Raw genomic sequence first — 288,358 nt, 5'->3', positions numbered from 1 at the left:
GATTTGGATATTTCTAGATAACGTATTTTGAATCCAGGTAAAAATAGTATGATTCTTACTATCCCAGTCATCAATAGGCACACAATAATCATCAGTTTCTTTTGTAGTCGGTAGAGTAGAGGAAGGTCTAACAAGTTTTATTGGTATAGTAAAATCTTCAGTGACATATCGCCACAATTTCTTACCAATCAAAAAACTCTTCATAGATTCAGACTACAAATCATAGTTGTCTCCTGACAACATAACCATAATATCAGATGCCTCCATACAATCCATATTGAGAGACGTAAAGGAAAAATCCAAAACAAGAAGAAAAAAAATACCAATAACCAACCAAAATATATCAAAATGTTCAATAAAGAACTCAGATTGCTCAGAGAATTAGAAATCAATAGATAATTCAGGAAACTCAAATCAGATCTGAAAATAAAAAAAATATTCAAAATCAAAATTTGACCGCGTGCGTCGATGATCGAAGCTAAACTTGATTGCGGCGGATAAAATCAAAATTTGACCGCACTGATGCGTTGATGATCAAAGCTAAACTGGATTGTGGCGGATGACATCAAGATCGGATGGTAGTAGCTCTGATAACATGTAAGAATATAAAGAAAAAGATTGTATTGAAAAAAATGATAATACATAATTATAATTATAATATATATATATATATATATATATATATATATATATATATATAAAAGATTTATCTAGGCAATTTTTAGATAGGCTGAAATTTTTAAATAGGCTGAACCATGTAACATATTCTAACAACCTTCAAATAGAAACAAATTGGTCCTGGCATCTATAACAAAATGGTTTTCATTCATTAGTTATACACATGATCATGAATATTAACATTGAATATTTTTTAAAATGACATATATAAGAGAAAATGATCAGACCGAAACAAACATGACATTCAAAAAATAAAACACAAAACATAAAACCAATTCTCATTCCGAATCCTGTAATATAATATTACATGACCCATGAACTTATTATTACATACATATAATTGATCATATCATAGTAGATGGAAAAAAATATATACCTATTAATCATAATTATAATACAGAAAAAATACAGCTCAAATGAACAAGAAAGTGTTTATTCGATGAGAATAAGACAATATATATGATCATTAGAGGTTGCTGGAGATATATTGCATACCAGAGACAACTTCCTCCTTAATAATATCTCTCTTCAATTTCCCAGTTGTCGTCAATGGAAATGGCTTCGTCCATACAATAAACCTTCTAGGTATTTTAAACCTATATTATCACCCCATCCAAAATTAAATTAATTAATTAATATAAAAAAAAATGAATGAATTAAATAAATAAATAAATAATACTAACCCTGTCAAATTCTTTTGCTTGCAGAACTGTTGAATCATATTAGCAGATAATGTATTCTCATCGTTAGATTGACCAATTACCCATTTCCATTTATCTTTCGGCTTAATACAAGCCACTACCATCTCTGTGAACCGTTGATCTGGCACTCCCATCACCACACACGTGTCCACCCCAGGATGCTGCGATATTATCCCTTCCACCTATATTTATAATTTTAATTTAATATATTATATAATATATAATCAATTATTATATAGTTAATTAATTAACCTCTTCAGGGAAGACGTTTTCACCGCCGCTCTTGATCCGACCCTTGTTACGACCAACAAGCCAAATTTGACCCGACCCATCAACCATCCCAATGTCACCCGTATCGAGCCAAACATCTTTATTCGAGTTTAGTTCATTGGTTATGGTCTGACCCCAGTACCCGAGCATCACGTGTGGACCCCTAGTCAATATCTTCCCGACACCCCCTGATGAAGTGTCATGACCTTCCGACCCGATCCTTATTTCAACATGCGGCGCAGCCTTCCCGACACAAACACCTCCGGCGGTTGCGCCGAGTGAAGAATGGGGAGGAGGAGTCGACGTCGGATCGTGGAGGGTCATGAAGGTCATAGAAGAACATGTCTCCGTCATTCCTTTTATTTTTTCAAATTCAATGAAGAAGAGATCATTATAAATTATGGACAAATTAAACAAGTACTAGATAATGAAAGAAATATATACCATAAGCTGAAAAAATCTTAGCCCTTGGGAAAATATTGATGGCCTCTTTGATAAGATCATTTGATAGTCCTCCGCCACCATTCAATATCTTTGTTACTGTCTCCATTCCATTTAATAACGTCTTGTCCCTCCTATTGAATTTGTGACATTTATTTTCTTAAAAATCATTCTTAACCTTTCAACTATCTTATATTGGCTTAATTTAAATCTTACCTCGTTAAGGAAACAATATCGGACATGATTGCAGGGACAGTTAGAAAAGAAGTGACACGAAATTGGCGAATAGCTTTAAGTGTAGAAGATGCCTCAAACTTAGGAAATAGTATGTGACGGCCTCCCACCATTAACATTGCTAAGCCTGATGATATCCCACCAATATGGCACAATGGAGCAGTGTGTAGGTACACCTATAATTTTTACATCATTTTAAATAATCATCACAATTAAAATTGTTTAATTCGTTGTTTGTGGTTTAACTTACATCGTCTTCGGAGTAGCCCACGCAGGCGAGTTTGGCCATGGACTGCATCACTAAAGCAGAGTGACTTATGGCTACTCCTTTCGGTCTGCCAGTGGTTCCTGCAAGATAACAAATTGAATTATATAATAAGAGTTATTTATATATCAAATTTTGTTGATGATTAATTACCCGAAGTGAAGATGATTAAGGCAACGCCGTGGGGGGCTGTCAAGTAATTGAATGATGTGGAATTTTGTGTCGCGGGTTTTATGAGTGCTTCGGTTGTTAATGTTTTTGTGGCTGCTGCTGGTGCGACATAAGAGAAAATCGGAAATGATTAATTAAGATTTGAGAGCAGTTAATTATTGATTTGGATTTAAAAACAATAATTAATAATGAAGACATACATGATTTTGAGTTGACAACGTTAATCATGTTGATCAAATCTGTTGTTGGGTAATTAATATTAATAAAGACATGCCACCTTAAAGAAGGTAAAATGTCGTTATGAAAACTTGAACTGAAGTGAGAAGATGATTCATCAACCACAAGCATGACAGGTCTCACTGTCTCCATTGCTGACTTTGCCTCCTCCAAGCTCTGCATTTTTTTTTTTCAATTTTTAACCTTTTTTTTAATTATTATTATTATTATCATAACACTATTTATTTAAGGATGATAGAGTTTATAATAATTATTAAACATACCCATCTGTAATTGAGAGGAGCAACAATCCCACCAACAAATGTAATTGCCAATAACCACTCCAAGTACAAATCACTGAAATTAACAAAATAAAATAAACATAATCCATTATACTTTTATAATCCATTGATGAATTTAATATTTAAAATAGTTATACTAAAACTTATTTTTATAGATCAGTACTATATATATGCATAAGATTACCTTTACAAAATATCTTATATTTGTGGACTATTTTCTCTTCAAAAATCTTATTCTATCTTATCCAAACTTTTATTGAAAAATATCCCCCAATATACCTTGAAAGTTGAAAAACTCTTTTAAGTTCTTTAATGTGAGTAAATATATTGAAGTTATGAACATATATAAAATATAATATGTTCGGAATAGAAGCGTGGAGTGAGTTGTGAAGCTCATCACATATCTTGAAGAAGCACACACGTTAATATATATTTTTTATTTTATTTTTTACTTTTTTTATTATTTTTTTTTTTGTCTTTGACCTATTATTTTTATTTTTTTTAATTATTGTATTTTCAGTATTTTTTTTTAATGAAATAATGACTGGAAAAAAAAAATTGGGAGAGTGATTGAATGGCACAATTTGAAAAAATAAAACAATTTATTAATCTTCTCTTTTTTCTCACATTTCTAGTCAATGTTATCACAAGTCGTTTCCTCCCCAAATTTCCTACGATTCCATATTTTAATATCCTTTAAAAAAAATATATGTATATGCATGATGATGTATTATATTTGGAGATATATATTGAAGGAATGTAAGTTTAGGGGTAAATATAAAAGTGATAGAGAAGTTGGTAGCATGTTATTTATTGACAGGTTGCTTTTCCTAGTTCTTACAACTAACTACAAGATTGAATAAAAAATGAACCTGTTGAGAGCAGAGAGAGCCACGACATCGCCGGGAAGAAGCCCCAGATCGGTCAATCCTCCGGCGAGGCCCAAGACCCTGTCAACAAATTCCTTGCCTGTCTTGTGGCGGTCGCCGGAGATAGTGACGGTGGTGGTGCGGCGGGAAGTAGCTATCCGGCTGAGACACTGACAAATGTGGGCTCCTGAATAATTAGACATGTTTATTAAGATTAATAGTAATTCTGTGTCGTTTGTCTGTGACCGTTGGTGGCTCAGGGGCGGGGGGAGTGAATATGTAGAGAGAAGATATTGAACGTTAGATGTATATTTGGATTATCGAGTGGCTGTCGGATGCTCAACAGGAATGGAGGATATAATTAGTATTATTAACTTTTCTTTTATTCATTAATTAGTATTTGTTTATTTTTCTCCATTTTTGCATCAACAAACTTTCTCCATGAATCAATATTGAGTGCAGAGTCAAAGGTAATTAACTATTTTATTTTTTATGAAATAAAATCAATTGCAATGTTTTTTCAAAGATGATATTTATATTATAAGAATTAAATCAAGAGGAATGATAGAGAGCGCGACTGTAAGACAGCGTACGTGGGTGGTTGACAAGTGGAATTAATAAATAAATAAAAATATAATAATAAATAAAACACGTTTTTGTAGAATATTATCTCTCCTCTTATTAATTAATTTCCCTTTCCTTTTATTAAATAATTTCTCTCTCTTATTAAACCCTAAACCTTAAACCCTAAACCTTAAACCCTAAATTCTAAACTCTAAACCTTAAACCCTAAATTCTAAACTCTAAAACCTAAATCCTAAATATTAAATTCTAAACCTTAAACCCTAATTAATATACTGATTAGTTGAATTATGAATTTATCTCTTTTATTTTTATTTGATTTTTATGACTTTTCAATTTCTTTATTTATCAAATGTTTTTTATGGCCTTTTTTTTTTCTATTGACTTATTAATATTTTTTTAATTTTATTACTTATAAATAAATGTTTATCTAATATTTATATTCTCACGATTAATAAGAAGAGAGAGAAAATAATTAATAATAGAAGAGAGAAAATAATTAATAAAAAATAATTAATAATAGGAGAGAGAATATTTCGCCTGTCAACCCACGCCTGTCAACCCACGCCTGTCAACCCACGTAGGCATCGCTCTCCCAGTTGCTGTCTCAAGTGGCGCTCTCTATCATTTTTCTTAAATCAATATCAATTTGAATTAACATAGTTTACTAAAACTTGATATAAATAAATATATATACTTATGACCGGATGCTATTGCTATCAACCAACTTTCTTCTAATTTCTTGATAGAATGCTTGGTCAGCCATCCTAATATTGATATCATTATGAAACAAAATAAATTAACTAAGCAAAGTAATATGAAAAGAAGGTAGCTACTAGCTACATCTGCGGTTCAAAGGCAATTCTAGCTAAAATTCGTACAATTTCTCTTCTTTACGTCATATTTAGTCATACTCCATTTTAATTATTAAGTTCTAAGTGATAATCGAATTTAAGATTTTAGTATAATCGTAAATATTAAAACTCACTGCCTTCTAGTATGCATGAACAACTACACATTGTATAAACTATAAACTGATATTCCCAGTTATGGATTTGGTTTAAAAACCGAATTTGACTGATCTATAATCATCCTTCTACGAGAAAAGTTACTACGATTTTTCATTTCAACTTAGGGTTTCTTAGTGGGACTTAAGAGAAGACTTTTTTCCATTTGATATAATAATTTATTTCAAGATTAAGATGTATATTGTTATTATTATAATGATGGGGTAATGGAAGGAAACTAAGAAACACCAACCAACCTTCTTCGTGCATTTTATTTGAAAATACAATCCATCAATGAGAAAGTAGATCTACAAATCCACGTGCCTTTTAGTAGTTGACCCATTATAAAGTGGGATGGGAATTCTTAAGAAATTAAATAAATGTTGACTAGAATTTTTGATATAATTGTTGCTTAATAATCAAATTTGAGTTAAAGTAAAATTATATGTGTTTTTGGGAGAAGTGATTTTATTGATAATAAATCCCAACCAAAAACAATGACTTATTTGATACCCAAGTTAAATTGAATGTGTTATTTAAACAAAAAAAAAAACACTTTTAACATAGTATATATTACAAATAATAATAACATTACAAGTCACAACAGTTGGAATTGCAATTTGCTCTGTCCTGCTCCCTCCAAAAAAATAAAATAAATTCCCAATTAATAAACAAATACCAAAATAAGACGATCCAGTTAAACAAGTAACACACCGAAAGCAACATGCCGGTTTGATTATGATATAAAAAGGTATTATTGATCGAGAGCAACCCACTCGAGTTCAAGATCCATCTCTCCAGATTCGACATTCTGAAGTTTCAGTCTCAGATCCTGTTTCACTTTCCCATCAACTATGTTCACAGTGCTATCTTCTATGAGGGCGTTATCTGCAGATTTGTACCATTTTCCTATCTGCATGTTTGGATATGCTCCAACATCTCCAAATGCATTTGCAGAAGTTATCATAGGCTGAATGTCGATCTCTGCTTCTCCCATTATGTCATCAGCTGAAAATGTGTCGTAATCGTACACTTGCTGCACAAAAAAATAAATCCAACTCCACCACTCCATATCATTATTATCATAACGAGACTAGTGAAATATATATATATACAAACCACTTTCAAGGGGCCATAGTCCTGAGGAACCGAGAGCATTAACTCCTCATTCCAAACTGGATTTAGATTGCTCTTCACTACATTTGTTTGGAGTTTCTACAGCAACAGAAGACAACCATTGAAACAAAATATTCAATAAGATAATGATACCTTAATCAAAAATATTCTCAATCATATCATTATAATTTCATAATTTAATATTCCAGTAAGTCCTTAAAAATCCAAGTTAGTAAAAATAATTCTAAGTTACTCTTCTCATATTTATTTTTGGTGGGTGCAGATGATATTTTAGGATTTTCCATTTTATATGTTGATAATTATATATCATGCAGATCTAAAACAAAATTTAACTCTTCGCTAGTGGACACGACTATTATTGGGGAGGTAGCAGAAGAAACCCTTAAAAATTGTATGTATAAACTCTAACAGCATGTAGATCTAATAATCCGTCAGCTATCATTACAATCAAAATGTCAGAAATAAGTGATTTAGTTAACAGACAGACAAAAGAAATGCCGAGAATAACCAACCTGCTTTCCCAGAATTAGGACTACATAAGGATCACTTGATAGCATATCTCTGACTGCTAAATTAGTTCCCTTTACAACTTTTACTTTCAGGCATCCAATAAATTCAACCATTCCAGCCTGAAAAGTGAAAACAGGTATTCATAATCACTGGATTGAATATGCTGAGGACTATGAAGGCTTCTCGAAAACATGACATGCTTCACTTTCATATAAGTTATGAATAATTTTTCTCTTCTAAAAGAAAAATAAAACTTGCTGGATATTCTCATTAGAAAATATTTGAATATATGGAAAAACTATTAAAACCTTGAATTAGTAATATAGTTACATTATTACCGATTCATTTGATGAAGTTGAAGAAATCCGGAAACTATTCATTATCTTGTTGGACAAGCTAGTTTGGAGAGAGGCTGGTTTGACAGGAAATGATGTGATCCGCAGGCTGGGTTTCAAGAAAGCTTGTGTTTCATACTTAGACCTGAAGATAAAATCAAATTATAAAGATAACAATAGCATAAATTTCTGAACGAACTTTTTCAAAATAAAATAAAATTCTGAGCGATAGCAAACTAAATCTCATATTTCGTAACAAACAACAGATACACAGAGAAGGAGAATTTGAATACATCAGATGAACAATTAGAAGGATGAGAGAATTTTCGTAGTCGTCAGAAGGAAAAAAGAATAGTTTCCTTGCAGTAAAAAACAGATCCAACTGATTTCAACACATTTTTCTTAATCAACTAGGAGATAAAATATAAAGAATATCACAAGGATAGAAACAAAACAAAAATCAAGAAATATATACCTGATGAAAAATGCACGCTCATCATGACTAGAATTTGGACCAGGCTTTGAGTGACCTTCTGGAATAAAGGCCTCATAAATTGAATTTGCAGCGGCATTTCCTCCAACCTCGCCCATTGCATCAATTTCATCGTCAGTCCATTCATCTAATGTCACGGACAAAACCTGCATAGCATTGTTACTTTGTTAGCATGAGTAAATCATCTTAATGAGAACCCAGAACTGTTGTTCAAAAGGAATTAACCTCACATCTTTATGTGCAACATAAGGGACTAAACAAAATTATCTTTTTGCCAGTCAGACAAGGTTCTATAAAAAAAAATAGTAGTTGGAAAAGAAAACATCAAAAACTCCAACTTAGTGGCATTTCATCTTGTCATTGACAGTAAGTCACACACATAGAACTTCGAGTATTGTGTCAGTTGTGGAGAAGAACAGGTTAAAAGATGTAGAAAATAAATAAGCTCAAATAGACCTTCAAACTTGTAAGAAATGTCAAATTGGCCCCTAAAACAATTTTAGATTTCCTTACAAATTTGATGGACAAACTGACCTTTCCTCAAAACAAAAATCCCTAATAGAATGAACCTGAAAGAAGTAGTTCCATTCATGCTTAATAGATGATTCTGGATAAGGTTAAAATGTTAAATCTCAAGACAGTCCAAAACTAGAAGACTTAGTAAAGGACAGGTCGTCCACCAGAGCGAAGACATAACATTTTGGTGCGGTTGAGGATGTCTAACAAGCCTTTCGTGTCATATATAATTGATCAAGAGAAAGAATGAAATATTCCAAAGCAATTACCCTTGAAATATGTGTACCCAGGCTTCTGTGCACCCCGCTGCACTTTAAACATATAAACACCCCAATATTGGCTGATCTGTAAGTAACAGATAAAAATGATATAAACCATCAAAACAGTACATATAATATAACATAAGAACATGCAGCTATTAGAATTTGAGTATACCATCAGACAGAATGATAAAATTGATCTTTGTGCAGATATCATTTCTATTATAATTTATAACATACATTTGGCTTTCTTGAATACTATGGACTTAGATCATTTTTTTTGGTTCAAAATGATGCCATCAAACTTATATTGACACAGACTGCAGAGCCTGTCACACCTACATAATATTTGTTTAAGAGGTTACAAATTAGTCCTTTTACATGTTAACAACTCCATAACCATAAGACATAATATATTATTTGTTAATTTTTGGGATAATTCCAAATAGGAAAGATATGTGTAGTTTGTTTGACTTTGTTAGGCATATCCTAATAGGTTAAGCTTTTAGTAAGTTGGTAATTTAACCTGATAACATAATTTTGGTTCAAGATGTAGAGAGTGGTTTCTTCAATCCCGAACTTAAGATACTTTGCAATTCTACTTAACTATCTCATACTAGAAAGAGTTGAACATGAGGGAGATGTTAGCTTAGATCATTGTTAGAATCATTCCCTGACAGCTTAAGATTTTAGGTAAGCCCATATGATAGTTCATTTTCACTTCCACATTAAGAAGCAATACCCTATCACTTACAATCTTGTAGGCCATAATTTTGCTTGAAAGTATTTCACAATATGGTCATTCTCACATTAAATAAATTTTCAATTCATCCAAAAAATCAAAAGGCATACACAAATTTAATCATTTGAGAAGTGAATTGCTAACATACATCAGTAAGAACAAAGCCACTATACAGGAATACTTCAAAGATAAAGAGTTATAAGGATCAGGATGGATAAACTTACGCCCATTTGGGGTCAGGGGCGCCACAATCAGCACAAGAACGATTATCTCTTTGGAGCAATAGATTTCTTAATCTTCTTTTACCTATATGAGTACACCAATGGATGTAATTTAAAATAGCAAAACCAAAATAGAACATAAAAATTAATACATGTGACTAATCATGCATAAGAAACAGCTATGAAAATTGAATATATGCAAATTCTTTACTTTCAGAAGGAGGAGAAAAACAGGCATTCACTTCCAGAACCTTGTCATGTTATATAAATACTATCTTACTAGCTATTATGCATACAATATAGAAGTCCTCAGTTTGACAATCTACTTGTTTGCTGATTATCTCATAAGCTTACAGCAATTGTCTTAATTCCGTAAAGCATCTCCAATGATTTCCTAAAATACATCCTCGGGAATTTGCGAAATCCCTTGATCAGTTAAAAGCATATGCACAAGCCCCGTTTGCTGCTGGGCCTAGTGTTTCTGCTCCGGACTTTCCAAGGCTTTAGTCATTGTTCTTCACTTCTACTGGTAAGGTAACTCCAATTTTATTTTTTGTTCAAAAGCAGAACATCAGAAAAACATAACCTCATGCCTAGATGCAACTGACAAAAGCCTTGGCAAGTCCATCACCATATTCAGCATATAATTACATTTTATGCAAACCTCTGTTTTAAAATTTCATAAGTGATCATTGCTTCACGTCTGACTTGCATTATACCTGAAGTTGGCCTCTCAGGAACGTGTGGAGGTCTATTCATAACTTGGCTCTAGTGACAGTTCTTGCAATGGCAAAACTGAACGGCAAAATGGAACAGAACTGGAAACAAAAGCTAAATAAGTAACTGGAGGATGGGAAAAGGAAAAGGAAACCCAAAATCAGCAATCAGGCAAAAATAGCTCTTTACAAAATCAAAACAAAAACAAAATCCGAACACCAAAAGGCATAATACTCCAAATTCTTCTCTTCTGTATTTTTCTCTTTCTGGAATGAAAGCAAACAGATATCTATACATGGTAAAGCTTTGTCAAGGAAAAACCTTGGTCAAAGCATCAAAAAACAGGATCGCAGCTAAACAGTGTGGGCAATCAAATCCTTGTAATCTTATAATCAGTTCTCCTAAATCGGATAACAAAATTAAGTGGAAAACGGAGATGAAGCTACAGATGGAAGCGAACTCAGCCAATCTTTAGCGAAAAAAACAAATGAAGTATGAGACGCAAAATTAGACAACGTCTTGATAATCAACCCGATAGACTAATCAACCAAATCGATCTTGTATAGTTAAAGCTATTTTAGCAGGAAATCCGTAAAATCAACACAATAAAGTAAATGATATGATATGAGAATCGGTATGTTCACCTGATGGAAAACTGATGAAAATTATGGACTGTTTATGACTTCGAATCGCAGGACTCAAAAGCTCGGAAAGAAACTGTTCATCAACGATACAACAGGACAGGCCACAGCTCGCGGATAGAAGAGAGAGAAAGAGAAAGATGGATTCAAGAAATAATGTTAGCCAGTTGGACGGTTTTGATTTGGAATTTTCAAATTAAAACCAATTGAAAACATTGGAGTCGGTTTGAATTTTGTAACATTAAATTTATTAAAATAAAATAATTAAATAAATAAATTTATAAAATAAAATATTATTATTCAGATCCATTTTCAAACAAAGAATAAAAAGATCACGAATTTAATTTTATTTGAAAACGTTTTAAGTTTAAGCGATGAACTATAATTATAGGTATCACGGTAATTTTTATTTAATTTGAATAAAAAAAATGATGTAAATCGTGTGATTATTATTTCTCAATCTCTATTATAATTATTTATATAAACAAAATTATTATTTATAATTACCTATCCAATTATTTTTTTATTATTTTCTAAAGTCAACCTATTTGTTATTTGATAATTAGTTGGACGATTATTCCACTTCAACAAAATACAAAAAAAGAAGTTAACCTCAGCATTAAATATTATTATAATTGTATTTGGAATAATGTTGTAATTTGATCTATATATATAAATCATTAATATTAATATAAAGAGTAATGATTATAAAGCACTTTTATACCGCACTTACCTCATTATTTAAAAAAAAGAAAAAATATTTTTCTCTTTCTTATTTTTTTTTAAATATATTTTATCTAATTTCTAGAGCCATTTCTTGTCTTACCCACCTTTCAAACAATTTTTTTCAAACTACTCACATTTTTATTCACATTTCCAAACTATACACATTTCTCTCTCTAAATCATTAATACCTTTTAATTAAACATCTTTCACATTAAATTCACTAATTACTTTATTTTATAAATATAAATATATATAATTAAAATTAATAATATATATTAAATAAAATATATATTACATAAATATTAAAATAACACATATATTTTATTTTTACTTTATTTTATAATTATAATATATATAATTAAAAATAAGCATTATAAATTAAATAATACAAATAAATATTATAAACTAAAACAAAAATCATCACCTAACCATTTAATATTAAATATTAAAATAAAATATATTATATTATATAAATATTAAAATAACACTTATACTACATTAAATATTAAAACAACACATATATTTTATTTCTACTTAATTTTATAAATATAATATATATAATTAAAACTAAACATACTAAATTAAATATCAAAATAAATATTATAAACTAAAATTAAATAAATAACATAAACTTTAAATAAAATAAAGTAAATCTTAAAATAAATTACCTAAATCTTAAAATATTTATAAAAATATTAATTTAAAAAAACTTAAAATAAAATAAATTACAATAAACTTTAAAATATACGTATTATTTTAATATTTATGTAATATATATTATTTTAATATTTATATAATATATATTTTATTTTAATAAATAATATAATATTAAAACTTTATGTAATTTAATTTATTTTAGTGTATAATATTTTATTTTAGTTTATAATATTTATTTGAATTATATTTATAATGTTTAATTTTAATTATATATATTAAAAAATATATATATATATTTTTGTATTTATAAAATAAAGTAATTAGTGAATTTAATGTGAAAGATGTGTAATTAAAAGGTTGATTAATGATTTAGAGAAAAAAAGATGGGTAGTTTAGGAATGTGAATGAAAAGGTATGTAGTTTGGGAAAAATTGTTTGAAAGGTGAGTAGAACAGGAAATGGTTCTAACTTTCTAAGTGTTGTAAGAAGATGTTATATGAAGGTGTTGTATAAGAGTGCAGTATATACCTTTATTTTGGTTTCAATACGCTCAATAGTCATTACTATAATATAAATGTATTGTTTGTTTCTAAAATTAATAAACTATTATAATGTGCTATATAATTTAGACAGATTTATTACAAAATTATTTTATGTTTTAATTTTTTTTCTGAAATAATTAATCAATCAAGTTAAAAATAATAATATTAAATATTATATATTTTAGTATTATTTTTAAAAAGTGTTAAAAAAAAAAGGTTAGATAGAGGCCTAGAGCCTACCATCAATACTCGATCATCTATGACAGTTTCTAGATGTATCTAAATTAAACTAATTCTTCAAAGCAATAAAGTGTCATTTAAAGTTTAGATTATTAACAGCTGTCCCATGGTTTTTATACGAACAGTTCGAGGGGTGTTTATAGAACCATTTTCTGTCCTACCCACCTTTCAAACATTTTTTCCTAAACTATCCACCTTTTCATTCACATTCTCAAACTATCCACTTTTCTCTCTCTAAATCATTAATCAACCCATTAATTAACCCACTCTCTATCTTAACCCATTAATTAACTCCCTCTCTCTCTCAACCCATTAATTAACTCCTCTCTATCTTTCAACTATTAATTAATAACCTCACTTTTAAACTATTAATTAATTCAATTAAAATATATTATATAAATATTAAAATAAAATAATACATATATTTTATTTTTATTTAAATCTATAAATATAATATATATAGTTCAAATTAAATACACTAAATTAAATAATTTAAATAGCTATTATAAATTAAAATAAAATAGAATACATTACATAAACGGGAACTTAAAATAAAATATATTATATAAACATTAAAATAAAATACATTACATCACAATAAAATACATAACATAAACATTACAATAAAATAAAATACATAATAAATATTAATCACGTTCAATATACAATAAAATGCATATTTTATCTTTATAATTCAAATTTTTTTTATATTTGAAACTGCAACGTTTAATGACCTTCAAAATGGTCAAACTTATTGTCAAAGGTCAAGAGAATTATTTGAAACTGTTGAGAAAAAAGCATCATCACACAAGGTTATTCCATACAATGAACAAAGAGAAGTCTTCGAAATCGTTACTGCACAATACAGAACCATAAATGGATATTGGAAGGATGGTAACAAACATAATGTGGAATTATATAGAGGTTTTTGTTCTTGTGGAAAATGGAGTAGATATCATAAAATTGAATTATAAAGATAAAATATGCATTCTATTGTATATTGAACGTGATTAATATTTATTATGTATTTTATTTTATTGTAATGTTTATGTTATGTATGTATTTTATTGTGATGTAATGTATTTTATTTTAATGTTTATGTAATATATTTTATTTCAAGATTCCGTTTATGTAATTATTCTATTTTATTTTAATTTATAATAGCTATTTAAATTATTTAATTTAGTGTATTTAATTTGAACTATATATATTATATTTATAGATTTAAATAAAAATAAAACATATGTGTTATTTTATTTTAATATTTATATAATATATTTTAATTGAATTAATTAATAGTTTAAAAGTGAGATATTAATTAATAGCTGAAAAAGAGAGAGAGAGAGAGAGGGGAGTTAATTAATGGGTTTAGAGAGAGATAATTAATTAGTGGGTTAAGATAGAGAGTGAGTTAATTAATGGGTTAATTAATATGTAGAGAGAGAATGTGAGTAGTTTGGGAATGGAAATGAAAAGATGGGTAGTTTGGGAAAATTTGTTTGAAAGGTGGGTAGGACCGGAAAGGGTTGGTGGTTATATCTGAAATCAAAAGTTATTTGTATTAACGTATCAAACTTATTCAATTTTACTTTCAAAACTAATAAGTATAATTAAATATATAATATTATAAATATATTTATTTATTTTTTATATTTATAAAGAGTTTTAAGTTTATTTCTATGTAATAATATAAAATTTTAATATATTAATATATATATATATATATATATAATATTAAAATATCTGTTTACATAATTTTATGAAATTATTTTTTAAAATAATATGATGTTAAAGGGATTCCTGAAATCGAATGGATGGGAATAACAATCAAAATAATCTTGAATTAGAATGAGAAATGGATTATAAATGTATTTTCCGTTTCAATACGCTCAATAGTCATTCATAATTATGATATCTCACTTATAAATTTGATTTTATTTTATTTTTAAAAAAGATTCATTTATATTAAAAATAATGAAAATCGTTTGAACACAATAAAAACATAATATGAAAAGAAAATTTAAAAAACAAAAATAAAAAAGCGTTTAAATAGATTATCGAGCTCGTAAATATTCGAGAAGAACGGTTAACTTCCCGAAAAACTTTACTGACTTTCCGGAATGAATCTCAGAAAACATCATAATAATAACATTATGAATGATACGCATCTGACGACTACGATTAATGAAAGTTCGACGATTTCTCTCTAATCAAATAGTGCATAAAAAATAATTTGAATGATAACTCATTTATGTAGTAATATGTCATATTTCCATCAATCAAAATTTCTCAATAATTACTCAAAGACGCGCATCACCCAATGAATTTCACTATGCTTCACAAAAGACTCCAGATATTAGTCATCCCTCAACAATACAAAAGTAAATGAGTTATCAATTCAACTTCCTATCAATTCAACATTCTCGTGACACATAAGACAACAACTAATCATAATATAATTTTTTTCATACACATATTATCTGTAAAAAATTTACCGTAAATAACGTTTAATCCAAAGAACGAGATCTTTGATTGAATCTTTGACTCCCAAAATTTTTTTCCAACAAAATTATATGAACTCATCTTAGCAAACAACTTGTAACAATATATCACATTAAAATTATAATGTTTTATTAACGCATAACATCTTGTTTAGATGTGGATACATGTTCTACCCAAAAAAATATATATATTATGGGAAGAATTCTGTATAACTTGAAAATCAATTTTAGTAGATCAAATTTAATACTTTTAAATTATTATATTTATATTAAACCGATAACTCTCTCGTTTTTATTAAAACTGTTTTCATGATTGCGCTTCATTTCCCAGTTGAGAGAAATGGCTTGACTCGATTGGAATGAACAACTGGTCTCCTATTGTGTACTATATTTTAATTTATTTTTAGTTTTGTGTTCCATTTTTTTTAGTACACTTTGACTTTATGGTATATTTTCTCGAAGCATATACCTTCAAGTAAAAAAAATAAAATAGATCGTCATAAAAATAACATTCAAACGAATTAATGAAAGCGTTTGAACAACATTAGACAAAGGTGGAAAATGGAAACTAGTCAATTACATTAAGGGCTTGTTGGATTGTTAAAATATCTTAAATAAAATTATAAGGACTTGTTTGATATTTAATGCTGGATTGTAATTAAAATAACCAAATGTGCAAATAAAAGAATTGCTAGAACACTATATATTATTAAGTAAAATAAAAAGAAACAAAAGATAAACATGTTTGTGATGACAATAATTTTTTTTTCAATGACTAGTTATCTATTTTAAGCTTTGTATGATCATCAAGTCACCCCCTTCGTTTCTCCTTTTATGTCACTTTTTTCCTTAACTATAAAAATGGTTTCAATATGTGGGTTGAAACATAAAAGATAAAAAATTGTACAAGTTTGATTTATATTAACGTTTTAAGTCGAGGCGTGGTTCTGTAAATAAGAATAAGAAAAATATTTTGGTTCTTCTAGTCTATCATTAAACTAAACTAACGGTTCTTTTATTCACTATTTAATTATTCATTTGTTGTCTTAATGGATATAATAATCGATTTTATTAGGTGTCTGTTCTATTGTCATGCTCTAATACAGTCAATTATATGTTTATTTATTGGATTATTTCATATTTGAAGGAAATTTTGTTAGTTATAAAATGATACAGTTTTGAAAAATAATGTTATTTACTTAAAATATTACACTTATAATTAAAAAAAAAATGACTTTAGCAAAAACAATCCAAAATACCAAAGCTATCTTCAAAATTATGGTACTTATGAATTAAGGAGATCAATATTAATAAAAGTTGCAGTAGGTATAATTTAGATAGAGTTGGTATGAATTAAGGTGCTTTCTTTTGAGTTGGGTTATTTAGACTATCCTAATAATCCTACAAGAGCAAATAGGTTATTTGAGATTTTTTTGGTAATTTTTTTTTTTACTTCTAAATTTATAATTTTAAAATAATTTTGAGATAAATAAACAAAATTTTTAAAAAATTATTATATGAAAAATAAGAGATAAAATGACGTAACATCATGCCATTAGAAAATGAAAAATATTAAATTGTTCGCAGCTAGTTTTAGAAAACGTGAATTGCTCTTATGATAGGCGTTAGGATTGTTTAGAGTGGTTTTAATTAGGTTAGAATAGTTAGGTTTTGGAACTGAATTGAATGAAATTGAGTTTTTCCGATAGTTGTTTGGTTCTCCGGTGGGTCTCCGATTGTTGTTTGGTTCTCCGGTGGGTCGCCTGCTCACTGAAAAAGAAGAAGAAGCCAATTGTTGACCAGCCTGATTAATCCACTGACCAACCCGTGGACCACCCGGCCAGTGGACCACTTAGGACCTTGTTAATTGTTTAGACTTTTTCATTTTTTTAATTATTTTCTTCATTTTAATGCCATGTTTGATTTATAGAAAACAGAAAATGCATTTAAATATTTTTACAAAAAAACAATATGTTTATTTAGGACTTTTTTTTCTTACATGCATATGTATACATAGCATTTACAAAATGAAAAATAAAATAAAATTTGATTACTTCATTCTCATGAAATGACATCTAGATTATTTGAAATCCTAACATTTATTTATGAAATATTTTTAAGTTTTCGCTTGATCCATTTCTATCCAGGTATGTTTTATAACATTTTTTAATATAGTATAATGACAAAACCGACGTATGATTATTATCATTAGAATTAGGTTAGAATTAGGTTATTAATTTATAGTTGAATTGGATTTGGACAATTTTTAATAATAAAAAATATATATAAATTGAATTTTAATAAATGAACAAATATTTGTATTAAAAAGTATTCATTTATGTGGATATTTGAGATATAATATCGAAATCTTTTTCATGTGTAATCAAACACCTAAACATAAAACAAAATCTCAAAACCCGTGTTCATACATATGATTTTTTTTTTCTTAATTTATTGAGAAATAAATTTGGTGACGACTTTTACAAGTTATAACTAGTCTAAGTCCACAATTTTTAAAATGAACTTTAGTCAAATATATCATTTTAGTTTATTATCTCACTCGTTCAAAAGAATAGTAAGGTATGAATATAAGACTATCGAGATTCGATTTTTTCGGAATGTCAAGATTTATGCATTATAGGTTTAATTTGAAATCTACGGATTGTTCATTTACAAGTGGTTTGATTTTTTGTTGGAAGACCTCAACTCAACTAGTCTTGTGTATAGAGGTGTTCAATATTTGGTCTGAACCGAATATCCGACCGAATTCGAATTTCATTTTCGGTTTTCGAATCGAATTTCAAACAAATTCGAATTCAAATACGGTTTTCGAGTTTGAGTTTCAATTCGAAAACCAAACCGAAAACCGAATTCATTTTTTTATTATTTATTTTTCTAAATTTAGTTTAAGAAAAAGTTCAAAATAATCAAATTAGAATATTTTGAACTCAACATTTAATAATAAAAAAAAGATAACCAAAGCACCAGAGTTTTAGTGGTAGAATAGTACATTGCCATGGTATAGATTCGGGTTCAATTCTTACCTTGTGCAATTTATTTTGAGTTATGCTAGTTTCAAGAAATAAAAAAAATTTGAACCGAATATCAAATTCGAATTTGGTTCGGTTTAATTAAAATTTATTTGAATTCGGTTCGGTTTTCGAATTGGCTAAAAAAAAAATTCGAATAAACCGAACCAAAGAACTTGAATAACTCAAAAACCGAACCGATGAACACCCCTACTTGTGTATGCCCAAATTTATAAGGTGACATGAATTCTTTCTTGTTTCGTGTCTGTTAGTATAATTCTCTCTTTTTTTTTTTTATTTAGTAGTAAGTTCTATTACTATATTTTTTTTTTCAATATACTTAAAATTACTTCTTTTTATTTAAATAGTTTTTTAGAAGAAAAAAATGTTGTAGGTAGGGAAGGGAGTTCCATGTGAGATAAAATTGGTAGGACAAAGTTGAAAACTGGAATTGTAAAAGAAAAAAAAAATATTGGTCCGCACGGGTAATATTTGAATGAAAAATGATAGAGAGCGCGACTTGAGACAGCGACTGGGAGCGCGATGCCTACGTGGTGTGGCTACGTGGGTTGACAGGTAGAATATTCTCTCTCTCCTTTTATTAATTATTTTCTCTCTCCTATTATTAATAATTAGTTACTGGAGAGAAAATAATTAATCGTGAAAATAGAAATATTAGATAAACATTTATTTATAAGTAATAAAACTAAAAAAATATTAATAAGTCAATATAAAAAAAATAATAAAAAAAAGAAAAAAGAGGCCATAAAAAATATTTGATAAATAAAAGAATTGAAAAGTCATAAAAAGAAAATAAAAATAAAAGAGATAAATTCTTAATTCAACTAATCATTGATATTAATTAAGGTTTAGTGTTTAGAATTTAGTATTTAGGTTTTAGAGTTTAGGATTTGGAGTTTAGGGTTTAAGGTTTAAAATTTATTTAAACATATTATTAAAATATTTAATGTGAGAATTTGTTGTAAATTATTGATTTATTTTAACCGTTAAACGAGAGATAGTAAATATCAAATAAATGAGTAAAATAATAATCGTGAGAATATTGATAAATGAGATAAATTAATTTGTAGAGATAGAGAGAAAAATTATTTAATAAAAGGAGAGAGAAATTAATTAATAAGAAGAAAGATAAAATAATTAATAAAAAGAGAATATTCTACCTGTCAACCCACGTAGCACACCACGTAGGCATCGCGCTCCCAGTCGCTGTCTCAGAGTCGCGCTCTCTATCATTCCTCTATTTGAATACATCAGCCTGGTCAATGTGAACTATAATATAATTCAAAATTCAAAATTATACCACCGATCATAGGGGGCTTATATTATTTTATTTTTACAATTTCCAACATTAAACAACTTAAACTACATAGTTTGGGTTGGTTCCGAACAGATAGATAACAAATCCCTTATCCTCTAGTTTGTTTATAATTATTATAATCAGATTTTATTATTACCAAAAAATCAGTTACAGTGGATAAAATAAACAACAAACAACACATAAGGCTAAATTCTTATTTAAACAAAAATGTAATTTTAGTGTAGTTTAATATGTATACAAATTATGTAATTTATAAATTGTACAGTAAATTATTTTTTTTTTCTAGCTTATGGAGTAAGCAAATTATTATATGGTTTAAAGTTTAAAGTATAAAAAATAATAAATTGTATATTTTATAATTTTGTATTTGATATATAATACAAAAATTTGACGATAATTTACTTTTTAGTTAATTTTATATTTTTAGATAAGTATAAACAAATTAACATCTTAGATAACTCAAAGTAAGATCAATACAATATTGTTAGCTTTCTAAATCACATCACCAAAAATCAATCACTTGTCAACACACTAAACATGTTCAATTTGAACCACATAAAATAAAGACAATATTTTGATTAAGACATTCATTTGTATTTTACAACATCATATTTCATAGATTAAATATAATAAGGCTCCTGTCGTATTTTTTATAAGGAAAAATTGAAGGAAAAATAAAGCCCAAAATACTGTATCAATTTATGTATGCATGCAACTATATTAATTATTTTTAAATTAATATAATTATTGTTTACGATTAAAAGATCCAATTTGATTGAAGAAATGAACCTTAGTAGATAAAAAGTAGTCCGAACCCAGTGGTAAGAATTAACTTAAAAAATCAAAATATTACGGGTTCAATTACAACTTGAATCGTTTTAAATGGAAGCAGAGGTCATGACTGCATCGCCTCTGCAGTGTTAGGTTAGTTATTCTTAATATAAAAAAATAAATAAATAATTGTTTAAGCAATGACAAGTTAAGGATTGACACTCTTAAATTGAAATGAGTTCTTAGCAATTTTTAAATTAAATATATATGTTAGAATATTTTTAGAAAAATGATTGGGAGCACGACTCTGGGGAGCGACTCGTATAGCGAAAGTGATCTCGCTATTATACAAAAGAGACTTCGTTATTATACAAAAGAGGCCCCGTTGTTATACAAAAGGGACGAGGTCTTTTAAGAGCGAAATGACTTTCGTATAACAGCGATGTCACTTTTGTTGTAAGAGTCGCTCTCCAAAAATCGTGCTCCCTATCCTTCCTCGTATTTTTATATGTAAAATTTCAATTTTCTTGAGCTGGTTAGTGTTAACAAATGTTAAAAGCCAAAGAACAAAAAAAAGAAAAATATAAAAATTTCTATGAGAGTCATGTCATGTGAAGCGTTGTCGCCCTATGGATCAAAGTTGCTTGCCGGACAGGAAGGGGGTCCAAGTTGGGACCCCAGTAAATAGCAACTGGCGATTATGGGTAATGCTTCAGCATCAAAATTAAAACAAAAACACAAGAGAAGAAGAAGAAAGACAAGATTTTGGATTAGATTGGGGATTATGATGGATTATACATTTATGATCGCCTCTGATGTCAATAAGTAAACAAGGGTTTTGATTTTTACACAATCCACTCGCACATTTTACATGCAGCAGCTCACGCGAACAGGGGAGACAAAAACAAGACAGTTTCTAATCAACCAAGCGGTGAGACAAATCAGGATACACAAACTTCCGCTCATCTCAATTCTTCCTTTACGAGTTAGGTAAGCTTCAAATTCCCCAAACCCTTGTTTATTTTCCCAAAACAACACCTGCTGAAACTGAAAGTTTATTAACCCGTTTCGGTGCCTTTCTCTCATTTGTTATCTTGTTGTTTATGCTACTTTGATGTTCATTGTTTAGGGAAACTTGTTGATTTAGGTCGATATTTTCAAATTGAGTATCTTTCGGTTGCATCACTTTCTAGAGTTCACCTCTGGTTCTTGTTGATTAAATTGGTATTAGTTGATTGATTAACAGTTTTTGATGGATTGATTGTCATACTACCAACTTGCATGCGTGAATGCTGAACATCTTGGATTGATTGGTATTAGTGGCAAATGGAAATTCCAGTGTTCCATCAATGCTCTATCTTATCTGAAACTATGAACAAGTAATTTTGCACACAGCAGTTAGGCTTCTAGATTCAAGATTATGAATTGGTAGTAGAAATTGAATGGCATGTGTTCTTCATCAAGTGATATGATTTGGAGATTCATTCTATGGCTTCAAAGCAATGGAATATAATTGAGTAGTTGAATCTATATTAGATGTGCTTGACATGACTTTTTGTTTGGTTTTTACTTTTGTTTCTTGTGATTTTGGTATTGATAGTGCATGAGGGTTCACATTAGCTTAATATTTCTATTTCAGATTATTTTTCTAGTTTTGCATGAAAGATTGTTATCAGTATGCAGCAATTGCGTACTTGAAGGCTTGTGCAACCTGACTATGAAAATTTGTTGTTTTTGCTGCTAGGTTGAAGTTTGACGGTTGTGTAATGACATCTTCAGTCCATGATAAATCTGGTACCTTTATGTCTGTTTTATTAGTGATTTGGTTCTATTTTGGTTTGCAAGTAGATCACATGGTTTGTTTCTTTTGAATGCCTATCAGCAAAAAGAGTTTACTTTGTTTTCCTTTGAGATGTACTGCAGATTTCCGTTAATTTACTAAGTCATTAAAGGCTGCATGCATTCTATTTTATGCTTTCGTGGAAGTCAAGAATTGGGATGTTCATTTGATGTTGCGGTTTTCTTGACTGTGTTTCTCATTTCGTTTGTACTTGTTTGGCAACAGTTGAGGTTGAGGGCTTCTTTGTGTGTATTTTATCCATTTCCTTGGTCTCATTGTAAAATCTGAAATCATGAGCATCCTTGGTTGTTGTTGTACTCATTGATGCAATCTTATGTTTTCTGCAGGTATTAGTGAAAATTTTCTTCCAAGGATGTTCATTTCTCAAATTGTCATTTTATTTTCCGAGTTCTTATATTGTTTGTATTTGAGATCAATTAGAGACCCCTTTTGGCTCTGCAATTCTCTTATTTATTGCTAGTACTTTCTCCAAACTGCCACTTTGGTTATGGTAGTTTATCATTTAGATTACATTTTGCAATCAAAATCAGCCTATTATAGACTTGGCTGCATTGTTGTTCTGTAAGAATCATCAGGCTTTTAGATTTCTTATCTAACCCACCTGGATATTTACACAAAGGTTTTACCCAGGTTCAGAGAGCGACGAGGAGAAACCTTTAGAAGATCAGCATCAATCTTTATCCCCCGTGGTTGGGAATGGGATTTCTCATCCTGGCGCAACTCCAAACATTCCGTTTGGCACCTCACAGATTGGAGCCGGAAATGCAACGGTATTTGATATGATTGATAAAACTGAATGGTGTGGAATGACAAATTTCTCTAATTAATAATCTAGGCTGATCTGATAATTGGTTTTAGGGTCATTCAACGTACCCATACCCAGATCCTTATTACAGAAGCATCTTTGCTCCATACGACGGACATCCTTATCCTTCTCAACCATATCCTGCACAGCCAATGGTATGTGTTTTGTCTTTCGCGACACTAATTATCATATAAGAAAATTTAAGGGTGAGTTTGATAAAACTGAAAATTAAGTGTTGAATTTGCAAAGTGTATAAAAATAAATATTCAATGAACCAAATGAAAATATTTGAATTTTTAAGTACTTGATATCGATGTTGGTTTGATAAAATGGTGAACTGATGTCGGAAAGGTAGTTAAATACTATTTTACCGTTATAGGAGAATAATTTGATTAATTGTCGTGGGTTAAAGTTGTTTTTTGTATGCTTTAACTATGTAAAGGAGTTAAGTTATTCACAGTAAGAAAATCTAGCCTAATTGGAACTGAATTTGAATAATCAATTGATTTAAATAACAAATATGAAAGGAACTTAATTAAAATAAACACTTAGTTATTTACGTTAAGTGATTAGCTTTCTTATCAGAATAGCCTAAATTGGATTGTTACAGGTCCACCTCCAATTGATGGGAATCCAACAAGCTGGCGTTCCTCTGCCGTCAGATGCTGTTGAGGAGCCGGTGTTTGTGAATGCAAAACAGTATCATGGGATACTAAGGCGAAGGCACTCTCGTGCAAAGGCTGAATTGGAGAACAAAATGCTCAAATCTAGGAAGGTATACATGATTATTTTAAAAATGCTGTAATTTTCTCATGTAAAACCGATTTTGCCGATCTTCATAGAGGAAAGATTTGATTATGCAGCCATACTTGCATGAATCTCGACATCAGCACGCACTGAGGAGAGAAAGAGGATGCGGAGGACGTTTTCTTAATAAAAAGAATACGGAAGGACAGGAGAAGAAAGATGTATCTTCTGATGGGGACAAACCACCACAACAGGGTAGCATAAACCTGAACAAGAACAACGACGAACCTGCATCTTGATCACAGTTTACGTGACATAATGACTATAATGAGAATGAGATAAGACAAAGCAACCCCATAAATGTTTGGTTTGTAGGTTAGTAGTTTGATCTAAACTCTACATGTGAAGAATGCGAATATGTTCTAATTAGGCCTTTGAAAATGCTAGAATCAGGATTTTAAGTGTTTTGTTGCTGCTGCTGTTATTAGTATGCTGTTTAAAATGACTTGCAATAGTTTGTTTGTTTGTTTGTTTGTTTTTTTCTTACTTACTTACTTTTACGAATATCGATGGTTTTCTTGTCGCCTTAGGTAGATGTGGAAGGTGTTTATATTTTGTATGGGGGAAATAACAAGATGAACATGTTGGTGTTGGTGGTGTTGTCATGCTTAGATTTTAGGTTGGAAATAAAGGTAATTTAGCTTTTGCATGGTTGAAGCACGCCTGTCTAAGAATCTTGTGTGTGACTAATCAATTTAAAATGACAGAATTATAACAGTTATCATGGGGCTCTCCCTATATCTATCTATTTATCTATGCTTAGGAAATGTGTGTGAAAATATGATCATGATGATGTGTTTTTTCTTGATTGGTATTATTAGTGGTGTTTGATTTGTATGTGGCTGCTTTTGGAGACTTTGGGTTGGTGTGAATGTTGCTTTTGTCTGCATCTTATTTTCTTGCCTATATTTGGATATATATATTATCTATGCCCCCCTCCCTTACCTTTTACTATTATTATTATTAATCCAAAACCAAACCATATATTATAAAAAACACAACTCTTGAGTTGATTTGCTCAATTTTAGTTGGTCTCTGAATTAAAATAGATAGTTAAAGAAAAAAAGTTATAATATATCATAAAGATTTTACCTAAAATACCCAGTTTTAATTATCCAGTGGCTTGGTTAAGAGATCAAAGATTCATGTTCAAAGGTTAAAGAGTCTTATTCATGCTAATTGAATTTTATTTTGAAAAAGAACAATGTCAATTGAATTGTTTTTTTTTTAAAGAACCATGCCAATTGAAATAACAATGAATTTAAATGATTTTGGTTATGAATGTATATATGCCATTTGAAAGTAATGCTTAAAATTGCAAGTTATGATGATCATGAAGAAGAAGAAAAAATTAATAAATGGGTCGTCATCAGTTGTTGACCATTGTCAAATGATTCAGAGATCATATATATTTAAATTTATTAGTGTTTTATTCAAACACATGTTCAATAACTCATGCATGATAATATCCCAATTATGTATTTTTATTCAACAATGTCACACTTAGCTTATTTAATTTCCTTCATTCCTTTCATATAATTATGTTATAATCACTATAAGTTTCTCTCCTTGAATCATTTCATATTGACAAACTAAGGTTTACTTAACTTTTTTTCATCCAATTTTTAAACGTGCACATTTTCTTCTCTATTTGCAAGACTACTACTTAAATTTTAATATATATAAAATAAATAATGAAGTAAGAAATTCGCTAAACCAGCCAAATTTAAGCGTGTTTCATGATTTTTTGTGTTAGTTGAATAATGAAATACCTTTATTCCTTTCAAATAAAAAGGAAAAATTTTCTTCACCAAATAAATTTGAAATGACACATATTAATATTGTGTATAGAGTAGTAGTTGGTTAATTAATTGAACAAACAAGCACTGAGTGCTGTCAATATATATGTACAATTAATTAATATAATAAATGAATTTGGTGTATGATCATCATGTGACAGTGATTAATTAACTGGATGCCCTAAGATATATATTGATGGCCTTAGAATAAATAATTAATTGATTGAAACAGTCCAAACATATTAAGGGCATGAAATATTTGCCTTGCTTTTTCACTGCTTTTTATGAGACCATTCTTTAATGTCACTCCTAATCATGCCTTAGCTAGCCCCCTTCTCCCCAATCTATTTTAATTAATTAATTTATTTGTTTATAGCCTAAGTATATTATATACTCATTAATGACCTAGCTAGGGTATACTCTGTGTCATATAACTTAATTAGATTTTTTGTCCATATAATTAATTAACCCTTTCAGGGTTGGATTGAACTGGACCCCCATGCCATGCATTTAATTAATTAAAACCTAAGTCATTTAATTATAAATAAACACGCATGTATATATAATATATATATATATTATTATGTATGTATATATAGAGAGAGAAAGAGAGAGTTGTAGTGAAAGAGAAGCAAAGGCATTCATCCATCCAGCTCTAGACACGAAGAAGCGTGCTTTGGTGGGTCTTTTTTTGTTTTTGTTTTTATTATTAATCGAAATCTTAAATAAACTATTTATTTTTTATTTTTTAAACAGCTGTGTGACTCATCCGATTAAGATTCTTTATTATCAATCTTTTTATTATTATATATATAATATATTGATTCTATTGGTGGCTTTATTGAGGTTTATCCCCTTAATATTTGTTTTTTTCTTTATAGAGGTGTTTGCAATCAGGTGTTTATATAAATCATTAATGATTTAATTTTACTTTTTAGAGAAAGGACATAATTATGACATTAATCTAGTGAAAAATCTTATTTGCTAAGACAAAAAAAAAAAAAAAACTTTTTCCAAAATTAAAATGTTTGAAAGAAAAGTTAATAATTTTTTTAACTTATTAATTATAAAAAAAATATTTAGTTTTTTTACATATAAATATTTTATTTAATTCAATTACAGATTTTTTTTATCAAATAAAAATAAAATTACTTTTACATTTTATTTTACTAATTTTCAAAAGTAAAATTGCATTCTACTTAAATAACTCAATATAACAAGATATCATTTTACTCAATTTCACATTAATCGCATCCCTACTCAATTTATCAATAAAATGCTAAAATATAATATATAAAAAAAATAAATTTATTTTATTATTATATATTAATATATATTTCTTATGCATTTTTCACATACTCACAAAACCCACCAATCATTACTTTTTAAATAATCCAGGTTATTTGAATAAATGAATCCGAACCAGCTGTAACAGTATTAATGAGACACGCTTTTATTAAAGTCGTTTTAAATGATAATCAAAGCTCATAAATTTTTTAACTTTTTTTTTTATAAAGAAGTTGATTTTTGTTAGTTGAACTATCTTAGTGTGTTATATTATTATTTAATATGATTATGAATTTATGTTAGAAAATGTTTTTATCTGTTAAAAATAAATTAAGGAGGTAACAAATTAAGTAAGGGGAACACCATGAAAATGAAATATGAGCAGCCATTAGCCATGCATAGACATTTTTGGCGCATGGCAAAAATGGGGTCGACACTCTTCTCTCCACCCAATTAGTTTTCTCTCTCACACACACAAATACACATAGTAGCAGCTATAGATAGCGGGGAGTGAGTTGGTGAGTGGTGGTGGGGGCAATGGTATGGGCGGGGTGCATATACTTAACTATTAAATTAGTAATTCTTAATATAAGATATATAGAGGATGAAATATTAAAGGAATAACATGTTTGAATAAAAAAGAAATAGTACTATTATATGGGTTTGCATTGAAATTGAAATTAGATCGATCATGATTCATGATTCATGAAGAGAAGGAAGGAAGGAAGTATATATACTATTTATATAGATTAATAATGTATTATGCTTTAGGAATAAAACAAACCCTTTTTTTATATATGATAAATGTCAACCCTAGTGAAAGTAATGCAAAAGTCAATAGCTATAGCTTTTCTCACCCAATATCTTTCTCTTTCTTTTTCTTTTCTTTTCTTTTGAGTGAAGTAAAGGGATGGTGCAATATGGTGGGAAACACTCTCAATATTTTGTCAAAAGGAGAACCATCTTATGTTTATATGCTCTACCTATGTCTTGGTTGGTCCATTCATCTTTTTCAAAACATTTTTATTTATATATATATATACACATTTTTTCATAACTTAATTTAATCCATCATCTGCTTCTCATTATTACAAACTACCTATATATGTTGTATTAATTAACTATTGCTTAACTTATAATCAATGTACAATACATCTATATGTATGGCTCAAAAGATTATTATTATTATTTTTTATTACCTTCCTTGTTTTTTCAGCTATTTTGTTTATATATATTATATTATATAAGCACATACCTTTCTCTAAATCAAATATTCTTAATAAAAATATATATTATGTTATTTGGGTTTTAGTTTGTTGATTACTAAACTTTTTATATTTAAAATTTAAATTTTATAAAATAAAATTATTTTAATTGATTAAATAAATACAAAATAAAGAAAATGTGATAATTGATTTCTTTTGTAGAAATCATAAAGACATGAACTCCAATCTAGCTCCACCGTCCTGCAAAAAAAATGTAAATTTAAAAGAAATAAGCAAAAATACATTGGTTCAATTAGAATATGTTATTAATCAAAAGCAAAATATTTGTGTTATTAATACGTACCTGAAAAAACTTAATCATTCTTGCATTAATTGTAATTTTAAAGCCTATCATTATTTTCTTTAATTAATGACCTTGAGACATTAAATTCATGTGTTTACCTCTAAACTATACGAGTCTAGCTATAATTGATTGATGTAGAATACTAAAAGTCTGTATTGGATATATGATCAAATTTCAGAATTATTGTTAACCTTACTTAAAATTTGATGAAGTGATTTTATTTTCTTTTGAGTGTAATTATAATATTCTCGTTATCGAGATTCATGATTATCACTTGGATGCTCCGTCAATTTATGTTACTTTTTTTAGTTGGGACGTGAACAAATATTTGAATCATTAATGTGGTTTCGTCTATCTATATTTTTTTTTAATTAATCTTATTATGATATTTTAGTATATAAATATTGTGCATATGTAACTGTAATGATATTTTCTAGATCTGTTGGTGTGATGTTTATTTTAATTTTAATAAAATATTTTATTTTGAAAATAAATTTCATAAATGAACAAGTGATTGTTTTTTATAAAAAGTAAAAAATAAAACTTAGCTAATTATAACTTGATGTTTATAAGACAATTATGAATAGTGAAGTAAGATCATGTGTATCACATGTACCCAATTGACCTATTTTACTAATCAATGATGCTATGTTTATCTGTTTGCGATAGTTTTTCAAATAATATTTTTTATTTATTAAGATTATAAGATATTAAAGTCATAACGTTACACGTTTTTAACAAAATTCGAGACTTTGGATAAAAAACAAACTTTAAGAAGTATATTTTTATAAGAAATTTAAAATAAATAGAATGAGTTGAATTGCGAATGAAAATTAAAAAAAATCTAATGTACTTTTATTATATTATAAGATATGATAAAAGAATAACATGGTTTATAATAATGTGAAAGCCTTGACAATTAATATATGATAAAATTTAATTAATAATTGGCATAGCTAGCTAATATGGGCATGACTTCTTTTTTTTTTTATTGTTGGTGTTGCAGCACCATTATCTTGTTGGTGGTGGTCTTATAAATATTTGAAAAAAATTATTATTATTATTATTAATTATTAAGCATTCATAGGTTATATAGAGGACTGTGAGCCTTTGACTGCCCAATGATGTAAATGGAGTAAGTAGCCTCTTCTTCAAGTTTGACATTCAAAATCTTAATATATATCATCTTCCACTAATTCATTATATTCTCCATTACAATAGTAAATACCACTTTCATTTGGAAACCATTTTTTTTTAATAATAATTACTTATTTTATCTGTAAAATAATATCTTATGCAATTTATTTAAATAAAATTCCATTTTAATAACCCAACTCCAAATTCATGATTTCAATATATTATATGTTGATAAATCTATTAAAAGAGAAAAAACAAGTAAAACAAATAAATCTTTTAAAAACAAATCAATCCAAGAGCTTGAGCTTTTTGTTTCTTTTATTATAAAAAATATATCTATTAAATTTTTTATTTATTTTCAATCAAAACACTAATCAACCAATTAAAATTAAAATAACCTTTTTTTTACTTTTTATAAATACCATGTTTTTCATTTTTTTTTAAACCACAATCAATTTTTCAAATAACCTAACATCAAACAATCTTGTCACATAACTTTTGTTTTATTTTTCCTTTAAAGAAAACTTAAACTATATGTATAAGAACTTGTTTATATTTAATTATCGAGATAAAATTCAGTTTTTATTTTAAAACTCAAACATTATATCAATAATTTTATCAATTTAATTATCAAAACTATCCTATAATTTTATCCTGTCTAAACCATCTTTTTCTCACATAAATCATATCATCTAAACTCAAAAAGTATTTTTTTTTTTAATTTTTACAAAACAAGAGTTTTTAAAAAAATACACTAGTAAAACTCAAAAAAACCCTTTTCTCACCCCCAAGCGCTAAGAGTTCTTGCCTAAAATCCAAACATCTAAATGTTCAAATTCATACTAAAAAACCAGATTTAGCTTATAATAATTATTTTTAAAAATGCCAACTAAAAACAAAAAGTAAAAAAAGAAAGAAAAGAAGATAGAAGGGGGTGTGGGGTTACATAGATAGATGAGGAATTAGGGATTGTCACTTTCTGGCCGTGCTCTCACGCCTCTCTACATTATCACACACTGTTCATACATACATACACATACATACATATCTCCTCGTCTTCTATACACAATATCATCATCATCATCGTATTAGAGAGAGAAAAAAAAAAGAAAAGATAGAAGCTCAGCTGCTGCGGGTACCTTTTCTTTATCCCTAGGGAGAAAGAAAGGAGTACAGACAGACAGAGAGACAGCAGACACAGAGAGCCAAGAGAGAGAAACAAGAGAGGTTCCTTCCAGCCAGCCAGCCAACCTATCCCATTTCTCTTGTACCAGAACCCCCCTCCCTCTCTGCCATCCTCTTTAATTCTTTTACAGATTTGTTTTTTCTCTCTATATATTTTATTTACCCCTTCTTCTTTTCTTTCTTGTCTTCTTTATTTCTCTTTCCTTCTTCTTCTTTCTTCAATCTCTCTCTCTCTCCTTCTTTCAAGATCCTCGAGATTGGCGTCTTTAGATAAAAACCAGCAACCCCTCTTTCAAACCACTCTCAATTTACCATCTTCCCAATTCTCTCTCTACAAACACGACCAACAATTTGATGAGTGAGAATGGAGGCTCTCTTGCTGGAGAGGGCCTGAACTACATTTCAGAGTTGGAACAACATTAGTTGTTTATTATTAATCTTTCTTCTGTTTTGTTCTTTCTTGGATTTTCCATCCCCTGTTTTTGTTCTTTGTTTATGGCACTTATGATTCACAACGACGATTTGGACAAGCAAATGGATACGAGTAAATACGTGAGATATACACCTGAACAAGTTGAGGCCTTGGAGAGGGTTTATACTGAATGCCCGAAACCAAGTTCCTTAAGAAGGCAACAACTTGTTAGGGAGTGTCCTATTCTCTCTAATATTGAGCCTAAACAGATCAAAGTTTGGTTTCAGAATCGAAGGTCTATTTTCTATGCATCTCTTTAAAATCATTTATTCGTGCTCATAAATGTCCGTTTCAAGAATCTTGTGTATCTAGCTTACATTTATTTGAATATTAAAAGTTGCATTTTTCATCTTTTTTCTTTCTTTCCCTTTTCAATGCTCGGTCTTTGTATTTCCGTTACTTGTTTTCTGCCTAAAAGACTGGCTTTTTCAAGATCTACACGTGGTCTGAATCCAAACACGGGTTTCATTTTTTAGTTTGTTGATGTCTTCTCAAAGATTGTTAATGTCTGACCTTTTTTTTATTTATTATTATTGTTCTGTAGATGTCGAGAGAAGCAGAGGAAGGAAGCTTCTCGTCTTCAGACTGTGAATAGGAAGCTGAGTGCCATGAATAAACTTCTAATGGAAGAGAATGACCGTTTGCAGAAGCAGGTCTCTCATCTTGTCTACGAGAATGGCTACATGCGGCAGCAGCTGCACACTGTAAGCCGCCGTTTCCCCGATTCATTCTTGTCGCTATTTCGTTCTGATTTCATCGCATGAATCAAATTTCTTCTTCAAATATAATACAGGTGCCAGCCACGACGACAGATACCAGCTGTGAATCTGCAGTCATGAGTGGTCAACCCCAACAGCAAAACCCAACACCTCAGCATCTTCAAAAAGATGCTAACAACCCAGCTGGGTAATTTTATTTAACCTTCGCCCTTTTTCTTGTTCTCTATATTCATGTCGTATAACATGTTTATTTCTTTGTAAACTATATCTCAGTCTTCTCGCAATAGCTGAGGAGGCCCTGGCAGAGTTCCTTTCAAAGGCTACCGGAACTGCTGTCGACTGGGTGCAGATGATTGGGATGAAGGTATTTATTTATATAGATTAAAAATTTATAGATTCTATCTTAAATTTTATTAATCCCCTCAAAAGTTTTGATGTATTGTCTAATGTTTTTGCAGCCTGGTCCGGATTCTATTGGCATCGTCGCTGTCTCTCGCAACTCCAGCGGTGTAGCGGCACGAGCCTGCGGTCTAGTGAGCCTTGAGCCCACTAAGGTATTTACACACTTCACTACTTCATTGTTCAAACCCATTAAACATTGCTTCATTTTAATAAATTAACTCAATGTTTCTATCTTAAGGTCGCCGAAATTCTGAAAGATCGTCTCTCTTGGTATCGAGATTGTCGCAGTGTTGATGTATTGAGCATTCTCCCTACTGGAAATGGAGGGACAATAGAACTCGTCTATATGCAGGTTTGTTTGTTGTATTCTGTTAAATCAAGTTTTGTTTTAGATTCATTCAATTCATCCTCTGTTTTTTCATTTCAGACTTATGCACCTACAACACTAGCAGCAGCTCGTGACTATTGGACGCTGAGATATACTACTACTTTGGAAGACGGTTCTCTTGTGGTAAATTCTCGGTTTAACAGATTATAAGAATTTGGAACTCTGAAAGATTCAATCTTTAATATCCTATCATTTTTTTGCTGCAGGTTTGTGAGAGATCTTTAACATCAACAACTGGAGGTCCAACTGGTCCTCCCACAACTTGTTTCGTCCGAGCCGATATGCTTCCAAGTGGTTATCTGATTCGCCCATGTGAAGGCGGTAGTTCCATTGTCCACATTGTTGATCATATTGATTTGGATGTAAGATTATGATGAGTTTTTCTTTAAAATATTACCTGTGAGACTAACGGCAACTAATTGTAATTCTTACAAACTCTTGTTCATAGGCTTGGAGTGTACCTGAAGTTCTAAGGCCACTGTATGAATCATCCAAAATTCTTGCACAGAAAGTGACAATGGCTGTAAGTAATTTCAAAGAAATCCCAATTTTATGAGCTGTTCTTTACTTTATGTTTTCTATGTGTGCAGGCTTTGCGACACATAAGGCAAATTGCTCAGGAAACTAGCGGGGAAATTCAGTATGGAGGAGGAAGACAACCGGCAGTTTTAAGGACTTTCAGTCAACGTCTTTGCAGGGGCTTTAATGATGCTATTAATGGATTTACAGACGATGGTTGGTCTATAATGGGAAGTGATGGAGTAGAAGATGTTACCATTGCCATAAACTCTACTCCAAACAAATCATGGGGTTCTGATTACAATACTTTATCGATGCTTCCAAGCTTTGGAGGTGTTTTATGTGCGAAAGCATCGATGCTTCTTCAGAATGTTCCTCCGGCCTTGCTTATCCGTTTCTTAAGGGAGCATCGAGCTGAGTGGGCTGATTATGGGGTTGATGCTTATTCGGCTGCTTGTCTTAAATCCAGTCCTTATGCTGTTCCTTGTGCTAGACCTGGTGGCTTTCCTAGTTCTCAGGTTATCTTGCCTCTGGCACACACTGTCGAACATGAAGAGGTAAATTTTGTGATTTTCGTTTATGAAATTATCTTAGATTCTAATCATGGTTCTGGTTTAGTTTCTGGAGGTTGTTCGGCTTGAAGGACATGCGTTTTCACCCGATGAAGTTGCTTTATCCCGAGATATGTACTTACTACAGGTTGGTCTTCTTATTTGTTTTGAATTCTGATTTATTTTGATTAGTATTTTGTATTTTATGATCTGTTGTTTGTGATACAGTTGTGCAGTGGAGTGGATGAAAATGCGGTTGGTGCATGTGCTCAGCTTGTGTTTGCTCCAATTGACGAATCTTTTGCAGATGATGCCATGTTGCTTCCATCTGGATTTCGTGTTATTCCTTTAGATCCTAAATCAGTTGAGTGATAATCCATGTTGATTTATTTAATATGGTTTGATCATATTTCTGTTACTAAATCTGAATTTTCTTATAATCTAGGATGGTACTAATGCTGCAACCAGTCGCACTTTGGATTTGGCGTCTACACTTGAAGTTGGTTCTGGCATGGCACGTCGTGCAAGTGAGACTGATCCAAATAGCTACAATCTTAGATCGGTTCTTACGATTGCATTCCAGTTTTCTTTTGAGAATCATTTAAGGGACAATGTTGCTGCGATGGCTCGTCAATATGTTCGTACTGTTGTGGGATCTGTCCAGAGAGTTGCCATGGCGATTGCCCCATCTCGTTTAAGTTCTCAAATTGCTCCTCCGAAAGCATTGCCCGGTTCTCCCGAAGCTTTGACATTGGCTCGCTGGATTGCTAGAAGTTACAGGTATATTGATTAAACCAATATTATTTTATGCATGCGTGGCTTACATTTTCTCTTATCTAATGAATCATTTGTTATTTTAGGGTTCAAACAGGAAGTGAGCTTTTAAATGCTGACCCTAATGCTGGTGATGTTATCTTGAAGCAACTTTGGCAGCATTCTGATGCTATAATGTGTTGCTCTGTGAGGCTAAACGTAAGTTCTGGTTCTATTTTAATTGGTTTCAACGATGAACAAATATTTCAATTTTTACATGCACATTGCAGGCTTCGGCGGTGTTTACTTTTTCTAACCAGGCTGGACTGGACATGCTGGAAACTACACTTGTTTCGCTTCAAGATATCATGTTGGATAAGGTTCTTGATGAAGCTGGAAGGAAGATTCTCCTATCTGAATTCTCGAAAATCATGCAACAGGTTAGAAAATCAAATTTTGTTACATATTTTTCTCCGAAACTAAAATTGACATGTTAAATTTTAATTTCAGGGATATGCTTATCTGCCCGCGGGTATTTGCGTGTCTAGCATGGGCAGGCCGATTTCATACGATCAAGCGATTGCATGGAAGGTTCTCAACGATGATGATGTTAACCACTGCTTGGCTTTCATGTTCATGAACTGGTCTTTTGTGTAATCTTAGTATTAATTAATATTATGATAACATTATGAAGTTAGGATATCATCATCTTAAATTATGTTATTTATTATTAACCACTGCTTTTTGAATTTTGTAAGAACTTGTGGGATCATACTTTTCACCCTTCCATTGTTTGGTTTAGGGTTGGTTATTATATCTAAAGTTCCCTTTTATTTATTTAATGACAAAACGGATCTATTTCTATATTGCTTATTTGAAAAGTTGGTTTATTTGAAAAAGAAGATTGAAATATCAAGTCAAAGGAAGTGGGTCCTAAATTACCAATGCGTGATGAAATCATGTGGCAGGTGGAAGGAAGCATATATCATGATATCATAAAAAAGATTGGTTTTTAATTAATAAAATTTAGTTTTGATGAGATGGTGTGTGGCGGTGACAGACGGACATGCATACGTGGCGCGTAATGAATGGTGAGGAAGATATGATTAGGGGTGACAGGTGGGCAATTGATCAAATACTGTACGTATTGGCGAGCAGTAAGTAGTACAGGGAAAGTGACTGCTTTTTTGTACAATGTATTAATTTTCTTCTTTTTTGGAATTTAATGATTTTGCTGCTTTTGCCCGTTAATGTCGCCATTCACTTGTCAATCCTAGTTTCATTTTAAATTAACTAACCTAGTTTGATTGACCATTTATTTAATTATTTATAATATTTTGTAAGTTTATTTGTTAGGTTTATTCCACGTATTCTCAATTTTTATTGGGTCTTATCAAATGCTTTACACTCTTTTTCGTGTAATTGAAATTTCAAACATTTATTTTTAATAAAAAAAATATCTATAACTTATGACATAAAATTTATAAATAAATAAAATTTTATTCACTAATTTAATTAACGAATTTTAACGAATTAATAATTTTGACACCCAATTCTTTAAAATTTGTAGGTCAAAACCTTAATGTACTGAAATTCGATAATTAATTTAGTAATATTAATCTTTTATTTATTTATAAATATTAAGTAGATATTATGTTAACGACGTTTATTTAAAATCGTTAAGAAAAAAAATATTTTTGTATAATTTTAATAATAATAAATCCAAATTATTAAACTTGAAAAAAATTGACTTCATAATAAGAAACCCTAAATTCGCAATTCGGAAGATTTTATCTATAATCTCATCTTGTTAAAATATTAAACTTTGAATTACTTAACAATTTAATAAAAAAGACATTCATGTAATCTTAAATTTACAAGCAAAAAAAAAAAATCTTTAAAATCTAGTACAATTTAATTTTTATTATCCCTTTTATTTTATAAAATAAAAATTATATTCTGAAAAACTTGACAATATCAGAACAAAATGACAAACAATAACATTAACGGATACAAACAAATTGATGGTGTAAAAATGTTTTAGAGAAGTTAATGAATGTGAGTGGCACATGTAACAAAATATATTTCATTCGAATTATTAAAATAATTTCGCTTACACTGAAATTATAAAATTGAGTTATTAAATTTAGTTTTTGTTCTGTTATTTATTTATTTATTATAAAATACAAACCCTATCCGGCAATCCCTTGACTAAATGTATCTTATAACCTTATTAGTGAAACTGAACCACGATAATTTAAATTTGTATTCGAGTAAACAATTTTTTAAAAAAGATATAACAAATATAAAAATTATATTTAAATAACTTCAAACGTCCCTTTTAAAATATTAAACTATCAAAAACTTAGAAAGATTCTATCATTCTCTCAATCCAATTAGATCACAAAAAAATCAATGAAAATGATAACATTATATATATCCTTTAATTGTTAACTAATGCCATGATTCTATTTTCAAACTTGAGAAACAATAATTTGCAATTCCTTATGATGTCGTTTTCCTATGTCCTTTTCGGTTCTAGTTTCATTAACTAATAAAAATTAATGTTAATTATTAAGTTAGTTCGGATTGGAACATATTATTTAAATAATATTTTTTAAATATAAAGGGAATTAAAATAATATTTTAAAGTCCTGATTTTCACTTTTATTTAAAATGTTTTAAATGTAAATTAAACACATAATGATCATGTAGAAATCACTTTTGTTATTTAAACTATTTTAATAGAGGTGTATTATTTAAATAATTTAATTTAATAAAATAATGAAAATTGAATTATTAAATAAATTTTTAATTAATTTAATTGATGAAAAATAGTAAGTATAAGAATGTTGTTGTTTAAAGATTATTTAAATAATTCTTATAGAGCAACTCTTAACCTCATCAAATAATAATATTTATGAATTAGAAAATTGTATATAATCCCAAATATTTTGAACTAGAAACAATCATACAAACCGAACAAATGGATGGTTACTAAAAACATTACAACAAACATAAAATAGTTGTAAAAAAAAGAGATTTGTTTTTATATAAATATAATAAATATTTAATAAGAGAGAGAGGGGGGAGAATAATGATGGATTTGAATAGACTATTTAGGAAAAGAGAGGACTGAAAATATTGTCCCCCATGGGAGGGAAGGACCCAGCTACAAGCCTTTTCTCCAGGCAGACCAAACCAAATTGTGTTAACACATCAGACAAATATTAGTGCGTTTCTCTGCCACTTCCAAAATTAAATTAAATTTATTTATTACAATATTATCAACAGTTTACTTCAATTTTACCCGTTATAATATATACAAGTCAATCACCGTTAAACTAAGGTACGATCAATAAATGGGCATAAGAATTAAGAAGACATAAATCACTTATTTGATAAAATGATATGTTTGAGGTGTTTGTTTTTTCAATTAAATAATCTAATAAATAAAACGGCCATTATTATTCTGAATCAAATATAGAGAGTGGCAGAAGGAGAGAAGAGAGTATTAGGGTTAGGGTTAGCATCTTCATTGGGGATAGGGTTTTGGTCTTTATTGTTTAGAGATTTTTTTTCCCTTTTTCCAGCATTTCAAAATCTCTTTCATTTTTAAAGTTGAGTGCCATAGCCCCCTGTTTTTTCGAGCCTCGTGCTTTCGCTCTCTCCATCTCTTTCTCTGCGTGCATTAAAATGGGTGGCTTACACTTCTTGTTTGATGTCGGATTATTTGAAAATTAATCAGATTTATTTGTTTGAATTTTTTGAATTATATAATTGAAATTATCAAAGTATTTTATTCATATAATCTGAAACCATGTTTGGTGTACAAAATCACTTTGGTAGATATCTTTCAAATATGTAGTTTCATTTATAATGTTAGCATCTTATATATAGTTTTCGTTTAAGGGTTTCATTGAAGGGAGGTTATTTAAATAACTTGGAAAGAGAAAAAATGATAATTTTAAAGATATGATAAATTTTTTTATAAAAAAACTTAAAAGGTATTATTATATATAAATAAAATAAAATATATTTTAATATTTTAGTAAATGATTTGAGTTTTTTAAATAATCCAAATCAAACCAATCCTATGACATTCAATTCTCTGTTTGATTTTGTGTTTATAACTTTTTATTTTGTTTAAATAACAAAACAAAACATCTTAAATATATCAAACAAATTCTAGTAATTTTATAAATAGAAAAAAAAATGGTTTTAAAATAATTTTATCCAACAAAAGAATTTATAAAATAATTATATGAGATTTTATTTTTTATAAAAACTTAATTTTTTTCACTGCAAAATGACTGTTGAGGAATACACTTTTCATATTCATAGAAGAGAGAGAGAAGAGATTCAGGCAAGCGTGCCCTCTTTGGATCCTTTTCATGGCATAATATACGCCTTTCTACAAGATAAGTTAAATCAAACAGGCTTTTTTTTACTGACCCAAAACTTAATTCAAACTTTAAAAAAAATAAAAAAAAATTTAACCTGTGGTAAAAAAATAAATGACCAACTACTTAATTAGCTGTCTTCTGATAAAATTGTCCAGGCTTAAAAGTTACATGATTAACTCCTCACTGCAAAAGATGAATTAAAAGAGAAAATCTTGTTGGTTTTACAAAAAGATTTTTACTTGTAAGTGAAATCATCATGGGTTTTCTGAATTACATAGACCTCTAGTAGTATATATATATATATATATATATCCAAATTCAAACAAAGAATGAACAGTGCCTGCATTACAATGGTGGACTGTTAATATTTATTTATCTTTGACCATCAGTAAATTTTGGACTGAAATTGCGTCTTTGGTTGGAAAAGTAGTAATTAATGTTTTATCAGTAAATTTATTTTTGGTTTTAACTTTCTTACGGCCTTTATGCTAGTTTTAATGATGACCCTTTTACTCATAGCTTTCCCTTTTTCTTAATTGGGGGAGAAAGATATATATATAGACAGAAACAGATATTTTTTTTTTTAATATTTTTTTTTTACTTTCTGAATATGAAAAGGGAAATAATTTGCAGGTGAATATTTTTAATGGGGGGTCATTCAAATTTTAGGGTTAGGAATCATGATTGGGTCTTTTTGACCATTTGAAAGAGATGAGATGGATAGTTGCATAAATTTGTAGTTATATGACAGTAACACTGTTTAAATGTGTTGTTCCCTTTTTTATATACAAAATAAATAGCTAATTTCTTTCAGCATCTTTCTTTTGTGAAATCTGTGTCCATTGCTTTGTCTTATCAACCTTTTTTTCTTTTTCATATTCTTTTCTTCAATTATCTACTTTAAATATTCAAATAACATACATATTTTAATGAAATAAAAACTTATTTGCTAAATCTTTATATATGTTTCAGACTTATTTTATATGTTTGATATGTTTATATATTCATTATTTTAAATTATCCAACATATTGGCAAAATATTCATATATGTTTGATTATTGATTTACTATAAATTATTTTTTATTTTTTATTTTTTAAATCACACATATTAGATCAAAGACTTGTCATAAAAAAAGACAGTATAAATCTTAATAGGCTGAAATTTAATTTTAATGAACTATTGGATACAATTTCAATGGGCTTAAAACAATTAATTTTGGGCCACATCAAAGTAATTATTATTATATCAATTTACTTGGGCCTTACCAGCCGTTAAGGAGTTTAAATGTTCACCCCTTATCGGTCCATTTAAAACAAACGATTGGTCTGTATGTCGCCTAGCAATTTTTTATTTATTTATTAAAATCACATTTATTATATTATAAACAAATTTGTTACGAATTAATTTTATAAATATAATTCTTCTTAGTCTTTATATATTCTTCTTCTTTTAATTAACTTTGTATTTAAATATATAAAATTTTAAAATTGCTTCATATTAAATACTTAAATATATATATTTAAATAATAATAATATATTATATCATTAGCTCAAAATTTTCACATTGTTGAACTCAAATACTTACCAAAATTTTCGATTTTGAGACACTTCATCATTTTTTTTTATATACAGTATAAAATCTTAATGGGCTGATGCTGAAAATTTAACATTTTTTTGGGTCAATATAATGAAATTTAAATTTAATGACAATGGGCCGTAAATGATATTTATCAATTGATTTTGGGCCCAGCCGTTAAAGATTTTAAACTTTAAACTGTTAAGTAGGTCCATTTAAAACAAACGATTGGTTTGGGCTTGGCCTACTTGCAGAGATCCACTTTCTAAAACCCTATTCTTCTTCCTAAGTCTCTCCATCGCCCTAAAACCTCGATATTCCATGTTTGTATCTCCGTCAACTAAACAAAGATTCTGTGTTATTTCGATCGTTGTTTAATTTTCAGGCATTTAGTTTCGTTTGATTCTCTACTGAGCATCCGTTTGTTCTAAGAACAAAAGTGATGAAGAAGAATGCTTCATCGAAGAAGGGGAGCAGAGGAGGGAAGAGAAGTTCCGTTATCAGCCAAGACCCATTCTTTGAATCTGAACCGAAGCGAAGAAAGAAATTTGATGAGGACGAGGATATAGTTAGTAGCGAAGATGACTTCGAAGACGATGGAAAGGCCTTCGGTGGAGAAGACAAGGCTGTGGAGGAAGAAGAAGAGGAGACTGCTGCTGAGACGAGGAAGAGATTGGCTGAAGCTTATTTGGAGAAGATAAGGGCCATAGCGAGCAGAGAAAAGGAAAATGACGACGGGATGGAAAGTGGCGACGAGGACGAGCGAGAAGGAGAGAGAGATTCTTTGGTGGCGAAGATACTGCAGCAGGAGCAGCTGGAAGAGAGTGGAAGGGTCCGTAGATTGATTGCTTCGAGGTAATTCTTATAATTGTCTTTGATGTAGCTGATCGTTCTTGATCCTTAACTTAGTAAAGATACTATTTTTTTATGCATGATATTTAAAGATCGAGCTGCAATTTTCTTTTTTCATGCTTTAATAACCATATTGATTGATGAGAATTTGCTATATATATAATCATTCATATGTTCAATTCTGGGGAATTGCTCATTTTATTAATATCTTAATATGGAAGCAGGGTTCAGAAGCCAGAGGAGAGTGATGAATTTAGGATCATAGTCAAGCACCGTCAGTCTGTAACTGCTGTAGTACTCTCTGAGGATGATAGTTTTGGGTTTTCAGCTTCCAAGGATGGCTCAATTGTCAATTGGGATGTTGAAAGTGGAAAAGCTGTAAAATATCTATGGCCTTCGGACCATGTTTTAAAGGCACATGGATTGAAAGATCCCCAAGGCAAAGCTAAAAAGCAGAGTAAACAAGTTATGGCATTGGCCATTAGTTCTGATGGACGTTACCTTGCAAGTGGAGGGTTAGATCGCCATATACATTTGTGGGATACTCGAACCCGTGGTCATATTCAGGTAATATAAAGTATTCCTTTCTGCCTTTTCTTTTCTTGAATTCATTTAATTTCTTATGCTCCTTAACCTCATCCAAAGGTTAAATGTGCTGCTAAAGACTTTCACCTGAATAAGTTAGAAGGTCACTTAATTTGCTAGTCATTAGCAGAATTTAAAATTTTAGATGGACACGATCAAGACTCAAATAAAACTTAGTATCTTGGAATGGAGAGCTGAGATTATAAGACATGTGGACTGCCAAGATTATAATGTGGAGAATGGATCTGAAAGAGGCATACTGCCGTTCTCTTGGTTGAGCTAACGAAAGACACATGTCAAGGGGAAAGGTGCTTCTAGTGTGGTACCTTGGAAGCACGTGAGGAAATGAGTTTTGGCGGAAAAATGGTTATTAGTTACTATAGAAAATAATTGTACTTATGAGGATTTTCTGTTGAATTTAGTCTCTGTGTATTCTATGTTTTGTATACGACTATTCTGTATGAAATTTTTTGTGAAGTAAATGAAAATAATCATTTTTATTTGGTATTCTTCTTTCTGACTACATAGCAATGATATTCACAGGCTTTTCCTGGCCATAGGGGACCTGTATCATGTTTGGCTTTTAGATATGGCACTTCAGAACTTTTTTCTGGTTCATTTGATCGGACAGTAAAAATTTGGAATGTAGAAGACAGAGCTTACATCAACACATTATTTGGTCATCAAAGTGAAGTGTTAACCATTGATTGCTTGAGAAAAGAGCGCGCTTTAACTGTTGGACGTGATCGAACAATGCATCTTTTCAAGGTATAAGCATGTTTAGTTTCTCACTTCATCTTATTTGTTGGTGCTAATGATAAGTGAACTTACAAGTTGGCCCATTTGTTGAATTAAAGACTTGTGTTATATATGCCTATCCAACTTGTTTCATGATTAATCTTCCAAGTGGTTATTTGATTAAAATATCCTTTTGTATTCAGTATTTTGAAATGTTATAAAAAATATAGTTATGGTATTTTATTATTTTTGTTGATGATGGCACAAAGGTTAATTTGATTGAAACTATGAAAACCATAAGACTCATTGATGTAAACGCAGAATTGCATTTTAAACTGATGTTCCTCTTGCTAGTATTACTTCTGCAACAAAAAGTAATCATAATATCAAATGTAGATGGATTGAACAAAAATATATGGTTGTTTTCCGATAAGATGTTTTTATTTCAAGCCCTTCAATTGATTAACCAGTTTGACTAGAAAAATACAAGTAGCTCAAGTATCATGTCTTTTTATTTTTCAATCAAACATCAGGTTCCAGAAGAGTCACGATTGGTGTTCCGTGCTTCAACATCATCTCTTGAATGCGGCTCTTTTATTAATAATGATGAATTTTTATCGGGTACTGATGATGGAAGCATTGAGCACTGGACTGTAATGCGTAAGAAGCCTGTACATACTGTCAAAAATGCTCACGCTACTGTGAAGTATTGTAGTGATGAAGGATTATCAAATGGTATTAAAGGTAAAACAAAACCTCAGCTTATATTAATGTCAGCAATTTCTTGCATTGAATTTAACAAGAAAAAAAATGCATGCATGATGTTTGCAGAAAATGGTTCTCATGTACCTGAAAACAATTGTAAAGCTGCTGATTCTTGGATAAGTTCGATATCGGTATGTAGAGGTAGTGATATTGCAGCATCAGGTGCTGGCAATGGTTCTGTCCGGCTCTGGGGTATTGAAAATGAGGCCAAAGGCATTAGACCATTGTTTGATCTTCCAATTGTAAGCCCTCAATTTCCTTTCATTGATTTAAATGCTTGATGATAACATGGAATATATATATGTAATCCAAGTATTATTTGAATAATCAAGTGGTTATTTTCGAATAAGCTTGTTTGATGTAGGTTAAGGGTATTTTGGTTAATGATTTGAAATTGTTGATTTGATATTAATCTCAAATAACCCATATAAAAACTTAGTTTCTTTCTCACTTGTTAAACTTTTTCCTTACAACAGGTGGGGTTTGCAAATTCATTAGCTTTTGCAAAATCAGGGAAGTTTCTGGTTGCAGGAATTGGCCAGGTCAGCATTTATTCTTTCATTAATTACTCTTTCATTTCCTGGCCAGCCATTTTGATTTTAAAGTGTTTGTATGCATGTTAGCAATTTTGGGATCATTGTACAATTATTGCTCTTAACTTTATTGAAATAATTGTTATTCGAACAGGAACCTCGATTAGGAAGATGGGGTCGCGTTCCTGCTGCCCAGAACGGTGTGGCTATTCATGCTTTGAAACTCTTATGAATGGAGTTTATAAAATTTTGACTTACTGAAAGAAAAGATAAGAGCATCACATTCAACAGATTTGTCATTATAATGTCAACTGTTTTGAATTCAGTCATTTTTGTCATCTTTATTTCAAGGAAATTTTAGACAGGCAATTTTAGCATATGGTGTTCTTGTAGCAAATTATTGTTGTTTTTTTGTGGTGTTATTTATTTTACTTCAATTTCAAAGACATGCACATGATTTGTGTATTTATGTACTCTTTTTTTGTTAACATGGATTAGCCAGCCTCGTTATAATAACATTTTTTTTTATCTTTCATTAATCTTCATTTAAAGTTTATCTATATAAAATTAAACTATATTAAATAATTCATGATATTCAAAATATTTTAGTGGGCACAGTTTTATTGTTAAAATTATTAAGAAAATCACATATATTCGATGGGATTAGAGCATAGGAATAGGTAAAGGGTAACTTAGATGTTAACTTTAGTAAAAAAAAAATTACAAATAGGCAGATTAAATATATGGATAAAGACATGCGAGTACAATGGAATATTTATTCTCGTGTGTTTGCGGATTATATGTTTAACCTGCGAGAATTAGTTGCATTTCAAAGAAAAAATAACACCCAGTGTTCTAATAAAAAGAGCTTTTAAGTCAACAATGATCCATGTGAGTATGTAAAACCTTAGTCCCGAGAACTTTCATGATTCTTTTGAAATCTAATCGGAGACGTTACTTGTAAATTCATTTTACCTTTTACTAATAATTTTAATAATTTTTTGAATGTTCTAATGGGTGATTATCCCAACGATTCCAATTTCTTTTCGATGTTGTAGTTTATAATATGTAGAAATTATTTTAATTGGAATTATATATTTACGATTAAATATAAAATTGTTATTATTTAGACCTTTAACACTCTTAATATAGTTCCTTCAGTTTTATGAATAATTATCTGTCATTAAATTTAATAATAAGTTGGTTTCTTTTTGTTTATTTACTAAACAATAATGATTTTTTATCTTAAATCTTAAAAATAATATATGAACCCATGGAATTAATGGTGACATCATCTGATATTTCTTCATTATGTTTAGAGTACTCATTATCTTTGACAATCTAAATTTTTCTGACACCAAAGAAGATAAATTTTGTCACTCTTAACGCTTTTTAAAACGTTCTTTTTATATTTCATTTTTATTTCAAATCACATTTTTTTCATCTTCAAAACGGCAATATTTCTTTTTTTTTACGGTGGAAAATTTTTCATCAGTGAATTCTCTTCTCTTCGAGAATCAATAGATCATCGATGTTGCCACGTGAGCACTAGTCACCAAAAATTTGACCGAAATTAAATAAAATATTTTTTCACTTTACTTCTAAAACACAAGGAATTCAATTGTCTATATCCTTAAATATTTAGTATTGAGAAATTTGATGAGATGACCCTATAAAAAGGACTAAAATGAACTGGTGATCAGCGCATAATTTTATTATGTTGGTGACCACTTCATATGTTTTTGATAAAATTGTCTCTGTCGCGAGACGCAATCGGATGCCATGTGAAAAGTCCACAATCGCGAGACGCAACCGGCATTCGCGAGACGTAAATTTATTTATTTTTTCGAAATTTATTTTTTTTAAAAATTTGGGTCTCACGATTGCCGGTTGCGTCTCTCGATTGCTGGTTGCATCTCGCGAATGCCAGTTGCGTCTCGTGACAGGAGCAATTTCGTCAAAAAAATATGAAGTGGTCACAAACGCATTTAAAATTATGCACTGATGACCAGCTCATTTACACTGTTACGAGGGTCATTTCGTCAAATTTCCCTTCCTATCTTAAGTTTATTTATTTATAATAATTTTAATATATTATAATTTATATTATATGAAAATTTCTTTTATATAATTTTATCTTTGTTCTTTTAAGAGAAGAATTTTTCGAAACCTAAGAGGGTCTGGATAGTAATAAAAAAAATTCTCAAAATAAGCATTTTCTGTTCCGATCTGTCAATTTGCATCTCTAGACTAATCTCACTTAAGATAGTCTCTTCATGAAGATGAGCATAAGGAAATGAGACTTATCACCCTGTATAGCCTCTTTCCGAATATGAGAATCCATTATTGCTTTAATATGGTGCCTAAGAATATAGTGCTTAGGTTTGGGAAGAGACTACCCTAATATACATGTATTATCTCGCTACTATTTCTGCTGCTATCGAAATCTATGTTCATCCTTCAAGAGGATAGGGGTGAACATATATTAGGGGTTGTCCGAACCTAACCTAAATCTGAATTAAATTATTTGAATAATGTATTTTGGGTTGAGTTGGGATTATCCTAATTACCCACATAAATTTGAAATTTGAAAATTTTATTTTAGAAAGTAGAGTATAAGGGCTGTTTACGTGAGAAGAAAATGTTAACCTACCCCATTTGGAATCATAGAAAAATATTTGAATTGTTTATTTTTTATATTTATGTATTTGAAATAAAGGAGAAAAGATGTGATTCCAAATGTGGTCAATGATCCAATTTAGTAACCCGTTTTGTATTTGTATCTTTTTTGTTTTATTGTTAATTTATTTTTTAATTAACATGTTGAATTTGATTAATTTAAATAATTCATTTTAATATAACATCGTTACACTTCTTTTTCTCATTAATCACATCACTTAGTTAAAATATTAAAATATTTTTATTTCATTTTATTTTATTTTATCAATATATATTAATGTCATTTAAATATTTTATAAAAAAAATATTATCTCATCAAAATCAACCCTATGTTATTTAAAAAATCCGAATTCGAACTGGTCATAAATTTTTATTAATGTAATGACTATTGGTGTTTGCAAGTTTATTCATACACCAAAATAAATAAGAAACAAAACATTTTAAAGAAGAAAAATTTACGGTGAGAGGTTAATTGTTTTTATTAAAATTTAGAAGAAGAAAAAAAGGTATATTGAAGAAACAATGTATAAGGTCTTAAATTTATTTATGTATTTGGACCCAATTTTAAAACAATAAATAAATATATTTAAATGAGGCATATCATTCATTTAATTTGAACTTATAAATAAATTAATGCAGTACCAAATATATAATATTATATCTACTTTAATTAATACTAGTGTCAATAATGGATAGTCTTAACCGAACAATTATAAGGTTGCACAGCTATTAATTTCTCCAAATATAAGTTCATAATCATGTATTTATCCAAATTCTCAACAACCGTTGCACAATACGTCAAATTATAAGCTGGCTCGTCATTATTATTTTGAACCTAATAAAAATAAATTGGGCCCAACCCCTTTTATTAAATATATTTACATTAGACAAAACTTTGATTAACATTATTTAATTTGAAAGCGAGGTGTTTCTACATTTGTTTATTATGTTTAAATTCTATGCAAGTAATTTAATTTAAATTAAGATATTAGTTGTATAATTAATGTTTAATTTGTTATCTAATTTGAAAACATATAAAAACATTTTTTCCCAAGCAAATGTTTAAGTCAATGGAAATCCATACTGTGTAAAATTTGGATTGGTAAAATTTCACCTAAATCACACTGTGGGATATTAAGGGTATGTTTCAAGTAATTCCGGACTTGTTGATATCCTACTACCATTAAATAGTAATGGAGTTATTTTATTTTAATTTTTTAAAAATAAATGACAATTCACTTTTAATGAGATTAACCGACTCTCTCTCGAGAATATTTTATTTTTCCATTTAGACAATTTACATTATATTTTAGTGATATTCGGGTCTCAATAGATCTTGGATCGTAATTTAGCATCCAATGACAATTAATTTTGTTTTTAATTCTTCGTTTATATATAAAAAAAACTAACATGTTAATTTATACAATCCACTATATTTGTTACGAGAATCCAACGTATATAACTAAAGACCTAATCCAACATGATATAACTAAAGACCTAATTGTTATTTATTTGAGATTCGATATTGGGCCGTTTTCATCAAATAAAGTTCTAAATTTAAATTGTGTTATATGAGTATTGAAATATCAAATTTTAGCCATTTGAATTTTGTTTCCAAATCGACAAACCGATAGCAATCTTATTTCAATGTATCATTTTCGTTTGTCTAATTAATTTGTATTGATATATTATATATTTAGGAAATACTTTATTTAAATTATAGAATATTTGGATAGATATTGATATATTATATATTTAGGAAATACTTTATTTAAAATATAGAATATTATTATAGTTGGTTAGTTAATGATGTTTCCTAAATTTATATATATATATATATATATATATATATATATATATATATATATATATATATCGACTTGGGTCATTAATTCTCATCAACAAAACATAAATAATATCATAAATTATTCTTTTATTTCTTGATCTTTACTATCTCTTTAAGTCATGTTTTATATTAGTTTGTGATCGATTTTAGAATAAGGTATGTTTAGTCTTCCGCATAAATCTTAACATGGTATTAGAGCAATTATATAGGAAAACAATACATTTGACTTCAACGACTTACTCGACGGATCATAAGAAGTTCATAAACTTAACTTCATCAATGAAGATGAATCATCAAACAAATCAATAAAGAACAACCAAATACCATGATCAAGGATGATTACAAGATGTTTAAAGAATGATGTTTAAAGAATGATTCAAAAGATAAAAAAAATTTGTTGGAGAATCCAAGTAAGTCTTCTAACTATAAGTAATATTTTTCGTTTTCTTTTGAATAGAGTATGATAAAAAATGTTTTAACCAAAACAACACAAGGAAATTAATAGATTTGGAGTTAACAACTCAATCAAATTTGAATGAAATAAAAATTCAATAGAATAATTAATTAAGTTAAAATATAAAATTATTTTGATTTAATCCATATTAATATTTCATCTTTGTAGACGTAAAAAAAAAAAAACATTATTTAACCTATGATAAAGACGTTGGAACCCTAAATAGCAATTGTGTTATAATTAAATATTAATTTTTTCCTATTCATCCTAATGTCACAAATGTGCCAAATAAGAAGCACTTTTTTTCTTCCATTATTCGCGGATGGTTACAAAAGTCTCCAGACAATTACTTTATTAAGCTGAGTATAAGTGAAGATTTACACAAATTGAAAAGTCGGTTGCTTAAGAATATAAACCTAAAGATTAGAATTTGTAAAAGAACTTAACCACCTCATTAATTACTTTTAATGAGAATCTTTCTTATTCTTATTTGTTTGTTAGAATATTATCATGATATTTGAATTTGAATTTTTATTCCTTAAATTTAATAACATATTTATTATTTAATCATATTATAATAATCTTTTATATAAGGTAACAGCCCAATTTGTATTTTGTAATGTGTAATGATTATATTATGTTTGTCATTAACAAGTAAATATTTCTTAACGGTAATAAATTTGAAAAACCGACATTAAAAAACCATAGGCTAATAAAGGCTCCTTAAAAATCAATAAATAACGTTAATTCTCCGATGAAAATTTGAATAACGATAGCGTATGGAATTATTTTCGCGGTTGTTTAGTTTCCGCCGAATAAAAATTGGCATAACATATAGCAGTTGTTTGTCTACTGTCTATCTGTCCTTTTCACAGACTTTCGCTTTCATCGGCTAACGTTCGTTCTCCACTCTTCATCCCACCATATTTTCTCTCTCCTCTTTAATCCTTCCTTCTCTCTCTCTCTCTCTCTCTTGCTTTTGATTCTACGACTACTGCTACCTTTTTGGTGTCACGCTTAGACTGCTGCTTCTTTACAGACTTCAACTACTATACCGTGAGATTGTGAAGATGAAGAAGAAACCCTAGTTAATTCTGCCACTGAGGTCGTCGAACTTTCGATATTAGATTGTCTGTTTCTCGCCAGATCCGGACGCCATTCAAGGTAAGGCACCACCGACATTCCTCATATGTTTAACAGTAACTTGATGTTTCCTTTTCTAGTTTTGCTGAATCCGTGTAATGAAAGAGCTTAATTGATGCATGTCAGCTGCATTCTGAGTGATATGCAATATGTCGTTTTACTTGTTTAATTGTTTTTTCGCTAGCTCGTTTTGAAAACGATTTTGGGTTGTGAAATTCAAATACAGATAATAGATATTTCCTTTTGTATAAACGATTTTGGGTTGTTTTATATTTCCATTTTGCATGTATCGAATGTCTATGAATTTAATTTCTAAACTTTTACAGTAGAATGGAGGAGCCACCAGTCCAGACTAGCGAGGAGCAGGTGCAAAAGTCCGGAATGCCAGAATTGAAAGAAAAATCTCCTTCAGAAAATGTGAAGAAAGGTTTGAAGAATACAAAAGCAAATGCTACTGCAGAAAGGCTGTCAAGGCCCATGGTGTCTACAAGAAACAGAATGGAACCAACTAGTAATTTGAACACAAGCACTGCTTCATTGAAAAGTACATCTTCATTGAAAAGTACCTCTTCTACAAAATCATCTGTAACCAGAACTGTGGTAACTGGTTCTTCAAAAACATCAAATTCAGCTCCAGTAATCAGAAGAAACAGCACAGGAGGTGTGCTCGAGAAACAGACGCCCACAGTAGCAAAACGAAATGTGACAACTAATTCAGTTCCTGGTAAAAAGACCAGTCCTTTGGGCTCGGAACCGTTGAGGCGGTCTCTACCAGAAGTTCAGAGGAGTCCCCTCCCATTGGGTTCTGGCAAATCATTGATTCGGAGTAGCACCCTAGATACTAGAAAGACAACTCCTTCTACACCTCTTGCTCGAACCTCAAGAACATTACCTAATTCTGATGGAAGCAAACTTGATTCTGGAAAGAAATCTGCTGTAAAATCCTCACCATCAGTTTCTTCTACGAGAACGACTTCTACAACGTTGGATGCTATTAGCAGCAGTGCAACTAGAAAGGCAGTTTCAAAGATCTCCTCACCATCGACTCGATCGCCTTCAGTTAGTAGTGGATCAAAAGTCAGTTCTGTCTCCTCTTCAGCTGATAGGACTTCTGCTTTATCTGGGCGTAAGAAAGTCGGAACACCTGATAGTCGGGATTCTCGGTTGATTATGCTTCCTCAAGTGGAGGTAAAAGCTGGTGATGATGTGGTAAGTACCTTGAGAATTCCAGTAAAATTAATTGTATCACCTTTGTGGTGCCTATAAATGATAATTACCTTACTAAGGTGAATTTATCAACTTCAAGTTTATGCTACCCTTGATAGGAGGTCTGCACATTGAGTGCCGGGTTGGTAGCTAGGCTTGCAAGTTATTTGATTAAGGCCATAGAGTTTTTTTGAGTATTCAATACAATGAAGAAATCTCCAAACCTTTTATTGAATGGAGCCATTCTCTCTATTCATAATATGAAGACATGTTCATAAAAAAATGCATCTTTTCACATATCAATAGAAAAGACATTAAGCTCACAGGAAAGTTACAATCTTTGATTCTGCGTTGTTGTGGCTTTATTAAAATTTTAACTTCTGTCTTTAACTTGTAAAATGGATAGATGGCTATGTAACTGGGTATATAATCTACTTCTATCCTAGAATGAAACCCCTTTCCCTGTCACAAATTCAATTGGCACAAATGCCAAAAAAACTACATTGCATAGTGTAATGATTGATTGACATGAGAATAAAATCATGTCAATATGCTGATGGACAAAATATGAAGAAGATGAATTAGACTCAATATAGTATCATGATAACAGTTACACAGAGAAATGAACAAACAGCCACATGATGAGCTCCCTTAATTGTTAAAATTGAGAAGCATTCAAAGTTGTTGCTTTCGTTGCCAAGTGGATTAGGCTCATTGTGAGGATCAACTATGAAGTAAAATAACCAGCCTACAATTATCAGGATATTACTGTTTTTAGTTATTGGACTTGTATAATTGATGTTTCATTATTATACCAGAGGCTTGACTTAAGAGGTCATAGAATTCGAAGTTTGGCTTCCAGTGGATTGAACTTGTCATCAAGTTTGGAGGTAAGCTAATCTTTTAGTTGTCTTTTCTTTCTTGTATCATCAGTCCTTGGTTGTTGTTCATACAGAACTTTTGAGCTTTATAAGAAATTGTCTCTTTCTTTTCATATCCTATTTTATGTCCACAAAGAGTATTCACTTGCTTTAACAATTTTTTGTAAAACGCAAGATGCGTTTAGTGAGTTACAAATGAGAGGGAGAAGAGAAACAAAAACAAAAGAAAAGAAGGAGAAGAATAAGACTAAATGCCAATAAGATATCACTTGCTTTAACAATTGTTTGTTTTAGGGGATGATAACAAGAAATGAAGTAATTCTGAATGATGATATTAAAAGATTTTCATTGAACATGGGCTGATTTAGCATCATGCTCAATCTGAATCTCAATCTATTGCTAAATCTTGAATTTAATCTCGTACATATGTCACATCATCTAGAGTAACCTTTTACCAATTTCAAATTAAAACTCTTGTATATGTCAATATTAAGAATAGATCTCACCCCAACTTCACTCCATATCATTTAGTCCATTGAGGAAGCACTAAAATTTGTCATCAGCTTCCTGTGTTTTTTTCCCCATTTTAACTTATTAATTATTATTTTTTAAAATATAACTCTCCTCTTGTATATGTAGTTTGTTTACCTGAGAGATAATCTCCTATCTACACTGGAAGGGGTTGAAATATTGAAGCGGGTGAAGGTTTGTTTCTGGATCATTTGTAATATTGTTATGTTGTTGCCTGCAATACTTTCCGAGATACAACTTCTCACATGGACACAAGTTTTTATGTGCATGTATTTCAAGCATGGATATGTGTATTTATGTGGTTGGACCCCTTTTCCAACCACCATCGAAAACAATATGTAGGATACAAACTATTATTCCTCTTATTTATATTTGATATTTCTCCTCTTTTTATATTAGTATATTGTCTTGTGTATGAAATTTAAAATGACCATATGTGTAAGTAAAGATTTATGTTGTTTTACTTTCAACACAAATATCAGTTCTCTATATTTACATGTTCTCTAATTAACTCAAGTGCACTCCTTTTAACCAATATGAGGTATCCTCTTAACAGTTTTTAAATTCGTTCATTAATGTTTCCCTCTTTTTCTTTCAGTCCATTGCCATTATTCCTATCATCTCTTTCCCTATAATAGTGGAGTTTCATCTTTGATACTATTAACCATTCCAGAAATTTATGGACTCTAAACATTTCCTTCTTCCAGTCAAAGATGGATAGAATAAAAATGGAAGCAGTTATGTATTTTATGTTTAAATTTGGATTTCCAAAAAAATTGTTATAACTCAATAACCCTTGATCTATTTATCTATTTTTGTTGAGAACGTTGAGTTTCCCGCGGATTAAGCACATAGCCTTCAAACAAACTTAATCATTTAACCATGCGCAGAACTTGGCGCCTAGAAGACTTGAACCTAAGACCTCAGGGAGGCCGGAGATATCCATCTCTTTTTGCTGCTAGGCTAGAAGAGGGGATATTTATCTATTTTTTTATTCTTACATGTCAGGGAGTGTTATCCTTTATTTCAGCGTCTTAGCTCCTCATGTGTTTCTCTTATTCTAATTAGTCATGATAAATTAATTAATATAGTTTCTGTCAGGTTCTTGATTTGAGTTTTAATGACTTCAAAGGTCCTGGATTTGAACCCCTTGAAAATTGCAAAGCATTGCAGGTCTGTATGTGTACTACTAAATTTTGATTGAAATCAGAGTACTGTAATAAATCCTGAAGTTTCTTCTATTCATGCAGCAACTCTATCTCGCTGGGAACCAAATTACATCTTTAGTAAGCCTTCCAGAACTTCCAAATCTAGAGGTGAATGCTCCACAGATCTACGTACTTCTAAATTGCCACCTTGTAGGCTTGTAGCATTTCATCTTTACCTTTTCATCTATGAGATTATGGAATGGTGAACTTTTATTTTTTTGCCAGTTCTTGTCTGTTGCACAAAACAAGTTGAAGTCTCTTTCCATGGCAAGTCAACCTCGACTACAGGTCTGTTATTGTTTTGCTTGCTTAAGTTTTTCTTCTCAATGATACTGTGACAGGACTGTGTACATAATATAGGTATTGGCTGCAAGCAAAAATAAAATATCCACGTTAAAAGGTTTCCCATATCTACCAGCCCTTGAGGTTAGTATTTCCCATATCAATGATACTATGATTTTCATGCATGGTTGTCAAATAATATATTTTTTTAAAAGGTTAACTTATATATTACAGAAGAAGAGCGCAAGGTGCGTTCATGAGTTACAACGCAGGAAACCAAAAACAAAAGAGGAAACAACAGAAAATATTGAATTCCTATCAAATCAAAATAATCTAATCTGTTACCATTGTTTGTTTAATATGCTATTATTGTTTGTTTTCACATTCTTGTGGATGATTAAATTTTAACTGTACTGAGGAATTTAGGTATAAATAAATAGGATAAAGTTAGTAGAAGATATGGGGCAAAGAGTATCATTCCCATGTGGAAAAGCTCATGTCGTCTTAGTACTAACTTTGTGCCATCTTCTAACAACTTCAAGTTTTAGGTGATTCTGCAGATCATGAGCTTCTGATGACTGTCTTGAATGAAAAATTGCTGATAGAATTTGTGCCATGAAAAACATTTTTGCTTTTTCATAATCATTGTTACATTTTCATACATTCTTCTTAAAGCTCGTTACTAAAACTGTGAAAATAGGAGTAGATTGATGTTTATAATACTTAGTACCTTAACCCTAGATATGCTCATTATAACACTTCTTTGGCTACATTTTGTCCTTTGTGGCTCATTTAAGAGGGTTGATAGATGAATAATAGATGAGAAAACTACATTTACTATTTTGATTACTTATCTGTTTGCCCTATCAGAAACAAATTTCCATCTGTTTAACACTGCCATCGGGCTTGACATGATTCACACTTCAATGTCATTAACCTGTCGATAAAATGCAGCATTTAAGAGTCGAAGAAAATCCCATATTGGAGATGCGTCATCTTGAAGCAGCTTGTATTTTGCTTGTCGGTCCAACTTTAAAAAAGTTTAATGATCGAGGTACTCCATTTGGCTTGTGATCTGTTTACTCTAATTAATGTTTTCATAGTTTAAAACCTATTCCATTCCTTGTTTCTTCCTTTTTTTTGCAATATCTTTATTATATGAGGAAAACTTACTCCTTTGAGGAGTCACAGAATGTATGATTTCTTCTGTAATTTAGAACTTTCTAATTTACTATCTTACACCTTTTTTCTCTTGAAGATCTTTCTCGTGAAGAAGTGACATACTCAAAGAGTTATCCTGCACATACGCCTCTGTGCATCAAAGGTGGTTGGGAATTTTGCCATCCAGATCATGCTTTCGGTGGGTTTATATAATTACTGATCCTTTATATATCACCTGATATATTTTGAAACTGAAGATATGCTAGACATGATATTATAGCTTAACTGTTAGCTCCCAATCTTAATTGAGCATAACAATTGCATCTGATGTGTGATTGGATGCTTTCAGATACCTTAAATCTTCTGAATGAAGTTTTATCCTTTTATAGGAGGATATCATTAAGAGGAACTGATATCGTGTTTGATTATTAGTTGTATTGCTTTATTTTTCTTCAATTTGTTCCTTAGGTGTTGAAGATTTGTCCTTTTCATATAGATTCAACGTTTCGGTTTCTGCTGGATCAGTGGAAAGATCAACTTCCACCTGGCTATGTGCTTGATGGAGCTTCTGTTGACCAACCATTTGAAGCAGATGCTTGCAGCTGCCACTTCAACTTCATCAAAGACAAGGCTGACAGTAATAATAAGGACTTGGTCTTCAAGTATCAATGGTTTGTTGGGGAGAGTACTCTGTCAAACTTTGTCCCAATTCTTGATGCTATAGGAGAGGTAGTGATTCAATTTTTAGAAGCAGGAATTAAAGTTTCCTAATATTCTCCATGAAGTTCCAACAAAATCATGAAAAACAGGTTTATTGGCCCAAACACGAGGACATTGACCAAGTTCTGAAGGTGGAGTGTACCCCTATCCTAGAAGGGTTTGAGCATCCTGCGGTCTTTGCTATATCTTCACCAGTTTCTCCTGGTATGCTCTAATAGCTCTTTCTGCTCAATTAATGATCCGTTGTTTGATCTTTCATTGACAAAAGTTGTTCTTAAGAGACCAAAAGGAAATATGAACTCCTTATAAGAGTGAGTCTAATAGAATATAGATACCTTCATGGGTACCTTTTGAGCTTGGGCTGTGGTGGCTTAGTAGTTTGCTCTGGGTATTTATAGCCTATTTCCTCATGGGTAACGGTACCCGGATTCGGGGTGTTACAAATATCATAATGAAATCCAATAAACTCCTGTTTTGTTTCCTATGGATTATCTTTCTTTTAGTTTCTAAAGTTTCCAGCCTAAAATTTCTTATGGTTGGTGATTAGAAGCTCTTAAGGTCTATATTATTCAGACTTTATTCTTAGTTGATGTTTTGTCTTTTTACTGCAAAGGAACTGGATATCCAAAGGTGCTGAAAATTGATGCGCATGGGGAATTAGTGGAGGGAAACATTATAAGGGGCAACATAGTTGTTGCTTGGTGTGGTGGTACGCCTGGAAAAAGTGTTGCAAGGTTGATCCTCTCTATATGCTACCATTCTTTTATTTTTCTGCTGCTACATATCTGGTTATGAGTCCCAAATCTTTTGTTATGGGTGACAATATTATTTTTAGTCTCATCATTACATTATTCTAATATTCTTTCTGAGTAGAGCTACAAAATAGATTCTGTAGTTAAACCCTGTTCTACTTTTCCTCTGACATTACAGTTGGTTAAGGAAAAGATGGAATAGCAGCCCGGTGGTGATTGTTGGTGCTGAAGATGAGGAATACCAGTTGACTTTGGATGATGTTGACTCATGTTTGATGTTTATGTACACTCCTGTGACAGAGGAAGGAACTAAAGGAGAACCTCAATATGCAATTACGGACTATGTAAAAGCAGGTAACTTTACTTATCCCTAGAATTTTTTTGCTCATATAATAAATGAGTTACCATGTGCAAGCAAAAGTAAGAAGAAAAGAACCCAAGACCTTTTTACTCTTTACCCTTTTGATTCTGGAGCAGGAGATCAATAACTTAGTTCCATTCCTTTGTGAATCTTTCCAAAGATAATAAGAAAAATGAGCAAAATAAAGGATATCTCATACTATAATTCTGATTCACGCACATTTTGTTTTGTTTTATACGAATGCCATTATTTGCTTATCGATCTGTTCAATTGTAAAACATAGATAGAATTTTGAGGATAAATGATGTGAACTGTTTGTTTACTGTCTTGCAGCTCCTCCATCTGTTAGTGATGTACAGATTGTGGGTGATGCTATTGAAGGAAACTCCATGAAAGGTGTTGGGAAGTACTTTGGAGGAAGAGAGGGTCCAAGCAAGTTTGAATGGCTCCGTGAAAATAAGGATAATGGGTTAGTATTGGGATATAGACATGTTATATTTGACTTCTGCACTAGAATAGTGACCATATTCTTTTACAGAAAAACAATTCCATGGAACCATATTAAATTTTGGTTGAGTTCATTTGATTGGTCCATTGCATATTTTCTTGAGTTCTTCTGTTTTTGTGCATTTATATCTGAGTTTGACACATTAACTTACATTTATTCATGTGCTATTTGTGCTCTTTCTGGAATTCTATACTTGATTCTGAACTGAATTACTGTTCCTTTTGGACTCAAGATTTTAACCTAATATCCCCTTGCTCGTGCAGTATATATTATTATATTCCTATTCAAATACTTTGTTACCTTGTGCTTAAAGGAAAGATGAGTCACACGGTCGCTTTGCAATTGAGTCACGTGTGTTAGAAGTAGGGACAATTTAGGCCCAAGGATGGGCACCTATGCTAGTTTAGTCCTTGCACTGGTGTTATTAGTGAAACATTGCAAGGAAGAACATGAGGAAGACTGTTGTTGTACTAAGGCTCTATGGTAACATAAGATATTTAAAAAAATCTCAATGTGTTTGGATACGTCATTATATTAAATTCTTGTAAGTTAGTTATTGTGCCACGTGACATCCTTGAATAGATTATATAAAATCGAGTGAAGTTATGTTGTTTTCATCAATCAGCTCTTTTTAACATTATGTGTTCAAAGACAAAAGACAAAAGGGAAAGAGTATCACTTTTTGTGTGTTTTCCTGGGTGTGATCCGGAAATTGTTAACAGATAGACTAGGACAATTTAACAAATCTTTCCATTCTTTTCTACTAACAAAATGAAATAAGGGTCTAAAATACTTACCTTATTTTCATTTGCAAAATCGTGAATGTAATCCTATGCATTAGATTGAATGTAATCCTGAATAAAAAATTTGGGCGCATTTTCCAGACTTTGTCTCTTTATGTGTTTCCACTTGTGTATTCTCTAAAGTATTAGGGGCATAATTTATATTAAAGCTATCACTTATACGAACATCCAATAGCAGAAGCACTTCCCAAATGTCTGTAATCTGTGTATGTTCAATATTCAACAATATGAAGGCATGCTCCCATTCACATTATGTTTAACCAGCATCTTTAGTAGGATTCTTCCATGGAGCACATCCAGATGGCTTAATATTGACAGCATAACTTATGTGCTGCACCTCCTTGGTATTTTATTATTTCCGCTTCTCTGAGACACATTGTGCTAGTGCAGTCTTGCTATTCTGGTAATATTAACTGAATTTAAATTATGTAATGTCTGTATTGTGATATTTAAGTCCCGAAATTGAGCAACTTACGCCATAAAATGCTATTTGTTGTGTGTGGTTCATCCACTTTCAAATGTATAACAAGATTGCATTAAACGCTAGGTGTTGCATGCTAAGATCATGGCACCTTAAACGATTACATGTGATATCTTTGAGTTTAGTCCTATAGGACAATAATCTCTGTCTTGCTGCCATGTCTTGATGTCTTTGTCTGGCAGAGATTTTGTATTGGTGTCAGCTGGTACAACTGAATACACATTGACAAGAGAAGATGTTGGCCGGCGCTTGGCCTTTATCTACATACCCATTAATTTTGAGGGTATGATAACTACAGAAAGTTTGAACAAAGTATTCTACAGACGCTGTGCCGTACTTTATTACTTTACTTTATGTGACCTTTTGCATTAGGTCAAGAAGGCAAATCTGCATCAACTGTCTCTCTTGTAGTCAAGCCAGGTACTTTTGCTACATGCAGTTTTACTTTCTTATTATCCTTGGATCTGTGTATCAGAATATTTGTGGATCTGATCCAACAAAATGTTGCCTTATGAGGTGGTTTTGACAATTACTTATTGTCTTTGTACAAAATACTAGCTATGCACCAGGGTAGCTCATGATAAGAGCTAAGATTTTGAGGTCTGAAGCTCGATTCTCACTTAAAGCATCTTGATTTAAGTGAGGGGTCACGACGGCCTCCTCTGGGAAAAAGACCTAGTAAAAAATAAAATAAAATACAAGCTATGTATTTCTCAAATAGTTTTCCATGGTGTTTTAAGCAACGTAAAATTTGTTGCACTCAATTAAAGAAATTCACCGGTATATTTGCCCCTTTAAGCTTTCCCAGGTATATTTGGCCAATTTTGAAAAAAGTTCATGGATAAACTTGCTCTTTATTTTTTTCCCTTCTCTTTTCTTGTTTTCTCTATCAATATGTTCCAAAAGAAGAGCAACGTCCAAATAAATTATATCCATAAAGCCGGGTAAAATTAGGCCACCAAAATATAGCCTAAGAAGATCTCTAAAAGTTCTTTGTAAACAGTTTTTGAAAGATAAAACCGAGTAGATCACCAATTATCTTCACATTTGTCTCTTCTAAGCTTTTATTTGATGCAACTTCCAGCTCCTCCAAAAGTGACAAATGTGAAGATAATTGGTGATCTAAGGGAAGGGAGTAAGGTCACCGTGACTGGTACTGTGACTAGTGGAACAGAAGGATCTAGCCGAGTGCAGTGGTTCAAGAAAAGTTCTTCCAAACTGGAGGGGGAGACTGGTCTTGAAGCTGTTAGCACTTCTAAAATCGCTAAGGTAGGATATGCTTACTGTAAGACTCAAATTTGACTTTATCTTTCTCTAGATAACCAACTTAGTTTCACTTTTTGTCCTTTAGGCTTTTCGCATACCTCTAGGAGCTGTTGGATATTTTATAGTTGCAAAATTTACTCCCATGGCTCCTGATGGTGAAGCTGGTGAACCAGGATATGCTATATCTGAAAGTGCAGTAGAAAGTGAGTGAATGTTTCCTTTAACTGACTATCAGATTTGAATCATCATATCTTGCTAATTATATGATGTGTCTGCTTGTCATATATTAAAGCATAAACAAGATGTTATTGATAATAGAGTGATTACAATAGATAGAAGAAACATGGATAAAACATTAAAGTTCATTGCCTGTGCTGACAGAAATGGCTGTTGAAGGCAACAATTGAAACCATAGTTTTTTTTAGAAGATGCAATGTGCCCTTGTTTAAAATAAAAGTACTTACATGAGGAATGCACCCAACCACAAAAGTGGTGCAACAAGATAAACCAAAAGAGATGATAAGAGTATAAGACCTTTTACACTGTACTAATCAAAAACAAAATGCCGATTAAAACTAAATGAAGCGAGGAAGTACCCTTAAATCGTAATCACAATCCCAAGGATTTCAAAAGGGATTTCTTCAGAAAAATTTGTAGAAGACACCATTGAAGGTGCTTTGTATTTGACCATTTAATAATTAGACCAATTCTAAAATCACCGCGAACTAACCCTAGACAACAACACCAGGAAAAAGGAACCGACAAAGAACACCATGTCATCTTCTGAAAAGAATAGTAGCCTCTTCCAACCCCCACACTTGACACGATCCAATTAAGATACTGGGCTTTATGGCTGAAAATTTGCATGGTTTTCCAAGTTTGAACTTGTGCATTTGAAGTTCCCGCAGAAATACAAGTTATAGATACATGCGGATTACGGAGAGACAAGTTTCTCTTAAGTATGTAACACCACCCATTTGGCCCCGAATTGTAGCTCATTTTACTTGCAAGGCTTTAAAATTGACATGTCAGGACAGGATACTAAAAATGATTTTTGCATGTTTTTCCCCAAAATTATTTTTTCATGTTCTATTTTTTCTAGATTTTCTTGTTTACTTGCATTATTACAATTTTTTCTAGATTGCATTCCACCCCTCTTTCTCATACTGTTTGGTAACTGATTGCCTGACTTCTTTAAGAACTTGAACTTCATTGCAGCCCTTCCTCCGAGTCTAAATTTTTTATCAATTACTGGAGATTACTGTGAGGGAGAAATATTAACAGCATCTTATGGGTATATTGGGGGGCATGAAGGAAAAAGTATCTATAATTGGTATCTCCACGAGGTATTCTTCTATCCATTATCTCAAATACTAATTCCCAAAATCCTGCTACAAAGTTCTTCAGAGATTCTTGTATCCTGTTTACCATTTTGTTTACATATTCTCTATGTAAATGTTCCATGTTGTATGCAGGTTGAAACTGACTCTGGCAGTCTAATACCTGAGGTAACAGGTCTTCTTCAGTACCGCATCACAAAAGATGCAATTGGTAGATTTATTTCTTTTACCTGCACACCCCAACGCAAAGATGGCATGTCAGGAGAGTCAAGAACCTGCATGGGACAGGAGCGGGTTCGACCTGGTATTTAAGCTTTTATTTATAATTTGGATGCTGTTTGATATTCTGTCAATGGTGCTAACGTTTGTAGGGCTTTCAGGATGTTTTTATTTTAAATTTAAAGTTTGGAATGAATGGATGGTTTTGTTTAAGGTTTAGTTTAAGTATGGAATGTATACCATCCACAAAAAATGCCAAACATTTTTTTCTTCTGGCAGCTGGTAATCATGCCTTTCGTAACAGTATTTGAAGCTGCAGTGGCTTGTCTTTATTTTAAAGAAACCTTAAACTTGAAGGATATTTTTGTACTGTCTTTTAATTAAACACATAATTATGTCCATGGGGTACAACCCTGTAATTATCTATGAATTTTAGAAATTGCTACTAAATAGCAACATCTTTTCCTTATCTTTCTTTCTTACCTGTTGCATCAAATTTGATTATCCACGTTTGAATGAGAAGTGGACTCCAGAATGGATACAGGTCTCAGCGGGTGCAGTCATATATGAGAATTCTGCCCTGCATAAACCATTTGCATATTCCATACTATATATTCCTTGTGTTAACGCGGATAACACTTCAAGCATACCATTCTACTCAGTTAGGTCTATTGCATTTTGTTTTCACTCCTGTAGTTTCCATTTATAGTTATGGTGTGTATAGTTTTATTTTTCCTTAGACAAGGTTCAGGTTTTAATTAAATGGAAATGATATTGGTAGTTGAGAAGAGTTAATGATAAGGCTTGGCTGTAGTTTGGCAAATTCTATTATCAGTTTGGTTTCAGTATTTGTTGAGCATGTCTTGTATATAGTTAATGATTTGTAACAAGTTGTTATCCTACCTGATATTTCATTAACAGGCAGCCCAAAGTTGCTTTCCCTGGAAATAGTTGGAACTGCAATGGAAGGCACTACATTAACAGTGGATAAGAAATATTGGGGTGGAGTAGAGGGAGACTCAGTTTTCCGCTGGTTCAGGGTAGGGTGGTGGGCATTTATTTAAAATCATTATAATAATATGTTATGCTAAATTGTTCATTTTACATTGACCTGTGCTTGATATATCTGGTATTAACTGGTCACTGTTTCAGAGAATTCCACATTGGAATATTATTGAAAGTTTCTGAATTAGGTGCAATTATGCAGACAGGTTTAGATGGCACAGAATATGAAGTTAAAGATGCAACTACTTCCTCATATGCCCTCTCACTTGATGACATTGGCTTTTATGTATCCGTGTCCTGTGAGCCTGTTAGAAGCGATTGGACTTGTGGTCCTGTAGCGCTCTCGGAGCAAATTGGACCAATTATACCTGGTACCTGATCAGTTTTCTGGATTAGTATTTCTTAATATCGTTGCTACTTGAATTTGGATATATTTTATTATGTTGTATTCATTTTTTTGGGGAGAAGTTATCCTTTTTATTAATTCCCAAAGAGAATACTTGAATTTTAAAAGAAGACAAAACATGCTTTGCCTTCAACACAAACAACTCATTGAAAAGCAACAACAATTCAAACAAGTTTGAACACAAATTGAAAACAAACACTAAAAGAAAAAAATATTGTTCTCACATAATTGGTATCCTTCATGACTCTGCTCACTATCAATGTTCCATTCTTTGCAAAGGAGCCAAACTATTAACTGAAAGTTATTTGCAGGGAAATATTGTTTATGATAAATCTTCTTGGAAACTACTATGAGTTTTTTTGAGGAGAGGTGGATTCCCCCTTGTCATTGACTTCCCCCAAAATTACTTTCATCTTTTGACCCCAAATGTAATTTTTATGAAACGAGTACTCCAATAGGACATCTGATTTAAACCTTATATTATTTCCAATTTTATTTAATATTTTGTAAATATTTTTCAATAAAAAGTCACTTCTCAAAATCCACTTTTTTCAAGAGTTCCGAAATAAGCAACCTCTATCTAGATTGGAAACTCATGTTTATTAGAATGCTGCCTATTATTGCAGGTCCTCCAACTTGTCAATCTCTTGAATTTACTGGATCATCAATTGAAGGACAGCGATTGAACTTCATTTCATCATATAGTGGAGGGTAAGATCAGTGTTAAGAAATCACAAAGCAGCAGATCGGTGTACATTTCTTGCTCCCTATTTAAAGTGTTCTCCATTATGAATCAGGGAAAAAGGAGACTGTTTCTTTGAATGGTTTAGAGTGAACAACAATGGCACCAAGGAAAAGCTTATCAATTCTTGTGGTGAGTTTCTTAGTTCTACAACTTTTACCTGGCTGGTCAATCGTCTCAACATGTTATTTGCAGAATATTTGGACTTGACTCTGGAGGATGTGGGCAAATTCATGGAGCTTGTTTACACTCCCGTAAGAAATGATGGTGTGCGAGGGAGTACGAAGAGTATAACATCTGGTGTTGTTGTTCCTGGTACACTTCCTTTATTCTTATGAATGTTTGAGAAGTAAATCAAGTGAGCTTTGCATCTTAGTTTATTTCTGCCAACTCTTCTCAATATGGTCTGTTGATCCACTAACATTTGCCTTGTTTATGTATGAGTTTGCCGCACTTTGCAGTTATTGTCAACTTACTTTTTTTATCAGCTAAGCTGGAAAAGATTTTGTTGGCACATTAGTAGAATAAATGTATCCAATTAATTGATGTTCTGCATTTTGGATATTATGTTAAAACTTTTGGTTCTCTACAGTTCAGATATGTTCCTAAATAAATTAATGTTTTGTTTCCTTCCTCATTCTTCAATGATGCCCTTCTGATTTCTGTAGCAACTAATAATATTGATAATAGAAATTATGGTTTACAATAAAGAAGGGGATGAAAAATCTGAGATGGGGAGGTGAGAGGGACTAGACATTCTCGATCAATTTCATTCATGCTGCAACCATAGGATACTACCCCTTTATTTAGTGTATCATAACCTAAGGATATAATCCTCTACATGCTAGTCTACCCCTTAAGGTGTGTATCTTTCTATTTACATGTGACAATTTCTTATGTGAGTTAATTTTGTTTAAAAATATATTAAGGGAGCATGGATCTCATCTTCAACATGTTTGAACTTTTATTTGGAGGATGTGATGTGGCCTTGTCTTTCCACTCTCATCATCCTAAAAATATGTTGTATGAACTGCAGAAAAGAGATGGTAGAAGATTCCATTTTCTTAGAACGAACTGTCTAGCTTAATTTCAACTTTCATGTTTGCCATGGACCATTTAGATTCTGAGATGTAATTGAGGTTGATATCATCAAATGTATTTTGAAGTCGAGGCTTCACTCTCTAGTTTATTGATGTCTCTTATGTGAGACCTTGGACGTTGCTTAATTAGGAGCTTCATCTCTACATTTGTTGTATTAAACATGACATGATCATATTTTTTTTACATGACATGATCATACTGTTATCTGTAAACTGGATTTCATCCCACTGGGAATAGGGTAGCATTCAATGGTTTTATGCTATATGCCAGTTTGTCTTTTCTTTTTAGTGCCTATCCTGGCATGGCACAAAGAATCCTGCCCTTTTCTAGATAACACTATGATTGTGTGTGTAATCTTAAATATTAGCAAGTTGTAGGATCAAATTCATCTCCTGATTATAATATGGTTGTCACATGGTTGGGAGTTGAAACTGAGACCTTATTCTCTTTCTTGTACCATTTCCCAACTGAAATGGTATAGGGACCAATTTTTCCATTTCTGTTTCTGGACGTTGTCACAATTACTAGTTTTTGTTTCTTTAAACAGGGGAACCCATTGGTGTGAAGCTTGTTATTCCCGTTTGTTGTGAGGATATGGAGATAGTTCCTGAGAAAACTTACTTTGGTGGACAAGAAGGTGAAGGGCAATACATATGGTACAGATCTAGAACCAAGTTACAAGGATCTTCTCTGAGGGATATATCTGATGACCTTGAAGATGTATTTTTGTGTGGAAAATCATTGTGAGTGTATTCATGTGATAGCGTGGTTTGGATGATTCTACTCTTTCATTTCCTAGACAGATTTGATGCTGCAGCTTGCTGATTTTTTCCCCATATTCATGTACAAGGAAATATACACCAGTGCTGGAAGATGTTGGAGCTTTTTTGGCATTATACTGGCTTCCAACCCGGATTGATAGAAAACACGGAGATCCCTTGGTCTCAATTTGTGACACTCCAGTTGTGCCAGGTAGAGATTCTTCTTTGCCTTAACACAATGTATCTTTTCAGCACTTGAACCAAAGCTATGATTACAATTTTAGCATGTTGGTTCTTAATGTGCGTAGATATGATTGGTTTAGTTAACATTTCCAACTTTGACTGCATGTGTGTAGTCTTTGCCCTTTCTGGTTAGTTGCCTCTTTGGATGCTTCCTTGATTTTGTGTTTCATGTATTATCTTTTTCTTTCTGAACCAGAGTTTATTCTTTGGGGGAAGCGAGCACTACCCCCACTTCAACTTAGAGTGTTCTTAGTGAGAATCAAACCTGAGACCTTTGGTCTCTTAGGCAAGACTCTTTCCACTTGTACTACCCTACTGGATTATTATCTCTCTTTTTTAAAAGCTGATTTGATCAAACTGAGGATTTCCTACGTTTAGATTCCCTGTTCTTTTACCAAATTGGTCCACACCCCTGATGTTTCATGAGCTAGCCAACTATTTCCAATCTTGCATTCCATAGATTTCTTCTTGAAGCAATAAGAAATACAGCTTATTTTGAATCACATCATCCAATTGGAATCAACAGCACTCGAACAATTTATAGTTTAATTACTGAGTTACTTGGTTCTAATTTTTGTTGTAACCACGCCTCAATGATCTTCCAAAGGAAAAGTGTTGTTTGATGGAATGCATGTATCTGCAACTGAATATATTTGAGGAATTCAGGTGCTTGAACTTCTCTCCACACATATATGAGTATTTGGCATCCACCTAGGTTGTGGATAACATGTATGGCTCTGACTCTTTGGGGAAAGTATGTTCTCATCAAGTAACTGTGCTGGAATAGTTTCTTTGGGGCCACTAAATATTTTAAATTTCTTGAATCTTATACATGCTAAAGAACTAATTTTCTTTTCATACATTTTGAATATTGTTAGTTCAAACCAGGTAACTTTTTTGTTGCTTTTCTAATTTACAAAACTGAAATGGTTAAACAGCCTTTCCAGTTGTTTCGGATGTTCATGTAAAAGAGTTATCATCTGGGACATATTGTGGAGAAGGAAAATATTTTGGTGGATATGAGGGTGAAAGCTTGTTCAGTTGGTATAGAAAAACAGATGACGGAAACACCACTCTCATTCCCGAAGCCAATTCTAGGACTTATGCAGTTACAGATTCAGACTATAATTGCCGCTTGTTGTTTGGGTAAGCATCTAAGGTTTCTTATTAATATCATTTAACATAGTAGCTGCTTGACCTAGTTTGGTGGGTGAATTGGCCTCATTTGGAAATGGAAAGAGCCATCTCTGTTCTTTAAATTCAAATTTAAACTCACATGTGCCAATAAATAAATGTTTCTCAAATTCAACTTAAAGCACTCATTTACATGTATTTCCAGCTGCACTACACCTTTTCATTAACCCTTTCTGAAAGGGCTCATGTGATGCAAAATTGAAATCTTTTTCAAATGTGCATGTTGTTGAAAATGTGAGGGGGTGAAATTTACATTTGTCACAATTAATTATTACTTAATTTATAACCCACTAGGGTAGCTCAAGTGACAAGAGTCATGCCTAAGAGACCAAAACTTATTGGTTCGATTCCTAGGAAGAACGCCTTAAGTTGAAGTGAGGGGTCTTGTTAGCTTCCTACATTAAAAAAAAATATTACTTAATTTATTTGTTGATGTGTCTGGCAGATATAAACCAGTTCGGTTGGATTATGTTGAGGGAGAACTACGACTCTCTGAACCAACAGGAATTATTCTCCCAGGTCAGTGCAACTGTTTAGGCATTTAGATTTCTATAATAATATAACCACATTATTTTTTTTTCTATTTTAGTTGTATAAGCAATTTAATGCAAGATACTAACTATATGGACTCTTATCATTATCCATTAACTTTGTACTGTGTGTTTTCCTCATTGTAGAGCTTCCCAAAATTGAAATGCTTGCTCTAACTGGGAAGGCAATTGAAGGAGACGTGCTAACTGCTGTAGAAGTAATTCCGGAAAGTGAAATTCAGCGACATGTTTGGGGAAAATATAAGAAAGATACAAAATATCAATGGTAATTTGCCTGGCCATTTTGACTATTTTTTAAATGCTGATGGCCTTGAAATCCTGATGCTTAGTTGTGAGTCTTGTATGTTTTTTGAAGTCCTTTTGCTGCTAATTTATGAAGTAAAGTGTTGAATATTTTCTACTCTATCCAATCTGTTCATCTCATGGATCAGCTGTGCAGTTCACAACTCTCTGAAGTTATCAGGGCTACCAAATCTTCTCCACTCCAACTAATTTGTGTACCATAATGTTATTAGAATCTTTGTTTTTGTGTAATGTCTTGTTGTTTAACTTTGCTTCTTTAAAAAGTTTGAAATATTTTGCAGGTTCTGCACCTCTGAAGCAGGAAACATGTCCTTTGAGCCATTACCTTCACAACGTTCTTGTTCCTATAAAGTGCGTTATGAGGATATTGGTCATCATCTAAGGTGTGAGTGCATTGTCACTGACGTCTTCGGAAGGTCAACTCAACCAGCCTATGCTGAAACTTCCTCTATTTTGCCAGGTTTTCTATCTTTCCGGGATTAAAGACCTCAATTTTTATTGTTTGTTTGAAAAATGTCAACTTTTATTAAAAAGAGCACAAGATGCATTCAAATGTTACAAAAGGGAAGAAAAAAAACAAAACAACGTAAGAATTTTAAATGTTACTGGGTAGTTATCACTACTTCATAATAGGATCCAACTACTCTACTACCTTACTTACACACAAACTAGTTTGACTATTTCCGCACTTCTATTTTTAACAAGATCTTATTATCATAGGTATAACTTGTTTGCAAGTAATATTTTCAGTATAGTCTTTGAGTTTCCTTGCTTCAAGCATGTACTTTGTACCTGGTGTTGCTCTTTTAACTTGTCATCCAGTCGCTATTAATCTCTACAAAGATTTTGTGTGTTTTTTGTGGCATTTCTTTTTGGAAAAACCATAATTCCATTAAAATCATAGTCAACACAAAAGTTACATTTACTATGGTAGAAATCAACTAAAGAATTGCAATTCATGACTTGTGTAGTCAAAAGTTAACATTCTTACCACAAGAAACTAAAAAAATTAAATAGAAGGGAATGTAAACATACAAATTGGAGGAAATTGCTCCCTTCATTGAAACGCATCTGTGGCATCATTATGCACAGTTTAGGTAAGTAACATATTTTTGTGAATGGTATGGTATGAATCCAGGAGAAAGAAGGCTGAGTTAATTTTCTGAATTTATCATGGGAACAAGGTTATCTTGGATTTTCTATTTTACCCTAATATTTTACAATGGATAAATTAACATGTGGTTGTGAAGCTACTTCAGGATTTATTTTGTCAGACCAAGATAATTATTTTCTGTGGAAATATATGTTTGGTTAAGGGCCACCGGCTATTTTATATTTTACAGGATTTCCTCGTGTGGATAAACTTGAGATTGAGGGTAGGGGCTACCATACCAACTTATATGCTATTCGTGGTGTATATAGCGGAGGAAAGGAGGGGAAAAGTAGTATACAGTGGCTCAGGTCAATGGTTGGAAGTCCCGACCTTATCTCAATTTCTGGTATGCGATCAGCTCCTTTATTTTTGAGTTTTATGAGTGCAAAACAAGTTGAATTACTTAATAGCTTGTATTTATTTATAAAATCCGCAGGTACATCAAATAGCTATTGATGTTTGTATACTTACATGTATTTTTGTTTTCTTTTCCCTTTTTGGTGGATTAGTGAATAAATACTCGAAGGAGGCTATGTTGTTTCTGTTATACTATGCATGCAGATACATTTACTTAACTTGACATGGTTGTTTCTTGAGAAAATAGTTCTTCTCTACTGGGAAATGTAACATGTTTATTTTATGCTAATGGGTGCTATGAACCTATATTTACTGATATAATAATCTGGATGCATTTGTTCCTGATGCCATTACATGTTACGCAGGGGAAACTGGAAAGATGTATGAAGCTAATGTTGACGATGTCGGATACAGATTAGTTGTGGTCTATACTCCTGTAAGAGAAGATGGGGTTGAGGGCCAACCTGTTTCTGCTTCAACAGAACCTATTGCAGTTGGTAAGTGACTGAATTATTATGCCTTTCATTTTAGGTTCATTCTTCCTTTGTCATGTTCTTTTTTCAACAATGTATGTGGGTTCTGATGATTGGGGCATTGATGATGACGTCTTGTTTAATTTGTTGCATGTCTTTTTTATTTATCTTCATTGTTTCTGTTCCCTAGGCAATTTTGTGGAAAACACAACATTTCCCTTTGAATTTATGGTTATTAAGAAAAATTGTGCTTGCAGAACCTGATATTCTTAAAGAAGTGAAGCAAAAGCTTGATCTTGGGGCGGTGAAGTTTGAGGTGTGATGGAGTTTGTTTTATGTAGGCAGTTACTCTATTAGTCTTGTAAAGGTTGTTTATCCACTGATCACTCTTTCTCTCTTCTTGTATGTATGAATAGGTATTATGTGACAAGGAACGATCTCTTAAAAAGGTACTCGATTCCTTATTCTTACTCTTGTTATTTTAACTTCAGCTGCATAGGAAAACGAAAGTTACCCCTTTTGGATGATAATGTAGGCCCCAGGTCCTGGTACTCTTGACAGAAGAATTCTTGAAGTTAATAGGAAGCGAATAAAGGTTGTGAAGCCAGGTTCCAAGACTTCATTTCCAACAACAGAAATCCGTGGGTCTTATGCTCCACCTTGCCATGTAAGAGATTGAAAATATATTTTGTTATAAGCTATATAATATTTGGAAACAATTTTATTTATCTGAATCTCGATCCAGATCCAAATCCAAATCGGGCTAAGATATATTGGGTATGAAGGGTTTAGCTAGTCCTCTGTTTTTAAAATAACTGACTTATCGGTCTGTTAATGATCAGGTGGAGCTATTCAGAAATGATCAACATCGGCTAAGAATTGTTGTTGACAGTGAAAATGAAGTGGACTTGCTGATGCAAACCCGACATCTTCGGGATGTGATCGTACTTGTAATCCGGGGGCTTGCTCAGCGATTTAACAGCACTTCCCTCAATTCCCTGCTCAAGATAGAAACATAATAATTTATGCCATTTGCTTTTCTTCTGTGTGCTGCTTTCATGTAACAAAGCTTTTTTTACAAGCAGGTTGGTTCTTTGAGAATATTGATGTGTCATCTTTGTTTATATTTGTTGTTAGAGCTTTGATTGGAAAGAAAGGTCTAAATTTGTTGTTTTTCTATTGAGCTAATGCTGTTATGGATGCAAAACAAGAAATACTCCTTTCAGCAATATGATGCGCATGTTGTAGTGAATTCACTGGAAATTTATCAAAAGTTTTTATTCTCGAATTAACTATTTTTTCTTCTTTTCTACGTTTAACTCGTTTTTAATCGCCAATGGATGTAAAAGAAGAAACATGCTTATTTGTTTAGATAATTTCTCACATATTCGATGAAACAATTATTCTCTGTTTGTTGTTTGTTGTGAGTCGTGTCTGGCTGCCTTTAGAAATAATTTAAGAGTAGTAAAAGAGATGAAATGTCTTCTAGAAATGAATTTGCATGTTTAAATTGTGTTTAATAACTTGATTTATCAATTTAATAACACATATTTATAATCATTTGTTTTTATTTTTATTGATTTAAGTGAAAATATGTTAAAAATAACAAATTTTTTTTTTTTTTAAAAATCACTAAAGATCATTTTATCCTATTTCATGACAATGTGATGGGTTTTTTATATTTTAAAATTCTTTATAAAATAACTATTTCTAAAAATGTGTTAATTAATTGATACTTAATGAAAGAAAGTTAGGGTTTATAATATTGGAAACGGATGAATTGAAAGAGGGCAGTTTATTATTTATCCCACATGGAAGAAAGAGAATGAAATTAAACTCAATATAGGATTATACCTCTGTATCCTAGATTTCTAAGGAGCCAGGAATTCATATATATGTATGTTTTTTTATCCTAGTATCTAAGTGTTTGGAACCCAAATAAAAAGGAACCTTCTTTTCTAGACAATTTGATTCCACTTGATCATTAATTATTGAATTTTGGACTTCACATGTTTTTGTCAGCTGGGTTGGTAGTTTCGAATCAAAACAAACAAAAAATAGCAACTTTTGAGAATAGAGCATATAGTGCACAAATTGTTTTGTATATAAATTTTACATTTTCTAGATGATTGGTGTAAGTAACTCAGTTTTCTTTCTTGAGAAAAAAATCCTGAATTTCATAAAGATGTGAAATAACATAATCTAATTACTAAAAGCATAACCAGCACAATTTAAGAGAAGGAACATCCAAAAACTGAGAATATTATTTAAATAAATACACTACTCTTAACACATTAAGTAACTTAATAAGTTAGTTTTTATAACTAAAAAAAACACCATAACATCAACTTATTTCACTTACAATAGCTATAAGTAGAAATAGGCGCTGTTCTTCCTATTGTGAAGACATAAATAACCAAATATTTAGCAATCAACATTAACAACATTACACTTTTGAAGATGAAAGTAAATAAGCAGACAATTAGATCTAAGACCCTGCTTCTAGGTTTGCATCGCTTTCTTTAACCACTTTCTGTGCTGCATCATACGAAGCATGCAATCCAATGAACACATAGTAAGCAAGCAATAACAATGTCCAAACCGAAAACCTAGCGAACGATTCCCAATCGATCGAACCCATGATGAACACGTTTATAGCAACATTCGCACTAGGCAGCCATGGCATCAACGGAATTCCCCAAATCTTAGCCTCTCTCGCCTCCTTCACCATCAACTTCAATCCCAACGTCCCCATAAACCAGAATGTCACAGTCACCACATACCCGGCCCAATGCCCGTCAACCGCCCACCATACTGACGTGCAAATAGACGACACAATTATAACCGCCAAGAACACAATCAGCCTCTGTCTATCCCTATCAGATGTCACGCCCGTCACGTAATACCGTCTCACTATTAGAGCGACGGCCACCATGGAGAATATGAAGAGTGTAGAAATGGAGAGAAGGCTGGAAAGAACCGACAGGCTTGTGAAGAACGCCACTACAGAGTTTGCAAACGTCATGACAACCGTGGCGATGATTGGAGTCCCTGTTTTCGGGCTGATGGACGCCATGATCGGCGGGGCCATATGGGTCCGAGCTATGTGAGTGAAGTATCTAGCTTGTCCTAAGATGTTAGCCAGCAAAACGGTTGTCATGCCCATCATCGCCCCGAGAGCGACGATAACTTTGGCCCAATGCATTCCCACGGAATCGAACGCGACCGTGAACGGAGCGTCAACGTCGATCAAACCGTAAGGTTGCATAAGGCAGAGCGTAGCGGCTAGAAGGCAATAGGTCGTGATGATTACCACCATCGAAGTGATGAGTCCGATAGGTATATCTCGGCCCGGGTTCTTAACCTCCTCCCCTAACGTCGCGACCCCATCGAATCCTACGTACGCGAAGAACAGCATGGACGATGCTTTTAAGGTACCCCGGATTCCAAACGGGGCAAAAGGGACGTAGTTAGCCAGTTCGGCCTTGGTGAGACCGGAGATGACGATAAATATAATGACCAAGATATAGCTTATAGTCGTCACCGTGTTGAATCGGGACGAACCCTTTATGCTAAGGGCTGCCATGAAACAAATGGCTAGCGATATCGCAACCGCGATCGGATCCAACTGGTTGTAGTTTTCGGGTAGGAAACTCGCGTTAATGCGGAAGTCTTCAGGGTGGTGGTTGCAAAGTGTGGCGAAATACGAAGTCCAAGAACGAGCCACACTTGCTCCGGCTACAATGTATTCGAAAAGAATGTTTCCGGCAGCAACAAAAGCCATAAAGTCACCAAGCTCGACTCTCAAGTACGCAAACGAGCCCCCGGCCACCGGCAGCTCGACTGAGAATTCAGTATAGCATAGAACAGAGAGCAAGGCTGAGAAACCGGAGATAAAATAGGAGACAACAACTGCAGGTCCGGAGACATTTCTCGCAGCCTCTCCGGTGAGGACAAAGACTCCTGCACCCATCACGGCTCCTATACCAAACCAGATTATGTCGAACCAGTTGAGTGTCTTCTTCATCTCATGTTGACTGACTGCCTTCATTTGTTGAAGCTCTAGTTGGTCTTGTGATCTTGTCAGAAGACGATCCTTAAACCTTGTTTTCGTGTTTTTGAGAGCGTTCGCATAGTTTCCCCAGCTCTCGAATGACTCTTCCGGCAAGAAGTCTTTTTTGCTGCATCCGCAGCCTCTCCTCTTAGCCGTAGTGTTCTGTTGACCATTAGTTTCAGTAGCAGCTGTCACCATATTCTGAAAAACCACAATAGATCAAGTTGATACATCAAATTATCAAAAACAAAAGAGAATAGAAGACATGAGGCCAAAAATAATAACCTATTTCGACTCCACCCAACTGAAACTCACTAACTCTGTCTTTCTCTATCAGTTAGTTCTCAATTTATAAGCTCAGTTCAGTAAGGACCACCCAATTTATAGTTAAAGAAGCTGATGGTCTGAGTCAAACTAGGTAAGCTTCATCAAGTTAGTGTTTGAATCTGATTCTTAAGAGATATGTCTCGAGTAATAAAGAAGCATTATCCAGACAAATAGCCACTAATCGCCACTTCTATTGGGTATCAAGGATTGTGTATTATTGTACACAAACCGTATTATAGTTTTTGGCTAATGGTAAGCACCTTCATTTCAATGTTAATACTACTTCAACTTATGAAGCTCGAGAGAGCTTCATATACAACTCTATTATCAAGTAATAATGTTCAAACATGTAACAGATGGCATAAAAAAAGGATGAACAAACAAACAAACAAACAGGAAGTGCATTCACAAGTTACAAGCAAAACAGAGATAAAAAGGTTGCAGGTCCCTCCATTTCATTTTATTCTCATTGACTCTCCCCTTAACCATGAACCGAGTTTGTTCTACAAATCTTTGTCAATAGAAAAAGTAATGGCTGCTAATAATGTTAATAATTTCACCTAAGAATAAAGATAACTTAGCTTTTAGAATTTAGAATAAGCAAAGTAAAATGATTAGAGGACTAATGTAGCATATGCAAAATGTGAGGATGGAAAAGAAAGTGCTAAGATAGTGTGGAATATTATTATTATTATATCAATAATACTAAACACTTTCTATAGAGACAATGTGAAGACAGTTTCAGCATTTTATGTAAATATCTCCAACAACTCCATTCATGAAAGAAAGTACTTTTGATTATTTCAATATAATAATATATGTGGGTTGTTAGCCGTCAAGAAGAAGTACTATATCTCTCCTTTTGTATCCTAATAGCATAATTAATTCAATTTACGGCGTTCTTAATGAAAATCAAGCCAAGCAAGACTCTATTATGTCCCACGTCATGTGTCGTGGCACATTTGATCTTATTTCCTTTAGTTGTGTTTATTACTATTTTATCATTGTTAGAAGACTATATAGCCTTAGACTAGTTTCATTACGAGTACGATAATAATATTTTGTACTAAAGTACTCTCTAATTACACGTTGGCCTTGAGTCATCGATATTCTTTTCTATCGCCATATGTCTATCTATTTCGATCTCTTCTCTTCTCCCTCAATCTTGTCTAGTTACGACAACACGTTACATTCATAACGGATCACAACAGACTCCTCCCCACTCAAATTGAACTATCATAATAGATTTCAGTTTAACAATAATTAATATAAACAGATTGAACAATTTCATTATCTAAATTTTTGTTGGCATAATAACTTAACCTAACTTTATTGAATATAGATTTCTCACAATTTTCCTATTAACCATGGCCCATGGGTGTCTGTCCTGTCTATTGCCTTAACGTATATACTAACTAACATTTGCTATTCCTTACAAATATAATAAACAATAACAATGAGATTATCGTCAACTATGACAAACAGAATCAAATAAAGTGGTACTTTTAAAGAGAAACAAAGGATTGATTGAGGAAGACGATAACCTAAAACATTAATAACAGAAAACGACCACCGACAATAACCTCAAAAAATCAAAATCATCATCGAATTTCAAGTGCATTAATTGAAAGAATAAAACGAAAGAAACATTACCGTCATGGCCGAGAGAGATTGAGAAAGAGAGAGTTTTTCCGATGAGAATAATAGATAGATAGATAATGAATGAATGCTCTTAGACGATTACAACTGCCGCCATGGCCACCCCTACTAGGCAGATGTCGATTACTATTTGTATGCAAAACAATTTGTTTTTTTGAACTAACCTATTTTATTCTATTATTTATATATACTAATTCACTTTAATTATCCTATTATATTTTATTATTAAATACATTCTTATATTTAAATTATTAAATTATAAAATATAATATAATAAATGTTATCATTTATTATCTTCTTATCTTATGAATGTCTACTTTTAATACATAATTTATATTAATTATTTTAATAATTATAATAAAATAACTTGATAATTAATAAAAATTATTAACCATCTTGGTTATGACCTCCCACAAATTATGCTCCTATTAAATTATCCAACTTAATTGGAATAATTTGACTTAACAAGTTTATTTATTTATTTATTTATTTTAATAATATTATTTATTGAAAATAGATTTAACAATATAAAAACTGGCTATGATTTTTATAATATTAATATATCATTTAAAATTATATATTTAGAATGTAAAGATGTGAAATTGAATATAATTAAAGTTAGGATAATAATTATATGATATAGTATATTGTACTATATAAAGATAATAATTTTAATGCGTAAATATAGAAAATATATAAATAATTAAATTTAGAATGTATTTAATAGTAAGTTAACTCCAACCAAACAAGGAAGTTTTCAATTATAATCTCGTTTAGATTTCAATTTCTTCCTAGATATTCCTTTCCATGGTCAATATGAATCTATTTTCTTTTTTTAGGCAAGTTAAACTTATTTAGAAAAACTAAATTATTTAGGTAATCATTCGAACAATAGTAAGAGCATCTCCAGCGCATGACCTGTGTCAGACAGCCTGGAAAAGGGTAAGTCATTACTTTTTTTCATTTTTTGCATTGGAGATAAAAGCAAGAGGGCAGTGCCCTCTATACCGGTCATGCCCTCCTTTCATAATTATATAATATAATATATTCGGAATATTAGTTATATATTTAATTATAATATTTTTTCTTATTTTTAAGTAACCTTATAATAACATTAAATAAATATATATTCTAAAATTTTACTATAATATACGAATATTAATTATATATTAAATTATAATAATATTATAATATATTTTAAATTATAAAAATATTTTATATTTTATTATAATATAGAAATATTAGTTATATATTATTAAAATTTTCTATAATATAATAATATTAGTTATATATTTTCAAATTTATTCTGGTAATTTTTTAAATATTATAATATATTTTAAATTATAAAAATATTTTATATTTCAATTTATTTAATATTAGTTATATATATTTAATTAATAAATATATATTTCAAATAAATTAATATATTTTTTTATTAATTATATTAACATGTTTAAAAGATGAAATTCTAAAATTTTTCTATAATATATATAATATAGGAATATTACTTATATATTTAATTAATAAATATATATTTTAAATAAATTAATATATTTTTTTATTAATTATATTAACACGTTTTAAGGGTATAAATTCTCAAATTTTTCTATAATATATAGGAATATTAGTTATAATATAATATATAGGAATATTAGTTATAATAGTATAAATTAGTTATTTATTTAAAATAGTATAAATAAAATTTATTTTTAAATTATTTAGATAAGAGGGCGGGCATAAGCATTGGAGTGTTTTGCCCAAGTACAATGTGTGTCCGCTCTCTTTGCTGAGGTGGAATATAGATTTGACAAAATAAGAGGGCAGAGATCTTGTGCGCTGGTGATGCTCTAATAACCCAAACAATAGAAGTATAAGATAGAAAAGAGGTCTCTCAGAATCTATTTGCAGTGGATTTTTCAAGAAAGGTAAAGGCACATTACATTCATATATTTTTTTTTAGATTCATATTTTTTTTCTTCTCAAATTGAAATAATTTATTATTTATTTTTATTTATTAATATTGAACATTTTTATTAATATTACATAACTTGGTCAAATATTCTTGATTTCAAATCTGATTAGCTTATTATTTACTTAATATTTATAAATAAATAAATAAAATATTAATGTCATTATTTTAACTATAAAAATTTTGACGATAAATTTTATAAAATTCATTAGTCAAAATCTTGTAGTCAAAATCAAATCTTGTCAGTTAAATTAGTAATATATATATTTTATTTATTTATTTATAAATATCTATAAATAATAAGTTAATAATAATAAGTTAATAATAATAAGTTAATGAAAGTTTGAAACTTAAAAAATAAAATTTAATTTTTGTATAATTTAACAATAAGAAGTTTCAAGTTTTGAAAAAATAAATCTAAAAACTCAATTAATTTTAATAAAAAACTCAATTTTGACAATTCTACTCAAATAACTTATTATTAAATATATTTTAAATTTAATTATATAATATATTTAAATTATTATTTTATAAATTTAATTATTCATATTTTAATATATATTTACATTTAAATTATTATTTTATATAATATAATAAATATTCCTTTAATTATTTTTATAAATATTTACTCAATAATAATTAATTTATAAATATTTTAACCATAACAATATAGTGGACATTAGTGGCTCTAATTAGACCCTACTTTTTTTAAAATCAAAAATATTGAAATAGAAAACGTGGAAAAAAAATATAAAAAAAAATTAAAAGTGTGAAAAGAAAAAGGAAAAGAAAAAGAAAAAAAGAGAATGAGAAAAGATAATTATTTTTTAATTGAGGTCATTTGACTCTTTAAAAGATGAGTTTACCCTAAATTAAGCTTGATGGGCTTATCCTGGACAAATAATGAGTCATATCATATCGTATGGTTTTTGGGTTTATCTTGGGCCGGCTCTAATTACACCTCTCACAAATGAGGTCCATTTCCACAATCTTATTTTAAACTTATTTTATTTACCTCATTAATAATATTGAGTTCATTGTATGATATGTTTGATTATAAGTTTATAAACTAACTTATTGTTATTACTATTTTATTTTAATATTTTTAATAATAACTAATATTATATATTTTTTAATATTAATATATATATATATTTTTATATAAATTATTAATAATATATAATTCACTATTTAATTATATATTTATAAACTTAATATTTTTATTTAAAATCATTTGAATTTTTTATTAACTTAATTTTAAATATTAATAAATTATTTTTTAAAAAAATAAATAAATTATATGAATATTTAGTTTCTATAAGTTTTATAATATATAATTTTAAATTTTAATTAAAATAAAAAATATTTTTTTTTTTGTATATACTTTTTTTAACAATTCAACAAGTATTTTGCCTATTATTTTAAACATCTAATCATCCCTTTTTTTTTTTTTTTTTGTATATTTAAAAATTTATATCAAACAATTTTTTTTTTTTTAAAAATCCCATAAAAACCATTTCTTCAATCAAACCTAGAAATGACAAATTATACCAAATTCATATATTTTAGTACATACTTGATAAATATAATATTGTTCCAACTTCCAATATAAACATGTACAATAGAGGACTGACTATATTAATTTTGTAGATACCCTAAAGAAGTTGTGACCTGTACATAAGTATTCCAAGTAATTTCACCCTCCCCCATAGTAATCATAGGACGAAACAGTTTCCAAAGAAAAAGGAAATAATAGGAAGCTAATTTCACCCTCTCAAATACACACATATAGTATATAGAATTATGACCAACTTGTGTATATATGTAATTGTTTTTATCAACACCCTAAAAACATTCCATTTTCTTTTAATCAGGCAATGAAAGAGAATTCATTGATTTAGGGCTGCTCTCCGTTGGCTCCTCCTCGCTTTCACCATATCCAGCCTTGCCTGTTTCGAGCTTAGATCCTGATTTCAACTCAAGCACTTTTGAAGTGTCATAAGATGCATGGAGCCCGAAGAACAAGTAATACACCAACAGCGCTACTGTCCAAGCCCCGAATCTGATGAAAGAGTCCTTGTCTATGGAGCCAAGGAGGAAGATATTGATAGCAATGGAAATGGATGGAAGCCATGGAACAAGGGGAACACCCCATACCTTAGCTTCCCTCGCTTGAGGGACAAAGAATCTAAGCCCAACCGTTGACAACAGCCAAATTGGTCCGGTTACGCAATAACCTATCCATCCGTCCTCGCTTAATCCCCAGTAGGCTGCTGTTCCGATGGAGGAAGCGAGGATCAGGATAAGGAAAATGATGAGTTTGTTACGGTCTGAACGGGTGGTAACGCCCGAGACATAGTAGCGCCGGACTAGGAGAGCCAGGGCCACGAGCATGAAGATGAATAGCGTGGAAATCGATAGTAGGTTGGAAAGGATATCGAGCTTTGTGAAGAAAGCGATAACTGCAGTAGCAGCCATCATTGTGATTGTGGCGTTGGCAGGGGTGCCGGTTTTAGCGTCAACTTGAGCGAACCAAGGAGGCATCATGTGGGTTCTGGCGATGTGGGTTAGGTAACGTGCCTGACCGACTGCCCCGACAAGCAGGACAGATGTCATCCCTTTCAGTGCGCCGAGAGCCACCAAGTACTTAGCCCAGTCCCATCCAATTGCGGAGAATGCCACCGAGAACGGGGCGTCCGGATTGATATCCTGATACGGCTGCATTAAGCAGAGAGTGACCGCCATCAAGCAGTAGATGGTTGTAGTTATGATCATGGATCCCACGAGGCCGATGGGGATATCCCGACCCGGGTTCTTCGTCTCCTCCGCCATGGTGGAGACCGCGTCGAACCCGACGTAAGCGAAGAAGAGTACGGCAGATGCCTTGAAGATTCCTCGTGTCCCTTTAGGGGCAAAGTCTGCGTAGTTTTTGGTATTGGCATTGGCAAGGCCGGCGACGATGATGAAGAGAATGACGATCATGTGGAAGATGGATGCGATGTAGTTGATGCGGGAAGAGGCCTTGGTGCTCTTGACTGCAATGAAGGTTATGATTATGATGACACCAATAGCAATGGGGTCAAGGTAGTTGTAGCCTTCCTGGAGGTGGTGAGCGTGGATGCGGAACTGATCAGGACTGTGGTTGCAGAGGGTGGCAAAGTATGATGTCCAAGAGCGAGCCACTGCAGCACCACCGATTACATACTCAAGGAGGATGTTGCCGGCGGCAATGAAAGCCACGAATTCCCCAAGCTCCACCCTCAAGTAGGCAAATGAACCGCCTGAAAAGCGTTTGAAATAGATAGATCAGTTCTCTTGTCATTTCGTTTCCAAACCATAAACATGATTTATTAGTCAAATATAAGGTTTATCAGAAACCAAAATAGCCAAACACACTTAAGGAGCAAGTGTTGACTTTATGACTTGTGGTTGAATATGTGAAAGAGAACGTTCAAACTTAATCAATATAGGAAATTCTTGAAAGGTCCAATATGGCGGCAAGCCAATATGAACCCTAAATGTGCTTTATCGATCACTCATATAGTTGACTAATTAATAAGGGGACCAGTATACAAATAACAAGGAACTAAATGTAATGAATGGACTTGTATTTTTGTTTATTGCGTGGGGGTAAGAACTTTGATTTTGTGTTCAGATTTGGACTTTTACTCTTAACAATAGTCTTTTATTTTAGTTTCCTATGGTTTTGAAGTAATAACCATCAACAAAAATATATACCAAAATTTTCAAACTAAAAATCAAATAGCTAGATCTTCAAATACTATAAAGTGCCAAATTAAACAAAATATTCTATAATGAATCAAATAAGCGGTTTATATACTTAAATACAAACTAAACCGTTAAACTCGATTTAAAAAAATAAAATAAATTATCAGTTTTAATTTATTAAACAGATAGAAAATCAATTAGATCATTATTGGTTCATCAAAAATAAATATTAAACAATATACATATATTTAAATTTTATTATAAGAAAATAACAACAATAATAAAAATAATATATACATACAAAAAAACTCTATTAATATTATATTTTCATAGATATTATTTGATTAATTTTCAAGTGTGTACTAATTAAAACAGGGTAATATATATCTTGTTATTAGTTATTTTTTGGGGCGGATTACTAAGCGAAAATGTCACCATCAAGGAGGATTCAATGCTGTAACCAATTAAGTTGGAAAAATCGAAAGCATATGAAAGAAGAAATAGTTTAATATTATTACCTGCTACCGGAATCTCGACGGCGAACTCGGTGTAGCAGAAAACGGAAAGAAGAGCTGAAATGCCGGAGACGACATAGGAGAGTACAACCGCCGGTCCGGCAACTTGATTAGCTTCAAGGCCGGTGAGGACGAATATACCGGCCCCAATAACTGCTCCCATGCCGAACCACATGAGATCCCACCACGTCAGCGTCCGCTTCATCTCGTTGTTACTCCGTGTCTTCACCTCTAACTCGGCCGAGTCGAGTGACCTAGTCAGAACTCTGTTCATGAGTCGGCTTGGCGTCTTCTTCAGCGCCCTGCCATAATTGCTCCAACTCTTGAAAGATTCCTCGGGGAGAAAATCATCTTTTGTGCAAGAACATCCTCTGTGACGGATCCCTGTCGATTCCTCTTCAATTCCAACTCCCATGACTGACCTGAAAACTCAACGATGTTATTTCAGCTAATCTAGAAATTTACCATATCATCGGAGGAAAGGCGTAAGAAGAAGAATTACAGTTTGTATACAAAAATCAAGTTAGCTACAGAATCAGAATCAATCGGTGAAATTAGAAAAGCGATCGAGTGAATAATCCGTCTGCTACATTAATCTTCATCATCAAATTACAATTCTAAATGGAAAGAGAGAGAACCTGTAGTGAACGTCTAATCGGAATTCGCCGGCTAGAGACGAAGAGAGAGAGAGAGAGAGAGATCTGAACTCTATTATCGGTCAGTTTCATACAGGCGCCACAAGTCCTTTTATTTATAGTTTCGAATCTCCTTATTATAAATAATTATTTAATTTTTTAGATAAAGATTAATTGATTTTTTATTTTTTTATTAGAATCAGAATCTTAGGAGAATTAGCTTGAAATTTCTCTTGTTATTAATTACATTTTTATTTGTTACCTCTTCAATCACATTGACATGGAGTATGAAATTCTTCAGCTTCTAAAAGGGTAACAATCAGTTCACTAAGTAAGTAATTACAAATTTTATATCCAAAAATTGTAGTAACTGCAATTTTATCATTTTACGGATCATGATTCAATAAATATATATATTATATACACGCATAAATTTTATGTGTTCTAAAATAATTATAATTTATTGGTCTATATATATATACACCATGAATCATTCCTAAGACACTAAATGTTACAAAATCACTTTTAAGCATATATATATATATATATATATATATATATATATATATATATATATATATTTTGAGAAATGATTAAGGAAGAAAATTTGAGAGAGAAAATTTTAAAGGGATAACGTACAATCTGATTGCTCGAATAAATAACAAAAATTTTCTCTTTTCACTCTAATCCTTTTATCTCCCTACTCCAAATCCCGTCACTCTCTCTATATATTATTATTATTATTATGTAATTTTTCATATTTACTTTTTACATTTGATAAACAAAATTTTCAATTGTACTAGGGACCATAAGAATTAATTATTATATATATATTTAATATAGCAATGAAGAGAAGATGACAAGAGAGGCCGGCAATTAATGAATTGAGTAGAAAATTAATATGGCCGGATGCCAGAAATTCCAAATATCCTTTTCGGCTATGCCCAGCTGTTTCTATACATAGGAAGAAATGAGAGATGTGAAATTTATTTTTATTTATTAAATTCAAAAAAGAAGAATCGTGTAATAGTTCATTTGACTTAGGAAATTTCGAATAGAATAGAAAAGGGAGCACATGAAAATGAGACTATGCAGTTGTCACAAGTTGACCGCTGACTCTGGACCCCGTTTCACATATAATGATGGGTAGTTACAATATTATAAATAAAATAAATTTAAATATTTTAATTAATATTTAATTATGTAAATAGCAAGAGAAAGATGTAAAAGTTGTTTAGTTATAGTTGAATTTAAATAAAACAACATTAGATATATCTTAAATAAGTGACATTAAGTCAGTAACTCATCCATTTGTATTTAATTGATCATATCATATAATTTAGATTGTTTTTAATGTAAAAAATTAAAATTTTACTCACAATCAAGTTAAACATAGACACTATTTGATACAGAAAACATGACCCATTTTGTGATTTTTAAATTCAATATTATATAATATATATGTTGCTTAATTAAATTTTCTGAACAATATGATTAGTACCTAATTCAAAGTTGGTTAACATAATAATAAAAAAAGTATGTAACCTTAATGTTGAAACTAAATAAATATTCATGATTAAATTCCTTTGACAAATTTGAATTTATAACGATTTTTTATTTTAATATTAATGTTAAAATGATTTTCACTCCTATTTAAAGGGTGATACTTATTGAAACTAAGTTAGTCAAATATCATTTATTTGTAATCTGAGTTTTTTTATTAAACAAAGATAAATGTTTTTGTTAATATATATTATTATTATTATATTATTACGAAGATATGAAGTTAGGATCTATTATTTTTATTTTGTTTGAAAACAAAATTTGACTATAAAGGGTTAAACACATAACTCATAAACACATTTAACCATTTAATCAGGCGTAAAATTTGACGACTGACGGGCTCGAACTCAGGATTTCTCAAGGAGACCGGGGATATCCACGTCTTGTTGTCGTTATTATTGATATTTAAATTGAATAAATAAAATTACTAAGGGCAATTACTAATTAACCAAAATTTCATACCATACCCTGGAATTTGATTCTCAATCATGGATGGCTTTGGAGATTTTGGTATATTTATTTTTGAGTGATCGATGATCTTAGTTGTGTTAATTAATTTCACATGTTTGATCGATTTAGAATAAAAGGGTTATTAACTTATTATTAATATTGGATAAGGATGATGGTTTTGTCGTGAATTTGTAGAATAGAATCTCCAGATCAGGTTCACTCCAATAAGTAAGGTTTTTTTTTTCTACAACTGATTAAGATATGCATTTATTTATAATAATAATTATTATTATTATTATATTACCACCCAACAAGCTTTCTCTCTCAATAGATATTTTTTTATGAGTCAAGGTCAACCGTCAACATGCTCATCATGGATGGATCTATATTCATTAGCAATTAAGGTTTGGAAAATATATTTTAATCAATTATCAGTTTATACATTTTTATATCTCACTCAAATTAAGTAATTAGCTGATAAATAAATATTGCTCTAATTCAGATTCACCAATATATAACAAATAATATCTTAATTGAGCTTATTTGCTAACAAAAAATAAAAAAATCATTAGAAATCAATATCAATCATCATTATATTTATGAGCAATTTATAATAAACAACTACATCAATATGCCTGAAAAGGATGTCATCAAGGCGTGTTAGTCACCCAAATTTTGAGAGTAGTTGCGACTTGCAATAATTATTTTGTCATTCTTTTAAACGTTTTGGATTAACTTATGATAAACATTGTCGTGACTTCTTTTGTTTCAATTTAATTTTTATGATATAGAAACTTTTGCTTTTGTTTTGACATTTTTTATACAGGCCATTTTTGCGGTGTTATCATACATGAATAGAAAGAGTTCCATTTAAAGAATGAAAAAAATTAACAGAACATTTTAACAGTCATTTAATTTTGACACCAGTAACATATGGTCAGTATATAAACACATGTGTTATAATCATATGATCTACTGGTTAGAAGTTCAAATCACAACCCCTATATAATATGCAACTGAATGATTCATTATATATTTGGTTTGATACTCTAAAATAAGTTGTTTCAGAAATAAAATTACCAAGAACTTTAAAGTGTGGGGTGACAAGACATAATTTGTTTAATGTCTTATATAACAGGTTCAAGACTCCAACGACTTCTTTTGGGTGCATAAAAAATAAAAGAGACTATATTTTTGGCGTCGGACTAAAAAATGACATTGTACCGATTGTTCATACCACACTGTATCGCTTGACGAATTGTTTTGATCTCGACCACAACAAAGATAGGACATATGAAGTTATGGCCAAAGACTCTGACAAAGCTGCTCATATAATCCCGAATAATGATTCCAAAACATCTTGATCTTTATCTCCGAACAATGTCCAACACACAACAGCTTTTGAGAAAGTTTTAGTTTGATAAACACTTAATACATATGGGGGTTGAGGAAAGAAAAAACCTAAATCAATGTGAATAGTTTAGTCATTTTCCTCCCTTGAAAACTTCATTCCAAAGATTGAATCAATTAGTTATTTGCAAATAGTGGGGGGAGGCACATAATAGAGAACTCCTTTTTAAGTATTATAAAATTGATAAAACGGACACTAAAAGAATGAATCAAACATTAATTAGCTACAACAAGATGTTTTAAAAACAAAACTAAAATTTCTATAAGAAAAAAGCAAAAATTTGAATAAGTGGGGGTCAAATAAAAGAATGAAGTATATATATTTTCTATTCTATGTAAACAAGGTGACAACATCTCTTTGATATCCTCGTACAACCAAAAGCCTAGGCACATTCTCCACCAACAAATCCATATATTCCATATAAAAAGCTGCCGGATGATTCCTCGGCGGTGGCGGCAAACTAACCAGCACCACCGCCGCCATCCTCGAGTATCTCAGAATGGTAGAATTCAGTTTCAACGTAGTATATAGAAACTTCTCCACTTGCTGTTCGTTAACCGTAACCGCTTTTCCATCTGCCATCAACGGTCCCCCTTCCTTCTTAACTCTATCCCTCATTCCCGTCAAGTAACTGGCGATCCTTTGCTGCGCGGCGGTAAACGCCTCAACCGAATCGTTCTCCCCTTCCACCTGAACATTCCACGACTTCATCGATATAACAATAACCTCCGCTTGCAGCCTCAAGTCATACAAAAACTTCTTCACATCCGCTTTCAATCCTTCCGCGTCTGAATCCTCTTCCGCAATGCAGAACACTTGAATCTTACAGCTCTCGAAACTCTCCTTCGTTAGTAAGAGTTGTGATAGCAGAAGCATGAGTCCTCCGTCGCGAACAATCCAATACAAGTCAATTGTCCCGAACTGCCTCTGATATTCGTTCGGCCACTCGTCGAGCCCTTTCACCACAACCACCGCCTTGTTTGCTACAATGCAGTCGTTGATAATGCTCACAAATGTGGCAGGAATCTCTGTTAAGTTTTCCCGTCTCCATATTTCAGGGTACCTCATAACAACAATATTGGGTTTTAGATTTCCAAGCCCCATTACCTGAACCACACTACGGAACCCTTCCCACATTGTTGGGGCCACCACAATTTCTGCAACGCCTTCACATTGTTTGTATTCGATATATGTGCTCAGTTGCCGGCAAGCAGCCTTGGCTTCTTCAGCACATTCTATGTAGTCTCCGTCCAGAATCGAGACGAAGATGGACATCCCACGACCCTTCTTCTTCATGCAGTTAGCGAAATCAGCCAGTTTAGGATGGCATGGTACATTCTCTGGCAACTTGCCCCATGGCCGGCAGAATACAAGAGGAATTGGATACCAGTTCTTAGGATGGACTTGGTTTGCTGGATGCATGCATGCACAAAAATTAATTTGAATTTGAATTTTGCCAATTTCCAAAGAGAAATGCATACTAACCTCCTAAAGATCGAAGACTGCGAAGAGCTAATTGAAAGTATGCACTCTTGAAACCATCTCCCCAGTCACCAGCCTTTCCCTTAATGCTAACGTAGTAATATATAAGACTAGCCAATGCTAGGGAGACCACAGTAAAGGACCAAGATATCAGAAACATGATAACTGCAAAGGAAAAGAAAGGATATCAGAAACAAACTTTATATAAACTTATATGTTTTTTACAAGCTCCTATCTTTCTATGTAGAGGCAGTAAGCATACCTATGCAAAGAACTGCCCCAAGAAGGGAGAGGCTCCAGTGGTGAAATTTCCACCGAGGACGCCAGCTAGGAGCATCTAAGAGATCAAGAAGAAAGCAAGACAAGTTCACACCGGTATAACATAGGAGGAAGAACATAGTGATGGTCGGAGTGATAAGATCAAGATTTCCAATAATGACACATCCAGCACAGATGAAAGCAGTAAAAAGAGTAGCAAAATGAGGCTCTTGCCCTTCTGGAACTTTGAAGTAATGAAGCACTGGTAGGATATCATCATTGGCTATTGCTGCAAGCAGACGTGGAGCGCCAGTTAGGCTCTGAAGAGCTGCTCCCAATGTTGAAAGAATAATACCAATCTGAACAATTACTGGAAAAGGCCACGCAACTGAGGCAGTTAAGAGCCTGCATAAACAACTCTTCTTTTTTATTAAGCATGATGCATGTACTATAAAAATGTACATCATGCATATCTAGATCATCAAAATGTATATTATGAACCAAATATAAGCTTAAGGATTTCAACCAAGGAAAAAAGGATGTATGATATAAACCAACATATATATAACTAGATAGAAATTATTGCTTGGTAAATTTCGAACAAAGCAGAAGATATCATGAATCTAAATATTCATCCTCAATAAGTGGAACTCTTAACATTTTCCCAAAAATAAAAATATAATCTATAGCATACATTCAGTACATTGCCAAATTCATCAAAATGATCCAAAGACACTGTAAACAATTATAGTAATATCAAAGGTATAATTAACAAAAAAAAGGAATAATGAAGTAAGTAATCTTCTTGAGGATAAAATCTCAATTGATCCCATGGAAGAAAAAATCATTAATTTGAAAAGCCGTTTGAAACTACCTGTCTGTCAAAAGCTTCTCTCTGGTAGCAAGAGCACCAAAAAATATCACAGTAACAAGGTATAGACCAGAAGTTAAAAGAGTTGCAGTTAGAGTTCCAATAGGAATGGATCGCTGAGTATCTTTCAGAGATGCAGACCGATTTGAACCAGCCATAATACCCGTTACAGCAGGGAAAAAGAGTCCAACCAATGCACTGACAAACAAAGAGAAAACGTGATATATCAATTTTATAGAAAATTTAACAAATACTAAAACGTTAACAAATGCAAATTTTGTGTGGAATCTTAACTTTTCCTTAATCAGAAAAACGAGGAATTTGCATATGATGGGATTTCTTTGACTTGATCGGAATCTAACGTTTCCTGTGTTATTATCTTTCCGTTTTTTTGTATTTCTTGACTGTAAAAATTATCGCATTTCGCATTCATAATCTTTGTTAATGCAAATTCTGGTAGTTACAGTTACAAACTAATAATCTAGCATCCAGTCGCATCCAGTCTCTAGAGAACAGATTTCACTGAACCAAGCAAACAGCTAGCTGACAGACACATGATTAAGATTCTATCTCAGAGACAGCGGTGAATATGATGGTCCTTCAAATCTCCGCATTGTCAGAGTCTGGTATTAGTAATTATCTCATTTCATAAGACAATGAACTAATGGATAAATTCCACTAAATTGGCAATTTAAATAGATGCCAATGACTACAAGTTTACTGTAAAAATGAGTTTAATAAATTGCCAATGAGCCAGTCTTGAACTATAAACAATAGAAGTTAGAACCATATATATGATTAGGATGAATGCAAACTAATAAGAAAATATTTTGAACAATAAAGATTAGAAATATGCTTACTTGAAACTCCAATACACTTCTCCTTTAGGGTCTGGAATTCCAGCATCATTAGTAAATTGGTAGTCCGAACCCCAATTCTCCTTGATAGTGTGCAAACTCAAGCCAGTGAATCCAGCTGTCAAACATTTACAGAGAAACTGATTCTAGTGGGATAACAGAAAGTAGAGAAAATCATAACCTTAAGCAGTCTATTTGAGTCCATTTATGCACTTTTCAGAAGTATCAGAGTATTATCTAATAGCAAAGTCAACCCCAAGGAAAATAATCTTCTAACTAAATGGCACCTACCTAAGCCAGAAAGTTTGGTAACATATAAGAATTTGGTCCTGAAAATATTACAAGTGGAATTTTCACTATGAATCTAGGAGGGAAACCTGCAGGTCAAAGAAATGCTCAACTCAAAATAGTACACACTTGCACACTAGAAAAAGGAAAAAAAATGAATTTAAGTAAAAGTTTCTTCAGCTCTGATTCCCAGGATAGAGAACTTCAATAGTTACATGGGAGTGGATACCACAACTTAGGATTATAGATTTCTTCTTAAGGTGTTTTACTTCATCCTCCATAAGTATTTTTTTTTCTCATTGAGGTATATCTATAGTGCTATTACTGTGGTGTGGAACATATACACGAAGAAAGTAAAAGAGATGAGTTCTATTGAAAATATCACACTTACGTGCTGGGTTATCTTTCCCTGCTGAAAAGATCCCAATAAAGATAGAGATGATCGACAACAGAACAGGTATCAGAAAAGCAGGAGCAACACGGTTGATCATCTTGACACCACCAAAGACAATAAAGCATAGGATGATGGTCACAATGATTCCATAAATTTGCAGGTCATGCAAGCTTGGACTTGAGATTGGCTGTGCAACAGTTGTGCCATTCACTTTTGTAACAGTTTCTGCATGGATGAAATTGAGACTAAAATCACTTTCTACGAATTTTAACTAATTCATTTTGTTTTCCTATTTAGGTCATCCTATGATTAACAATAGGATTCAGAAGCCTAACAAAAGAAATCGTTTGATAAATCAGAGTAAACGGAAAATCAACAAAGAACATATTAGAATGGTTTCTATTAGCACAAGCAGTATGGCACCTTTTGGTGGCCCATCATTATGAAGTTTATGCATTAATTTAAATGTGAGTTTTGGGATGCAAGAAATGAAAGAGATCCTGTTGATTGTTGAGCTTATGAACATTTGAGAGTAGTTGCTGGATGCGTCAGAGCAGATAAATAAAGTAATGACTTACAGAATGACCTTTCTTTATGATAAGTTAGTTAGTTATGCAGAGATGAATATATAAATATGTACTCTAAAACAAAGAAAGAAGAGTATATTTTCTACTCATTCAAATATGTAAATACCTCGGAAAAGTCCAGCTGCAGGTACCGCCTTTAGAAAAGTTTCTACAGCTCCTAACACATAGCTACAAAAAAGAAAAAGTAGTTGATATCAGGCCATCTTACTTACATAGTACACTATTGAAGCAGGGTCAAAGATGTATCTATGCATTCAACCATAGGCATAGATTCACATTTTGATTGGACAAACAGGGCACTCACAGAGCACCGGCAATAGCATTCCCAAGGAAGAAACACAGTCCAATGCTCACTCCAACTTCGGGACCCAAGGCTCGACCAATCAAGTAATAAGGCCCCCCTCCCTAGTCAGATGGTATAGATCAAAACAAAGAAATGCTCGAAAATCAAAATTGTTGGTTAAATATGAGAAATAAATCCTTCCAATGGAAAATTTAGATCCATGAAAATAGTGATAGAGGAAATAAAGGAAGGGTGTGAAGCAACAAACCAGAGCCCAAATGATTAAAATTCTTTTGGCCCAATTTTTTACCATAGAAGGGGATGAGACCTAGAGAAGTCTATGAGAGGGGCTATAAAATAATCAGTTTTCTTTTCATTTAACATCATACTGTGATACAAGGTTCGTCTACATATTTATAAGCCTCCCCTACCCCACTACTATTTACATCCTAATCGCATACCATGATAGTTTATTTTTTACTTGAATAGATTAGCTAATTTGTTGGTTTTCTTGCTGTAACATTTAACACTACTCGTGTATGAACTTGGGGAATTTCATAATTACAGCTTAATATAAATAATACCTTCATTGCACCATTAGTGGCAATAGCACTCAAAGATATTGACGTGAGAAAGGTACACGAACCACAAAAAATGACTACCAACAGCGACTGTCCTATTCCTCCCATACCAACAATCCTGCAGATTTTATCAGAAGAGAATGATCAATATCGTTGAGGAGTAAGAGGATAAACCTTGCTTACCTTAGACTACTACCTAGTATACATACAATTTTGTTACCATCAAACTACCTAGAAGTTGATGAGAAGTCAAACTACACTTACTACCATCAAAGGGTGAATGATGAAACAAGTAGGACAACCCAATATCATAAAGAGGCAACTAACAATAGTACATAAAAAGAAGCAAATGATATCCAATATGGAATTTACAATATCAAGCTTTTCAAAAAAGCACACAATTCGATTTAAGCTTATAGGATTGCCCATTACACTGATAATTATGAGCTTTATCCAACAGGATGATATTATTCATCATCAAATTTAATTCCTAATAGAATTTACAAAAGAAAACTAGACCACACATCCAGTAAAAATGCAGTTGTATGACATAATAAAATATTACTCTAGTCGTACCAGGAAAATCGAATGTAATAGATAATCCCCAAAATATTTTGCAAGCATGGCACAAACACTCCCATCATTGTCCCAAGTTTCAGACCTGGTGTCTGCACAATCAGCAAAAAGATCAATAAGTGGAAAAAGGGACATTTAATTTCTCATTTTGCATTCTTTGAAATTCCTAGAACCACCAAATTGTAAAGACCCAGAAGCCACACTGTGCATTTACCAGAAATGGCCCCATTTTGGAAACACTTAATTTTTGTTTGGATCTCAATCATCCAGATAAATAAACATTTGGAAACTAAACTTAGTAAGAGATGCGTAACGTTATAAAATGGAAGGAAAAAACAAAACAATAAATAAATATGGTATTAAGACATTATATACCTTAGGATGACCTAGAGTTGCAGAAGCATCTCCCCCAACTCTAGGGCTAGTTGTTGGAATCTGCTCCCCTGTCATACTGACATAAAAGCCACATGAGCATACTTTGACACTAAATAACACATCATTGGTTTTGTTGTTATAGACTCAGGCAAGTGCAATTGACTATGGTAAAAGAGAGGGGATATGGATAGTAATGAAAATGATTGTAAAACTACAAGAAAAAGAAGAGTAAAGAAAATAAACAGATACCATCATTACCTTTTCAAGCCTAAAATATTCACCAGAGAATCAAACCCAAACAACTCCAATTTTGATTCCCTCTCCGGACCATTAACAGATACATGAGTTGGTAATCTCCCATCAGCACCCATGCTAGGTTGAGTACTTACTTTTTTCCTTCAAGATTACAAAAAGCCAAAAAGGGCATAATGAATAAAACTTCCTTGAAAGATGAATGTAATTAAGGTGATAGTATGAATGAATGAATGAATCATATTAATATTATTATTAGGTAGCAAAATGGAGAGAGAGAGAGAGAGAGAGGGAAAAGGAGCTGACTTGAGGCTATTGCCACGTCCAGGAAATGGAGAAGCAGAAGAAGATCCAAGATCGATAGAGGACATCTCGACAACGGCACGATCATCGTCGTGCGCAACGACTGGCCTGTACTTGCGTCCTCGTCCCTGAGAAGACGAGGAGGGCAAATCATTGTCGTCGGATCCTTCAATATCTACATTGTCCATTTAAAGTTGCTGGAAGGATCCAGAAATCCGAATTCAATTGAGGAATCTCGGAGAGGGAAGGGGGAGAAGGAAAGGGCGGTGACAAAGATGGTAAAAGATTTGAAAACCAATATTAGAAAATGGAAAGAACCGGCTTTGAATTGTCCACAAAAGATATACATACAACAGAGATCCAATGGCGAAAAACGTGTTGAGTTGAAGGACGTCTAAAGAGAGAAAGAGAGAGAACCGGCTTTGAATCGGGGAGAGAAACGAAAGAGCCGACCGCATCGTCTGCTTTGAATCGAGTCACACCATCTTTCTTTCTACATATATACATATACATACATACATACATGCATACTTCTCCTTACTCCTCATTAAGCGCCATCATCTTCTTCTTCTTCCTTCCTTATATGCCTTCCCTCCATTCCATTCTTTGTAATTACAAGTAAATTCTAGTAATTCTCATTGAGTTTCTACGAAATTCGGATTTTAATGGACCTGGTAAGAAATAATAAATATATTTGTTCTCATATAAATTTAAATTTGAACGTTTGACTCTTTATATTAATTTTGTTTTGAACTTTATAATAATTTTCTTCTTTTAGAAACATCTTTTATTCAAATTTTCTTTTCAAATAAAAAAGAACGAGGTTGGCAGATGGGTTAAGTTTCAAAATTTGTGATCTTTCTCTTAAGGTATATATCATTAAGGGCTAACGATTTAAGTTCTCGATTATCAATAAAATATAAGGTAAAATGTCTAGATGAAAAAATAAAATATTATCGAAAGAGGGGATAGACTAATCTTCATTAAGAGTGTGTTGTCATCTATGTTCACATATATGATGTCGTTATTCAATTTCTCAAGTGTGACTGTGAAAATTGAGATAATAATGTGTCAATTTTTATGAAAATCTTCTAACACATCGTTTTGTCATCTAGTTAGTTGAGATAAGGCTAAATGTTTTAAAGATTAAGTAGATTTAGATATTCGAGATTTTATTTATTTTAATAAAACTCTTTTATTAAAATAGTGCAGTAGATTTGCAATGGAGCCGAATAGTCATTAGACATCGATAATCAGATGTAAATATGGTAATGATTGGTCTGGTTAGTTCACCAAAATGTTTAATTATTCAACGGGGTGTAACATTTGTAGGGAATTTATTCAATGTGAAAAAGTTTTTTTGAGTCGTCTAGATTCATTATGGAGGATGGTTCTTCTATTAGATTTTGGGACGACATTTGGTGTAGTGTCAAAAGTCTAGCTATGACGCATCATTACTTTGCTTCCATTGATGTATGTAAAAATGTCACAGTTAATGATATGTTTGATCATCGGTCTAGTGTCACCGTCTGAACAAGACATTATGCGTTTGACAATATATGGATAGTTTACATATGACATTGCTATAAGTTGATTTCATATAATTTTTGTTGGGAAAAACTTTGAGAGTCAAAAATTTAATCCATGATTTCATTTTTTGGATGAAGCGTTATTCATAGTGAAATTATAACAAATGATATGTGCATTAAAATGTTGTATTATGGCTAGTCGTATGTGTCACATAGATGTTAAATTGATAATTCACTTATTTTTGCATTGTCGATGAGTGACTAGTATTTGAAGTATTTTGTGGAGTATTATTAACATTCATTGGGTGATGGCCGAGTCTTTGGATAGTTGCTGGAAAGTTTGAATTGAAGCGGCTGATATGACAGACTTACATATTTGAGTTACCATTTCAATTATTTTTTGGTATACTATCTGGTTTGAGAGAAATCATTGAACTTTCAATCGTAATAGTAGTTTTATATAAAAAGGAAAAAGCACATCTTATTAAATGAAAGACTAGAGTTATATAGAGGCATAAAAGCACTCTTACAAATAACCCCCCAAACTATCCCAAAACTAACATTCCAACACTCCCCCTCAAGATGAGCCTACGAACGAAAGATATCCACAAGGCCCATCTTGTCACATAGTCTCGACAATTCTAACGAACTAAGCCCTTTAGTGAGACAGTCAGCCACTTGCTCTCTAGTAGTTACATATCCTAGTTTAAGTAGTCCACTATTCAGTTTTTCCTTGATGAAAAATCTGTCAATCTCCACATGCTTGGTCCTGTCATGCTGCACAGGGTTATTAGCAATGCTAATAGCTGACTTATTGTCGCACCACAACTTCATTTGTGCCTCTTGGTCCATTTTGAGATCCACCAACAGAGCTCTCAACCATATCATCTCTGTAACACCTAAAGCCATAGCCCTGTACTCTGCCTCGGCTGTGGATCTCGCAACTACCGACTGTTTCTTGCTCTTCCAGGAGACCAGATTGCCTCCTACAAACATGCAATATCCAGACGTGGACTTCCTGTCATCGGCACAACTAGCCCAGTCTGAATCACAATATCCCTCAATACTCAAATGCCCATTCTTGCGAAAGATCAACCCCTTGCCTGGTGCACTCTTCAAGTATCTCAGGATCTGGTACACCGCATCCATGTGACCCTCCCTAGGGTCATGCATGTAGCGACTCACCACACTCACCGCAAAGGAGATGTCAGGACGAGTGTGGCTCAAATAAATCAAGCGACCAACTAACCTCTGGTACCTCTCCTTATCAACTGGCTCTCCTGCCTCAGCACTTAGCTTAGACTTTTGATCGATCGGGGCCACCGCAGGCTTGCACCCAAGCATACCTGTCTCTGTAAGTAAATCCAACACATACTTCCTTTGAGATAAGACAATCCCCTCTGCACCATGAGCTATCTCAATCCCAAGGAAATATTTGAGTTGCCCCAAGTCTTTCACTTCATACTCCTTACTCAACCTCTTCTTCAATAATGCAATCTCACCCTCATCATTACCAGTGATAATCATGTCGTCCACATACACTGCCAGCATCGTAATGTGAACTTCATGTCGCCTGAAGAACACTGTATGATCTGCATTGGTCTGCCGGTACCCCATGCCTACCATAGCCCTCCTAAACCTGTCAAACCAGGCTCGAGGGGACTGCTTCAGCCCATAAAAAGATTTATTAAGTCTGCACACCTTACCCTCCGTTTGTTTCGTGCCAAAACCCTGTGGGACCTCCATGTATACCTCCTCCAACAACTCACCATGAAGAAAAGCATTCTTCACATCAAGTTGATGTAACCTCCAACTCTCATTCGCTGCTAAGGAAATAAGTGTCCGCACTGTACTCATCTTCGCCACGGGTGCAAAAGTCTCATCATAGTCAATACCGTACGTCTGACTGTACCCTTTTGCCACCAACCGGGCCTTGTAACGCTCAACCCGACCCTCTGGACTTTGCTTCACAGTGAAAACCCACTTGCATCCAACCGCCTTCTTCCCTGGTGGTAATGGCACAAGCTTCCAGGTTTTGTTCTTTGCGAGAGCCTCAAGTTCCTCAAGCATGGCGGCTTTCCACTTTGGATCCTCCTTAGCAACCTGCCAACACTTAGGGATAGAGACAATGTCCAGAGATGCAATGAATGCTCCATGTGCAGGTGAGATGTGAGAGTAAGAAACAAATTGGGCAATATCATGTGGGAAACCGTATCGATCAGGGGGAACTCCCGCATTGAGGCGAGGAGTCCTCCTTACGGACATGTGAGTGGGAGTGGAAGAGGGAGGAATCATATCACCTGTGTACTCCTCTTCAGCGAGTGGTGTCTCAGAAGTCGGGGTAGGCAGGGACAAGGGACTTGACACAAGCGGCACTGTAGGCATGGTATCCTCAATCTGCCTCCTTCGCCTCATGTATACTCGCAGCTCCCCTTGAGCTTGAGTACCACCGTTATCGGGGTCATCCCCGCCTCGTTCTGGCACCTCCTCACCTGTCGGTGCACAAGGGACATCGCTCACGCCCACCATCCTCCTCTCACTACCACTGCTACTCTCCCCCTCTCGCCTCATACCTCCATTATCAAGCGAGTCTCCAAAGGGTGATGTATCCTGGGAAGAATAGTATGGCTCATGCTCTCGAAACGTGACATCCATACTAACAAAAAACCTCCTCTCCACTGGGCTCCAACATGTGTAGCCTTTTTGAGTAGCCGAGTATCCCACAAAGATACATTTAACCGCTCGCGGATCAAGTTTTCCCACATTTGGTCTGTTGTTCTGCACAAAGCACACACAACCAAATACCTTCAAGGGGAGACTATCACTAATCTCACCTTTCAATAACTCAAGCGGGGACTTCCACTCCAACACACGTGAGGGCATCCTATTGATCAGTCTCGCTGCTGTCAGGACTGCCTGTCCCCACAAGTACTTTGGTACATTCATTGAGATCCTCATACTTCTTGCTACCTCAAGAAGATGCCTGTTCTTTCTTTCTGCCACCCCATTCTGTTCTGGTGTGTACGGACACGTGGTCTGATGCAGGATTCCCTGAGAGGATAAGTACTCTCTGAACTCATTGTTTGTGTACTATGTCCCATTGTCAGACCTCAATACCTTCACTACTGCCCCGTATTGAGTCTGAACCCCTTTGTGAAAATTTTTAAAACAAGCAGACACATCATTCTTGTTTTTCATCAAATACAGCCAAGTAGTACGAGAAAAGCAATCAATGAAAGACACAAAATATCGAAAACCATTAACAGAAGTTGTGGAACAAGGCCCCCACACATCAGAATGTATCAAATCAAAACTACATGTGCTCCTACTACATGTACTGACATACGAACTCCTAGTGTGCTTGCCAAACTCACAAGCATCACAAACCAGTCTCTCTTTATTAGCTTTTTTTAACATAGCTGGATACAAACGACTTAACAGATTAAAAGAAGAATGACCCATTCACCTATGGTAGAGCAACAACAAGTCTTCCACACTACTCCTCACTCCTCCAGATCTCTCCACCACAGATGCGAGGGCTGAGTCCATCTCTTTTCTCTCAAGAAACCACAAGCCATTACGCCATGTGCCAGTCCCAAGCCTCCTGCCCGTTCCCTTCTCCTGGAAGATCACCTTGGGAATATCAAAAGTGACAACACATTTCAGTTGGAGGATAATAGCACTAATGGATAAGAGATTTACTGGAAAAGATGGAGCATGCAAAACATTGGACAAAGTCAATGAGTCAGTACATCGCACAGTACCCTTACCCACTACGGGTTGGGCCGTACCATCGGCTGTTCGAATACTCTCAGGGATTTCCAGGTGAGTATAAGAAGAAAATTCTCCAACCGTACCCGTAACATGTCTGGAAGCACCAGAATCAATAATCCATGGTGAACCAACGGTAGATATAGAGGCAAGAGCATGGGTGTCACTAGTACCTGCAACTAAATGAGCATAAGTGGCAATGTTACCCGAGGTAGATGCATTCTCTACCGCACCTCTTCCCTTTCTCCTAAGAAGTTGGGAGTAGGATCTCAAGAGCTCCTGATCCTCCGCAGAGAGCTCCTCCTCCTGCACACCATCTCCATTATCTTCACCTGCTACCATCAGGTTTGCCCGGTAGCCCCCTCTTCCACCTCCTCTGCGGCCACGGCCACGACCACGACCGCGCTCACCAGACTGACCACGTCCACCGGAGTTCCTCGCCTTTGGTGACTTGGTGCAAGCCGATATCAAGTGGCCTACCTCTCCACAATTGTAGCATTCCCGGGTCTCACCTCTAAACCTGGAACCACCTAAGTTGGAGACAGCTAGGGCTGACTTCACCCCTGGAAGTCCCCCTGCCCCGGCCTGGAGCTCAATCCGGGTCTCCTCCTGTATCATGGCCGAGACTGCCTCCTCAAGCGAGGGAATCTTCGGCTGAGCCAATAACATTGCAGTCCTCTGCTCAAAGGTTGGGGCCAGACCTCTGAGAAACCCCATGGTCCTATCCTGCATACAAGCCTCAGTCTTCCTGTACGCGGGATCAGTGCAACACAATGTCCTCGTGCAGTAGTCATGATCCAGCCACAAGCGCTCCAGCTCTATGGCATACTCCTGAACAGTCCTTTCCCCCTGTACACAAGCAGCGATCTCCACTTGGACCTGGTAAACCCTCAGGTTGTTCCCCACTCCATCATAAGTCTTCTTCAGCTTCTCCCAGACACACCGCACATCCTCCATACCATCAACATTGGCCGCAATCGGTGTAGTCATCGAGTTTAAGAGCCAGACATACACCAGCATGTGAATAGACCTCCAATCATCCCATGCTGGAGTATCCTCAACCGGCTTAGTAACCGCTCCAGTCAAGTACCCCTCTAATTTCCTCCCTACTAGTGTGTATCGCACTCGACGTGACCAGCGCAGATACGAAGCTGGACCATCGAGTTTCACATCAATCGGGGGAAGCTCCACCCTAGGTGCTGGTGTAGGTGCTGGGGTTGGTTTCGGTGCCGTGTCACTAGAGGCAAAGCTGAATGCTCGCATCAACATTGCGATCTCATCACCACTCAGTTTTTCCAAGGCCTCTTTCATCGCAAGACCCATGTTCGAACCCTCACCTGTCATCGATCCGACTCTGATCTACACGAGATTGAGTCAAATCTTCCTTCTTCCCCAAAACCACGATCACACGATCTTTAACCCGTAAGATCTAAAACTCATTATCTCGAACTTCTTCCTCTTCCTTTTAACCCGTTCTTGATCTCAAAACATCAAGGAGACCAGATCCAAACCCTCACCGGCGGGTCAGTTCTGCCCCTAGCAAGGCGGCGGCGCCCCTGGTGGGCGGAGGTCCTGATAGGGGCGGCGGAGGTCTGGTGAGGCCGGCGGCTGTTGCACAGTTTTTAGATACAAAACCCTAGATCTGAAACCTAGCTCTGATACCAAGTAGTTTTATATAAAAAGGAAAAAGCACATCTTATTAAATGAAAGACTAGAGTTATATAGAGGCATAAAAGCACTCTTACAAATAACCCCCCAAACTATCCCAAAACTAACATTCCAACAGTAATCGTTTGATTCGTATCATTCGTATTATTATTATTATTATTATTATTTCTGAATTCGTTCATCTGAGATTCGTTCATAAAAAAAAGTAAGTAAAATTTGTGGGGAAGTTAATGGTTTTCTGAAAAATTTACGAACTTAATAATTTATTAAACACCGTTTTTTCTTATTTTTATTTAATCTAATGTTTTATTTTGCTTAAACGATATTTTTCATTTTTAATAAATATGGATCTTTTTCAAAAACATAAATAAATAATTTACTTCTTTCATTTTTCAATTAAAATTCATATATTCATAACCAAATTATAAATAATATTTAGGATTTTTTTTTTCTATTTCGAAGAAACAAGTATATATAAGTTTAAAAGAGTTACTGAATTTCAATTCCAATATAAGAAAGGGGAAACTAAAACTCTAGAAATAATACATATTCATCAAACAAACAATAATCAATATAAATTTTCAGTTCCAGTTTCAATGTAACCAAAGATAAATACAAATTTGTGTCTAATAGACAAAGGAGGATGAGAAGAATGAAAAACACATAAAAAGAAGCTTCATTTCACTCCATTAATATAAGAATTACAAGATACAGAAGAACAATCAACATTATTGAGTCAGATAAAATTACAAAATGCATTGTACAACAGTTGTTACGAAGAAAACAGACCAATTCGATCAAACACACTCACGCAGACAAAAATCGGAAAAAAAAAAACGAAAGTTGGCTCCTAGATCTTCTGAAGGTTCTTAAGGTTTCCATGCCTCCTCTGGTTTGCCTTGTGTTCCAGGAGGACCTTGGATTTAGGGCTGTTGTTATTCGGGTTAGTGACTGACCCCTCTTGGGCACTACACATTTGCGACTTCAATCTGAACCCGATCTTTTTTGGAACACTACTCCATGTACTACTGACATACCCTTTGGCACGACCCAACTTCACGATCTCTTGTTTCATGTTCGAACACTCCTTCTCTAGTTCGGCTACCCTCATCCTCATGCTATCCATCCCCACCTTCAAAACCTCGTTCTCCCTAACCGCCCCCACCATTCCATCGCTCCTTAGCTGCCTCGATCCGTCGAGATTGTCAGAAACAAGTAAGCACCCGGCTATCGAGCTCCTAAGCTGGAGTTGCTCGAAAAACAGGACTTGTACAATTGTTCTCAACGGCAGCCTTTCATTCTGAGCTGCATGTGTGCATGCTTCTATTGAAAGCTTTTGACAATCCATTAGCCTACATAGCTCCTCCCTATCCGGCTCCGTTAACCACGGGTGCGACTGCATTTCAGAAACAAACAAAACATCAAACACTTTAAATCTCGACGGCTCAACCATTCTTTTATCTTATTATACCTTGAGATATATGTCGATTGCACGATAAAGGCCATCGTCCAGTGGCCTGACGTAGTCTGGGATGGCAGCAGCAAGGAGTTGAAACTTGTCTAGCTTTAAATTGACATCAGGGGCAATTTCTGCAAGGTAACCGTCGATAAGCTTGGCGACTCTCGTGATCGGGGCTAATGAAGGCGAACCTACTTCTAGCGACTGGCTGTCGTTAATCAAATGAGGCGAATTCCCACCTTCTACGCGGTCCATTGCTACGAAATGCTCGAGAATGCGTTGGACACATTCGACGTTATAAAGAGTCTCGACCGAATAAGCGAAGTTAGGCATCAAGAGATCGTCGAGACTCGCGTCATCGAGCTGCAGGCCTATTCTCTTCTCCAAGTTCGATAAACAAGAAGGGCTGGCTCGAAGGATATTGGCTGTTCGTAGAAGACCCGATAGGAATTTGGTCGACACGATTCCTTTTTGCAGAGGAAGCAATCTGTCTATTTCTTCGATTAAATGCTTCTGATCTTCTTCGGATAGACTAGACGTGGACGCGGACGATTCTCCGCTCTTTCCCTGGCGGTGGCGGTTCAGTCCTGGCAGATATCTTTTAGCGTAGAACATTAGAGATCCCGAGATAACTTGCTGTTTGATTCCCCGATCGCTCATAGCGAGAATCAACCTCTTATAAAGGGGAAAACTTAAGGTTGATGCGTCCTCATACCACCAATCAGAATTCGATTTCTTCGGCCTAGCCCCAGTGCTTATTCCATTCCACAAGATGCTCCCTCCAGGGCTCTGCATGGGGCCACCCCGTTCCATAACTGGCCACCCGAATAGGCTCGGATCAGTACTCGCCTTCACCGCCAACGACTCTATACATCTCTTGGTTACATTGAGTTCGTCTGCTTGTGGAAGAACTTCTTCGCAAGTCTGCAAGGCTTTAAGAGAATCCTTCCAATTGTGAAGGATGGTTTGGGTGAGAAAGGTTTCCGTCTGCGAAAGGAGGTTTCCATCCCCATATTCTTCAGTCATGTCGAGATGCTCGGCCACGCACCTAAGGTAGACCACGTTGGCAGCAGTTAGCTCGAGTCGGACGCCGTAACAGAATTTGGCAACGAGTTCAAAGGTTTTAGAACCGCCGGGGATGTCGGGGAGCAGAAGGGTGCAGCGGGCTTCTTCTTCGTCGTCGCCGCGTTTGGATGCTTTGGCAATCATCTTTTCCAAAACACCGCTCCTGGAGAGCAACGGGAACTGCATGAAGAAAGATGATCATGTTATGTTTGAGTAAATATAGATAGATAGATTATTGAAAAGAGACAATAATGATTAACCTTATGGAGATGAAAAGACATGTCTCCAACTTCAACAACAATGTCGCTAGGCAAGCCAGTGGTACAAAACCTATAATAACGCTACAGGTTAAATTCATTCACATGTGACAAACGTATTTAACTAACAAACCAATAATAGTTTCATATAGTCATTCCCACCTTCAAAAAAAAAAATGAAAAATATACTTCACTTGTACATAGTTTTTCAAACTTAAAAAAAAAAAAAAAAATTGACAAATGAGCAAATTTGTTTTTAACATGATTTGAAAGTTTATCAAAATTTTATTTTTTCATTTTACTTGGGAGTGTTTCATTTAATTTAATCACAAAATCTGATAATTTTCAAGTGTTTTGGATTGTGATAAAAAAAACTAATTTCAAAAAAGTATTTCAAACATATGATCAGCATTGATTATGTTTAGACAAGGTAAAAGAGAAAATTACATTAACTAATAAGAGCTTGTTTGATCTTGTTATTTGGGGTCTTTTAATAAGTTTTTAATAAAAATAAGATGAAAAAGTAAGTTATTTAAAATTTTAATTTATTGAATTACTGTAATCCTTTTTTATATTAAAAATTTTAATTTTATAAAATAAAGTAATAGTATTTTAATATTTTAGTTGGTGAATTAAATGTTTGATAGTTAAAAAGATAATAAATATAAAAGTCTACATCAAAATTCCCAAATATCCTTATAGATCAAATTACATAGACATTTTATTATCTAATCTAATTTAATCTAAAACAAAATTTTGTTTTTAAAAAAGTTAAAATTTTATTAAATAAATTGTCAAAATTTAAAAAGTTAAAGATAACCCCTCAATAATATTCCTATTCCAATCCCAATTCCAACTTAAGAAATTTAACGGATTAATATTATTAATGGCACTTTTAGTGGAATAAAACTACTTCATAACCTTTGTTATCATAGTCTGAATACTATTAAGGTAAGAATTTGACCACTTAAAAGCTAAAAATGTCTAATTTAATAAAATGAAATTAGAGCTTTAGAAAGAAATGAATGGAAAATAGTAGAATTGGGTATGGAGGAAAACAAATACCAGGCCTGTCCTTGCTTATGGAACGCATCCGCCTTCGAACCCAGCTTCATGCAAGCCATCTTCAAGGGTCAGAAATGGAACTTCTCCTTCAAGCCAAGAAAGATGAAGAAGATGAAGATGAAAGCTTTAAATCAATCAAAAGGAAACCACGAATCTCAAACAGAAACAGCAGCAGCAATCCAGCACAGTCTTCTTTCAGCTGAACCAAACACAACGACCCTCATTTTCACTGTAAAAAACAGGTTTCTTGAGAAAACCCAATTCAAGAGTAAAAAAACCCAAATTAAAACCTAAATCAGAAAAAAAAAAACACAGAAATCTCAGCCCAAATGTGCGAGGATTTGCAGAGACAGAGAAGAAGAAAAAACCCTAAATCAGACAATATGTTTTAAGGTCAACCCTTCTACAAAACTTCAGTTTCCCCCAAAAAACTACCAGCTTGTCTTCAAGCCAACAACTCTTTATTTCTCTCTCTAAAACAAACCTACTCGAAGATTCCAAATATCAAATACCTTTGTCTGCATATGAAGAAGAAGAAAACCCAAAAACCCAAAAGTAGGTAATGATAATAAATATTAAATAATAAAGAAACGGAGTCTCGTTCTTCCTTCTTAGTCGCCCCTTTACCCTCTTTATTATTTATATATATCCTATCTGTAATTTACCATTTATGTTGAAATATGATTATTATTATTAATGTCCACAAAATAAGCTCTCTCTAACAAAGACAAATTCGAAAACCGCTCTTCCTTAAAAGCTACTAATTTAATTACGGTTACGAACGCAATACTCTAAGCTCACATGGGTATGGGTCCCTTGACTCTTCCTTCCTTCCCCTTTCACCTTTTCTTTTTTTATTGATTTGAAAGCAATAATAAAATCACTTTCTCTGTTTAAAAAATAAAATAAAAATTATTTTACCAAATTTATTCATTATTATTGTTTCTCTACCTGATAGTAGTAAGTAAACAAATATTTTGGTCAAGAGAAATGAACAACTTGTACTTGAGGGTAATTAATATAACAACATGTGGATATAAATTGAAAAGAATAATATTATAAGAAGAGGTTGAAAAATCATAAAATATCCTAAAAATTGTAACCTTTGGAGAATGATCTCTTCACATCACTTAATTTGAAAGTGATATCCATCTGTATGTCCAGCTGGGCCATGTGGATCATCAATACACTTTATGCACCCCCACAAATATTTATTTATTTATTTCCTTCATTTTATTGAATAATTTAAGCGATAGCATCCTCCCCCACAAATATTTATTTGCTTCATCTTAATGTACATTATTCTTACAATCAAAACATTTATTTCATTCATTTTAATAAATAATTTTTCTATAATCAAAATCATTTCACAATTTTCTTTTAATTGGACCCTAATAAATGGCAAATCAAAATCTCCATCAAGGTGGATTAAATATAAATCATTTGGATTCAAGACCCTCTTTTCTTTTATTTTTGCAAAGGGAGTTAAGGAATTGAATGCTTTTTAGAAGTTTTTTACTTTTTGTTACATATTTTTTTTAATTATAACAAAACAAAATTTTACCCAAGCAATATTCAAACTTGTCAATATTTCACAAACAGGTATCAGGTAATATTAATTTCCTAAAATTCAAATAAAAACAGAAAATATCATCACTACAAAGTAGTAATGACAAGCTTTTTTTCTGAAGAATAATGAGAAGGGTGAAAGTCATCAATAACAAGAACAGAACAAAACAAAACAAAAAATTGCAATATAGGTTTTGGATATTGTACCCTTAATTTCACATTACTACAAAATGATTCATAAGAGAAATCATTAAGTACTATTTATAGTTAACACAATAAAATTTGACATTCTCATCCTCACTTATTGGTTACACAATATAAATTCAGGAAAATAAATAAGTTACAAAGTGAGATACAGGTAATCCTAACTATTTAGTAACACCTCACATATCAATCTGGTCCCAATTGATTCTTCTATCATCATCAAACCCGAATTCTGGCCTGTTACGACCCAGCCTACTCATAACCGCAAGACCTGCGCCATAAACAAGACAAATTCTTAATCCTGAATCAACCAAGCAAGTCTTAGTGAAAAAAATGCAGATAAGTAAGGTATTAATGATAATTTCGTCGCACCTTCTACCATTTTGTAGAGAGAGGACCACCATCTATCACGAGGAACCTGATACTGCTCAAGTGTCTCTTCAATAACTTTGTCGTGTTTTCCTTCGAGAACTTTCTGAAGAGTAATAACAGCATCCTTTGTTTTCCTCAGGATATTATTATCGTCTTCAATCTCCAACTGAACAAGATCATTGTGAGAAGAGGTGAGGCTAACAGCAAGAGCAAACTGTGCAGCAGCTGCCCATCGCGAAGATGCCAGCCATTTTCTGTGCCCATCTAGTTTTTTCTCCGCTTCCCTCTCCGATTTATTTACTCTATCTCCTGCGTGCACTAAGCTGCGTAAATACTCGGCATTAGCTGCTCCTGTGCTCTGAACCATCTTCGAGAAAGCACTATCTTCATTCTGCAGCAACTCTTCTGGGGTGTCATATTCGGAAAGCTGGTAATAATTACACCACCATTGTATTATTCACCGTTCCATCAAGAAAAATACGAAAACCCCAAAAGAAATAAGACAAAATGAATCATACCCGTCCAGAATCCAGCAAGAGGACTCGGTCACAATCTATAATGGTGTTGAGTCGATGAGCAATGATAAGCATGGTACATGATTTGAATTCCTCCCTTATTGTCTTCTGAATAAGAGCATCCGTTCTGACATCTACAGCAGCAGTTGCTTCATCAAGAACAAGGATCTTAGACCTACGAAGCAATGCTCGGGCAAGACTCAACAGTTGCCTCTGCCCAACACTGAAATTCTCCCCAGATTCGGACACCTAAATACAAGAGAGAAACACGATTCATCAATAATCCATTATGAAACACTTTTGTTTCTGTTTCTGGAAGCATTTATATATACAGAAACATTTAGAAACGAAATTTATTCAGAGTCAGAAACAAAAATAAATATCTAGAAACATTCCATATATAGAAACAAAGTGTTTCCAAATCAGGAAGACAGACATTTAAATTTAATGCTATTTTCACATGTACCTCGGCATCTAGACCAAGAGCATTCCTTCTTATTGGTTCCTTGAGGTGAGCCCTTTCTAAAGCTTCCCAAAGGTCAGCGTCATTGTGTTCACTAAAAGGATCAAGATTAAACCTAACCGTTCCTGGACAAAGAGAATTTAAAAAACATGGCAATTATTCAATTGACACTTGACTTCCTAGAAGAGTACCTATGAAATTAAGTACAAATCATTACCAGAGAAAAGAACAGGTGCTTGTGGGATAATACCCAGCACCTTACGTAGATCAGTCAATCCAAATTTTGCGACATCAAAATCATCTATTAAGATTCTTCCACTCTCCAGTTCAACAATACGAAATAAGGCATTAAGCATACTAGACTTCCCAGCACCAGTTCTCCCAACTATTCCAACCTTGTCACTGGGGGAAACCTTGAAGGTCAAACCATGCAGGACAGGAGGAAGTTCAGGCCTATAACGAAGGACCACATCTTCAAATTTAATAGAACCCGATGAAGGCCAACCGGGTGGGGGACGATTACTTTCCACGATTGTGGGGCCTTCAGAAGGCAAATCAATATATGTACCAACCCGCTCAACGGCATTCAAACTGTTCTCAGCCAAACTTGCCAGTCTTAGCACACCTGTCAGTAGGCTTGTAATGTTTAGAGCATAACTTAGAAGAAGACCCATTGTAGAAGCAAATTCTTCTTGATTTGAGGCTCTTCCATTCTGCATGACAGCAAAGGTTGCAGTAAGCCAAATCATCAGGCCTCCCAGTGTTTCAAGACGAATTCCAAGCCACCGGTTTGCACTCATGTTCAGAAGAGTGAATCTTATATTGTTATCCATGGATTTTCCATTAATATTTTCCATTCTGTCATAAGCTTTATATGCTCGAATAGTTGACAGACCATTTAGTGCTTCTCCAAATTGAGCATATACAGGAGATCTTGTGATGGAATCCATACGCTTTACCTCCCGGGATGTACTCTGCGAGAAATAAGAAAAAAACAAGTAAAATATATGAAAAATATGTAGTATTAAAAATAATGGTTGAAAATGTGATATACCTGATAATACAGATAAGCCATGTAAAAGAACACCAAAAGAGGCAATATTGCCCATAGGGACATTATGCTGATAATTCCTATCAAGATGAAAGTTGATATAAGCTGTGACACCTGGCCAAGAAACATATTCATGAATGGCGCAATGGAACGATCTATGTCACCAACATCCTTAGCAAATCTGTTGATAACCCGTCCAAGAGGGTTTGTATGGAAGAAGACCATTGGAGCCCTTAATATAGAGTTAAGCATGGCATGATGCAACTTTCTGGCCGCATAAAGGCTAGATAAGATCATCCAATATGAGTTTGCCAATGTCACCAAGACCTGTAACGGGAGATCACCATTGGGTTAGATATAAGATTGAGTTGGCGAGTTGTTGACCTAGACTCTCTTTCTCTATTTTAGGTCATAAAATAAATGGGATTTTGGTCTAAAAAATTATAGAATAAAAGTCAGCATTCAACGTATGGAGAGACCACGCATAAGAGAGGAGAGATGTCTCCATTAAAAAAAGTTAAGAAATGGAAAATGGTTAAGACATTATGAGGAATGTCATAATTATGCAAATATGAGAAGTACATGTAATAAGAATGTGATCAAGACACTTCTGTAGCTAGCAAATGAAACATACCTGACCAAATGATAGTAGTGAATATATCAAATTATAGAAATTTGTACTGTATCTATTCGAAGAGCTTTGATTTGTCCAAGTGCTTAACCATGTGCTACTTGAGATCCGGAGAATTTCAGTTGAGACATAGCATGCAAAGAGAATTGAAACTACCCACAGCCCTCCTAAAGCGTCCTTGTACCTGCAAGGGCATGAATCAACATTTAGCTCCCGAAAGTTGTTTGCAAGCACTTAAAACACTATAAATCAAGAAACTACGACAATAACATTGATGTTCTAGGAGAGTATCTAGAATTTTTTTATTAGCTCTTGCTGCAACGCCTCGGACTTGCGGGCCCGCAATGAAAGTGAAGAACATTGGTTATAGGCTCCTTAGGCGGCCAAGTAACTAAGCCAACACAACCCAACACAGAAGTGACTAACTCAATAGCCTCGGATTAAGTATCATCCTTTGAAGTATTTTCTCTATTTGGGAGACAAAAATCTCTCTAACATATACATGTGGCAGCTTTGTCGCATTCTGTCACAAGTACTAGTCTCAACCCCAAGTAGGATTTCCAGGTATGGACCTTCTGACAATTTGTTCTTATGACCGGGTTGCTCTAATATCAATTTAACGCACAGATCTTATAAGCTCACGATGTGTATGAGACTATTAACTATAGGCAAAGCAGCTGAGACACAACAGCCCAAGCCCAAAAGTATCTTATAAAGTTACTATAGCCCAATAGCTTGTAGTCATAATCTTTGTAGTAGTTTCTAGTAGTCCAAAAAACACCACATGCTGAAATAACTTTTGTTGGACAAATAACATTTCCCAGGTTGCCCTTGCCCTTTGTTGATATATCTATAACGAGAATGCCACACAGTAATATGCAAACTCTGGGAGAGCGAAGGATGAAGAGTCCTTGACACCAGAACAAATATTAATTTCTTATTACTGGCCCTTCTATTCAGCAAAAAAAGGGCTATTCTACTCCATCCTTCATGGGTGTGAATTATTATGTCCAGTACCATATGTATTTTTTTTTTAAATTTATTACCATGTGTATTATTCAAATGATAAACAGACAAAATGAAATAATATAAGACCAATACCTGTTTAAAACCCTAGAGCTGACAACTCCTGTTTCGCGTTCTTCCTGCTTGATAAGGACAGATTTTTCTTCTTTACGTTTACTTGCATTGCCAGCTTCCTTGGGCAACTCAATGGCCCCTCCATTAACTGTAGGTTTTGAGGATTTATTGTTGTCATTTTCAACAACTTCCTCATCTTCCTCATATTCTTCCACTTTACCAGCATTTTCCATCAGTTTTTGAAACATAGCACCATTTCTGGAGAGGTATTCATAAGTCCCATCTTCTAGGATTGTGCCTTCATGGACCACAATAATTCTATCAACTTCTGAGAGAAAATGTAGCTGGTTAGTGACTAGAACACGGGTTTTCCCTTTTAGTTCTTCCTTGATGCATCTTCCAAAGACCTGAAGGTGCAAAAATACTTGATAGTATTAGCTTCCCATTTAACACTCAATATCACAAAGCTAAACAAATAATAGGTACAAAGATATGACAACACAGTGAAAAATAGAACCAATGAAAATGAAATTAGAATAGGAAGATGAGAAAAATAGGGGGGAAAGTTAAGCATAAAATATCTACCATGGGCAATATGCATAAATTGAAAGATGAAAATGCGGACACAATCTCTTATTGCATTTAGGTATTATCATGTCATGGAGCTCAAGTCATTAAGGTACAGTATGCCATCTTCATCATGGAAACATTCAGAATCAAGGAATATAATTGAAAAAAGTTGAACTCCATATATAAACTTTGGGCTTAATGCAACAACATATCACAAAATTTTATATCAACTTTGGTTTAGACTCACTGAGGATGGTTGTGTTACAAATATATTTCTACTTCCATAAACCCAAATTAATTACCTGTCTACCAACATGAGCATCTAGAGCACTTAAAGGATCGTCAAATATGTAAACATCAGAATTTGAATATACAGCTCTAGCCATGGAAACCCTTTGCTTCTGTCCACCACTAATATTGACACCCCTTTCACCAATTTCAGTAAGATCACCACCCTGCAAAATAAACATTTATTTGCCCAATTATGATGTTTAATAAGCAAGAGACGAAGATATAAAACATAATATAACACATTACAAGTTACTCACAGGAAGCAACTCAAGGTCATGTCGCAGTGCAGTCACCTCTATCGCCTTCTCATACCTTGCAGGATCAAATTGAGATCCAAAGAGTATGTTCTCACGTGCCTATAATGCAAAGTAACCCACACAATAAAGTTTTAAAAAAATCACAAAAAAATATATTTAAATAGGCCACTACATAAGTTTTCTAGTGAATGCCAAGCATGTCCGTCGTTCATGTGTTCACTTACTCAAACTCAGGTAATAGCAGAAGGCTTGAGCACTGAGTAAAGCTCTATTTTTTTATAAAAAAAAACATCCATAAGAATACTAGTCCAAAGTATGATAATTTTCCCCCTAAACTTGACACTTGAGCTCATGAGGTACAAACAAAGATTGCACAATCAATCTAGAGTATGGAAGCCAGTAAGTGGTAAGCTTACAGTTGCATTGAAAATCCAAGAAACTTGTGGAACATAAGCAACTGTTCCTCTGATAACAACATTTGAATCAGCAATAGAAGGAAGTTCGCCAAGCATTGCGGAGATAAGTGATGTCTTTCCTTCTCCAGTACTGCCAACAACAGCTACTAAGCTACCAATGGGTATGTCCAAGTTTATTTTTGACAATGTTGGCTTCTCTGACTGAAGTAAAAGCCAAAACCAAAAATTAGGAATTAGAGTATTAAAATAATGTTTTGTTCATCACAAGTGAAGACAAAAAAATAGAACTTCAAAGACTATTGATTCTCTACTTTCAGTTAGATGATGCAGTGGCAATTCATTCATCTCAACAAATAAAAGCTCATAACTAGCTTAAGTCGCTTCAAGTCTAGTCATCCACTCTTTTCCAGCAACAAGCTTTGAACTTCCCTATCCCTTAACAAACCTCTTATTTCTTAGCCCCGACAAATATTAAAAAAGGTCAACTTTTTCATTAAAAAGAAAACGCAAGATGCGTTTACAGAATTACAGATGGAATGGAGAAGAGAAACAAAAACAAAAGAACAAAAAGAAGGCTAAATGCCAATAAGATCAAAAAATTCTCAACCTGGACAAAATTCCCGACAAATAAATAATAATAAAATCAAATAGTTACTGTAGCCTGACAAGCTTCAATGAAGTTGCTAGAGCACATAACACATAATGCAAACCAAATGTCAGTAGGAAGCTTATAGTTAGATATCCCCATAATCAATTGCAATTACAATTTGAGGGTAGGAAAAGAGGTATCTTAATTCAAGAAGACTTTCTCAGTCAATTGGGATAGGCATATTATCTTTCATTCAGCTCCATCATGATATTCCTTGGTTGACCTTGCATGTAACCAACACTCTTACCAACCAATTCAGAAGTTGGTCTAACTCATTCCCCATGAATTTATTCTATGTTAAGACTATCTACAAAATATTACAGGAGATCAATATAAAGAAGAAGCTAACCTTTGAATCCCAAGAGAATGATCCATCTTTAATGGAAATTGCAGGAAGTCCTGGTTGAATGGGTGGATTAGGTAGAAGAACCCTCTCTTCTTCCAAAAGAAGTTCTTCTAGACGTTTTAGAGATACATTTGCATTGACAACCTGTCAGAGAATTGTAGTACTAAAAGTTAATATTGCATAATGCGTAACAAGCAAGCATGAAACTTCTGGGGAGTAAATGAGAATTTATACAATGCCTGAGGAGAAAGAACTGAGGAATGTTACAAGAATCAGGAATTTGTTGCATAACTCATAAGACCATATGTCTCAACCATAGACTATAAGCATAGAACCACAACCTATGCTAGAAAAGATTAATCTAACAGTAAATATAGTTACCTAAAATGTTCAATTTGACTATGAACCCTTACCCACAACCCAGAAAAAATAGGAAAAAATCCAAACCATGATGGACTAAGAAATAATGAAATTTCAGACCAACATCATAGGACTCTTATCTGTAAGAAAATAGTCATATAAGCAAGAGCTGATAACAGTAAATCTATAAAATTCATTATGAATCAACGACGGACAAAAGAATGTACCAAAGGAAAGCCAAACATCTATTTAAGGATCTCATATTACAAAGAAATAGCCTTTTATATTCTAGTGTTTGACATAGGAGTCTAGGATGCAGTGCAGTAGCCATAGCTCCTAAAATAAAATTGGTAGGTAAGCGATTTGATAAGCTGTATAATAGCAGTTGCACAAGATGATGAGTTATCAACTGCTATATATATATATATATATATATACACAGGATCAGGAATAAGACCCGAAGTATTATAATGTGTTATATCCCAAGGTTATTCTTGTATTAATTTACTATAGCTCTACTAAAATCTAGCAATTACTCATCTTGTGCAAGGTAACTAACTTCATCCCTAATGTACTTCCAGCTAATGCATCGCGGATTATAGAATTGAGTTATTAGTTCATCTTTTACAAGTACAGAGACAGATATGGAATGACTTGTGTCTTTCAATAAAAAATAAACATGAAAGAAGCAAAATAGTAAAGGAAACACCACTATAAGGGATCATAGTGTAATGTTTCATATTGTTTTTCAGTCAGTTATCTTAATCTATGTATCTTTTGAAAAAATTGGAAGATCTTTTCAAAAGTTATCTTCATCTATGTAAAATCTGTCAGTACATTCATTCTTTCACTTTATAGATAATGGAAATTACAATTATGCTTAAGTAATTGTCAGATTTTAAAAAAAAAATGGGACAACGGATTAAGTATGTACCCCGCAAACACACTTAACCATTAACCAGGCGCAGAACTTGCCGCCTCACGGGCTCGAACCCAGGAACTTAGGGTTAGTATCCACCTCTTATTGCCGCTAGGCTAGAAGAGGGGACGTAATTGTCAGATTTTAGATAGGCCAAGAAACTAAATTATATTTAACCTTTCCATAGAAGTTCTTTTTCTACTTATTACTAGATAGACTATTATTTATCCTACATGATTCTAGCTTCTGATTTTAGGCATAAAAATGATAGCCATCAGAACTTTTATTTCTTATAACTTGGAATGAGATCAAAATGGACAATTACCAAATGACAACTGAATATACTCGAACATGTCCTTATGAAGTGGCATAACAAAAGAAAACAACAGTTTAGCTTCAAACAATGGGTGTCTATATTTCAAGAAAATGACTACCCATATTTTTCTTGGCATTATATTTCAAACTTCTAATAACAAATAAGTTAAAGATTACTGGAAAATTAATGATATAGTAAGACAGCTATAGAACAAAGGCTGAAGAGGATCAACTAACACGTGAAACTGAGTCCTATATAGATTTATATTAGCATAGAAGTTTGGAGAATAATATCAATTAGAAGGGCATACCTGGGTTATTATATTTGGAAGCATGAACAGTGGAAAACGTAGAACCGCGAACAAAGAAAGTGATGTGAAAGCCCTTGCAGGTGTTAGATCACCCCCGAGTAACGTGAACAACGTAAATGAAACCACAATAACTAGGACGGGAATACTATTCAACAAAAAGGAATTGAACTGCAAAATCAAGAAGATAGACAATTACTTTAGAATCAGAATCAGAATCAGAATAAAAATAAAAAACAGTTTATCTTTAATTGTAAGAGACGAGAATCAGAATTCTACTTCTTTTCCAATCCATTGGCTAACCCGTTTATTAGATTATGGAATAAGTGAAGCCTTCAACTGGCCACGTTGTATATCCATTTCAAAGGATATGACCCCTCATTTTGTACAGTATTAAAACTGAGATCAAGAAAAACCACATTTGTGGAAGATTCTTTCAACAGAACAGAAATCCTTCTGAGGTCATTGAACTGATCATGAATAATCTAATGGAAAACACTTGGAGCTCGTTTGATCTTTGGTTATTTGAGGGGTTTTGTCCAAAAAACTTGTTGATAAAAAAAAGTAAGTTATTTGGGTTTTTAATTGGTTTAATTATTAAAATGTCCTTTTGTATTTAAAATTTAAATTTAATAAAAATAAAGTAGGGGTATTTTAGTATTTTCATGGTTAGAATGATAGTGATGTGATAGAGAGAGAATTTCTAAAAAACTGGGTAAAATCCCAAAAACCATATCAAACGAGCTCCAATGATGGTTTCTTCACAAGTCAAGATTATGATATCCAATTTAAAGAATAAATGTTGGTAAAAATGATAAAATAATCCCACAAAGTTGCTTTCTAGTATGATAAACGAATTAAAAGATGGATAACATTCAGTATTAAATGTGTTAGCTCCGCAATATCTAATTGGAATGATGCTTCTTATTAACATGCTTTTCAAATTCATCTTCAAGAAAATTTATTTCAAAAGCTAATATTTCTCCCCTGAGTAAAACACTAAGGTATGAGAATGTCATACCGATCCAAGTAGCTGTGCCCTACGAAACCATCCCAGCTCCTCATTTCGAATATTCTGGACTTTGGATTTGAAACTGTCCTCCCATGCATAACATCTAAGCCAGTAGTAGGAAGACTCAAATTAATATTGAAAAAAGGACAAACAAGGACAACGAAGATGATAAATATATATAACCATACTTCACAGTGTCCATAGCAGCCAGAATTTCATTCATGAGGCCAATTCTCTTGTCAGTACGCTGCAATCCTTCCTTGGAAAACTTTTGCATTCTACTTATCACAACCGTCTGTAGTGACAAAATAAGCTCAGAGGTAAAACAATCCATAAATCAAACGGTAATCCTCATCACCATCCACCCGCAAAATTAAAGCAAAACAAAAAAGAACTCCAAAAATAAAGAAGAAATAAGGATATGAAATATAAGAGCACAGTGTGTTTGTGCAAATGTTCAAGAAATTTATCAAAGAATGTAACTGACGCGAGACATAGGTATATCAAACCAAATAGATAATCTGTCCAAAATGTGAAGAAAGATGTTAACCCAATGCAGTTCCTATAGCCCAGAAAGGCATTTCTATAGATGCTTCATCAACTGTGAATGCTCGATATGAAAAGATCATCTGGGAATGGAAACCTACAGAAGTAAATATTTGCAAAGATAGTGAAATCAACTCCAGAGTTGATCATCCACTGATTTATCAAAATTGCAACTTCTAATGATTTACTCTTCTTTGTTACAAATTTACAATGTCAAAGCTTCTACAAACATAAAATCGTGTACTCATATTTTCCGAAATCCCCATGAAAATGCCACACTCTGAGAATTATGATGGAAGAATAGGTGAGAATTGAAGAACCTTTGCATACTTTAGTAGATCAGGAGAGCATATCATTATTGTGATTGGAAATAATATTCATACATAATCATAATGGCTTTCAGAGTATTGCATTTATATTTGTAGGAGCTAAATATAATAAAGAAAACTAAAATGTCCTAAAAAGAGTCAAAATACCTGTATGGGAAACAAAAGAACAAGCAGTAGCGCACCAAGCAAGGAAGCTACACCCAACTGTTGGTAAAGCAAAATCATTGCAATAACGATACGGAAAGGAGCTGACCACAAAGTGTGAAGTGACTGGCAAATTTGCTGTGAAGATTAAAGGAGATTTAGTCTCATGCCAACCAAATGATGTTTATTCTAGAAATTCATGATAGGTAGACAACAACAAAAAAATGGATAGCTTATTTCCTTGATCCAGGTGAGAAATCATCTAAACAACTACCAGTTGCTTCTTTCAAATGGTTATGCAAATAAATGTATCAGCAAACAGTGCAATAATACGGTACACTATTTGGTGCCAGAATCCTAGCCTAATAGTACATGTTAAACTTGGATCCACAAAAAGTTATGCCCAGCATCAGATGCAACTCGCTCTGGACAGAATTAACCCACAACTATTTAAGGTATCTAGTTTTCCATAGATCCATCTTCTCTAACCAACCTTTCTATTCTAAAGTTTACAAGAATCAATTTAAGCAACTCAAAAATAAAATAAAAGTTTGAAATTACATCATTTCCAGGATGGGGTGAAGATACCTATATTTATCAACGGCAGACAGAAACGCATCTACTATGAAAGTTGTTTCACCACAGATAAAAATACTGAAAAAGTAATGGATGCCATGTGTAAAATTGCAAAAGTATACCTGAAGTGCTTCAGAATCAGTTGACATCAAATTTGTTATTTTTCCCGACGAGAACTTTTTGCGACTCTCATGGGTTAGCCTTAAAGACTTTCGAAACACAGCAGCAATCTAGAAAAACATGGAGTTCCAAATGAGAACACTGCTGTGAGATTAAACTCAACCATCGATGCATCCAATTAGGATAGGAAATCTAATGTCCAAAGTGAAAACATGGCTGCTACCACTAATAAATGTTATGAAAATTTTCAACTCACAATCATTAGTACTGTACAAATGGTCCGTGTACAAATTACAATGTAGAGAACAGAATGTATTGTTCAGATTATTGAGGATATTGTTTTAAATAATAGTGATCATCTATTTAGGATATCAAAAGCAATAGTGTCATAATCAAAATCAATAATATAATAGTTATATATGTTACGAGGTATTATCCAGATCTATCTTGAATACTTCATACAGGATGAACATAAATAATATAAGTTCAGACTATGCAAGTGAGAAACAGAAATACTAATATCATAAACATTTAATAGAGGGCTGATGAAAAAGTATATGACCCTACCAAAGTTGCTCGTAGCCTATAACCAACCCGCATGACATTCTGGAAGTATTGGCCTTCACACAACACCCCAAATACCTGAAATAAGTCAATAATCAAATGAAAAGTAATACCATAAAATTAAAACCACTTACACTTTTTCTCAGTTATAGAGAATCAGCACAGAGAAATTGATAGTATATACATAATACAATGTTACTATAAGAATGTGCAAATTAGTGACCAAAATAAGGAATTAGTAATCACCAATATAATGCATGAGAAAATAACCAAACTGTCTCCAAAGAAACAAAGGTGTGTGAATCAGTAGAGGCGGAAATTACTAACTTTTTCTATGACTGTGTGTCTATTCGTATATCAAAAGTAAGCCCCAAAGGTGCACACAATTTCAAGTAAGAAAAAGTAAGGGAACACACATACTTGATTGGGGCAACAGGAACAGAATGACAGCATAAAATAAGCATCAGAAATTTAAGTATGCTTGAAACATTCATTTTCACACTGACATTAAGCCAAAAATTAAAGAAAAAAGGTTCATTTCTTACCACTCCAAGAAAGATTGAGAAGGCATAGATATAACCAGTCCAAGCAGGATCTCCATTTTGCATCGACTGCAGATTATCCATGAGATAACACAGATTGAAGGTCATCTTTTAAAGGCAAAAGTACAGACACGCTAAATATTTTTATTTGGCAGATTTAGAGCATAATCTCAACTTCATAAAGTGATATTTTTAACCAACTTTGAACGACAACATAAACCAAATGAACCCCCAACAGTTAATTTATTGATCTGAGACCTTATTCATATGTAGGAGAACAAGAGTTCAAATCTTATTATATTAAAATAACGTTCTCAGAGAGAGATGAGCCCTTGTTGAACTAGGTTTTCATAATTAAAAGGACCGGGGAAGTAATAAATTTAAACATCATCTAATCATCAATCATTTCAAAATGACAAAAGAAAAGGCCTACATACACAAATATAAACCCAGTACATCATCAACACACACACTAACCTGTAGAAGTTTATTTAATATTAGTGGCCCTACAAACTGGGAGGCATCATTACCAATCTACAATATTGGCAAACAAGAGTTAGACTGTGTATAGAAACATTTGGACAAGCATTGTAACATGATTCACATTACTTCAAATATTATAAATGGAGTAGGATAAATCAGTAAATATTGCAATTAAATAAATACAATATTAATTGGTGATGCTGAAGACAAATAGATTAAGGTCTCGTTTGATGTGGATTATTTGGATATAATCCAAGTAAAACATCATCTAATCATCAATCCCTTCTATCAAATCGTCACCTAAAATATCAAATACCCTTACTTTATTCATTATAACATTTTAAAATATTAAATACATAAGAATATCCTGATAATTTAACCCAAATAATCCATTTTTCATCAAACATCTACTTAGAGGCAAGAAATAAGTCAGTACGACATGACTTAAGTAATAATGATAAAGCTAAATCATTATTTTGTTTCTTATTTCTTGCTTTGTTCTCCCCCTCCCCCCCTAACATTTGAACGCAACTTGCGTTCATTTTATTGAAAAGTTGACATTTTCCAAAATGATAAAGCTAAATCTTCAATAAAAAATTAAATAAATCAATCAGCTACTCAGTTCCTTCCAATCCTACTTCCTCCATGTGACTTTGTCACCATTTATTCTGAATACATATAAATGCATTAGAATTATCAATTGCCAACTAACTTTTGTAGTCCAAATTCACGGAATCAGTAGTTATTAGTACCAGATGATATGAATAGTCTAAAACACTTAAGACAATTTTCCATTAAATTGAAGGAGAAAAACTATTATGTCTTAAAAGAAGTTTCAAGTCTCCTTTAACAACTTAAACATTTTAGTTTAGGGTTACAATCTACAGTATCTAAGAGATAAGAATTTCGTTAATTTTTTTTTTTAATGTAGCAAGTTAGCATGACCCCCCACCCCACAGTCATGACTTCCACTTCCATTTAAAGCGTTTAAAGTGTGACCTTTGGTCTCTTAGGAATCACTCTTTCACTTGAGCTACTTTAGTGGGTTAAGAGATAAGAATTTCATTATTTCAATAAGTGAATATGAATGATCATGGACATGCGCCAACCAGGAAAAGTAATCAGCCAAAATGGCTTTAGGAATCACACCTTCCAAAAGCCTCCCCACCAAAACCTACAAGAAACACAAATTTATATTGGTTTGCTATTTTTATATTACTATCCATAAACCAATAAATATCCCCCAACTTTATAAGCAATTGGAAATAAAGATAAGCAGCATGTTAGATCCGTACCTTCCACCAAGAGCACGGTTTAATGCTCTCAAAAGCCAAGGTTTAGGTTTGCGTGATTCCTCCGCCCAGCATTGTTGAAACCTAGAAGAACAAGAAATAAAGCATCATGTCAATGAGAATTCATTTCTGGACTTCAGATAGAAGATAGAAAGAGATAAAAGAAAAAAGGCCAGCCAGAACTAACTTCTCATTCAGTGTCTCGGACCTATCCCATGTATCAAGCTTCCAGACATCCTTATCTGTGAGAGGCTTCTTAAATCCCAGTTGCATAATTGGATTCATCCATGAAAAAGTGAATTCTACAAACAAAAGAAGAAATGGAAGTATATCTAAGTTAAGCGGTTGAAAGCAGTAATTAATACAAATGGATGAGGGGATTCATCCCAAGAGAAGTTTTCACAGACAATGCAAAAACAAATGTAACTAGTAAATTATAGTTAAAAAGGGAACAAATGGCTAGTATGAGTGACCCAGAAGATTGAGCATGGTACACACTACTTGGTGCATGAGCAGGCAAAAAATAGAACAAGAATGTCAAAGTATAAGCGATTGTTAGCTACTAATAGACATATATCATTTCAAGCACCATTGGCTTGCAGATATGCTTTCATAATTGTGAAAGTCAAATACTCAAAACTGAACAAAATTTTAAAAGAAATACTATCTTTAGTAAGAATGACTCGCCCAGAGAAGACAAAGTTGTTTTGGGTAAACACACGCGCAGAGGGATCCAACGCCATACCGCTCCCAGGATCTCACCTGTTCTTTTCTTAGAACAACAGATTTTCTCCAACTTGCTGTCTAATTCGGACTGGAGCTCACCCCCTTACCCAACATAGAGCAATTACCATTATTGGTCAGTTTTTTGTTCAAGTGTAGCATGCTATACACAGTTTTGTGCTAGGAGACTTGTCTTACTAATATATAGCTCAACTTTGTCTTCTAAAAAGAAACAGAGCTCAACAATCCAAATAGAAAAACCATTTATTCATGCATGTTTCACTGGACAGCAAATTTGAATTAGTGGCACATACTGGAGAATATGTTGGCATGTCTCTCAGGACATATCTGCTCTCCTCCAGGAAGTTCTTCATATTCAGCCGTATCAACAGATTCAATTTGCATAGGAATATAGCCCATATAAGGATCCAAACTTGGGTAATAAACAAGCAAAAGCACACCGAATAAAACCTACATTGCAAATAATAATAACTAAATTAATTGAGAATAAATTGTAATGAGGGAGTTGGATAAGCATCGAGAATAATGTAATCCGAAAAGGAGAAATAATAGGAATAAAAAGATCAAACCAAACCTGAGCCGCGACCTCACTGAGATACAAAATTATAACAGATCTGCAAGGACAGAACATAAGAAAGCAAATTAAATATTGTCTGGCAATTTTTGTTCATCACAGGATTGTATTCAAGATGAAAAAAACACCTTCACCAGAGGAATTCATATTTTCTCATTAATGTGTTCTTTTTTTCTTTTCTTTTTGAATTAAAGAGAACTAGCATGACACCCAAAATGTTAAAATGATATCCATTATTGTGTTCTTGATTACAAGTAAATGAAAATAATCAGTTTAACCGAGTTAGCAACATCATCTAACACAATGCTAGCCACGCGTTTGCTTCAATCCGAAAAATGGGGACGTGTACGGAATGAGAATTTTTTGATCTTATTGGCATTTGAAATTCTTACGTTGTTTTCTTATTTCTTGTCTTATTTTTCTCTTCACCTTTGTAACGTTTGAACGCATCTTGCGCTCTTTTTAATAAAAGTTTACCTTTTTCAAAAAAAAAATCTAACACAATGCTAGCGATCAGTAGATTCAGTAATTATAGTTAACCCGATTTAGACAAGTACATATCTCAATTAAACTTAAAATAAATCACTTTGTGGATATTCTCCAATAGTTTTACCGAATGACAAAGTAAGTAAACATCAACTTTGAATTAAAGCTTTGTAGGATACACAAAAAGATCAGGACATGGTGCAATAGATTCATGGAGCCAACCAATTAGACACTTCCTAAAGCACAAAGCTTCTATAGTGAATTGCTTTCATCTGACTAATAAAAAATTCTAAAAAAACCTTACTTCATTTGACTGATTTTCTTGAAAATCATATAAAATTTTAAGAGTTTAAAAATATCTTCAACAAACCAAAGTCATACAAGAAATGTAAACAAAAAGTAATAGATCACAAAAGAGAATAGAGAAGGATGTACCAAGAACTGTTAAAAAAAAACTAACCTGTCATAGAACTCCTGGACTTGAAGAATCATATTGACCATGACAGCATCCCCTACTAATGCATAAATGAGTCCAAACCTCACAACCGACCGAAACTCGTAAATGTAAACCTTAGTTTCTATAAGAGTCATGATCAAGACAGACAACCAAGCAAGAACTTGAATGACGAGTGAAACAATCTGGTAAAACAATTATATATTAGTATAACACACATAATCATGACTTGAGAACATCTATGATTCAAAATGTGATAGCCCCAAAACCAAGAGATGGCTATGATTACTTTACTAGTTATGTTAGCAAATTAGCCATAACAAACAAAGTATATAAAACTTCATATGAATCTCACATGACATCACAAAATGACAGGTTAAAGATAAACTGAATGCTTGTTAAAAATATAAACACACCTCGTATGGGGCAAGACCAAACCCATCAAGATTCAATACCGACACTCCCATGACCAATCTGTATAGAGGTTCAGCAGTGCAATAGGCAGCCACCAATGCCAATAGATAATTACAGTAACTCGATTTCAAGCAAAACCTCTTGATTTTAAAGTTTGTCTTGGTTAACCATATCCGGTACAAGCAGAGACCCATGAGTATAAAATTTGAAATAGTAATCACAAGTGTATCCGTCGCACAAGGAGTAAAAGCTCCAAATGCATTGTCTCCTGCTCCCCACACTCCATTCTTTTTAGGCTGACAAAACCAATCCACAGGTTTGAAAGCCATCGCAAGCAAGTCACTGTCCTAATATAAATCCACTACAAGCACATCAGTCGTTCCTTATGATTTTTTTAAGGTCAACACCTGTTATTTCCCAATCCTACATAGAGTAAACAAGATTTAGCCGATTGAAAATATATCTAAATTCAGAAACAAAGTCATCTTGTTTGAAATCAGAACAACATGGTACCAAATCACTAAAATCAACTGTTTAGGTATCAAACACGTTAGAATGCGGATCCAGTTGACTAGTTGAGCAAGTGAAATGAAACTTCAAACATCACAGATTCAATAGAAAGGAAAAGATAAAACAATAAACAACTAGCCAGCAAAAGCATCCAGATGATGAAAATAGCATGTTTAACTTACAATCCGACCTTCTGATCCTATCCGGATCAGAAAGAACAGCAGCGCGGAAAGATATCACGATTTATTGGAAAAAGGTCAGTTGAGAGAATAGAATCTCTAGCGGAGTGCGCCAGAGAGATGGAGACTCGCGGCGGGGGGGGGGGTCCACGAAAATATGCTTCTTTGGTTGATGAGGAATCAGGAATTGATAATGCCTCTATATAAATTACGGTGGCTAAATAAAACTTCCGTCCGTCATTGATGACGATGCAATTTGTTTTAATGGAGATTCTTCCAAAACTTTTCAATTTATTTTTTGACCTTTTGTTAGGACCGAAGATTTTTCAAAACTTCCTTTTCATCAAATAATGAGGTTGTATATATATTTAATTTCAATATGAAAATTGATTTTTTTAGGATTTTTAGCTTATCATTGCCACATGCGGCTAGAGGACCCATCATCTCTTTAAGAAAAAAATAAATACTTGCGTTACAATTACTTTTAAAATTATTAAAACGTGAATTTTATTATATTTTATTAAATTAAAAAACTGATTTTATTTTTATTTAAAATAAATAATTGATTTAGATGAAATGTTTTTAAGTGAAAAGTTTATTTTATTATATTTTATTAAAGGAAAAAGTGAAATTAATTTTATTTTATTTTAAATAAATAATTGAATTAGATAAAATGTTTTTAAGTGAAAAGTGAATAAAAAAAATACTTTTGATAAAATTTTAAATCAAACATATTTGGTTTTGATTTGTAATAAAAAAAATTATAGCAAAGTTGGTTAATCAATTATACTATTTAATCATTTTTAAACACTATAATATTATTTGATTTGATTTTTTTAAAATACAAAATGTATTTTAAAATAAAGTTGTTCATTATCAACTCTTTAGTAGAATCATTAGTCAGTGAGGACTTAATATAATATAAGAAGAAAAATTAAAAGAGGACATGAAATTAATGTAAAAAAAAAATCCTATATACACCGTAATTGTAAAAACCACGATGCTATTTAGTCTTAGGTCAGAACCGGACTCGAATTTTGGCTGTTCCAGTCTAAAAAAACATGAATTTTGACAGCAAAAAAAATAAGTTTTAGGGAGGTTAAAATTCATGACCATATAATAATTTCAAGTATTCATCCTATACCATTAGGTTATTCATGACCATATAATAATTTCAAGTATTCATCCTATACCATTAGGTTAGTTCTAATTATGTTTAAAAAATATTGTTTATTTTATTAAATTAGTTGCCCTGGAAAGTGGATTGCCCTAACCCGGGGGCTTGCTGGGCTTACCTGGGGCCGACCCTATCTTAGGTAGCAGTTTGGGTCAGTGGTAGGTTTGTGGGTTCGAATGATCAGATTAACGAGTTGAGCAATACTAATTAACTTGAACCTGATATACTTAGTAATTCGTGTCAAAATCTCTAACATGAACCTGACATGTTTATTTATGATTGACCCATCTCCGACCCGATTTACCTATCTCAACTTGAACTCAACCCGATGTAATTAATTCACATTTATTTGTTTCAAATTATAATCACATCAACACAAAACAAAAAATGAAGTTAAATCACAAATCCACCTACAAAAAGAAAAAAGAAAATGAGTGAGTGAGTAGAAAATAAAAATACAAAATTCAAAAAAAAAAAAAAAAACTTATAAACGAATTATTGAATCTATTTTGGGTCATTTCAGGTCGACCCGATTTTAACATTTTTATTAATCAGGCTAAACAGGTCGACCTGATTTTAACTTATAAAAAAAAATACATCACTTTAAACTTTTTTTTAGTAACCTATTTATTTTTTTTTATTCGTATTAGACCTACTTAGTCTGTTACAAATTTTAAGAGAAGAAAGCCTAAATTTGTATTTTATTTTACAGAACTTAAGTATAGTGTAATATATATATATATATATATATATATATATATATATATATATATATATATATATATATATATATATTGTTCAACTATTTTTTTCACTTAATATTTTTATATAATATTGTTCATTCAAATAACAGAGACTGTTTGGTTTGGTTTGGTTTGGTGTGGACTTGTAGTATGTGATTGACCATTTGTTTTGAATTGTAGGAATTAAATGTGCATTTGACATCTATATTATTAACAAAATCTTCTAAAGTCGCTCTTGATATTGACATCATTGATGATCTAATTTAAACAACCTTTCATAATTAACGTTCTTGTTCTTACATTTTATTAGTTGTGTTTTTCTCAGTTTCATAAGAATTTAAATTTAGTTATAACCAACCTTTTTTTGTGGAAATAATTATTTAATAGATAATCATCAAGTACACTGCCAAAAATTTTTTACTTATACACCAATCCAATTAAATACAATCAATCTAAATAAGCATGTTAATAGATTAATTTCAAACAAAAATTAGTTTTTATTACTTAATTTTTAATTCCTAAAAATAATTAAGATATTTTATAAAGTGATAATAAGCGTTTTCTCAATTATTGGGGACAGCTTTATAATGTATATATATATTATAATATTGCTCCATATACTTGTACAAAAAAATCAACAAGTTTATAAGTTAATAAAGTTAAATATATATAACATAGGACTTCATAATTTTTTTTATTAATTCATTTTATATTTTTTAATTTTAATTTCTATTATTTGACATTTCCTCCAAAATTTCTTTTATCAATTTTCCTCCCCAATCATTTTTAAAAAAAAAATAGCCATATGTTTTGAGAAATAAATATATGACAATATATATTTTATTTTTTATTTTTTTGGAATTAAAGGAGAATTAGTAAGACACTCACAACCATGATTTCCTACTTTAACTCAAAGCGTTTCCGGATGAAATCGAATCCGTAACATTTTGATATCTTAAGTCGACTCTTACCACTGGACTACCTTGGTGGGGTTGACAATATATATTTTAGAAAGATATACGTAGGAGAAGGTAAGTTGCTCGCGAGCTATTCAAATTTCGGTTAAACAAAAAGCTCGTTCGAGCTTGTTCGTTAATTTTAACGAGCCGAACTCAGGCTCGTTTAAAAGCTCAAAAATTTAAACGAGTCGACCTTGAACTTCTCGATATTCGGCTCGTAAGTTCGCGAACATGTTCGTTTATAGACTCAAGAACACGTTCGTTTATAACATCGTTTAAATATAATTGATAAATCATTAGAAAAATATTAAGTAATTTATAAATATATATATATATAAATAATTAATATTATTACATGATTATATATATTAATATAATAATAACCTATAATAAAACTTAGGTAAATAAAAAGATAATTTCTTTCTTTTTTTTGTTCGGCAAGAATAAATTTCTTTTTTGTTCGGCAAGAGTAAAAGGATTTGATTAACAAGCTTTCATACCTATCTTTCGTCTATTAAGGTCGTGGGTTTCCAAGGTTGCGGCTCATCAGGTTCCAACGCTCTTTTCATTGATTTCATTATTTAATTTATAAATTTAACTTTTATATAGTTAGATAAACAATTTTTCATTAGACAAGCTCTAAAGGAGATCGAACCTTCTAAAGGAGCTCTAAACGAGTCGAGCACGAGCGGCTCGTGAGTTCAACTAAATTTATACCAGCCGAACTCGAACTTGATTGTAAAAACTCAAGCTTAAAACCGAATATATACTAGACGAGTCGAACTCGTAAAAAAAAAATGGTGACTCAAAACCCTACAAAATGGATAGAGAATAGTATTAATGAGGATAGTCAGAATTGAATGAAGTTCGAGAATGTCAAATTATTAATTTTCTTCTGTCAATAAACTAAAATTTTAAATAAATAAATATTATTTTATTTTAAAAAATATAAATTAATTAAATAATAACAAAATAAAGACTTATATTTTATAATTGAATATCTTATAAAATATAAAACCCGAGGAGAAAATATAATTAATATTGGTGTGGCCGGAGAAGAAAAATTATAACATGAAGAAGTCGAAACATTAATTATTCAAATTTGTAAGTTTAAAAAACTTGTTAGAGTGAGAGATAGGATCACGTTATAGAATAAAAACATTTCTCATATTTATGTCAATAAACAAATTAAAAATGGAGATGGATAGGAAAATATATACTGAAAATAAATTAAAAAAATTTATATGATGTTAAGTGTTAACTACTCATTAAAATAATTTGAAAACAATATTAAAAAGAAAATGAAGAATTACTTGAGGTCTATTTCAATTGGAGGTGATATTAAAGATAGAGACATACATTGAGACGTGTATATATACGCCTCAATGTATATCTCTATCTTTATAATTTTCTGGTGGATTATCTGATTGGAAAAAAATCAGAGAATTTTTAACAACGAAAGTAGACCGTTAAGAATTCTTCACAATGCCATTATCATGACTATGTCGGAAATTAGATCCGGAAAACTCGTGGATTCGTGTAGAGATCTTATTGTCATTCTTGAAATTTTCGAATCCATTAATTATTCTAATATAATAAATTTATAGATATTTTTTTTTTCATGTCATGCTCTACTATATTTTTGGATAAGTGAATAATTATATTTTGTTTGGGTGATTTTTTAAATTTGATTTTTATTGAAAAATTTATGACAAATTATATTAAAATTTATACTTATTTTATTTTATATTATTTTGTTATATTATTTACAATAAAACAAGTCTTATCTAATTTTAAGTAAATATATTTCAAAATTAATACCATTACTGTGTTATTTTGCATAAACATTGATGTGGTTCATAGCAATATTAATATTGAGACATTTTATCATTTTTTTTATAATGTTTATTAAAAGTAACTTTTTATATATATAAAATTAAGTGTTTTTCAGGTTCATCATCTTTCTTTCATTATAAAGTTGTATAATTGTTTCTACAAATTGTTCGGATGGTTATATATAAATTTTATGGGGATAATTTTGGAAGTCAGATATTTCATCTAAAATGTCATTTTTTTTAATGAAGTGTTATTCACGATTAAATTCTTACGAATGATATGTGCATAAAAAAATGTTGTATTATGACTAGTCGTATGTGTCACAAAGATGATGAATTAACAACTTATTTATTTTTGCATTGTTAAAGGGTTACTAGTATTTGAAGTCTTTCGTAGAGTATTACTGAGATTCATTGGATCATGTCCGAGTATTTGGATAGTTGCTGAGAATTTTGGATTGATGCAGTTGAGATAGAAGATCTATACATATTTGGGTTACAATTATATTTTGGTGGACTATCTAGTTGTAGAGAAATCGTCGAACTTTTAATAATCGTAGTCGTCCGATGCGTAACATTCATAATGTTATTATTTTGACATTTTTAGATTCGTTTCGAAAAATCAATAGAGTCTATCGGGAAAGTTAATCGTTCTTTTCGAGAACTTATGAGTTCAAATGATATCTATTAATACTGGTTTTACTACTTTTTTTTCTTTTTATGGTATGTTTTGTCGTTTATTTTTTTCATTTTTAATACACATGAACATCTTTCAAAGAAAATCATATAAATCATTAAAATCATAGCATAAAACATGATAATTATCCAAGGTTAATTATAGAAAAACATCACTATCTTATAAATAAACTTTAATAATGAAATCGCAAGTCCTTTAAAAAAAATTGCAAATTGATTAAAATTATAGCTCACTATCTTATCCTTAAATCAAATATGGCATGCCACCACCCTACATTCTTATTTCTTACTAACCAATAAAAAAATGCTAGTTTTGTTGCTTTTACAAATGGGTTGTAGGGGCCATGTGGATAGATAGATAGAAATTTCACTTTATTATACTGTTTTCTAGTCCATAAATACATCTATAATGTTGATATTACCGACAAAACATTTTAGACACTTATTAAGCGGTTTTATTTTAAAATTCCATGTAATATACTTTTGATTTTTTTAAAATTAAAATATATAATATTATAGTGTTAAGATTAAAAAAATTAGCAAAGCCTAATTGATTACAAGATTAATTTGAGAATTTTAAATACTAAATTCAAAAACTTTATAAATATTTATAAAAAATAAAATAAAATTGATCAAGGTGAGTTATATATATTTAGGTGGCCCTTGTTTATATATATAGCATATATAGTTCTCAACTATCATTATTATATATGAAATCATTGGACTTTGGAAAAACATTTTGAGTATTTATAGAATATTTGACCAAAATGTCACTATTCTAACTGAAATTGTTTTTGAATGAAAACGTAATACATAATACATGATTTTGGAAGTTTTCTAGTTCTTCTTAATTTAAAATAAAAATAAAATTTATTTATAGGATATTTAGTTTGTACAAAAAATCATCTAATAAATTGTTTTGAAAGTAATAATTAAACATAAATTCAAATTATATTGATTGAAGCAATGTCCTAATAAATTATTGTAAACAAATATAAAAGTAATGATTTGATATAAAATTATCCTGCATGTCCTTGAATTTGCTCCAGGGATTTGTTTCTCTATAACAGTCAGGCAGGTGACCATAGTTATACTATTTTAACTTAACTAATATCTCATGGTAATTTTTTTTTTTAATTTAATACATATAAATTGGTGTTTTTATTTGTAAATAAAAAATATAAATAATAAGAATAAATTTGGTCCAATAAGCTTAAATTACAATTTGACTTTATTATTAAATTTTAGTTATGACTTATGAAATGGGCTGCTTCTAAATTGGTCTGGACTGAACAGGTCCGTGGGTTTACCCAGAACATAAGAGATTATTTTATAATAATATTTTAATAGAATTAAATAAAACATGGTCCATATAATTTATATTTATATAAATAAATCTTTAAAATTATTTGACAACCATAATTCTATAAATATGACTTATTATTTTCGTAAATCTAAACAGAGAGAAAAAAAAATTTAGAAGAACTTCTACCGACGTTGAAAGAACTTGTACCAACGTTGCGTTAAAAACGCCGTTCGTGGGAGGAACGTTAAATTGTGGGTTATATACCTAATTAATCATTATATCTTTAAGTTATTTGAATAATTAACATGTTATTTTAAAATAATTGAATTTGAAATTATTGAAAAATTGAATTGTTTAGTAAAACTATTAAAGAGTAATTATTGTCCTATATAGAGCCTAATGAAAATTATAAAAAAAAAATCAAGTTAATTTGTGGGTTATATGCCTAATTAATCATTACAATTTACAACAACTATATTGTACTGGGATTAATTTATGCAGAAATAACCCCCTTTTTTATATATGCATACATTTAAAAAAGAATTTTTTATTTTGTCAAATTTTAAATTTATTTTCTCGGAAGGAATAATAAAATGTTTATTTGAGTAGAGGAAAAAAGTGAAAGAAAAAGTTGCAAAAATAAATGTTTACATGTGCAAAAATAGAATGTGTCACCAGCAGAACATTATTCTTATAACAAAAGTGTTCCTTTGTTATGGAAAGACAATGGAAGTAAGGAACATTAATAGATCGAGATTCTTAATCCATAAACAAAGCAAGGTATATATATATAGAAATTAGAAGAAAAAAATAACCCAAAATTTAAACCATCTCTAATTAATTAATCCTTCACTTTATCGATCAATGTCTCCTTAATTCGACTTTTAGTTGTTGAATCATCTCTTAGTGCATACAAACAACAACAATAATCCGAGGATAAATCTTGACCATACCCATGCCGATGGTTGCATCGTGTGACCAGAAGATTTTGGAGGCCTGTTGTACACAATATATATAGTCTTAATTTGTTCATGAGGCATGTGACGAGGGTGAATCAAAATTTATCACAATTAATTAAATTATTTGTAACATACCCGGACATTACATATTGGCATTTCCCATAACCTGAAATTAAGATTGATAATAATAATTCAATATAATGTCCAATATTAATCCAAGATTAAGAGTAAATCGAGCTTGTATATATCATGCATGCATGCATGCATGCAGTACTTACTAGGATTCCTTCTTGTTAAAACGGCAGTTCCTCCAAAATTGCAAGCAATTTCGGAGTTTCCATTCTGTTGATAATAATTATTAAACGCATACGAGGCGTGTGAGACTAGAGTATCTGGCTCGAAACAGGGCCCGTTATTCTGAATAGGGCTGCAATCAGTCATCCCAAGCCCACATGCCCAATCAAGGGCATTCTGTAGGTCTGCTTGGGACACTGTTGATTGGGCGACACACCATGTTGTGCCGTCCAGAAACGTGGTGTTACCCTCCGGAGGGGACATGGTAGGAAGTGGAACTGTCGCCTCCACTTTCTCCGGCAGTTGCACCTTTTTAGCCTCCTCCTCCGCCGTCGCTAAAGAATTGTTATTTTTAGTGACGGATAAATTGTTAAGACATGAAAATGACTAAAAGGAATAGATTAAGAGAGAGTACCCAAATGGCACAGGAATATGAAGAAGAAAACCATAAGCCAGAAAAGTTTCATTCTCATATATATGATCAGATCAGATGATTCAGATGGCCAAAACTTACTCCTGAAGAACTTCTGCGATGAAACCCTTGATTTCTTGACCAAGTAACACAGAAATGATCGATGTTAGATTAAAATTTAAATGCAGAAGAGGAAGAGAATTCAAAGAATCGCCCGTTTCTTCACCAAAAATTTTCCTCCTCTTTCTCTCTATACCTTCTGTCTCTCCCTTTACCCTTTTTTTGCTCTCCTTGGGACAGGGAGTATATTAGAGAGTAACCCAAACAAGTTTATTTTGAAGTAGCAATAAATAGTAATTAAATAATGAGTACGCATAAGATATTCAATTCAATACAATAAAACTCTAAGCCAAAAACAAATTATACATTTGCTGTTCCAATCTTTCCAAATTTGAGATTATAAATAATAAAATTTTATATTAAAAATACAACATAATTACCCAAAATTTTGAATATATCCTTATAAAAATATATTAAAATGTTTTTTTAAAGGGTGAAACCATTTAAATAAATTGTTAAATCTATTATTTTAATAAAAATAAATAAAATATTGTTAATAACATTAAAAATATATTTTAATGTATAAAGTTATATTAAAGAAGACATAATAAATATATATATATATATAAAGATATTTACATATTTAATCGTATTTGGTTCGTTTAGTATTTGAAGTTTGTTAGTGGATTCAGCTTAAGTTCATCCCATTTTTTCAAAGATTTGATGAACTTTAATTTTATTAGGTTTAAATACTTAATTTTTATAGTACATAAATTATTATTTATTTTTTAAAATTATATATATTATATTCATTAATAAATTATTAATTTAATTTTAGAATAATGATATTTAATTTACAACAACAATCAAAAGAAAGCAGCGAATCTTCTCTCCTTTTTTTTTTAAGAAGTAGAGAACGTCGGGACGGGCCTAAATTATGTGATGAGATATGTCCTTTAAAATTGGGCCAACTGAATTCGGTAGCCCGGAAATAGATTTGTCAAATATTACAGCTGAGATTGGGTCGACAAAATAATTTCTTTCAAATATTTTTATTAAATTGGGATTTAAGAGATGAAACAAACAAAAATAAAAAATTTCTGAATCAATTGGATATTGGTTATTTATTTAAAATTTTGTAAAAAATAATAAATCATCAAAATAAAAAAAAAAGCAAGTTAATTGAATTTTTAATTTGTTAAATTACTATAATATTTTTTTATTTAAAATAAAAATATTTTAATTTATGAAATGAGTTAATTTAATTGTTAAAATGGAAAAGATATGTTTTATCTCAAGATGAGTCACAATATGTATCACTTTTTAAACTAGCATTTATCGAGTGCATTTGCACGAGTGGTAATATATAAAAAATCGTGAAAAAAATATTACGATAAAATTTTTATGGGCGGGTCAACTCATAATCCGACACAAGTATCCATTTACTCTCACATATATCCAAATTAACCACAATTCTCGACCCGAAAATCCGAACACTTTAAAAATTAAACAGCATTATATATATATAGATATGAATGTGAACCCACCTTAAATTTTAAAATAAACTTACAATTGAAGAGGGTACATATTATGACATACAAATCCCGTTAAAATGATAGTAATTGTAACAAGAGAGAATGAAAATAAAATTCCAAAAAATCTCAAAACCCCATATCAAACAATACACTATAAAAACTTTAATACATCAAATTCAAATCTCAGTCCTAGTATTTGTCCTAAATTTTAAAAGATATTATTTTTTATTCATATGAAGCTCTTAGTTATACTTAAAAAATCATGACTTTTTTTTTAAAGATGAATTGAATCCATTGTCTTGTAATTTAATACTATATAAAAATCCAGGTCATGATTGAGCCAAATATTCTATCAGATAAGCTAACAAATTGTCTTTCTTTCTGATATTTTTGTTTAAAATAAAAATAAAAAAAATGCATGCAGCTAAACTATAGACAAATTCTAAGAAACCAATAATGATTATGCCAATTTAATTATTTTAAGAAAAAAAAACTAGCCTTGTTTTGTGGAGTTATAAAGCAGACATGGGAGCACAATGATCAGAACAAACAGTGTTCATGTTTAGGAACAATAACTCAGATTCTTCTTTTTCTTATATATATATATAATATTTTAAATTTTCAATTACCTTATGGTGCAATTAACTATATATTTTTCTATTTTGACAATAGTAAAATATTCTCGACATTAAGAAGTGCTGATTTGTTCGGTTTAATTGTGGTCAACAAATGAGATAAAAAGAGCAATATTTGTGCAAAGGAATATAACCATAATGAGTAGTGATTGTCACATTGTCGTTGTGTGTGTTTATATGAAATTTGACATGTGCATGACAAATTTATTTAAATGTTTATATGACATGATAATATATGGTTTATAAGGTGTAGATGTGGCATATTATATGGTAAAGACAATTTTTTTAATTATTCTATCCAAATGTCTCCCCCTACCATAACACCGGGAATATTGGAGATGTGGTCTCTTCTCTTCCTCTTATTATTTTCATCTTAAAATTCCACATGAATTCTATAAAAAAGAAGAATCATAACTAATATTTGACTTATAATTCTTGGACCCGTGTTCAATTGGGATGGTATGATTGTTGAAAAGAATCGTGGCTGAAAGAATCGCAATGGTTCACGACAAGGGGTCCCAAGCATTGTAAAATTTGTCGTATAATTTTTTAATAATAGTTATTAAAACATTGATTCATCAATAAAAATTTACATTTTAGATCTTCTTATTCTAGGTTTTTCACAAATTCAATGATCCTAAAACACATATGCACGAAATGGCTGAAAGCCCTAAACTTAGGTTTATTCCATATAAAGATGCTAAAGACGGACACTAGCTTATAGTTTGAAATTGTACCAAAAAATAATTAAAAGTGATATATAAACTATTATAATAATTAAATAGTTGTCCTTAGAAAGTAGATTTAGAGGGATATGCTTCCTCAAAGTCTAACTAAGTGTGTTTTGGGATAAGATAAAAGAGTTTTAGTAAAAAACAATTAGTTAATTAATTAATTAATTAATTAATTAATCATCTAATTAAAGGTGTACTAAAAAGGGGACTGATCCCTACAAGATCTCTTAAGGATTAGCAAATCTTCTTGGGTTTATTAGCGCATTTAGTAATTGATTAATTAATTTGTTTTGTTATTTTTATAAGTAGGTTTATATATATGTCAAACTCTAGCTATTTCCTTTTTGTTGGAAAAATTAATCAATAAATATTTTGGATTTTATTATCTAAAAGTTTGGGTTTTAATTATCAGAATTTTTCATTAAAAAAAAGGGTTTGATAAAATTTTAAAAAATTAGATTATTGGGTTAAGCACCCTTTAAATTAAAGAATGGATAATTTTGGTATTTGAATAAATAAAAAGATGATTAGATTATAGACAATTTAAAAAATAAAAAATAAACTAATTAAGACTCCAAAGATCAAACAAGCTCTAACTCAATAATAATATATAAATTTACTTTTTCTTTTCTAATTTAAGAAGTTAAAGCATCTCTACATAGTTATTAAGATATAATGAATTTACATATGAGAACTTAAGACAGTTATAATTAGTAAGAATCTAACTCAAAATATTTTATCTATTTGACAAGACTTTTTACATTTGAAATATATATAATGCGTGTTATCAAATTAAAATTATTATTATTATTATAATATATATGACAATAATATTATTGCCATGCATGCATCTATTAAACTCCACCTACTTTGCTTATTGTGACAACATATTATTTTATATTTTGATTGCCTTATCTATATCCTTATCAATGTAAGGGTATTGACCCATACAATAATATTGTAATGGGGACATTTATTTTGTAGGATATAACAACAGCTGGTTAAACAATTTGTATGTCTTATGTCAACCTTATTTTGCACGGGTGCTGAAACTAAGAAAAGCACAACTTTGCTATAGTTTATTTTTTTCAAAATTATGTCATTTTGATCCATATATAATACTTTGTTTTTCATTAAAATGAAAAATTATGACTGTTAAACAAATTAAGGCATATTAAATGGGGGTTGTTGGTCCCTCTTTTTAATTTATTTATTTATGGAAAAAATTGGTCCCTAGCTCTTTTGTAGTAATTAAGTTTGCTTTTTCATTGATTAAAAATGAACCCCACTAGATGTACCTTTTTGCCTGCCTTTTTCCCAGACAAAATTAACTCTGCCCCAAATGAAATGGGTCCATTGGCCCTAATTTTCTCTATAATGGGACAAGAAAATGAAAATGCCTTAATTCATCTTTTTTCCTCACACAGTTAGGTCAGGTCCAGACCAGTCCAGTCCATCCATCCCTTTACATGTTCCAATTTGTTTTTATATTAATATTATTAACAAAATTACAAGAGCTAATATTATCATATTTTTTTTTATAGAGTTTATAAAAATAATCTATAGTATAGCATATAACTGAAAAGTTGAGTAAATTAAGTTAAATAAGATAAAAAATATGTCCAATCAAGTTTTAACACAAGGGGTCCCATTTTATATTAGGTCTAGATTATTGTACTAGGTGGTGCTTGCTAGTCACATTTGTAGCTATTTATCTATTCATTTTTTTAATATATATGTTTTGTCTCATCTAAATTTGTATACAATAATACAGATGAAATGACTGTGAAATATAATAAATAATAAGTACTTGTTTGTTTGTAATTAGATTGTGGAAACGAGCTTGTTTGGGCTTCGTTTGATTAAAGGGTTTTAGAATAAAATCTAGTTTTTATCCCAAAATTCAAACATTTTATCAACCATTAAATTAAATAATTTTATCATATAAATATCAAAATTATCCTCTAATTTTATCCTCTCTCTCAATTATCATTCTCTCACCTACACCATATCCTCTAAAATCAAAGGGTAAATTAGTCTTCTAATTTCAAAAACTATTTTTTTCTTAGTTTTTATCCAATAAGGGTTTTTAAGATAAAACTCAAACAACCCTTTCCTCAAACAAGCCCTTAAGAAAGTGGTTTTTTGAGTTTTGTTTAAGTTTTTTTTAAAACAGTTTTTATTTATTTTTGACCAAAATACCTTTTATTTTTCTAGATTTTTATTTAATAATTAATTTATATTAAAAAAATAAGGGATAATTTTGGTATTTTAAGAGATAAATAGATAGATTAGATTGATGATGTGAGTTGAGTTTTAGAATAAAACTAAATTTTATCCCAATAACTCATTCATCATTCATCGAACAAGTCCTTAGATTCATTTTTATTTTTTGAATTCGCTTGCACCAATGATCCTCTCTGATTTTAACTTAAAGTATTCCTAATAAAATAAAGTTAAAATTTTAAACGATTTCTTATACTTTAACTAATTTCATGGATTATTAATGTTATGAAATGATCATAAGTACTAACTAGACTAGGCTATAATAAAATGTTAAAAAGATAAATAAACAATCATTTAGCCATACCCACCGACCCTCACTAGTGATTGAATTTTGAACATAAAAATATGTTCATGCTTTATGGAATTGATCATATTTATTTGTTTATGTCTCATTCTCTATTTGACGTTGCTTAAATAGTTAAATGAATTGTAAAGATTAAAAATAATAATAATAATAAATACAATTCCAGCTAAGAAGCGGGCCACCACATCATTCGAACTATTTGTTAACTTTTGCTGCCAATTCTGATGAATTGTCATGTGCATGAAGCAACTGCCCTGTTTGGAAAATCGATATTTTCTCTCCATCCTATTTCATTTATATCTTTTGTAACCCCATCAAACCAAACAAGATTTTTATATTTTTCTTATAAATTATATAAAAACCAAATCATCAAATAATTACACAAATATCTTCATATAGGAGACAAAATAGAAAACTATTATTTTCAAATATTAATTGGACACAAATTAAAGGGAATTATTCCACACTCATATTTACTTGTGCATTATTATCAAAAGCAATTCCAATGGATGGATAGAAGAAGTTGTTTTGAACTGGTTGGAACTTCCTCTTTTGGGTAATATTCTTTTGGGTAAAATAAGTTTTTACAACTTCTTGAGTTTATCTTTTATAGTACAAAGGATTACAAACATTATTTGAAATTCCTAGAAAAAAAAATGGACAGAACACTCTATTTACAACAAAATTGTCACATATATTAACCCATTTTATAAATAACTTGCTACCAAATTCATTCTAAAATAATCAACTCAGTTCGTTTGTCTAAAGCGCGTGACCAGTTAATCTCTTGTTAATAAGAATACATAATAAATAAAATTGCTTTAAATAAAACATACATATTGTCTTACTTCCAGTATTAAATGAATAATTCAAAGTAGAATTTAATATCAAATTTGAATTTGTATTGTTATTTGGAAAACTTATTTGATAATACTTAGAACTAATAAGAAGAGAGACTATATAGAGTTTGTTTGATTCATAATTAAAGTAGTTATCTAGTATATAAAAATGAGGCTCTTATCCTTTCTATATAATTTTTAAGTTTCCAAAATTATCAAATGTCTAAATAAATTCATAATATTATTTTAAAATGTCAATATATTGTAAATAATATAATATTATTTAATCGTGCATGCATAAATGAGAGAATACTATTTAAATGTTACAAAATAATAGAGCATTTGAAAGACAATGATTCATTTGCAGAATTTCATGCAAAAACTTAGGCCAGAGCTTGGAAAAGTTTATAAAAAGTTATATATATATTTTAATTTGGGTCCCACTATATTATGTCACACCAAATCCACTAAGTTTATGAAATTATTGATTGTAATACATGCAGCTGAGATATTGAGAAAATCTCAGCGACACAAATAGACAAAAAGAGAAGAACGAATAAATAAAAAGTGAGAAAACATAAAAGAGGGAAATTAGGGGCAAGAAAACCATGGACCGACAAATCTTTAAAAGACAAATTGTGTACCGTCTGATCAAAGTGGCGAAAGAACGCAATCTAAAGATATGTCTAGAAGACCGAATTATCTTATCGTTCAACAGTAGAATACGAAGTTCTTTTGTGATTCATATATGCTCGACCTAAACTATTTAAGGGAGGTTTATATAGGGTTCAAATTATATAATCACTAGTAGAAAAAGGGGTATCAGTAAGGGCGAAAACCGTTATTGAAAATCTTAAAAGTCGTTACTGAAAATCTTAAAAGTCGTTACTGATAACATTCTGTCACAGCGAATAAAACCGTTACCATTCGTTACAGAAACGAGCATTACTGATACTAGAACTTTTGATAACTATTACTGAAACTCGTATAAAAACAATAATAATTTTAATAAAAGTTAAACCATTGCAGATATAACATTAATATATAATCGGTAACTATATTTAATAAGTATAAATTGTATTGTTAATTATCATTTGATTTGAAATATAAAAAATTGTATAAGATATATATTATAAAATTTGATGTTTGGTATGTGATACATTCATTAAAGAATATAAATAATATATATTTTAAAGTATGATGTTAGGTTCGATACACCAAATAGCGGATTTTCTCATAGGACAAACATGGTTGTAGTCCGGGTTAATCCAAAATATTTAACGAGATATACCGTCGTTATTGATCAATTTATTGTCGGTAAATGAAAATAGACACAATAAACTAGGTAAATTGTTTTGTTGCTTAATATTATTATTATTATTACCCAAATAAATTTTATAAGTTTTTTTTAGTTTGAATAGATTCCAAATTCATCTCCGATTCTGGATATACCATAATTTTTTTATACATATAATATATTGTACCGATATTTCGGTATACAGCAGTATTGATATATTGATATTATACAAAAACAAAATATTGAATATTGATGGTATATCGAGATTTTGATACGGTACGGAATCAATATTATTGATACCAAAAAACATATATACATTACCCATTGAGTTTTCTAAAAGAAAAATATAAATTATTTATAATAAAATAAAATTAGTTTCATGTCTTATAGTTTAATTATATTTTATTTTTATTTTCAAAAAATAGGTTTTTATAATTAACTAATATCAATTTTTTTTTAAATAAATATTATTTTTTTAAAGAGAATAATAGATACTTTGTAGTTGAACTTTCAAATATTCGGAGAATAAATAAATTTACTAAGATGGTTGATTACTTAATAATAATAATAGTTTGATATTGTTGAAAATTTTTAAAATTAAAATTTTGTTAGTAATTATTTATTACTTATATGACCCGGTAGTTCAATTGCAAAAAAAAAATAGTGCCTAATTAGGACCGACTCAAGAGTAGTGTAGTTTTAGTTGTCGCCTTTGGATTGCCCTAGTAAAAAATAAATTTAAACAATTATCAACTTATCGATCATATATAATGACTTGAATATATAAATAATGATTTTTTTTTTGAATTTATAAATATATATATATATATATATATATAATCAATGAAATACTTGGTTAGGCCTAGAAAAAAGTTTACAATGAATTTTAAAATGTTTTGGACTGCCCTTGAGGTGGTAGGTTCTGCCTCAATACATGAACTTTCTGGTCTTATTGCACTGTGAGCCTTTGGTCAATGGGTAGGACAGACCCTAGTCCAATAAATATTAACTTAATATTATTTTAAAATAATATAAATATATTTAACTTGTTTTAATAATACTCTTATATAAAATGTTATTATATAATAAATAAAATTTCAATGAACAACAAAAATTAATGCGTATACATTCAAATGAAACAGTATATTTAAAAAATATGATAAAATAAAGATCCGTTAAGAAAAATCCAAGGTAATTATGGGAAATGAGAGTTTAGGGAATGTATTGTTACTCTTATCAAGACCCTTAATAGTAGTAGAGTGGGTGGTCAGAGACCCTTGATAAGCAACGTCCTTCCCTTGCGCCACGTTTCACAATCTTAACCATCCGTTTCTACACAGATCAGAGTGAGCTTATGTCACCAAACACTATCAAAGGCTGTGCTTTCCCTACAGCCCCTACACGCTATTACCCTAAACCTGCATACTCACGTGCGAGCATCGTCACCACGCCTGACAAAGTCAAATCTTGGTAATTTTATACGGTAATTTTTTTAATTAATTATTTTCATTTCTAAACTAATTTATTTATTTCTTTATATAAACAGATAATAATAATGAAATTAAAATAAATAAATGTGAAATAGTTGTTAGGAAGACTGACATCATTAAAAAAAATATAAAAAATAATTGACATTATGAAAACCGCATTAATAGACTTTATTTTTTACATAGTTTGGTCATGCTAGTCATTACTACAAATGTTACATTAATTAAATGAAAATATAAATAGTATGATTTTAATATTTGAAGGGCAATCATCATCTAATCATATATATATATATATATATATATATTTATTATTCTAATTATTAAATCAATTAATTTATAAAATTAAATATTTTACTTTACTTTTATTATATTCAAATTTTATAAATAAAATAATAATTTGATAATTTACTTTATAAAAATATTTAAAAAATCCCATTTTATGGGACAATAATATTTAAGAAAGATTTTATAAAATAAATCTTGAAAACTCAATATAAAAGAAAACTCTAGAGAGAAATTTTGATTATTGTTATTTAAAAATTATTAAAATTAAAATGAATATGTCAAATTCAGTTTTTATTGTTAAAGTTATACAAAATTAATATTTTTTTAATAGTTTTAATCTCGATTAACTTATTATTTACATGATATATATAAATAAATAATTTCTGTCACTAATTTAACTATCGAATTTAAACAACGAAATATTTAACTATCGTATTTTTTTAAATTCAATAGTCAAAACACTCACTTAACTGAAATGAAATTATTAAGCAGATAATAAGTTAACGACGTTTATAACCGTTGAGACAAACCTTATTTTATATAACTTTTAAGAATAAAATTGTTTCAATAGTTAGTCCCAATTTAAAAATTTGTTCAAATTTAAATTTTATTCAGTAAATTAATTTTAAAAGTATTTAGTTAAATTATTAAAATGTTTATATATATATATATATATATATAATTTAAATTTTAAATTATAAAAATAAAAATATTTGAATTGATTAATTAAATAATTAAATAATAATGTGATAAATATATATTTTAAAATAACTAAATATAAAATAAAAAACCAGAGTTAGTTTGATATTTTAATATAAATATACATGTATCAGTTTATAATTAATATAATGAATATATAAATGTAATTTTCTAAGATAATAATAAAATATTTATATTAAAATTAAGCTCAACTTTTATATAGACAAGAGATTGATATAGAAAAGAAGAAGAAGGTAAATAACAAACTATCTTTATGCTTTACATCTATTATGAAGTATATTTTTGTTAATTTATTTATTTAATTATATTATCTATTATTTATTTTTAATTTGAATTAAATTTTAAAATAATCTATTTTTACATTTTATTTTTTAATATAAGCAATTTATTTAAATTTAAAATTAAGTTAATAAAAACAAATTAAATTATTGAAAATAAAAAACTTAAAGTTATAACTATGTATTAAAATGATGAATTATTTATTATAGATAATTTAAGAGTATTAATAAAGTCTTACAATAAATGAACAAATTATTATCAGAAGGAAGAAGATCAAGATGGAGCCCCTAACTTATTGTTGGCATTCATTCAAGTTTCTTGAATTTTAAAAAGAGTAGTTTTCTGAAATCATTAATTTATATATATATATATATATATATATATATATATACATAAATGAAAATGGGATTATTTGTAAACAGTAAAGAAGTATGGAGGCTGTTTAATCATATTTTCGCGAATCTTCATTGTCATAGTTTAATTCTGTTTATAAATTGCTTAGGGGTATTTGCGTAATAAACTTAAGTTGTTAGTAAAAAAAATTATAATTAAATATATTTTTTAAATTCTATTTTTTCTCTATTTTATTCCTAAGATTATTATCTTAATTATTTTTTTTCTTATTATTTTTAAATATTTTTTTATTCATTTTCAAGTTTAAAATTATTTATTAAACTAGGTAAATAAGCTAAGAATAAGTTATATTAAATTAGCCCAACTGTAAATCCGTATAAGTAATTGGATAATTATTATTTTACCGCAGTTAATCCAAATAAACCAGAATTCCAATTTCTTGTATAAATACCACTTCAAACTCTCTCTTCTTTCTCGGTTCATTCTCTCTCTCTCTCTTTATTTATTACAGAGAGCATCTCACTATCTTTTCTCCATCGTATTCACTTTTTTCTCCAACATTGTACGGAATCAGAGGTTTGTTTTGGTATATTAAAGACCTGAAGCAGCTGACGAAAACTCTACATTAATGGCGGCAATGCTTAAAAAGTGCCATTGAATTTAAAGATAGTCTTTACTTTTTTTACAGCGCCCTCTGTTCATACTTTTTCCAGCCATTTTTCTTCTTTTCTCGTTCGGAAATCCGAAAGGTACGTACTGTACTCCACTGTTTATCGCCGTTTCTATGAGCTTTAATTTTAGAACGGTAGTTGTAACTAACTGATCATACATTTTGCATTTTGAATGCAGTTATAACCGTCTGGAAAAAGTCGTTTTACTGATTGCAATTGTTTACAATGCTGGAATCGGATTCAGAAACACTAAGATCAAGCCAGAGTTCGATGAGTAGCGATTATAGTTGCCCTAGTTTTAGCCGACTGTCATTCGACGCCGTCGCCGATCTGGACCAGCAGCATTCTTTAGAGAAGAGACAGCTGTTGAAACCTCATCGTTCGTCTGACTCAACATGGAAGGCGATTAGGTCCGCCGCGTTCCGTCGGAAGTCCGGCCTGAGCTTCCGTGATTTCCGTCTTCTCCGTCAGATCGGTGCCGGAGACATCGGGAAAGTGTATCTCTGCTCCCTCCGTGACGAGGAGGAGGAGAGATGTGTGTATGCGATGAAGGTCGTGGATCGGGAGGTGCTGGCGAAGAAGAAGAAGACGGAAAGAGCGGAGACGGAGAAGAAGATCTTGAGGATGCTGGATCATCCGTTTCTTCCTACACTCCATGCGGAATTCGAGGCGGCACACTTCTCTTGTGTGGTGATGGAGTTCTGCTCCGGCGGCGATCTTCATAGTCTCAGGCACAAACAACCTCAGAAACGGTTTTCATTGAACTCCGCGAGGTATATTCATTAATCTTTTGAAGTAAATATTCAATCAAATCGCTGTTGCATCGATCTATGCGGATCAAATGTTATTTGGAATTTAGTTTGCTTTTCTTCTCTGTATACTGTTTTTCTCTTTCTACTTGCAGAAAGAAAATTAATGGTCCCCATTGTATGTTCGTTCATCGTTGAGTCGTTTTCATCTCTGTAAAAGAAGTCTGTCCTCTTTTCTCTTTCAATTAGGGTTTTTATCTATTTTACCTGGAATTGTTAAATCTAATTTCCAGATTAGGTAACATATTCATGTGGGTAATCATCATCGAAATTTATTTTTACCCTAAATTCCCCAGTCCTTTCAATTCCCAAGAACTTTAGAAAATATTTTTGATTTCAATTTGATACATGATGGGCAGGTTTTATGCTGCTGAGGTTCTTGTAGCTTTGGAGTACCTTCACATGCTAGGAATCATATACAGAGACCTGAAACCCGAAAACGTCTTAGTCAGATCAGACGGTCACATCATGCTTTCTGATTTCGACCTTTCTCTTCGTTCTGATTCAATCCCAGCCGTTCAACTTCACCATTCTTCTCCGGCCAAACACCCTTCACCGCTCTCATGCATGTTCACCCGTTTCACCCGGTCTAAGAAGAAGGTTCAAACAACAGTGACTACAAACCGTCAGTTCGTGGCCGAGCCTGTAGAGGCCAGGTCTCTCTCCTTTGTTGGGACACATGAGTACATCGCGCCGGAGGTTGCTGCCGGAAAGTCCCATGGGAACGGCGTAGATTGGTGGGCACTGGGGATATTCATATACGAGATGATGTATGGACAGGCGCCGTTCACCGGAGAGACCAATGAGTCTACTCTTAGGAACATTGTGAAGATGCCGTTGGAATTTCCGACCAAATTGGCTGCAAATGCGGATGAGAGATATGCCCGGGAGTTGATATCTGGATTGTTGGCTAAGGACCCAGAGAAGCGGTTGGGGTCGAAACGTGGGGCGGCGGAGGTGAAAACTCATCCATTCTTTAGGGGGCTAAACTTTGCCCTTATACGGTCTCTCTCGCCGCCGGAGATACCCGGAATGAAGAGAAGGGAGAAAGGGTCAATATCGTTGAGGCAAAGGAGTCTAAAGCAGTCGTCGTCTTCTTCTTCGAAGCGGTTTGATTTCTTCTGAAGTGGGAGTTTATTATGTATATATATTTGAGACAGGGGAAGAAGATGAAATTATTAGAATTGAGATAGATAGAGGTTATGAAGCAAATTTAGTAGATTATGAACTATCTATGTATGGAGGAGTTAGATTTGTAAGATGTTTTCCCTTAGGAATCAAGCAATGACGCAGGAGCTTATTTCAGATTCTTAATTGGTGTTCTTAATAAACGTCTCTAAATACTAAAATCAGAAACAAGTGTTGCTAATTATGAAAAGTAGCTGCTAAACACTGAAACGTCGATAAATGAGCGACGGTAAATATTTTTGCCGTCGTTTGTTGTTGAGCGACGCCAATATTTGATACACATGTTTTTGGCGCATAGTGACTGAGATTATGATTTCTTGGAAGTTTACATGAAAAAAAACTATCCAAATTGAAGAATGAACAATATATGATTGAATGAAACATAAAGTTAATGTCATCATCAATTTTTACATGAAGGTATTGACACAATATATAACTTGAGGTGCATTGAAGTACATATGACATAACCTAAAGTTGGATGGTTCACACAATGTCTGGTACGATTTACCTTATTTCAACTCGTCACACTTCTAACCGAAAGCACAATTTGACCTAATTCCTTTCCGAATCTTGATTCGGATAAAAGAATATGTAACCAACAAATTGGCAAATCTTAGCCATACACATTCACATAATGTACAAGCTTAAAAATTGGCAAACCTCCTTCATCAATGCGCATTTTCTCCATTTATCAAGCAGTCTAGATGAGCGAAACGGACCTAGACACTCGTGAAATGGCGTCGTCCAACTGATCTTCATCAGGCAACTTTTCGACAACCAAGCTAGGCGGGATATAGGATTCGAAAATGACTTCCATGTTAGGATTGTCTTTGAGCTCCCTACAAGCCACTTGTAATGCCGGGTCCTTGAAGAACCCATAGAATTTGTGACTACATACGAAGCCGAATATCAAAGTGAGGATTAGAGGCGGGATTAATACTGCCGCACTTTTGAACTTTTTCAAGATAAAGTATCCAAGCATTGTAAGTTGGTATAAAAACAATGCTGCCAGCACCCGGGCTTGTATGTGTGGCCACATTCTCCCGTAGCTCTCGTAAGATGGAACGTAAACCTTTAGAACTTGGTTTCGGAGAATTAGCCAACCGAGAGCAAAGTAAACTGCGCCAAACGGGATCATAATTGGAGCTATGACGGAGTAGCAAAGGACAATGGTTAAGATGAGCATATCGTTCGGGACCCTAGTTGAATAGCCTAGATCTCCTGGCGTCCATGCTTCTCGAATCTCATCTTCCGTCTTGCAAAGGTATTTCTTCTTCAAATGGAACACGATTAAAGGAACTATTCGCGCCAATTCTAGACCATATCCCGCAAAGAACCTGAACATCAATGATCAAACATTTAAGGCCTTGTTCTATTTAGGTTAATTTATATTGTGTCAAGAAAGCTTACTTCAACGCGACGTAAGTGAGGAAGAAAGTGGCTTGAGACGGAAGACTTCTCGCAAGAACACTAACAATCGAATCCGGATTCTTCTCAATATCCTTAAACGTATCAAAAAGGGTAGATCCTATCGTAACGCCAATGAACACGTTCAAGATGGTGAAGTAAAAGTACTTCCCTGAGGCAGCCCTAACCGCATGACTCTCGCAAGGCAATCCCTCGGCTTTCGATAGCATCAAAAGGAACTTAGGCAATAGAGCCAAGAATATCATAAGAGCAAGCTGAGGAAGATACGCCTCCAAGACAGTCTTAACCACATTCTGCTCAACAACTGGCTTTAAAAACGGCAGATACTTCTCCAAATTGCTTAGTGTCGTGACCGCAGACACAAATCCAATAGGGATCATGTAAAAGAGTATCGTCAACGCCACCACAAAGTAAACAATATACTGCCGGACCTGCCTCTTGTAGAAATTCATGGGAAGGTTAGGCCAAATAAGCTGTCGGGGCTCTGGAGCGGCCATAACCGTCCAAGTATCGACCATGGTGGCGTGCACACTCTGGGCAGCGCAAGCCGCGGATACCCTGTTGTTGAAAAACACGACCGAAGAACATTGTTGTTTCTCCCTGAGTGTCAATTTCTGTTCCTCCTCGAGTTTAGGTGTTAGTTCGTTAACTTTCTCGGTGTAATACTCTATGGAGTCTACTCTTTCCCCGAAAAGTCCGAGGAAGCCGGTTTTGTTCTTCGGCCTGGTTCCTGTATTCGTGTAAACTACTTGGGCACGAGCCAGCTTCTTTTTAAAAGATTGTATCTCTTCCCATATTTCATTGACCTGTAAAAACCAATAGAACAGATCATGTATGTATGTTCAAGTATATATGGTGCGTAAAAGCAGATTTTATATACCTTTTTGTTGTCGGTTATGACCATTGATCTATAATAGGTACGAGGGTAGATGTCGGTGAAGAAGGAGTCGACTTGTTCCTTTCGGGATTGGCCTTGGGAAGGAGGTGGTATATCTCTAACAAGGACAGCAAATTGCTCGGATCTAACTTGGGGTGACATTAGGGCCGACGCTCTAAGGGCGGAAACGTGTTTGTAGGCCTTCCATAGAAGAAGATATGTTACCAGAGAAACCCAATATTCTGCCACAACGTAAGCCCATAGCCTCGTGCTCTTTTCCTGTATTTCGATCCATCCATCCATCCAGAATAAACAAAACAAACAAAACAAAAAACAGGGGATGATGAATCATGAATGAATGACTACTTACTCCGACATGTCCCATGGAGAGGTTGTCGAGTTGTTTGAATGTTCCATTGCTGGTGCTTGCGCCTGTCGATTTTGAACTCCTATCAGTGGCGGCAATTGGAAGAAGAAGAGGCAGTAGGACCACCCCGGAGGAGACGAAGATTCTCATCGCTGCAAACAAACAAACAAACCCATTTAATTAATTAATTAAACAAACAAAACAAAAGTGAAGTCGTGACAAACCGGTGTTGAGGAAGACGAGGTAGACGGCGGAGTCAACACCGGACATGGAGATGATGTCCTGTTCTGAGGAAGAAATGGCTTCTCGGATCCAAGCAAAAGGGTTCCTGGTTCTGGACCCACCTTCCCATGGATCCATACTTTTCAGGATCCGGTTAGGGTAGTAAATGACAGCGTTTCCCTGCTTACGTGAGAGCCATGTGAAGAGAAGCATCAAGAACAAGAATATGACGAAGGACGTCAATAAGGACGTCAAAAAAGAACTTAAATCCATCTATATTATACACTTTCAGGCTTAGCTAGCTAGCTGTGTTGTTGTGTTTGGTCATTAGTTGCATAAAACACTCGACGAGGACTATTGGGTTTTCCTTAATTTCTGATCTCACTACTACTTTAATGGAGTTTTTTTCATTTTCCTTTTACACTTAAGATTAGACTACAAGAGAATGAAACGGGAAAGGAGAGAGTGATGGGAGAAGAAGCGTGAAGTTCGACTTCGGAAGACTGAAATTTACAGAGATTTTCCTCTCATCTTCTCCTTCCTTTCTGCTATGCCATCCATAGTCCAGTGTTATGCAATAGTGGTCAAATTCATTATTTTCAAATAACTTACATATTTGAACATTACTTATGAAATTTAGAAAAATAATAAACCAAACACGCCCACTGGCCCATTTAAAAAAAACAATTAGATGTCTTCCAAAAAAAAAAATCATCTTTTTCCAAATGGGCCAAGTAACGGGAGCTAAAATGGCACCCAGCCCAGAACACAGTAGTACTGGTCGGTCGGTTGGTCGGAATGGATTAATAATTTATCTTGTAAACTGAGAAAAAGAAAGAGAAAGAGAGAGACCTTAAACCCTTGAGAATTCCCAGTTCGATTTCTATCACTCCAGCACTAATTGTATACCTTATCTCTATATGAATGGGATCAATTAATTGGATTGTTTTGAACTGAGAAAAAATGGCGTCTTTATCTCCAACTTTGTTGTATCAAGGTTCTTTCTTATTGCTTATATACCTCCTTATTCATTACTTTTCATTTCCCAACTTCCGTTTTCTTATTTCTTAGCTATTGTTTCTTCAATAATTCTATTTGTTTTTTCAGATCGAGGTTTGAGAATTACGGCTGCCGGAGATGTTCTTGTCGCTAAGAAATCCCCTTTCCATCCTTTTCAGGTAATGTAGTATTCATTTCGAGTCTCTGTTCTCAGCATTTAGGTTAATCTGATACATGAATTCTGGGATTGCTCAGATATCATTTGCAGGTTCATTTGCAGCACCCATATGGAAATCAAGAATTGGGTTGCGTAAAAAATCAAAAACAACTCTTTCATATCCTTGTATAAAGTGTGAGAATTCAGAGAATAAGGAAAACGAAGAGAATAAAGAAAACGCAGAAAAGAAAGAACCTTCCATCAAGCATGTAACTGTTGAGCGGTTTCCATATTACAGTTACTTGGATTCAACATCCGGGCAGCTTGAACCTGCCTCTGGCGCTCGTGCAAGTATCCCCGGCCAAGATTATTGGCCTGAGGGAACAGCCAGTCGAGTCAGAGCTGCCAATGCTCCTGAACCAAGTGGAGTACCGTCAGGATCTTCATCTTTTGGTAAGAAACCAGGAAGTAGGAGAAAGAAATACAATTCACCAGCTTCTTCCGATTCTTCGGAAGTAAGTGTAGTCACAAGTGATGAGTTAGAGTTGGTTGACGATGGATCTGAAGAATCCAAAGATGTATCATCTGATTATGTTGTCTATGAGACAGAACAAGTGAAAGAGAACTTAACTGAATACGAGTTAAACAAGAAACTTGGTCTTCCTCACCCATTTATTGATCCTAAAGTGAAGAAACCAATAGAGGAGGCTCTCACTAGCGATGAACTATGGTGGAACTGGAGAAAACCAGACAAGGAACAATGGTCCAGATGGCAGAGACGACGCCCCGATAGCGAAACTGTGTTTCTTAAAGCTATGGCTGAGACTGGTCAGATAAAGCTTTATGGTGAAACTCCAACTTTAACAGAGACATCTCTTTACAGAGCTAGACGTCATATTTTCAAAGAGGAGAGACTACAGGCTGAGCAGGAGAGATTGGAAAGAATAGGTCCACTTGCATTCTACTCAGAATGGGTAAAAGCTTGGAAGAGGGACACTTCACGTGAAGCTGTTCAAAAACATTTCGAGGAGACTGGTGAAGATGAAAACACACAGTTAATCGAAATGTTATCTCATCAAACCGATAGAGAGTATAGGATAATGATGGGAACTGATATTCGAATAAAAAGGGATCCTTTGGCTATGAGAATGCGGGAGGATCAGATCAAAGAAAGTATGTCATAAATTTCCAAGTTTTTGCATTTTCATTTACTTGTTACGATTCATCCTTTCTTTGCAGTTTGGGGTGGAGATCCGGTGTATCCAACTATCAATTATATCCAAGATCCAGATGAGGTGATTGATTTCAGGGGTCCAGATTTTCATGAACCAACCCCGAATATGTTGTCTTATCTGAAAGAGGTTGGTCAGTCAGTTGAATATTATTAATGTGCGTTTATGAAAGAACCAATTTGAAATCTGATATGATGACAATGCTTTGATGTGGTGTCAGCATGGGAAGATAATATCAAGAGATGAGCTTGATCAGATCTTGGCCAACGAGAAAACTGAAGAGCTTGAGGTATAATAAATTAGAAAGATTCAGTTTCTTTCAAATTCTTTATTTGAAAACAACATGGATGAATGGAAACAAACAGGTAGCTGACATGGATGAGGCATTGGCTCAAGCAATTGATATTGGGGAAAATGATGTGAGTTTACTTAATTTATCTTTCTTTTTAGGTTGATGTTACGATTGAGTTGAATAATAAAAAGTTAATTGGATGTAGGACGAAGCAGGGGACAGTGAAGCCGAGGAAGAAGAAGAGGAAGAGAAAATATCGCGAAATTGGAGTGTTCTGAAGACTACTCCCCAGCCAAACAAATCCAAGGTTTACTATTTCTGAATAAATCCTGTCTATGTTATTGTTGTTGTCATCTTTCTAATATAAGATTTTGTTTGTTTGTTTGAATGCAAGGTGGGTAAGCCGAAGAAAGATGACATGTCTCTAGAAGAAGCTGTTGTGGATTCAGAAAACTTAACCGATTTCCTCCTTGACTTCGATGAAAGCGACCAATAATAAGTAAGTTACATTTGTTTTTACATATCCTTTAATTATTATTAGGGGAAACCGAAATCAGAAGTCAGATTGAATGATCATAATATTATATGGAAATTCTTTGATCCTTGGATTTTGTAATTCTCTTATCTCAATTGGTATTTGTATTTGCTCTCAGGTCTTCAGATATTCAATAGCTACCATACAGACAGGTACTTGTGCTTGGTGTATGGAAGGAGAAATTGCATTATTATTTGGTCACCTTTGTAGTAGTAGTGTAAAGCAACTCTTTCTAGGATATATATAATTTGAATTGTCTTCATAAGATAAAACAACATTATTGACTTTAGAATCTTAGACTAAGCAAATGGTATATCTCATGTATAAAGAGTCTTTGTCTAAGTAAAATCTCGTGTTCGACCCCCACTAAGAACCCTATGATTGATGTTGGGGATGAGGAACCCGAGGGTCGTGCTAAAACATTGGGGGCTTGTGCTGAAAATCATCATCATTAGTCAGCAATAAATGGAACAAGTCATCTGAGCTGGTTATCGACAAATCTGAACAGGTGCTGGGCATGTCAAATTTCGGGCACAGGAACCGCCCCCAAATTTCGAGTACAGGAGTTACCTGAACTGATCAGTTTCGACGGGGCGGTTATCCGGACTGATCCAGATCCTGTCATCATAAATATGTTCTTGTCTTCTTTACATTTCTTCATCCAAGTTTGAAATCTTTTTTAAGATTCGGGTCTCGATTCTAAAAACAAATTAATAGGAACTTTTGATCATTTGACTCCATATCATTGAAATGTTTTGTTCCAATCCGGGCATGAATTACTAAGGAGCCAATAGCTCAAACTCAGGTTTTTGTTGACTAAAATGAGTTTGATGGAACCACACATAGAAAAGTTACCCAAGATCAAGATCAAGTTCCCTTTTGGTATAGACTAAGAGCCCAGTCCAAAACTCAGGTTTTTGTCGACTAAAATGAGTTTGATAGAACCACACATGGAAAAGCGCTTCTTACCCACGATCAAGTTCTCCTTTCGCTATAGGACTAAGAGCCTAGTCCAAAGATTGAAGAGGCTAATAAAAAATTTAAAAAAAAAGGAAGTAGAAGAATCTTCATATTGTTATGCCAATTTCAAGTTTACATATTTTTTATTTAATAATCATTGAAGACTTTAGATTTCTAATCTAGAAGAGAATTAGTTGTGGCATCTCAGATAGTGTATATCAAGCTGGCTTATTTATTTATTTATATTGAGTAAATGATTTGATCAAATAAAATTTGTAGATTGTAATCATCAATAATAATTTATGAAAAGTTATATAATATTACAAAAGGTTTTTGGTTGAACACTAATATAGCACTAACTTTTAATTAAATAATGAATTATTCTTATATATACTAGTACTCCACCAAGACCTTATGTCAAATGAACCACAATGTTCAATATCTATTCCCTTTTTCCCTTTTTGACCCAATGTTTTAATTAATTTATTTGATAAGATCTTATCAAAATATTTGGTTGGGCCAGACTTTTACTAATACAAATTATCTAAATATATTACGTTTTCAACCAGGAATCTAAACATTATTATATAAAATTGAATTAAGATAATGCATGGTGATCATCATCCCAAATTACATTATAAAACTGGATTAATTAAATATTATTGAGTGATATGATAAAGGGTTTGACTTTTTTTCAATTTTTTTTTGTTAAATGATGAAAATGGAAGGGATCATTATGGTCCCCTGGATAATTTATCATGAATATATGATTAGTGAGGAGTGGTCAACCAAACAACATTAAATTAAGACTAATTATAGTAATTATTAATATGATTTGTGTTTGTTTGAGGTTTCCTAAGTATTTTGTTCAGAGTCCATCCCTTTGTCACCCAAAACATGATCAAGAAAAAAAGAAACAAAAAGGATTGTTTTCTTGTTTTCTTGCCATCTTGCATGCAAAATAACAAGACAATATATTTAGAGAGAGAAAAACATTAAGAAATGACATTTTCAATTTTAATTATAATAATATGTGTTTTGTGTCCATTTAATGATTAATCATCCCTAATCTCATCTTAATTAGTTAATTAATTAATAGGCAAGATAAACACCATATAAGCATGCAAGTGTGTGGGTCCCGACCCATCTTATCTTAATTAATTAAGTACCCCACTTCAAATTTAAATCTCAAGATACGGAATTTTTTTGTTTAATTATTTTATAAATATATATGACTTTTGATACAAAATTAAAAAAAAAAAAATCAATGTTACTCCCTCTCTTTCTCTCAAGTGTTATTTTCAACACCAAATCAGAATTAGAATCTAATTTCTTAATTTACAAGTCTAATCAAACATTAATTATGTATTAAGTATATTGAACAATCACGGCTTATTGGTTAGGGTTCAAATCTATCTTTCTTCAAATATATTATTTAAAGAATTATATATACCCTTATTGGTTGGAACTATTTTAGAATGATTTTAAATGAATTATTATTTATTAATTGAATCAATTAATATTTATTTTTTTAATTACTCTTAATATTTATCACTCTAATAATTCATTTTTAATATTAATAAAGACATGTGAGCACCTGTTTTTAGGATATATATATACGATTTTATCTCCTGTTTAAAACATAACTTTGTTTATCTTTGACTAAATTTTAATAATATTATAATAGAATTTTTTTATTTAAATATTATAATAGATTTTTTTTTAATAAATAATAAATAAAGAAAATAATTAAATAATAAACCAATAATTTATTATTTGTTTTTGTTTTTGTCTTTATATATTAATAACATTTGCTATTATAATATTATTATTTTTTGTTATTTTATTGAAAATTTTTTAGAGAAAGGTAAGTCTGTATTTATTTTTTTAAATATGGAAAAAATGTCTATTTTTTTAAAACATACACAATAAAATTTCTTAGATTTTTTATTATAATTAAAAGTTAAAAGTAGACAGTTAAAATATGGTGGTGAAAAAGTAAATAATTAGGGTAGTAAGAGAATATTTGGTTGGTGAGTGGGTTGGGCCACAAAGTTACAGCTAGCGAGCCCAGTTGAGGTGGGTCCAGTGGCTTGCATTTGCATTTATGGAAGCCCCATGTGAGGGAGAAAGAGGAGGCCCCTACCTTACTACCCATATTTAAGAAGAAGACTCGTACTTTCCTTTCATTCTTATTCATTTGTATTTTCATACTTATTATATTTAATACATTTATTCATCAAAAAAAAGATTAAAAAATATCCATTTTCCCAAAATTTGTATAAAAAAATTAAATTTTTATAATTTAGAATAAAGTTCAAAATTAACTAATCAAAATCATATATTCGAGTATTCTATCACCAAGTTAGTTCAGTGGTAAGAATCAACTTAACATAGTAAAATATCACGATTTCAATTTCAATTAAAAGCAAGTATTCTATCACCAAGTTAGTTCAGTGGTAAGAATCAACTTTAACATAACAAAATATCACGATTTCAATTTCAATTTTAATAGGGTCGGTTCTACTTAATTACAAAAGCAAAAAATTTTAAAAAATCATATATTATTAATTTATGATATGGGATAAGGAGAAACAAGGATGAGATTGTAAATTTGCAAGTGAGAAAGAATCTATGAGAAAATCTAAATGGTCCCACTTCCTTCTTTTCATTACAACTTTTCCACTATAAATTCTCACTTCTCATCAACCCTCCCTTGAGTGAAAGTGACCCTTCTTCTCTTATTATTATTAATAATAATTAATTAATTAATATTTTATATTTCTATGGAGAATGGGGAAAACCCTAGCTAAGCTGTTCATCCATCACCATCACCATCAAACCAAACCTAAATGAAAGAGAGAGAGAGCATATGGTGGTGGGGGAGGGAGGGAGGATTGATTTGTATTTTTGACCTTATCATCATCATTTCCCCACCTTTTATTTATTTTATTTTATTTAAGCATAACCATAATATGATTAAAAATAAATAAACAGAAAATTTGACATTTTCAAATATTACAACTATAAGTTGATTTTTATATATGAGCACGTATTTCAATATATACATATCACACGTTTGTATTAGTTTAATTTATAATGTACTATAGCATTAATAATGAGTACTTAAACACACACCAATGTATAAATAAATAATCAGCCAAAGTTGACCAATTTCTATCTAGCTAATTGGTTGTAATTGTCTCTTTTAAATTAAATAATGTCATACTATTTCATTGGAGCTGTATTATGCATGTAATAATTATGATATAATTGGCAAGAGATCATCACGTACGTAACTATTAATTAAAAAATCATTCTACGTCAATTTACATTAAGCCAACTAACACTGCGGATCACACATTTCTTCTTTGATCTTGAATAAGTTTTTGTTTAAAAATCATGTTTGATAAAAAAAAAATCATTTGAACTTTAATTTTGTTTATGAAATTATTATTTTATATTTAAAATTGAAATTGAAATTTAATACAAATAAATAATGATATTTTAGTAGTTAGTTTTATGAAATGAGTAATTTAATTGCTAAAATGATAAGAATGTTATTTTTACAAATATGAAAAATTAAAATCCAAAAAAAATTATAGTATTGAGTTTTTTAAGATTTTTTTGAATTTGGTATAAAAAAATCATGTTTAAAGAAAGGTAAGTTATTTGGATTTTTAATTTGTTAAATTATTACAAGTATTTAAAATTTATTTTATTTTAAATAAAATAAATATATTTTAATATTTTAATTAATGAAATGAGTTATTTGATAGTTAGAATGATAATTATGTGATATATAGATAATTTATAAAAAAAAATAAGTATAATTCCAAAATGAAATTAGAAAACTTATATCAAGCAAATTATTTTGAAATTTTACTAAAAATTAAAAAATCTTGTCTAACATATTTTCATCAATTAAACCGTCCTTTTAAATATCAAATACCAAAATACCCATCATTTAAATATTTATAATTTTATTATACTATTATTTAAAGGTAACTAAATAACTAACCATTTTAAAAAGTAATTTTTATATTTTACACTAAACAAGATCTATTTTTATAAAAAATCAAGTTTTACCCCTAAATAACCAACTTCATCAAACAAAATACATATTTAAAAGAAAATATATATAAATTATTAGTGTCCTTTAGATGGTCCAAATTAAAGACAACGACCAACATCATTCAATTTTTGTAGAAGATTTAGTTTGATAAGAAAACTAAAATTTGTAAAGATAGATACAAAATAAATAAATGTCAAAACTCTTTATTTTTTATACTCTTTTAAAAAGGATGATAGCATAACTTCAAGTTCCATTTTACGAGATTATAACATCCACTTTAACTTATAAAACTATAAATATGAATTAAACTTAATAATATTTTTTCTCTTAGTAATCACTTCAATTTTTCTTATAAGTTAAAGTTTTATTTTATTAGTTTGAAAACATACTTAGTTAAAGTAAAGTTGAATTTAAATGAAAAAAACGTTATTAATTTTTTTAATTTAAATAAATATTTATAAGAAAACAAATTTTAAATAAATTTATATTTTTTTTTGTTTGTTCAAGCAGCTCAAATCGAAACAGTTATATGAGAATCTTAGTAAAAAACATCTTTAAATCCAAACAAAACATTAATTCTAAAAATCTAGCAGTTGAATTTGTTTGGAAGCGTCGGTACTTAGAAGTAAGCATACGTGGACATATTCTAAGTCCCATGTTTGTTTTGGGTCGGATGGAACTATTTATTATATAATAATAAATGTAGTATAGTACATACAGACATTTGAGTCTGTTCATGAAATCTCAATTAGATAGCTAGCTAGGTTTGTGGCCCTAATAATATTCAATTGTAATGTTCATTCATATACAGTACGTCATTTCATTTCAATGCTCTTTTTAATTAATTAATTAATTACTAACTGTTGCAAAATATCCTAATATATATATATTTTATATTTTTTAAGAGATGAAAAAAGATTCACGTCTTACTCATTATCGATCCTTTTATCATTATAATTTGTCTGTTACTTAATTAGTGTCAAACACATACTTTTATCAAAATTAATAATTAGGTGTGGACATTACCATTTTAATTTAAATAAATTTGTACAATATCACAGTTTTCTTTTAAATGAATTACTTTTTATCATTTCATTTATAATTAATAATTGTTCCACGATATAAAATATGAAAACTAATTATAATCCTTGCTCCAAATTAATTGTATTAATTTAATCCTTTAAAAAAAATAATTATGACACAATTTTGTTTATGTGTTTGTTAGCAAATTCCTTCATTTCTTTTGTGTGTATACGGAATAAATAACATATTTTATCATTAATTGATCGACGATAAAACTTAAAAAAATTATTTGTCTCATATTTAAGTTCGAGATTTATTTAATTGACTTGTTTTTAGGTTCGTAAAAAGTCAACATCATAATTTTATCCTATTAATAATTGATCGAAAATATCCATGTGGATGAAGTTTGCTTAAGTGTTCTACTGTGCTCCCATGTTCTTGTTCACTAATTATACAAATAATTGTTTTACGAAAATAAAAGAAAGTTAAAAATCTCTAAATTAGGTCTAGGTCTCTATTTAAACTTTATCTTAAGGGGTACATATATATATATTAGCTAACCCTACAATATGTCACGATCATAAATGTTCATTTGGGCATCCATTAAACCATATTTTTCTTCCTACAAGGCAAATTATTACAAAGATGATGAGATTTTCCATTTCTTGATGTTGACTGCATACCATGCCCATCACAAACTTAATCCCACTTTGATTGGCATATTATGTCATTAATTTGTCATTTTGCTAACAATAATATTTATTAATTCGAATACATTCAATTTAAAAACATATAATTATTATTATTGTTGGTTTATAAGTATAAGGAATTTTATATCACATCAAAACTAAAAATGGATATAATTAATTAAAATTTTCATACTAGCTCAAGATCATATATAAAAGGAAAAATCTAGCTAACTAGACTATGTTGATCTTGGGCCTTGTTCTTGTAAAGTTTTTTATTTAATCTATACCAAATCACTTTTCTAATCAATCACTTTTCACCAATCACATCACTCATTTCATTAACCAAAATACTAAAATACCCTCTATTTTAAATTATTATTTTTTATTTTATTTATATATATCAATACCCTTTAAGTCTTTTTACCAAAAACAATCATTATTTTCTCAAAATCATCAATCATCATTATTTTTCTCTCTCTCTAGGTTATTTAAATAACCCCAATCCGAACAAGGCCTTGGATATTCTAGGATTTTTATGTGGTTTTGTACAAAAATATTTTGCTTTTGATAAAAAAAATGAATTATTTGTGATTTGTATAGTTAAAATTTAAAATTAATAAAACTAAAATTATAATGTTTTTGTATTTTAATTAATGTATTTAATAATTTTATAGTTATAATTTTATTAATAATATTATGGATAGGGAGTGTTAAAAAAAAAGAACTTACAAAATAAATAATGGAAAAAATAATATCAAAATAGAGTTCTAAGAGATCGTTTGATTTTTTTGTTAGGGTTTTTCTTAAAAAAATCGGTTTGTTCATTTAAAAGAAAAAATCAATTTTATTGACGAAAATATCTTTATTTTTATCTATCTACATTAAATCATAGTTGATTTTAAATTATTAAATAAAAGATAATTTTGATATTTTAATAAATAAAAATAATATTTATATATATGGTTGAAATGAGGTTGGATTTTAGGTAAAAACTACTTAAAAAAAAAAACAAAGATCAAATGGGGCCTAAGAGGTAACAAAGTCTTGGTGAAGACAAAGTGGGAATAACCTAATTTGACTTAAGGAAGCAAATCATGTGCATGCATGTTCTTATTTGTTGCAAGTTCTAATTGAGAGAGAATGAAATCTTTGTTGGAGCAATGATAGTAAAATTTTATACACCACTTTTACTCATATTGAATAATAATAATAATAGAATATAGAGAATCAATTTAATTATCAAATTTCAAAGGAGAATAGCTATATTCCTTCTTAGTAATGGGGATGACCTAATTACCCAATTGGCATGTGAGTCAAGTATAACTGGTTTATAATTTAAATTTATCAAAATTATTTTAGTTACATTTAAATACTTATATATAATTTAAAATACTATTTATTTAATATAGCCTTCATTTACATCATTTATATAATAACCATTTTATTATCAAATTTGGACAAAGAAAAGGAGATTGTGTCCTTTTTGTAACTCATTATTAGAGGAACTCATTATTATTAGCTTGCTTACACATATTTTTTAAGACAAAATTTATATACATATGGGATCTTTTGTTTACCTATAATCACATTATTATTATTTTTTATAAGAGATATCACAAATGTGAATTTTCAGATTTTTCTTAGGCTTATTGTGCTACTTGACCTTATTAATGATATAGTTACTTCTTCATATTACATGACAATGACTAAAAGTTATTATTTATTTTGTAAAAAATATAAATTCGTCAATATATCAAACCGACCAAACCGATATTTTAAGAGATCGAATCAACAATCTATTACATTGATTTAAAATTTAGTAAACTTACGTCAATGATTTAGATGTACATTTGGATGAATAAACCAAAATACAAAACGATTTCACTTATTAAAAAAGAACGAACAAAAAAATAATTGAACAGAGTAATTTATGGGGTCACTAGTATAATAAATAATTGTGCAAGTGTATCTTTAATATAAACCAAAAGAATGTGATCTAACGTGAAATTAAGTTTATGGCTTATCATGAGTGTATGTCATGAATATAAAGTGAGGATACCTAAGTGACATTTCTAATTTTATGAAGGGATTAAATTAGAAATGATCTAACTATAATAACTAACTTAATATTAGTTATATGTAACGGTAATGGTCCCCATTTGAATACGATCAATTCTCCTTTGCGTCCCCATCAACTGAGAGAGAAAATTATTGACGTACTCATCAAATGGAAGAACCATTTCACATAAATAAAGTCTAAAAAAATAGAAGATTAAAGACTTCTTCTATTACAAGGAAGGAAATAGAAGATTGAAAACAATAATTAAGGTACACTTCGCTGCATTCAGATTTTAATTTCTCACAAACTAAATTATGATCTAATTAAGATAATTCTAATCAAGAAGAGATATAATTTATGAAAAATAAAATAAAAAATAAAAATGATTATGGTAATTGTGTGGATTAATATGAATATGTTGCAAATTAATTAATTTAATTTGAGTTTAGTAGTTTAAAAAATAGACAAAGTGTGAATATCTATTTGAATATTTTGTAAGAGTACAGGTACATATAGATCTAGAGAGGAGACTAAGGGCACGTTTGATTCAACATCTAATTTTGAAGTTTAGCGTTTATGTACTAATCTATTACAATGATTTTACGTAATAAATTAACGCACAAAATTAATAGATATTCCGTTTTCTTAGATTTGTATAGATAATCCATGTTAGATCTTGTGTCTTCTTTTTATTTAAAGTTTTTATTGTTAAGGAAATTGGGTTATTTGAATTTTTTAAAGATAAAGTATTATGACAATTTTTTAAATATAATAAAATTAAATAATTTGATAAAAGTAATTTAAAAAATAAAATGTAAAAACATAAATATCAAACTATTATATATAGTGCACCGTCGTGGGGATTGGGAGAATTATTGCGTGAGACGATAGTCCACCGTACACTGACAAGCACCCAATAGAAAAATGGCCAACTGTGGCCCCCACTTTTATGCACCGTCGTAGGCCAAGTGTGACCCACGCGTTAAAACAGTGAACGGTTGGGATTGGTCGTTTTCTTCCTGTCAAATAATCCATCTACTTTCATTTAACTTATTAATTGTTTTATCTTTATCATTCTTATTTATTTATTTAATTTATTAGTTAAAAAATAGATATATTTGATTTTATTGATATTAATAACTTATTTAATAAAATTGTAATAATAAGTTATTACATGAAACAAATTATATCTTTCGCTCCGTACGACCAACATGGATCTCGGATGCTTGATTGGAATTAAGTATTAACCCTTTTCTTTTAGAAGGCTTCTTATTTACAGTTTGTTTCATCAGTCTTTTTTTATAAGTTATTTTATTATTAATAAATTTACTTCGTTTTCAAATCAAATTAGGTGTATCTGAATTTTAAATTATTTTTACTAAGTGGATAACTACAATTTTAGTGTAAAACTTGTCTAATTGGTTGATTCAAATATATATTTAAGGGTTTTGTAATGATATTATATTTTATAATATTTATCGTATTATTTATATTTTAATTACATGAATATCGAACAATTTTTTTTATTTCACATTAAAATATATTTTTTATTTCATAGATAATTTTAAAGGAACAACATAAAGACACAATATCTAGATATAAAAGAGATATTTCTAAAAAAAAATATGAAAGAGACAAATAAATAATAATCTCATTGTTACTTTAGTCTACAACATTGTTGTCTATAAATGAAAAAGAGCATATTCGTCTTCATTTAAGAATGAAGTTGGAGAAGTCATATAAGACGAAAATGAAAGTTTTTTGTCTGCAATAAAATTTAAAAAAATACAAAATAGATATATCACGTATAAGAGGATTGTTTTTTTCATATTTTAAACATAGATTAACGATTTTATAACATTTTAAATAATTTTAGATATTTAAGATTTAAATTTAAACAAAAATAAATATATAAGAAGTAATTTTAAACAAAATAAATAAATAAATATAGAAAAACAATTTCAAATAAAATAATGAAGAAATTAGAACAAGATAATATACTTGATAAATATTTCAAACTTAATTAATTGTATATTACATCTCATGTCTGTACTCCTTTCATAATATGAATTGTTAAATAAGTTGAATATTCGAAATTAAATTATTATTATTTAGTTATTAAATTAAAATTTATGAAAAATATAATAATAACAATTTGATATTTTAAATTAATAATTTAAATAAGTTAATTAAACCCCCATCAAACGATTTTTTTATTATATAAAAACTACTACAAGGATTATTTTATTGATTAAATTGACCATTACATTGGGTAATGTTTAATTAATTTGTTATCATTTATCTAATTTATTTGTTAAATGCTCAAATACGTCAATTATAGTTTATTTACTTAAACTAATATAATAAATTATGATCGCAATTACAATTTATTCATGATTATAAATTAAATTATAACTTTGAATCAACCCAACAAATTAAAATTATGATTGAGATAATAAAATATAATAATATAAAAAAGAAAAAATTATACCAAAAGAGAAAAGGATAAAGGAAAACATATTATTCCTTGGACCAAAAAGAAATGAAAATGAGGAAAAGAAAAAGGAGCAAATTAAAAAGTTCAGATAGGGTAAATTTGTAAATAAAGGCTTGTCTGAGGCTACTAATGTATTTTTTTCCCAACAGTCTGAACCGTTGGAAAAAAAATAAAATTACTCTTTCACTTTTCTTCTTCCCTCGAAAAAATCTACCACTTTCTCTCTCTAAAATAAAAATAAAAATCGAAACTTGAACTTGTGTCAAATGTATATTGTATAGTTCATCGCTTCAAAATAAAAGTGCGAATGGTAAATAATGGAGGTTTTGTTGATTGATTGAAGCCGGTAGAGAGAGAAACGAATAGGGTTAGAGAGAAAGAGAGCTAAGTACTACTATAGTAGGAACAAGCACAAAGGAAGAAGATAGCTTAGCCACTCAGTTGTATACTTTTTTGCAACTATCTCTCTCTCTCTCTACATTTCTATCTAAGGGACTGTAGCAGAACCCTTCTTCTTCTTCCTTGTGATAATCATTTACATGGGCATCAATAGAAGAAAGTAGCAGCAGCAGGATCAGAGTATGGTGTAATCTCAAAGAAGTTGTCTTTGGGATCTGGAGATCCTAGTATATCCTTGGAGGAAGTAAGCTAATTAAATATTAGTGATTGAAGCAAGGAAATGGGGATTTTATTTGACGTTATTGCTGTGATTTATGGAAAGCAAAGCTGAGATCTACCTACGTTGAGAGCTTTTTTTAGGCTACATGCAGTTTTGAATTGTAGATTTGAAAGCGACGACTTGGGCTTTTTACCTTTTGGGATTTGAGGGAGGGTTTTAAGTAAGTTGGAGATAGAATGTGCTGGTTAATTTGGTAAGTGGGTAGTTTCCGGATGAATCTCACAGATCGGTGTGCTTGGAGCTGGGTGAGGAAGATCAAGTGCGGATGAAGCTGAAATTCATTGTTTTTGTAAGTGGAACCGGCTTTGGTTGAAGATTGGGGGTGGATTGTTTCTTTTTTTAATTTCTCATTCTTATGAGAGGATTCTTCTGTTCACTGCAAACATTAGAAGAATCAAAGCCGGTGGGTGTTTTTGGTGGGTTTAGTTGGGGGTTTAAGGAGCAAGAAATTTAGCTTGTTTTCGTGATTAGCACTTTCTTAACACATACATAGATGAGGCTTTCTTCTTCAGCTACTGGTTTCACGCAGCAGTCACCTGAAGAGGGTGGTGGTATGTCTCCTCCTCCAGTCTCAATCCTTCTGTTTGTTTTGTTGCTTTATTATTATTATTATAATTATTCTTGTATCCATTCATTCCTTTTTTAGATTTTGCACTCCCTTTTATTTCCTATTGGTGAGTTTGAAAATAAATGTGCAGGAGAGAGACGATGTCTAAACTCTGAACTTTGGCATGCATGTTCGGGTCCTCTGGTTTGTCTACCTGCTGTTGGTAGCCGTGTGGTTTACTTTCCTCAAGGTCATAGTGAGCAGGTCAGTGTTAAATTGCTGCTTCTTTAATAAGTTTGTACTTGGGAGATATCTTTAGTAAGTTTGGTTAATGAATTTGTGTCTTTGTAGGTTGCTGCATCAACCAATAAGGAAGTGGATGCCCACATCCCCAATTACCCAAACTTACCTCCACAGCTTATCTGTCAGCTTCATAATGTAACTATGCATGTAAGAACTCAACTCAACTCTCCTCTTCTTCTTCTTCTTTCACCTCCAGCCCTTCAATGGAATTGATGGTGAATTGATGGTGTTTCAGGCAGATGTAGAGACGGATGAGGTATATGCTCAGATGACATTGCAGCCACTTAGTGCAGTAAGTGTATTTTGAAGAAACTGAAGTCTTGTTTTCATTTTTTATGTGTCTGTATGTGCTTTTCTTCCCAATTCATTCTTTCATTCATTGATTGTCCTCCATAGGAAGAACAAAAGGATGCATCATTTCTGCCTGCTGATTTAGGTGTCCCTAGCAAACAGCCAACCAACTATTTTTGCAAAACATTGACAGCGAGTGATACTAGTACACATGGAGGCTTCTCAGTGCCTCGTCGGGCTGCTGAAAAAGTCTTTCCTCCATTGGTAGTAATTTCAATGTTCTTTTTTGTCAATTTCAATTTCAATGCTGTTAGTCATTCATTTAGAAATATTTACAAAATCTCTCATTGAAATGCAGGACTTCACACAACAGCCCCCTGCTCAGGAGTTAATCGCAAGGGATTTGCACGATAACGAGTGGAAATTCAGACATATATTTCGTGGTACGTTTAATGTAGTTCTTTATTAGTTCATAGCTATTTTTGTTTGTAATTCAAGAAGCTAGATCAAGGTTAACTAACCGAAATGCATTGTTGCAGGCCAGCCAAAGAGACATCTTCTTACGACTGGATGGAGTGTGTTTGTTAGTGCAAAAAGACTCGTTGCTGGTGACTCGGTCATCTTCATATGGTATTTTGTTTTTTATTTTCTTGCTTGTTCAAATTATAGATGATCATGATAGAATGAACAAGAGAATCTCCTTCCAACTCACTTACTTGTATTTTACTTGATAGGAACGAAAGGAATCAACTTCTTCTTGGCATTCGGCGTGCTAATCGGCCTCAAACTGTGATGCCTTCTTCAGTTCTATCAAGTGATAGCATGCACTTAGGACTGTTGGCTGCAGCTGCTCACGCAGCTACAACTAATAGCCGCTTCACCATATTTTACAATCCCAGGTAACAATATTTGAATGCCATATACAAGGAAATCATCAGTATAAGGTTTCTTTGTTTGAGTATTGTTTTGCCAAATGCAGGGCTAGCCCGTCAGAATTCGTGATACCTCTTACGAAATATGTCAAAGCAGTCTACCATACCAGGGTTTCTGTTGGAATGCGTTTTAGGATGCTTTTTGAAACTGAAGAATCAAGTGTCCGTCGGTGCGTTATTTCATCATCATCATCATCATTTTCTTGCTAATTTAGTTGTTATTATTGGGACTTTCTCGTGAAGATTCTAAATATCTTGTAATATTTTCAGTTACATGGGCACAATAACTGGCATAAGTGACTTAGATCCTGTAAGATGGCCCAACTCACATTGGCGCTCAGTTAAGGTCTGGTTCTGCAAAATTCTATAGTTTTCATATTGATTGGAATTAAAAGTTATCTAATTAGGTAGAGTTTACTTACTGCAGGTTGGTTGGGATGAATCTACAGCTGGGGAAAGACAACCGAGGGTGTCTCTGTGGGAAATAGAACCATTAACTACATTTCCGATGTATCCATCTCCCTTTCCTCTAAGACTCAAGCGCCCGTGGCCACCTGGATTGCCTTCTTTTGGGGGTATGTTTTCTGTGCTTAGAAATAGCTGTTCATTTGATGGTATGAACCAATAAGAATGATAGAGTCTGTTTGAACAGGGATCAGAGACGATGAACTGGGAATGAATTCTCCTCTTATGTGGCTTAGAGGAGATATGGGAGGAGATCGCAACATTCAGTCTCTTAACTTTCAGGGAATTGGTGTTAATCCATGGATGATGCAACCTAGGCTTGATACATCCATGCTCGGTATGCAGAGCGATATTTACCAGGCTATGGCAGCTGCAGCTCTTCAGGAAATGAGAACAGTTGATCCTTCCAATTCCAAGCAAGCACTTAATAATCCTAATCTCCTCCAATTCCAGCAGCAACCTCAAATGGCACCCACACGACCTTCTGGTTTAATGCAATCTCCGATATTGCAGCAGGCTCCACTTCAACAACCCTCGTTTGTTCAAAGTACAAAAGACAGGCATGTTCAATCGCAGTTACAGTCAAATCATCTTCTCCAACAGCAGCATTCTTTTGCTAATCAACAGCAGTTGGTAGATCAACAGCAGCAGCAGGTTGTCTCTGCCTTGTCCCAGTTTGCTTCAAGCTCTCAGGCTGCACAACAGTCCCCATCTTTGCAGACCATATCTTCAATGGGAAGACAACAAAGCTTCTCGGATTCAAATGGTATTTCAGCTACGAGTGCTATTGCTTCTTCACCACTACATAGTCTGATGGGATCTTTTGCACAAGATGAAGCATCTCATCTCCTGAATCTAACCAGAAGTGAAGCGATGCTGTCGTCTACGGGTTGGCCGTCGAAAAGAATTGCTTTTGATTCTCTCCAGTCGTCATCTTTACCCCAGGGAAACAACAATGTTTCGTTGCCTCCATTTCCGGGTAGAGAGTGTGCCATAATTGACCAACAAGATGGAAGCAATGATCCACATAATCATTTCTTGTTTGGGGTTAATATTGACGCCTCATCCTTGCTGATGCATGGAGGGATGTCGGGCATTAGAGGAGGAGTAGGAGGAGATGGTCATGGCGATTCGACAATTGTTGTACCCCCTTTTACTTCTTCTTCCAATTATTTGAGTACAACAGGCACGGAATTGTCACATAATACGGTGATGACACCTTCCAGTTGCATTGAGGAGTCGGCAGGGGTGTTCCCTTCTGACAATAATGCAGGTCAAACCGACTCCTCAACTAAAACATTTGTTAAGGTTAGTTAGCTAGCTAGTTGTTGTTTACTGAATGAATTTTGTTAGTTCGAAATTGAAAGTATTAATTAATGGTGGGTGTTTTGTTTGGTAAATGAATGAATGAATGAAACAGGTTTACAAGTTAGGGTCCTTCGGCAGATCATTGGATATAACGAAATTCAGTAGTTATAATGAGCTGAGGAGTGAGCTTGCTCGCATGTTTGGCCTTGAAGGCCAATTGGAGGACCCTCGTAGATCAGGCTGGCAGCTTGTATTTGTTGATCGGGAGAATGATGTTCTTCTCCTGGGCGACGACCCCTGGCAGTAAATTTCCTTTTTCCTTAATAAATTTGTTTTTGTTAAGGATGAAAATGAGGATGATGGTTTTGTTTCCATTTCAATCAGGGAATTCGTGAACAGCGTATGGTGTATCAAGATTCTATCGCCACAAGAAGTGCAACAGATGGGCACACAGGAGGAGGAAGACGAGGAGGAAGAGGGTGAAGGTGGTGATGGAAGTCTGGAGCTCTTAAATTCGGTCCCAGTTCAGAGGCTGTCTAGTGGTGGTGGCTGCGATGATTATTATTATGGACCAACATCAGATTCCAGGAATTTGACTTCTGGTATAAATTCTGTTGTGGGTTCCTCGTCCTCACGATTTCTGAAATGAATTGAATTGAAATGAAATGGATCCCCTACCTCTAGTCTTTTCTTTTTTGTACTTTCAGGTTAAGATACTAGTATAGTGGTAGTGCATAGGCCATGAAAAATGAATTCATCAAGAAGAACAAACAACTAGATGTTATGTTATGTTATGCCTATGCTATTATTATTATTAATATTTTAAGCCTATTACTACTACTACATATGATGATATGAACCTTGTTTATTCTTCATTATCAAATCTACTTGTGATAATATATAAATGTATGCAATTTTCCTAATTTTTTAATCATATTCAATCCTAATTTGCAAGGTCTTCCTTGCTAGTTGCTTATTTTGGACATGTTTGGTAACAATGATGTCTTTTCAAGTTTCTTTTTATGATAGATATGGTAATCTATAAGTAGAAACTTTATATTTTTGTCTAAAATGATCAATATATTTATGTTTGATAGTGTATAAAATTGTGTTTTTTAACTTACTAGGTTGTTTTTTAAGAGTTTTGATTCTTATTAAAAAGTTTAAGTTATGAGTAGTGATTTTTTAGGTACTAGGTTTCTAAAGTAAAAATAGTGTTTTTTTTAATAATTCTTTTTATTAAACAAGAAAGGTTTTGAAGATAGACTTTATTTTGTCACTTTTTATATTTGTAATTTTGAATTTCATTGGTAATATAAGAGCTTGTTTGATGTTGGGTTTATATAGGATTTTTATTGTGTTTTTTATATAAAAAATAATAATTTTTAATTATTAGAATATTTTTATATTTATAATTAAAAAGAAACCAGATTAAATTTTAAATTTGTATTAAAAAATTTAATTGTACTAGCTAAAGTAAATAAAATAGTATTTACATGTAGATGAACCCAAAATTTGATTGATTTGATTTTGATTATTAATCATTTAACCTTGACCATAATATAGTATGGCAATATAACACTTTTCAGAATTTTATTTTTTTACATTGACAAATAAGCATAATAATAGTTTGAAATTATAAACCATATCCATTCATTCATTCTCATTTGAAATTAATTGGACAAATTTGTTCCCAAATTAAAAAAAAAAATCTCATTTATGAATGAGCTTCTCTTATCAAAATCCAATTGACATATTTGAATTCCTCTAGATCAACTTAGCATAATCCATATTCTACCATTACCAACCGCAACAAGCCAGAGGCAACCTAGTAGGAATGCGACCGGTTCTGCGAATATACTCGGCCTGAGCCCCGGTTCTTTCTGCATCTTTCTGTTTCCTCGCTTCTACCCATACTCGTTTCTCTTCTGATTTTTGCCTCGCAATTCCAATCTTCTTTAATATCTTCGATTTTGAATGCGCCCTCATTTGCTCTATTTTCGCCTATTATTATGTTATGTCCAAACAATTATACTCTTTCCAATTTTCAATAAACAATTTTGTGTTCTTAGTAAAGACTAAACTAAAATTACCTCCATTCTCCTCATTTCACCTTCAAGTTTTGCTTTTTGCTGGCTTTCCCATGCTTCTATCTTTATTTCTTCACGCTTATAACTGCAATAATGTATCTTGTTTGAATCAAATTCACTACAATCAATGTAAAAACAACACAAACAAACAAACAAACAAACAAACAAACCTTGCTGCGTGTTTGGAATTCTCTGCTTCTTCCCAAGCGGCTGCACGTCTTTGAAATTCCATCTTCTCCGATTCTGAATCCGCTATCTTGTCTTCATCTTTACTGGCCCAAGCTGCAATATTCAACTTCCCAAGATGAACACCCAAAGCTACTATTTCTCTCCTAGTCTTCATCTTCATTTCTTCCTCTGATAATTCCTTTTTGCAATTATCATCATCACCACCGGCAGTTGTTGCTCCTCTTCTAGGCGTCGTGGGAAGTGAAGAAGTCGGGCTGCTTCGAATTGGGGTTGTGGAGCTTACAGGGGTAACTGATCTAGAAGGTTCTTGACTTGGAACAGGAGTCATCTCTGTTCCCATGTCTCTCATACAAACAGATCTAACCGCAGGAACAATGTCTAATACTAAATCCTTATCAGGACTAAGATCAATTATAGGATTCTCCCCGTTTGGAACACCACAGAAATCAACCCGGGGCTGGATTGATAATGATGAATCCGGGGCAACTCTCACCAAATTGGACATGGCGGCAGAGCGATGGTTTGTTTGAACTTGATGATGTGGGTGGGGGTGGGGGTGGTGGGGTTTTTTAGAAAAATTAGTAATTTGTCTGTTCATTATCCATTTATCTGCATTGTTCCATTTGGAAGGTATAGGCCTTGAGAATGACCTAACCGCCATGGAATGGTGCAATGATCTTTCCCCACCTTTGTGAAATTCAAAACTAGATGAACTTGCGTTACTGTCATAATCTAGATTATCGTCTGTCGGATCAGTTTTAGGAACATTTCTGGCAACTGGGTAAAGAGAGTAAAATCAGTTAAAAATGTTTCATCAGACATATGATCTGTTTAGAGATTGAGTTACCTTGTTGTTGTTCCTCGAAATCTCCATTAGCGGTTTCGAGCAAACTGTTGTTGAAAAGGTCAGTATCTTCTTCATTGAGCTTAGCTGGTGAAGTTCTAGATGAGTTGCTATTTGACCCCCCTTTCTTCTTCTTCTGATGGTGATGAGGTCCCATTAACTTCATCCTTAATTTACTTGGAGATATTATTCCCGTCTAAAACAGAGAAAGATCACATTTTTATTCAATTTTTAGACACCCATTTTCAAAACTTATAAAATCAAAATGGAGATGAAAGAAAGAAAGAAAGAATCCTCCATACCTGAACTTGATGAATCCTCTCGTACTCCATTAGGTAGATCTCTCAGTTCTTCACTGAACTTAGAATAGAAAGAGAAAGTGAGGGAAATTGAAATAGCTGCTTTGACTGGTTATTTATGTTTATTTATTTAAGACCTTGTTGTTGTTTTTTTTTTTAAATTAAAAAGAAAATTAATTTTTTAATTAATTATTTCTCAACCATCACATTAATAATTTTATTAATTAAAATACTAAAATTTTCTTTATTTTAAATTATTTATATATATCAATACTTTTAAGTTTTTTATCAAAAATAATTATCACCTACTCAAAATTATTACAAATCATTATATTTTTCTTCCTCTAAATTTTTAAAAAAACTAACATCCAAACAAAGTCGAAGTATTTGAGTGGTCGGCGATTTATAATTTGGTTATGTCCCACTCAAGTTGGTTTATCATTCACGCCATCTATCTATCCGTTTAATTTCAAATCATTATCACACATCTATTTCTAGTTATATTTATTTATTAACCATGTAAACTCAATTTGTTATTAATATTCAAAATTTTCTAAAGTCAAAAAGTTAATTTATGAAAATGGGCCATTCATAGATTATGGAAAGAAAATATAAAGGGGACAATGATCAAATCAATGAGGAAATTGACTCGTGTCAGCCATCAAATATGACTATTTGTTTGATCTATTGGATTGTTTAGAATAATTAAATTATGTAAAATAAAAGAACATGTTGTGATTTAATATTTAAAAAATATTATATAAATAAAATTGGAATGTTTTTTATTTATCTCATTTTAATATTTAATTAAACTTTGAAATTTGGAAAAAATATAATGTTTGGTAACATTCCCCGTACAGTCAACCTTACTTTAATTTTTATGTTATGTTTTCAAAACATTTCTAAATCAAAAAACAATTCTATTTTGGTTATTAATATTATTTAAATATTTTCCCTCAATAGCCCTGTTTTTCATATTTAGTCCCTATCACGTTTTTCTTCTTACTTTCTAGCTTTCAAAATGGTTGTCTTGCTATTATAATTTCTAATACTGTTATTTCAGGATTATTCTATATATAAATACTTAGAGAATTAGATTATATAATAAATACATATTAATATTTGAATTTTAAAATAATAATGATGAATTTTATTCACTACAAACAAACACTAATTTAATATTTATTTAACATATTATAATATTAGTAGAAAAACCTGTGTAACTTTTATTTTCTATGATTATCTATTGGCAAAACCCAAGTAGAAACTTTTGTAAACTTAAATAAGGATTTTTTAAACTAATGTCATTTTTGTATTGTTGTGCATCATTTTTAATTACATAGGCATTTAAAAAACAAAAACATAAGGATTTCAATTTCATTTTTTTTCATAATGGGTGGGAATGGGTGTTCATACTAATTTGATATTATTTTATCATGTTTTTCCAAAATAAAATAAAAAACAAATATTATCTACTGGAAAGAAGTGCATTAATCCTTGAAAGACTCAAATCATTAAAAAAAAAATAATAACATAAGCCTAGCTAGTATATATAGACTCTGCATGAATGTGACAGGTTTTGCATCAGGCTCAGAATGCCATAACATTGTAACCTCACCATTATTACTCCTCTATTTCCATTATATATATAATATAATTTAGATAAATACTTTAATTTATGGTTGTTTCTTACATTAAACTGTTTAAATAAATAAGTATTTTACAGTGTTTTTATAATATTAGATACCACAATAGTTTTAATATATAATATAGAAAATAAAAAACTTAAGTTTGAAATATAATTGAATCACACTCACCCAATTTCCATGTCCATGTATTCTGGTCCCCTTTTGATTACATTCTTTTCCCCTACTCCACTTGAGTAGTTTTGACTTGAGATTTATTTTACTCTAAAAAGAATCGCCTAATTAAATATTAAATAAATAACATAAAAAGCCTCATCAATTCTTGAATATGGCCGGCCTACTTTTAATATTAAACAACAGACACAAGTTAGCTTATAACTTTTATATGTAAATGTAATACAAGAGACTGTAGTTGTCTTTATTAATTAAATCATTGTACAAATTACTTAAACTTTCTTATAATTATATTTTAACCATATATTTATGCAATTAATGTTCATTTTGAATCTTGAAATCAACGTTCAACACTTTGATAGTTATTACAGAATTACAATTCAGTGATTCACAATTATTATTTTAAATAAACAACTCGTCAAATATTTTCTACAATTATTGAAAACCAAATGTATATATAATTAAAAGCAACTTTTTCTCTCAAAAGAAGTTTATTACGGAGATATGTGCAAGCTCTACCTATATATAATATATGCAAGAAGAGAGTGACTATTAATTACTTTGGAAGGCTAATCGACTTATTTTATTTTAGAGTATTTGTTTTTACAGAATAAGTTTTTTTTTTTTTTGTTTGAGCTTGTTGCATATTGTTTTTATTTCTTTCTATTTTTTATTTTTATTTTGTTTATTTTACCCAAAAATCAAAACATTTCATTTGCCATATTTTCATCAACTAAATCATCATTTTTAAATATAATAATACTAAAATACTCTATCATTTAAATATTTTATAACTTTACTGTAATAATAGGTAATTAAGTAAACAATCCTTTTAAAATATTGTTTTTAAATTTTTACATCAAATAAGAGTTTTTATAGAAAAATCTGGTTTTATGCCACAAAATAATCAACATCAAAGTATCAAACGGGTTCTATATATAGATTAGAATCATAATAGTAAAATTAAAAATAAACACACTACATACAATTTTGAGAATGGTTTGTTTTGGATTATCAAATAACTTGCAAAGTGAAAATAATTTTATTTTTTCTTTCTAAAATATGAATTATAAATTATATATATATATATATGAATGTGAAAGTAGGAAGGTAGTCATTCATATTCTGTAGAATTTCTTAATGAGTGCAATTGTCCGGTGGCCCCTCACCCACCCCAATGTCATTTTCCAGATGGTTTGAAATATTAAATATCTTATTAATTAACATTTTATTTGTGGGCTACTTTGACTGTTATTTTTGGCATCTTTGACCATCCCACATTTTAATTATGTTTTTTTTATAATGGTTTAGTGCTTTACTAACAAATAATACCATATTTATTAATTAAACAAATACTTATTAATTGAAAAAAGGGATTTGTGTAAAAATAAATTTAAAATGGGTGAAAGTTTCATTTAAGTCCCTAATCCTTTCCCACTTGTTACACGTGCCCCTAAGAAAGTATGGTCGGCAGATTTAATTTCCCATTTTAGTCAATCACGGCGGGCAAATATCTAATGTGAAAACACATATACATACATTCATGATTCATGCACTCAAACATCTCAATCTTTGACCTAGTTTGATTGTCTTAGAAATTTATAATAACTTAATAATACCATAAAACATTATTTAAATTAAATATAACTTTACTAAATCAAATAAATCATAAGAATAACTTAACTAACAAAAGTAATGTTTAAGAAAAAACAAAGGTTAAAAGTTTAATTTTTACTTAAAAACACTTTAAAATGGATTATTTGAAGGTCTACAAACAAAACTCAGTAGACCAAATAAGAAAGAAAATTAACTTATTATATATATTTTTAAAACAAATTAACAAAACTAAGCAATCTAAGTTTTTTCTCCTCTTTTAACTTTTTTTTATTTAATATATCTAGATCAAATGGGATATAACTTATCATGTGCCTAGTGCTGCAATGCAAATGAGCCAGTGGCATACGGTGAAAACTCAAACATTTTAACCGAGTTTGAGTCCAATTCTAACCAATCCATTTAATATTCGAATTAAGTATGAGCTTAAATAATATTAACTCGATTATTTATATATATTTTTTAGCCAAACAATATATAATATTATGGATATTATACTCGTATACTTGTAGGTACCTAATGGTCGGATTGAATATTTTCAATCCAAGTCGGATTTGTCGGATTGGAGAGAATGTTACCTGATCGGATTTGGGACTGGGAGTTTGCAAAATCCAAACCCAAAATTCATTGTATCAATTATCAATATTAAAAATATAATTTTCTTTTTATATTTAGTTTTCTTTTTATTCCCATCATTATAATCATTACAATAAATAACCATCTTACCCAATCTTCATCTTCATCACCACATCATTTTTCTTATATTTCTCTATAATTCTTCATCTTTATATTTTTAATAACAAAATTTTATTTATCCATTATCGTTCATCTTAACTTATTTTTTTAACATTTTTTTTTCTATTCTTTTTTTAATTCTAATAACAACAAAATTGTTATATATTCTTCAACCATTATTATAACTTAAGTAGTATATATATAAGTAATGTTTTAATATATATTTTTTTAATTTTGATATTAGTATTATTAAGCTTATTTGTGATCTAATTAAGTTATATTTTATTTTTCAATATTTACAATCTTATACGTATTGAATTTGGTACTTGACGAATCGGGATGATGATACAAATATAGATACCCGTCAGGTTCAAATAGGATTGAAAATGATTACTCGTATACCCGATACCTGTGAATACCCGAAAGTCGAGTTCAAGTATTTTAAATCAGATTCAGGGAGTGAAAAAGATTACTTAATCGAGTTCGGGGTCGGAATAGAAAGTGTGCGAACGATATCCGAATACATATATATATATATATACTAAAGTTTAAAATGATTTTTCAAATTTCACATCATTACAAATTTACAATAAATTATAATTTATTTATCCATACCCACACTCCAAAGTCATTCTAATTTTCCTTCCCAATCAATAACTCTTCATTTTTTAATTTTTTTAATAACAAAATGTTTTCTCTCTACCTATTCTTCATTTTTTTTTCAAATTCAACAAATTTTTAACTTTCTTTTCACTTTTTCTCTATTTTTTTAAAATCTAATATATAATAACAATAAAAAGTTATTAAATTTTTTTACATAACTATGCAATTTTGAATGTACCTAATATTTTCATTTGTGTTTTTAATATTTAGTATATTTATAAAATAATAAATATTTTCATATTTTAATCGGTAAATAGGATACCTTCGGGGTTGGGTATCCGTCGATCCGACGAATCGAAAATGTGATACAAATAGAGATTTTTGTCGGGTTCGAGTAGTAAAATTAAAATTGAGTTCGGGGATGGATACTTCACTATCCGACGGATAAAATACCCGTTGTCGAACCTAGGTATTGAGTAGTGAAATGAAAATTGAATTTGGGTATGTATACTTTACTACTCGAGCGTGTAGGATACCTTTTGCCATATGTATATAATAATTTGGTTGTCAAATTTAAAAAAATAAACTTAAAAGCAAAAATATCATAGCCATACTCTCACAATAATAAAAATTAATAATATTCCATCAAATCTAATTCCAAAATCCTAATCCTCTTCACAGTTATCTTTGTATATATCTATATTTTAACATCACACATACGATCACTTCCATTCTATCTTCTGGAAAATTAAAAAAAAAGGAAGTCTTACTCCTCTTCTTTCCCAATTAAATAAGTCCATTTATATTTCTGACTGGGCCCGAAGATAATGCGGGTTAGGCCATATGGCCTGCGGATTAGCCCAATCGAAGAGTAAGATTAACTTACCGGGCCGAATGGATATTTGTTCAATGGGAGCTGCTTTTCCCACCCCCTCCCATATTCCCACCCCCCTCCCTCACTCCTCAATCAACTCTAAAATGACTTATTTAACCCTGCCACCTTTATATATTTACATTTCTTATTTTATTTATTTTAGGGCGCCGCTGAAGCGACTTATTATTAAAAATATTATGTTTGACTAATTATTAATATATAATATTATTAAGACTTATTATTAAAAATATTATGTTTGAATAATTATTAATATATAATATTATTAAATAAAATATTATGATTATATTAATTATTAATTATTATTTAATAGATAATTTTATTTATAAAAATATTAATAATTATTAATATTATGTTTGACTAATTATTAATATATAATATTATTAATTGAAATTAAAAATATTATGTTTGACTAATTATTAATATATAATATTATTAATTAAAATATTATAATTAGACTAATTATTAATTATTATTTGATAAATAATTTTTGTAAGTATTTTAATATATATATATATAATTAATATAATAAAATATTAATTATTTATATTTTATTAAATTATTATATATTTCAATATTTAATATATTTTAAATAATTATAATATAAAAATAATAATATTTTGTATTTTTAATTAAATAAATAAAGTTAAAAAATATTAAAAATTAATTAATTAATTATATTTAATAAAAACACTCAATAATAAAATAAAATAAAATAAATAAAATAAGAAATGTGTAAATATATAAAGGTGGTAGGGATAAATAAGTCATTTTAAAATTAATTAAGGAGTTAAGCGTGGGGTGAGAATATGGGAGGGGGTGGGAAAAGCAATTTGCTTGTTCAATACACATAGTAGTATATGTGTTAATTGCATCCATCGTTATTATTCGTTCTCTAAAAACCAGTGGAAGCTTCATCCATGGCAATGAGGTTGTTGAAGCAGTTAGAAAACACTCTTCTGACGACTACTGCCATCTTTTTCCATTGTTCCTCGTATCATCGGAGGTCGGCTGCTCGATTCCTCTCATCGTTGTCGTCCAGAGATCGCACCCATAATACCCAATGTGTGGAAGAGGATGATGATCCATTTAATGGCGATATACGACTCCGTGAAAGGATTGCAAAATCTAGGGTTTCAGATGCATCTAATAATAATAATAACAGTCAGGTAGACAGATATCCTGAAACTATTGATGATTTAGGTCTTACGTTCAAGGATGATGATGATGACTGTAAATTCGTTACAAGGAGAATCCAGCTAGGAGACGATCAGTTCAGAAACCACCACCCATTGGTAAAAGAATTCTGTAGATTAATTGAACTTCGCACGAATTGGAATTCAGTACTTGAAGGCCAATTGAGGCACATACTTAGAGGCTTAAAACCTAATCAAGTCTGCTCAGTTTTAGTCTCTCAGACCGATGAACGTGTTGCTTTGAATATCTTCTATTGGGCCGACAGACAATGGCGGTACCGTCATGACCCACTTGTATACTATTCAATGCTTCAAATCCTTAGTAAGACTAAGCTTTGTGAAGGTTCCAGAAGGATCCTTCGTCTAATGGTGAGAAGAGAAATTGTGCTTAAACCTGAAGCTTTCAGCTACGTGATGATTTCATACAGCCGAGCTGGTGAATTCAGGAAGGCTATGGGAGTTTTTGGTACAATGCAGAAAACGGGTATTGAACCGGACTTAACAATTTGCAATACATCTATACATGTTTTGGTTATGGGAAATATGTTAGACAAGGCTATTAGATTCTTGAATCGAATGCAAGTGTTTGGAATTCAACCTAATGTTGTTTCATATAACTGTTTGATCAAGGGATATTGTGTTATGAATCGGTTTCATGATGCAGTCCAACTGATCGATGAAATGCCTTCGAAAGGATGTTTACCAGACAAAGCTAGTTACTACACTGTAATGGGTTTCTTCTCTAAAGAGAAGAAAATCGAGGAACTGAGATTGTTAATGGAGAAGATGATTACAGAGAGTAAACTTCTACCTGATCAAGTTACTTACAATACGATTATCCACATGCTATCAAAACACGGTCATGGAGACGAAGCACTTACATTTCTGAGAGAAGCAGAATCGAAAGGATTCGCGATTGACAAAGTTGGATACACTGCAATAGTTCACTCCCTCTGTTTGTCGGGTCGTTTGGACAACGCTAAAGAACTGGTTAACGAAATGCCGATCAAAGGTAACACACCCGATGTAGTGACATACACTTCATTAATTAACGGGCTTTGCTGTTCTGGAAAGCTCGAAGAAGCTCAGAAGCTTCTTCACGAGATGAACAAGTACGGTTGTAAACCAAATACAGTAACATATACCGCTTTACTAAATGGGCTTTGTCGAAATGGGAAATCCATGGAGGCTAGAGAGATGATGAAAGAAGATGAGCTATGGAAACCAAATGCAATTACATACAGTGTAGTCATCCACGGTCTTCATAGAGATGGTAAAATAAGCGAGGCCTGTAATTTGGTTTGGGAAATGATCGGTAAAGGCTTTTTTCCAACGTCGGCCGAAATCAACTTGTTGATTCTGTCTCTATGTCAGGAGGGTAGAATATTCGACGCAAAAAACTTGATGGAAGGGTGTCTGAACAGAGGTTGTCAAGTAAATGTGGTGAATTTCACCTCTTTAATTAATGGTTTCTGTCGGAATGACGATTTGGACGGTGCTATGTCATTGCTGGACGACATGTATTTGTGCGATAAACGACCAGACACTGTCACGTATAAAATCATTATAAACGCTTTATCGAGGAAAGGCAGGGTAAAAGAAGCGGCTGAATTAACCAAGCGAATGTTTCATAAAGGTCTGGTTCCATGTTCCATGACGTGTAGTTCAATTATTCACTGGTTCTGTAAGCATGGTAAGGTTGAAGATTTACTGGCGTTACTAGAGAAGATGAAGATTGATACTATATATAATCAAGTTATAGAAAAGCTTTGTTATTTTGGAAACGTCGATGAGGGTTATAAGTTATTGGGGAAAGTTCTTAGGACTGCTTCAAGAAACGATGCGAAAACTTGTGGTGTGGTGATGGAGAGTTATTTGAAGAAAGGCGATCCTCTTTTTTCTTATAAGGTGGCTTGTCGAATGTTTAATCGGAATCTGATTCCCGATTTGAAGCTCTGCGAGAAGATTAGCGAACAATTGAGGATGACGATGATAGAAGCAGACAAGGCAGATAAACTTATGGTTCGATTCGTTGAGCGTGGAATCTCAATGTGAGTAAAAAACAAATGTTTTTTTTCATTTTCACATGCATACATACATTAGAAAAAACAAACAAACAGTCTAGTTAACTAACGTTAATTACTGCAGAGATTTAGCCTTGATCAAGTCGTTGAACTCTTGATCGGTTGTTTTAAGCATCTGAGATAAAGGGAGGTTAAGAATCCCATTCTGTACAACTTCAACATGTCTAGGCTTGATCCTCTTCTCCAAACTGAAAGCGAAATACTGAGGGAAATCCTTCAACCAATCCAATTCGCCCTTCATCTCATTCTTGAAATAGTCAAATTTAGGAATGAAATTGTTCTCCACGCTGAAAGTAAACAGACCGGGACATCTCAATACCATTCCGATCACATCGTTTCTGGAGAACCCCAATCCGACCAAATAATCAAGCTTTGGAATCAATGTGTTCTCCACGCTAGAAACCAAAAGGATGGGATCATGATAAGCCAAAGACTCTAAATTTCTGAACCCAAGCCTCTGAAGATAGAACAAGGCCGGTTTGAGCTGGTCTCTGACACTACAAGTGAGCAATCTGGGACATTTGTTGATAACCTTTCTGAGATTTTGATCTGGTACGTTTAGTTCACGGGAGATGAAATTGAAAACTGGATTGAGATCAGTTTTGATATCGGAGGTGAGGATTTTGGGACACATGCCGAAGAGTCTTCCCATGTCTTTCTGGAGGATGCCCTTGGATTGAAGGTAGGAGATGATGATATGAATATCGTTTAAAGAGGTTGAATGGAGAGATGGGTTTAGAGAAAGTGCCCTACCGGAATCGACTCCCATAATCTCGAGACATAGTACCTTTTCTTTGAATTGTTGGGAGATGTTTCTTTGGGTTGTAATGTAAAGTGGGTGTTGGTTCTTCTGGAGAAGATGATGGGTCGTCGTTGTCTTTGGTCTCGTGGTTAAGCAGTTACTGCTATTGATATTGTTTGATGATGATGATGATGAAGAAAAACACATGGACGGGGAATTGAGTGAAATTGCTGCTCTAGGCATGGCGACCTCTGTGTGTGTATGGCAGTGTGTGAGAGAGAAAGATCTGTGGCCTATTGTCCATTGATTTCAAGAGGCTTGTGTCTTTTTTTATCCATTTCTGTTAAGTGACACGTGGCGTATGCCTGTGAAGTTGATTGGTCCAGATAGGATTTCTAGATAGATTATGTACTAAAATTTGGAGGTTGGTTGGAGGAGGAACTTTCAATATTATCAAGTTTTCAACTGAATATGCACAAACAAACAAACAAAAAAAAACTTGGTTTGAATTGAATATATGTCTATTTTATCTGTTTGAATTCCTGGTCTAGTTCATCTGGTGATTTCCAGACAACGTCTTTCAATCCGGTAGAAAGTTCCTTATAAAACTTATGAAATTCGAGGGTGTCTCCGCTAGATTTGCGAAGATCGACCATGTAAAACGAAGGAGCCACCTCAAATATCTGTACAATAAACAAACAAAGTCGAGCTTATTAAAGGATGAAATCCCCGAATAAATAACAAACCAAAATTAAATTACCTCGGTTGCAACAGATAGATGACCCTTACGGCCGGTCTTTTCTCCTTGAAGTTTCATCTTGAAGTTATTTTTCTTGACATCAAAACCCATAGGTCCTGCAGCTTCCTCAATTTTTGTGATGATATCATTGGCTGGACATCTTGATGTAAACCTTGTTTGTCTTTTCACTAGCCCCTGTTAAGTTGAATATAAAATGCTGAGCAAAAATGAAAGTTTCTCTATAATCAAATAGTTACTTACCATTTGCTTTTCAAATAAAGAACTGAGGTTGAGTCCTTGAGAAGTAGATATGAGTTCAAAAGCATTCATCACTGCAGGCGTCGATGGCCCTGTCTGATGATCCTGTTGTTTCTTTTCCACAACAAGATTGGATGTTGATGCTTCGTCAAATATATCATCGACAACTTTATCATCCTGATGATCATCATTTTGGCTTTCGAAAGTAGGTTTCTTGTAACCCTTGTTGAACCAGTCGTTTTCAATGATTTCAGCTGCTGTTATTCGCTGTCATCGCAGACACAAACACATGATGGTTGTTGTTGGGTTGATATGATTAAGAAAAAGAGTAAATAAATAAAGAAAGAGTTATACTGTTTGAGGATTAGGATCCAAGATTCGTTTGATGAGCTTCATGACACTTGAAGAAAAGAAAGTGGGGAAGGTGTAATCGGCTTTGGAAATCTTAGTGTATAAAGCATGCATATTGGGGTCTTCAAAAGGGATTCTTCCAGCCATAAGAGTAAAAAGAATGACTCCACATGACCAAATGTCAGCCTTAGCTCCATCATACCCTTTATCATGAATCACCTCTGGAGATACATAGTTTGGCGTACCACAATTTGTATGCAGCAATCCATCTTCTCGAAATTGTTGAGGCAAAGCACTTAATCCAAAATCAGACACTTTCAGATCTCCATTTCCATCTAAAAGCAGATTCTCCGGCTACACAAATACACTAATTATCATCATCAAACAAACAAATCAATCAATCTCAGTCTTACTTACTTTGAGGTCGCGATGGAATACGCCTCGGCTATGACAGTAATCCACTGTATTTATAAGCTGTTGAAAGTATTTTCGTGCTTCAGGTTCGTTTAATCTTTTCTTGGTAGCCTGTTATAATAATCAAATCCCATTTGTATATCAAAGAGGGAGGAGCATCATCATAATAAATTATAATTTACAAAATCTTACAATCCTGTCAAAGAGTTCTCCACCAGTCACCAACTCCAAAACTATGTATATCTTGGTCTTGCTAGCCATAACCTATCATCATCATCATCATCATCATCATCATCAAATTCAATATGAAACCAATCATCAATCAGCTGGTTTCATTCATTCATTCATTGAATTCAAACCTCGTACATCCGAACCACATTTGGGTGTCTGATTAACTTCATAGTTGAGATTTCACGTTTAATCTAAAAACAACAACCCACAATACCAAATTAACATTAGAAGAGATAGAAGTGATTATTATGGTTGTGGTATCTACCTGGTCAATCATCTTATTCTTGAAAACATTCTCCTTGTCAAGAATCTTGATAGCAAAATTTTCGCCGGTTTCCAAATTCTTTGCAAACTTGACCTTGGCAAAAGTTCCTTGTCCAAGTGTCTGACCTAGCTCATACTTGCCCACCCGCGTCGTCCGACTAGTCATCTTCTTGAAGATCTTCTTCTTCTTCTTGCATGTAACGTGAAAAAGAAGAAAATATGAAATCCTAATTAGCCCAAGAGGAAATGCCGATTCTTTCTCAATAATCTCAATCTCTGCGTTTATTTAGACGCTGTGGATTCATGAATTATTATTGGAACATGAGAATTTCTTCATAGATGATGACACGGAGAAATAAATATTTGCAGAATTCTGTTTTTTTCTTATTCTTGCTTTGTTTCTTTCTTTTTACCTTCTTTAATTAAATCTGTAATATATATGCATTTTATTTAGTTCATAATTGAACCCGCCCTTTTTATTCGGATTATTATACATCAAGTATTTAAATATATTATTTACTGTAGTAACAATTAATGCCTTTTTTATTTACCCTAGCTAGTTGTGGGTTAACTAAAAATCATATTATTATAAATATAATCACAAGTTTTAACAATACAAACAATATTGATATCAAAAATTGAATATGTGATTAAATAATAAATATACAACTCAAGTACTCAACCATCAAACAAGTTTAATTTTAATTGTAGTTCCTTTAATATTTAAAATTAACTTATTTTTAAAGTAACTAAAAGTTGGAAAGTAACGCAGTAAAAGACTACTTATTAAAAAAATATTGTACTTAGCCTTAAATTATGATATGGTATTTCATATTTGAATTAGAAGCATCTAAGATTTTACTTAATATTTTTTTTAAAAAGATCAATATAGTAAAATAAAAAATCGTTAAAAACCATAAATATAAATAATTGGCTCGAAGATTTTCAAGAAAAACAGTACAATCTCCATACAAATTCGCAGGTATTTTGGATTTATTCTCCGACATCGTTGTGATAATGACGTAACCTTAACGGTTTGGTTGTTTGATTTTACGTAAATTGCTAATTGAAGTGCATTTTACATTTGATGCCAATGTAAAATTAACTTGCTGAAGGATTACTCTTTGGTTTTGGTTGGCTAACCTTATTTATGACTTGGGCTTGCCCTTGAATTTATGAAATAACAAAACAAAAAAGAGAGTAAGAAGGTTTGTAAGGTCCAATCTGACCTAGCTGGCAAGCGATCCCAGTTCGCGCCCCGCCACAGCGGGCGGGTGGCTTCCTCTGTCGTCATCGGGGAGCTCTTGGCGAGGAGACCTCAAGATAACGATCCAATTACTGTTGGACCTTCTTTAATTATATTGTTCATATAAAAATTGAGATTAAATAGTAATATTGTGCAATTGATCAGTACAGGGAAGGAAAAAAAATAGTTAAACATAATAAAGAACATATATCATAGCTTTCAGTTGTTGTAACTTATAAAGGTACATTTGGTACATTAAAAGTATAATAATGCACAAATCAATCATATGATCATCTTCTCAAATACTACATACAGTAATAATCCCGGTTTTCACTTCTTTTCCTATGTATGTATCTTGACATTTCACATCCCTTTCAATAAGACTCTTATATCAGTCAGTAATGGAATAATAAAATCGCATCTTTTTGCCAGACAAGTGTTTTTTAGAACACAAACCCACCATTCATGTCCCCATCTCTTTCGAATTTAGCTTTTTAGTTAGTTAGTTAGTTACAGGCAGATGAAATGCTTCATTGACCCTTCTATGCTTCCCCTTTAAATCTTCATTTATCTGCTGTATGAATGAATAATATTATTAATAGTTTATAAACAAACAGAAATTCAACACTGTTCCAATTTTGGATCTCAAATTGTCGTTTTTCTTTTGGTGGTCTGTCAGCAGTTTAAGGATATGTATATATAGAGAAAAATATGTTTATTTACTAAGCAACAAAAGATATCACCTTCAATGCCCTACCAGTTCCAGGATAGGTAACTCGTATCCAAATAAGGCCTGTCAAACACGGAAAAAGAAACTCAGCTCGCTGTGAACTATTTTCTCCAAGATAATAATAATCTTGTTTAAATGCTATCTTTGATCCATTATTAAAGGCAGACAATCTTCACTCTCTAAAAACAATGCTAAAAATATGTCAAAACTGATGAGCCAAGTTCAAGGACAAGCATACAAAAAGATGGATCCATTGATTGCTATTAAAAAGTTACTGAAATCTACTGATCTACTTTGCCATGGCTGAAGTTGTGTTTCTCTTGAACCATGAACATTACCATAAAACAAGTCCAGAAATAAAAATATTTTCAAAAAAGAAAAATATGAAATTCCTCTACTACTGTCTGAGCAAAGAAAAAGGATGAAATAGTTTCAACAGGATCAATTTACGTTATGCAAGAAATCGAATCACTAAAGAGAAATGAAGAGGCACGTGTTTAAACTCTTACCTTGGGGTTCTCAGGTGAATCAGCAAGAAAATGAGAGACATGACTATGGAGGAAGAGCCAATACAAATATAAGCCATCCCTAGGAAGTCATTCTTTCCACCTATCCAGCTAGAAGTGGAAAGAACAAGTGTTTTCTTTCCCCCAAAGCTGTATGTATTATAGTTGTTTGATAAGTGTACTTCTATAATATCACCAGCCTCCAGATCTTCCTCAATTCTTCCATACAACTTACGGAAACTAGAGAGTGCAGCAGTCCGCATCCATACAATGAGATCCTCTTGGTCACTCAGCTAACAAAAATAATACATTCTTAGATGTCATTTTCCAATTAATTTAGTATTGTAATGGATGCTTGTCCAATGTCATTTTCCAAGTGAACTACAAAGAGGTACTAGATAAGGAGGAAACTATCTCAATTTAGGATGAGAAAAAGAAACTAACCGGAATGTTGGGATCAAGATTTCCACCACCTATCAGAGTTCCATTCTGGAAATTGAAGGGAAACACCTCCTTACCAAATTTGTGATCTCGATCACTTTTCCAGGCAATATTCTTCCTGTTCACCTTCAACTCTTCAGCTCTTCTAGAAAATCTATATGTATCGTTAAACAAACTCCAAGCGATTAAGCCACAAGGAACGACAGGGAAACCATTGCTGTACTCTTCAGGTTGACAGGCTGTATCAGTATGCTTGGATCCATACAAAAGCTGCTTATCACTTCTACTTTTGACATACCTGGAGCAGAGACAGAATTAACTCTAAAAGGGAAAACAATAAATAATATATATCTTCTAACAGACCAAAAGTATTCTGGAATATTGTCAAAAAGAATCCTCATGAATCACTTAACTAATTGTTGTTGCTTAATATATAAAATCTATCAGTTTCCTAAACTGGCTAAAAAAACTTTAAAAGAAATCTCACAATTTATGTCTCCTTCAACTACATGAAAACAATCTGATATTTGTCCCCTTCAAGGCTTCAATCACCAGACATATTAGGTCCTCTCCACTTGATGATATTACAGCGTATATCAAAATATTATCCAATTTGGTTACATTAAGGTTAAGGATTGTGCACTTCAACTAACTCAAATGTCTGGAAAATGGTTTTATGTTCCCATGAAAGAAGCACTAACTGAAGATGGAGATATATACTTGTGAAACTAACCAACAGAAAACTGTATTAGAATAAACATTGAATTACTTTAAGGTAGGGGCAGAAGCTCACCGCCGGTGGTTCTGGTAGTAATTATCAAGCTGGTAATAGATATGAATTGGGGCTTTCATTTGTTTGGGCACCTACAAAGAAAAATTAAAATCTAATGTGTGAATTCACCAACAATAACATATTCTGACAAAAAAAGAATAGTTAATTCCAAAACCTACAAGGTCTTTCCCATTACAGGACCTTTATGTCCCCAACAATACAAACTCATCTGTAGAGCACATAAGTAACCATTAATTAATGGACATGGACTTAAACAACTTATTTTCATCAGGTATGCATATTCCTTCTGGTGACAATATCTCGTTGCTGAAAAACAGCTCCTAACTCTCTCTTCACTTATCAGACATGGCACAAAAGATTAAATTCAGCTTATTTTTTGCAAATTACTCTGTGCCATGCTGAGCCACTCATGGAGAAGCATTCAATTTGCTAACAAAAGAATGGAGAAGGTAGAATAGAGAGAAATTATGCAAAAGAACAACACTTCTACGATATTAAAGAAGTTACCAATACTATACCAACAAAAAGTGACCAACCATAGACATTTTAAAATCAGTTCCACAGAATTACGTCAAGCCCCTTAATGTTCTTTATTCTTGCCTATGGTTAGTAAGAAACCCAAAGTAACTATTTTATTTCTTTTGTCACAAACAATAATTTAGGGGGAAGATAAACCCAAAATGCTCTCCTACTAACAACAGTTTCTGCTATACCATAAAGTTGAAAAGAAGATACTGGTTTAAAAGAATGACAACCAAAAAATTAGGAAAAAGCGAAAGTACTATTTAGTTCAGAATATAAGCTAAAAAGCATGTTTGTGCCCAAATGAAAGGGAGGATAGTCAGAAAATATTTGTACACCTAATGAGGAAATCTGAGGGGATATAAGTAGATGACTAAGGTTACTTCTAATGAAAGTACAATAGTCATAGTTTTATAAAGTAATTCCTGCTTGTATGTAATGAGGAAATCTGGATCATAGATTATCAAGAATCATCACATTAGAGAGATCAAGTTGACATTTCTAGGAGCTCACCTCTATGGACCGAGAACAGTTTTTAGAAATTGAACCGTCCTTGATATAATCAACCTTATTGCCTCTAAATGTTTCAGGAATACATCCAATATCATATCTGTCAACAATTTCCACGACCTATAATGAAAGGTAATGATGGTCACATTCGCATAACTAAGATAATTTAAGAATAATTAAAAAGAAATAGAGGATTATTTACACTTTGTGAAGCACTTAGAGAGACAAATCCAATGGGTATACAAATGATACCCATCAATAAGAAAGTTGAAATGACCTGCAATAAGAAAGTCAAGGCTTTTTCTAAAGAGGAAGAACCTTGACAATGTTCAACTTTTTTGCTTACAATAGAATGATTTACTCACCCATACAGGAGTTAATACAGGCTTGCACGATGGGAGGCTTTGCTGGGTAAAATCATACATGAATTCTGCAAAAGTACAATAAATCAGATTGCATAGAAAACCAGAAGGAGAAAGTTGGTAAAAACTATGCTCCATATTCCAATATTCCATGATCTTTCTTCCCATAACATAAACATGAGAAATCAGGTTCAATGCGGATTTATATATAGATATGAAATATAGATATTCCAAGCTGTATGGATGTGCTTATAGATGAGAACATAAGTAATTAACTCTGCAAATACTTGTTATTTAAGAGGATTGGAAATGAGAAGATGAAGAAAGAACAGAAGTTGGTGGTGGATGATAATCAGCTAATGAGATAATGTAGCATTTCTAGTGAAATCAATAATCCATCAAAATTAGAAAGAAAAAAAGATGAAGAATTTGAAGACAGTACTGTCATATCGACGAGGTCGAGTTGGACGAACTTCTGGAGTGACTTCTACAGTAGCATCTCCGTCTATATCCATCTCATCAAAATATTTCTCAGGTATTGAACCTCATAAACAAAGGTGTTCTATTAATATGGAACAATCTGCAGAAACAGTTAAAACCCTTATCTGCTTTAGTTAGTTTGTTTGATAAAAGACTAATTTTGCAGCTAGAATCGATTAATAGTAGTCTGTCTAAATAGTATACGGCTTCCGATCAGATTTGTGAAAATGAAGAAATTAGCAGAATGCATAATAGAGGAATGCATATATCGAGAAAGAATCAAACTTACTTGTGAATGTGAGAGAAATAGCAGAAGATGAAGAAGACCGATTGTTCAAGATTTTATGATTCCCTCCCGGGCAACAAAGAGAGAAGACCGCGTAGGGGGAAAAAGGAAAGGGGGAGAATACGTAAGTAACGAGCGTTGACGGAAAAACTGCTTAACGGGCTCACACCGTCAATAGCACCGCCAAATTCATTTACAAAATTCTAAAAAAAAAATTAATAACTTTCCAACTAATATTAATTGTTTGAAATTTTACAAATTAAAAAGTAAATATTTTTTTATCTAATATAAAAACATTAAATTAAATATAAGCTTGTTTTTATGTAGTTAAAAGTATTGAAAATTTGTCAAAAAAAAATAAAATAAAATAAAATAGAGAACTTTTTTATATATAAACTAAATAACTTCATATTCTGGTCAAATATAAGATTATTTGATTTTTATATTTTGGTATTTTAATTATCAGATTACTTCTTAATTTATTTAATATCCGATTTTAACTTCTTTTTTTTTAATAAAAAAATGTTATAAAATACATCATGAACTATTTCATTACTTTTCCCAAAAAAAAACAAATTTCATCTTAAACAAAATCAATTCCAACTTTTTACTGAGTAAAATAATAGTTTTATAATTATGTCATTTTCCTTTTTCATACATATATATACATATATTTATTTTGAAGGTTTAGGGTTTATGATTTCATAAACACAAAATACATAAACAGAGAAAAATAAAAAGAAATACAAACGAATCACAATTCAATAGGGACTCTGTGAGCATCACGTCCAAATATTATTTTAGTTTCTGCAAAAATGTAATTCTTTTTCCTCACTTAGAAAAAATAATAATAACATATATACACACAAATGAAATAAGATAGCATTAGATAAAAAAAAACCATAATACACATACTGAAAAACATCAACAATATTAGTAAAAAATCAAACACCAACCTAAACAAACTATAGTGTTAAATTTTATTTTCCCTTAACTATTTTCAATTTTCTCATCTATTTTCAAATACCAAATTATTCTACAAAATAATTCATGGCCAATTCACACTCTACAAAAATAATAATATACTTGTGCATAATCATAACAAATGTGAATAGAATTTCATTAAACTTACTCATATTTAAATTCCCCTCCTAACAAATGGAGTTGTTAGATTCCAACCATAAGTGAGAATTTCCATCCAAGTGAGTTCGAAAAGACAAACATTTAGCAACATCGATTTCTAACCCATTGTAACTAAAGATAATCTGATAAGGCACCACACTCCAATCCAAATTAACAATATACAAAAAAGGAAAAGAATTGAACATCAAAACTGTGTAGGGCATGAACCAACCAACCCCAAGTATTCAGAACTTGACTTACAAATCTTCCACCATAGCATCATCTTCATCATTCTTGGCATCACTGTTTTTGGGTCGTGTCTGTTTCAAAGCTATTAAATAAAGATAAACGAGGATATCATCAATATAAGCAAACTGATAATCAATGTAGACATCAACAACAAGAAAAGTCACAACTGAACTTACATTTGAGAGTGGATCCTGCCAAACATGTTAGCCTTGATTTCGTACTGGCTTCAGCCAATGGAGTTGATTTCTCATTGTTGGCAGTCATTCTTACATCCCAGACTCGTACAACACCATCAGATGATGCAGATGCAATCAAATAAGGAAGATCATCATCCTCAGCAGCAGTTTCACCACCAGTAAGTACAACAATCCCTTTAACACGAGCTGAATGTGCATCTTCAATGCAATAAGCCATCTTTCCACTACTAGTATCCCATGCTTTTATGCCACGGTCTTCACCACCAGTAAACAAAAGCCCACCCTAAGAACAAACAAACCCATCATTGTTTTCGTTTACAAATTTAATCAATTGTGAAAGAAGGTGCTTACCATGCCTGGAGATGCACAAAGAACCTTCTTTTGACTATCCAATTCCAAGCTTAACCTAGCATCCTCCGATTCATGAACTGAAATCTTCTCATCCGTTACCATGAAGAATTTATCTCCACTAAAGTTATACCTAACAATTGAAGCTTCCTTCCCCATCCTACAATAGAAGCTACGCCTACCTCTCACCAAATTCATCATCGACAAGCATGCATCTCTCCCTACAGTCAAGGCTAACTTTCCTGAAGGATGAACAGAAAGATCATTAATTCCCTTTTTGTGCGCCTTAATAGTCTTGAGGTGGACGAACGGATCGGCATCGTAAATACATACGGCGCCGTCCTCGGATGCGGTGATGAGGTTACGTGGGAAACCAATAGAAGGAGGTGTGTAGAATGAGAGGGCGGTGACAGTGGCGGAATGATCTGCTAGTGATCCAATCTCAGTGCAGGCGGCAAGGTCGTAGATTTTAACGGAGTCGTCAGAACCACCGGAGGCTGCAACAGTACCGGAGACGGCGACTGATTTAATGGCGGAAAGGTGGGAGGGAAAGGAGAATATCGGAGTTAAGGTTAGTTCTTGAGATTTCTTTAGGGTTTTGAGCTTGAATCCCCATATGAACCGCTCGTATGAACCTGCAACTAAACTCATCTTCAACTCTCTATTTGGATTCCTGAACTTTCTCTCCGGTCAGAAGAAGTCGATCGTATATGCCTAGGGTTTAAGTAACTGGCGGTGCGCCACGGCAACTTTTTTTTTTTCTTTTTTTTGTGAATATCTAAATGGGTTTTTGTGATAGGTCAAGCTGGTTGCAAGACCCAAAGGGGCTATAAAGGGCCCGTAATATTTGGGCCGTGTTAATATTTTGCTAATATATAGGGCCGGCCCTATTTGTATATTTTACTAATTTTCAAAAATAAATAATTATTAAAAAATTTAAAATGTTGTTGGGAGTTATCTATATATATATAATGATGCTTAATTTTTAAAGTGTCCGGATTGCTGGTCCGAGAGCTGTGGTTAATTTGGATACTTGTGTCGGATTGTGGGTTGACCCGTTTTTAAATTTAAAACGGTTAAAAATAAAACTAAAAATGCTAGAGGTATGTTTCGAACTTGCAACCTAACAAAACAAGTACAACTCTTTAACCAACTAGGCTACAAAGACTTTATATTTTAAATTCAACATCAAATTTGATAAACGCGGGACGTTTTAATATTAATATAAGTTCAACTTTTTAACTAACTAATCTATATATATATAATGATGCTTAATATTTAAAATGTCCGGATTGCCGGGTCGAGAGCTATGGTTAATTTGGATACTTGGGTCGGATTGTGGGTTGGCCCGTTTTTAAATTTAAAACGGTTAAAAATAAAATTAAAAATGTTAGAGGTATGGTTCGAACTTGCAACCTAACAAAAAAAAATACAACTCTTTAACCAACTAGGCTACAAAGACTTTATATTTTAAATTTAACACCAAATTTGATAAACGTGGGACGTTTTAATATTAATATAAGTTCAATTTTTTAACTAACTAATCCATATATATATAATGATGCTTAATTTTTAAAGTGTCCAGATTACCGGGTCGAGAGCCGTGGTTAATTTGAATACTTGGGTCGGATTGTGAGTTGACCGGTTTTAAAATTTAAAACGGTTAAAAATAAAATTTAAAATGTTAGAGGTATGTTTCAAACTTGCAACCTAACAAAACAAGTACAACTTTTTAACCAACTAGGCTACAAAGACTTTATATTTTAAATTCAACATCAAATTTGATAAACGCGGGACGTTTTAATATTAATATAAGTTCAACTTTTTAACTAACTAATCTATATATACATAATGATGCTTAATTTTTAAAATGTCCGGATTGCCGGGTCGAGAGCTATGGTTAATTTGGATACTTGGGTCGGATTGTGGGTTGGCCCGTTTTTAAATTTAAAACGGTTAAAAATAAAATTAAAAATGCTAGAGGTATGGTTCGAACTTGCAACCTAACAAAAAAAGTACAATTCTTTAACCAACTAGGCTACAAAGACTTTATATTTTAAATTCAACACCAAATTTGATAAACGTGGGACGTTTTAATATTAATATAAGTTCAACTTTTTAACTAACTAATCTATATATATATAATGATGCTTAATTTTTAAAGTGTCCAGATTGCCGGGTCGAGAGCCATGGTTAATTTGGATACTTGGGTCGGATTGTGTGTTGACCCGTTTTTAAATTTAAAACAGTTAAAAATAACATTAAAAATGCTAGAGGTATGGTTCGAACTTGCAACCTAACAAAACAAATACAACAGTTTAACCAACTAGGCTACAAAGACTTTATATTTTAAATTCAACACCAAATTTGATAAACGCGGGACGTTTTAATATTAATATAAGTTCAACTTTTTAACTAACTAATCTATATATATATATATATATATATATAATGATGCTTAATTTTTAAAGTGTCCGGATTGCTGGTCCGAGAGCTGTGGTTAATTTGGATACTTGGGTCGGATTGTGGGTTGACCCGTTTTTAAATTTAAAACGGTTAAAAATAAAACTAAAAATGCTAGAGGTATGTTTCGAACTTGCAACCTAACAAAACAAGTACAACTCTTTAACCAACTAGGCTACAAAGACTTTATATTTTAAATTCAACATCAAATTTGATAAACGCGGGACGTTTTAATATTAATATAAGTTCAACTTTTTAACTAACTAATCTATATATATATAATGATGCTTAATATTTAAAATGTCCGGATTGCCGGGTCGAGAGCTATGGTTAATTTGGATACTTGGGTCGGATTGTGGGTTGGCCCGTTTTTAAATTTAAAACGGTTAAAAATAAAATTAAAAATGTTAGAGGTATGGTTCGAACTTGCAACCTAACAAAAAAAAATACAACTCTTTAACCAACTAGGCTACAAAGACTTTATATTTTAAATTTAACACCAAATTTGATAAACGTGGGACGTTTTAATATTAATATAAGTTCAATTTTTTAACTAACTAATCTATATATATATAATGATGCTTAATTTTTAAAGTGTCCAGATTGCCGGGTCGAGAGCCGTGGTTAATTTGAATACTTGGGTCGGATTGTGAGTTGACCGGTTTTAAAATTTAAAACGGTTAAATATAAAATTAAAAATGCTAGAGGTATGTTTCAAACTTGCAACCTAACAAAACAAGTACAACTTTTTAACCAACTAGGCTACAAAGACTTTATATTTTAAATTCAACATCAAATTTGATAAACGCGGGACGTTTTAATATTAATATAAGTTCAACTTTTTAACTAACTAATCTATATATACATAATGATGCTTAATTTTTAAAATGTCCGGATTGCCGGGTCGAGAGCTATGGTTAATTTGGATACTTGGGTCGGATTGTGGGTTGGCCCGTTTTTAAATTTAAAACGGTTAAAAATAAAATTAAAAATGCTAGAGGTATGGTTCGAACTTGCAACCTAACAAAAAAAAGTACAATTCTTTAACCAACTAGGCTACAAAGACTTTATATTTTAAATTCAACACCAAATTTGATAAACGTGGGACGTTTTAATATTAATATAAGTTCAACTTTTTAACTAACTAATCTATATATATATAATGATGCTTAATTTTTAAAGTGTCCAGATTGCCGGGTCGAGAGCCGTGGTTAATTTGGATACTTGTTGATAATAAATCAGATGTATATATGGATGACAATTATATTTCGTTTTATTTAAATTCTCTAATTATGATGGATGTTTTTTTTCTTCTGGTTTTAACCATATAGACTAAGATAATATTTGTCTCATCGTTTTAATTTCATCTTAATTCTATCCCAAATTCTAATAAACATAATTAAATATATAAAATCATTAAATATACATTAAAATATATTAAAAAAATATAATTTTGTAAATAATATAATATAATGGGGTCCCATGATTTTTTTCCAAAATTGAACGGGGCGGGTATGGTAGTAAAACAAAATCCTAAACAAAAAATTGGGCGAGGATGATAAATTAAAAATAACAATTTGAAATTGTCCTACGAAAACCAATCCGAACCGATCGATCTGAACCGATTAGTGTGGTTTTTTCCCACTTTGATCGGGGATTGGGTCGGATCAGGAAAAACCTGAAATATGTTGACCAAAGTTCGGGACAGAAATGGTTTGTGATACATGCCCCATACCAATTCCGAACCGAATGATTTTTTTTTTTTTTAATGATAGTTGTTTAAAATAATTAATATATATACTTAATAATTAATAATTATTTAATACAATTATTACTTTTTTTCCATTAATTTTTATTTATTTATTTGAGTATTTAATATTTTAAAATTATTATTATTGGATGTTATTTTTGTTTGATATTAGATATTTGATAATTTATTACTATAAATATATTAATTATTTTGTTTTATTATATATATTTTAAGTTTAATCTGTTTTTCGGTTTTAGGTGCAACGCGTGGAAATTCCACCCCGATTGAGGGGAGGATGATTTATATTTAAAATTCTCGTTGAGGATAGGAACGGAGTTGGTAGTTTCAGATCGAGGAGGGTAATGAGATTCTCATAATCAAATCGCCCATTACCATCCCTGTGGTAAACACATTCTCTGCCAAATTCGGCTCATTGTCATTTCTAATTGTATACTTGTTGATTATTCTTGTGGAGTAATTCTGAATTAATAACATACAATGTATATTTAAAATTATTGGGTATATTGAAATACCTATAGTTATAAGTTAATAACCATAAGATGGCCTATAGGAAACCAAAAGGGTGGCCATGGCTAAATTAATTAATTAAAGTACATACACAATCTAATGGTAGTGGAGTAGCATCGTCTTCTTGATCAACATGTATGTGTGTGGAATGCACGTGACTGATAGAATTAAGAATATAGGTTAGCATGTGAAGATGAAGGATTCTTTGATACAAATAAAATAAAATAAAATAAAAAACTAATTATAATATCATGATTCAGTATTATGGGGGTTTCAATTTAATATATTATATTGTTACTTTTGTATTTTTTATTTTATTAAACTAATATTCTTTTTGAAAAATAAAACTTCTTTAATTATTATTATTTTCTGAAATAATATTGTTGCGTTGTTATAATGATATTGATAACATGTATCAAAATGTTATAAACAATAATCACTTACTTATATATATTTGTCCCCATGTGATTGGAGGATTGTCAATAAATAATAAGCTTGTACACATAATTGCTTACACCATCCTAACATTATTTTAATTTTTCACTCTATATTGCTAATGATTGTACAAATATACTTAATCTAATATTCAATACAAAAAATTGCATACAAATGCAATTTATAGTAATCATAATTATGAAGTTATAATCAACATATAGTCATGCTTTTGAAGTATAGTTTATTAGATCATAATAGTTTTAACACTTTAATTAGTTACCTATTGTGTTGCAATTTACACAAATTCATATATATAAGTATTGACACTGTAAATATATTTAATAAAGGTTTTGTTTGAATTGAATTTATTTAAATAAATTAAAGAGTAAATTTTTGGATAATTTTTTAAGAAATAATAATATTTAATAGAAAATTATTGATTTTTAAAAACAAAATAAAGAATATTTTGATTGAACTAGAGGATGAATGAAGAAATTGCCAATTTTTGTTTTAGATTATTTAAAGGAATAACTGGTATTTTTTTTTTCAATTTTGCTTCAATTATTATATTATTTTTAAAATATTTAGTGTCTATTTTACATTTAATTATATTAAATAAATTTAAAATACATCACTTATTAACTGTAACAATTAACACAGTTAAATATATATTTTTTAATTTAAATATTTAAAGACAATTTAAACCCAAGTACTCAATTGATGAAGACTACTTCTCATGAGAATATTTGTTCAATAATTTTGTAGTCATTTTTTGAATGATTAATTATGAAGACTGTTCTCATTATTGATTATTGAAAAATATTATCAATTTATCATGAGAAATGTGAAGTATTCAAATAAAAAATATTAATATAGTAATTATTTTCAATATATCATTCAAACAAGAAATAGCATAAAAAACATATCAATTTATCATTTAAGAATATATATATATATATATATATATATATATATATATATATATATATATATATATATATATATATATATTTATTTATTTTTTTTTTATTCCAACAAGTTGGTACAAAAAAACCACAATTAATGAGCAGTTTAAAGATTTCTTATGATTGATATTAATTAGATGCATATATTTCTTATGATCGAAATATAAGACTTTAACAATAATAGATTAATTAAAACAAAACATAATTATTTATATTCCTTATTTTTCATAATATCGTAACCTATATCAATAACTATCAGAATAAAAGCTAACATCTATGACAATTGATACCTGATGGACTCTCAAATTACATAGTTAGACATTGAGCTATTATTTGTATTTATATTAGTGTAACCCACTGTATAAATGTAATATTAAAATATAGTTAATTTTTTTTAACAGACCTACTTTTCTATTTATATTTAATAGTATATAGAGTATAATAATTTACAAATTACTTTCATTAAATTCAATGAATTGAGATAATTAATGAGAGTCCTATTTATTTTCACAACTATGATTAGTATAGTACTAGTTGTACAACAGGTCCCATAATACCCAATTGAGATATTAAGTGTATGTAATTAATTTTTAAATATGTAAACAAAATTCTAACCCTATATTTTTTATGTTTAATATAAATTATATATTAATTATAAATACAGTTATATACTAATCTAATTATATACAGTTATAATTATTTACATCAATATATATAATTAATGAATACAATTATTAACATCATATAATTATAATTATTTCATTTAAATCATTAAAACTATTATTTATTTAATCATATATTTATAATAAATAATTAAATGTCCACATTGTGTGTCTTGTAATGTAATATTTTGTAAGATACAAATAAATTCTTTCTATTTAAAAATGATCATATATACAACCCTCTATTATTTATTTCCTTTCGATTAAAGGATATTTATTGTTATAAAATGTATAAATTTATATGTTATAATTGTTTTTTTATGTATCCACTTAGATTGTTAAACAAAATGACATATTTTTAAAGTTAAAAAAATTAAACCAGACAAACCCGATTTGAATTTTGTATCCACTTAAAACAAAAAGATATTAAATTTCGTGTATAAATATTAAATTATAAACTATATAATTTGAATTTATTTTTAGAAGAAAAACATTATATTTTTTTTATTCTTTCACTCTCTTCCTTCCATTATTTTTTCTTTTAATTATCTTATTTGTGAAATTGAAGAATACTCTCCTCCATATATTTTTATAGATATAAATTTATATATAGATTTCATATATATATTTTTATAAATCTGTTAATTAATAAAAATGAAGAGGTGTAAGTAAGTAATAAATGGTGATAGTTAAAAGTAAAAATGGAGACAGTAAAAAGGGGAAGAAACGGCGCTATGTCTGTCCTTTACGGATAAGCTTCGTGGATTTGCTCGCAATGGCCACTAGGGATTCTAGGGCATTGAAATCCGATTACTATCTCTCTTTCTTTCTCTCAGATTTTGGATATAATTACTCGAAATTCTCATAAAGATCGATCGACCTGAGAGCCCTACTTAGCCCTAGCTATTATAAACAAACACTCTCCTCATCCAAGATTATTGAATCATCTCAACTTCTTGCTGAATCAACCGCTAGCAGAACTTCAATTCAAGCTCCTGTAATGGTGTCAATCCTTTTGTGAGTAGTTCAATGACTTTGCCGCGAAAGGAAGAAGTTCGTTAGTTACTTCAATCAATCAATCAATCAATCTCCATCCACGGTTTGTTTGACAGGTGTTAGATAGATAGATAGAGAGAGAGAGATAGAAATCGCTTTAGAACTACTCCGAAATCAGCAAACTATCTTCAAGAAGCTTCAAAGCGGGTACGAATTCTCCGTCTCCTTCTCAACAAATGACTCCTAATTTTGCTTCCGTACTACTGAATAGCATAGATCAATGAAAATGCATGTTATAGTTTCTGGATGGATTAACGATCTTGATCAAGTACCGCAATATCATCGATCTTATTTGCTAATAATGATGATTTTAACTTCATATGTAATGTAAGCTCACTGTTTGTTGTTTATTATCTATCATGCTAGAAACTGATTGAGATCTTAATTAATTAATTAATTAATTTGTAGAAGAAGCAGAGATGATCTAGCTAGCTTTTGCTGAACTTGTTGCAATTTAATAATAATTAATGAAGCAGCTGTGGGTAAATTAGGGTTACGGAGTGATCTAATTAAGATGAATCATGAACATTGAAGATCATATAATTTGGATAAAACCTAATAAAATGAGGGTAGAAGTAGAATTAGTAATGATTATAAAGAGGAAAATGGAGGGTCAAGCTTTAAAAACAAAGCTGAAGAAACCAGGTCTGTACGTACTGCTGCTGCTGTTGCTGCCATAGAAAGAGAACAGTAGAAGATTATGTAGGCAAGAGCAGAAGTAACAGTAGTACTGATTCAATCTGAACCAATAAATAATATAGGCTGAATTGGAGGAGAGAGAATTGATCATACTTTTTTGTTTTTGTCTGTAAAATTAAAGATTAAGATAGTAATTAAGCTATAATTATGTATGAATAGGAATAAAACAAGATGGGTAGGTGTTCTTCTTCTTTTAGCATCTGATGCTGCCCTTCACTCTCAATGTGTGTTTAATGGTTTTCCTTTTGAATTTGAAGAGTTAAGAGATTTTTTGAAAGCTTAGGAGGAGTCCTTTTGACTGACATTATCGGCCTGCTGCTGCGGTGCTGCCTATGAACGTGATATATCAAAGCGTAAAAAAAGGGTCTTTGCTGCGTTTTGTGCACATATCAATACAAAAGCCAAAGTGCTCTGAATGATTGTCATCAATGCAGGCACACACATAATAAGGCTCTCTCTTTCCATTTCTCTCTCTAAAAACAGCCCTAATTTTTCTATCTCTTACACTTTTAAGATAGAGAGAGAAAGATAAGAATAGGAGGGGAGATAAAAGTGGCTGCTTTTAGTTCTGCTGGGAAAAGGCATGAAAGTGGTATGGATGTGGACGAGATTCAAACGCATGGGTGCAAATTTCCCAGAATCGGTAACGACGGGACGGATGGAAGAAGGATGGGTCGAAATGGGGATCAGGATGATGATGAGGAAGACGGGGAGGTTAGAAGGGAGGTGTTAAATGGAAGCGGAAGTGGTCATAATATTGGCGTTATTGGGAGGTTTTGTGGCTGGCCTTCTTCAAGGATTGTTAGGGTTTCTCGTGCATCTGGTGGGAAAGATCGGCACAGTAAGGTTTTGACCTCTAGAGGGCTAAGGGACAGGCGAATTCGATTATCTGTTTTGACAGCCATTCAGTTCTACGATCTCCAAGACCGACTTGGTTTGGATCAGCCGAGTAAAGCAGTCGAGTGGCTACTAAAGGCGGCGTCGACCTCCATTGATGAACTCCCGCCTATTAAAGCCTCCTTACCTGAAACACCGAAGCAGTTTAGTGACGAGAGAAGGTCGAGTGCTGGCACTGAGCATGGATTTGATTCTAACGAACTAGAAATCGATGGTGACCCTAGCTATCAGCACCACAATCATCATCAACAACAACAACAGCAGCAGAATGTTAAATCAGCTTGCAGTAGCACCTCAGAAACCAGTAAAGGTTCGGGTTTATCCCTGTCCAGATCTGAAAGTCGTATAAAGGCTCGGGAGAGAGCTAGGGGAAGGGCGGCTGAGAAAGAAAAGGAGAAAGAGAGCGATTCTCGTGTGGTCGGGAATGTTCAAAATTCTTTCACCGAACTTCTCACATCTGGAATGAACAATGTTAGTAACCATAGTTCTAGTCCAAGTGGAAATGGAGAAGGAAATTTCTTCCAAAAGAACCGTCACTGGTCTTCTTCAGGTGGTCCATCTGATGAATGCTTTACTAGCGGACTTTTTGGTTCATCATCTCGCCACAGCAACAACAGGCATTCTTCTTCTTCTTCTGGATTCGGTGCTATCCCATTCAGTATAACCGGCGGAGAACAGCAGCAGCAGCAGCAGCACCCTCCTCCTCCAGAACTACAACAGTTCTCGCTCGTCCCTGACCACCACCAGCACCAGCACCACCAGCACCTGAATATCCCAGTGGCACACGGTACAGGTAATGGGAACGATTACAATCTGAACTTCACCATATCCAACCTCGCTGGTTTTAGCAGGGGGACCCTTCAGTCCAATTCACCGTCTTTGTCGACGTTGCCTCACCTCCAGAGGTTTATACCTTTAGAGGGTTCAAATTCAAATGCACCCTTCTTTATAAGCTCCGCAGCTCAAATGGAGAACCACCACCACCACCACCTACAACAACAACAACAACAGCAACAACAACAATTTCCAGCTTCGCTTGACGACCGCTTGCATCTTTACTATCGTGATCCAGACCACCACCGGAAGGGGAAAGGGAAGAACTGAGACTTCATTCTTCTTCTTCTTCTTCTTGGTTTCTTCGTCGCCGTCTTTATCTCCGGGTACGCATCTGAAATCCTTTAATAATAAATTTGCTGCGTTTCAATATTATTAGTCTTGTTATTTTCTATATACGTGTGGGTTTAATTAATTAATTATTTTCCTTTGCTGCAAGATATATATAATCGTATTAGAATTAATAGATTAGAGGACAAGAAATTGAAATTTAATTAAAAAAAGCTCCGATAAGAATGGGATGATAAATTTTTATTATTATTATATATTATGTATAAACCTAGATAGGTTATGCTTTTAGGTTACTGGGAATGAGGGATCGGGTGTTGTTTGTCCCACTGTTTGTTGTCGCATTGGTTCCCTGCTTTCTAGCACCTCTATGGTCTCAACAGGTGTTAGTCTTTGAACAGACGACCGCACTTTGTTTTTCTTCTTTCTAGTCAAATTTTGGATATTTTGTATTCCTCTCTCAATTAAAATATACTAAACCATTTCCAACAAAACAAATACATTTTCTTTTCTTTTTATAATGACCCCCATCCCCCAGGTCTTTAATTTTGTTCCTGATGCAAACCAAATACTATACATTCATTTAATTATTATTATTATTATTATTATTATTATTGCCTTTGTATATATATATATTAATTAATTCCTCAGACCCCAGTCATTTAGATATATATATATAAATATATTTGAAATTGCTTGATTATAAAACAGACCAAGAAATTTCTAGGGCTATGTGAGATTAATTAAACACTTGCTAGACAATATTGAGGATTGAAGTTGAAGAGATTGATGATATATATATATATGTATATATAGGATGGAGCTGCAGCTTATAAAATAATAATAAAAATAATATAATTAAGTTGATTTATGGTGGTGGGTTTTAGATGCAGATAATGAAGATGATTGTCTGTTGGAGGAGGGGGAGAGGAGGAATTGTCAATTTAATGTTGTTATTTTAGCCAATATCTATAATATTATTATTATTATATATGATGAATTAATTAATGTAATATTTTGATAATTGTATAACAAACATTTATCGCACCTTATCTACTACTACTATTTATAATGCGAGCGAGCGATCTTCATTAATTAAGAGCAGGAGAGGATCTCCTCTCTCTCTCTCTCCCTCTCCTGACTCTTGATTGATTTTCTATTTTCACTGCTGATTCAATGGTTTTGTTGTTCATCATTCAGCCCTTTATTTTATTGTATTTATTTTATGTGTATGATCTCATCTAATTTAATGAAAACTGAATATATAAATCATTTTATTAATCCAGATGGGTTTAAAAGTTAAACAATAATAATATATATAGTCAATCCATATGAAACAATATTAAAAAAGTATTTTGTAAAACCTAGCTAGGTTAAGAGTTTATAAGAAATTGACTACCTGCTATCACAAAATTTGAGCAAATTAATTCCCCATAAAAACAAATATCATTCAACAAATTAAACCTATATTAAAACGGTATATGATGAGATAGTTAATATACACATTTAACTGTAAAAATATCAGTTATGTGTTTGCCTTAAACGCCACTTTATAGTTAAAATTAAAAAGAAATGTATAATTTAATTGAAATCAAGAGTAGTATTTTTCTCACTAAAAGGCTTAAACAAATGAGTGAGCTGATTTTTTTTTTTAATGTGTTTAATAAAAGTATCTTAATATATTTGAGACGATGGATTTCAGATATTTATTTTAAAAGTAAATTTTAGATATTTAATAAGTTTCAGCAATTTAATATACGATTTATTACCGTCAAACTTACACTACTTATCTAAATCTAAGACCCAGCCCCCAGGTTATTTACAACGGCCACACATAATAGTTTTGGTGCCCTTTCTTTCTCCAACCTGAACTTATAATATGTTTTTATCCTTCCTCGTCTCCAGCCAAATGTATATGCGTAGATGTTATTCATTTCACCATTTTGACAATTTTTTCAAAATGATTTCTAAACTATATTTTTTTAAATAATTTATATTTTTATATATGTAAATCAATTTTTCAACTTATTTTTTTATAATATTTTTTAAATATATAATTAAATTATTAAATTGTATTATACTTAAAATTTTATCTAATTTATTTTATAATTTTAAAAGAATAAACATATAAAATACATAAAAAAAAATAAATTAAAATTACCCTTACATACTAAATAGTACCATAATTAAAAGTACGTTAAAAATACCAAGTATTTTTTTATTAATAATATTTGTTTTAATATAATATATTTGTTTACTTAAATGCATTATTAAATTATTTTGTTGTGTATGAATTATTAATATATAATTATTTTTATTTTTATTGTGTATGAATTATTGATATATAATTATTATTTTTTATTTTATTAAATGTAAAGTTAAATATGTAAAATTAATAATTTTAATAAGATAAAAAAATTAGTATAAAAAATTTTGAATTTTGAAATGATTTGAAGATGAATTACTGTTTACCTATTTTAAAAATTAACATTGTCTAAATAATAATATAACGAGCACAAAAGTCTTGCTCATCCAAATATCATGAGATTCTTAAATTGCTTTTTTTTTTCATAAGTGAAGTTAAATATACACAAATATTGTTACCATATTTTAATAAATTTATAATGAATTACAATAAATATGTCAATTAACTTTTTACTGGAGTAAATCAAAACCAGAATTGTTATAAACTAATAACAGATAAAACTAAGAAATATGCATCATTTATCTATTACACATTTCAACAATAATAGTGTACATAATAAACACAAAAGAATCCTGTCAACTTATGATATAAGTAATCCCGAGAGCCAGTTGCAAGCTGTTTCAAACAAACAGCATGCAGAGCAGTAACCAAGAAACTATCAAGCCTCCGTCTCAACCAATACTTCCTTAAGGGGTCGAGATTGTCAAAGCTAAATGAATTCAAATAAACCATTTCCTAAATGATACCCTAACATGCACTACGCAAGAGACAAGAGCTATCGAGGGATGATGATGACAAAGGCAACAACATATACAGAGACTGTGTTATTTCTCAAACAGTATTAAAGGTATAATAAATAGCATGGAGAGAATAACAATCAAATTCATGGACACAGACATCCTTGGCTAAGATACAGTTACTGAACCTGTTCAAGAAATTCAAAGGGTAGCATAATATCTTGCCCCTATTGAAAGTCTACTAAGTAGATTCCAATTATACCAAGTTGAGATTATTTGCAAGTGCACCTGGAAGGAAATAGACCATGTAATTATACAGAATCAAGGCTCTATTAGTGATTGCTTGTGCATTTGCTTGACCCAAATGAACTAAGGAAGAAGGTAAATAACATAATATCCTGCAGACCTTCTCAAGACCTTGTTGATCAAGTAAGATGGAAAGTTTTTATGAGGATTGTAACAAGAAATGATAGAAAATCATTTAAGAAAAAACTAGACACAAAGTTTGAAATCACTGTTTTTTAAAAATATTAATAAGAAAAATAGTTTGTGCTTTATAACCACCCATCAGGATAACTCAAATGAAAAGAGTTTTCCCTAAGAGATCAATTATTTCAGATTCAATTCCCACTAAGAACGCCTTAATTTGAAGTGGGAGGTCACCACTCTAGGGGGCGTGTTAAATTACTCAAGAGAATAATCTGGTTTAGAAAAAAAACAAAATAGTGTGTGCCTTATATACTTATAATTACTAATTATAAAATTCATTTAATAAGCTGCTACTCTTTGTTTGGCCTCCAGATTTCATTTCAACATTTAAGAGGAGCTTCTTATAGTCTCAGATAACTATCAAACCTCATGAACAATGATAAATAGTTCCTATAAGTTTATTTTATTTGCTAATTTATTTATAGATATATTATAATAAATTAGTTTGAGATATTTTAAGTTTATAAATAGATATAACCTATTACTTTCAGAATAAAATATCTAAAGTTTATTCTAATTACCTCAAGTTGGGTAAAAATTAGAATCTTTAAAATATTTCTAACTAATTTATTCTAATATATACAGTATGATTATTTCAACTAATGAAACAAGCCAAAATGCAATGAGTAGGAATTTCATTTGAAATCAAGGTCTGAAAAGAAAATTTAGTTAAAAAAAGAACATAAAGCCTATATTAATTTATGAGCAGAATCAGGAAGAAAATTTGGGTTTCTTTTAGGCTGAAATTTCTGAGCTTAGAAAGTGCTATAAGCAGATCAGTCAAGCATTTTAGTTAACCAGGTAAAAAGATCACAAGACAGATGATAATGGAAATACCTAGGTATCAAGAAAACACAATGAAGTGAGAATCTCAGTACCCATAACAATATCTGCAGTTTGACTGCCAACTGAGGAGAAAGATAAGGTGAATGAAAATAAGCACTAGATACGATAGTGCTTGATATTCTCGATGAAGGAGAACAGAACATTCTTTAAAAAAATCTGCCAATAAGCCAAATTATGGCCTTGTAAGATGGAGAGAATAATCAAACAATATTCGCAGCTCATCATTGAAATAGAAAACCAGTAGACCATGAGGGCCGGAGGGTCATATCATTCACAAGCAATATCGAATACATAAAAGGAATAGAGATGATAGGGAAGGAGAAACCACAGCGGAAGAAAGATCCAAAGAAGCTCTAAGATAATAGGATAGAACGAACATAAAGTGAACCTACCCATTGGGAAAATATTCTATACTAAATGATCCTTGATAATCATCTATGTTTTTGCTAAGGAAGAACCACAAATCCCATCAGAAGAAACCTATGTTATTAATCATCAAACTTATGGGTCTACAGAAATTAGATCCATGGGGACCAAGCCAAACGGTTTATTAGAATCCTACTTCAATAGAATTCACCTCTGAAACCATGAAACCAGCCCTAAGTTCATCTCGCCATAATAAATGCCTGGATCAAATTCTCAGCGGAGCGTTTCTGATCAGATGTGCCAGATATTAGAGCAATTAGGTCACCTCTTGTTGATCTGGAATCAGAGATCACATCTATAGATGCTCCTGATATCTGTAAGAGAAACAAAATAGAGGAGTAAGCTGCCAAAAAACACAGGAGTAGAATTTTGCAGACCAGGTGGATATTTAATCTAGGGTTGATCACTCAAGAACCATCTAGGGTTATTTGAATAACCAAGTCCAAGTGGTTATTTCCAAATAACCTTGTTTGATGTACGTTATTGAAAATCAGGTTAGTTGAAGGTTATTTGGGTATAAAGACATTATGGATATAAATATATATAATGAACAGATTATTATATATATACTTTTTTGAAATAGAGGTTATTTTGGCATTGATTTGATCGAAGAGTAAATAGTCAATTGGATAGTGGATTATTTCAAATAATCTCAAATAACCCACATCACACAAAGCCCTAATAATGCTTTCAATCATAATAGGCTATTATTCCCACAAATAAGGATCCGATTAGATTTTTATCACTACAGAAGTTCATTGGCCTAAAGGATAAAATCATCATTGCCACCAATCTCTAACATATGTTCTTCATAGCTTTAAATAAGCAGTCCTCAACCAAAAGAATAGCAGTTACAAATAAATTTTTAAAAAAAACTTGCATTGGATAATAAACAAAAGAAAAGGATCCTACCTGACGAATATTAGCTAAATTCGATCCGCCCTTACCCACCACTTTATCCACTGCATATGCAGGAATTGTCATTTCTAGAGTTGAGGGTGCTGAGAATCTGTAGTCAATCAAGAAATGCGAACAAGAGTAAAACTAGGTGTAATCATGTAGATCACAAACTGTAAGTGGACTCACCCTCCATAGAACTTTGATGAGTAAGAAGGTAAACTAGCTCCATAGGCATCGTCACCCATCTATGTGTATACATGCAAGAAGAAAAATGATCATATTAGTCCACAAACAATATAAATGATCCAAGAAAACCTCTATTACACTATAACTTGGATCAACATTGTATACAAATGAAAGTAACCAAACTTACACTACAATTTGGATCATGATGCATTAAATAATCTGAATCATGATACATAAAATACCTTATACCATACGAAAAAAGAGATGAAAAAGGCATATACCGGCATAGAGCGATATCCATGAACACTATTTGAAGAAAGCAACCCCAAGCTATTCCCAGATTCATTCCTGTGTTCATAATGCATTGGAGCCATTGGTTGGATGTTTGGCATAACTGAAGGCATTGAGATGGCAGATCCACCAGCATACAGGGGAACAGCACCAGAAGACATATCATGGCTACCTTCCCACACTTTCAGGGCACTATCTCGAAGTCTAAAAACAAGCGCCACGACTGCATCTCTAACCCTACCAACTTCCCCTAGAACCTACATGCAGAAGAGACAAAGCCTCAGGGTTTATAAATTGGTATCAGAGGATATGGTCAAAACATGAACAACAACAAACCTCAACAAGTTCATCTAATGGATCAGCACATCTGGGCTTCTCTCCTTTGGAGATTCTAATATCTGCTTTGGTCCTCTTTCGAATTTCATTCACAATGAAACCACCTTTTCCAAGTATACATCCTATAACTTTAGATGAAATCAGGAACCTCAGGTTTATATTTTTCTCATCCTCGTCACTTATTTTCTCTTGCAGTAGGAATAGAGCTTCAACCGCCATGGATTTCAAATCAACCGTCGACTGCCCAAAAGAAACCAATTTCATTTTTTGACCTAATCCGCTATATTGAATCAACCAAAAGAAGAATTAACTACATTACCTCATTAGAGATGACGGTAATAATACAATCATCGCCTTTTCCTTTGGCATCGTCAACATCTATAAGCGCACCACTGGATTGCCTGATATTTTTTATGGAACATCCTCCCTTACCGATAACACGTCCAATCTTGCCCGATGGGCATAGCACTTTGATAGTTAACTTCTCCGATCGAGCATTTCCACCAAATCCGGATACCTCAGGAACAGTTGATGAGTAAATCGGAAAAGCACCACCAGTGTCAGCATATGGATATTCAGATATGTGTGCAGAACCAAGAACAGGAGCATGTCTAGACGATAGAATAGAATCTATGCTAGTATACATGCCACTGGAAGAGTACATAGGAACATCTGAAGGGATAATAATGCTTGGAGGAGGTTCAGGCATTGTGGTGTCAACAGGAATCTCCTCCTTTGGATTGAACTTGTACATAATTGTAGAGATCACAAACAAGGCTTCTTTTACTGCTTTTGGCTCACCAGATATCTGTTCAAAATAAAAAATAAAAAAGTGGTCACATATCAATAACTTGTTTTTGTTGTTGTTACAAATTGAACAAGGAAAACATTCAATCTAACCAGTACAAAGTTGTCAAACTCCATAGCACATGAATGAGTTGGATCACCAGCATCCTTAGCTACAACCTTGATGTTGGCGTTCGTAATTCGTCTCAGTCTCTTTATGGTAGCACCAGATTTCCCTATAATAGTAGCAGACTGGCTAGATGGAACAAGAATTTGACATTCCTCAATATCCCTTTGCTTGTTGTTAGAATCATCAAGAGTTGCTAAAGAACTGGCAATAATCAAGTGCATCTTAAGAAGAGCATCTTGAGCAGGACAAAGTGGTCTCCTATCATTAAATTCATCATTAACCTCAATCTCTTGCTTCTCCTTAACATGACAACATATAGTTATAACCCTTTTCCTTGAACCAGGAAAAGGGTCAACAACCTTAACCCTAGCTCTAGTCTCCTGACGTACTGAATTGATCACTTTCCCATTTTTTCCAATTACACTCCCAATAACTTCATCAGGGCATAATATCCTGTACACAATTAACTCGTTGTTGTTGTTGTTGTTGTTGTTACCCTTTACATCTCTATTATCGGTTGCGCGTTTCTTATGATTCTTGGTGTATCTATCATCATCGTCATCTCTTTGGTAACGCTCGTTTTCAATACGAGGACGAGATCTCTTCCCTATCTCAACCATTCTCCTACAAATAGAAAAAAAACCCACAATTACGATTCAAATAGCAAAAACAATCCATCAAATAGAAAAACAAAAAACATGCAGATCAACTATCTTTAGATTCTTTTTCTGAATGGCAATGCCCGTAAAATAAATGAACTTATTATAAATTGCATACCTAAGAGAAGAACGTCCGACAGTCAACTAACTGCTTGAGGAAAAGAAACAAACTTTCCGTTGAATCGATAATAGTACCTAGTATTGTCCGAAAGAAGAGAAGAAAGACAGCACAAGAAGAAAATAAAAACCTAATTTATGTCGCGCAGCATATATATATATATATTGTTGCTGATATGATCAGGGTTAGACCGACTCGGGTACTTACAGCCGGATCAAACTTGTTTTACTTTTATTTTAAACTATATATATATATATATATATATATTAATATACTTTATAATAAAATAACGTACAAATTAATTATTAAAAATATATCAATCTTAAAAAAGTAATTTTATTATCCTAAATATTATTAACTATATGGGATTGATCACAATAATTTATTGCTTCTTTACCTAATGAGTAGTGACAAATGGTTCTTAGGTAACAAGTTGTAAAGTATTAATGTGTTTTATAATTTTTTATAAATTAAGTGATGAATACCCAATTTTAATTGTTACATAAATCAAATAATATATATATATATATATATATAAGTATTTAATATATAAATTAGTTCAATAAAATGTGAAAATATATTTTTTAAAATTATTAAAACTATTTTAACCAATAAAGTTTAACTATTAAAAAACTAAACATAATATATTAACAACAGAAATTAAAATCCATAAAAACAAATATATTGTTAACATAATTAAATATATTTTATTAGTATATATTAACATATACCAAGTCTTCTCAACATTTTTTTTAAATAAATCAAGGTATTACTTAAATAACCCTACCAACAAACTCAAAGACTAAAATATGACGTAACTATGAAATTAATAACCACGAAATTCTTCAAGAAAACAATGAATAGATTACCATTTTAATAAATAATTTTTTGTAGCTGATTTTAGAATGATATTATATGACAGTTATAAAATAAAGTACTTAAAAAAAAAAGTAAGTGAATGATGGTTACAAAGTGTGAAGACATTGGGCTCCATATTTATGCAAAAGAACATATTACGCTTCAATGGTTGTTTGATACAACCACCACCGCCGCGGCGAGAAGGGGCAGTCGTGGCATAAAGCTTGAGACGAAACGATCAAAACCTGTCGTTGTAAGGCGTACCATACACGATCAAGTAAGGAACCGTTCGCAAGACTGTGTCAATTGGTATCGCAAAGTTAACACCAGACGACACTCCTGTCCCTGCAGCATCACAATTCACAACCATCAATCTCAAGAGAAAAAAAAGTGGAGGTTAAGAAACCTACCTTTACGAGTGAAAGTTGCTGTATTGACACCAATAACGTGACCATACGAATCAATCAAAGGTCCACCTGAATTCCCTGCAGATAAACAAACAGATCATAAACAACAACAACCTCATATATAGTAAAACTGGAAAAAGGAAGATTTGCTGTTTTACCTGCATTTATAGCCGCATCGGTTTGTATAGCTCCTCGAATGGCCTGTCCATTTGGAGATGGTATTTCCCTTCCTAATCCACTAACAACCTTCAAGAATACAATAATCTATAAGCTAAATAAACGAGAACATAATAAGTTCTTATTACAATTACCCCAGTCGTCAAAGTGTTTTCGTATCCAAATGGACTCCCAATAGCAAAGCAACTCTGACCAACTCGTAATTCACGGGATGTGCCAAGACTTGCTGGTTTTATCTCATTATCACCCTCGATATCTACCTACCAAAAAAAATGAATTATTTAAAAGTGCAGTAGGACTGGTTTGTTTCACCTCAGTAGAAAAACAAAACCTTAAGAACTGCTAAATCATAAGCTGGATCAAAACCAACAAGTGTAGCATCTCTCGAGAAGCTAATTCCCTTTGTATTAACCAGAATCGCCTGAACAACAGCATATGAAACTGATCATTAATACTATATAGGCTGCTGCTGCTGCTGCTGCTGCTAAACTTACTTAGACAAACCAAATCTCACAACCTTACACCGATGCAGTCCACTTTTATCAATGGCAAACTTAGCTACAACGTGATAGTTGGTTACCTGTCAAAGAAAAAGGTATAATTGAATGAAAACAAACAAATTCTCATAATTTTCAGTTACAGAAAATTAAGGAAGATTATGAAGAATACTCACAATGTGACCTAACTTGTCCCAAACAAAGCCAGAGCCAGTTCCTTCAATCTTCAGATTTTCATCTCCATTTAACTCTGTATCAGAGCCCTTAGAGTTTTGAGCTACCTCAATGTCTTTAATGAATACAACTGACGGGGAGGTTTCCTAAAAATGTTACAAAAACACATATTTGAAAATTCTGCATCTGGGTTTGAATTGAAGGGTTCAATTCAGACTTAATCATTAATATGTTAACATTAAGGCTCAGGATGATATTTGAAAGGTTCAAATTGATATTCATATAAGCACAGTCAAGTTATATAATTTACCCAAAACCCAAAATCAAGCTAAGAGAAAGAGAGGGACCTGGAAGATTTGAACGACGCGAACTTCATCTGGGTCGGTGTAATCTTGCTGCTGCTGCTGCTGCTGCTGCAAGGCAACGGCAGAGTTAGGAAAAGGGTATCTTGTAAAGGAAGCTGCAGCGAGAGTGGAGGTAGATAGGATAAGTATTTGGCGCTTTGTTAATAGCTTCTGGTTAGACAGATTCGAATAAGTTTCCTCAGAAGACTGAAAAGAAGATGAAGAAGATGAAGAAGAAGACGGTGATGGAAGAAGCTGCCAAGTGCTCAGAATCACCATGGATCCTTAATTTCCTTTTTTCTTAGTCCTTGGATAAGTTTGCGGTTGTTTGAGTGGGAGTAGATACTGATCAAATTAATAAAACAATATTGGTCTGTTTTTTTTTATTTATTTGTTTTTATCTCGTTTATGATTTCAACATTTTATATTACATTCAATATTGTTAGAGTAGTTTGAGTGAATAAATTATTGCTAATAAATAAAATCAAATATATATTAAGTGATTAAATATATTAGATACACCTGATATTAATAATTCAAATAAATGAAGCATACATAAATTGAATTGAATTGAATAAACTACCTAACCGAATATGCCACTTATAATTGAGGTTTCTAAAATTATAGATTAGAGAAGATGTAACCACACATGAACAAAATAATAAAAAAATATCAAAGATTATTTATTTTGGAATCGAAAAATATTTTCCAAATTTTTTAACCGATGTTATTTAAACTTGTCACGTTATACTACTACGTTAGCGCTCATCATTAAAAATTTGGTCGGAAATAAACACATGTATTTTTGTTAGTATTTTTTAAACACGATGATAAAGTGTTTATTTACTAAAATACAATATATTCAAGTGACTTTTTTCAAAAACTCTAATGAAATTAATATTTTTCTTAAAAATAGTTTATGCAAAATGATATAAATGAGAATTATTTAAGCTCTCAACAACAAAAACATTAAAAAAAACAACACAAAATAATTCATAGATGATCACACAAAAAGAACAAATTTTAACTAGCACGGAAATCTTAAAAAAGATCAATGAGTTCTTCAACTGCCTCATTTGGTTTACCTAATGAAACATCCCCGATTGTTATAATAATATAATTATGAATTAAACGCAGTGGTCGATAATGATAATGTTCTACGGTTTCATTCAAGTCAAATGGTCCACCAGAAGATAAGCCGGATAGGGGTTTAACGACTCAAACCAACCGAACTCACCACCTCTATCCACATTTCCCAACAGTTGGATTCCTGCATAACCCATTGAATACCAGTCATATTCTATAATAAGCTCCAAATCACAATCACTCTATCACAGTGTAAGAGCAAGTGAGACGTTGACTCCACCTCTTTATGACACATTCTACAGCGACTTGACATAATACACTATTTTTCCATGCATTTATCATCTGTCAAAATCCCTAAATGCATGACACTCCATCCAAGGAACGAGATTTTCGATGGAAAATTAGAGTGTCACAACTTCTCCCATATGAGATCGTAAGTAGCATTCTCCGCAATTAAAGAGTAACGATGACTAACCTTAAAATTATGAATATTTTGCCAACACAAAATATCACACAAAGAAGGATTCACATCTTACGCCCACCAAGTTCAACACTCTATCATGTGAAACTAACTCTTTAACATTTAGTCTTCTCCTATATATGATTCTCATTTCAAAACCATTAGAACTCGTGTCAAACATGTATTTGACTGTAGCATCTCTACATATAGCAATCAAGACAAGGATTGGGTACGATGAGAAAACACTTCTTACATTGCACCATATATCATCCCAAAACTAATCGAAAAGTCATCGTTAACCGAAATCTGCATTGTCCACAAAAATATATCCACATTAATGAGATGTCACTCCAAATAATGCATTCCACTACCCGGTTAATAAGTTTGGTGAACCAACTAGACCAATCATGCCCATACTTGCACTTGATCATAGTAACCCATAGAGAGGTAGGCTTTGAGGAATATTTTGTTACACTATTTCGATAAAAGAGCTTTGTTAAATGAAGTCAAATCTCGTATAATTAAGCCTCCTCGGTCCTTAAATTTCTTCACTTTGTCACAGCTTACCAAATAACGGAAGGATGACTTAGAGGACACCAAAGAAACTTACAAATAAATTTGTTAGATAAATTCATACCGGTTCAAATAAACCTAACTTAAACAAACTTCCTATGCAGGAACGAGGAACCGGACCGGATGAATAAGAAAACCAAGTGAAGTAACCGAACCGGTCAAGCTATCAAACCGATCAAGCACACTTGGAACGTGACTGAACAGAGGAAGGATCGGCCAAAGCCTAAAAGCCAAAGCTCAAAAAGCCGATCAATCCACAAGACCGGAAGAAGTCCGGTCACTTCACTATCAAAAGATATTCGGCCAAGTCAAATGGCCAACCTAGGCCAAGTCAAGAGGCCGACCTGCACAAGAAGACACTTTGGGTATCTGCTGAGAATGATACCAAAGGAACAGACTGAATACTTCCATATCCATGCAAGTCTGAGGAAAGACTGTAGGCTGCAGAAAACAGTACTACCGGATCTTTCCACTTCGGGATAAGCCAGAAAGGAAATCTTCAAAGTACAGACAACTGTCCAAGCAGACAGTGCCTACATTGAGTAAAAGACAAACCCGGCAGGTTTGCTTTACAGACCGGCAGGTCTGAAACAGGATACCAGGTCTGAGATTGACTGTCAGGTCTGAGGAGAAGACCGGCAGGTCTGAGACACTGAATCACTGCACCGCTGACCAGCCAATCAGATTCAAGGCTTTGAAATATGACCGTTGGCATATTTCACCTATAAAAGGAGGCAGTTGAAGAAGAGTAAATGTAGTTACAAAAGTTACGAAGCGGGACAAAAAGCAGATATTGAGCAGTTACTAAGTGAGACAAACATTAAGTGCATTTACTACAAGTGATAACAGTGTGGCATTCTAAGAAAGCCTAAGTGCTAAACTCTAAGTGTGTGTTACAATTTCGGTGTGAATTGTAAGAGTGTTATCGAGCAGGAAATAAGTCTCGATCGGATTGTATTTGTATTCCTTAGTGAATATCCTTCTCGCGGTTTCGAGAGGAAGGGGTGACGTAGGAGTTTTATCTCCGAACATCCATAAAATCTGTTGTGTCATTTACTTTCTGTTGGCTTCTTTACATAACCGACTAATCTAACAACATCACTCAGAACCGAATCTACATTTACCACACCAAGTATCCAGATTGCCGAAACCGACCCACCATCCTTCAAATCTTCATCATCCGAAACCGACTCCGCCTATCATACACGTGTACCGCTTCAACTTGAAAGCAAACCTCTTCCGCGCTTGAACCTAGTTCAAGGGTTTGTAACAGGTTGTGTAGTATTGAAACCCCGGTGTTAATCTCTAACAGGATTAATCACCACCCTACGAGTGAGAACCGCTAACCGGTCCAACCCCCGGTCCACCAACGGCGACCTAGATCCTAACAATTGGTATCAGAGCAGTTAGTTTCAATACTCAAGCAAACATGTATCAAGATAGGCCTCCAATGCTAGAAGGTGATGACTTTGCCAACTGGAAGGCACGCATGCACCTACATCTAGTCACCTTGGATGATGAAATGGAATTCGTTCTAACCGAAGGACCGATAGTCATTGATAAAGACAGAAAAGAATGGACAGCTGATGATAGGAGAAGGAACAATCTGGACAACCATGCAAGAAACCGGATCTCCAACAGCGTAGATAGAAATACATACTGCAAGATCAGAGACTGCCAAACCGCGAAGGAGACTTGGAACACGGTCATCCAGATCTTTGAGGGAAATGAAAGAACAAAGGAGAACAAAATAATGGTGGCCACACAGAAGTTTGAAAGCATCAAAATGAAACCAGGGGAAACTATGAAGGAATACAGTGACCGGTTCACTGGTGTATTAGATGAATTGGCAAATCTGGGCAAGAAGTACGACAACAAAGAGGTCATCATGAAGGTTTTGAGGTCTCTTCCAAGTGCCTGGGATATAAAGACGATGGTCATGATAGAATCAAAGAGCCTACGTAAGATGAAATTATACGATGTATTCGAAGATCTTAAGGCATATGAGTTCGAGATGAACTCCAGAACTGAAGAGGAAGTCTCGGCCTCAACGTCAACCAGAGCACTGTTCACATCTACGGAACCGGCCGCACCTGTTCCTGCTCCTATATCTACATCTGCACCGGTACCGATTCCTGCACCTGCACCGATCAGAACCGCCGAACAGTTTACTGAGGACGCCATGGCCATGCTCGCACAGAAGTTTGGGAGGTTCATGAAAAGGAGCCAACCGACAAACAACTACTATGGTGACAAATCCAATATAAGATGCTATAACTGTAACTGTATGGGACATTTTAAGTGGGAATGCAGGAAACCAAGGAGAGATACACAGAAACCAGACTACCAAAATAACCGGAACAACTATCAACAAACCGGTGAAGGAAGTGAAGTACCGAAAGCATTGATAGCCGACGATGGAGGAAGTCTATGGGCTCACAGTGACAGTGACGATGACCTCACATGTCTCATGGCAAATGAGAAACAGGTATTTGACTCTCCCTGTGATGAATTTACTAAAGATGAATTATATGAAGCATTGAATGACATGGTAGAAGAATATAAGAACCTACTGACCATGCTACCTAAGCATATCAACCTTAAAGCCGACCCCATAGTACCGATCCCAGTAGAACCAGAGGTACCTATCATAACCGAACCAGAAGCTATACAACCTGATGATATTCATACCCTAGAAACCGAATTAGACCTTAAGATCGAACAAGCTAGTGAGTCAACTAGAGAACTAACCGAGAAAGAGAATGCCAGATTTCAGTATACGATGGCCGCCTATAGGAGATCTAGCGATATAGTAAAGAACCTGAATAAAGAATACAGGCATCCACGTTGTAAGAATGGTCTAGGATACACAGAAAACAGATCTAAAAACCGAAAATCCATATGGAAAGCAAAACTTACAAAAGGAAACCTTCCCTTCATAAAATTCCTTAAGAGCACCTGTACAGCTGAAGAAGAGGAGACCGCGTATTATAGGGAAGAAAAGACAAAGTATGACTATGTTGGCCCAACCGATTCATGGCTTGACCTTGAGAAAAGGAGAGCAGAAATCCTCAAATATAAGAAAGACTTTCCTGAACCACGTAGGTCAACCTATAGATCATCAAACCAAAGACCATCATCATTTAGGTCATCTGTAGGGAAACCAAAATACACCAGACCAAGTGTAAGGAGAACAGTTGAAACTTTAGCAAAGAAGACCGTTCGATTTATCAAGGTTTGGGTACCTAAGGGACTAATCACATGTGGACCCAAGTAAATGTGGGTACCAAATAGTTGTAAATATGTAATTTTTGCAGGACCCAAAGAAACGGCTAGGAAACTCTGAATGGTTCTTGGACAGCGGTTGCTCCAGACACATGACCGGAAATAGCAATCTGCTAACCGACATCAGATCAGTAACCGGTGCTCCAATTACCTTCGGTGACAACTCTAAAGGTAAAACCGTGGGCAAGGGTAAGATTGTCCATGGTAACCTAACTATTGATAATGTACTTCTAGTTGAAAACCTACGTTTTAATCTACTTAGCATTAGTCAGATGTGTGATGCCGGATACACAGTAGAATTCCTTAAACATGCATGCTTAGTTAAGAACTCTCAAGGAATAGTACTACTAACCGGAAATAGGATAGGTAACATCTACAAGGTAGACTGGAAAACTAGAGTAGAACATCCTATATGCATGATAGCTAAAACCGATCAAACCTGGCTATGGCACAAAAGATTAAACCACCTAAACATGAAAACTTTAAACTACATTCGTGGTAAGAAATTAGTTGAAGGCATCCCAGATATAGTATTTAACCAGGATAAGGTTTGTTCAGCATGCCAGATGGGTAAACAAACTAGGTCATCGTTTAAGAGCAAAGGAAATCTCCAATCTAGCCGATGCCTAGATCTTCTTCACATGGATTTATTTGGACCAATTCAGGTCATTAGTCTAGGCGGTATGCTCTACACCATGGTAGTTATTGATGATTACTCTAGATATACATGGGTAATATTTTTACCATCTAAACGTGAAACGGTATCAAACCTAATCAACCTCCTTAAGCGTTTGCAAAATGAAAAGTCAACTCGTATAAATTGCATTCGAAGCGATAGAGGTACCGAATTTACTAATAGCACATTAACTGCATATCTTGATGAATCCGGCATTAGACACGAGTTGTCTAGTGCTAGGACTCCTCAACAAAATGGCCTGGCCGAGAGAAGAAACCGGACTCTCAAGGAAGCCGCACGGTCCATGATAGCCGACTCCGGCATTGCTCAGAAATATTGGGCTGAAGCTATCAACACTGCATGCCATACACAAAATCGGTCTTTGATAAACAGATTTCACAACAAAACACCATATGAGGTTTATTTTAACAGAGTTCCCAAACTTAAATACCTCAGGATTTTCGGTTGTAAATGTTATATTCATAATAATGGTAAAACCCAACTTACTGCTTTTGATGCAAAGACCGATACCGGCATTATGCTAGGATACTCGTCGGTAAGTAAAGCATATAGAGTATATAACAATAGAACTGCAACCATGGAGGAAACAATTCACGTTGTTTTCGATGAATCGGTTGAAAGCAACACTGCTTCATGCTTTGATCTTCATAACAGACTGGAAAATAACGATATTCATTCTGATAGCGAAGATGAGACCCCGGTCTTCAGGGGATTTGTCCATGACCTAATGGGTAATATTGATACCCAGCCGGATCAAGCTGTTTCACAGCAGGAAGCTGACACTTCGGTCCAACCCGAGGAAGCCGGTCGGTCTGACAATCTTGGTCAGCCTACCGACATGTCTAGCCTTGATCAATTAAACGGTAACTTGGTAGACACCTTTGAACTGAATCTCAGAAGAAACAGTAAACATCCTCCTGAGCAAATTATAGGTGACCCTTCAGAACCTGTTCGAACTAGGAGTCAACTTCTGGAAGGATATTTTAACTCTGCTTTTATATCCCAGATTGAACCGAAAAGAATAGATGAAGCATTGTCAGATCCGGACTGGATCTTGGGAATGCAAGAAGAGCTAAACCAGTTCGAGAGTAGTAAAGTCTGGTACTTAGTTCCCAGACCGAAAGATAAATCGGTCATAGGAACAAGATGGGTATTCAGAAACAAACTCAATGAGGACGGTCTGGTCACGAGGAACAAAGCCAGATTAGTGGCTCAAGGCTACAAACAGGAAGAAGGCATTGACTTTGAAGAGTCATTTGCTCCTGTAGCCAGGATTGAAGCCATTAGGATTTTTCTTGCATTTGCTGCTTTCAAAAATTTCAAAGTTTTTCAAATGGATGTTAAAAGTGCATTTCTGAACGGTGATATACGTGAGGAAGTGTATGTTGAACAACCGCCCGGTTTTAAGAACGCTGCATTTCCAAACCATGTATACCGACTGAACAAAGCTTTATACGGTCTAAAGCAAGCACCAAGAGCCTGGTATGATACGCTAACCGCATTCCTATTAGAGCATGATTTCACCATCGGTTCAGTGGATAAGACCTTGTTCAAATTTGAAAAGAAGGAACATATCCTACTTGTTCAAATCTATGTAGATGATATTATTTTTGGTTCCACTGACCCCAAGCTCTGTGACAAATTTTCAAAAATGATGACTGACAAATTTGAAATGAGCATGATGGGAGAATTAAGTTTCTTCCTAGGTCTTCAGGTTAAGCAACTCAAGGAAGGAACATTCATCAGTCAACCGAAATATACCAAGGAGCTTCTAAAGAAATTCGGTATGGACACCTGCTCCTCGGCGGCCACTCCAATGAGTTCATCCATTAAATTGGACAGGGATGATGAAGGGCAATCAGTAGATCAGATTGCATACCGGGGCATGATCGGTTCCCTGCTATATCTGACAGCAAGCAGACCGGACATCCTGTTTGCAGTTGGTGTATGTGGGAGATTTCAAGCAAATCCAAAGCAATCCCACTACACAGCCGCAAAAAGGATACTGAAGTATCTAAAGGGCACACCTGATGTCGGTCTGTGGTACCCAAAGGACTCATCATTCAATCTAACGAGCTATTCAGACGCAGACTATGCAGGCTGCAAGATTGACAGAAAGAGCACCAGCGGAACATGTCAGTTCCTTGGTGACCGACTGGTATCATGGCATAGCAAGAAGCAGACATCCGTGGCTACATCAACCGCAGAAGCTGAATACTTGGCGGCCGGAAGTTGCTGTTCTCAACTTCTCTGGATCCAACAGCAGCTAAAGGATTTCGGTATTACAGCCGAAGAGTCCCCAATTTTCTGTGACAACACAAGTGCCATTGCGATTACATACAACCCGGTTCTACATTCCAGAACCAAGCACATCGACATAAGGCATCATTTCATTCGAGAGCATGTCACGCTGAAGCATATCCGGCTGGAATACGTACCCACCGATCAACAAGTAGCCGATATCTTCACAAAGCCTCTACAGGAAGCTAAGTTCTCTCAATTTAGACTTACTCTCGGTTTAACCGATATCAGTCAGATCCTTCCTAAGGATACTTAAAAAGGAACACCAGCTTCGACAGATAAAACAAGTAGTTCTTCTTAAGCTGCTGATCTTTGAATTCTCAAGATGCCTATGGAAGAACCGCCCAGCTCATCAGACAGAGTAAACCGACCGGCTACTTGGTGGAAACACCAACTAACCGCATCGGGATGAACAACTGATGACTGACCGGTTCGGAAGCAGGTCATCCCAGATTATTTGAATTTCACAGATGTGGAACAACTACCAATGTTTATAGATATCTGCTCTGAAATGTTTCCTTTTCAAAGAAAACTGGTCGCGCCTAAAAAGACGTGAAGATCTTTTGATATCTTTCACGGTTCAGGCCTATGACCGACACCTAGACTGCAAACATACCCATTTTGGTGAATAACCTTTTATCCTGCAGTTAATACAGGTCATTCCATTTAATGTCTGGACAATAGGTTAGCCCCAAAAACAGTATTTAAAGGAAGCGTTATTTCACTTAATCACTCACAACTCAATACACTCTTTCCCTCACTAAAGCAAAGAAACTCACAAGAACATCATCTCTCTCTAAGGCATCCTGACAATGTCTACCTTCACAAACATCCTACAAGTGAACTTCGAATCATGCTCCAGTACAGATCACTATGATCTATACCGAATGATCAAACAACTGGAGGATACCGGTCTCCAGTACTTCCTAGATGATAATCAACTCATCTATCCTCAGTCCGTCATTGAGTTTTTCAACAATGCCAGGGTGTACCGGGGGACACCTTACTTCAACACCCACATCCAATCAAAAGTTAGGGGTGCTATCTTTGACTTCACCGAGCAAGACTTTGCTCGGTGCTTCAATCTGCCCAAACAAGGGCTCACGGACCTTAATCCTCCAGCCGACACCAAGGCTGAGGTCTCTCTCTCTCTCTCTCGGTCAGATGAGCCAATCGATGATCATGGCTCCAAATATCCCTTGAGGGCTGAATACCAGCTCCTAAATGACATAATAGGGAGGAGCATCCTCGGGAAAGATGTAACCCACACATATTGCACGGTAACGTTCAATATGATGGCAGCCATCATAACGAGGACGCCGGTCAACTGGTCCAGGGTGCTGTTCGATGTCCTGATCTGGATAATCGGCACCAGGTCGGTGGCGTTCATTCCCCAGATCAGCCGGCTGTTTGAGGAGCTCGGGGTCCCAACCTGTCCAGGCGAAGGTTTGGACCGCAGCCAAGTGTTCACCAAGGAAATCATCGACTCGTTCTACGATCGGGTTGAAGAGAGGAGGAACCATTAGATCACTCCTTCTTGCATCCGGTCATTTTGCTTCATGCACCGGATGTATTATTATTCAACTCAGATCTGACCATATCGGCTTCATCCATGTCCACTTCGGTTTTATTTCTGTTTTTCATTTCTGTATGACATATTTCGGCTTTATCTCTATCACTTTCGGTTTCCATCTAATCAATGTTGTTTATGTGATAAATGCACTTAATGAGATAATCTTATTTAATGAGATAACTCCCAACCACCTACATCTTTACTCTACAACTAATCTGGTTGCTTCTCAACTACCATTTACCTCGAGACTTGCAATCTGCTCCTTCCCCATGCATCATTAAAAGGAAAAGATTCTCTTCCTTAATAAGACAAAACTGATAATCAATGCTCAGATTTTCCCTCCAAAACCGATTCTATATAAGGAGCCATCCTCCTTTCATTTTCTCACATCCACAATCACTAGTATTTCTCTTGAATCTCTCTCTCTCTACATCATCATCATGCCAAGCCGAACTTTGGGAAATTTTCTAAGTGTTGACTTCGGCTCATGCTTGGCCGAATGGGACTACGATCACCCAAAGAAACACATGTTTGAAAGTCTCATTGTTACCGGTCTTCAAGCCTTCCTTGACGAATCCGGTCCCATATTGACTGAGGATGTCAAGGAATTTTTCAGAAATGCCGTCAACTGGGGAGACCGCATTGTAACCACTGTAAGGAATCATACCTTCCGGCTTGATGAAGCCGAATTTGCCTCCCTCTTCAATCTGCCCAAAGAAGGGTTCTCTGACTTTCCGGCCTTAGAGGGCACTGATGAATACTACTATGTGTACCGCTGCTTAGGAACCTTCGAGACGGTGGAAACCTATGGGTTAAAAACCCGCCTCGGTCGAAGCACTCAGCTACTTCTTGAGATTGTCACTCGGTCCATTCTGTGCCAATCTGTAAATCAGCGGTTCTCAAAGAATACCTATAATATGATGACCCACATCTACAACCACACGCCCATCAATTGGGCAGCGGTCCTTTTTCAAACTTTGAGGAAAATGGTGCGGACCAAGAAGGGTCTCGGCTTTGCACCCCACATCAGCAGGCTGATTCTCAAGTACCGGCCAGATTTTGGGCCGGGCACACCGGCATCCCCCTCAAATATTCTCGATAGAGATGCCGTGGTGGAAAAGTACTCCAAAATGGTGTTTACTGATTAAACATCTTTATTTAAATGTCTTCCTTTCGATCCTATCGGTTTCCATTCTAATAAAATATTGTTTCAGTTTTGATCGCTTCTCTTTATTCTTTGCATCTATCTAACATAACCGGCTTCACATCGTTCGTATCCGGTTTCATAAAATATGCTTAACACTGTTAAAATCAAAAATCTGAAACACTATCAGAAACCGATCTGCCATTCGGTCTCAAAGAAATGATTGCGTGACCGATGACATAAGCAAATAACTTTGGAGGGGAAATCTCCCGCCCAAAGACACCGCACACCGTTTCGTACAATACCACGTCCTTTCATTTTGGAGGGAAAATTTCCCGCCCATTCATGATGGGACGGTTTGGCTTCCAAACCGCGCCTATAAAAGGGGGCCTTCGTCATATTTCTCTTCATTCTCACAAATTCACTTTCTCTCTCTACACTTCTAAAATCCTTCGAAGCCGATTTCTTTCATTTTCAGAATCCTCAAAACATGGGTCGTCGTGATGCGGCATTGTTCAAATTATATTCTCAAGTAGATTTTGAGGAGATTCGGCAATATGGAACGACCGAGGCAAAAGAAGTAGCTAACCGGCTGATTGAGACCGGTTTGGAACATCTACTTAACGGTCCTCACATAATATACAAGGAAGCGGTAGAAGAGTTCTTCAACACCGCAACCATCTCCTACGACAGGATCCTCGCAACGGTGTGCGGTTCTCAAGTAGAGATTACCGAGGCAGTAGTGGCCGAGAGTTTGCGTCTCCCAACTACCGGCATGGATGCTATGGCAGAGATGGACGAGGATACATATAGAACAGCCTGCCAACTTCTATCGGCAACCAACGAACCGCTTACCACATCCGGAAAGAAACAGACGCTGAGACCGGAGCTCATTCCGGCATGTGACGTCTTTGCCAGGGCGATCCTGGCAAGGGGAGGAAATTTCAGTAATCTAACCAGGGACAAAATAAAGATGATTTTTCGTCTGATGGATGGAACAGAGATTAACTGGGCAAGGGCGGTGTTCAGCAACCTTATGGGAATGGTAAGACCGGGCTCGGACAGATCTTGGGGATATGCTGTACAACTCGGTAAGATATTCTTACATCTGAAAATCAAACTCGGTCCTGGTGTTGGGATAATAAAACGCAGCATCATCCGGTCAAAGCAATTTCTTCCACGAAAGCCGTCGGCTTCAAGCTCCACAGGTGGCCAAAGGAAGAAAGCCGCAAAGAAAAAGACCCCGGCGAAAGAAAACACCGGAGGAAAGAGGAAGGAAAAGGTAATCTTCGAAGAACCACCTCAACAAACAGAGGATGAGGAGTGGGCTGATGAGGAAGCCGAAACAGAGGGAACCGAATATGAAACAGTCCATGAGGACGATCTCTCGGCTCGAAGTCCAACAGATGCCGAACAAAGCTTCAATCCTGAGACCACCGAGGGTGGGGAAGGGAATCATGAGGGAGCCGATAAAGAAGGCCTCAGCAGGGAAGAAGCCGATGAGGCCGAGGCCGAAAGACTAGCCCAGAATATCTTTCAGGGCATTATCAAAAGAAACGAGGACGTTATCAGTTTGTACTTGGAATGGCACGATTACCGGTTCAACTCTAAATATAAAGATATCCTACAGGATTACGATTCGGTAAAGTGCATCAACAGATTGGAGGAAGTGGAGGACCATATCTTAAGCCTCACAAAATCCAATACCATTCATGAGGTACAATGCCGAACTGGCCTGCTGATACCGAGAAGTCATCTTCGACAAATAAGAAGGCGTATCAGAAAGATTAAGGAAGAATATGCCGAAGAGGGATCGGTGTCTACCGTAGCACCGCTAGTATTAGAAAAGCTCGAAAAAGGCAAATTGGAGTTACACCAAGAGATAGCGCGGTTAGAAGCAATCTGCGCTCAGAAACAAGTTCCAGTGTATACCGCTCCGGTCGTCGAAGATTTTCAAATGGACTGGGCATCAACTTCAAGGGAAGACACCGCGACACCGAGGGACATTGAGACTCCGATGTCAGATGATGATGAGGTACCAAGAAATGATGAGGTACCGTCTCCAAGAACTGTTGAGGTACAATCTTTAGAGGATATCGAGGTACCGATCCGGGAAAATGCGGCACTGGCCTTGGAGGAGACGGTCACATCAGATGCACCTACTGAGGTTGTTGAAATAACAGACTCTGATGAGAGAGCCGATCCTCATCAGACCGAGCAGTCCACTCCCACTCCTCCACCAGAAGCCACCATCTCAGTTTCCCCCAAGAAATGGATTGAAGACCGGTTTCAAACGTTTGAAGCAACCGTCTCGGGGCGGATTGATGAACACATAAAGAAAATTGAGGTGTCCACATCGGGGCAGGTTGAAGACCGGCTTCAGAAATTTGAGGCATCAATTTCAGAGATGATTGATGACCGCATACTTGACCACAACGTCTCCAAGCTTCAACCGCTCAAGGACAGATGCGAGACCGCTTTCGATTCGGCCAGGCAGTTCGCCGATGTGACAAAGAACGTTGTGGATTACCATCAAACGCGCCTGGAGCAACTTAGCACCGGACTATGGGAAGAGGCCGGTGAGCGAGCAAATTGTGCTCAACATATTTTAGCTCTGGAGGGTCTCACTTCGGAATTAAAGAAGGATTTCGAACGGGTCGACCCAACAATTGAACGTGTCTCGGCACTGGAAAAGAAGAACGAAGATCTCGTGGCCGAAGTAAAGGCACTTACTGCACAGATGGCCGAGATCCTGAAAGCTAAGGAAGCCGCGGATGCCGCGGCTATAGAGGCCGATGCTCTAGTTGCTAGGAGAGTCCAGGAAAGGCTGGACGCCGAGGTTGGCAGAGACAAAGAAGCACCGCAAGCGACTCAGCTGACCGCGCCTCAGCTGACCGAAGATGAAATAGAGGCCGAAAGAGCAAGAAGGGGCGTAGCCTTATTCCCAGGATATGCCGAGAAAGTGGCCAGACTGGCTGCGGAAGATGCCGCACGACTGGAACGGGAAGCACGAAGGCTGGCCGGCTTTGCAGAGGAAAATGAGAAAAAGAAGAAGGCAGCAACTTCCGTTTCAGCACCGGCAGCCTCGGCTTCGGCATCAAAGAAAAGAAAGAGGCCGGCTAGTAAGAAAGTTCGAATTCTCGAGACGCTCAACACGATCTCTGAACCAGCTGAAACGGGCCCCTCGCAGCAAGAAGACCTAATCGAGGAAGAGGTCGTAGAACAGTTGCGGTCTCGATCAAAAAGGCCACAATCCTCTCAACCGCAACCGCCAGCACCACCGAAGAGAAAGAAGAGCGCCTACGAATTCACGGACTCAGAATAGGGACTCTCCTTCCTTTCTTATTTGTTTTTAGGCTTTGTCTTTTTCGGTTCGCTATAAATATATATAAAGTTATTTTTGAATACCGGCCTTATTTTGCATTCTTACATAATTTTGATAATTTTAAATAAAATAATCAAAAATGGAGAAATTGTTAGATAAATTATAGAGATTCTTCCAAAACCAGAGATTCTTTTAAAACCCCTCCCTTAAAATTTTTCGAAAAAATTCTCTAAGTCTTTTTCAAAAATCGGCCAAACAAAACAACCGGCCTACGGTTGCATTCTTACATAATTTTGATAATTTTAAATAAAATAATCAAAAAGGGAGAAATTGTTAGATAAATTCATATCGGTTCAAATAAACCTAACTTAAACAAACTTCCTATGCAGGAACGAGGAACCGGACCGGATGAATAAGAAAACCAAGTGAAGTAACCGAACCGGTCAAGCTATCAAACCGATCAAGCACACTTGGAACGTGACTGAACAGAGGAAGGATCGGCCAAAGCCTAAAAGCCAAAGCTCAAAAAGCCGATCAATCCACAAGACCGGAAGAAGTCCGGTCACTTCACTATCAAAAGATATTCGGCCAAGTCAAATGGCCAACCTAGGCCAAGTCAAGAGGCCGACCTGCACAAGAAGACACTTTGGGTATCTGCTGAGAATGATACCAAAGGAACAGACTGAATACTTCCATATCCATGCAAGTCTGAGGAAAGACTGTAGGCTGCAGAAAACAGTACTACCGGATCTTTCCACTTCGGGATAAGCCAGAAAGGAAATCTTCAAAGTACAGACAACTGTCCAAGCAGACAGTGCCTACATTGAGTAAAAGACAAACCCGGCAGGTTTGCTTTACAGACCGGCAGGTCTGAAACAGGATACCAGGTCTGAGATTGACTGTCAGGTCTGAGGAGAAGACCGGCAGGTCTGAGACACTGAATCACTGCACCGCTGACCAGCCAATCAGATTCAAGGCTTTGAAATATGACCGTTGGCATATTTCACCTATAAAAGGAGGCAGTTGAAGAAGAGTAAATGTAGTTACAAAAGTTACGAAGCGGGACAAAAAGCAGATATTGAGCAGTTACTAAGTGAGACAAACATTAAGTGCATTTACTACAAGTGATAACAGTGTGGCATTCTAAGAAAGCCTAAGTGCTAAACTCTAAGTGTGTGTTACAATTTCGGTGTGAATTGTAAGAGTGTTATCGAGCAGGAAATAAGTCTCGATCGGATTGTATTTGTATTCCTTAGTGAATATCCTTCTCGCGGTTTCGAGAGGAAGGGGTGACGTAGGAGTTTTATCTCCGAACATCCATAAAATCTGTTGTGTCATTTACTTTCTGTTGGCTTCTTTACATAACCGACTAATCTAACAACATCACTCAGAACCGAATCTACATTTACCACACCAAGTATCCAGATTGCCGAAACCGACCCACCATCCTTCAAATCTTCATCATCCGAAACCGACTCCGCCTATCATACACGTGTACCGCTTCAACTTGAAAGCAAACCTCTTCCGCGCTTGAACCTAGTTCAAGGGTTTGTAACAGGTTGTGTAGTATTGAAACCCCGGTGTTAATCTCTAACAGGATTAATCACCACCCTACGAGTGAGAACCGCTAACCGGTCCAACCCCCGGTCCACCAGCGGCGACCTAGATCCTAACAAAATTTTTTCATCTTCACAGACACACTTTTAGGTATAAGAAATAGAGACATCGTGTAAATAAGGATGACAATTTAAAACCGTCCCGAGAAAACCGAACTGGATTGTCACGTTTGGGACGGTTTTTCCCCGAAACTGAACGGGGATGGGGCGGGGATGATATTTGTGTCCCTCGTCCCGACCTACCCCGATCTCACCCCAATTCTGTCCCGAATACTATAAATATAATTAAATATATTAAATCACCAATATATTTATTTATTCACTATATTTTATACGAGTAGTAAATTTATTTATTTATAATAATATAAAATTTCAATATATTACAATGTATCATATTAAAAAATATGTTTATATAATTTTATTGTTTTAAAAAAAATATTTTATTAAGGGTGCCCCACGGGGATTCCCCTAAACCGAACAAAATCGAGCGGGGTGGGGATGATATTAAAAAATCCCCGAAACAAAAACGGGACGGGGATGGTATATTCATTCTCTAGTCCGAACCGCCCAATTGGCATCCCTACATATAAGTAGACATAGATTCTAAAGCACTTTTGATGAGAACTAAACGCCCACCTTTTGAAATCATCTTGCTCTCCAGATTAATAACTTTTTTTCCATTTTGGCAATGATCGGATCTCAAGAAGTTTTGAAACGGGCTTTAGCACCTAAAGGAATCTCAAGATAAGTAGACGGAAATGATCCCACCATGAAGCCCAATATGCTCAAAAGTGTCATCTTCTATTGGATACGGAGTTTGAGAAAAAGATCACAGACTTACCAAGGTTAACCCGCAATCTAGAAAATGCTCCAAACAACTAGAGAATATCTTGAAGATACTTGAAATTTATGTGAGTGACTTGAATCATGCATAAGGTATTGCATACAAAAAGTAAATGACAAATTGAGACCTCATCCCACAATTCACTCATTTAATGAGGCTAGCATGCTCGGCGAAAGCCAACATTCTTGAAAAAGCTTTCATGACAATGACGAACAAGAATGGAAAGAGGGTCACCCTACCTGATTCCCCTCGAGCTTTCGGAAAAACCTTTAAGACTTCCATTCACAATTATAAAGAACTTAGTTGTCGACACGCATAATTTGATCCAATCTATCAACTTCTCTCCCATACTCATTCTACCCATTACATCGAATAAAAATTCTAAATTAACACGATCATAAGCTTTTTCAATATCAAGTTTCACGAAAGCACACTTATCTCCCATAAATTTTTTGAATCAATACATTCATTTGCAATAAGGGACGCATCAAATATTTGGCGACCATTAATAAAAGTCATCTGATTTGTCAAGATCACTGAATCAAGAACTCTGTGTAGTCTATTCGCCAAACATTTAGACATAATCTTTTAGAAAGATGAAACAAGACTAATAAGTCTAAAAAATTTCACATCAATAATTCTGGGCGCTTTGCGAATCAAACAAATTAGCAAAGAGTTTCAACTCTTGTCAAATGATGAGAATTTATAAAAATGCTCGATCGCTTCTATGATATCATTTTTGAGAAAAAAATTCACATATTTTAAAGAAGGCTAGAGTAAATCCATCGTTTTTCGGGACCTTATCACTCCCACAACCCATTACCACTGTCTCCACTTCTTTTTCCGTGAAATGAGCTTCCATTGTGTCATTTTGCTCCTCACTAATAGTATCAAAATTCACACCATCCAACTTCGGTCTAACCATATATGGTTTCTTGAATAAATATTTATAAAATTGCACAATACTATTTGAAATCGCAGGCTCACAATCATGTGCAACACACTACACCGAAATTGAGTTAAATGCATTGTTCCTAGTCTACGCCTTCGAGACCCCTTAAAAGAATTTTGTATTTTTATCCCCTACTGCGTTATCTAGCCCCGATCTCTTCTTCTTTACATAGCTCAAGAAGATTACTAACTAGCAAAATACGAGAGCTAACTTCTTCCACCAAAAGGTCACGTACCCCTTCCACCTAATCGAGAACATTAATCTTAGTACATAAATCCTTGACTTTTACAACATTCACCCACATACCAACTTTTTAGTAGCTTACGTTAAGTTCTTCACATTCATAAAATATTTCGATGATGCTGAACCGGAAAGAACTTGAGACCCCGCCATTCTTGCACACGTGTCACAAAGTCGTTCCTAATCAGCCACTTATTCTCAAACCTAAAAAGGCGACACGACTTATCCACAACGCTACGCTCTAGTATAATAGGTTTTTGATCCGAACAACTCCACGGAAGTATCTTTTGAAAAATATTAGCCACCCCCCGAAATATCGACTCACTAACTAAATACATGTCAATACGAGACTAAGACAACCCACAATTTGTCATTCCTCTTCTGAACGTGTATCGTCCTCCTCAAGTGGCAGATCCACAAATTCTAAATTCTTGATAGTATTAGAGAACTCTCTCATTTGACTAGTCAATCGTCTAGCACCCAACTTTCTTTCAGACGTGTCTCTCCTTCATTTATATCACCAACAAGGATGATAGACAAATCCCATAATATTATTTATAATAAATACATACATAAGTATAACTAAATGTAAATATATATATATATATATATATATATATATATATATATATATATATATATATATATATATATATATATATATATATATTTGTAAGTGGACATATAAATATATAATATATCCTTCTTTATTAAAAAAAACAAATAAATAGAAACTGTATATTATATCTAGTCCGATTCAACCAGATAATATATATATCACTTAATTACTACAAGGATATGATAGACCCACATTATTAAATAAGAGTTCTTAATGTTTGTCCACGGATATTGACAGTCCAATAATTTAAATGATTTGAATACACATGTCATAGAGAGAAGGGTTTGGGGGCCAAATTTATGATTTCCAACTTATAATTATTTACTATCAAAATCCTTAAACATTTCTACAACTAGGCCTAGCTAATTGTACATTGATAATTAGGTACACGCATGCAATACTATGTACAAGATCATGTTGGAACGCTAATAAATAAATAAAAACGAAACATTTGCACAGAAAACTCTAAACTCTCATGATTCGATGTCTTGCTTATAGCTAGAACAAATTAAACCTCCGCATTTGAGCTTCTTGTACTCGAATCTGTTGGTTGCATCTATTGATAAACTCCTCGAATCTTCTATTTACTTCTTCATTTGACATTCTTGAAAATTCATCGTCCTCTTCTTCTCCTCTGTAATTGCCATTGTCTTCGTCTTCTTCTTTATCGTTGCCATTGTCTTTGTCTTCTTCTTTGTCGTTCTCATTGTTTTCGTCTTCTTTTTCTTCAACTTGACTCACTTGCTCTTTTCCTTTTTTGTGTTGTGGTGTAACTTCTAATTCTTGTTTAGCAACGTTCATCGTGTTTTTATCGTATACAACAATCTCACTAGTATTACACAATTTGACGTGACCTTCCACATTTTCTTCTTTTCTCCCAATCTCATTTTGAGCTTCATTTTTGCATGTTTGGAAGGAAATGTATGATACATTATCATCAAACATGTCTTTAGAATGCTGGTTTTCATCTCTTATAATACTTTGTAAAATTGAAGTATTCTGAATCTCCTCCTTTGATAAAACAACTTCGTGAATGACTTTTTCTTCGCATTCACAAGAACACTTCTCCTTTTCTTGTGCAATATTACAGAGCCGGTCATGGAAATCAAGTGAAGAAAAGTTATGAATTTGACCATATTTCACGTCCTCTTCATGAATATTTTGATATTTTATTGACGAAAAAAATGACTTAAAGTCTATGGCCACGATGAAAATGATTGTGTTACAAATAGCAAACCAACCTTTAGTGGTACAGAGAAAAGATAAGGGAGAGAGATCAAAGAAATAAATTATGCAAGCATGGATGAAAATAGACAAAGTAAATGCCCGAAAGGATGCATTTTTAGGGTACCCTTTTGAGTGATTGTACTTGGATAGTTCATCCATTAGTATTCCCAGGCTTTGTGTTTGTATCAAGAAAATGGAATAGATGATGGCTAAGCTTTTGGAGAATGGAGATCTTTTTGTAGTTGGTTTCCTTCAATTTATAATAGGGCCTTCTCTTTGAGAATGTCTCCTCAAGGATAATTGTATGATGTGAAATATCAAATAATTGAACCTTGATCTAGCAAGCTGGCTAGAACCATGCACCTTGTCAACTTAAATTCCACAACAAAAACAAATATTTTTTATTTAGAAATTAAACCAATAAAAATATTAGGATAACTATAGAACTTTTTTTTTTATTTTTTTATTTAATGAAGCTACATCAAATATTAAGAAACCATCCACATGAGTTAAACTTAATTTTTCAAGTTTAGTGTATGCTAGTTTGATTCAGTTTCTTTTTTTTTTTGTGATTTTTTTTTTGGGGGGGATATGAATTTTGTATGCCCAATTGATATAAATTTGATAATTGTTTGTTGATGAGTATTTTGATTGTTTAGTCCATTCTATCTATATCCATCTCATTATGCAATGGAAATTTCTGGATAGATAGAGAGAATTGTTTTAAGACAATAACCTCTTCTAAAATTTAGGGAACTTTAACTAATTCACTTCCAAAGTCTGGGAATGTTTGTTTTGTCTTGAAGATGATATTTTAAACTTTAATGACTTCATCAACACTTATTCTATTGTATATTTCTTGTTTCATTTATAAAAAAATTAAAATAAAAATTGTAATGCACCAGCCGGGAATTGAACCCGGGTCTGTACCGTGGCAGGGTACTATTCTACCACTAGACCACTGGTGCTTTTGTAAAATGTAAAAATATTATATAATAACAACTATACTAATAATACAATTAAAAACTTATATTTTTTCTATTTTTTTTTTTAAATAAAGAAAAACTTGCATAACACCCCACAACTACCGCCCTAACCCCGCTTAAGCTAAAAAAACGCTTATCAATTTTTTATTTAACCATTTAATTCATCATCTAAAATATATTTATTTAAATAGAAAATAACGTTATAATAACTTTATTAATTAAAAACTCAACTAAACTATATTTTCAGCATGAAATATTAAAACAAGCTCTTGATACTTAGAGTAGCTGTTAATGTGGTTGATAATACTTTCAAAAAAAACAATAAATTTATAACTAAAAATTAATTTAAAACCAGATAATAAATTAAATCCATACACTGAAGAAAATTACAAAGAAAGTCTATCATATGACAAGATGACTTAATCGATTATAATAATATATTTAATTAATTATGAACATGGCTGGCTGGGAAGGAGTCCAATTAAATAAAAAAAGCCACGTATTCACGAAAATTCCAGAAATGAAGATGTGTAATATAAATATGTTGATACATGTAGGACTGTTTGTTTCATTTCTCTAGGGCTTGTTGGTCTGCATTTAGCTACATTTTTCAAAATCAATTTTTTTAACTAAATAATCAATTTCATTATATAATTTATCTTATAACACATATTTATTTTAAAAACAATATTTTTTTTTTTTTAATTCTCAAAATTAACTTGTCAAGAAAAATCTAATACAAACAAGACTGTAACCATTTTTTATTAGCATGACTAGTCCCAGTGTCTTGGTGCACCCACAAAACAATCAAACCAGCAGCTAGAAGACGAATCTTTCTTGTTTTGGGGTCATATATACATCATACACCTATCAATTGATTTATCTTTAATGAGAACCATATATAGGTTTGGATAAACATAGAATCTCATGATAATCTTGATAGAGTTATATATATAGTTCGATGTTCTAACATGAACTTTATATTCTTAGGGTCATGGGCAGAGGCGGATCATGCAATCAACTTTAGCGAAACCAAAAAATATTACATTATCCCCTCCTTTCTTAATTTTTTTTAATTTAATTCACCGTTTACATATATTTTTAAAAAAATTACAAAACTCAACCCAACCCAACTCTAATTTAGGATATGTCCTCTCATGAGTTTGAGTAGACCATAAAGTTCTCTTACCGAGTATTAATCGATTTGTGAGTAGGAATGATCAGTGGCGGACCTAGAAATATTTTCTCGGGGGGCCAAATACATAGTAACGTAGCATTTTTTTGGCGATCAAATAAATGCATTTTTTAATTAAAATTTTACTCGGTAATTACATAAAAATACTAACAAACACAATTACAAAATACTAACAAGCACAATTACTAAATTATTCTTGTCAATGAGTCGGTACAAAAAGAAGACAAAATATCATGTCATGTCCTCGAAATACGTTGACTATATCAATCAATCAATTCAAGAAAATTACCTTTATTTGATGAACTATTTGACTCATCATGTCCTCGAAAAGGTAATTCTTGCCTCAATAGAAAGCGTGTTACATCAAACATTGTCGTTAAACGGGTGCGATAATTTATTTATATATCACGACCATGTGTACGTAAAACGTTTCTCATGTTATGTCTTTGATCTTGAAATGATTCAAATTGATTTCTAGCTTCATTATGACAACTATTTAAAGTTCTCATATGTCGATTGAATCTTTCTAATGCCCTTTTCCAATTTTTGTACCCATCTCCTATAAAGGTAACATCTACGTTTTCTCTATTTAAAGGCTTAAAAAGATAACACTAAAAACAAAATGATGTATCTTTTGATATGCTATGTTCTAACCATGTATATTTGATCAATAACATTAGACTCATTAGTAGGCCAGCTCATTAATTGATTAAGAATGCTCAGACTGCTCATGTGATGTAGAAGTAAAAATTCGTTTATAAAACATCTCCATTATTCTATATCCTACATAAAATAAATAACTAAAAATAGATATGTGTCATAACATAGGCCCCTAAATAAAATCTAACAAATACATTTATTTGTTGTAATAGTTTAAAACTAATTTAAAATTAAGAAATATAAAATAATATTTTACCTTTATATTTATATAAATTATTATTTTACCCTTATATTTATATAAATTATTATTTTAATCTTTATTTTATAAGTAATTTGTATTATTAATTAATTATATTAAAATTAATAATATATATATATAATTAAAATATAAATGTAGTTTTAAAATAAATAATAATCTTATATGATTTTCATTATTTTATATATAATTCTTTATATTTTAAATTATATAAGTAAATCTTATTTATATATTAACTAAAATTTATGTATTATTATTATAAATATTATTATATTTAAAATTAGAATAATATAATTATGAATTAATTTTTTTATTATAAATATTTATATATTAGAAAATAATGTTTGTAAAAAGAAAATGTGAGAGGCAGTGTTTGATCAACTGACTTCCATTATGGAAGGTCAACTCCAAAACTAGCCGGACAAAACCTTATTTGATAAATATATATATATATATATATATATATATATAAATATATATATATATATATATATATATATATATATATATAAATATCTTAAAACTTTTATGGTTGGGGGAGGCCCAGGCCCCCTTATAGGTCCACCACTGGGAATGATAATGGGTACCCGGCCGTAAGCCCGATACCCATTAGTACCTGATAGTCAGATTTGGGATAAAAAAACCTTGGTTGATCTACCTAGACATTAAAAAAAAAAAGGAGATGACATTAAACTATTATTGACAAACAAACGCTCTCAAAATATACACAGTTGAAGAAGAATAAAATAAATGAATTACTACAAGCCCACTAAGAGCAAAAAAAAAAAGTGGTTTTGCATTTGAAAAAATATACATGAATCATAAAAAGACATTTAAACGAAGTCGTTATATCCTTAGGACCTTATCCGTACCCAAAAAAAATTAAGCCAGGTTCTTTTTCTATTTTTTGAGTTGTTAAAAAATTTTAAAAAATTAAATATTATTTCACTCCTACTTTCTTTTATCAAATCACTTAATTCATTAACCATTCATTAATTATGATCTTAAAATAATTTTTATTTAAAATTTTTATTTTTTATTTTATTTATATATAACAATACATTTTGAGTCTCTATTATTTAAAAAAAAAAAAAAATCAAACTCCTCAAAATTATTACCAATTTTTAACTTATACATCAAATTTATTATAAAATTAGCAATTTAGTAATTATATTATATTATATTAATTCATAGCTTAAACATTAAATTTATTTATGATGAAATCAATAAATAATAATCTAAATAATTTTTAAAGTTGAATTCTCACCGAAATAAATAAAAAACAAGTTTAAGACAAATATTGTGTCTTTTTTTATGGGGAAATAAAAAAAAAAATAGCATGACACCCCGCACACTCTTATGCCCCGCTTAAACTGAAAGCCTTTTCAGATAAAATCGAACCCGTGACATTTTGATATTTTAAGCCGAATTTTACCATTGGACTAACTTGATGGAGTTGGTGTTTTTTATTCTAACCCAAAGTGGAAAGTCACGAGTCTCGTGACATTAAGATCCTTAAGATCCTGTAATTTAACTTTCTCCAAAAATAAATACTGTCATTTTTTTTTTATTGAGTGATCATTTTATATTTTTCGTAGATATTCTAAAAAGTAGAGGATATTATTTAAATTAAGGCGGTTAATTAAAATCTCAAGTTGATTCATAACATTTTACGATTTAGGATTTTATATAAGGTTAACGAGTATGACTTTATTTAACTCTTAAATATGTAAAATCATACGATTTTAAATTTACGATAATAAGATTTTACAATTTTATGAGTTTATAAATAATTTCGATTTTACGATTTTATATTTAAAAAAATAAATTTTAATTATTTATTTAGATGAATTAATTAATATTTTTAAGTATAATTTTTTATAACGTTATTTACTTATTATTATTTTTTAATTAATTTTAAATTTAAATAGGTAAATTTTTAAAATTGACTAAATATAAAATACTTTATTATATATATAAAATAATAATAATAAATAATTATTATATATTTTTCAAATTAAATTTTTACGATTTCATCTAAACTCTAAATTTTATGAGTTTTCAAGATAACGATTTTACGTAAACTCTCGATTTTGACCATCTTTTTTAAAATGGATACAAAATTCATATTTTTTTTATCTTTTTCACACCTTTACAAAATATTCAATCATATGTTTAATATAATTATAAATAAAATTATTTTTGATTTTTTTTTTACTAATTAAAAAAATATTATAAATTTGAGAAAAAAATTATAAAAAGAATTGATCGTAAATATCATCATGTATAGTGGTTGACTATTGACATTAATGACCCTATAATATTTATTATTAGAAACCATCATGGCTAGTATGTTATAGCAAAAATAAAATAGCTAGTTACATAAGATCATGTGATATATATAATTAAAAATCTAATTAAATTGGCTGTTTTTTACTCCTCTCAAATTATAATTAAATTATTACTTATGCATTTTTTTTTAGACGCACCAGATTCAGAACTGAACCAATATTGGCTTATTTTTCTTTTATTTATTTATTTACTTACAAAGATCATTAAACTAAAAAATTGTAAAAAAATAAATAGTCAAGATAGGTGAGGTAGATATCCGACATGTCAGTGCCGTGCATACCATGCCATGAATATATTTAACGTCAACCCGCAACAAAAAGTCATCTCTAAAAAGTTAATTATTTGAGATTTTTTGTTATTAAAAAAATAAAAATAGGATTTTAAATTTTAATTGGTTGAATTCTATAATATTAAATTTTAATTGGTTGAATTTTATAAGTAAAAATAATACAAGTTTAATTTGTCATTAATACCTAAAACTCAACCAGATTACTAGAGCAACAATTAAAACATAAAAAAAAAATGTTAATCAAATCAACGGACCAACATAAAATAGAATTTAGCGTTAACAAGTCCAAAAATTCTTAAATGTCAATAAGTTCATCAACCGCTTCTACAAATTTTTAAAAAAAGATTTTTCATATCGTCGTAATAATAGCGTCTAAGTAAACGAATTGGTCACCACTATCACTGAACGTCATAGTATTTTATTATTTTAATTAATTAGATAAGTGATTTTATAGTTAAAATTTAGAATTTTAATGATTTGATAAAGAAATTTTTTTATATAAAAAAAATTAATAAAATTTCAAACAAAATAAAACGTAAACCCAAATCATGCATATAGAAATATTAGTAATAAATAAATAAATAATGCTCAATGACACCATACTGTCAATCCTTGCAATTACCATAAATTTGCTCTACCTTCCTTAATTTATTTTAAACAAATTCATAATACATTCAGACTGAAAAGAAAACGTGTAATATATATATATATATATAATAAATGGTCTTAATTTTTGTGTGAGGGTGATAAAAATGTATTTCTTAAAGATAATAAAAATAAATGGTCTCTTCCCAACCGAAACGGTCCAGCATAACAATGACAGAATATTGACAATTTTATATGGATAGAATTAGCCCAATGTCTAAAACATACAATAATTATATAGCGTACACATCATCTTATTAATGTTATTATATATTCTTAAATTAACGAGTGATGCACATAATTTACGCGTTTTGAAAGGACGTATATATATATTATAATTTATTCAACATTTAGCATGTGACAAATATATATAAAAGATGAAATAAAACTAAAATATACAATTTTGAATTATTAGAGACTGACAACCCAGAAGAAGAAGAATTGGTCCCAAAAGATGAAGCTGTTTGATCTTATCTTGAGCAATTTTAGATCTTATTTGAATGTCACGTTTTTATATTTTAAAAAAAAAAGTTATAAAGTTATTTCATTAATCACTTAATCATTAACTTGTGGGAAACAAAGTATTTAAAAAAAATCATCAAGGGCATCTTTGATTTGCCTATTTGAGGGCTAGCTGGTGGGGGAGGGATGATGTTTTGTTTTTTTTTTTTAATATTTATTGATAGAAAAAGATTTAAATTTAAAAAATTTAAATTTAAAAAAATTAAATTATTGGTATTTTAGTATTTAATTAATTAATAAAATAATTTGATTGATTTGGGTAAAATAATTCACTAAAATAGTAAAAATCATCCAAATATACATGTCTCGGCTTGCTTGGAGTGTTAGACACAACGCAAACGCATTCCCATTTTTCTCCAACCGGCCACCATACGCATACCCAAAATAGAATTTACTCTCTCTCTAAAAAAAACCATATATGCGTAGTTACTGTTCAGTTCCCAAATTTTTTTTATAAATTTTCAAATAAACCCTTGAAATATATACACTCTTTAATTTAAATATTAAACTTGTTTATATGAATTATTTGAAACATTTCATTTGCTCTATAATTAAATATTAAATTTTATTATACTTAAATTTTATTTAATTTATTTTTTATTTTATTATATATTTTTATGTTATATTCTATAACTTAAATTTTAGTATAATAGGTTTATTTATTTAAATATATTATTAAATTATATGTTAAGTATGAATTATTGATATATAATTAATTTTATTTTAATTTTATTAAAAATAAAAAAAGATTAGGGTTAAATATGTAAAGTTAATAAATATATAGATAATATTAATAAGGTTAAAAAGTTAGTGTAAGAAAAGAATATTCTAAGAATATTTTTTTGAGTTTGAAAATGGGTTTTTGGGTTGGAGATGAATTACTGTTTGAAGTGACATTTACTGCATTTTGGATTTAGGAATGAGTTTGTGGGTTGAAGATGGTCTTAAAGTATATACAAGGATGGATCTATGTAGGGTTTGGTGGGCTGAAACTCACCCCGAAAAAAAATAATTTTTTTTACAGTTCAAATTTGACCATACACACTAATTTCTTACAAAAATTTAATATAATTCAATGTTTTTTTTTATCTAATTACTATAAAAAAAATATAAAACTTACTTTTATTTACTCGTAATTTTTTTTAGTCCATTCCATATTTTTTTAAGCCCACCCTAACCCTAAATTATGGTTCCGTCCTTATCATGTATACCTCTTATTTTGTAATTTTTTTATTATAAAAATATATAATATTTTGATAAATAAAATAATTTAACGTAATTAATTAATTACATTTTTATATAAATTTGATGTTACAGGAGAATCGTTTGAAGCCTTAATAGAAGTGATTCATCAAAATTTTGGCAATAGCTCAAAAATACTAGTAGAAAATATTGCTTGCTCATTCCGAATTGCCCAAATAATATTTGACCAAACAAAGTGGTGCTATAAATTATATGAATTTAATTAGGTTTTTATTAAATAAATTATAATAACATGATGAGCCATGACTTTAGTTATATATAAGTTTTGATTGTTGATGAATGAAAAACAAAATCTCACTTTAAAGAAAATAAGAAATTGTTCAAACTTTACTTGCTAGACCTCTCAACTCATAGATCATTTTGTCACTAATTTGTTGGGATGACGTAATCAATTACGAGGTTTAAAAGGTGTCGGTCGTTTAATTAACCTATAATGGCCTTGTTTGAAATTCACAATCCAATTCTGCTGCATCTGAGTTTGAGTAATAGAAAAAATCTAAATTTATTTATATATCATTTTTTTTAAATGGTTAATTTAATTAAAAAATTGTTCAACATAAAATAAAATAAACTTATTTACAAATTTAATACAATAAGCATCAATATATTGATGTTTAATTTTTAAAGTGTCCGGATTGCCGGGTCGAGAAACGTGATTAATTTGAATATATATGTGAGAGTAAATGGATAATTAAGTCGGATTATGGGTTGACCCGCCCATAAATTTAAAACAGTTAAAAATAAAATTAAAAATGGTATATGTATGCTTCGAACTTGTAACATAACAAAACAAGTACAACCTAACAAAACAAGTATAACCTTTAACCAAGTGTGATTGAGATGTGATTTGCTGAGAAATAATAAGTCGGTATCAATTGAAAGTAGTTGAAAAATTATGAATCAAATATTTGATTGATCAAATGTGAGGTCACAATGTTAAATGTTAAATATTAAAAAATATGAATCAAATATTTGATTGACTAAAGTGAAAGTGTAAGGTCACGAGATGAGAGATTCATTCGGAAAAAATATATAATGAGATATGCAAGAAGATAAGTTGTTTTACCGAAGTGAATAAAACGTAGAATGAGAGCATTTTATTTTTTATTTTAATATATTATTCGTGATTTATTAAAAATTTAAACATTGAATACATATTATTATTATTTTTATTTTTTTATTTATTTTTATTTTTATTTGTGTGCATTGCACGAAAATCTTCCTAGTTATTTGACAAATAATATTTTAATTATATATATATATATATATATTAGTTTGAGATTCAATGAGTGATGTCCGAATCTTTGAGTAGTTGTTGAAAAATTTAGATTGATGCGGCAGATATGATAGACCTACATATTTGAGTTATCATCCCAATTAATTTTTGGTAGATTATTAGGTTAGAGAAAAATCATTGAATTTTCAATAACTGTAGTTATACGATTCGTATAATTCATATTACTATTATTATTACGTTTTTTAAAATTAGTTTAAGAAAGTCAATAGAGTCTGTTGGGGAGTTAATCGTTTTTCTCAATAATTTTCGAGCTCGATAATTTATTGAATACTATTTTTTTTTTTATTTTTAAGGTTATATTTTATTTTTATTTTTGTTATGTTTAACGATTTTGTTTTTAATATACATGGATTTTCTCTTTTAAAAAAATAATATAAATTATTTACATAAATATGTTTGATTTTATTTAAATAGTTTGCTCAAGTTTTTGGTTAAGATTAAATTTTAACTTTTACATTATATAATAATAATAATAATAAAACAAGACATGATAATTATGATTGAAGATTTATTTAAACATGTGTTGGAGGTGGTAGTAATAAATAATTAGCTAGGGAAGTTAATTATAGATTCTTATGTCTTTTAGATCTGTTTTGCAGGAACTGTTGAAGAGATCTTTTAAGAGGAGGAGGAGGAGGATCATCGGTAGGACTCGTCATCTCTCTCGCGCCACCACCACCAGCAAGCATAATAATAGCTCTTGCCTATACATTAATTATTATAATTAATTAATCCAATTAATGAAATTAATTAATTAATTTGTATATACCATTATACCTGATGCTCTGTCACTTCACAAACGCTGATCTTTCCGTTGTAGAAGATGGTTATCTGTTGTCTCTCCGGCGACATCTCGCCGCCGCCGCCGCCGCCGCCTTCTTCTCTTAACAAATCGGTCATGATCCTATTTCAAATTATCATATAATTAATTATCAAATTATGCACACATAAAGATATTGATTCATGTAATTATTATATATTACATGGCCGCCGGCGCCGTGAGTTGATCATGAGAAGAAGAGGACGGCGGAACCAGCCGGAGCTCCAGATTGCAGTTTCTTCCCATCTTCAACATCAGCTACCACAATATGTATGTAGTATGACTACTTTGCTGTTTATCTATCTATCTATATATATAATATTATTATTAGTTTTTAATATATATATAAACCATTTAATTATAAATAATAATATTGATAATTAAATTACTAATTTTACACACATTGAGAGGAGAGAGAGAAAAAGAGTCAAAAACAAATATAGGGAGGAGAAATTATTATAGCTAGCCAGCTATAAGAAGACTTTTGGAAATTATTCGATAGTGTCGGAATATTATATATTTTTAGAATTACGTAAAATATGGAGAAGATTATACCGAAATTATTTTTTAATTATAAATGATATTTATAATTTAAAAATAAATATATATATATATATATATATATAATATAATAGTTATAAGTAATAAATAATAATAAACTAAATTCTAAATAACTAACACGGGTTTTTTATTATTTAATTTATTTTAATAATTTAAATTCAAAAATATTGATTTTAACTATTAAATTATTTAATTCATTAATTAAAATATGAAAATATAATTTATTTTAAATTATTATTTTTATTTTATTATTATATAATAATACTCTTCTAAGATATTTTATTTAAAATATCATCATTTTCTCAAAATAACCACAAATCATTATTTTCTAAATAATCTATTTTTTTTTTCCATAATCCTTTATCAAAACAAGACCTAAATCATAAATTTAATTTTTCAAAATTATATTCAAGAATCTCAATAAATTCATTTTATGTTTTTAATATATTTTAATAATCAACTCTCAAAATATTTATCTTCTCTCTAATTTTAACAAATTCATTTTATTTCTCCATTATTTTTCTCTCTTAAATTAAGTAAATTTATTTCTTTAAAATTGAAGACTCAATTCACAATGTTATCTATTATCCTTTTTATAATTTTTGTGTCGTTTTATTTTCAGCGAATTTTCTCCAAATAAAATAAATATAATTTTAATTTTTAGTATTAACAGTATAATACTGAATACCGAAATTTTGTATCATTCTGATATATCGGCACGCATAACAAAATTTCGATATGATAAGCGTTATAGATAAAAACAAATCCATATACTATACTTATCAAACTCTAGTTTATTATAATTTTTGTATATGTAATATTTGTCTATATATAAATCCATATAATTTATTTTAGAGTTTTTTCAGTCTGAGTTTATTAAAAAAATGTTGAGGATTGTAATTTTGAAAATGTGATTTTTTTTTTAAAATAATTTAAAGAGTATTAATATAAATTATTTTAAAAAATAGTTAAAGAATATTAATATATAGTAATAAAAATTATTTTATTTTTAAAAATAAATAAATTTTTAATGTTTTAGTTAATGATTTAAATGATATGATTGATTAAATTGTGAATGAAATAATGTTTAATTTTAATTAAATTATAATAAAGACAAACAATCAAACAACCTTAGACTTTATACTTTAATTATTATATAATAATGTGAAAGTTAAGAGGGATACATTGATTTATAAAAAAAAATATCATATTTGATATTTAACCTGGTTTAAGATATTAATTTTACTTATGTAATTTGGAAGTTCACTAACAATTAACAAACCACTTAGCAATGTACTATTAATATTTCTTTAGCTCTTTCATATATTAATATTTATGAGATGTACACATAATTTAGTCACACATAAATTGTAAGTCTAAATAATGTATGCCTTGTTGGACGAAGAACTGTCTATTTTTATTTCTTATTTTTAAGACCAATACAATAAACAGATAAATATAATAAAATCATTTAATCACAATACTGAAAGCAACCACAACAAAAAATAATAATACAATATATATATATATATATGTATATATGTGAATCTCACTAATCAAATCTTCTTACACACATCAACCTGTACCAACATAATCTATTAAATCTCATAATAGATGGGTGGTAAACTTTATCCTAAAAACCGGTAAAAAATAAGAAAATAATAATTTTTAAAATTTAAAGACTAATTTATCTTTTGACTTTAGAGGATATAGTGTAAGTGAGAGAATGATGGTTTAGAGTGAGGATAAAATTAGAAGGCAGTTTTGGTATTTAAATGATAAAATTATTTAATTTGATGGTAGATAAGATGTTTGAATTTTGAGATAAAAACTGAATTTTATCCCAAAAACCCTTTCATCAAACGAGCTCTAAAGGATCGATGATCTAATTAATTACACAATCTCATTTTTGTTGAAAATTAAAAAGATTTTTAATACTTTTTAAATATTTAATAATTAATGTAATCAAATTATCTTTAAAACCCTACATGAAACTAGCCTAAGTATTTATTTTTTAATGTTAGAAAACCGTAACTATTTTCAAACGGAATATAGTTTTATTTGACACATTTAAATAATTAAATCAAATAGTTCTTTAATCATAGTTACTTTGCTCATAATTACATTATTTAAATAATTAATTAAAAATATATATTTTAATATAAAATATGTTTTATCATTAAAAAAATGTATATTTAAATATATATTATTATTATTTATATATTTATATCACTGCTATCTTTTTATATCTTGGATGGTGTTTTTAATGTTTTTTAAATATAATTTTATGAAAAAACAATTTATTTAAAATTTTAATTTGTTGAATTATTATAATATTTTTTATATATAAATTTTATAAAAATAAAATAAATATATAAAATATTTTAATTGACTAATGAGTGATTGTTTGTATATAGCAAAAGAAAATCTAAATCAAACAATTTATAAAGCTAATTTGATGTTGAATTTTGTAAAACTTGCTTATCACATTTTAATCTTTTAAATCAAAATTTGCTTATCACGTTATTTTGTTTAAGTTATTTAATTGATAAATAAAAATATTAATTAATACTTTGTTTTTAATATAAAAAATATTATAATACTTTAACCTACCAAATAAATAACTTTATATTCCTTCTTACAATATATATATTTTTCTTAAACTCAATAATAATAATCCTAATTAAATTCAAGATATTTGATGAAGAATTGCTATGAACAATGAATAGGAAGTTTCCATTTGAAAATTTACATTTTTATATAGCACGTTGAAAATGTTGTGGGAAACCAATTCCCGTGGCCAGTGGGTCCCGACGGAGGAAAATCTTTCTTACACGTGTTCATTTCTATCTCCACGTTTTGTTTTACAATATCTATTTACAATTTTGCATTAAGATCTAAAAATATTATAGGAAACAAAAAATTATACAATAATTTGTATTATTATTTAAAAAATAACATTACATATTTATATATACACTGTAATATAGTTAGATCATGCCTTATAAAAACATTTTATCAAATTAAAAAGAGTTCCTTTCAATATTTTTTTATAAGTGAGTTTGATGATAAATATTATAACAAAATAATAAATTTTAAATTAAAATTTTAGGCCTGGTTCGATTTAAGAGAATCAAACATTATTTCATTTCACTCTCGTTTATTATATTACACCACTCAATTCATTAGTCAAAATATTAAAATATTTTATATTTAAATTATTATTATTTTTATTTTTTAAATCTTTTTATCTAAAATAATTACCAATTTCTCAAAATTAAACCATCACTGTTATCTTTTCTATTTATATGATTGAAATAACAAGATCCGAACAAGCTCATAGATTATAAGGCAAGATAAAAAAAATATCTTATATCAATGAATGTATTAAACAAACATTTTAAATTAAATAATATTCTAGTACCATTATTGGTATAATGTGAGAGGAGCCCATCCCCCAACTTCCGTTTTTCTTCCATCACAAAAATTGAAATCTAAAATTTGACCAGACAAAGAATTTTGGAACTAAAAATATTTATAAAAATTTGTAATATTAATTAGATCATAAGTTTTATAATTAATCAAAATACATAATTGATAGAAAATATTTTAGAATGTAGTGTGGTGGTTTTCATTTCTTGAACATCAACCAAACAAGACCTAAGAAGTGGGAGTTTTTGTAATATTTGTAAAACATATATGATTTATGTGAGCGAGAGTATCTCGTATTAATGACGCTTTAGTGACGATCTCACTCATTTAATACTAAATAATTTATAATTCATTAAATTAATAGAGCAGCTAGAAAATTTTGCATAGTGTAATTTTTAATTATTTATTTAATTTCTAAATAATTGTGCAGCAATTAATAAGATAATTATGTAAAAACCGGACAACAACCTTATAAAATGAATTGTATTTAACAATAAATTGCGTGATAAAATAATTATTTTAAAAATATAAATTGGATAAGAAGGAGGTCATTGTGATGAGAAGAAACTACTAAAATCTGAAAATTTTATTTAAATTTTAATTGATCTATTGAAAAAGCAGAAAAAGCAGACTGATTGCAATTAATTATATTAACTGGCATGACAAAAATGGCATTATAGAATATGGAATCTAATTTCATATGATGATTGATTGAAAAAATATATTTTTTTCTTTCAATTACAAGTCGATGGAATATATGATGGGCTTCTAACCCATTTATCTACTTTATATTGGGCTGATAATATTATTTAAAAAGCCCAACCTCATTGGGTAGTTTCCGGTCCTATGATATATGGGTTTATGGCTCTTATTCTTTCAATCACTCTGCACTCCACCCATGTACAACGAATAATAAAATTAAAACTTTATTTCAAAACAATATATTATTATCATAAGTATAAATGAATCTAAAAAATCATAATAAATAAAACAGTAAAAAAAATAAAAATTACTTGCGTTTCATTTATTTAAATAAGTATTTATTTAATTTATGAATATAAATTCATTTTATTTCTGTAAAATTAAATCTTAAAAGTTTAAATAGTTTGAACTATCTTCAATTAGACAGTTTAAAAATAAACTCATATTAGATCACCTAGATTCAACTTATTCATTTTCAATTATTTCTTAATTACTTTTTATTTATTTATTTATGATTTCTTAGGTATAACTATGGTGTAAAAAAATCAAAAGTTATTCGTGAGTAGCTCAATCAAAGTTCGACTCGGTTTGACTGAGTTCAAATAGAGATTGTGTAACTCGATTTAGTAATTGAGCTCGAGTTTTATATTTCTAGTTCGAGTAACTCGATTTAGTAATTGAGCTTGAGTTTTATATTTCTAGTTCAAGTAACTCGATTTAGTAATCGAAATCGAGTTCAAACTTTATATTTGTAGTTCGAATATATATAATTTAATTACCAATTGATATGAATTTGATAATTGTTTGTTGATGAGTATTTTGATTGTTTAGTCCATTACTCCATTCTATCTATATCCATCTCATTATGCATTGGAAATTTCTGGATAGATAGAGAGAATTGTTTCAAGACAATAACCTCTTCTAAAATTTAGGGAACTTTAACTAATTCACTTCAAAAGTCATGGAAAGTGAAAGTTTTGTCTTGTCTTGAAGATGCCATTTTAAACTTTAATGACTTCATCAACACTTACTCTATTGTATATTTCTGGTTTGAATAAAAAAAAATAACCTAAATTAAAAATATTAGTGCACCAGCCGGGAATTGAACCCGGGTCTGTACCGTGGCAGGGTACTATTCTACCACTAGACCTTCTATATAATTTAAAAATATTGTATAAAAACCTATATTATTTAAGTTTTCTTTATCATAAACTAATATCAATTTTTTGTTTAACCATTTAATTCATCATCTTATATTAGAGTAATTTTACCAATTAAAAACTCAAATAATTTCTTTTTTATCATCAAGAAACATTAAAAAAAAAAATCCAAATAACCCAACATCAAACAATTGCTCTTGATACATAGAGTGGCTCTTTAACGTGGTTGATAGTAATTACTTGATTGCTTTCAAAAAAAAAAAAATTTATTATTTATAACTAAAATCAAACAACAATGCAAATTTTAACAAGCACGGAAATTTTAAAAAAAATTAATTTGTTCTCTAACTACTTCAATTGATTTATTTAATGAAGTCTCTTCGATTGTCATAATAATATAATTATGAAATAAACGTATATGTCGATAACGATTACGGAATGTTGTACGGTTCTTTTCAAGCTAAATCGTCCATTAGAAGATAAGCGGGATAGAGGTCCAACGACTAAGACCGAGTTCATCGTCTATATCTATCAGCACTTCCCAACAACTAATGATAGATTTCGGCATAACCCACTGAATATTAGCCATGTTCATAATAAGCTTCAAATTGCAACTACTCCATTATAGTGTAAGAACAAGTGAGACGTCGACTTCACCTCTTTATGACACATTTTACAATGACTTGTCACAATACACCATTTTTTCATACATCTATTTATCCGTCAAAACCACTCCTTGTATGACACTCCATTTAAAAAACGATATCTTCAATGGAAACTTAGAGCTCACAACTTCTCTCATATGATATCCTAATTAAAAAACATTATTCACAATTAAAGAGTAACAATCACCAATTCACCATAGACGAATCTTTATAACCTTAGGCCCACACTTCAAAAATTTATTTTTCATTAATTGAAAAATATATATTATATAATATGATATATAATAAAATAAAATTAAAAATAAGTATTTTTCCAAGTATATTATATATATATATATACATATCTTAATTATTTTCATATTAACCTGATTTTTTCATAATTTCCCTGTTGATTCTATTTTTATATTTTTTTCAAGTCGTTTTCAAGCCAATATACTTATTTAATTCTTATTCTACTAATTCTCTATTCCTTAATTATTTTAACAAAGTTTTTATATATATATTTTTTTAATTCTCAAATAAGCGGAATCCCTTTTTTCTTAAAAACAAATTATAATTCTTATTTTCTTAATTAGTATGATTGTTTATTAAATTATATATAGTGATAGGTCACAAGTTCGATTTTATCTGAAAGTCTTTTGAGTTTAAGCGGGGATTGACAGTGGGGTGTCATGTTAGTTCTATTTTAATTAAAAAAAAGTTTAAATTATATATATTGATGATATTTGTAAACTTGCAACGAAATTTTATTTTACAAATCAATACATCATTACATATTTGCATTGAATGGTATGAAATGATACATTATTAGAAACATGATGCGATGCAAAATTTGAAGGTTTCTACACTTGTTAAGTTATGTAAGCAATTGACCGAAAGTGGACGATAAAAAATTTATGTGTTTTTTTTAGAAAACGACATAATGCCGTTAAATAAAAAGACCCGAAAAGAGTAATATTTATGTTATGTTGACTAGATTGATTATCTTGTATTTTGTATATTAACATTACATATTTCTACTGCTACTAGTGAGCGGACATTTTACGCAATGAATAAGGTGAAGACGGAACTTCGCAATAAAATAAAAGATTATTTTTTACCGACTATTTAGCACTCTATGAACGAGATATAGCTAAAGATATAAATATAAATTATATTATAAATGAGTTTTATGTTGTAAAATGCCGTAGAGAATAGAGGTGTTCAATATTTGGTCTGAACCGAATATCCGACTGAATTCGAATTCACCGAATTCGAATAAACCGAATTCGAATTTTATTTTCGGTTTTCGAATCGAATTTCAAACCAATTCGAATTCAAATACGGTTTTCGAATTGGTTTTCGAATTTGAGTTTAACTCGAAAACCAAACCGAAAACCGAAATCATTTTTTATTATTTATTTTTCTAAACTTAACTTAAGAATAAGTTCAAAATAATCAAACTAGAATATTTTGAATTAAAATTTATAATAAAAGAAACAAAAACAATAGTGGTCTAGTGGTAGAATAGTATTTTATTATGGAACAGACCCCGAGTTAAATTCTTGGTTGGTACATTTTATTTTGTGTTTAAAAGAAAATTTAATTCGGTTTGAATTCGAATTATTCGAAGTTCGAATATGAAATTCGGGTTCGGTTTAATTAGAATTTATTCGAATTCGGTTCGGTTTTCGAATTAACGAAAAAAATAAAAAATTCGAAGAAACTGAATTGAGAAACTCGAATAACCCGAAACCGAACCGATGAACCCCTAATAGAGAATTCAACCTATTTAAACGTTTTAATATAGTTTCTCATTTTGATATATATATAATATTAGATAGAAATATTCATATTTCATCCACAGTAGGAATTGCTGCTGGTTGATCAGTCGACCGTACGTAAATGGGAAATCACAGCCAATTAAGCACAAGGCATGGCCATACTGCCATCTTTATAACTTGTCTTCTTCTAACCATAAGTCAACAATTTAATATTAATATATAATATTCAACTTATTCGAATTTTATTCGAATTTAAGTAATGCATGTTATGTGTTTGATTATAGTTTTACGCTGAAAATCAACTTTTTTAATACAAATATTTATTAAAATTAATATTATATACTCATTCATAACTCATTGGCCAAGTTTAAAATAGTTTTACTAAATAATATACATTTCCTCATCCTCTTTTCATTTTGTAATGCTTGTAATTAAGGAAATATTTTTTTTTCCTCTTAAAATGGTGCAATTATTTCATTAATTTTAATATAATATTGATGAGATTATTGGTACATATATACTTTTGTCATAATTATATTGACAATACATCCATTTTAATAATTGTTAAAGTGAAGTGAAAATATTTTTATTTTATTTTATATGAATATTGTAATTAAAATAGATGAAACATTTTTGGTATTTAAATTTGCTGGGTTTCTTTGCCTAGAATATTCTTTTTGTATGATTGTCCCACATCGGAAGATGATGGGAGTTGGGGAAGTTTCTTAGTGTATAAAAGAAACTCTCCCCTCTTTGATTCAGTGCACCCAATATTTGTTAATTCTCTTTTGAACTATTCTGAGTATCTGTAATTCGTGTTAACGATTATAGTGAAATATTTTTCAGTGGCTCTGCCCGTGGATTAGTCAGCAATTTTGCTGGATACCACGTTAAATCGGGTGTCGTTTTCATTCTGTCTTTTACTATTATTATCATTGTTCTTGCATCCGCACAACAATTGGTATCAGAGCAGGGTTGTTTAGATCCGCTCAAGCAAGAACGATGGTTGAATGTAAAAGTTTTGAAAGCCGACAAGTTTACTGGGAGGAATAGTTTTAGTTTGTGGCAGATCAAGGTCCGGGCATTGTTGAAACAACACGGCCTATGGGCTCCCTTGATGAAGCCTGCACCTGTCCCGCCACCTGCTGATATGAAGTCTTTGGAAGAAAAGGCACACTCAACATTGCTCTTGGCTTTGGCAGACGATATCATTACTAAGGTGGCTGAGGAGGAAACCGCTGTTGGTTTGTGGTTTAAGCTGGAGACTTTATAGATGAAGAAGAGCTTAACCAACAAGTTGCTTTTGAAGCAACGTCTGTTCAGTCTGCGTATGCAAGAAGATTGTGGTGTCGAGAAACAGGTGGAGCAAGAAATGACTGAGGCTAGTTGTGAAGCAGAGGAGAGTTTTTCTCAACCACTTTCAGTGGTAGATTTTCCAATTGCTCCATCATCATCTGTAGAACATCAAAATCTAGCTCTTAATCGCCCTAGAAGAGCTAATTTTGGTGTACCTCCTTCAATGTATGGCTATGAGGACATGGTTGCCTATGCTTTACAGGTTGTAGAGGAAGTGAATCCTCATGAGCCATCCACCTACAAGGAAGCTGTTATGGGTACTGAGTCTGTCCAATGGCTTGCTGCCATGGGAGATGAGATGACGTCACTTCAAAAGAATCAGACTTGGGAATTAGCTAGAATACCACCAGGGAGAAAGGTTGTCACTTGTAAATGATTGTTCAAGAAGAAGGAAGGGTTGTCACCAGCTGAGGTGGTCAAGTATAAAGTCAGGTTAGTTGCTAGAGGGTTCAGTCAGAAAGAGGGAGTGAACTATAATGAGATATTCTCACCAGTAGTCAGACATACTTCCATTAGGGTGCTACTTGCTATAGTTGCACATCAGGACCTGGACCTCGAACAGCTAGACATGAAGACAGCTTTCTTACATGGAGAGTTGGAAGAAGAGATATACATGATTCAGCCAGATGGTTTTCAGGAACCTGGAAAAGAAGAATATGTTTGCAAGTTGAAGAAGTCTTTATATGGACTGAAACAGTCCCCGAGGCAGTGGTATAAGCGGTTCGATAGCTACATGTTTAAGATTGGCTATTCAAGGAGTCCGTATGACAATTGTGTCTACTACAACAAGCTCAAATATGGTTCCTTCATCTATTTGGTATTGTATGTAGATGATATGTTGCTAGCTGTTGAGAAGAAGTCTGACATTCAAAAGTTGAAGGGACTACTCAGTATAGAATTCGAAATGAAGGATTTAGGTGTTGCTAAGAAAATTCTGGGAATGGAGATCTACAGAGATAGAAGTCATAAGAAGTTATTCTTGTCACAGAAGGGGTATATTCAGAAAGTTCTATCAATGTTTGAAATGGCTACTACTAAGCCCATTGATACTCCCAGTGCTTCAAATGCACATTTGTCTGTAACATTTGCACATAAATCATCTCAGAAAAGGAATACATGTCACATGTTCCTTATGCTAGTGCAGTGGGAAGCTTGATGTATGCTACGGTCTGCACTAGATTGAATCTTGCACATGCTGTTAGTGTTGTCAGTAGGTTCATGGGAGACCCTGGTAAGGAACACTGGCAAGCAGTGAAGAGGATTTTCCGCTACCTCAGGGGTACATCTGATATTGGTCTCAGTTATGGTGGTGATAGTCAGTGTCTAGTATCTGGTTACTCAGATTCTGACTATGCTGGAGATGTAGACAGTAGAAGATCGATGACCGGTTATGTATTCACGCTTGGTGGTTCTGTTGTGAGTTAGAAGGCTACACTGCAGCCGACAGTAACCTTGTCTACTACAGAGGCATAATATATGGCCTTGACAGAAGCTGCTAAGGAGGGAATCTGGTTGAAAGGATTGGTTATTGAGTTGGGTCTACATCACGATCAGGCTTCAGTGTACTGCGACAGTTTGAGTGCAATATGCTTAACCAAGGATCAAGTTCACCATGAAAGAACAAAACACATTGATGTGAGGTACCATTTTCTGAAAAGTGAGAAGAGGATCAAGGTAAACAAAGTGGGGACTGTAGACAATCCAGCTGATATGTTTACCAAGCCAATTCCGCAGTGCAAGTTTCAACACTGTTTGAACTTGCTCAATGTTAGAAGTTGTTGATTGCCCTTGAAGGGGCACGGCCTGAGACAGAGCAGGTCACATCTGGGCATTCAGTGTAATGCATCTGTTTTGTTTATTTGGGCATTCAGTGTAATGCATTTGTTTTGTTTATCTGGGCATTCAGTGTAATGCATCTGTTTTGTTTATCTGGGCATTCAGTTTAATGCATCTGTTTTGTTTATCTGGGCATTCAGTGTAATGCATCTGGCACATCTGGTATTTAAAGTACATCTGGTGTATCTGGCACATCTGGTATTTAAAGTACATCTGGTGCATCTGGCTATCTGGGAAAATATATCTGGGCATTCAGTGTAATGCATCTGGCACATCTGGTATTTAAAGTAAATCTGGTGCATTTGGCTATCTGGGAAAATATTCAAGTCAAGGTGGAGATTTGCTGGGTTTCTTTGCCTAGAATATTCTTTTTGTATGATTGTCCCACATCGGAAGATGATGGGAGTTGGGGAAGTTTCTTAGTGTATAAAAGAAACTCTCCCCTCTTTGATTCAGTGCACCCAATATTTGTTAGTTCTCTTTTGAACTATTCTGAGTATCTGTAATTCGTGTTAACGATTATAGTGAAATATTTTTCAGTGGCTCTGCCCGTGGATTAGTCAGCAATTTTGCTGGATACCACGTTAAATCGGGTGTCGTTTTCATTCTGTCTTTTACTATTATTATCATTGTTCTTGCATCCGCAAAACAAAATTTTTATATATATATATTTTACATTAATTGAATTTTATTTATTTACTTTTTTACTAAATCAAAAACAATTTCATTAATACAAATACGTATATTTGTTGCTGTGTCATATTGAATCTATTAATTCATCTCTATTTTAAATATTTTTAATAAACAAACAATTTTAAATTAAGATACCGTTATTGTTTATAGTTAAATTAAGATATAGCTGGGTATTAAGTTGGGAGAGTTGGATAAATAATTGTGAGAGAGTAATTAAGAAGTTTAATTACGAGGTGAGGGTATTCTGGACATTTTTAATTAATTAATTATTATTAACTTTGGATAGTTGCGTAATAGAAAAGGTGTTACATTTTTTTGTATGAATTTGTCGATCATGAAACTTATCTTATACAGATTATTTTTAATTTTTGGGTAAACATGTAAAAAGGAAAACATTTACAATTAACATAACTATTATAAATCTCAACCGCATCACATATGATGAAAACACAAATTCTATCATAAACCTTTCATTACAAGTTATGAACATAATTTTCGCTGAGTAAATAAAAATAAAAATTCTCTAAAGTTTTTAGTTAGGAAATGACTCGTTCATTTGTTTGAATTGGTAGCGATCCCTATAAACAATGCGCTCACGGTTGAAAAAAATGTTTGATTCTTGTTAGAGTTTTATTTCTATACATAATAAAATATTTTGTCAGGTTGAGAACTCATACTAATCATTGAAAAATTGAAAAATGATATATCTGTAAACTATGAACAATTCTCTTATATTTTTCGATTGTGTTACTCAACATTAACACAACCATTCAATATTGAGTGTTTGTGTGATAAATTATTGGACAAGAATATTTCGAGCAAAAGTTATTTATTTGGATCGATGTAGTGCTATCAATTTTTACGGATAAATGATAAGGTATGAAAATAGTTGCATTATGTTAACTCGGTGTCTAATATACTATAGACGGAGAAGACGACTAACATTTAAAATGTTTGATGGAGTTTCAACCGAATTTAGTGGGTCAAGTCTCACACTACTATAAGTAGGGCCGGCCCTGGATTAAGCCCGACAAGCCCTTCAGCTAGTAGCCCCACTCCTCATTGTATCTCATTTATTAAAAAGTAAGATATTTAGTTAAATTTATTATAATTTTAAACCTAAGTTGTGTGGTAATTTAGTGATTTAAGATAAAAACTTAAAAAAATTATTTTTGTATGAATTTAAATCTCAACAAAAAATCATTTTGTTTATCAATTTTTTATAATAAATACGGTAAAAAAAATATCGACATTTTTTCTACTGGGGTTGAGACAACCCAAAACTCGGGGCCGACTCTAATTGCAAAATGTTTGGATTAGTGATGCTAGACTAGACAAATAATTAATTATTTTATTTTATTTTGTATGTCATGTATACTTCTTTCTTATAAGAAATAAAATCATCAAATATAATTGTTAAATAGATGAAAATATTGTTGTTACTAGAAAAAGAAAATAAAAAGAAGTAAATGATTATTGGCACGGGTATCATAATTTTTTTTTTTTCTTCTTTTACAGTGTCATAGAATACAAAGAGTCTAGAGTCATTGAAGGTTCAGACTCATTTAGACGAAGCCCAATAAACTGGTCCCTTGTTATATGCATATTATAATTTAAATATATAATTTTTATTATTATTAAATAAATCATTTAAAAAAATTAATTTTATTATTATTAATGATTGGAACTAATTAATTAGTTATAGTTGATCAAGTAGATCGATTGATCCTTAAGCATTACGTACATTATATATATATGGATCCATGTATAAAGCTACTCGGACTATGTCTAAAATATTTTGTATGTATTTGACAAAAATGATGGTGTTTTTCGTCGTTATTGACAAGTTTCACGTCGTTAAAGAATAACATTCACATTAAAACTTGACAAAAATATTAGCCCGGATAAATTTCAAATCCTGGCTCCGTCCCTATATATATATATTTACTTTTGCCTATATTTTATAATAATTATTTAAATTGCTTTGGATTTTATTGTAGAATTTGGGAGAAGGATTGAGAAGAGAATGACGTGTCACCACATTATTAACTTTATTATTTTTTTTAACTAATCAGATTGAATCACGTTATTTTTCTCAAATTCCCATTCCCAAATTAATCTCTCCCCATCCTTTCTCATTATATATATCTTAACTTAGTAATATATAATAGTTGATTTTGTTGTTTGCGATCTTGAAAGAGTAAGTGTTGAATGGAAGATTAAAAGTTTCAAAAATATTTTACACAATTGAAGATTGAATTTGAATATATAGTTTTTTTATTTTAATATTTATGAATTAAGAGAATATAATAATAAGTCGGCCGCTAGGTGTTAACCCATGATGATTCTTATTCTTCATCTGTATAGCGCGCAGTCCGAGACGACGAGAGGGGGTCTATAATTAATTAGAAACACCCTTTAATTTGCTTGCATGCATGCAAAAAGGTGCTTTTATATTTATTTTTATTTTAATTAATTGACAATTGGCCATCCCATTCTTGAAGAGACAAGTCGACATATGCAATATCACATGATTTATAAATAATTAATTAATTATTCACAAGTGTCAGTTTCCGACCCCAACAAGTGGAATTGCGACAGATATCATCATCATCATGACTTTAATTCATTTGGCTTTCCAACAATTTTTAAAACTACATATTTTCATTCATTAAAATGTTCACGGTATATATATATATACCTTTTATAGCTCAAAATTTTAATAAAAAAACTTTACAAAATGATTTTCAAAATAACAGATTAATTATTATCCAAAAAATGTTACTAATTAATAATTAAAGAAATAAATAAAGAAGTAACAACAACAACGTAAACCAGCTGAATTAATATATATGTATCTCACCGTCTGGTCCCGCCTCTGCCATTTTTGGAAAAACAGTCAAAATTAGCTGCAGCTATATATATATATATATATATATATATATATATATATTTATTTATTTATTGCAACTTATTTGCACCGCAAGCACTCAATATTTATCCATCTATTTATTATTGTCAATACGTTAATTCACTAATATATGTAAATTTAGATATATTCTTACATTAATATGTGATTTATATTTATTTTTACTATTTGTAAAAATGCTTCAGTTTTATAATTTTAGGTAATATATACAATATTTTTGGACCTATTGTTCAGGCAAACAGGACACCTTGGGATAAGCCAACCAAACTCTCTAGGATAGTCTTCCTTAGGACAATACATTTAATAAATATCTAACATAGTTATTTAATTTTTTTTATATTTAAACAAAAGATATTGTTTTTTTTTTTGGAAAAAAAATATAGGACAACGGATTAAGTATGTAGACCGCAAATACACTTAACCATTTAACTAGGCGCAGAACTTGCCGCCTGACGGGCTCAAACACAGGAACATAGAGTTAGCATCCACCTCTTTTTATCGTTAGGTTAGAAGAGGGGATAACAAAAGATATTATTCTGTATTTGTTTATGATAAAAATTAAAAATTTGTTTTGGTTATAGGTTCAAATCTTATTAAAAATGATTTTTTATCAATTCTTTTTATCTAAATCTAATTAAAAAAAATTATATTTTTTCAACCGGGGCGGGACAGTCCAAAACTCGAATCCGGCTCTGCATGCAAAGAATCATCATTTTTATAGTTACAAAACTTGTATTGTGCTTCAGTTTAATTTTGTTCTTAGTTCTTACTATTTATAACTAATTATATTACAATTGCTAACACTTAATTTGTACTTCTGTCGACATATTGTTTGTTATTGTACGTTATTTTATTAATATATATATATATATATATATATATATATATATATTTTTTTTTGGAAGAAAGACAATGCAACAAACGGTGGAACACAAACTAATTATTTAGTACAAGTGTTCATTAAGATTTATTTATTTCTTTATTTGGAACTCTTTTTGCCAATCAAACACTTGAGCTTGTTTCATTTTGGTTTATTTGAATTTTTATGGAATTACTTTAAAAATTATTGTTGATTAAAAATTGAATTATTTTAGTTGAATTATTAAAAAGTTTTTATATTTAAAATAAAAAAAAATGTTTGAGTATTGAAGTTGATAAATTAAAGTAACTTTATAGTTATAAATATAAATACAATAGATTTTTTATTAGAAAATTAATAAAATCCTAAGACACTCCAGAGGAAATAGGGATAGGGCTGAATTATTTTCGTACACAATAATAAATAAATGTGCATGCAACACATTTAAAAAATATAGTTTTAAAATATGTTGTTCATACTTCAGTTTTTATATCTATATATGTTTCAAATTTAATAAAATTTTAGTTGATATTTTTAATAGTGCAACTATAAATGTAATACTCTTGAGAAGATAGGTTTGGCTTTATACTTGTTGTATATGCTTAAAATAAAATAAAACTTCTTTTAAAAATGTAATATATAATTAATTTTAAATTATTTTTTTTTGGTTGTAAAATGTAAAAACTGTGGAATCTGTAGAACGAAAATTTAAGCCTAAAACGCGCAACTGACGTTAAAAAGTTAAAGAACGTGCTCTGGCCCATATTTTGGGTTAGTTCGATGCTACCTACACAGGTAGTGCCTGTATCCATTAAGGCACTGCCATTTGTACAAAGAGAAAATAATCAACAAATAAGGAAGGTGATGCTTCACTTTTGTGTATATGTGTCATTTTATGAGTGGAATACAGGTACTGCCTGTATGGGTAGCATCGAATTAACCCATATTTTGAGTCAAAACACAAAAACGCAGTGCGTCCTAGGTAAGCGTTTATGAAAAAAAAAAAAAAAAAAAAAAAAATAAACTTATTTAGAAGAGACAGGGGACCAATAATAAACTCCCAAAAAAACAAAATAAAACAACCTCTTGTATGACATTCAATGTAGTCTTGTTTCAAATGTTTTTAAGTTGGAAACGCATTCAATAACTCGATTCTTACTGCTAAGCTACTTTGGTGTTGATGGGTTTTCGACAATTATGTATTACTAATTTCTACATTTGCTTTGCCAATTCTTCCCCGCTTATGAAAGTCCCATGAAACCCGTACGGCACTCTCGACGGAAGCTTAACGCTAGCCTCAACCTTCAAAGAACTCGCGTTCACGATCACATATTCCGATTCCCCTTTCTTCTCATCGTGCACAAAACCCATAACATACCCTTCATCTTCCTCCGAATCACATCCACCCGCCGCCACAAAATACGGTTCGCCGCCGTATCTCTGTTCTCCATACATAAATCTCTTAACCTCACCCGTTACCAGGTCCACCTTCGCAAAACCCGACACCTTCGGCCATGGTTCAACGATCGCCAAGTAAGCGAATCTCGTCTTACGGCCCAACCTATTCCGATTCACCATTCCGGCCTCCAAATTCATATGCTCATCGGATTCAACAATCGGGCGTCTTGTCGATTTACGGGTCTTAATGTTTATCCGGATTTCGGATAATACACTCTTTAAACTCTCGTCACATTCGTTGAAAATGGAGTCTGCTGGAGTCATGCAAGACCCTATCACCACGATTTCATCGCTTTTCGGTTCTTCCCACGCGTTCCATAAATGGAAACAGAATGTTTCCGGCGAATCGACCCATATTATATCTGACCCGGAATTCTTCGGTAGAATACCGAATCTTGACATTTTCTTCTTGTCGTATATTACGGGTGACCCACCCCGGATCATTTCCTGGAGCTTGAACACAACTTGGTGATCCGGGATTACCACGAAGTTTTCAGTGATGGCGAAGTCGTGGATCATCGTCGGCGACTCCAGTTTAATCTCGACCTCCGGTGATTTCTCTCCCGTCGGTGAGAATTTAAAGTATTTTAGGTATGGTTTCTTTACAACGTCGTAGCTAAGGGAGAATAATTCTCGGGTTTCCGGGTCGACTTTCGGGTGGGCAATCATAGATGATTGGTGTTGACCGTCAAAATTGAATCGACCCACTGTCTCGATATCACCCGATTGGGTTATCCTGACATGATACGGTAGGTCATCTTCCGACATAGCAAGAAGGCGGCCGTTGAAATAGACCAGACCCGCGTTCGCTACGCCAATACCCTTAGTCCCATTAACAAGCCCGAAAACACCACGGGCAAAAAAGAGGAGAAGTCGGGCAATGCCCGAGTGTCCGTGGAGCTCTCCGATTGCTTTAGGAAAGACGGGTCGACCGATCATTTTCTCGTGGACTAACCGGTTCGTCTCCGTGAACCGGCATGCGTAACTAACGGAATTATTGGTAGCGTCGATTGAGACAGCGTGGACCATACCGTCACCATCGAAGAAATGATGACCTGCAACCGGGTCGTGTAGCGGGTTTGCACCGTTACGAACATAGACACCTCCTTTAATACAATCGGGTATTTTCCCGGTGGTAACGGGTAGGAAATGATGAACAGGGCTTTCATTGACGGGTGAAAAGTTGCCTGCGATTTGGACTGCTGGGTCGGCTGTTTTTGGAAGTGGTTTGCTGCGGTCGCGATCTAGTAACGCGGCCTCAAAGGCGTTTAGAGTGGTGGCGGCGGCCTTTTGTAGTAAATTCCAGTGCTGCGGCGGCGGCGTAAAAGTGGATTGATTAGAAGGGAAATTGGGTTTTGAACCAAAATCAATAAGAGATTTGTTGCTGCTTCTCATACTCGTCATCGTTATTATTGTTGTGGATGCCATTTTCAATGGTTCTTTTTTTGAAAAAAATAAGAAATCTTGCGTTTTCAGTTGACAGAGAGAGTGTGGGAGTGGTGTTATAATTAAGAATGACTGCGATTGTTTTTGTTTTGGAGAGATAGAGAGAGATGAAGGTCTCATGAATGATAATAAATAATGGAAAGAGTGAGAGAAGACGAAGGTAAGCCACGTGTCAAATGTTTACATAGGGCACTTGTAGGAGGAGGCGTGGCATTTGCCAATTCATTTTTATTATAATTAATTAATTAATTTTTACATGTCAGAAATACATAGTATCAGTACTAATTAGGAATTGAATAGGATATATCATATCTACGTCATTCCATACATATATATATATATGATAGTAAATATTTCATATTACTTTTCAATTTATTTCAATTTGTTCGTTCTCCCCAAATGATTTCTAAGGAATTGTTTACCAAGGTGGTGGTCTTTGTGCGTCACTTGTTTTTTTCTTAATATTGGAAACAAGACTTAAACTTCATTTGTTTTAAATAAAAATTAGCTTTGTTTAAAAGTTTTATTAATTAAATCTAGTATTATCCGTCTAAGGAAAAAAGAAAAGAAAAGAAAAGAAAAAGGAGTAATTAGCCGCTTTGTTCTTGTTCTGTCCCTGTTCATGAAATCCCGCCGCCCCTGCAACTTCAGTCCTCGTTGCTATTATTAATCTCAGCCATTCAACAATAATAATAATTTTTAAATTGATTGATAGCAAGCAAAAAAAGATAAAGAAAAATAACATCAATTCCAAGAATGGATAATTAATAATTGTATGACAACATGGGCTTGTCTGATGAAGGTTTATTCAAGAGTTTTTTTTTTATTTGCGTTTTTCAGAGAAAAATATGTTATATATACAAAGTAATTCTTACCCTGAATCATTAGAAGTTAGGTCATGTGCATTTCAACATGGGTGGAGAGTGGCATATTATTGGGAGGATGACTGATAGAGAAGTGACGTGACATCAACTCATTAGTTAGAAAAAGTAGAAAGTGTGAGAAAAGAGAGAAGAAAGAAAATAATTTACTTTTTGATCCATTAGATTGCGCCACTTCACTCTCGGCATTAAACAATACTTCCTCACACCAGATATTGCAAGTAAAGAAGATATTATGCGCTTACAACAATTCCCGTATTCAAATGTTTGAAACTCATAATAATAACATGTCCAATTAATTTTGGTGGAAATTTAATTAGCATTTCTTTGAAGGAGACACAAGTCCCATGAAGCAGACTTTCAGGTGATGGTGGTGGTGGGGGGACTTATCTTCATAATTTCTATGCAATATCCAGATGACAAATGCTCCAACTTCTGATGATAAAACAGCAACTTATGCTTCCATTATTGTATCCACTTTATCCAATCCTGACATGCTTTTATAATTCCCACCTAGCTAACTAGATAGCTTACCCAATTGAATCAAAATTCAAGCAAATATAAAGTTAAATAGAAACACTTTTTAATTTTAATTATTTAAATCCGATCCCACCTATTCAATCCGTATTAATCAATGAAACGGGGTCTATCGAGTAGATTTTAGTCATTTGATAAACTCTAGATAGAGTTATTTTGAAATTTTGTTTGTCACGTATTTGTTTTTGTAATTTGATATTTATTTTGTATCATTTACATCACACATATATGTATCTTAAAATCACAACTTTCCAGTTTTGTATTAATACAACTGTTTATAGTTAGTGTGGGGGGAAATGTAGGTATTAAAATATTGGGTGATAAAGGTCCCCTGATGTGACAAGAGATATAGGTCGTTGTTATCTCTCTTTTCTTTTCTGTTTTTTTTATGGGACTTTTTTAACTCTCGTGAATAGACAAAAGTAGTGCATATATATTGGTAACGATCAAATTATACAGTTAGAGCTAGTTTAATTTTGGGTTTTGTATATAAAAAATAAAATCTTATTTAAACTAATTAAAAACCCAAATGGCTTACTTTCTCATTAAAAATTCGATAAAAAACACTAAATAACCCAACATCAAACAAGCTCTAGCTTATTTGGCAAATCTTTGGTTTTGTAATTTTTTAGGCATTCACTTGGAAAATAAATGGACAGATAACCAACCAGTCGTAGGGAGGGAATTAGTGTGGGTACTGGTTAGTTTGTCCAAATAGCAAGTCTCACAACTCATCCTATTGGTGCGAAAACGACTAATCACCAACTCTTTTCAAGTGAATCAATGCCTATTAAGGTTATGGCCTAGCTAAGAATGTACATATATAATGTTGACACTTGATTGTGAGATTTTGTGTATACAAATGTTTTCACCCTTCTTCCGATTATTAAGTTATAACGGAATTTCAATATCTCTTGAATTCAATTCCAATAGTTTAGAAAAGACTAGTTTTAATTTAGTATAGATTGGTGGTGATTTGGAGTTTATTATTATGAAACATGACCGATATATATTGGGTTATGTCGGAGTTTTTCATTAGCTGTTGGGAAGTGTGGACAGAAACACTGAACTTGGTTGGTTTGAACCGTTAGGTTCCTATTTTTCATTATTTTCTTATGAACCATTTAGTTTGAAAGAAATCGTAGAACAATTAGTAAACATTGTCGTTTGATGCGTTTAATCCATAATTATTTTAATAGGAAAAGTTGTATTCGATAAACTGGTTGAGTCGGTCGAGAAACTCATCGAAAAGTTTGTTCTGTTTTGTTTATTTATTTTATTTATCCGTAAACATTTTGTTGTGTAGTGTTAATTTTTTTATAATTTTTCTCTCAATTTGTTTTGGGCAGATTTGAATGATTCTCATTTATATTATTTTATATGGAATATATTAAATATATATTTAATTTAATTATTTATCATATTTTTTTATAATAAATATGAGGAAAAAAGTCAATAACAAATTATCAACTCATTCTCCAGTTAAATATTTTTATTGGAGATAAAAATATCATAAGTATTGTTATTGTTATATGTTATTATAACTAATTCATCTTCTACTTTAGTTAACTCAAATATCTGAAATCATCTGCTACCGAATCTTACATGTTTTTTATGTTACTTCTCACAATTTTGAATATTAAAAAAAAAGAATTTATTAATTTGCCCTATTCCTTTGAAGGAACATGTATAATTAGTAGCAGAGGATCCCAACCTAGTTATAGAATAATAAAAATCGTTTTATACTTTTAATAAAAATAAAATTTATATAAAAAAAAAGTAAGGGAGGGATTTATGTCACCACAAACAAATAATCAGCTAACTTTTAAGTTGGAAACATACAGAAAGTAAGAGATCGATCATAGTAACATAATATTACGTTAAATCCCCAAAAAAATACTATTAGATGAATATACTCAATCCCTTATTAGGCCAATGCAATTTTTTTAAAGAATATAATAGTATAGACAATTTGGTTTAGCTCTATCTTAATTAATTATTGGATATGAATATAATAAAAACCAAGATTTATGCTCCATTAATTAATGAATGAATAATCTATCGTGAAACAGCCACATGGGTCCAACAAAAACTATATATTCTTTCATAATTCATACTCCCTTAACTTGCGGGATTTTATCCAATTAATAATGACTAGGAGAATCATGATTAACTATAATTTTTATTTGAGAAATTGTTAATTATGTTGGGATTGACATGGTGGTTCCTTATAGTCAGTTTTTTTTCTTTTGACGGTTAGCACATGCATTATGCACCATGGTACAAGAACTCATATTAACCACATATTTTTTAATCTTTTAATGTTTGTATATTAAAATGGTCGGTTTCATATTATTCCACAACTTGTGTTATATATATAATATAGTAAACTTAATGTTCTACTTCATAGATGAACTAAACATGCCATAACTTACAAAAAAAACAAATGTATATGTTTCAAAATTGCATTAACTGAAAATATGAGAATTGATTAATATTATATGGATTTCTTCTGAGTTCTGTCCATAAGTTTTTAAAGCAATTCACAATTATTATTTTTATTTGGGTTTATTGTCTGAAATATCTAATATAACTCTCTTTAAATTAGAGTGTTTAATAGAAATCGAATTTTAAATCTTTATTTATTTTTTAGATTTCTTATGTTTATTTGATTTGTGCCATTTGACAATGAGAAATAATTGTTATGTTATGTAAAAAAATAAAAGAAGTGGAGATTAGTAATTAAAAGTTTCCCAATCACATGATGCATGAATATTCAAAAGAACCTGATCTAGTATTAAAACCTAACATTGGTCATTGGAAGATGTCTCATTCTTAGGTAACATTAATTAATAGTTTCTTTTAAGGCCAATTTAAAATCAATTGGTTCATGTACTTATTATCACTTATAAAAAGGGCTGGGCTAGGCTAGGGTAGGGTAGAAAATGAGATGAACCAATATATTTATATGTTACATTGACCTAGCTACTCGAATAAGGAGATGATATACAGATGCAAAGAACTGACATAATGATGATTAACATGGGAGGAAAACCCTCATCATTATTAATTAATAATGAACCTAATATCAAATCTTTTTTACTAATAAAATATGTAGCAATTATTGGCAGTTATAGGCAGTTGGCACATGATATATGCTAACAATGATTAGCAACTTAACATGCAACAATTAATGGCTTTAAGCAAATGATTAGTAAGTAGTACTCATGAGCCCATCTAGATTATTATTATTATTATTAAAAACTCTTAGCTTTTTTTAATTGTTATTTCAATGTGGGTTAATTAATTAATTAGTCTAATTTTATGGGTATATGAAGACTGGTCCAATGTTAATTATTGAAATATAATGCTTATTTTTTTTAATGGCTTTTCTGTAGTTAAGGTTTATTTAATTAAATAATAATTAGTTTATAAGTAAGATATGAAATTAGATTAGATTAGATTAGATTAGATTAGATTAGGGAGTAAGAACAGAAGCAGCAGGTGGAGGTCTGACGTGGGGCACGTGGATAGGGCAAAGGATGGGAGGTCAGTCAAGAGGCGGGGTCCCATTTGTCCACGTGTGCACATGGATCCACATGTGCATGCCCACGTGAGATTTTCTTAAGTAAAGATATTTTGGAGATTTTTTTTTGTGTTTCCATGTTGCACATGTTTTCAATCTCTTTCAACTTTCTAATTAACCATTTAATGTTGGTAGGCCTGATTGCAATTTCAGATGGGGGTCTGTTTTCTCATTTAGGTTCAAAATCATTATACATGGATGGGATAAGCAAGAAAATAATTAAATAAATAGCAAAGAACAAGGCTATACATTCATAATCTTCAAATGTTCCAAAATTACATCATTTGCTTTAACTCAGATGATATGATATGAGGGTGCTCACTTTGCATATATTCCTTTCATTTCAAATTAATTAATCGAACATAATTTCTAATCAATTCCATGAAAAAAAAATGTTGAAACCGAAGTGCAAAATCTAAGGATGCATATATACTAGTTAAGATCACCCCTAAGATATTTATAACATATATTTAATATGCATCTAGAGTTTGCGGGTTTGAGCTAATCAGATAACCCAAATATGAACGAGGTTAAGAGTGACATATATTAGGGATTCGTCGCTATTGACCAAAATAAACTAATATTTTAAAATATGTATCAATAGCGATGGAATTGCAACTGAGCACCGCGACAAAAGCAATAACAACTACTAGAGATGGTTTTCATGTCTCAATTGCCTAGCCTCTACTATTAACATTTTCATTTATTTTTGCAGTGACCTCTTTTATACTAGTGAATAGTGAGGTTCGAGGTCCACTTTTTAATTATTCACCAAACAAAACTTTAAGTATAATTTGAATAATGTAATATATGAATAAACTTGAAAATATCCAAACTAATTAACATGGCATGATCCAGAAATTAAACTACCAACTGTCATGGATCATGCATGGTCTTTCTTATACGATGAATTCATGCCAACTTGGAATGTTGGAGACGTGTCCTTCCTCAGCCTAGCGATAAAAAAAGATGAATATATATTCCCCGATACTAGATATAATACATGAGCTATTTAAAAAAAATCAACATATCACTTCTCTATCCCAAGAATAAAATAAAAGGAAATTAAAGAGATGAACAATATTAATTATTGCAATTTCCAAATTAAAGCTCATAATGTATACATATATTATTCACCCACCCCTCCAAGCTAGGCTCCAAATTGACATCTATTATAAGAAAGATCAGGCATGATCCTTGCAATTAGACCACACTTTTGATTCTATCTAACCTTGTAATGTTTATTTATTAAATTAAACCACACTTTTGATTCTATCTTCCTTCTGAAATTAATTTATTAAATTAAAATAAAACTAATTAATTTCTAGATGAAGAACGGTGCAACAACTGCTTTCTATGATGTATATCATCATTATCATGAATCTTTTTCAATGAAATCATGAACTATATCTAGAAGATTGTTGTCGTATTTAATTTTGGGATTTTGTTTACATATCTCCAATAGAAAAAGGTTTATTCTAGGTACAAGAATTCAACATACTAAATAGTCCACATATAGTCTTATTATTAATGATCACGCTTTATTGGCATGTTTAAAAGATAGATTAAAAGATAGTTTAAAGCAACATAATTTATAGTAAAGTGGTTTACCAGAAGTCATACCGAATTTTGATTCTTCTGATTTGGGTGTTTAGATTATACGACCAATTATATACACTCTCATATTTAACTCTATTCTGGCCGCCTTTTTGGAATCCATCTACGGATCAGCTAGAGTTGAGTTTGAATAAACTTATTATAATTATGTATATATTAACAAATTTGATAATATTTTTTTTATTCAAATTCAACCATACTCCAGGTGTTTTCAAATAGACTAGGTAAAAGATAAATTATACAAATACGAAGGAACGGATCCATAATTTGAAATTATGTTTTTTTTGTTTGGTTCGAGTCTAGCACCGCTCTAATGCTCTAACATAGATATGTCTCTACCGAGTAGAGGAGTAACAACCGAGTTAGGGATGACAATGAGACGGATCGGTGTGGGGAATGAATTAACCATTCTCGCCCCGTTTTAGTTTCGGAGATTTTTATAATATCATCCCCGCCCCGTACGGTTTCAGGGAATCCCCGCGAGACACCGTTATTAAAATATTTTTTTTAAATATATATATATATAATAAAATTATATAAACGGATTTTTTTATATAATATATATTGAAATTTTAAATTATTTTAAATAAATATATTGGTGATTTAATATATTTAATTATATTTATAGTTTTCTGGACAGAATCAGAGTGAGATTGGGACGGGGACACAAATACCATCCTCGTCTCATCTCTGTTCGATTTCAGGGAAAAATCGTTCCAAACGGAATAATTCGATTTTCACGACAGTTTCAAATTGGCATCTCTAAGTACTTAGAGTGCCCATGTAAAATTACCTTTTATTTCTTACATTTAAAGCCTAGCGGGCAAGTTAGTTAGTCTTGCAAGTGGCCATAAATTTTTTTTCTAATTAAATAATTTATTTATTAGACTTATGTTCAAGCATTTACCATCAACATAGTTTGGCCCTCCACGCATTCCAAAGTAACAATAAAAGCTAATTGAGCTAGTCATTTTCTTTCTCTTTTTTTCTTAAAGTAAAGTAAACGTGTTTTATAGTGTTACACAAGTTGAACAATTAATTCTATGAAATGAATTAAAATAAATAAATAAAGTATTCGATTGAATGTTGTTATCTAGTGTATATAGTTCAAGTTTACACTAAGGACATTATGACTTTTTTCAAACAAAAATAAAACTCAGATCTAAAGAAAAATTGAGTAATGTTATCTTATCAAAAGCCCAAAAGAACTAATATTAGAAGCAATATTCATTTAACAACTTTATGATCACGCAATTTATTTCACTAATCAATTACTGATTTGTCTTGTCCAGTACTTAATTAATCATGTATAGTGTATTATAACAATGGAATTTACGTGTAATATTCATCTAAGCTATGTATGCATGCATGTAGCTAGATGTAATGGGCATCGATCATTTTCATTGCCCAATACCTAATTTATATTCTCTTTGTTAGGTTTCAACAGTATTTTGGACTCTTGTTGCTATAATTTATATATAATCAAATCCATTTTTGTGTCCTAAGATCATCCATTGTCACATCTTGGAAAACCTAACCATATATCTAAACAAAGTATTTGTTTTTAGTTAATTTGGCGTTATGCAATAATTGTCTAACCATGAGGTAAAAATCTACACGGCGCACCAACCTATATTAATTACTCTTAAAAATGAAATTCAATTATTATGTTTACAATGAAATTGGAACTTACAAAAAAATAATGTGTATTCTATTTTTTTCTAATTCTTTTTACTTTTAAGTCATCGTATTAATAAAACAAATAATTTGAAATTGAAGCTCGATTCCAATTCTATATCATGTCCCTTGTTATAGAATATAAGAAATATTGTATTAAATAATATATTTAGAGTTATAAAAAGATATTAGATTAGACAAGCGATATAATATTGATATTGATAATATCTTACATCGTTTATGTGTAATTTTTAGGGTTAAGATTATGCACAGATTTGAGAATATTGTTGTTTAACTAGTGTCAAGCATTCAGCCCATTACTTATTTATAGTAGGCCCAAATCTTCTATATGTCTTTCTTACAAGTAACATTGGGCTGCAACTATTCATCTTTTTCATGGTGAGATTAGATCAGCCCGTTGATTGAATCACCCTTATTTATTTTCTTTGATTTAGTTTTTTATATTGTCAGTATAATCAATTTTTTTTTATTATAATATTCTTACAAAATGACATAGACGAGAGTCGTTTAAACTTATCTATATAAGCATATTTACTTTAATTTTAATATTTGTAAATTTCTTTATTTAACCTTATTTGACTATTACTAAGCTCCCTCTTAAAGAAGTTATGCAAACATACAAGTTGTAATTGACTAGCTATAACTTTTATGAAAAATTAATACTCTTTTGTAAAAGATGATTAAGAACACTCAAGCTTATAATGTAATCAATTAATTTCAAAAGAGTATTATTAATTTATCATAAAAGGTTATAGCTGGTCAATCAAAATCTTACTTGAAAATCTTACTTGAAGACCTTGAGTCAATTAATTATTCTAATGTAATTAATTTGTACATAACACTTTTTCATGTCATGCTTTTATCGTTGTGTTTAAACAATTTTTTATTAAATGAATTATTTTCAAAAGAACACTCAAGCTTATAATTGTGTTAACACAAATTTTACATTCAATCACCCAAGCTACAACCTAACTGAAGACCTTTACATTAAATAATATGCTAGGTCAATTATTCGAAGTCTTGACTTATCTTGAATAAATAAATTAAATGTAACAATAATTGAGTCTCAATTATAAAAGAACTAAATCAAATTAATTTTCAGAAGTTTGATGAAGATGTCCTTTATAATTATAATTTGTCTAATATAAATTTCAATTTCATGTAAACTATATATATAGAGTTAGAAATTAGAGTTTAAAACTAATATACTAGATACAATTATATTATAAATTTTAAAAAGTTGGAAATAATAATTTTTTTTAATTGAAGAATGAGTCAACTGGTGTCAACATAGTGATCAGGCAGCATCAGAGAGGTGGAAGTCATTTATTTATTATTTTTGTTTGTTTTGTGGAAGGTTTGGTGACTTTAAATGGAATCTATATTATAGAAAAAGTCAAGAAGAGATACAACAACAAAGTTATTTAATGTTCCAAGGCTAGTTTGATGTGGGTTATTTTGAAATAAATTATATTTTTCTGGAAAAATAAATTTATATTATTTAGATCAAATAATAAAAATTAACATTTTAAAAATGTAATTTATTATAAAATTTTATGATTTAGTTGATTAGAGTTCAAACTCAAGTCCTATAACATTAAGAACAAAATTTAATCTAAAGAATGAATAATTGATGATAAAATATTATTTTATTTATATTTTTAAATAATTAACCTAAAAATAAGTGATTGATGATGAATGCTAGTTTATTTAGATTAAATAATAAAAACAAATCAAACAAGACTAATATCAACATCTTATCATAATTCTCTCATCTCATCAAATTATCTAATTTTGGAGTTATTTGAATAACAAATGATTTACGTAATTTTAGAGTTGATGTTTTAATTTAAATGAAGGCGATGGTTTTAATTTTAGTTATTGACCTTATTAATTAATATTTAAAACATTATAGAAATAAAGTAAAAACTAATTTAATATTTTGATGGGTGATGGAGTTTGGAGAAGATATACTAATATTTATGAAAGACTTTTTAAATAAGAAAGTGATTATTGATGTCACTTTTAATTGAGAAAGTAAGTAAAAGCAAAATAAATTTTGTAACAAAATTATCACAAGTATATATCTAAGCATAAAAAAAAATATTTCTCTACTCTATAAATTAATTATTTCCCTATTCTCTTTCCATAAATTATTTATCTATCTTTTTTTTACCTATATATATATATATATATTTAAAATAATAATATGAAAAGTAATAAATCAAATTAACAAATTAACAAAATATATAAATATTTATGTTTTATTATATATATATATATATAATATTTAATATATATATATATATAAGAGAATAAAAAGTTATTAATTGTTATTTTATCCTATCTAATTATTTATTTTTATAATAATTTTTTAAATGACTAATAATAGAGTGTGAGTAAATCAAATTAACAAAATTATATAAATATGTATTTATTATTTATTATATTGTGCAATTGATATTTTAATATAGGAAGCTACCATGATTTTCATTTCAACTTAAGAAGTTTAAGTCAGAATCGAAATCGTGATATTTAATTTTTTTAAAATTATTCTTGCCATCTCAACTAACTTAGTGAGTTACATTGTGCTAACTTATTGGGATAGACAGACTCGATAAATGATCATCAATACAATGAATAAATAACAAACGACCCACCAACCATTACAAGTACTATTCGTTTAAACAAGATGCTGGACTGAACAAAATGTAACATCAACTAAAATATGAATGATGTAAATAAAAACAAACACCACACACTGTACTAGAAAAATATTATCAGAAAAACAATAAAAATTAAACTTTTTTAGAATTTGTTTTTTCTAAATGGAAAAATATGTCAACTTATTCAAATTTTTGAGACAAAAACAAGGTAAAATATTTAATTATTTTAATTAATAACTTGGTAAAAAAAAGTAATTATTATTGGATTAATTGACGTCAGGTGAAACTTTAAATACACTTATTTTATTTCATATATTTTTTAAAATTTAACAAATTAAAGTATTTTTGATAATTAATTGATTCAATTAATTCATATATATTTTAATAAAATAAATTTATGTGGAAATAAATCCATATCAAACAAGGATCCAAAATCCATGCCTCTATTGTGACATTATTAATCATTATTATTGATATTAAAATTTATAATATTAGTCATGTTTTAGTTAAAGGAATTGTATAAGTGTTAGAATCTTATGTTCTTAAGAGTTGGGCAAAAATTGTAAAAATCATGGTTATGAGGTCTTATAGCTTCTAACAATATATATATAAAATGTTGGAATCTGACAATATTAGAGAATATATAACTACAGTAACCATAATCAAACATTATTTTATCCATTTTTTTTATTAACCATCAAAATATTAAAACATTTATCATTATATATTAATTCTATGTTTTTTTACTTAAAGAAAAATATCAAATAAAGTCAAGTTTATTTAAATAAACCTATATGTGACCACCCTCACTTCCTCTAGCTAGTTGAGGTCATTAATGTAACAATCTTAATGAAAATTTTAACATTAGAATATTATTTATTTATTCTTAAGACTTGGCATTCTTTGGATTGAATCCAAATCTTCTATTGATATCATATATAAATTACTTATAAGTTTTAAATAATCAAAATATTAAATTATTCACCTCTCTATACTTTTTAATAACACTTAAATATTAATTTAAATGATTCACTTTTTATCTAATAAATTTTGTTTTCCTAATAATATATATCTTAAAATAAAAATTAAAAATCAGACAAGCCCTTAAAGCTAGTTTGAATTGAGTTTTACCCTAAACCCTAAACCATCTCATCAAAATACTAAAACTCTATTATTTTTTTTAAATTTAAATATAAAAAATATTATAAAAATTTAACTAATTAAAAACCCAAATAACATATCTTTCATCAAACAAGTTTATTAAAAAGAATCAAATAACTAAAGAAATCAAACAAGATCTTGGAGATGGCTGCTAGTCGGCAAGTTGCTTTAGTTTGGACAAGGGACATTGACCAAGACTTTTTGTGTTTGAAGTTTTCCTATATGATAGTACTAATAGCAGCACAGCAATCCTTTTCAATTATGACAGTAGGCTTATCTAGTTGCTGGTCCATGCCATCAATGCGAGCCCTATTGCATCAAGATCCCACCTTTATAAACCAAACCCCATGCTTCTTGGCTTTTCACACTCCCAAATCCCAACCCACATTCATTAATCAATCATGTCTGCAGCCAGTACTGCCAACGACAAGCTCAAGGTCGTCTACATAAGCACCCGTTACGTCGAAACTGATCCCTTGAGCTTTAAGTCGGTCGTTCAGAGCCTCACGGGCAAGAAATCTTCCGTTGATTCATGGGAGGAGAAGAATTCCACACACTCCTCCGACCACAGCGGCGCACCGGAGAAGAGAAACAAATCTGTAATCGGCGGCAACGGGAGTACTAGCGGCGGCGGCGGCGGCGGCGGAGGAGCTATGTTAGAGACGCCGGGAGAGTTTTCATGTGGAGATTTTAGTAGAGCTTTGTTGGAGATTCCTCACTCTGAGGAACTCAACTCCGTTTATGGAGATTTGTTGTTTAACTCTCAACAACAAACCTGGCTTACAACAAACTTGTAAATTGTTTTAATAATAATAATAATATCTTCTATAAATTATTATTATTTAGATTCATGGGTGAAGTCGTTAGATTCATTTTGGGAAATTTGGATTGATTCGGAAACTAACATGGAAGGGTGCAGTTATGATTTAAAATCAACCTTGTTTAAAAAATTTCATAAAATTTATCAGTGTCGCTAATCAAACAATATCAAACAAACAAAGAAAATATACCTACCTAGTTTAGTGTCGCTAATTATTTTTATCGACAGAAAAATATCAATAACGACAGTATTTTTCGTAGTTATTACCATTTATATACTAAATATTTTAGGCTTGTATATAGATCTGTTGATAAGGTAGACATACATATTTGTGTTATAATCCTAAATATTTTATGGTCAACTATCTAACTAGAGAGATCGTCTAATTTTAAAGATATGAGTCATCTGATTCATTTTATTCATAATATTGTTATTCTTATTAAGATTATTTCTTAGATTTTTTTCGGAAAATCGGTAGTGTAAGTTAAAGAGTTGTTCGTTTTTCTCGAGAATCTACAAGTTTGATAACCTATTGAGTAATGTAATTTTTTTGTTTATTTTTTTAATGTTATAATTTGCTTGCCTTTGTTATCACTTCTTCTAGCCTAACGACCATAAGAGGTGAATACTAACCCTAAGTTTCTGGGTTTGAACCCTTCTACGCCTGATTAAGTGTGTTTGCGGGCTATATACTTAATCCGTTGTCCCATTTTTTTTTTAATTTGTCGTTGTTTTTAAAAGATATTTAAAATTATATATATACTTAATAAAAAAAATCAAACGTTAATAAAATACATTAAAATATATATGAAACACAACAACAAATTAGGGATGCCTCCAAAGATATAATATGAAGTGAACCTGATAAGTTCAATGTTAATGTTGTGAAATAAAAAGTTTAGGGTTAAAAACGTGCAAGAAATAGTTTGAGGGCAAAGTTGGACTTTATTTTATAATACATAACATTATCTAAATAAATGCAAATAAGGCCCAAGTAAGTGAACAGAATTTGTCTGAAAAAAAGAAGCGAAATCATTTGTACAGTTGCTCGCCGGAGAACGAACTAGAGCGGCGGACGGTGGTGGTGAGTGGATCGTACTCTTTTCTCGTCTTCATTTCTACTTCGGATTCCTTACTTCTTTATGAATTCTTCACTTATGATGACATTTCTACATGGAGAGAGCTTGTTGTTTTGTATCTACTTTAGAAATCGCTAGACTTCTTACGATCTTTTGTTTGCCGCGTTCTCATTTGTTGTCATGTCAAAATTAAAATCTCTATTGTTGTCGAAATGCACTGAGTAATGATTTTCTGTGCATAATTTTGTCAGCGATCACTATTTTCGAGTTGACTGTCACTGCGATGGTAGCAGCTACTGCTGCCAATGCCACAATTTGTCCACCAACATTGTACAGAGGACAACCACGCTTTGCAGCGCATCCTCAGTTCAATGCTCATAATTGCAGATGTCAATCGGTTTCGTTTGTGTTTTTATTGCCAACTACTAAATTCAGCTATCACAGAGTACTATAGCAAATTTAACTTCCTTTCAACTAGTTTACTTCTTGTATTTTCTCTGTGTGAGTGTTTATTTTCTGCTTCTAACTCTTGCATACGATTTGTAGATTTTAAGGTTCTCTTTGCAATGCTGTGGTGCCACACGCATACTTCATCCTAGTGCTGCAATCGCTAAACAGGCTCAGAGTGACGGTAAGTGATGATGAAAATCTGTGTACAATAAATAAAGTCAAAAAAGGAAGTCGAGCATAGTTCTGAATCTCTTATGATTCCATTTGTTTTGTTTAATTGGATAAAGAAAGGGTGAATTGTGCTCAGTTTGGGGGCATTGACTGTCTAGTTTGGGCATGTTTTAATAAAGTCCAAGATTGAGACATAGGAGAATAGTTCTTACATAAATGGAAACATGAAGCTAGATGATTTAATATGCAGGTGCATTTGATCCAGATCTTCGGTCTGTGCTTGAACTTGCAACAGATAATGAGTTGTATGAACTTGAAAGGATTCTTTTTGGTCCAAGGTGAGTTATACTTTTCTTCTGTAGTTTATTCTGTGCTACTCATGAGTTAATGTAGATCCATGTTTCATTGAAACATCTTGCTCTCAAGCAAGTTAAGAACTCGATGAATGTTGTTCAATTTTCTCATCACTCAGAGATAAAATTTCTGTTGTTCCAGTTATTTTAGTCCTTTGTTGAAGTCAATTATTAACCCAAAAAGTGACCGCTTCTTCATTGAGGAGGATCCTGAAGAACGAGAAGATTTTATAGAAAACCTTGAGTCTAGGTTCTTGTTCCTTGCAGCTGATGCACGCTATACGTTAAGGTATATTTCAACAATAACTGCTTTTGTATTCACGATTAATTTTAAGATAACCAGATTTTTATTCTTCTGGTGTACATCTATGTTTTTCCAATAGGGAAATTCTTAACAGTTTGTGCTATATCTCTAATTGTTCTTATATGGAGATCATTAGATTTACCTCCTAACACATATAATCATGCTTCAAGTGGAAGGAAGCATAGGTGTTTCTGTTGTCACCAATTATCCTAATTTTGATGTTTATTGCTTTATTCATGGAAGGGGTTGGAGGCCAACATATAGAGATATCTTGCTAGGTGTGAAGAAAAAATTAAATATACGTTGTTCTAGCAAATTGCCAACTGAAGATTTGGAAGCAGAAATCTTCCTTCATCTGCTACAGGAGTATGGAAGGTATTTGGTTTTTTGGATGACTTTATAAATTCAGCACTTTCTTCTCTATTTTTCTGTTAAATCTCACCATCCATTTTAATAAGGGGCTGATGACACATCTAAAAACATATTTTAAATATTGGGAAATGATTGTGTTACACAATTGTACTTTTGCTTGGACATGGTAATCACAGTAAAGATTCAACCAATCTTGCAGAATCATTGTATTTTGTTTCTCCAAAGGGTATTAGGTGCTTGGCATCTGTGTGAATGCAGATGTTTCAAGACTTGACCTGAAGAATGCTCTGTGTAGCCTTTATCGCCTTTTGTGGAAATCTACAGTTAGCCATTGATAAATCGTGCTTCTAGTACCATTCTCAAGATTTGTCATTCTAGGGTTCAGTGTATACTTCCGTCATTCCGGACGTTGTGTTTGATTTGAGTTTCTGTTAAGATAAGCCAACCTCTTTTTTCATTACGTTATCTACATTTTGAATAGTGAATGAGTAATTACATAGCATATTGCAGCAAACTCAGATGGGATTTAAAATATGCATTGAATTTAGTATTGATGACTATTATGTGTTCTGGCTTGTTTTACTGACGGTATACGCTTAGTTAACAGATCTAACAACTAATGTTAATATGAAATGGTTAAGTTGAATCAGTTAAGTTGATAAAAGGACATGTAAGGAGGATAATCTGCAACAAAATACTAGTAAGAACCTGTTAATATTTCCTATATTAACTACCTGATGTTTTTTGTTTGAACTGCTACCACTTAACATAATCAAAATAACATGTTAAGACAACTCAACTATTTGATACTTAAAGCTATAATTGTGAACCTTCATGTACTACACAATTTCAACCCCATATTTGAGTACAAGAACATTTTAGGACCATGTATGTTATCGTATGCTTTTTAGGATATGCTCTTTATTTTTAGTTTCGGGTGCTTTTCAATCATGAATAACAATTTATTGATGTTTCCTTTTTGGATGAAAACCTAGATGCTAGTAAGCACTTACATATATGCAGTGAACAAGGATTTGGGACTTCTAGTAGTGAGGATACATTGGAACTTGGTCTTGATAAGTGGAAGGTCCAGGCTCTTACTGCTTTGAAGGGTGGAGCACCAGAGCTAAGTTCAATGATTTTGAAGGTTGTTTAATTTAAACTTACTCATCTTGTTTTCTAGTCAATAATATATGTATTTAGGAAATATTCTGCTCCAGGCTAGGCAAGCACAGTGGCAGTCCATATTTTATTATTTCTGTATCAAGCATGTCTTATTGGTACTTCCCTTGCTTGTGATTTTATCCTTTTTAGGGTGGTGGGATGCTTACACTTGGAAGGATATATAATTGGGTAAGTGGATGACGTCTAGTATTTTATGTAATTTTCTTGATGGTGGTTTTAATATATTCTCCATACTGTAAAAGTTAGCAAGGAGATTGTCAGGAAAAATGCTTTTGGAAGCTGCAAACTATCAGCTAAAGAGTGAAGTTATCAAGAAGGTACATTTACATGGTATTTGGTGCATGGTAGCTTTGATTGCTAAAATATGGCAAGTCTAAGATGAAAATTAGGCATGTAGTGTTTAGTTCTTCTATACACCATAAAAGCATGGAAACTTGCCAAAGCTCTCCCAAGGATAGTATCAAAGCCTCATTGATTTAGGAAAGTAGTGAAGAATATCTTATATCTGCCTACTTTTTCACCCATGTAATGAGGAATTTTTGTACTAGCTAAAGTTTAGCATTGCAGTTGAGGATAAGATACCCCTGACTCGAAGGTGTACCATATTGCCGTCTCTCCGCATAAAAGTTGATATTTGTAATAATTTAGATATACTGTTTTAGCTTTCTTATCTTGAAGTGCAACTTGTTGTAGACATAGCTGGACATTCTCTTTTCTTTACACATTGCATCCAACTGCAACTAGCACGGAAAGTATATCCATGGAAGCATGAAATATTTTGTTGACTTGAATTTCATAGCTTTTATTGTGCATTACAATTAACATGACCATACTTGAAGAACGTAGCTCTAAAAACGAATTGCTCCATCTACAAGAACCATTTGTCAACATGTTTAGCTAATTATGACTTGAAAGCTTGGTTGCCAGGGTGGTCATTTAGCTGCTATCAATTTAGAGTCCAGATTTGCATTGCTTGCAGCAAAACAGGTATTTCTATATTCATGGATAGTTGTTCATCTTGGTTCCTTATATACTTGTTTGGATACACCTGTATGAAACATACTTGCATAAAATAGGTGCTTTGCACTTTTTTTTCAAATCATGTTTGGAGTTTGGAACTCTTCAAATTTAAGCACATATGACAATTTGGATGACTTTTGTAATATTTCCTATTTCTTGATGTGATGATTTCCTTTCATGATTGTACACATGTCTGTGTTATTTATGCCTTAATTATTGAATGTATGTATTTGTACCGCTTAAGCACAAGAGCATGCCCATGAGAGTTGGTATTTTCTAAGATATCTTGGTTTCAATGGGTTTGCAATAGAATTATTTTCCATGCCTTTCTAATAGCTTGTGATCATTGACAGGGCGTTGCTGGAGCTGCTGCACGATACGTCGGGCTTAGAAACACCATGACTTTGTTTGGACCAATGTATGGCTTTTTTTCAGTGATATTATTTTGATATAATCCATGTGTTGTCCTATGTTTTTCAGTTTAAGCCTAATGTTATTAAGCCTCATTGTTTCTCTACATTACATGTAAATAAACCAGACTAATTTTGTGCAAAGATGTTTAATAGCAAAGTAATCCCCTTTTCTCCAAAATTAAAGGTTCCATGGGGTTGTAAATATATTGCAGAAATCCAGATAATGAATTCTTCCCTTTTCTTAGTCTGATGTTTTGGTACAATTAAAGCGATTGCAGAATGGTGCTTTAAGCTTGGTGTTTTAATGTCCATTACAATGAACAAATAGTAATTTAATTACTCACAATCGTCAGGGCATTCACGTTAAGAAAAAATGTATGCTTTTAAGCAAGATAGGAATGTTGTTTTTAACTTCCAATCAGAGTTGGTCAAATTACAGTAGAATATCAAGTTCAGTGGATGGTGCTGGTTTCATTGGATACAGAAGTTGAAAATAATTGGGACAGCCTTAATAACTTGTCTGTTTAACTATGTGTAAACACGGAGAATTCAAATCATGTACTAATCATTTTGATTTCACCCATCCTGGTTAGTTCGTGGCAAGTGGCTTGAACTAAGGTGTCTATTACATTGATATCTTAAGTTCGATTCTCATTGAAATCACCAAATTGGTGTGGGAGGTCATGGCGGTGGGATGCTGTGCTACCTCCTCCAGAGATTAGTTGAGGTGTGCGAAAGCTGTCCCATGCACCCTGGCTTAAAAAAGAAACTAGCCCTTGTGATTTCAAATTTGTGGCTTCTTTGTCCCTTTTGTTCTTATACAAGTTCTGAGCATTCTCTTGGCTCTAATTTGCAGGCTCTGGGGTACATTTTTGGCAGATGTCACCATTCAGATGCTTGGAACAGATTATGCAAGGATCTTACGAGCTATTTATGCGTTTGCGCAGGTAAATTGTCATTTTGTAAGTTATTTCTTTATCTCTCCAGTTCTTATGGACTTAGTTTGTTCCTTTTCTCAATTGATTTCTTTCATGTTTTTTGTTCTTCTCTTTGGTACCAGATTCGTATCATGCGAACTTACCGTTTGTCGTCCAATGCTGGAGCAAAAGTTTAATTTTCTGAGTTTGTAATTAGCCTTTCCAAATACTTACTCAAGGTATTGTACTAATCTTCAAATCATCTGCTTCTAAGGTTATTGAGATCTCTGTAGATATTCTTTTAAAATGTTTGTTTTGATTTACTTTCCATGTGCAGCTATTGTTCAACCATATTTGCATATTCTCTAGAATCTAGTTAAGCCATGTCTAAGGGTTTATTTTAAAATTATTATTGAGGCTATTTGAAAGCATGTCGGTATGCCATGAAAGCGTGTGCTTCGATATGATATAAATATTTGGAAACAGTCATGGATTCAGCTTTAGAGGAATACAAAATGCTGATATATTATGTCCCACCATATTAGTGAGCATTTCTGGCAAGATTTTAGATAACCCATCAACTATGTAGTGCAATCCCCCCACCTTCTTTGATGCAATGTCCTGACAAGACATATGCAAGTCCCCGGGCGATGGATTTGTGAAGAGTAGTTGCTTTAGTTGAAAAGCTAATTATCTGATGTGATTTAATTTGGTCCAATAATGAATCCTTGTAGTTTGTATCTAGAAAGCAGTGAAATATATAATTAAGATACCGAAGCTTGATAAAGTAGACAAAAGGAAAGATGGTGAAAACAGGCACTCACTTTCTATTTTTACTTACACTAGTGGAGGGACCGAAGACCATGCAAGCACTTTTGTCTTAGTTCTGCTGAGGTGATTGTATTTTGCATCATTGGCCTATAAGCATTCCTGCTTTTCATCATTTTGCTCTAATCCACTTATCTCAAAACATGTCAGCTTTTGTGGCAAATTGTAAAAATTAGGCACTCTAAAGACAAGAATGTGGTCATATCTATGAAATGTATGTCTACTCTAGGAAATGGAACTTTCTCGTTTTGTAATGGTCGTGTCATCATGAATCTTAAGGTAGAATCTTATTAGCTTCGGAATAAAAGTCTTGTACGAGCAGCCCATCTTTGAGTAAGCATAATAGTTTGATTTGAACTACATTTTTAAACTAAGCATTATGGGTCTTAATTGGATGGTATTCTTTTCCTTGCTTTTTCATTAATTATTTAAAGATCCAGCAACAGCTGACTGGTCTGCCACACCAACAGTCAATGTTGTTGCCAGCAGGCCAGTCAGCAGCCACATAAGCAAATAAAAATTTGACATTCCTGGTCCCTTATTTTGATATATGTTAGAATTATAATTTTGAAAAATAGTTATGTTAAGTGTAATTGAATTGTAAAATAAAGAAGTTTGGCACAGGGGAAACTTAATAGTAGGATAATGGGGACTTTTAGTAAAGTATTTGGACTGAAGAACCAAACTAGAATGTATTTTTGAATATTCTTCTTCCTCATTCATGTAACCATATTTTCATGTTTATATGAAGTTTTTGTCCTGATTAGCTATGAAACATGTCAACAACAACTGGCTTACTTGAAAACAGGTTAATTATGTACATATTGTTTTTGTTCTTAATTTGCTATTGGTGTTGATTTGGTCTGTTTTGTTCCGTTTTCTTGGTTTGCTCAACTACCTTTGTCAAAAAAAAAGGAAAATTCTAGCCACCCTGAGCTATAAACTGAACTAACCTGAATGTGCCCCCATGTGATGGAAAAAAAAAGCAGAATTTGTTTGGGCCTCCCAAAATCTTTCATATCTTCTCTAGGAGAATATCCAATAATCCAAAGACTATCCTCCCCTTTTTTTTCTGTTTGTGAGGTAAAAGAAAGAAAAAGATAGAATTGACCAGCTAACATGGACATGGTGATGTTCCATTTTCAGCGACCCATCAAGTTGATTCCGGCTGGCCCCTTTTTTTCTCCTTTCCCAATTGATTCACTTTGAATGAATGTGCCACACACAGTCACACACACTTGGACAGAGAAAAAGAGAAGTACTAGATTTCGTTATTTGATGGAGCCATGTAGGGTGCTGATGACAATAAGAAAAAGTTGTCTTTTCTTTAAAGGCGACTCCTTTATTTATTTCATTTTTTTCCTCATCCCTTTTAATCTCTTTTGCTAGTCAGATCACATGCAAGGCTTTGGGGGGTAATGTTGCTTATTTTACTACTATAGAAACTTAAAGAAGAAAGAGAGAGAGATTTGGTGTCCAATTACTTGTCTCCTTTCTCCTGCCCTCCATCCATATGAAGAAAAAATGGATCTTTCTTACATGTGCCATGATAACTTAATTAGTAAGAAATAATCTCCAACATTCATTAGCTATACTAAATTTGTTGCAGTTTCACTTCTAATTTTACCATTTACCTAGCTAGCTAGGATACCCACACCACACCAGCTCCAACATTCCTTCTCATGGCTTAGATACTTTCGAGTTTAAATGAGAAAACGAGAAATGTTTTTTAGGAAATTTATCGCCACTACAACTTGTTGTAACTTAACTTGTACAGCTTCGAGGTTGGAGGAATCAGGAATGTAATCACCATATACAAGATTCCAACAATATCACTAATATTAGAGAATATTATAGACTTATAAGGAGAATATACCCATGTACATCGATTCCTAGATAAAGGAATACCTTAAAGTTGTGTATAAAGTATACAACAGAGTAATCTAATTATACTATAAACAATTAGCTTTTCCTCAAATACTATTGTTTATAATATCTATAACTGTGCTATGTTTGAAAATCTTTTTTTTCTCTCATGTTCGACTCATTAAGAACACCATAATTTAAAAGGTTTATGATAATGAGAAGTTATGTTAGCAATAAAAAATTGTTATAAATACAAACATCCTAGGTATTCACAAAGCAAAATAATAATAATAATTTAGTCGGTTATGGAATCAGTGCCGGTGCCAGATTATTTGATTCCATATTATTGAGTATATAAGCCAACCTAGTCCTCATAACGCTTAATAATCGAAACTTTCTTAAAGTCAATTTATATAGCAGGTTTTGTATTTTATTCTTCATCATATACTTCATTTTTATATATTTTATTTAAATGTTAAAAATGTCGAAGATGAAAGACGAGATTTAAAAAAGAAAAATACTTGCATCTTAAAAGTAGAATATCATATTCGAGGAATCGAAAACAACTTCAATCGAAAACCCAAATGAATCTAATTTTCTACGTAATCATGCATCAAGTTCAAATGATCATTGGCGAACACCATGATTCATTTACATATGAGAAAATCGCCGATCAACTACATTTAAAAAACTAATCTCCCTTACAAAGAAAATATAGTAATTAGCTATTGGTATGTGAAACCATAATTTTCTCAATGTTACACTATTGAAGAAGCTAGAGTCAATTAACCTCATACTATAGAGCTAGTCTTCCAATACATGCATACTATTAGTTTTTATTTGATGAAAAATAAAATGTGGGGTTTAGGGTGCAAAAAAGAAGGATATTTTAAGATAAGGACATTGATCATCAAAGTGTTACATCTCTCACTATCATCCCCCACGTAATTCCATTCCTTATCCACCTACCAAACACAACCTTTCCCCATGTTTTTTCTTTTAATTTCCCTCCCTCAATCTGCTTACCAAATCTTGGTTGAATTCTCCATACAACAAACATACTTTTTCTCTTTCAATATCTAAAAAAGCAATGATTTTTCAGCAAAATCCAACCTTTCATCTCATCACATTCCACTCAATTTGCTAATAATAATATTCTTTTTGGTCTTCTAACAATTAGTTTGTCTATTTAATTCCCAATATCTATATATATATTGTCATTATAAAAAAAAAGTGTCACATGCATGCATGAATATAATTAATTCATGTGAACATATATGATTAGGGCCACTTTAAGTGTCTTTTCTCGGTGTAATTATGTTTTCTTATTTCATGATCTCAGGAGAATTAATTAGATTCCATCACAATGTATTTTTTGTGCGTATATGATTTTATTATAATTTTACTGATCACTATTTTTTATATATGAAAGTTGTATTATATAACTTGTCATGAAAACATAGCTACTCTCTCTTTTATTTTATTTTTATACAAATAACGAGAAAAGTTAAAATATATAGGAGGGAAAACTTTTAAGGATAAATTAAGGTTGTCATTGTATAACATAAAGATCTTAGAATTACCCAAAAAAAATGTTCCAAATAGTTAAAAATTTACAACAAAAATTATTCAAAATAAAAAAACATATTCTTCCATTGAATCATGTTTAAGCATACATACTCATTAGTTAGTCTATTTTTCTATGCGTTTTTGTTTTTAAATCGATTTAGAGCGTATTTTTTTCTCTTTGATTAATATTAAATTTGTTAAATAATCAGAAAAAATTAAGATCAAGATCAACTGATATAAATTCTAAAAGCCAACTTGGGGTATTGTGGAATCTTCCATATTAATTTTCAATTTCTAGTACTTTCATTCCTCTTTTTATCTTATACTTTATTTAGCAACAAAAACATTTTATTAATAAAATCCTTAGTGCAATAAAATTTTATGAGAATTTCATAACGATTTTGTTTTTAAAGGGATACTAGAATAGTAAGTTGGTGCATATAGATCTAGGTACCGATAACCATACCACAAAAGCTTTAATATATTTATATATAGTAACAACTAGTTTCACTAAGGATAATCAAATATGATTTTTAAATAATCCCTTTTGATAAATTTAATATAAAAGTAATTTGAAGGAAAAAAAATGAAGTTAAATCACCCCCACTACGTGCATACCATGAATTTCCCTCTTCTACTTTCCCAACAAAGCAGTACATATATGGACAAAGAAAAGATTAAATTCACTTATTAATATCGAAAGTAATAAATTAATAAATAATTAAATATAATTTTTTTTGCATCATCCCCTAATCTTTTCGCTTTTTGTCATTGCACTATATCACCTTTTCCTATTCCTAAAATCCTTTTTTTATGTGAATGGAGGCAAAATGGTCATTTCAAAACTAATGTTTAACTTTTCTTTTTTTTATTTATTATTTTTTTAGGGTAATGTTTAATGAGATAACTTTAATGAAAAGAAAGACAGAAGTCCAATTCAAAATATATAAATAGGGTAGGGGGTATTCAATTGTACTTATTAAGAAGTCATTAATGCTTCCATGACAAGGCGGGGTAATCTTCTCTATACAAAAAACCCTAATTAAATCCAGACAAGCAAAGAAAGGAATTCCATTTTCATCATACCTATCTATATAAATACCTCCTCTCTCCCAACCATCTCTCCCTCCCCCCGAATCTCTCTCTTTCTCTCTTTCTCTTTCTTTATGGCGAGAACTTTGAGAAAGATTGCACTGGTCTTCCTATTTTCTTTCTATTTATCGGGTACATTTCTTTGAGTAAAATATATAATGGGTTGTAAATTGTAATAATAAGTTTCTAAAAATAATTTTGAAATCTATTTCCATTGACAGGTTTAGGAGTAAATTCACTTGGAATCAACTATGGTCAAGTTGGCAATAATTTGCTTCAACCAGAAAAGGTTCTTCAGCTATTGACATCTCTCAAGATTAAAAAAGCAAGAATTTACGATACAAACCCTCAAATCTTAACCGCATTTGCAAATTCCGCCGTGGAACTAATCGTCACCGTCGAGAATGAAATGCTCGCAACCCTAACCGACCCGCAACAAGCCCTATTATGGGTTAACTCCCATATTAAACCTTATATTCCGGCCACAAAAATAACGGGAATAGCGGTCGGAAATGAGGTGTTCACCGGCGACGGAACCTCCCTCATAGAAAACCTAGTTCCGGCGATGGTTAACATTCATACAGCCCTAACCCAACTAGGGCTAAGTCAATATAACATCCAAGTTTCAACACCCAATTCGTTGGCGGTGATGGGTGAGTCTTATCCCCCGTCGGCTGGTTGTTTCCGGGAAGAACTCGCCGGAATAATGCCGGATATATTACAGTTCTTGGCTACCACGAATTCCCCGTTTTGGATCAATGCATACCCTTATTTTGCTTATAAAGATGACCCGACAAAAATATCGTTAGAGTATGTTTTGTTTAACCCTAATCAATTAGGTATGGTTGACCCTTACACGAATTTGCACTACGATAACATGTTGTATGCTCAAGTTGACGCGGTTGTGTTTGCCCTAGCGAAAATGGGGTACGGGGGTTTAGAGGTTAGGGTTTCGGAAACGGGTTGGCCTTCTAGAGGGGATTTGGATGAAGCGGGTGCGAGTGTTGATAATGCGGCGGTTTATAATCGAAACTTGTTGAGGAGACAAATGGCTAGTGAAGGTACACCCTTGAGACCAAATGTGAGATTAGATGTTTACTTATTTGCGTTATTTAACGAGAATATGAAGCCCGGACCGGGTTCGGAAAGAAATTATGGTCTTTTTAAACCGGATGGAACCATGGCTTATAACGCTGGTTTAACTTCAACCTCATCATCCACAGCTTCCATTTCGCTTAAGTCCTCCGCCAACACTTCTAAGGTAGAAATTATAACAATTATTTGAAACACGTCAAACTTAATAAAATTTGTAAGTTATTAATGTGAAGAACATATATATATATATATACATGATGCAGGTAAGAAAGATGGAGAATATGAACTTGATCACATTTTGGTTGTTGTTTGTTTATCAAATATTCACCATGGGAAGAAGATTTTAAGCTATAGATCAAGGCGCCAAACCCTAGCTAGCTAGCTAGATTTAAATTTATGTAAATACAAACGTTACTAAATTAAACATATCCGACATCAACTAGCTAGTGCTAGTGCGCGATTATTATTCATGATTATAGAGACAAATAATTTAATCTTAAAAGAGATCGATGGATTGGATTGGATTGAACTAGAGCATCAGCCGTGACCTAATTAAGTTATAAAGGTGGATCGTATACATATATATAATTGTCAAGTGACAAACTGATCGATCAAGATCAACTCCTTTGACTACTTTATTTTGGCAAGAGATCAGAGGAGAATCCATTATCATGATTTTACTCTTTGTGTATAATTAATATGTAGCTAGCTAGCTAGAAAGTGCATGTTGTTGGTTTTAGAGTAAATTTGTATTTTATTTTTCTTATTGTTGTTGTAAATATATTAATCATTAATTATATATGTAATATTTGTTATAATTTGGTAATTATTAATTATTAATGAATAGAGAATAATATTTAAAGATGAATGAATTCTCATTGGTTTCATGCAAAGGTGCCCACTATAATGTGTCTGGATATATAGATCGATGATTGACGGTGGATTCCAACTCATGCATGAATGTATAGTTAATTTTTTGTTTATATATATTATATAAATATATATTAAAGGTTAT

At 31.9% G+C, this 288,358-nt stretch overlaps 31 protein-coding genes and 1 non-coding gene across 41 annotated transcripts; 12 read left to right on the top strand and 20 right to left on the bottom strand.

The window, feature by feature from the left end:
- Positions 1–901: 901 nt before the first annotated feature.
- Positions 902–4,446, bottom strand: LOC124916253 (2-succinylbenzoate--CoA ligase, chloroplastic/peroxisomal). The gene is made up of 9 exons (XM_047456983.1): positions 4,151–4,446; positions 3,261–3,333; positions 2,845–3,153; positions 2,575–2,694; positions 2,307–2,500; positions 2,094–2,224; positions 1,632–2,005; positions 1,362–1,561; positions 902–1,274 (listed from the first exon to the last, which is right to left on the bottom strand). The coding sequence occupies exons 1-9, from the start codon at positions 4,348–4,350 to the stop codon at positions 1,145–1,147; spliced, it is 1,731 nt and encodes a 576-aa protein (XP_047312939.1). The 5' UTR covers positions 4,351–4,446; the 3' UTR covers positions 902–1,144.
- Positions 4,447–6,280: 1,834 nt separating this feature from the next.
- On the bottom strand, positions 6,281–10,823 carry LOC124915282 (ADP-ribosylation factor GTPase-activating protein AGD12-like). The gene is made up of 8 exons (XM_047455973.1): positions 10,670–10,823; positions 9,954–10,035; positions 8,997–9,072; positions 8,194–8,357; positions 7,722–7,863; positions 7,386–7,502; positions 6,856–6,951; positions 6,281–6,772 (listed from the first exon to the last, which is right to left on the bottom strand). The coding sequence occupies exons 1-8, from the start codon at positions 10,707–10,709 to the stop codon at positions 6,491–6,493; spliced, it is 999 nt and encodes a 332-aa protein (XP_047311929.1). The 5' UTR covers positions 10,710–10,823; the 3' UTR covers positions 6,281–6,490.
- Positions 10,824–21,726: 10,903 nt separating this feature from the next.
- Positions 21,727–25,243, top strand: LOC124916607 (nuclear transcription factor Y subunit A-7-like). Of its 4 annotated transcripts, none has more exons than XM_047457343.1 (6): positions 21,727–22,103; positions 22,858–22,907; positions 23,611–23,744; positions 23,833–23,934; positions 24,390–24,554; positions 24,643–25,243. In XM_047457343.1, the coding sequence occupies exons 1-6, from the start codon at positions 21,985–21,987 to the stop codon at positions 24,823–24,825; spliced, it is 753 nt and encodes a 250-aa protein (XP_047313299.1). In that variant the 5' UTR covers positions 21,727–21,984; the 3' UTR covers positions 24,826–25,243. The 4 variants fall into 4 exon arrangements, with proteins under 4 accessions (XP_047313299.1, XP_047313298.1, XP_047313301.1 ...); XM_047457342.1 differs by having other exon boundaries at positions 21,728–22,103; positions 23,605–23,744; XM_047457345.1 differs by having other exon boundaries at positions 21,977–22,099.
- Positions 25,244–31,677: 6,434 nt separating this feature from the next.
- On the top strand, positions 31,678–36,233 carry LOC124914500 (homeobox-leucine zipper protein ATHB-14-like). The gene is made up of 16 exons (XM_047455061.1): positions 31,678–32,270; positions 32,580–32,739; positions 32,829–32,941; positions 33,028–33,118; positions 33,213–33,308; positions 33,395–33,508; positions 33,584–33,667; positions 33,751–33,906; positions 33,993–34,067; positions 34,135–34,620; positions 34,682–34,762; positions 34,843–34,977; positions 35,060–35,394; positions 35,475–35,586; positions 35,658–35,807; positions 35,878–36,233. Exons 1-16 carry the CDS (start codon positions 32,059–32,061, stop codon positions 36,022–36,024), a joined length of 2,547 nt encoding a protein of 848 aa, XP_047311017.1. The 5' UTR covers positions 31,678–32,058; the 3' UTR covers positions 36,025–36,233.
- A 5,426-nt stretch (positions 36,234–41,659) lies between these two features.
- On the top strand, positions 41,660–45,358 carry LOC124915595 (U3 snoRNP-associated protein-like YAO). Its single transcript, XM_047456351.1, has 7 exons — positions 41,660–42,205; positions 42,427–42,769; positions 43,331–43,555; positions 44,059–44,269; positions 44,357–44,532; positions 44,767–44,832; positions 44,978–45,358. The coding sequence occupies exons 1-7, from the start codon at positions 41,793–41,795 to the stop codon at positions 45,053–45,055; spliced, it is 1,512 nt and encodes a 503-aa protein (XP_047312307.1). The 5' UTR covers positions 41,660–41,792; the 3' UTR covers positions 45,056–45,358.
- A 5,407-nt stretch (positions 45,359–50,765) lies between these two features.
- LOC124914268 (187-kDa microtubule-associated protein AIR9) lies at positions 50,766–72,241 on the top strand. Of its 2 annotated transcripts, none has more exons than XM_047454776.1 (38): positions 50,766–50,966; positions 51,275–52,154; positions 52,970–53,041; positions 53,672–53,737; positions 54,665–54,736; positions 54,814–54,879; positions 54,997–55,059; positions 55,132–55,197; positions 56,008–56,107; positions 56,312–56,413; positions 56,711–56,943; positions 57,024–57,138; positions 57,548–57,668; positions 57,865–58,040; positions 58,381–58,516; positions 60,022–60,122; positions 60,212–60,259; positions 60,924–61,108; positions 61,191–61,308; positions 62,324–62,451; positions 62,581–62,749; positions 63,586–63,704; positions 63,872–64,040; positions 64,702–64,786; positions 64,873–64,949; positions 65,013–65,132; positions 66,466–66,661; positions 66,769–66,890; positions 67,861–68,068; positions 68,562–68,635; positions 68,794–68,932; positions 69,252–69,430; positions 70,314–70,469; positions 70,846–70,977; positions 71,211–71,269; positions 71,370–71,402; positions 71,489–71,620; positions 71,796–72,241. In XM_047454776.1, exons 2-38 carry the CDS (start codon positions 51,276–51,278, stop codon positions 71,970–71,972), a joined length of 5,193 nt encoding a protein of 1,730 aa, XP_047310732.1. In that variant the 5' UTR covers positions 50,766–50,966; position 51,275; the 3' UTR covers positions 71,973–72,241. The 2 variants fall into 2 exon arrangements, with proteins under 2 accessions (XP_047310732.1, XP_047310731.1); XM_047454775.1 differs by having other exon boundaries at positions 51,272–52,154.
- A 1,014-nt stretch (positions 72,242–73,255) lies between these two features.
- Positions 73,256–77,121, bottom strand: LOC124914593 (cationic amino acid transporter 1-like). The gene is made up of 2 exons (XM_047455176.1): positions 76,988–77,121; positions 73,256–75,208 (listed from the first exon to the last, which is right to left on the bottom strand). The coding sequence occupies exons 1-2, from the start codon at positions 76,991–76,993 to the stop codon at positions 73,442–73,444; spliced, it is 1,773 nt and encodes a 590-aa protein (XP_047311132.1). The 5' UTR covers positions 76,994–77,121; the 3' UTR covers positions 73,256–73,441.
- A 3,575-nt stretch (positions 77,122–80,696) lies between these two features.
- LOC124914390 (cationic amino acid transporter 1-like) lies at positions 80,697–83,970 on the bottom strand. The gene is made up of 3 exons (XM_047454929.1): positions 83,845–83,970; positions 83,210–83,628; positions 80,697–82,243 (listed from the first exon to the last, which is right to left on the bottom strand). The coding sequence occupies exons 2-3, from the start codon at positions 83,619–83,621 to the stop codon at positions 80,829–80,831; spliced, it is 1,827 nt and encodes a 608-aa protein (XP_047310885.1). The 5' UTR covers positions 83,622–83,628; positions 83,845–83,970; the 3' UTR covers positions 80,697–80,828.
- A 3,440-nt stretch (positions 83,971–87,410) lies between these two features.
- Positions 87,411–94,933, bottom strand: LOC124915161 (cation-chloride cotransporter 1-like). Its single transcript, XM_047455826.1, has 13 exons — positions 94,376–94,933; positions 94,076–94,213; positions 93,818–93,893; positions 93,443–93,534; positions 92,870–92,984; positions 92,307–92,407; positions 92,109–92,170; positions 91,413–91,640; positions 90,737–90,851; positions 89,880–90,074; positions 89,010–89,410; positions 88,751–88,912; positions 87,411–88,677 (listed from the first exon to the last, which is right to left on the bottom strand). Exons 1-13 carry the CDS (start codon positions 94,558–94,560, stop codon positions 87,596–87,598), a joined length of 2,952 nt encoding a protein of 983 aa, XP_047311782.1. The 5' UTR covers positions 94,561–94,933; the 3' UTR covers positions 87,411–87,595.
- A 4,430-nt stretch (positions 94,934–99,363) lies between these two features.
- On the bottom strand, positions 99,364–100,995 carry LOC124916252. Its single transcript, XM_047456982.1, has one exon. The coding sequence runs from the start codon at positions 100,993–100,995 to the stop codon at positions 99,364–99,366; it is 1,632 nt and encodes a 543-aa protein (XP_047312938.1).
- Positions 100,996–101,990: 995 nt separating this feature from the next.
- Positions 101,991–105,759, bottom strand: LOC124914138 (BTB/POZ domain-containing protein At1g30440-like). Its single transcript, XM_047454623.1, has 4 exons — positions 105,187–105,759; positions 104,125–104,194; positions 102,812–104,044; positions 101,991–102,736 (listed from the first exon to the last, which is right to left on the bottom strand). Exons 1-4 carry the CDS (start codon positions 105,243–105,245, stop codon positions 102,191–102,193), a joined length of 1,908 nt encoding a protein of 635 aa, XP_047310579.1. The 5' UTR covers positions 105,246–105,759; the 3' UTR covers positions 101,991–102,190.
- Positions 105,760–106,916: 1,157 nt separating this feature from the next.
- On the bottom strand, positions 106,917–124,650 carry LOC124913770 (ABC transporter C family member 2). The gene is made up of 28 exons (XM_047454186.1): positions 124,475–124,650; positions 123,785–124,205; positions 123,375–123,553; positions 122,429–122,468; positions 122,148–122,304; positions 121,298–121,412; positions 121,114–121,194; positions 120,968–120,992; positions 119,813–119,869; positions 119,339–119,404; positions 118,797–118,871; positions 118,232–118,339; positions 117,537–117,671; positions 116,703–116,809; positions 116,524–116,617; positions 115,506–115,673; positions 113,604–113,744; positions 112,606–112,806; positions 112,190–112,288; positions 111,944–112,096; positions 111,093–111,478; positions 109,995–110,175; positions 109,364–109,687; positions 108,527–109,283; positions 108,313–108,434; positions 107,850–108,095; positions 107,332–107,758; positions 106,917–107,230 (listed from the first exon to the last, which is right to left on the bottom strand). The coding sequence occupies exons 2-28, from the start codon at positions 124,109–124,111 to the stop codon at positions 107,139–107,141; spliced, it is 4,863 nt and encodes a 1,620-aa protein (XP_047310142.1). The 5' UTR covers positions 124,112–124,205; positions 124,475–124,650; the 3' UTR covers positions 106,917–107,138.
- Positions 124,651–131,858: 7,208 nt separating this feature from the next.
- Positions 131,859–133,116, bottom strand: LOC124916775 (glucan endo-1,3-beta-glucosidase 12). Its single transcript, XM_047457543.1, has 4 exons — positions 132,856–133,116; positions 132,425–132,775; positions 132,282–132,312; positions 131,859–132,183 (listed from the first exon to the last, which is right to left on the bottom strand). Exons 1-4 carry the CDS (start codon positions 132,911–132,913, stop codon positions 132,084–132,086), a joined length of 540 nt encoding a protein of 179 aa, XP_047313499.1. The 5' UTR covers positions 132,914–133,116; the 3' UTR covers positions 131,859–132,083.
- Positions 133,117–144,171: 11,055 nt separating this feature from the next.
- LOC124914816 (protein kinase PINOID-like) lies at positions 144,172–146,452 on the top strand. The gene is made up of 3 exons (XM_047455426.1): positions 144,172–144,419; positions 144,520–145,114; positions 145,510–146,452. Exons 2-3 carry the CDS (start codon positions 144,567–144,569, stop codon positions 146,273–146,275), a joined length of 1,314 nt encoding a protein of 437 aa, XP_047311382.1. The 5' UTR covers positions 144,172–144,419; positions 144,520–144,566; the 3' UTR covers positions 146,276–146,452.
- A 586-nt stretch (positions 146,453–147,038) lies between these two features.
- Positions 147,039–149,601, bottom strand: LOC124915351 (CSC1-like protein ERD4). The gene is made up of 5 exons (XM_047456050.1): positions 149,235–149,601; positions 149,014–149,162; positions 148,647–148,922; positions 147,749–148,572; positions 147,039–147,675 (listed from the first exon to the last, which is right to left on the bottom strand). The coding sequence occupies exons 1-5, from the start codon at positions 149,503–149,505 to the stop codon at positions 147,039–147,041; spliced, it is 2,157 nt and encodes a 718-aa protein (XP_047312006.1). The 5' UTR covers positions 149,506–149,601.
- Positions 149,602–150,046: 445 nt separating this feature from the next.
- LOC124914360 (protein PLASTID TRANSCRIPTIONALLY ACTIVE 12, chloroplastic) lies at positions 150,047–152,736 on the top strand. 2 transcript variants are annotated; one of them, XM_047454889.1, is made up of 8 exons: positions 150,047–150,229; positions 150,340–150,410; positions 150,487–151,561; positions 151,628–151,749; positions 151,841–151,909; positions 151,986–152,039; positions 152,118–152,219; positions 152,316–152,736. In XM_047454889.1, exons 1-8 carry the CDS (start codon positions 150,196–150,198, stop codon positions 152,406–152,408), a joined length of 1,620 nt encoding a protein of 539 aa, XP_047310845.1. In that variant the 5' UTR covers positions 150,047–150,195; the 3' UTR covers positions 152,409–152,736. The 2 variants fall into 2 exon arrangements, with proteins under 2 accessions (XP_047310845.1, XP_047310843.1); XM_047454887.1 differs by having other exon boundaries at positions 150,048–150,229; positions 152,307–152,736.
- Positions 152,737–164,036: 11,300 nt separating this feature from the next.
- On the top strand, positions 164,037–169,118 carry LOC124914749 (auxin response factor 6). Of its 2 annotated transcripts, none has more exons than XM_047455356.1 (14): positions 164,037–164,977; positions 165,128–165,240; positions 165,328–165,426; positions 165,515–165,571; positions 165,676–165,834; positions 165,929–166,013; positions 166,110–166,200; positions 166,305–166,469; positions 166,550–166,672; positions 166,773–166,848; positions 166,930–167,077; positions 167,155–168,275; positions 168,388–168,578; positions 168,660–169,118. In XM_047455356.1, the coding sequence occupies exons 1-14, from the start codon at positions 164,923–164,925 to the stop codon at positions 168,922–168,924; spliced, it is 2,748 nt and encodes a 915-aa protein (XP_047311312.1). In that variant the 5' UTR covers positions 164,037–164,922; the 3' UTR covers positions 168,925–169,118. The 2 variants fall into 2 exon arrangements, with proteins under 2 accessions (XP_047311312.1, XP_047311311.1); XM_047455355.1 differs by having other exon boundaries at positions 164,037–164,980.
- An 803-nt stretch (positions 169,119–169,921) lies between these two features.
- LOC124914750 lies at positions 169,922–171,788 on the bottom strand. Its single transcript, XM_047455357.1, has 5 exons — positions 171,701–171,788; positions 171,402–171,594; positions 170,536–171,331; positions 170,369–170,450; positions 169,922–170,279 (listed from the first exon to the last, which is right to left on the bottom strand). The coding sequence occupies exons 1-5, from the start codon at positions 171,728–171,730 to the stop codon at positions 170,076–170,078; spliced, it is 1,305 nt and encodes a 434-aa protein (XP_047311313.1). The 5' UTR covers positions 171,731–171,788; the 3' UTR covers positions 169,922–170,075.
- Positions 171,789–178,274: 6,486 nt separating this feature from the next.
- On the top strand, positions 178,275–180,966 carry LOC124913697 (pentatricopeptide repeat-containing protein At1g09900-like). The gene has a single exon (XM_047454111.1). The coding sequence runs from the start codon at positions 178,282–178,284 to the stop codon at positions 180,610–180,612; it is 2,331 nt and encodes a 776-aa protein (XP_047310067.1). The 5' UTR covers positions 178,275–178,281; the 3' UTR covers positions 180,613–180,966.
- Positions 180,610–181,697, bottom strand: LOC124913699 (transcription termination factor MTEF1, chloroplastic). The gene has a single exon (XM_047454114.1). It carries the CDS (start codon positions 181,624–181,626, stop codon positions 180,697–180,699), a length of 930 nt encoding a protein of 309 aa, XP_047310070.1. The 5' UTR covers positions 181,627–181,697; the 3' UTR covers positions 180,610–180,696.
- Positions 181,698–181,817: 120 nt separating this feature from the next.
- Positions 181,818–183,939, bottom strand: LOC124913698 (CBL-interacting serine/threonine-protein kinase 23-like). Its single transcript, XM_047454113.1, has 8 exons — positions 183,642–183,939; positions 183,505–183,567; positions 183,338–183,409; positions 183,149–183,256; positions 182,735–183,085; positions 182,384–182,647; positions 182,144–182,317; positions 181,818–182,066 (listed from the first exon to the last, which is right to left on the bottom strand). Exons 1-8 carry the CDS (start codon positions 183,804–183,806, stop codon positions 181,905–181,907), a joined length of 1,359 nt encoding a protein of 452 aa, XP_047310069.1. The 5' UTR covers positions 183,807–183,939; the 3' UTR covers positions 181,818–181,904.
- A 1,134-nt stretch (positions 183,940–185,073) lies between these two features.
- Positions 185,074–189,353, bottom strand: LOC124915559 (putative ALA-interacting subunit 2). Of its 4 annotated transcripts, none has more exons than XM_047456305.1 (9): positions 189,193–189,353; positions 188,754–188,818; positions 188,591–188,665; positions 188,392–188,508; positions 187,357–187,427; positions 186,567–186,861; positions 186,126–186,415; positions 185,630–185,679; positions 185,074–185,460 (listed from the first exon to the last, which is right to left on the bottom strand). In XM_047456305.1, exons 1-8 carry the CDS (start codon positions 189,263–189,265, stop codon positions 185,640–185,642), a joined length of 1,026 nt encoding a protein of 341 aa, XP_047312261.1. In that variant the 5' UTR covers positions 189,266–189,353; the 3' UTR covers positions 185,074–185,460; positions 185,630–185,639. The 4 variants fall into 4 exon arrangements, with proteins under 4 accessions (XP_047312261.1, XP_047312262.1, XP_047312260.1 ...); XM_047456306.1 differs by having other exon boundaries at positions 185,074–185,457; XM_047456304.1 differs by having other exon boundaries at positions 185,644–185,679.
- A 1,227-nt stretch (positions 189,354–190,580) lies between these two features.
- LOC124914266 (p21-activated protein kinase-interacting protein 1-like) lies at positions 190,581–192,156 on the bottom strand. Its single transcript, XM_047454772.1, has 3 exons — positions 191,436–192,156; positions 191,064–191,367; positions 190,581–190,969 (listed from the first exon to the last, which is right to left on the bottom strand). Exons 1-3 carry the CDS (start codon positions 192,081–192,083, stop codon positions 190,896–190,898), a joined length of 1,026 nt encoding a protein of 341 aa, XP_047310728.1. The 5' UTR covers positions 192,084–192,156; the 3' UTR covers positions 190,581–190,895.
- An 8,069-nt stretch (positions 192,157–200,225) lies between these two features.
- LOC124914409 (transcription factor TCP2-like) lies at positions 200,226–202,083 on the top strand. The gene has a single exon (XM_047454951.1). The coding sequence runs from the start codon at positions 200,585–200,587 to the stop codon at positions 201,989–201,991; it is 1,407 nt and encodes a 468-aa protein (XP_047310907.1). The 5' UTR covers positions 200,226–200,584; the 3' UTR covers positions 201,992–202,083.
- Positions 202,084–206,410: 4,327 nt separating this feature from the next.
- On the bottom strand, positions 206,411–210,227 carry LOC124916682 (KH domain-containing protein At4g18375-like). Its single transcript, XM_047457432.1, has 8 exons — positions 210,120–210,227; positions 209,327–209,966; positions 208,746–209,234; positions 208,427–208,666; positions 208,081–208,347; positions 207,800–207,858; positions 207,626–207,722; positions 206,411–207,027 (listed from the first exon to the last, which is right to left on the bottom strand). Exons 2-8 carry the CDS (start codon positions 209,960–209,962, stop codon positions 206,893–206,895), a joined length of 1,923 nt encoding a protein of 640 aa, XP_047313388.1. The 5' UTR covers positions 209,963–209,966; positions 210,120–210,227; the 3' UTR covers positions 206,411–206,892.
- A 736-nt stretch (positions 210,228–210,963) lies between these two features.
- On the bottom strand, positions 210,964–212,921 carry LOC124914703 (protease Do-like 5, chloroplastic). The gene is made up of 8 exons (XM_047455302.1): positions 212,580–212,921; positions 212,235–212,378; positions 212,079–212,141; positions 211,893–211,982; positions 211,696–211,821; positions 211,543–211,630; positions 211,388–211,462; positions 210,964–211,322 (listed from the first exon to the last, which is right to left on the bottom strand). The coding sequence occupies exons 1-8, from the start codon at positions 212,853–212,855 to the stop codon at positions 211,216–211,218; spliced, it is 969 nt and encodes a 322-aa protein (XP_047311258.1). The 5' UTR covers positions 212,856–212,921; the 3' UTR covers positions 210,964–211,215.
- Positions 212,922–233,415: 20,494 nt separating this feature from the next.
- On the bottom strand, positions 233,416–233,486 carry TRNAG-GCC. The gene has a single exon. It is a non-coding gene; the product is annotated as a tRNA-Gly (tRNA).
- A 9,060-nt stretch (positions 233,487–242,546) lies between these two features.
- Positions 242,547–243,049, bottom strand: LOC124916251 (protein TIFY 5A-like). The gene is made up of 3 exons (XM_047456981.1): positions 242,967–243,049; positions 242,761–242,887; positions 242,547–242,687 (listed from the first exon to the last, which is right to left on the bottom strand). The coding sequence occupies exons 1-3, from the start codon at positions 243,047–243,049 to the stop codon at positions 242,547–242,549; spliced, it is 351 nt and encodes a 116-aa protein (XP_047312937.1).
- A 16,922-nt stretch (positions 243,050–259,971) lies between these two features.
- On the bottom strand, positions 259,972–261,621 carry LOC124916250 (9-cis-epoxycarotenoid dioxygenase NCED2, chloroplastic-like). Its single transcript, XM_047456980.1, has one exon. The coding sequence runs from the start codon at positions 261,619–261,621 to the stop codon at positions 259,972–259,974; it is 1,650 nt and encodes a 549-aa protein (XP_047312936.1).
- Positions 261,622–274,122: 12,501 nt separating this feature from the next.
- On the top strand, positions 274,123–274,644 carry LOC124916694 (VQ motif-containing protein 10-like). Its single transcript, XM_047457445.1, has one exon. The coding sequence runs from the start codon at positions 274,211–274,213 to the stop codon at positions 274,604–274,606; it is 396 nt and encodes a 131-aa protein (XP_047313401.1). The 5' UTR covers positions 274,123–274,210; the 3' UTR covers positions 274,607–274,644.
- A 1,928-nt stretch (positions 274,645–276,572) lies between these two features.
- Positions 276,573–281,224, top strand: LOC124915313 (the record flags this gene model as incomplete). Its single annotated transcript, XM_047456006.1, has 10 exons — positions 276,573–276,667; positions 276,825–276,971; positions 277,230–277,361; positions 278,382–278,505; positions 278,673–278,711; positions 278,786–278,860; positions 279,471–279,530; positions 279,917–279,981; positions 280,833–280,923; positions 281,037–281,224. Coding segments are annotated over 10 exons (882 nt in total), but the record flags the coding sequence as incomplete, so codon positions are not given.
- Positions 281,225–286,131: 4,907 nt separating this feature from the next.
- Positions 286,132–288,113, top strand: LOC124915183 (glucan endo-1,3-beta-glucosidase 11-like). The gene is made up of 3 exons (XM_047455853.1): positions 286,132–286,380; positions 286,470–287,509; positions 287,607–288,113. The coding sequence occupies exons 1-3, from the start codon at positions 286,323–286,325 to the stop codon at positions 287,688–287,690; spliced, it is 1,182 nt and encodes a 393-aa protein (XP_047311809.1). The 5' UTR covers positions 286,132–286,322; the 3' UTR covers positions 287,691–288,113.
- Positions 288,114–288,358: the final 245 nt, after the last annotated feature.

The sequence above is a fragment of the Impatiens glandulifera genome, chromosome 9 (genome assembly GCF_907164915.1).
Source record: "Impatiens glandulifera chromosome 9, dImpGla2.1, whole genome shotgun sequence".
NCBI classification, from domain to species: Eukaryota; Viridiplantae; Streptophyta; class Magnoliopsida; order Ericales; family Balsaminaceae; genus Impatiens; species Impatiens glandulifera.
The sequence above is the reverse complement of the archived record's forward strand: the minus strand, read 5'-3'. Positions and strand labels throughout refer to the sequence as shown.

Bases quoted from the DNA above. Each gene is read 5' to 3' on its own strand.
- LOC124915595 (XM_047456351.1), top strand. From the start codon at position 41,793: ATGAAGAAGAATGCTTCATCGAAGAAGGGGAGCAGAGGAGGGAAGAGA. The intron at 42,206-42,426 runs GTAATTCTTATA...ATATGGAAGCAG, and splicing joins CGTAGATTGATTGCTTCGAG to GGTTCAGAAGCCAGAGGAGA. The intron at 42,770-43,330 runs GTAATATAAAGT...TGATATTCACAG, and splicing joins GAACCCGTGGTCATATTCAG to GCTTTTCCTGGCCATAGGGG.
- LOC124915559 (XM_047456304.1), bottom strand. From the start codon at position 189,265: ATGGATATAGACGGAGATGCTACTGTAGAAGTCACTCCAGAAGTTCGT. The intron at 188,819-189,192 runs GTACTGTCTTCA...GTACTTTTGCAG, and splicing joins TCGACCTCGTCGATATGACA to AATTCATGTATGATTTTACC. The intron at 187,428-188,391 runs GTGAGCTCCTAG...TTTTCTTTGTAG, and splicing joins ACTGTTCTCGGTCCATAGAG to GTGCCCAAACAAATGAAAGC.
- LOC124914816 (XM_047455426.1), top strand. From the start codon at position 144,567: ATGCTGGAATCGGATTCAGAAACACTAAGATCAAGCCAGAGTTCGATG. The intron at 145,115-145,509 runs GTATATTCATTA...CATGATGGGCAG, and splicing joins TTTTCATTGAACTCCGCGAG to GTTTTATGCTGCTGAGGTTC.
- LOC124916682 (XM_047457432.1), bottom strand. From the start codon at position 209,962: ATGGTTGAGATAGGGAAGAGATCTCGTCCTCGTATTGAAAACGAGCGT. The intron at 207,859-208,080 runs GTATATGCCTTT...GTATACACATAG, and splicing joins ATGGATATCGCTCTATGCCG to ATGGGTGACGATGCCTATGG. The intron at 207,028-207,625 runs GTAGGATCCTTT...TTTCTCTTACAG, and splicing joins ATTTAGCTAATATTCGTCAG to ATATCAGGAGCATCTATAGA.
- LOC124916775 (XM_047457543.1), bottom strand. From the start codon at position 132,913: ATGAGAATGAAACTTTTCTGGCTTATGGTTTTCTTCTTCATATTCCTG. The intron at 132,313-132,424 runs GTAAGTACTGCA...TCTTAATTTCAG, and splicing joins TTTAACAAGAAGGAATCCTA to GTTATGGGAAATGCCAATAT. The intron at 132,184-132,281 runs GTATGTTACAAA...TGTGTACAACAG, and splicing joins TGCCAATATGTAATGTCCGG to GCCTCCAAAATCTTCTGGTC.
- LOC124914266 (XM_047454772.1), bottom strand. From the start codon at position 192,083: ATGAGTTTAGTTGCAGGTTCATACGAGCGGTTCATATGGGGATTCAAG. The intron at 191,368-191,435 runs GTAAGCACCTTC...GTTTGTTCTTAG, and splicing joins TTTGTGCATCTCCAGGCATG to GGTGGGCTTTTGTTTACTGG. The intron at 190,970-191,063 runs GTAAGTTCAGTT...TTTATTTAATAG, and splicing joins GGCAGGATCCACTCTCAAAT to CTTTGAAACAGACACGACCC.
- LOC124915161 (XM_047455826.1), bottom strand. From the start codon at position 94,560: ATGGACAATGTAGATATTGAAGGATCCGACGACAATGATTTGCCCTCC. The intron at 93,894-94,075 runs GTAATGATGGTA...CTTTTATGTCAG, and splicing joins AATATTTTAGGCTTGAAAAG to TATGACAGGGGAGCAGATTC. The intron at 93,535-93,817 runs GTATATAATGTC...CTGATTGTGCAG, and splicing joins CAACTCTAGGTCATCCTAAG to ACACCAGGTCTGAAACTTGG.
- LOC124913698 (XM_047454113.1), bottom strand. From the start codon at position 183,806: ATGACTAGTCGGACGACGCGGGTGGGCAAGTATGAGCTAGGTCAGACA. The intron at 183,410-183,504 runs GTTTGAATTCAA...TGATGATGATAG, and splicing joins ATGTGGTTCGGATGTACGAG to GTTATGGCTAGCAAGACCAA. The intron at 183,086-183,148 runs GTAAGTAAGACT...GTATTTGTGTAG, and splicing joins TATTCCATCGCGACCTCAAA to CCGGAGAATCTGCTTTTAGA.
- LOC124914409 (XM_047454951.1), top strand. From the start codon at position 200,585: ATGGATGTGGACGAGATTCAAACGCATGGGTGCAAATTTCCCAGAATC.
- LOC124914360 (XM_047454887.1), top strand. From the start codon at position 150,196: ATGGCGTCTTTATCTCCAACTTTGTTGTATCAAG. The intron at 152,040-152,117 runs GTGAGTTTACTT...AATTGGATGTAG, and splicing joins TTGATATTGGGGAAAATGAT to GACGAAGCAGGGGACAGTGA. The intron at 152,220-152,306 runs GTTTACTATTTC...TTTGAATGCAAG, and splicing joins CCCAGCCAAACAAATCCAAG to GTGGGTAAGCCGAAGAAAGA.
- LOC124914138 (XM_047454623.1), bottom strand. From the start codon at position 105,245: ATGGCTTGCATGAAGCTGGGTTCGAAGGCGGATGCGTTCCATAAGCAA. The intron at 104,195-105,186 runs GTATTTGTTTTC...GCGTTATTATAG, and splicing joins CATAAGCAAGGACAGGCCTG to GTTTTGTACCACTGGCTTGC. The intron at 104,045-104,124 runs GTTAATCATTAT...TTCTTCATGCAG, and splicing joins TGTCTTTTCATCTCCATAAG to TTCCCGTTGCTCTCCAGGAG.
- LOC124915183 (XM_047455853.1), top strand. From the start codon at position 286,323: ATGGCGAGAACTTTGAGAAAGATTGCACTGGTCTTCCTATTTTCTTTC. The intron at 286,381-286,469 runs GTACATTTCTTT...TTCCATTGACAG, and splicing joins ATTTTCTTTCTATTTATCGG to GTTTAGGAGTAAATTCACTT. The intron at 287,510-287,606 runs GTAGAAATTATA...TACATGATGCAG, and splicing joins CCTCCGCCAACACTTCTAAG to GTAAGAAAGATGGAGAATAT.
- LOC124916250 (XM_047456980.1), bottom strand. From the start codon at position 261,621: ATGACGAGTATGAGAAGCAGCAACAAATCTCTTATTGATTTTGGTTCA.
- LOC124916694 (XM_047457445.1), top strand. From the start codon at position 274,211: ATGTCTGCAGCCAGTACTGCCAACGACAAGCTCAAGGTCGTCTACATA.
- LOC124914750 (XM_047455357.1), bottom strand. From the start codon at position 171,730: ATGGAGTACGAGAGGATTCATCAAGTTCAG. The intron at 170,451-170,535 runs GTTTGTTTGTTT...ACATTATTGCAG, and splicing joins AATTCCAAACACGCAGCAAG to TTATAAGCGTGAAGAAATAA. The intron at 170,280-170,368 runs GTAATTTTAGTT...ACATAATAATAG, and splicing joins GTGAAATGAGGAGAATGGAG to GCGAAAATAGAGCAAATGAG.
- LOC124916253 (XM_047456983.1), bottom strand. From the start codon at position 4,350: ATGTCTAATTATTCAGGAGCCCACATTTGTCAGTGTCTCAGCCGGATA. The intron at 2,695-2,844 runs CATTAACAACCG...CTCTTATTATAT, and splicing joins ACCAGCAGCAGCCACAAAAA to AATTCAATTTGTTATCTTGC. The intron at 2,006-2,093 runs GTATATATTTCT...AAAAAATAAAAG, and splicing joins TAAGATTTTTTCAGCTTATG to GAATGACGGAGACATGTTCT.
- LOC124916607 (XM_047457342.1), top strand. From the start codon at position 21,985: ATGCAGCAGCTCACGCGAACAGGGGAGACAAAAACAAGACAGTTTCTA. The intron at 22,908-23,604 runs GTACCTTTATGT...GGTTTTACCCAG, and splicing joins TTCAGTCCATGATAAATCTG to GTTCAGAGAGCGACGAGGAG. The intron at 23,745-23,832 runs GTATTTGATATG...AATTGGTTTTAG, and splicing joins TTGGAGCCGGAAATGCAACG to GGTCATTCAACGTACCCATA.
- LOC124913699 (XM_047454114.1), bottom strand. From the start codon at position 181,626: ATGCCTAGAGCAGCAATTTCACTCAATTCCCCGTCCATGTGTTTTTCT.
- LOC124916251 (XM_047456981.1), bottom strand. From the start codon at position 243,049: ATGGGAAGAAACTGCAATCTGGAGCTCCGGCTGGTTCCGCCGTCCTCT. The intron at 242,888-242,966 runs GTAATATATAAT...AATTTGAAATAG, and splicing joins CTCACGGCGCCGGCGGCCAT to GATCATGACCGATTTGTTAA. The intron at 242,688-242,760 runs GTATAATGGTAT...ATTAATGTATAG, and splicing joins GTGAAGTGACAGAGCATCAG to GCAAGAGCTATTATTATGCT.
- LOC124914390 (XM_047454929.1), bottom strand. From the start codon at position 83,621: ATGGGAGTTGGAATTGAAGAGGAATCGACAGGGATCCGTCACAGAGGA. The intron at 82,244-83,209 runs GTAATAATATTA...AACGCTTTTCAG, and splicing joins CGTCGAGATTCCGGTAGCAG to GCGGTTCATTTGCCTACTTG.
- LOC124915351 (XM_047456050.1), bottom strand. From the start codon at position 149,505: ATGGATTTAAGTTCTTTTTTGACGTCCTTATTGACGTCCTTCGTCATA. The intron at 148,573-148,646 runs GTATATAAAATC...TGGTTTTTACAG, and splicing joins TCATAACCGACAACAAAAAG to GTCAATGAAATATGGGAAGA. The intron at 147,676-147,748 runs GTAAGCTTTCTT...ATTGATGTTCAG, and splicing joins CTCACTTACGTCGCGTTGAA to GTTCTTTGCGGGATATGGTC.
- LOC124914500 (XM_047455061.1), top strand. From the start codon at position 32,059: ATGGCACTTATGATTCACAACGACGATTTGGACAAGCAAATGGATACG. The intron at 33,119-33,212 runs GTATTTATTTAT...ATGTTTTTGCAG, and splicing joins TGCAGATGATTGGGATGAAG to CCTGGTCCGGATTCTATTGG. The intron at 33,668-33,750 runs GTAAATTCTCGG...TTTTTGCTGCAG, and splicing joins TGGAAGACGGTTCTCTTGTG to GTTTGTGAGAGATCTTTAAC.
- LOC124916252 (XM_047456982.1), bottom strand. From the start codon at position 100,995: ATGGGTCTTGCGATGAAAGAGGCCTTGGAAAAACTGAGTGGTGATGAG.
- LOC124914703 (XM_047455302.1), bottom strand. From the start codon at position 212,855: ATGGTGATTCTGAGCACTTGGCAGCTTCTTCCATCACCGTCTTCTTCT. The intron at 211,822-211,892 runs GTTTTGTTTTTC...TTTTTTTGGTAG, and splicing joins ATGATTTAGCAGTTCTTAAG to GTAGATATCGAGGGTGATAA. The intron at 211,631-211,695 runs GTAATTGTAATA...GTATTCTTGAAG, and splicing joins AAAACACTTTGACGACTGGG to GTTGTTAGTGGATTAGGAAG.
- LOC124913697 (XM_047454111.1), top strand. From the start codon at position 178,282: ATGGCAATGAGGTTGTTGAAGCAGTTAGAAAACACTCTTCTGACGACT.
- LOC124914268 (XM_047454776.1), top strand. From the start codon at position 51,276: ATGGAGGAGCCACCAGTCCAGACTAGCGAGGAGCAGGTGCAAAAGTCC. The intron at 56,108-56,311 runs GTACTCCATTTG...TTTCTCTTGAAG, and splicing joins AAAAAAGTTTAATGATCGAG to ATCTTTCTCGTGAAGAAGTG. The intron at 71,270-71,369 runs GTGTGATGGAGT...ATGTATGAATAG, and splicing joins TTGGGGCGGTGAAGTTTGAG to GTATTATGTGACAAGGAACG.
- LOC124915282 (XM_047455973.1), bottom strand. From the start codon at position 10,709: ATGAATAGACCTCCACACGTTCCTGAGAGGCCAACTTCAG. The intron at 9,073-9,953 runs GTAAGTTTATCC...TGTTACTTACAG, and splicing joins GCCCCTGACCCCAAATGGGC to ATCAGCCAATATTGGGGTGT. The intron at 6,773-6,855 runs GTTTGTATATAT...TTTTTTGTGCAG, and splicing joins ACTATGGCCCCTTGAAAGTG to CAAGTGTACGATTACGACAC.
- LOC124914749 (XM_047455355.1), top strand. From the start codon at position 164,923: ATGAGGCTTTCTTCTTCAGCTACTGGTTTCACGCAGCAGTCACCTGAA. The intron at 165,241-165,327 runs GTCAGTGTTAAA...GTGTCTTTGTAG, and splicing joins CTCAAGGTCATAGTGAGCAG to GTTGCTGCATCAACCAATAA. The intron at 165,572-165,675 runs GTAAGTGTATTT...TGTCCTCCATAG, and splicing joins CATTGCAGCCACTTAGTGCA to GAAGAACAAAAGGATGCATC.
- LOC124913770 (XM_047454186.1), bottom strand. From the start codon at position 124,111: ATGGCTTTCAAACCTGTGGATTGGTTTTGTCAGCCTAAAAAGAATGGA. The intron at 119,405-119,812 runs GTTAGTGTGTGT...GATAATCTGCAG, and splicing joins TATTAAATAAACTTCTACAG to TCGATGCAAAATGGAGATCC. The intron at 112,097-112,189 runs GTGAGTAACTTG...TTTATTTTGCAG, and splicing joins ATGACCTTGAGTTGCTTCCT to GGTGGTGATCTTACTGAAAT.